We start from the raw sequence: 288,358 nt of genomic DNA, 5'->3' as shown, positions 1-288,358 counted from the left end.
TTTTGATTCTATTTTCAATACTTCTCCAATTTTTCATCTTCCTAAGTTATCTATACATTCTGTTGCATTACAAGTATATTGAAAATCCTGCTAATGTTTTGATCAGTTTACAATGATTCTGTATATACATTATATATTTTTTAAAAATTTCTTGTCTTCTTGATTCCTGAACTTCCAGTTTGTTTTGCCATTTCGGCATAGTCCATCAACTTGATTTGCCATAAGTTCTGCCAGAATTTATTATCTACTAGGGCTGTTCACAGCAAAGCCAGCATGGTGCCAATGGCTAGAGTCTTGGGTTTTGTGGTATGCCAGGTTCAAGCCCCCACTTCTCCATAAAGCAAAGAGGCTGCTAAGAGCTCCTGAGAGGAAGGGTGGGACTGAGATGGGCACTAATAAAAGCAACTGACAATAGAGAAACAGCTGCAAGTTTATAGTCCGAGGAAAAATGGCAGCACTAAGAAATTGAAGGGAAAACATTGCATTTAACTCAAAATAATGCTTTGCTTCCAGAGTAAGAACATTTTGTAATGATACTATTACTCTGAGCATTTGAGCACTAATCCTATATACTTTCTTGGAAAAAAATCTATAAAAAATCAAACAGTAAATCAAACATTTACATTTTAAAAACGACTGCTGATATTCTAGAATGAGAGGAGAAGAGTCAACAGATAGAATGGATAATGCTATGGTAAACCGGTACAGTATTCCATAGAAGCATGAACAAAGCATGATTTGTGACTTACTCTAGCGAATAATGTTTGGAGCTACCTTGTCTTTTCAAACATAGAAGCACATTTGTACTCTCTTGCTTAATTTCTGCAGTGGCAGAATCCCAGTGAGTCAAGGCAGGATTATCACGCAGAACAAAGTTTCCTACTTTGTGAGTTCTGCATTGCAGTCTGATAGCATATTTAGTCCCATTGTATTCAACAAGGCTATGTAATGTGCATAACAGTGCAGCCTTAGTGTAGGAGGAAAAGACAGAAGGGAGTAATAAAATTCTATCAACAAAGAAAATGTTTAATGTATTTTAAAATTTATATTTATGAAAGCATTTATATACTGCCCACTTGCAAAACTTCAGGTCAGTGTACAACTACATAAAAACATTTCAAAGCAAATCAAAACAATCATTAAAACCACTGGCTACTCAGGCAGTTAAATGTTATTTTCTAAAGCAATTAAATGATATTTAATCTGACCTAGACATTTCGGAGTCTGTTTTCCTGGGTGAAGTCAAACACGTTTTGGTGAGCTCTGTCAATAACTACATTTCTAAATTTGTGACACATGGAAGATTATCTATCATGGAAGGCATTAGGAATCAATCCTCTTCTCTATTAATTGTTTTTTCCTCATTGGTTAAGGCCTAATCCAGCAGGCTCTTCTTAAAAAGCCATCCAGGTTTATGGCCAGCACTGCCTTCTGTGCTGTGTGAAGAATTACTTCCTTTTACCTGCCTTGCATCTTCCAACGTTCAGCTTCATTGGAGGTCCATGCATTCTGGTGTTATGAGAGAGAGAGAAAAACTTTTCTCTATCCACTTTCTCTATGCCACACATCATTTTATAAACTTCTATCATGTCTGGTCTCAGTAGGAACTGTACGATTTGCACCAAGGGTACTTTCAAACCATCCAGCACGGTCCAGGATTCGGTCAAGTCCATCTATGATGCACAAATCTAGGATCATCATTTAGGTCCATCCATATCCCATGCCATATGTTTGCTGTTGATGAGTTACATGAAATGATATTTTACGATACCACTTTCATTAGGGTGATCTGGGCTGATTTCTGGCATGTGAAAGTGCTTCAAGGAACGATGTAGCATATCAGCAGGGGTTTTTTGTTTTTGTTTTCTTAGTATCGCTTTATTATCTACTGGAAATATGTGTGAAATCACTGCTGTTTTTTGTTTTGTTTTTGTTTTAACTATTTATTTTGTGCTTTTATCCTGTATTTTTACCTTGTAAACTGCCCTGAGATCTTTGGATGGGTGGTATATAAATCTAATTAGTTAATTTATCATTATTACTATTATTATTATTAATAATAATAATAATAATAATAATAATACTGTGCTTGGTAATCCTCTAAAAAAACCTTACTCCTATTATTTTCTTTCCTGATTCTGGGCAACTACACAGGCACACTCATTTGCATCCACAATGAGAAGCAAGCTTCTGCATGTTTGCACTGACACACTAGCTGGTATGATATGCTATTGATTGGAATGCATGCATGTTTCTAGGGGAGCAATCCTATAAGAAGCAGGCATAAAGCAAGCTGATGTAAAGTTATGCCAGATCCAAATTCTATTCAGCAGCAGGGCTGCTGTTTGCTGAGCCAGCACAAGCCTGGCAGAAAGAAAATAAGGCTTTACAATTTTGTTTGAAGTATACCACCAATTTTGCCAGCTTAATGCTGGGCTGCCAAACGATGTGACTGAAGCTGGATCTAGATACATCCAAGAAGCGTTTCAGTTAAACGCATTGTAAACTTTGTATGAGAAATCGGATTGTCAAAAACGGAACTCTTCAGCGCCATCTGGTGTCACAGTGTTATAATGCATGTACAACACATATAAAATGCTTTTTCTTTGCCAGTGTAGCCAAGTCCTGAAATGAACATTCTTAGGATCCAGCTTATGCCTCCCCTCTCTGGTCCAACCCCACCATGCCTATGGATCACCCCTTTTTCAGGGCTTGCACTAGCATTAGATCACCAAGCTTGGCTCTGCTAGCTGAATCCAATCCATCATTACAAGTTAACTATCATGTCCACACGGCATACTGTATATCATTACTTACAAATTTCACTTTTTCCCTCTGCTGATGAGGCAGAAGGATGCAATTTGGAGCCATTTTTTTTTACCTGCATATTCAGAGGAACAGGTATTCCTTTTATGGAGCTTGCCAGAGAATTGTGCCCTGTGTGTTTTTGTACTCTCTATATGGCAGCTATGCATGCACTTCCTACAGCAATGTAGCAGCAAATTTTGATGTGCAGGAGCTCATTGTGACAGTTCCCATAGCCCTGCCTCCAAAAAGACCCCACAGCCATGCTCTCAATGAGAGCCCCAAAATGAAGGCAGCTGTGTTGATCCATATCCCAAAGAGCAGGAGTACATCACATAATACCCACTTTATTAGTATCAATGGGCAATCATGGAACAGTGGCAGGCAATGGAGAGTGCAAGGGTCAGACTTTGAGTGGGTACACTTCAATCCACACCCCTGAGATTTAGACATAAAGCTCACCTTGGGCCCATCACTGTCCACCATGCCTAACAAAGGGATAATGAGGCCAGATCTGTCCTCTAAACTTCCAAGCTTAAAACCCTAGAAGATGCTGCCCCAGCAAATGACAGCATCACTCAAGCTCCAGCAAAAAGACCAGAAGTGGTGCTCTCCCTGTGTTTCTGCTCCATGACACCACCAGCTATATGCATTATTTTGAGATCACTTACAAGGTACATTTCTCACAGCGATGGAATGAAACATCAAAGCACCCGGTTGGTAATGATAATAGGGGAAAAGACTGCATAATAAATGAGAACGCAAGCAATAGCTCTAGAAGCATTCTTAGGTAATTCCTTGCAAATGAGAGATCTGTTAGGACTTAACCTGTTCTTTGTCACCACTGTTGTTTCAAGGGCTCTAAAAGTGAGGAATGTCCATGGGGCTGCTATGGCATTAATCATATTAAAGAAGTCACGTGAGTCAAAACCAGTGGGATTCAGTTGCAGCAATTGGAGGAAAGGTAGGCTTGGACCGTGTGAAGCAAAAGGGTTGACTGGGAGCTTAAGGATAGTCCATGCAAGGTAAAAGACAGGGCAGTTAATGCATTTTACACAAAGTATCTCAATCATGAGCAGACACACAGATTGTTCACTCAATGATTGCAGGGAGCATGAACATCCCTAATATTTGTAGTTTGCAAGTCAAGAAGAAAACCCAACAGTTTGTGATAACAGTTCACGGGCAAAAACTACTAAATAGCATCATCTTAAAAAGGAAAAGTGTTTGTATTGTGTTCTGAAAAGTCTGTGTTCCGTAAGCTTCCCAAAGGAATCTACAGACCAAACAGGAAATGGATAGCAAAGAACTTGATGGCTCATTTTGCTAGACATTCTTGGACTATACAGGAATAATTTCAAGTTGTAATGGTTTAACTTTATTTTCCATTATAAAAACAACTGCTTGAAGTATAATGGCCTAGGTCCAGCCTTCTTTGGGCGGAGTGGGAAGGAATGAAGAGTCTTGAGGCAACTTAAAGACTAACAAATTTACTATGGCATAAGATTTGTGGACCACTTTATCATCTACATAATGAGGAATCTTTAGGAAGCAACTCTGCCCACTCAAGTCGCCAGAGTTCAGTCTGAAAACAACTTCACTGAACCTCTCCTCTAAGTGAGGTGTCATCTAATGGGGTTAGAAGTTCAAGTCGTCTGTGCTATACTTAGTTCTCACAATTGTGCTATTGTGTTAATTAAACCGGCATCTTGTGAAATGGGCTGAGCATCTACCAGCAAGGCCCAAGCCATTACTTTGGGACTCAGTGGCTTGGAATGCATTTGCAATTATGCTTAAAAGCTAAAAAACATAGCTTGGCAGAAACCTTTGGTTCTGCTTATAATTTGTACTGAAGAAACTGGTTTTGTTTTGCCTTGTCTTCTTTTTATTATTTTTTAAATGATGAGATGTTTCAGCTAGAGAGGGAATTGAGTAATGAAGTTCAGAACAGGAGTGGATGAAGATATATTTCCTGTCCTGGAGAAAATTCTGACAGAAGGGGAATGAAAAGTTGCAGTTTGGGGATTTCAATGGCCTGGTTCACATGTGATGCTAAGCCAAACCATGGCTTTGTGTGAATGAACAGTTGTGGCGGCTTCTGGAGAGGAGATTGCACCCATTTTGCTCCTTGCTATTTTGCTGCTATGCTGAACTGAACCATTGTTTGTCTTATGTCATCCAAACCTAGGCTCATGATTTAACCCTCTCTAGGTAGGGCACAAGCTATAACCAAGGTTTGTCCTGTGGTTCATTATTTGTCTGAGGGACGCGGGTGGTGCCGTGGGTTAAACCACAGAGCCTAGGACTTGCAGATCAGAAGGTCAGTGGTTCAAATCCCCGCAACGGGGTGAGCTCCCGTTGCTCGGTCCCTGCTCCTGCCAACCTAGCAGTTCGAAAGCACGTCAAAGTGCAAGTAGATAAATAGGTACCACTCTGGAGGAAAGGTAAATGGCATTTCTGTGCGCTGCTCTGGTTCACCAGAAGCAGCTTAGTCATGTTGGCCACATGACCCGGAAGCTGTACTCCGGCTCCCTTGGCCAATAAAGCGAGATGAGCGCCGCAACCCCAGAGTCGGTCACGACTGGACCTAATGGTCAGGGGTCCCTTTACCTTTGCCTTAAGTAGGGCACAAGTTATAACCAAGGTTTGTCCTGTGGTTCATTATGTGTCTGCGAAAGCTAAACCACAAGATCAGGTTCAAATAAAATGTTAAACCAAACTGTGGTTTAGCTCAGTGCACCAGCAAAATGACTTGTGAGGGGGGGAAGTGACTTCCTCTTGAGAAACCCACACATTTGCATGTTTGCACCAATCCATAGTTTGGCTTAGGTTTATGTGATAATGGCACTGTGAAATCAGTGTGCCCTCGAAAAGGCAAGTGTCCTACCCTAGCAACAGTGGTGTAGCAATGAAGGATCAAGGTGGGGAGTTGAAGGTCCATTACTATTTCCTCCGTGGAGGAAGGCACCACAGGTCAGAGAAAACATCATACGTACATACATCATACGTACATAGATCAGCACAGGAAGACCGACCAGAAACCATTTTTGATTTCTAAACTAACCAAATGTTTTCTCTGCAAGGTCAAAGGAAAATGGAAAAGCCTCCCCATTGTCTTTTCCTTCACAAATCCTGTCTTAAGGGCACATTTAAGATATGAATAGGGTGTGAGCCTTTGCCCTGGCTCAGGAACTAAGTATTTATCATTACAAAAGACTGGCCAGGCTCCTCAGGGTATCCAATCAAGTGAGCATTAACAGGTAAACCTGACCGACGAGATAAACAATGCACTCAGATTTCTGCTGTAGACCGCCTTTTCTGTGATGTAGGTATGATGTATCTGGGGGTTGGTCTTAGGTTACACCCCTTCTGTGATGTATGTATGATGTATGGAGGGGTGGTCTTGAGCTTCAGGGTGGGCAATTTAAAATGTCTATATAAGGACGGGCACACCTTGGTTCTGGGTTCTGCCTCCTTCCTGTGTGTGGTGAGTGAGGACCCTGTTGCAACAGATCAATAAAGATCAGGCTTACTAGCTCTTTGCTTCTCAATATTCTCTGGTTGGCCTCTGTTATTTTCTTTTACCAATAGGGAACCTACGTAAGGACTCTATATGGGCTCTTGGATACCCCATAAGGGAAAAAGGGCAGGTTTTGTTTATAACGACAGCAAGGGTAGAAAACCTATGGCCTTCCAGATTTGGCTGGACTCCAAATCCCATCCACCCTGACTATTGACCATGCTGGCTGTAGTTGATGGAAGGTGCAACCCAGCAGCACTGAGAGGCCCACAGGTTAGCTACCCCAGCTCTACATCAACATGATGGAATTATCCTTTACTTTTATTTACCTTAAGTCTCTTTTAAGCAATAACCTGACATTGCACTAGCCCTGTACAAAGAATCATAGAATTGTAGAGTCAGAAGGGACCGTGAGGACCATCTAGTCCAGCCCCCCTGAAATGCAGGTAAACATGACATGTCTGGACCAGGGGTAGCCAATGGTAGTGGGTCTGAACCAGAGGTAGCCAGATGTTGCTGGACTACAGTTCCCACCATCTTTGATAATTGGCTGTGCAAGCTGAGCCTGATGGGAGTTGTAGTAGAACACAACCTAGAAAACACCCCATTGTCTTCCCCTTCGCTAAACAAATGACTGCACAATAGACAGGTGTAGAATTTCCTTTTCTGATGACTAGCTCAACCTGTCCATTGTACGTTTCTTGTAGTGCAATAACAATATACACATCATATGTTCAGCATGAAACCAACACTTGATGGTTTAACCTCCACCTGAAGTCTGAAATGCTACATGTCATTTAAAGTTGTATCAGGAGCAATCTGGTCCTTTGCTTCTTATCCAGCACATCAATTCTTGACCAGCTCTGCAAAGACAACAGAAGAAAAAAATTCATATGGCCATTGCCAAGCATTTGATCAAAGAGTTACAGATGTATGGGGGTGGGAGGGAACTCATCAGGCTATCTATTCACTCGTTTCCCCTGAGACTTGCCTCCACCTTTTCTAGGGGTTAGCGCATGAGCAATAACCTCAGGAGACAACCCTAGCAGTTTTTAGTGTAACCACTCTGCACCAGTTCTGAGACTTTTGGAAGGGGTTTGAGCTCAGGGGATCTTTGTGATCAATAGAAATTCTAGACTTGTCAGGATAAATCTGCCATCTTCCCCACCACCACGCCCCTAACCTCCAAGGCTGGAATTGAATCATTTAGCACAAGGCACAAACAAAGGAACAATTAACGTCTTGAGAACAGGAGGAGGGAAGCAGCTCTCAGCTATGAACTTTGTATGCAACAAAATATGAGGTTCTGGTCGAAAGCTGACTTCCGCACCAAGCGTCAAAACACTTTCCAAACAAAACTCTATGGCAGCAAATGACATTGTTCAAACACTGGAAATGTGAGTGGAGCACAAAGCAAACTCATAAAAGAGCAAATTCATTTTCAGTGCCTACAAAAACATATGGAAATTGGTTTATGTTAGCCGTGCTTTACTGGACAGTTCAAATCTGTGTCTGAGAGAAAGACATTGAACAGATGAAGATGTAAAATCAGAGCTTTGCAACTCGTCATTTCTACACCTGGGGCAGACTGCCAGTTCTCTCCTTATGCCCCCAGCCCAGGGCAACATGCCACAGAAATTCAGAACATCTATCCTGTCTTCTGTAAGATTTGATGTAATCAGGAGCTGCCTCAGAACTGGCTGCCATAAGGAGTAACTGGTAAGATCTGGCTAAGAAGTGGGCTGATAATTTGGTTGGGGGGACTGAAGAATACAGAAATATATATAGGATGGGGAGCAGAGTTACTCATTCCACTCACTCATTATCTTGTGACAAATCCAGAATTCTCTTGACTCAATCTTTTTGAATTTTCATTATGCTATTACATTAGTTCAGTAGGTTAGCTCTGTGAATTAAAAAAAAAAAATTATATATATATATATATATATATATATATATATATATATATATGCAGGTTTTGGTGTCCTCGGGTGTCTTCCCGTGTAAAAGTTGGGGTGTCTAGGCGACGTTTCGACGAGGTCTCACTCGTCATCTTCAGGCTGGTGCTTTCGGCTTCTTGTTACTGGAACAGAGCTCTGTTCCAGTAACAAGAAGCCGAAAGCACCAGCCTGAAGATGACGAGTGAGACCTCGTCGAAACGTCGCCTAGACACCCCAACTTTTACACGGGAAGACACCCGAGGACACCAAAACCTGCATTCCTGTACCCGTGAAAATCTACGAAAGCAAATATATATATAAACCATGGTGGCACCTCCGGATGCTGCACCCCCCTGCAATCCCTACACAGATCTGGCTGACACAGGCCACAAAACCACAGCTCGCCCCTATACACGAAGCCAAGCCAGAGCACAACTAAGTGCAGTACAGCCATCTTCTCAGAAAAACTCTTCACAAAGTTCAAGAGGTCAAGACACAAAGACTTTAGCAACTAATCCACACCTAATGACCCACCTAAGTGGTACTCAGGATATCACTCAAGAAATCACTCAAGATATCCCTCAAGTAATTAAGGAACAAAAGAAGAAAAGGCACACTAGCCTGGGAACTTCCTCTCTGCCCAGAACATTGGAGGCTATACACCACACCCCCTCAACAGTATTTACAGGAACTCAAACACTGAGATCCTGCTCTGTTCCAGTAACAAGAAGCCGAAAGCACCAGCCTGAAGATGACGAGTGAGACCTCGTCGAAACGTCGCCTAGACACCCCAACTTTTACACGGGAAGACACCCGAGGACACCAAAACCTGCATATATATATATATATATATATATATATATATATATATATATATATATAATCTGTTCTAATTGTTTGGTGCTGCAATGTTTTAATTTCTTGATTCCATTTTTCTTTTCTTTTGCTGCTTTGAAATGATCCCAATTCAACACCCTTCACTCTCTAGCTTCCCCTTGAAAATGTTCCACGCACAGCAATTAGGCTTAAAAACAGGAGGGCCATTTTCAAGGCTGTTTTCAATTGGGGCACTGGGTCGGGGTTGCACCAAAGACTAGTTTTGGCAAATGTTCACACCACATGGAGGTGATGGTTGAGCCCTCCCTGAAAATGCTCTCCTAATGGGATGCTGTTTTCAAGCCTAATTGCTGGATTGGTGGGAAGCTGATGAGGAGGACGCCCAGGTTGCATATGGCCATGGTCCGCCAACTCCCACCCCTGTGCTATCATAATTGTGGTTGTTGTTGTTTATTTATTATTTATTTCATTTTATTTATTTTGCACATCACCTTGTTGTTACTTGCTGCCTGATTGATTGATTGATTGATTGAATAAACTTCTCCAGTTTTCTCCTCCCCCATGAGAAGTATTTAATTTGTCTTTGCAAGTAGCTTGTTAGGCTACAGTTACTTTTTTCTTTCCGGCAGAGATCCTTGCTTTTAAGAGTTATTTGATAGAAATAAATTCAAATAGCACAACTTCTCCCAAAATGCAGAGGCAAATGGAAAACGTCATTCATTTGTTGGTTTGAAAGGGAAATGCTTCACCTGTCAGGTCCTAGCCGATCATAGAAACAAAAGGTACACTATTCAGGGGATCTGTTGTAACTGAGGACAATAACGTTTCTTGTAGTTCAGTGGTTGAATGCATACTTTGCATGCAAAGATCCCAGGTTCAGCTTCCACCATCTCCAGGTAAGGCTCAGCCTGAAATCTTGAAGAGCTAGTGCCCACTTAGCATTGGCCATGTTGAGCTAGATGGAACAATGCTCCTACTTTGCACATGGTATTCCTAAGAGAATCCAAATTGTCTCTGGGCGTTTGAGAGTCACAGCAATCTTTCAATCCTGTTACAAAGAGTTTCTACGTAAAGCAGAGGGAGAAAATAAAGCAACATTTAATGAAGTTCATAGCACCCTCTGCTGGGAAAAGTAAGCAGCAAGTAAACTCAGATAAAACTGCCCGAAGCCACTACTATTTGTTAATCGACAGAACGGAAATAAACACATTTTCATAAGGCTGGTGCTCATTCAGGGTTCTAATATGCAGCTGCCGTTCAGTTTTTCCATGTAATTCTGGTTAATTGCGTTGCTAAACGACTTGATTTTATTTATTTATAGGAACCATTTTCTTTGCGTTGAAACACTGCCCCACTGTAACTGTACCAATGAAACAGCAAAACGTAACTGTCACAATTAAGGGAGGGAGATCACCCGGTGGGAGAAGGTTTTCATGCACACATCCTATATAGATATGAATCTGGGTGCAAATCTTCATCTGCATTGCAATACTTATCCAGGATGCACCTTCTGGAAGCACCAGCAGGTGAGCTGAAGTTAAAATACGGCTCTTTTATTACTGAAGTGGCAGGAGAATAACATTGCTTTAATTGTGTATCTACTGATCGAAAATTACTTTTATTCTAGATATATGCCTGCCTTCACTAATTAATACACCAGGGACCTGGTCAGACCTTGCAACATAATGTTGTTGTCCCATAATAGCAGACTCTATAAAATATGTACAGTGGAATATAATTCAGGTGTTTTCCAGATCAACAATATCTTGTCCAGTTTCTGGCTGAATCAAATAATATGTACATTAAACGAAAGCGTGCTCTCTCTATACAGTGGCCTTTCTTCCTGAGAGTATGGACTCATGCCATGGTAAGGCAATTCTGTTTATTTTACAACAGAATATGTTCATTTATGTTCGCAATCAGCAGGGAACTTGTCAGCTGCAACCCTAGTACTCTGTCCATGCCCAGAACCTGTTTTGTCATTGTTTTCTACAATGCTTTGTGCTATGCTAAGATCAGAGTCAGACAGAAAGCCTGAAGACTGTTAGGAAATTTAACAAAATGTAAAAGTCAATTTAAGGTTTTTGAGAGGAACATGTAGATCTACTAAAATTACTAGGGATGAAGAAGAAATTCATTTTTGTTTGCATTTTAATGCAAACCAACTTAATTTGCAGTTCTCAAAACAATGTGTGAACCAAAACACATCCAACTTCTGAATTTTTTAACAAGAATAGGAGTCAGTTCACCTTCCAACTTCCTTTACTGCCTCCCTCTTAAAATGTTAGAATCTAAATGATTTTCAAGCAGAACATCAGATCACATCATCTATCCTTGGGACATAAACAATCTAGCCAGAAGCTAGTGCTTCTCCTGGAATTAAGATTAGGTAATGCATTGCTAGCACTCCAGTTTGAATCCTGTGGTATATAAGTACTGGCTAATTGTAAATGCTTTGCAAAATAAATGGAAATGTGCGCAATACGTACATGTCATCATAAAGCAACATGCAGTTATGTTACACATGCTTTTCATGCATGCTTTTCATGCATTAACACTGTTATCAAAATAAACACCAGCGCGTAGAGACGTAAAAGTATAATAAAGGATGGTGAAAAAAAAGAAACATTTCCTTTGTTTTGTAAATATATTTGCAATCCTTGAAAAGAGCTGATGACTTTAAAATGGTCTAAATAATTTATTCCGCCCCCCACTGAAGAAACTACTAGTTAGCCAATATCATTCTTTAACATCTCTATTGCTCTTCATTTATCTCTGCGTGTGAGAGCAAGATGAAAAGATTCTGATACTGTACAAATAAGTAGATCTTTTACTTTTGGTTTCATCCCTTATCTTCTCAGTGCGCTTGTAATAATCTGCCTCCTTGCCAGAACCATCTTGTAAATGAGATTCATATCTCCAGGGTTTAACACAGTTAAATAAACTGAAATCAATAAAAGACATCTTCAGATATTCCACATGTAAGAATGATTACTACGTTAACATGCTACTGTTGCTACTGTTACCTCGCCTTATAGCTGCATTAGCTCCTCTATTTTCCCCCAAGTTATGCTACACTGTATATCTAAGATAAGAGAATGGGGCGTCTGGAGTCTGTTCAGTGTTATCATAGAACATAAAAGTGACTTTTTTATTGAAGAGCTCCACAAGTCCTTTTGCAGTCTTGCAGTTTTTATTGAAATTAATTCAGAGACCAAGAAAAAGAAAAAGGAAAACAAAAAACCTGATAGAGATAAACGTTGAACTGAAAACAAAATATGTCACGAGGTTATTCTCCCACAGCCTGCTGCTAATCCCCGAAATCATTTGTCATACAGGCCTGTGTAACATTTCATTACAATTGAAACTCAGAGGTTATAGGGCTCTTTGAAACTTGTGCCGAAAAAGAAACTGGCGCAGGCTTTTTATCACGTCGCACTGGAGTGTCCGTCAGCGTTACGATGATCTCATTCCTTTCTCACTGCAAGTCCCGGAGTACCACAGATGAGCTAAATATGAGGCTGAGGGGATTTCTTGGATTTTCTGTCTAAAGCTGTCAGCCTTTAAAAACAGTATTTCCAGGTCTGAAGCTCAAGGTTGCTGATACCGCTGCACAATACAATTAAGTTTTTAGGGAAATATAATTTAGTCTTACTTCCCGCCATCTCCATTCCCTGCCCACAACTTTCTTGTACACACCAGACTTGTGAACACGCCCTCATGAAAAATTTGTCAGCGTTTTTGTACAAATTTATCCCAATATACACCTTTTATATGCAGTTTTGACTAATATACACATTTTGGCAAGGAATTTCCCCCACTATAAAGCATTTTGTATGTTATTCTCACTAATATTTGTTGCTTTTATGCACAGTTGCCCCTACTATATGCATTTTTCTATATATTATTAGGCTGAGGAATGGCACCACAAAATTCAGAGAAATGTTAATTTTGAAGGACATCTGCTTTTCAGTCTGCATATTGGTTTGACAAGTGTAATTTGTCTTTAAAAAGCAAGCAAAATCACATTTCTCCTACATTCCTAGCTGCAATCTGCAGTCCACTTGTCTGAATCAATTCCAGAAAATTCACAAAGACTTTAGTGAAATGGCTAGGAAACACAAGTAAGCAGCTGACGGATTGTATTTTACAATACGGTTGATAGCTGAGAAAGCAAAGAAAGAACAATGCTTGATAACATACGGTTTAATAATACGAGCCTAGGAGGCAGACATTTAGACATTGTCTAAAGTTGTTCTTTTGAGCCCTTACTCAAAGGGAAGAGTCATCCAAGAAGAACATTAAAGCTGAGTTAAGACTGCATACAGCTGGTAATGAATTACAGGTATTAATGCCTTCCTTCAAAAGCTATTTTACATGCCACAACTTTGCTTTAACACCTGGCATTTCTGGTGGGCGTTTAGACTAAGTGTATTCTTCCAGTAAATTCATACCCATTTGACCAAAAGATAAAGTAATGAGAACATGGACTTTCTTTCATACCCAGCAGATGGTAAAGTAGAAATCTATTTGTGGACTCCAAGCATTATCAATAATAATAAAAGCTGCATATTAACAAGCCTTGGGTCCCACTTATAAGGGTGTGGTAGGGGACTTTGTGCCTGTCCTGCAGGAAGCAGAGGGACCAGCTTGAATCTTCTCCTTCTGTGTTTGGCCAGTGGCTAGGAGCCACCCAATATAATATAGGACCAGCTGTGCCATTTCTGGAGATGGAACCTTGGGGTGGACCTGGGAGGAAATCTTCCTCACTAGTCCATTCCTAGGGCATAAATCAGAGATCCTTCTCCAGCTTTGACCACTGCAGTCATGGTCTTCCCCACCCTAATGTTAGTGCCTTTTTATGGACAAAGGTTCGGTGCTGGTTGATGAGACTGAGGAAGAACTATACCCACATTCATGATTGGTCCCCACAATGGGAGGAAGGAGAGGGAGTTGACTTCTTTGCAGCAACATTTTTGGTTTATCATTTAACTGTTGTCATAGGATGGACCCACATCATCGGGTTGCAATGTAGTGGGCCCAAGATTCCTGCCACTCCCAAATGTTATCTTAATAAGTGGGGCAGGACAGTGGGGGTAGGCTGTGGCCGAGTTGCCTGGTGACTGGATCTAAACCCTATGGGCACACCAAACTCCATGACTAATGGAAGTTGTGGGCATGTATAACACGCTTCAGCATGCATGTAAAAGAAGAAGAAGAGTTTGGATTTGATATCCCGCCTTTCACTCCCCTTCAGGAGTCTCAAAGCGGCTAACATTCTCCTTTCCCTTCCTCCCCCACAACAAACACTCTGTGAGGTGAGTTGGGCTGAGAGACTTCAAAGAAGTGTGACTGGCCCAAGGTCACCCAGCAGCTGCATGTGGAGGAGCGGAGACACGAACCCGGTTCCCCAGATTACAAGACTACCGCTCTTAACCACTACACCACACTGGCTCTCACTGTAGTTATTGTTCCCTCTCCCTACCCCTCTCCAAGCTGCCGGCACAACATTCATTTATTTCATTAAAAATTATGCACAAGCTTGATTGTAAAAAAAAAAAATTAATTCAAAGGAATTTACAAAAAGGAATAAAACAATAAAATATCAATAAAAACTGATTTAAAACTATTTCAAACATTCAAAAATAATAATAATCAACGATAAGCTAAAAACCAGATTAAAACACATGACAACATCATATAGCCTTATTCATTCTCAGTAGGTCAGCATCATTCCCATTTAACAGACAGAGAAATGACAGGAAGGGAGTATGAATGATAGACTGCTCATTGCATCCTCAGATAAATTCAAATTGATGAACCTGGTCATCAAAATCCAATCGGACTGAGAAAAGCATCAGTCTCCAGAAGGCCTATTGTCTGAATTCTCTTGTACATTTTTCGGGTGGGGAGTGGGGGTAAATTTTATTTTTTTGTCTTTCATTCTCAGCTGCCGCATTCCCCCTTTCTTGTCTATCACCCACTGTCTTCTGTTCCATCACCACACATACAGCTGCTGAGCCTTAAATCTCCCCAGCTGACTTCGCATAATGGCCTTCCATGCCTACTTTGCAAGTCCTTGGCTCCTTTAAAATGCCACTGGGAGTGAATGATGGATGTCCAGCCCTGTCAGGTTTTGTTTTCCCCAGCCCCTGCTCTCCAAGTAATTTTTAACACCAAAACGGTTTCTACGGTTATAACTCACCACTTGTCAATGACTTTTAACATTATACTCTTAGTATCCTTGGAACCACATGGCCAGATGAACATTCTAACATAAATATTGCTAGTCTGCCCTGAATTACAAGTCAGGATTAGATCAACAACAAAAGGAAAGGTGGAGGGACATTGATCATGTATAGGGTGAAAGAATGGAAGCTGGCAATCAGCAGAGTGTCACAGCTAACAACTAACATTGCAAGAGCCTGAAGTTTCAAATAGCTTTGGAAAGGGCCTTCCTAGGCTCCTCCAGATCAACATGTTTATTGCACTTGCATCCTGAGTCACTTGCAAAATGCTTACACTGGGGTTATACACTGACCACTGTTTACTGAATGGTCATTCTGATTTGCTTGTGGGGAGGTTATACAACAACGAGCATTCAGTTCATCAAACTTGATTGTCTCGCTGTCGAACAATAACTTACCCCACACTTTTTCGTGTGTTTCCCACCAATTTCCTAATTGCAATTAAATTCCTCTGACAAAACATTGGATCCTTTCCAGAAACTAGCTTCAACATCTCTTCCTCCGCCTTGCAGACTACAAGCCAGATTACATAAGATTAATTGCATACACAGAAAACAGCAATAAATGTAATTATCTTACAGGAAAGATGCTAGAATCATTGCATCCAAAGTGCATGTTCACAAAGCAAATCACCTTTATACTGTATGCTCATGCCATTTGGCAGTGCACTTTATTTAAATTTCATTGTGTACTTATTATTATTTTTTGTTTTGTTTATGTCAGCATAAATTTTGTTATATTTTTTGCAACTGTTAAACTGAATTATGTAAGAATTTTTGATGTTGTATGTATGCCATCTCGAGCATGGCTTAACTAGGGAAATGCATCTTACAAATAAATGATGACCATATCTTAAACTAATTTGTGTACTTAGCTTAAGCAAATATTAACAGACAATAGAGATGATGTAACATTGCAATTAAACTTGCTGAATTCACCCCCCCAAAAACCCTGAATGTTCTTTTTGGTGGGAGCGAGGTGGAGTGGTAAAATAGTCACACATTTCCCTTGTAGGATGACAGCCCATGTCTGGAGGTGTTGCTGCTTCATCACACGTCTAGCCTGTTGAGAAACTGGCCTTCATGTATGTACAAGCTCTGTGTGCCAGTACCCAGAAAAAGATAGAATGAATTACTATACATGAAACAGGAACAGAGTGTGCAAACAAGTGGGAAGATGTGCCTCTACTTATTTGCAAAACAAGGACTGTTGCAATTCTTGCTGTTTACTCTGACACACAGCTCCCTGCCAATCAGGGAGGCAGGGGGAATGCCTTTATTATTTACAGTCTGCTGTTAAGGCTGTCATGAAGCTTGATTGCAGGGGTATTGTTGCTGGCCAGCCTCCCTGCTCTAGCTGGTACCAGGCACCCTAAGCTACTCCCATCAAACACTGACTCACTGATACTGTGAGCAACTCAGTGCACCTTTTGGGAGGCTACTCTTACATACAATAAAGGTTTATGGTCAGCTGGAAGTAGACACACATGGGTGGGGCCATTCAAGCACACTGCAATGTTTAACTCAACAAATACTGAAATCTCAGAAGCGAGGAAGCTTAAAGACCATTGTATTTCCTTAACAGACACAGAATCAGGAGCAAAGGACATCTTGTGGGAGAACATGTGGACTGTCACTGATAATAGGATCCCCAGAGCTACTGCTCCTCCTCCTCCTCTCTCCCCAAAAAGGTAAAGGGACCCCTGACCATTAGGTCCAGTCGTGACCAACTCTGGGGTTGCGGCGCTCATCTTGCTTTATTGGCCGAGGGAGCCGGAGTACAGCTTCCGGGTCATGTGGCCAGCATGACTAAGCCACTTCTGGCGAACCAGAGCAGCGCACGGAAATGCCGTTTACCTTCCCGCCGGAGTGATACCTATTTACCTACTTGCACTTTGACGTGCTTTCGAACTGCTAGGTTGGCAGGAACTGGGACCCAGCAACGGGAGCTCACCCAGTTGCGGGGATTCAAACCGCCAGCCTTCTGATCAGCCAGTCCTAGGCTCTGTGGTTTAACCCACAGCGCCACCCACGTCCTGTTCCTCTCTCCCCTAGTAATATATAATAAAAGAAAATCTAGGAGACACTTTCAGACCTTTCCAACCATGCTGACTAAGCACAGGGAGGCAGGTGAGAGATTGTACTGGCTGGCCCCCTTTGGATGTTCACCTGAAGGACTGAAGGGGCCCAGACGGTGAGGGTAGAATGAGTTGGTATGGTCCTGTTCCCACCCCAACCCCACTCCCCATGCATTCAGTCAGCCAATATTTTCTCAGCACCTAAACAAACTACAGCTCCCAAAATTATTGGGGGGGGGGAGCCATGACTGTTTAAGGTGTTTAAGGTGGTTGTTGGCATCCATCTGTCTCAGGAGACAATGGAGGAGTGTGCCTAGGTGTTTCTTCTCTCTGCCCTCCTCCCAGCAGTCATTCCTCCTCTGGTCACTGCTATGGATACATGACCTGACTGTCTCCAAGCACTGTAGCTGTTTGCAAGGGATTCCCACCTGGCAGCATTGATGTTGTCAGGGTTGATGTTTCATTTACAGACATTTTTGTAATACAGAGTTGGTCTGCCAATGGGCTTGGTGCCTGCAGCTGGCTCCCCTTGGGGATCCTGCCATCTGCCATTCTGTAGACATGACCAAGCCAGTATAGACATTGCTGAGTGCAAACATGCTGGGAATGTGAGCTTGGGAGAGCTTATCTTTGTTTGAGACTCTGTCCTGCCATATGTCCAAAATTTTCCTGATGCAGCACATGCGGAAGGCGTTGAGTTGCCCATGACTCACTTCCATAAAGTAGTGTTCTCAAGACCCGAGCCTGGTAGACCTTCATCTTGGTATTGGACATTGGCACCCCATTCTCCCATATCTTTTTGGAGAAGCAAGTGGCATAGTCCTTTAAACATATGGTGTGAATGTGATCTCTCCCTCCCCCCACCATAACGCAACTTCAAAGGCGCAATCCTCACATCTCTCGCTCCTAGGGTGGAGGCAGGGGAAGTTATGTTGCATGAGTGAATCTCTACTCACACAGCATTGAACTTCATCTTAAGCATTTTACTTCAAACCAAATTCCATTGAACATGGCAGAGTTTCCTCCTAAGCAAACGTATTTATGATTGTACTGCAATACCTCTGGGATGCATTCAAAAAGTTAGCTTTTTTGTAGGGAGGGAACAAGCTGGTGCTGGGGCTCCCTTCAGCCTGAAAACAAGAGCTAGCATCGTTATAAATGCTCCCATTTGCTTCCATTGCCAGATTTAAGGAAAGAGTCGTTTTCTTTAACTATACATTGGCTGTCTAGCTAACTCCAGCAATGAGTTCACTGAAAATAACAGAGGTTGGGGGGGTTGGGGGGGAGTAAGCGATTCTGGTTCTGATGGCTGCTGTATCCTTGGAAAAAGCACATCACACAAATGTGAATCAAGCATAAGTTTTAGAAATGTCTTCTGTACCTTTGCCTGCACTCGTTCTGAACTGGATTTATTATGCATAGCCTTCAAAATTCTGTGCTAAGCCCTCTGGCACCAGAGAACCTAGGCTGTCGCCCTACAAAGCATCCCAGCTCCTAAATTTGTGAGGGACATAATCCATTAAGTTAAGTCTTGAGTTTAAAAATTCCACAATTATATGGATCTAGGAAGAATTTTACTATCCTTTCAACAGACCTTTGGGAGAGGCTATAACATTGTCTACTATCAAGAGAATAGAGGCTGAGACAATTCCAACATCACAAGACTATTCATATAAATCCAATTACACTTCACATAATTGCTTGAGACCACTTACTTTCTCCTCAGTTAAAATGGAAGCGTCATAATATACACATTAGGGCTTCTTTTATATATCCATGGACAATTGGGGCAGATTATTTCTGACCCAATCAACCTACTGTTCCAATGGAAGAGCATTCATGGGTTACACTGTTTTCTAACAACTGACAAAGTGCAAGGTATCCCCAACTAATTGCTGAAAGGATGTGGAAAACATAGCAAGCTTTTATAGGAGCCAAGGCATATCACTTGGTATACTCTGTCATACTGGTGTAAGAGAGCTTCCTTTTCTAGTGTTACTGAACTCCATATTGTTACCTGATGTCCCTCTGGTCCTCACTTGAATACCTGAGGTATAAAATCACCATGGTACTGAGATAGATTACAATGGACTCTTGGTAAATCCAGATTTGTATGGCACCCAGGCTGTGGAAGCTACTCCCTAGAGAGGTTTGACAGGCTCCTTCTCCTGCAGTTTTTGGAAAAATGGTAGATATGTCGGTTGTTATTCCACCAGTTATTTGGTTTGGTTTTGAATCTCTCTCTGCTGTTTTGAATGGCCGTGTTATATTTAATTGTCTGTTTGTATGATTTTCTGGATGTAAGCCATTTTAGGGCCCCATCTGAGGTAGAAATAATGCATGTGTATTTCTTACAGATTTCTTATAGTACATCTTTTGAGCAACAGCTTCTGTATGTTCAAAAACAGAGGCTCAATGTAGGCTTTAAATGGCAGAAAGCCTAGAAACCAAAATTGCCCCTACTTCCCTGTTCATAAAAATAGCCTTCAGATTTTCCTCACTCAGTTTAGGTGTGGCTTGTCTGCAACTCAGAGGATGAAAAAACACAGGTGACAACAATTGTACCATGGGGGTATTGTATTTTAACATGTTAGGCTGGCCCAGTTGTTAACACTGAAGGAAGTTCTATACAAACAGAGGAAGCACAATTCTTTCAGAGAAGAAATTAGTAGCCGAATTGCCGCTCTCTGGGCACTGATGCCTGCTTAGATAAAACCTGGGAAAAGGCTTGGGGTTCTTACTCTTTATTGTTGCAGCCTGGGATTTAACTTGTATGTCTGAACTATGTACATATTTCATTGACTTAGGTGGGGCTCCACTCGTGCCTTCCCACTCAGGGCTGCTGGTGTTTATAGTAACAGGTTAGACTTAATTTATGCCAAAACATTCTTGTTTCTTAAAATGCTTGGAGCAACCTGACCTCCTTCTCCCTCTCCATTGTTATTTTGTCTACTGGATTTGAGGAAGAAGGAAGTGGTAAATTACTAAAGAAAATACCACTTGTCTTGACAGGACGTGTTACTTTGAACTTGGGTGATATTAACCAATCAATCAGATTTACTGATATGCTGAGCGTCGTGCCTGTTTTATGGTCTGCTGAGAAGTTGAACTCAAGGATTTCAACATGTGGAACTGTAGCCAAAGGTATAATACAGTACATTTGCTCCAACTGAAGCCCATATACAATGACTTCTATAATATTTAATTTAAGGTTAGTTCTATTCAAATACCAGACAGCGCAAGGTTTTTCATTTGAGCAATGGTCTTCTTTGGTAGGCTCAAGAATGCAACTTTGTGCTATGGAACTTCAGTTGCCAAGTCAGGGTGGACTGAACAGTGGATGTCAAACTGTAAGAGGAATTTGAATGTACACCCAAATATATTGCAAAATTTGTAACATCCATGGGAAAATACTACTTTATCTATGGCAAATAATGCCTGTTATAAATAAGCATGAAAACTTTTTTTTAAATGACTCTTGAGAACCACTGTGGTGTAGTAGTTAGAGTGTTGGCCTAGGGCCCTAGAGACCAGAGTTCAAATCACTGCTCAGCCATGAAGTTCACTGGGTAACACTGGGCCAGCCACCATCTTTCAGCCTAACTTATTTCACAGAATAAAATGGGGAGGGGGGAGAACCATTAAGGCCATCTTGAGCTCCTTGGAAGAAATGTTAGATATTGTAGTAGTAGTAGCAGTAGTAGTAATGGAGATTTATTGTGATCAAATTATTATACAAATCCATAACGTGCTGCATCAGCAAATGTTGTACCAATATGCTATTTACCAAAAATTACAATGTATGCCTAAGATTTGCACTAGTTAATTTTACTGACACACTATTGTATTCAAAGTCTTAGTGAAAGTAGAATATGTTTTTAGCTTTGCAATATGATTTATGACGTAAGTGTTTGCCACAGATTGTCACCTAGGCACCTTTTTTCCTGAAAAACAAAAAGCAAAAACCACTGGGTATAGTGAGCACATTAGCTCACTAGAAGGAAAAACCTACTATGACAAACTAGTGTGAGGCAACATTTATTAGTTTTGCCATGTTTCTTGAAGTCCATTGTAGCACTACTACAGTATTAAGATTATCTTAACAAAACCAGCAACATGTCACTAGAGGGTGCTAGAAGCATTCATTTGAATTACATGCTACATACAAAGAGAGGTTGGAAAAGATGTCGTGTCTAAAGAGCTTTAAGAGGTAGCTATTTAAGGGCTTTCATTTTAAAGGCAATTTCTGTGCTGATAAGTAGGAACACTTTTTTTTACTAGTTATAAAGAGCATCACGAGGAGCCTAAACTTTGTTTCAAATTGCTCCAGGACATAGTAGGGTGGCGAGCTCATTCTATAAAGACAAACTCTAGAAGAGTAGCAATGTTGGGTTGTTTGAAAACTGAAGAGATTGTCCTCTGACACTTTAGAGATGCTTCTTTATTGCAACATGATTTTCTGGATTGCCAGAAGCTTTGTAAGAGGAAGTGACTTGCCAGAATTGATATGAGACATGTTTAGTAAAATCCCTTTTTTTCTGGATATGGCATCATCTCCAGGTCCTTTTATCTTTGACCTGGCTGGCAGGAGCAGTCTGTTTCCTATGAAAATATGAAAATGTAAATGATACTAGCTGTCTGGTTCAAATGTCACATAGATGTGGATTTAAATATTATTTCCCTAACCCTGAAAGGGCAAACAACAGCTTGTGGGGGGGAGGGGTATGATTTAAAGCACAGTGAGAAACCCTTAAGAATTATCCTTCAGTGCTATGGTCCCAATCCACTTTGGGAAGGGAGCAAGGTTCCTTTTAAAATAATGCAGAGGGAGGAAGAGAGAAACAGACAAGGGAAATCTGATCAGATGTCTCCAACATCCCATCTAGTTTGGCCTTTAGCACAACAGGCAGTGGAATTCTCAGAAGTAAGGACCTTCCAGTTCAATGAAACTTTCTCCCCATAAAGTGTTATAGGTTTGCATCTTTATCTGGAACGTGGATCAGGCATTCAGATTTTATGACAATCAGGAAATCAAGAATGCCCCCAAGTTATATGTTTAGTTTGGTCAGCAAAAAGACATGCTGTATAGGTACTCCTAAGAGCTATGTTTTGTTTCTGCTGATGTTAATTCCATACCTTCCAATGAAAATAGGGACACCCTATTCCATCCCCTTCAACATTTCTCTGATGAAAAGCAAGATGTCCTAAGGAAAAGCAGGACATTCCAGGATCAAATCAGAAACTGGGATGGCTTCTGTAAATCCAGGACTGTCCCTGGAAAATAAGGACAGTTGGAGGATCTGGTTTTTCCAATTCTTTTATTCCTGGATTTACACAGTGGCCTCAAGTAACCCAGCAAGTAAGTACATTGAGTGCAGGCATGTTTTCTTGTACATGTGCCTTTCCATGCTTCACTTCTTCCTACTCAGCATGAAGAAGTTTGAACCTGTTTGAATGAGTACAATGGTCACATGTCTTCTAAAGTGGCACAACCACAAGGAAACACTGAACTCAACCTCACACTTCTTACCCAAGTACAAAATCTGCACAAAGCAGGTTTGATCAGGTCTTATCTGGGAAGAACCACCATTCATCATACAGATCTGTCTGAACTGATGCTAAAACATACTCTCATAAGACTCTCATAAGACTGTTCCCTAATTCCCATTTTACAGATGGAACTGAGGCTTCAAGTTAGTAGCTCAAATTTGCCAGCACAAACCCACATATATCTACAGGCTCAAATCACGTTTTCTCCTCTCAAAGAATTTTGGGCATTGTAGTTTTCTCCTTTCAGAACATCAGTTCCCAGAAACCCTTAGCAAACCACAGTGCCCAGAATTCTTTGAGGGAGGAAAAGTACTTTGAAGGTATAATAATGCATAGACAGTCTTACTCTAAGCACTGGCAGATGAAGAGGGGTGCGGGGGGAGCACACTGCCCCTGGCAGCGCAAACCCGGTGGGGTGCCATCGCGGCTGCCCCTCTGCTCGTGCTGGTCGCCATGCCCCTGCAGGTGGCATACCCCACCCCCAGGACACCCGTCACGCCCCTGCGGGTGGTGCCCCCAGGATGCATGCCAGCCCCCCCCCCCCGGTGCCAGAGCATGAAGCTCAGCCACTGACTCTAAGTGACTGTGCATCATATCAATAGTGTGCCAGAATCATCTTACCACCAGAGTTCTCTTCATTTACTCTTCTCATGGCCAGGTCCTTTCTCAGCAGTGTTTTCCTTAATTTTCACTCTGCTCATATGCAGGTTTTTGGAGTCTAGGACACGTGGTTTTCAGCAGGAAACTATTGTGGAGGTACCACTTTGTTCAGGCCAGGTCTGCCTGATATCTCCTGTGTACTTTTGTCCTCCACTACCCTTCCCTTTGGAGTCTTGCACTTGTAAGCCAGTCAATTTTCATTTTTGACTGACATTTCATATATATATATATATATATATATATATATATATGCTTTCGTAGATTTTCACGGGTACAGGAATGCAGGTTTTGGTGTCCTCGGGTGTCTTCCCGTGTAAAAGTTGGGGTGTCTAGGCGACGTTTATGAACATTAATGAAGCCTTGACAGCCATTCAAAACAAATACAATCCCCCCGAATACATCTTGGACCTGACCAACCACTGCCTAACCAACACGTACTTCATCCACAATGGACAAAGATACAAACAGATAGAAGGAGCACCTATGGGATCACCCCTCTCACCGGTCATCGCAAACCTGTACATGGAACACTTTGAAACCAATGCTTTAGACAAGTCAGAACACAAACCCAAACTTTGGCTCAGATATGTTGACGACACCTTTGTAATTTGGCCACACGGGAAGGAAAAACTGGATAGCTTCCTCACACATCTCAACAGCCTACACCCCAAAATACAATTCACTATGGAAATAGAAGCCAACAACCAACTTCCCTTCCTTGACGTCCTAATCTACAAAAAACCTGATGGCTCCCTAGGACACACTATCTACCGGAAAAAAACACACACCAACCGCTACTTACATGCACAATCACACCACCACCCTGCACAAATAAACTCCGTAGCCAAGACTCTCATCTCCAGAACCAAACGCCTGGCTGACAAAGACCACTTGACAACTGAGTTACAGAATCTCTCAAATGTGTTAATTGCCAATGGATACCAGCAAAACAGGGTTACAAAGCTAATCCAAAAAGAAACACCCCCCAAAAACCAAGACACAGAAGAAAACAATGGCATGGCCCTCCTTCCTTATATCAAGGGCACTACAGATAAAATTAGCAAAATCCTCCATAAACACAATATCAAAACAGCCTTTTGCACCAACCAAAAAATAGCCAATATCCTCAGAAACCCCAAGGATAAAATCCAGTTGGAAAACCAAGGGGTCTATGAAATACCCTGCAAAGTCTGCCCAGCCACGTACATTGGACAAACAAACAGACGAATAAATGCACGTATCGCAGAACACAAGAATGCCGTCAAAAAAGAAGAAAAAACTTCCTCTCTTTTCCAACACATGAAAGAAACAGGACACGAAATTAATTTTGCAGATTCCAAATTGCTCTTTAACATGGAACATCACCACAAGAGAATAATCATGGAAGCCATCGAGATAGAGAAACACCCTCACAACATGAACAAGCGTGACGACACATCCCGCTTGCCAGACATCTGGAAATTAGCCCTCCCCACAAAAACTGACACCAGATCCAGAGGCACACAGAACGCTATCACCAATCAACCACACCAGACCCAAACCCAGACCCTCTCCACAGATAAATTACAGACACCATCCAGTAGCCAAACCATGGTGGCACCTCCGGATGCTGCACCCCCCTGCAATCCCTACACAGATCTGGCTGACACAGGCCACAAAACCACAGCTCGCCCCTATACACGAAGCCAAGCCAGAGCACAACTAAGTGCAGTACAGCCATCTTCTCAGAAAAACTCTTCACAAAGTTCAAGAGGTCAAGACACAAAGACTTTAGCAACTAATCCACACCTAATGACCCACCTAAGTGGTACTCAGGATATCACTCAAGAAATCACTCAAGATATCCCTCAAGTAATTAAGGAACAAAAGAAGAAAAGGCACACTAGCCTGGGAACTTCCTCTCTGCCCAGAACATTGGAGGCTATACACCACACCCCCTCAACAGTATTTATAGGAACTCAAACACTGAGATCCTGCTCTGTTCCAGTAACAAGAAGCCGAAAGCACCAGCCTGAAGATGACGAGTGAGACCTCGTCGAAACGTCGCCTAGACACCCCAACTTTTACACGGGAAGACACCCGAGGACACCAAAACCTGCATATATATATATATATATATATATATACACACACACACACACACACACACACACACTCAGAGGAGGGAAGTAGAGAGACCCAACCTTTTACACAATTTGGTGGAACTTTATTGTTTAGGCTCATAGGAGTAACATACAGCAACAGTTACCAGCAGCGTCTTTAGAGGTATGGAAGGCATAATAGTAATATGATTTCTTTTTTAAATCATTTTTATTAAGTTTCCCATTTTAACAATCCAATCAAATCACATTAAACGTTCCAAATTATACAAATACATATCAAATAGTCCAAATATTCTGCCTGAATGATAATTTTTTTGTTGGGACTTCCCATGCTTCAAGTTCGGTTGGGGCTCTAATAGTAATATGATTTTCATCTGCATTATTTCTTTTGCATTGAGTATGAATCACTGCGATCTGCTTTGACTGAGGGAGGATCTGGCTGGTGGTTTTTTTGCGTTCCTAAATTTTGTTAAGTGTTGTTGGCTTTGTTATTTACACTGAGCCTCTTACACAAATAATATTTCCCCCGCCCCCCAAAGAAGCAGTAAAAATTGGACTGATCCCAACAAAAATCATCACCTCTCCCGCCTCCTGACAAATTATCACCCTATTACAGATAAAGCACCTCCTGGAAATTAGCACTGAGGGCATAATTCAGCATCTTTGAGATCGAAGCTCTGATCTTTTTCAAAAGCATACGAAACAAAAACACCATCTGAAAATGAACAATCATGGTTAAGTCTCAAGTGCTAGGGAGGGGGCTAAGCAAGTGTTCTAGTGCACAGGAGTAGGTTCTCTAGGTTGCATAACTCCTTGCCCCTCCCCTGACTCTCACCTTGGCAACCAGAAGAAAACTTATGCAAATTAATTTTGAATCTCTTATACATATAAATGAATTTAACACTCCTTTACTACCACACAGCTGCGAGTGAATTTAATAATTCTCAAATGCAAGCCTAGAGTCCCTAGTGTTAAGGAATGCACTATGAGTTTCTGCCAGCACAGACATGTTGCTGATGCTGCTAAAACAAAAATTGAGCTAAGATTCGTTTCAAGTCTTTACATGCTTCCAGTGGAAAGTTTGCTGGCAGCTGTTGTCATCATTAGCCTCGCGGCTATATTTTTCCCCTTGATGTATCTTGCGTCTCATTGAAGCTTAACGCTTGTTAAATTGGGAGGAGACGTTGGGTGATCTGCCAACCTCAAGACAATAAAGTGCTCTTTTCTCCTGCTGTAAGTTTTGCTTTATGAATTATGGTAAGCATAAATGGAACGTTGCCTACCCCACCCTTGCCAAGACGGTAGAGTGAGACTATACAGAGCAGTAGTCTTCAACTTCTTCAGAACCAGAACCCATGTTTAATCCAAACATGCATTTGGGGATGCCTTATTTAATATTCTACCATACATTTGTATGGTGGTAGGGCTGCTGTATGGAAGTGGAAATATGGAAGTGAGAGCTGGACCACAAAGAAGGCTGATCACCGAAGAATTTATGCTTTTGAATTATGGTGCTGGAGGAGACTCTTGAGAGTCCCATGGACTGCAAGAAGATCAAACACATCCATTCTTAATGAAATCAGTTCTGAGTGCTCACTGGAAGGACAGATCATGAAGCTGAGGCTCCAATACTTTGGCCACCTCATGAGAAGAGAAGACTCCCTGGAAAAGACCCTGATGTTGGGAAAGATGGAGGGCACAAGGAGAAGGGGACGACAGAGGACGAGATGGTTGGACAGTGTTCTCGAAGCTACCAGCATGAGTTTGACCAAACTGCATGGAAGGAGTGCCTGGCGTGCTCTGGTCCATGGGGTCACGAAGAGTCGGACACGACTAAACAACTAAACAACAACAACAACAGGGCTGCTGTTGCAACCCACCTTCCATCAGGTCACAACCCAGTGGTGGGTCCCAAGCCACCAGCTGAAAATCAGAGATACAGAGAAACAATAATGAACCTTAATAATAATGTTTTTAAATACTAAGGCTTGAGTGTTTTTTATTTCTTTTCTCTCTCTGTTTTCTTTCTTTCTTTTTTCATTTTTTGAGAGGGGGAATCTTCCTTGGGAAAAAATAAAAGTTTATTTTACACATACTTTGTTGGGCTGGGTTCAGCAATACTGCACATTATTATTAATTTGATTTCTTACCTGCCTTTCCCTAGGATGGGAAGCAGCAAGTTTAAAATACAATATTAAAACAGTTTAAAACCGATTACTGTCACAAGAATAGGGTGGGTCCAGATACACATTACTTTTAAACATTATTGTCAATCTACAATTTAATTCCACATTAATTAATATGAAATCAGCAGCCCTGCTTCTGCTTTATGGTCACGTACCCTCCAAGCGTCCCAATTTTCCAGCGACAGTCCCAGAATTACAAATGCCATCCTGGCTTTTGATTTGATCCTGGGATGCCCCTATTTCCCTTGCCACTGCTGCCACCGTCAAGCTCAGGGAGGAAGATGAGTCAGCAGTTGTCCCAAGTGACGGCAGCAGCAAGGGAGCATCCTGTTGCCTCTCCAGGGCCACTGCTGCCCACTTCCTCCCTTGGACAGCTCGTAGTGGCTGCTGAAGAGTGGGTGAGAAGGCTATCGCCACTGAGGCCCAGCCCCACGTGACGCGCCGACTCTGAAGGGCAGGCACAGGACAGGGCCGCCCTGGGTGGGAAGGAATATGGAGAAGAGCAGAGCGCAAAGGGTCTCAATTTTTTTAAAAATACTTTGTGTGTCCGTGGCTAATCTTGCCCCTGTGGTATGTGTTTTTCTTTTTTGTAAATCTACTAAAGAATAAAATAAAATTGGGATTAAGAGGTTCTCTCGGGACAGTCTGTCGTGGGCGAGTGAGAAAAGTCCCTATTTTCCTCTGAATGTTGGAGGGTATGTGATCACCAGCACAATCACAGCCTTCACCAAGTGCGCCACCTTGCCCCCACGACTGAGCATGACCACATTCCAACTGAGGGTTGCCCTCAGTAAGTAAGTAAGACCACCCTGGTCGAAGAATGTTCTGGGGGATGCCACCTTTCTGACAAGCATGCCGCAAAGCAGGGGTGTGGCGGAGGTAGATCTCTGGATGATTTGAGCATATCAGCGAGGATTCTGACTCCCAATAACAGCAACAAAATGATCCCTGTCCCACATTCTAAATTACATTGCTCCAATGAAGAAAATGTAGGGTGTCCAGGAGCTGATCTTTGCGTGGAAGGATTGTGTGTTCAGTTCAAAGTACACAATCCTGTTGCTCTAAGAGTATATGGATGGCTTTTGCACTAGACTAAAAACAACAACCCAGGACAGATTATCCCACAAGCTATCAGAAACACCTGCCAGGGCAAGGTTCTGTTGTGCACAAGGTCTCCTGTTAGAGGGGAGAGGACCAAAGCTGTTCAGGTGTACTGGTGGAGACAACCTGGCACTTCCACATAGGCCCACATCAGTCCAATCTCTCCACACCTCCCCTCCTCCCTGCTGATGCACAGCAGTGACACTGTTGCCAGGATGCCTGCTGCGCTTCTCCCTCCCTGACAGTGGCTCCTGTTATCCACGTCATCATAAGGTGTCTTCTGCTAACAGCAAGAATGGCAAACAAAGACAATGGTGTAAAACAAAAACCCTCACAGGCAGGCATTGTTTTGATCCCCTACTCATCTCACACTTGAAATATGCCGCCAACCAAGAGCATTCTCTTTACGTTTCTCACACGGGATAGGCTACCATTATGACAAAACCATCGCAACCGAGAATGTACCCATTGTTCTCCTATCATGTGAAAGACACTAGCCAGCGTATCCTGAACTCCATTACACTTTAAAGGAGCTCAGAGACACGAGTAGGAAAAATTCTCCCATACAAATTACAGAGGAGGTCCCAGTTAATTGCATTACAAGAAGAACTTAGCTGGGGCCCCACGGTGCAGCATACTTAGCGTGCTAGGTAACCCAGCATCGCTGATACAACATCGGAACTATTTATGCATTTCAAAACCTCGCAGTCACAGTTGCAAAACAATGAACAAAGGACCATGAGAAAGAGCAGAGAACTCCGAGCCAAGCCCTTTCAGGTCACACACCAGATGGAATGACAATAGTACTGAGTATTCGCTTGTCCAAGTCAAACCTTCCTCACGTCTGCCCACACATTTCCTTTTTCCAGTGCTGATGCCACAGCAAGCCCTTTTCTCTTTCAGCTAACAATGGACCACCTGAACTGGTGTATGTGTTTCATTTTGGCTAATTGGCTGCCTATTGGATTCTCTAACCTCACAGAGAGTACACTGTTTGCCAGGTTGTGATTATCTACAATATCATGTGTCCAAGTTTCAGACACAGTCGAGTATATAAAAAAGGAATAAGATATTAACTACTGAGCACTGTGACTGATATCGGGGGAGCTCGGTGGGCCCTGGATAAAATCTGATTCACAAGTTTGACTGAAATGGTATTAAATCAGCTAATTCAATGATGTTCTCTGCAATTTACCATAAGGCAAACTGTAATTGCTATTTTTTTAAAAAAAGAAAAAAGCAAACAATGGTTATCAGTTTTTCAGATTTATAATTTGTCTGGGTTCTCTGAATAATTTCATGATGTTTGCACTAGGAGCTGATTAACATGAAACTAGACATTGTTTTTCCGCTGCTGTTACTTTTTATTTTAAAATTGTGGTTGTTGGTTTTAAAATGTTTTTAATGCTGATCCTAAGCAGCCTTAAGGAAAAGCTGGTTTTCTAAAGTAACATATAAATCCTTTTAAAAACGCACAAACAGGAAGAGTTGATTATTTAAAGTGTTAGGGGAATGGTTTATCCAAAGGTGGGGAAAGCATTATGGTAAACCCTTAAAACCTAACTCAGGAGTAGACAACTTGCTCAGCTGTACCACAGTGAAAGGGAGATATATAGTTTAAAAGTCATTAAATAATAGCTTTATCAGAACCAACTGACTGGAGCTTGACAGTTGGATTTTATTTATATTTGCCATAAATTTGTCATTCTGTGATTGAGTCACACCCCAAACATATCTCAGTGTGTGCTTGGACTTCTTCACCCCAGTGTGCAGCATCTGTTTTGTTTCTTACTATAACTACAAGGTCCACTAACTAGATAGTGGTTCAGGAAAGAGGAGGTGTAATTAAAAGAACAAGGGGTTCTGTGAGTTCATGCTTAGCTGAAGAATCAGGTTTCGGTACCAGAGCCAAACTCACAGTCATTAAAAAGGATTCTTGGTCCCTCCTCAACCTCAGCCCTCCAGATGTTTTGAGACTACAATTCCCATCATCCCTGACCACTGGTTCTGCTAGCTAGGTATCATGGGAGTTGTAGGCCAAAAACATCTGGAGGGCTGATGTTGAAGAAGTCTGCAGTAGCCTAACTGAAGGGGGGAGCCTTTTAAGGTGTTGTTGTTAAACAGTCACCAGCCTAGTCTACTAGCTGCAGCAGCAAACTAGATGTGGTGATGCTAAAGAGTTCTCCAGGTAACCTATCCTTCAATAGGAGGAAGACTTTGTCAGAGCAAGGCACTGTGGGGAAAGTGGCCTTGGAGACTGCCTGTTTTCACTTTCAGTTTTCTGCAGTGGCAGCAATGCAAGCGCTTTCCAGGGTCACCTTTGCCCATAGCACCTCGCCATGAAGAAGGACCCTAGGATTTGATTCTAGGATTCCTCAGAGCAAGATATGGACAAGATGGCCTCAGAGTACTGTGAACAAAAAACTCTAAGCAGGTGGAGAAGTTCAGTGCATTAAGAGGAAGCAGTTAGTTGGTTGGCCTTACCTCAGATGGTACAATGTCTTATACCAGCCCTCTTCAAAACTGCCCATAAATCTACTAATGAATTCTGATCTAACTTCTGTCTGCCATGTTGAATAGTCCTCAGCAGGAGACCCCCATGTGGATTGCTGCCATAAAAAGGCAAGAGGAAGACCTGCTTTAAAATCCTCAACCACTCATATTTCATATAAATTATCTTCCTTATTTCTCACATGGTGGCCTCACAAATGCCTGCTTAGTAATGGTCGACCTGCCTCAAGTGACACTGTTGCTTTGTGATTTGTCCTTGGAATTACTCCCTGGAAGGATCTAATGCTTTCTGAAAAATAGATGCTAATGTCTGTTAGGAACACATAGAGCTGCTTTATTCCACTGGTCCGACCAACTAGTGCACAATTATCTACACCTGGCAGGAGGTCTCTGGGGTTCTGAAACAGGAGTTTTAGAAACTAGGACCTTTTGCATGCAGAACGTATGCTCTACTAGGTTCACATTGAGTCACTCATTTTATTCCTGCCATTTCTCCGTTGTTGTTCCTTTTTACTGGAAAAACCTACAACATCCTGAATACCTGGAAATCCCCACTGTAACTCAGACCCTGACACGTGGCACAAGACGTTAATGTACCTTCACTGCCTTTTAAAAATGTTCTAAATGGACTGCCTATTCAGAGCTTGATCAGATGGGAAGTGTCATGATGATTTAGTGCGATCAGTATTACTCCTGTACCCTCTCCATCTTTGTAATCTCAGTGAAGGAGATTGTTATGAGGAGAAATTCTTGATGATTTTCACAGACCTTAGTGCATTGGATAACTATCTTCTGCAGCTTCATAATGCTGCAAAATAGTTCTTTTTTCCTACTAAGGAAAAGGCAGAGAACACTCCTTGTTCATTTAAGTAAGTAAATGGATGATGAAGAACAAAAATCCCAAGTCAAGCCAATCTCTAGACTAAATGGCAAATGAGTTAGCTGAGCAGTCCTGTCCACAGCACACTGCTGAAATCAGAACTCATGCTCATCTGTCCACAGGTTGCTATATTTCTTCCTTCAAAACAGCAAATTATCCTGGGTGGGGTAACATCTCTTATGATTATATGACAGAATTAAAATATTACTAGGCTATGTTAACCTCCTCTTCTGCCCTGGGGGTTTTGTTTAAGTGCTTGATGCCTTCTCCAAGCAAGAGATTATTAACAGACACCTTTCTCTTACATTTCATTTCTGGTGTCTTAAGTTGTGCATTAGGAAGTTCCTCTGAAGGCTTCATTAATCAGCTACAGGGTGTTCTCCACAGGTTTAGTCCATTAGGATACCTAACAGAGTTACAGAAATAAATTACAGGATGACCATGCAGATTCACAGTCCTTCATTTATGAAGTAACATTCTGTGCCATTCCCTTTCCCTGGGGAGACTACACCGTGGAACAGGAAAGGAAACGAAGGAAATGGTGTTCCCTCTATGCCCCATTCTGTTCCAAACAACAATGGCAGAGCATCAGCTGAGTACCTCAGTGGAAGGAAAACACATGTCTTCCATGCAGAACATCCCAGGTTCTAACTCTGACATCTTCATGGACAGCTGGCGGAAACCACTGCTGGTCACTGTAGAGAGGAGCCTCCTGTGTTCCTATGAGTGCAAGAATTTCACCTCCAGTGTGACCAGATTGGCGGGGTTGCAGGTGGCATGGATAAGGCAGGGGCTTTTCCTGACTTCACTCAACTAGCAGTAATTGTGGCAGAGCCTTGAATGAAAGGCAAACGGCAGGCAACTTGGACATAGGACTTTTTACCTCGGGAGTCCTTCATCCAAGCTGCTGCTGCTACCAACGCTGGAAGGTGAGCAATGGACAAGAACATAGGAAACACCCTCCCTCAGATCACAACAATGGTGTCAGCGTCTTGGATAACAACAGCCCAAATCCAAGTCACCAACACCAGTATCACGAGAGTCCGGAAGGGGTGCAGACATCCCTTACGGTAACTAAACCAGTGTTTTTGTACCTTTTATTTATTTGTTCTGCAAAGTCATTTTTCATACAGCTGTCCTGAATCATGACTAATCTTCCTTGTCATATATCAAGGACTAGATTCTTAATCCAAGCATCTGACACTTAACACATTTGCATCTGGAGATATTTGGAGTCCATATCCAATATAAAATGCTTTGGAATTTGTTATTGTGCCTAATTGTTTTAAATGTGCCTTCATGCTTATGAGTCAGAGGTAATTATGTAGAATTCTTCAGTCATTAAATGTTCAAATCTACAGAGAGGAGAAAACATTGGCTTTTATTACCTACATCTGTAAACGTGGCTTAGAAGGCCTCATGGTTTTTATCATGACACAATCACTGGCATGTTTTAGACTCTCACTGGCCCTTCTTTGGGAAAGACATGCTATCGAGACTTTGGTTATGAGTCAGCCCAGCTATGAAAACTGAAAAGATTTTTTTTGTTTTGCCAGTTAAGAAGAATGATAGTTATCAAATTAGTTTCGCCTAAGGACAATAATTTTCTACTTGTAAAGCAAAATTAATTGTTTAACTATTGGGTGGTCTGTTCTTTGTGTATGAAGGCCAACTATGTGTTTCAATATTTAAACAATTGTTCTTATTCCCAGACAGTTACATAAGAGTCAAACTGAGGGGCAGGTTTGAAATTGAAACTAAAGCATTTTGTTTCTGCTCAGAAGTGTTGCATACTTCATTTCTCTAATGTACCCTTTCCTGACCTGATGTCTCCCAGATATTATTGGACTGCAACCAGTGCAATTTTTCTAGAAAAGAGGTGCCAGAACTCACCATGAATGTGTCTCTCATTCTCTTAGAATGGCAATGGTACCCACCTGAGAGGTGCTGGAACCGAGTTCTCCCTGGATAAAAAAAACCCTGACTGCAAGTGCCATCAGCCTCAAACTACCATGGCCAAGGGTCAGGGATGATGGGAGTTGTAGTTCAACAACATCTGAAGGGCACCATGTTGGGGAATTCTGAGAATTGCATCTCTGTGCAGCAAATGGGGTTTCCTAACAACTCTTAGCACTCTTAAGAAATTACAGTTTCCAAGTGTCCTGGGGAGAAGCCATCCCTGTTTAAAGCAATATGATACTGCTTTAAATGTATAGTGCAAATGGGGCCTTTGTATGCCTGTTTTGCCCCTGCAAGTCTGTTTTTGCAAATAATGAAAATAATGTGGCTGGCCCAGTAATTTGAGCTCCATCACTCTGGAGAAAAAACCCCCCAAATGGTCATTTGTAAGTTCATGAACTTACATTCAACAAAGCTAAACTGCTGATCCAACACTGTGTCAATCTTTTGCTTTTCATGAAAATCAGTGTTCCACATCCTGTGCACAGATTAGAAACACCCAGATGCACATTTTCTCTCTAGTTTTATTTAATTACACTGCAGGTAAGGGAATCTAATTTCCTATGAAGTTTTATTGCCATGTTTTCCAGCTTGATAGCATTGCAGGTGGTTAATTGATATGTGAACTTGGCTGTGGGAGAAAAATAATAGGAGATCACCAAGTGAAGATGAGAGCCAAGTCTTAGATTATGTTGTGGAACACAGAAAGGATAAAGAAGCTTTACTGTAGATCAGAGATGGAGAAACTGAGGCCCTCCAGATGTTGAACTACAGCTCCCACCATCACTGCCCATTGGTAATGCTGGCTGCGACTGATGGGAGTCCAAAACATCTGGAAGGCCACAAGTTCTCCCTATTAATCATTCCTTCACCCCACATTTTTAAATGTATTTCCTTGTCACTTTCCAAATTGCCCCCCCCCCACTAAAAAAAAGTGGATTTATTGTGCCAGAACAACATTTGTGCAGATCTAAAGTTCTGGTGTGCACCTGAATCCCTCCCACAAAATAGTGACAGTCTGGAGCAGGCATAGGCAAACTTGGCCCTCCAGATGTTTTGGGACTACAACTCCCATCATCCCTGACCACTGGTCCTGTTAGCTAGGGATCATGGGAGTTGTAGTCCCAAAACATCTGGAGGGCCGAGTTTGCCTATGCCTGGTCTGGAGGCACCCCTTGTAATATAAAAAGTTAAAAGATTTTAGCAGGAAGCTACAGGACGTGCACTGATAGGAAATGAAGCATTTTTGTCTGCTCTGAAACTTTTGCAGCGGCAGAAAGTATTGAAAGTGGGATCGTGCATAACTGTCCCGATACCATCATGAGCACAAATCATAAGGAACGCACAAGGAAAAGGATGAGCCTTTATCCTTTGCAGCCACATGCTCACCAATAGGATGCAGGGACCATGATCTATACCAGCCATAACCATCTGTGAAATTCTAATTCATCCTAATCCAGTTGGATTACAGTTTTGGTCAAACAACTCAAACCGAAACCGAGGGCTCATTCACACTTCCACATGTGATTTCTTCCATTTGTCCCATGACTTCTAGGCACGAGCCTGAGAGGTTTTTCTTTTGTCCTGCCTCTTTCCCCAGGAAAACCCACTGTTTACCAACGAATTTATCTGCAGAAAACCTGATTGATCTTTGTTCCGATTCAGCAATAAACAGCGGGATTTCCCAGGGAAAGGGGTGGGGCAAAAGAAAAACCTCTCAGACCTATGCCAAGAAATCATGGAACAAACAGAAGCATGTATGAGCCCTGAGTTAATATTGACGTCTTTGGTGGTTAGGTTAGAAGCAGAGTGGTAGAACTTAGGGCAGCACACCATTTTTGTTATTTAACAGGATGGATAATAACTCGCAACACTGAAATTTCAGGTATCAACCCTTCAAAGAACTATTGAAAGACACAAGAAACAAAACCAAAAAAAGGTGGTATTAGTTGGATGAAGTGATACGGTAGACTACATTTTCATCACAGGTGTATGGAAAATGTAGGTAGTTTTCTCAAACTACAAGAGCATCATCGTGTGTGGAATAGATGAAAGACCCCTATACATTACATGGGATTTTTGCTTTCCTGTGATGCTTCTCATTCATGGAACCAAAATATTTAGAGCAGGGTCTCATATGAACTTCATGGAGAAAAAACACTCCCTGGTTTAGATGGGCCCTTCAAAACAGCAGCTTGAATTGTAGCCGCAACCTAACAGGCAACTGTTGCTATTTATATCTATATACTGTATTTATTTATTATCTTTACACTCCACTTTTACTGGCAATTTAATGGCTTATGGTGCAAAATTGCAGCCTGCCATGGCATGGTGAGATGGGACGCCAGTGGCGCTGTGGGTTAAACCACAGAGGCTAGGACTTTCCGATCAGAAGGTCGGCGGTTTGAATCCCCGTGCCGGAGTGAGCTCCCGTTGCTCAGTCCCTGCTCCTGCCAATCTAGCAGTTCAAAAGCACATCAAAATGCAAGTAGATAAATAGGTACCGCTCCGGCGGGAAGGTAAACGGCATTTCCGTGCGCTGCACTGGTTCACCAGAAGCGGCGTAGTCATGCTGGCCACATGACCCGGAAGCTGTACGCTGGCTCCCTCGGCCAATAAAGCGAGATGAGCGCCGCAACCCCAGAGTCGGTCACGACTGGACCTAATGGTCAGGGGTCCCTTTACCTATGACATGGTGAGAGGCAGCTTGTATTTGCACTGAATTTGCACATCAACACAGCTGGAAAGAAAGAGGGGAGTTAAGCTGGATGCCTTATCTTACTACACACCTGAACCATAAATTTTGGGGAGGGACACATAGGATTAGATTATCAATGGCCAGTTCCAAATTAGGGGCACCTTACCCTTTAACTATCAAACTACATACTGCAAAGGAAATATATATTAGATAGTTTTCCTAGATGTGGATGCTGTGCTTTTCAAATTCGTCATAAGAATATCAGGCATTTTTTGATGGCTACAGGGAAGTATGTCGTAAACGTTCCATAATGAGTCCTTGTAGATATGAATGTTTGTGCATACCTTTATTATGGGAGCAAGTCTGCACCTGTACCATTAACTTATTTTTCCTTAAGAAAGATTGTGAAACTAAACCCTTTCACCTTAAAACAAGTTGCTGTGTTGTGATAACTTCAGAAGCACAGAACTGTATCCATGGATTTAATGTGCAGAGAAAGAAATACCTTTACAACTAAGAAAATCTGTTTAAAATTATGCTGTCTGAAAAGCAGAAATGAAGACTTTATTTTAAATAGATTTCCCTCCCTAACTGCTATCACTATAATAACTTCAAAATGTTGCTTATATGAAGATACCATAATATTTACATTAACAGATGGACTAATAAGATAGACAAGACAGTTATTTGAGTAAAATCTCAAGCAAATTAATTATCCCTGTTATTTTGATAGTATCGCCATCTAGACTGAAATGAATGTATTCCATAACTATTTTTATAACATAGCCAGTCATCTGATGAATTTATTCCTCAGTGACATATTAAATCTGTATAGTTGAAAATATCAGTACTCTGCATCTGCAGTGTAATTAATACAAATAAACTGAAACAGAGAACCTCTTAATTAAAATTCTTAGCCTATTATTATTATTATTATTATTATTATTATTATTATTATTATTATTCCCCACCCATCTGACTGGTTTGCCCCAGCCACTCTGGGCAGCTTACAACATATATAAAAACATAATAAAACATTAAACATTTAAAAACTTTCCTATACAGGACTGCCGTCAGATGTCTTCTAAAGGTTGTATAGTTGCTTATCTCCTTAACATGATAGGAAGGCGTTCCACAGGGCGCCACTACTGAGGAGGCCCTCTGCCTGGTTCCCTGTAGATTTGCTTCTCGCAATGAGGGAACCGCCAGAAGGCCCTCAGCGCTGGACCTCAGTGTCCGGGCAGAACGATGGGGGTGGAGACACTCCTTCAGGTATACTGGGCCGAGGCCATTTACGGCTTTCAAGGTAAGCACCAACACTTTGAATTGTGCTCAGAAACGTACTGGGAGCCAATGTAGGTCTTTCAGGACAAGTGTTAAATACACAAAAGCATTTCATTTTAAAAATTAAAATTTGTTATCTTATCCCACATGTGATCACTTGACTGCTTCAATCAGTAGAACTTGCACCACTACAGGTTCAACATAATACCCATTCCACATTTGTTTAGCACCTGCACTTTGGAACTCCCTGCCTATTAAGATCAATCAGGGTCCTTCACTGCACTGTTTTTAGTGCCTGCTAGAAACAGTCTTGTTTAGACAAACCTACCCAGATGCTTACCCTACCTAGATGCCAGATGCTTACCCTATCAGATTCTACCCTACCTAGAAGGGACGCAGGTGGCGCTGTGGGCTAAACCACAGAGGCTAGGACTTGCTGATCAGAAGGTCAGCGGTTTGAATCCCCATGATGGGGTGAGCTCCCGTTGCTCAGTCCCTGCTCCTGCCAACCTAGCAGTTCGAAAGGACATTAAGTGCAAGTAGATAAAGAGGTACCGTTCTGGCGGGAAGGTAAACGGCGTTTCTGTGCGCTGCTCTGGTTCGCCAGAAGCGGCTTAGTCATGCTGGCCACATGACCCAGAAGCTGTACGCCGGCTCCCTTGGCCAATAAAGCGAGATGAGCACCGCAACCCCAGAGTCGGTCACGACTGGACCTAATGGTCAGGGGTTCCTTTACCTTTACCCAGATGCTTAGAAAGTTGAGGTAATTTCAATTTGCATTAGTATTTTAAGTTTTGTATGTTTTAATGTAGGGTACTGATTTTCTCTCTCTCAAATTTCTTATTTTTTTAAAAAAAACTTTGCAGCTTTTTATAATCGAGTGGTGTATAAATAAATATGTTTCATTTATTCATATATGCAGTTCTCCTTTCATTCATGAACCGCACATTTTGGGGGAGTTTAATTAGAAATGATTTTAAATATGAGCTTAGATATAAATCTAATTTTCCTTAACAGTCTTTTTAGATTGAAAGTTCTAGCAAGATTTGGTGTTCTAGAAATAGTAGCTTTATTGTTTTTCCACACCAAATTTCCATTCTCTCCCCCCTGCCCCCAATTTCAAATTGTCCAGACACAGTTCTGCAGTAATAACCTGTCATCTGGAAACCAGAGGGATGACAGTCTAAGCAGAAAAGCAATGGGTGTGAAAAGGGTTAAACACATACGTTTTCCTCTCCCTTGATATACACATGCTGTTTCCTTCTTCTAAACTGCCTTCTCCTCAAAACTGCTTTTTAATAAACTGAGCAGGATTTTAAATATATATATATATATATATTTGCATGTTATGTCTAGCTTAGCTCTCTAAATCTTCTCTCTCATCAGAATTACGGCACCTCCGGCAATTAGTGTTCCTCCTTATGACATAAGGTGTGACATTAATCCTACTCATTCTAATCCACTACATCATCAGAACCATTTCCTGCTGCACATTTAACTGAAAGTTTTCTATTCAGTTATACTGACCAAGCCCAACCCTGCTTAGCTGTAAGAAACAATAGCCTGAGGTGGTGTGGTTGCAGTGTAAATACTGCACATCTGTCCTCCCATCTGAGCTTTATTAGTTTCTGTGGTTTCTTCAAAGTTTGCTCCTTTTTTGAAATCATTTGCAAAGCATAGTTTTTGCATACTATTTTTATACATGCATTTGAATACCATTTAATAACCCTTTTCAAACTCTCATTTCTATTACACATGGAGGGGGGGGGGGTAAATGTTGCTAGGGCCAATTAAAGTAATAATGGCTAAATGATACAAGGTAAGCGAAGCGTGTACATAATTTATCATGTTCCAACTGCTAATCATTTGGCAACTGTTATTGTCTATACGTACAGCTTGAGATATGAACCAGTAGAAAAACTTAATTCACCTTTTTTTTTCTTCAGGTGTTTTTGGAGCAAGGATTTGTAATCATTAATGCCTGGCACTTAGCTACTTTTGAAGATCTTGCATATTGATTAAACAAGCTAATTTAGGTCTGGGACTTGCATACCAGTAATTATTGGTCACCTCTTGCTGCTAGTGTGAGTGTTACTGGCACTACACTTGAAGTAGTACCAGTGCTGTAACATCCTGGCCATGTATAGTAAGTAGTCTCAAGCACATGGAGGATATAAGCTCCAGTTCTAGAAATGGGGAATGGCATGTCATTCACAGAAAAATGTTAACTCGGGTAGGATTTTAAAATGTTACACAAAGGGAGCACATTGGTGGGTTTTTTGTCACTTTTCCTTTGCTCAGCAGCATAGGAAAGGGGGTGCAGTGGGTGTGGTCCGCACCGGGTGTCATCATTGAGGGGGGTGATGGAAAAAATATGTATTTTTAAAATAATTTTTTTAAAAAATGGTCTCATGACACTTTTTTTTAAAAAAAACTCCTGCACCCATGGCACCCCCCTTCCTACACCACTGGTAGCTAGGTGAGGCGGGGGGCACTGGGCGCCACACTGCGGGGCCTGCAGCATGCCTGAGCCACGTGTCTCTCCTGAGGGGGAGGCGGTGGGTTGACCACCTGCAAGCTCCACGCTGCTTTTTCGAGCAGTGTGGGGCTTGCGTCTGCCCACTGCCTCAGCCACTCTACAGCTGAGGGGGAGGCTGTGGAGAGGCTCCATGCAGTGCACTCTGCCTTGGCTAGCCCCACCCCCATGGGCAATTTGCCCCACCCCCATGGGCAGCTCGCTCCACCCCAGCTGCAGAACACACACACCGCACCAGGCACCCGAGTGGCTAGCTATGCTGCTGCCTTTGCTCCGAACTAGGGAAGCTAACACAGTGCCCTCCAGATGTTGAATTCCAACTCCCACAATCCCTGACCATTGTCTATTTTGGCTGTGGCTCATGGGAGTTGGAATGTCATGTTCCCAGGGATATCATTAAGGGCTAGAGTTGCTGGAAACCAGGAGTGTGTGGGGAGAGTGCTCTTGTGCTCGGGTCCTGCCTTTGAGTTTCCTATAGGCCTCCGATTGGCCGCCCGCCAGCATTTTAAGATCGCCCGGGACAGCGGAGAAGTCTCCGCTGTCCTGGGAAGGCAGGCGGGGTGGAAGCAAAGACTTTCGCCCCCGCCGGCCTTCAGAAGAGGTCGGGGGACAGACTGTCCCCGGACCTGGTCTGAAGGCAGTTTCCATAGGAACGCATTGATTGATTTTCAATGCATTCCTATGGGAAACCGTGCTTCGCAAGACGAAAAACTCGCAAGACGAAAAGACTTGCGGAACGAATTAATTTCGTCTTGCGAGGCACCACTGTACCGCCCTTCATTGAACAGCCACAGGGCATAAAAATACAAAGTGAAAACACAAAATATATAACATTGCGCCCCCACGAAAGCAAAACACAAATACCCTTTAACATATTTTAAAAGCCTAGTTGGATGCCTGGTGCCGAAAGGTAACATTAGAGGGAGGATAGCATGAAGTAACAGCTCATTCAACCAAAATGGCTGCTGTATTATTGTTTTGTTTTTGTGTTCCCTTCATCTTTCCTCTCATGGCCATTTTCGTTTTTCTGTTTTTGTTCCCTCCAGTTCTTCACTCATGGCTACCAAGTGTTTCTTTGCTTTTGTCTCCCATCTCTCCCTTCATGGGTGCTCCATCTCCCTCCCCATCTTTCCCTTCATGGTTACTCTGGTTTGTTGGTTTGTTTTTGAAGGGGTGGACCCCTCCCAATCTTTATGGCTTCTCTGTTTTTTGCTCCCCCTTCCTCCTTACCTTTCTTCCTTCCTCTTCCTTTCTTGGTGTCTGCTGGTGTCCAGTTAGAACACAGTAGGAGGGCCTCAGTAGAAAACATGCCCGCATATTCACAGTCAGTTCAGCACAGTGGGGAATGGAGAGCCTGGCACATGCCTTGGTATAATTTTCTGAGCACCACAGTACCTCCAAACACTGCATTGGGGATGCCAACCCTCAGGTAGCCTGCTACCCTCACTAAGATGGAGTTACCATCTTGTCCTTTACTCCAGGCAGCAAAATGTCTTGGGCGAGCTTTGGTATGCTAGGAAAGATTTTGCCCACGCAAGCCAAAGGTCTGGTTTCTTCAGGGAATACATCTGGATAGTATTTAACAATCAACTAACAGTGCATTACTGTAGTTGCTCAGTGAATTAATAGTCTGAAAAGGCCTTATGTAAGAATAAAACGTTCTAGGAATCACTGGAAATCATGCTGCCACTGTGAAAAATGCTGATTATATAGATCAATAAGAACATAGGGTTTGGTTAGAGTCCATTTCTTTACTAACTATGAGTTAAAGCGGATCTCTACAGGGCCATAAACCATATAAAGTGTAACTGTATTATAATGCTATGCACATTCTAATTGTCACCCACCTGTTTATTTTTATCTGAAATATAAAAATAACAAGTAAGAAAATAATGAAAATATTTTCTTATTTTTTATTATTCTTTTTTATTTCAGAATAAAACAAGAAGAAACAAAAATGTAAAAGCATAACTGCTTTTAAAACCTTCAATAGGCTGTAGCAGGATAGGAATTAGGAATATCTCACTGTCAGCAAATGATGTTTCAACAGATTTCGCTACTGCGTTTTACTTGTTTAAACACATATCTCTTCTGACCTGCCTCTCCTGCACACACCTTCTGTACCAAAGAAGATCATACGAAACACAACTCCAGAAAGTACCCCGGTGTTGTGCTACCTACACTTTAACCACATGTGAACAGAATAACTCTTCCACTACTTAATGGAGTATTCTCTACCCAGAACTTAAAAAAAAAAACCAAAACAGTTTTGTATTGGGTCCCAGATTTTGTTTTGACCATTTGTAATATTTAAATCTCATTTAATTGGGGGGGAAACAATTTTTATGGTTTGTTTCAAAGTGTTTACTTGCCTATCTTCCCGTTCATAAATGAAATGCATCTATCAACCACTTCATCTAGATATGTAATAATGAAGACTTTGCAACAATAGGATATTGCTGTATTTGATACGGATACAGCACTCCCCAACCCTCTGGTAAATTGTTTTGCTGGAGGCTACAACATTCTAAGTTGGGAGTTGGTGGAGGCGTGAATAATTCACCACTTACGAAGCTTCAGAGTTAAGTTGAGCCGCAGCATGTTGAGCTGCCCTTTGATGCATACTGGCTGAACAGGTTCCTGCTCTACCAAGGAACTGGTTTGACAGGCCTGTTATGCCAACAAATTCTGGTATGATTCCATGTCCCAGAGAATGCAGAAACCTGCCCAGCCAGTTAAATGAAAGACATATTAGGTTATCCATTGCACATTGTATATATCTTAGGTGCAGCAGAACTTCTCTCAGCATTCTGCACTGTGGTCCACAGTGGCTCCCTCATCCTACATGTGCTTGATGTTTATAAGCTCAGGGAAAAGCTAACAATAAATTATCACCACTCCTGATCAAAAGCAAAGTCACATTAACCTTTCACAATCACCACCAAAAGGTAAGTTTTTAAAATCTCCCTTTATTGTGCATTTTGTGTAGTCCTATCACATAATTTTTATGTTCTTATGCAGCATAGATGTATATTTTATTTCTGTGTTTCTTTAAAAGTATTACTCTTTTACTGTATCATATATGGCTACTGGTGACATCATTTTGCAGTTCCTTTTAGTGATTTTTTTATTAAGTTGGCATAGTAAGAACTGTAGGTTAGTGCACGAAACAGAAGTGGGGGAAAGGCCTAAATAATAGTGTTGCCACTGACTTGCTACATAAATTATGGCAAATCTCTTTCTTTCGTGTCTTAGCTTCTGTGTGTAGAATATGTGGTAAACACAATAATCTCACAATGGAACTATGATATGGTAAATGCTATGCATATGCTAAAATTGTATTTTACTTTCCACTGCCAACCCCCTAAATAATTTAATATTTTAGCACATAAAATGATCTTTCCAAAGTTTGATACGGCATAGCCATAATTTATATGCTGCATATTAAAAGGTCAAGTCCTTATTTGCTTTAAATAACAAATAGAAGAGGCTATCCAAAATTAGGATTCCCAAAACTGTAGTCCCACCTTTATGATCAGTTTAAAACCAAGGGATATAGATCTCAGTATATTCCCAGGTACAATGTCAAATAAGAATTAGACTTTGAAAACAAAGGCTATAGAATCTGGTAACTGATTAACTTACTGAACCTAAGTACTGTACTGGCTGAGCTGAATAGAAAGGAATGAAGACAGGTTTTGTCATGCCTGTTGGGACAAAATAACTTTTGTTTAAAGTAAATGTGACTCTTCCTATCCCCCTTTTAACTGGATTTTAAAAGAAAGATAGAAAATCCTCTAGTTGTTTCTCTTCTCAAGAAAGCTTGGTTTAAATAGGAATTTTAACAAAATAAATAGGAATTTTTCTAATGACGAGGCAAGTAAAAAGTAAAATATTGGAACCTTGTGGGCTATGTTTTAAAGTACTTTAACAGCTTGGTGCATTATGTGAGATCTAGCATAATCTCATAGAGGAAGTATCAGCTTGGTGTGTGCATATCCAAGTTGATGAACAGTTATCTTTGTTATTTCTTGGAAGAATGCCAGGTGTCTATAACAACTGATATAAAACTGAATGGCAGACTTAACAGGCCTTTTAAGTGTACAAAGCACAGCTAGATAGTATCATTGTAATGTTTGGGAAAATATGTTCTCATCAGTATAAAACTAATGACTTGTATCCAACTTAAACTCAGAGCAGACCCCCTGAAATTTATTGACTTCCGTCCTTTCTTAGAATTTAAGTGAATGGTTTCAGTGGGTCTTCCTGAATATGACTTTAATTGGCTATAACAAGCAATTTTTCTACTAGTTTCAATTTGTCTTATTCATAATTAATTTTAGTTGGATTGGAGCCTAAGAATTGTAAAAGAAAACTTGCAGATTTGGGCAGTTTACTTGTTTCACACATTCAGATTTTGAGAGATTTCATTTAAAAAACAAACAACTATGAGTTTTTAAAATTAATGTATATTTTGGAAAGTAGAACATGTTTGTATGTATTCCCAATGGTTGTGATCCACAGTTCTTAGTACCCAGGTTTCCTACTGCATAGGAAAAGTTTGCAACAGAGTGAAGGATTCTGAGCCAAGATTACCCTGCTCTTATATTGGTCCACTGTGCTGGCTTGAGTCAAGTCCTTCAGCATGTGGGGGTAAGACTCACAGGGCTCAGGGCTACATGCTTTCTGTTTGGCCCTCAATCTATTTAACATGCAATAAAACCTTGCCTATTATCTACACTTAATAGTTCTTCATATAAAAGTACTGTATGACAAAGTAATGGAACTTTGTAGGCAAAGCACATTTGGGGTACCACCAGTAAACGGCAGCAAATTACCAGTTACCTAATTTATTGTGTGTTTTATAGCTATGGTTTAAAAATGAGCTTGTGTGTGTGTTCTTATTTGCTGTTTTGCAAAACTTAGACTTTTTTTAAAAAAAGAAAACTGATTTTGTGTATGTAAAAGCTATACACATAACAAATAGTTTGGATTTTCTGCCTCAAATCCCAGATTTCAGTTGTTTTCAGCATTTCAGCTGTCATGCAAAAATCCATGCCATCAGCTTTGTGTAATTAACATGCCTTTTATATAATGGGGACAGGAGCTGCTCCCCAGACAGCATGGCAGATCAGTTTTTCATTTCAGTAGGTTATGGACTGTTGTTTCTATGGCATGAAGGAAAGGCCTGTTATGATGTTTCACCTGAAGGATGTTTTTCAATATTGACTTATAACTGTATCTTCCTCATAGAAACAAGTGAAATATTTTGGCATGCAGCTCTGCTGTAAAGCAGCAACATGCCCACATTTATTATAAAATATGCTTTCTTCATGAACTGATACAAAAATAATTTAAACCAAAAACTGAGAACCATGAGAACGGAGAACTTTTAAAGCCTTCTGCTAAAATAATATTCACTTAGGGAAGAGTAAATGAGGGTAACAAAACCGACAAATTATTGTTTATTTAATATCACTGATCATAATAAAATAACTAACCCTAGATAATTATCCATAGGTATTCTCACACAGTAGTTTCATGTTATATTTGAGTAGTCATCCACATATTCTCACCCACCACCATTCTGTTTCCATGAATGCCTTCCACAATATTCTTGGGGATTACTAACTTTTACTATTAAAGCAGTAGAAAATTACATTCTGGGGGGAAATGAAGATTCCTTGGAAGTTTGTTAGGGTTCCTTAATGGGGATACCTGTCAGAGCAAACTGTTTCCTGAAAATCAGCTTCTGTCTTACTACCCTCAAACATGCTTTTCACCCAGAGTGAATAACACACTGGGGGAAAGCCATCATTGCCTTATAATATCAACAGAGCAACCTGTTGCATCATTTGAAATGATTAACTGTGTGCTACATAAACTGTGGTCCACAGACCAGCCGTGGTCAACAAACTTCATACAGATAATCCACTGTGTCTGCAAAAATACTATTAAAAACCCTACAGCATCTAGCACACCACATTACAGTTGCTACAGCATGCAGGAAAAACTATTAAGTGGCCTGCCAAGACCCTCAGCAATTTTCAAAGGGTTCATGGGGGGGGGGGCTTTAGGAACCACTGCACTACAATGTCTTAGTATTCATGTTCGCTTTCACTTCAGATGTATCTCCTACATTCTGCTCTGATAATAAATAAGAACATAGAAAGCTGTTTTACATCAGGTTCTATTATTTGTTCATCTGGCCCAATATTGTCTATTTTGAATGGCAGTATCTTGCCAGGGTCTCTAGTAGAGGTATTCCACAATGACCTAGTTTGTACATCATAGTAAAACATGGTGAATATGAAGATGCTTAGGAGGATTCTCATAAGAGCCCTATTAGATCATACCAAAGGCCTATCCAGTGCATCTTTCTTTTCTTACAATGGCGAACCAGATGTCCCTGATAAGCAGGACTTGAGCACAATAAATTGTGTCTTGCACATTATCCCCAGCAACTGGTTCCAAAGGCATACTTCCTCTGATGCTAAAGGTAGGGTATAGCCATCATGACTAGTAGCTGTTAATATGTTTTACTGTATATGTATTTTATTACATTTTATATGTTGTGTTATATTTTACAAAATATTATTTATAAATAATAATCTTCATTGTGCCTTTCTGGTCTGTTATGCACCTCCCTGAAGATGTGTGGAGGAGACAAAACATGATCCGTGACATAACTATAAGGGCAAAGCATAATTAATGGTTTCTCTCTCTCATAATCAGCAAGCCATGAACAAATCTTGGAAGATTATGGTATTTTGAGAGTGAAACATACCACAGGGCCTGGTTTGGATATAATGCTAAATCAGGGACCATGGTTTGTTTCCTCTGCACACTAATAGGGCTGGTACAAAACAAACAAAGTAATTAACTATGGTTTGTGATGCTGTGCAAGTGATGCCACAACCTTCTTTTATCTGGAAATGCCAGGGATTAAACCAGGGACTTCACAGCATGCAAAGCATGAGCTGTGGCCTCTTCACTAATTGCTAGGGGCTAAATGTTAGAGACTTTGGAAGGATCTTAAGCCTAACAAATCACACAAACAAAAATTTAAAAGAATGCCCTATATCCCTCAGTGGCAGTACCTTACAGTTCTTTACCTTGGACAAGCACCCAAAATTACTTCCCCTTTTAAATTGAAATTTACACAAACTTTCTTTGAAATGTGACATTGCAGGAAAGAGTGGTATTTAAAAAGTTTGGCACTGGCCTACATTTCTTTTATTATTAGCCAATTTGGCTTCTGATTTTAGAAGTCTAAGCAGAAGCTAGCTTAAAGAGCTTTCCTAGGGAGTACAGCTAGGTTCAAGTGACAATTGCACAATTTCACTTGTAGTTATCTGTTAATATTGCAAGCAGATCAGGGTTAACAACGGTACGGAGTTCAGGGTTCATGAAAACAAGCAGAGCAGATTCCAGGAAAGTAGCAAGTTGCATAGTTCATAAGAATGATACTTTATTGAGGAGGGAGAAATGAAGTATCGAGATCCCAACCAACTTTTATATTCTGACACAGCACCTTTGCCCTATGCAGCACCTGTCAATGTCTGCGTGTCTTTCTGCTTAGATAGATAAAGTCCATATCTTTGTAGGAAAGTAGCCTTTTACTACGAATCATCCGTATAACAAGAGTGTATGCACATCTCACAAAACTTAAATGAATGCATTGAAAACATTCTTTTCAGTAGTTTTTATCACCTCCAAAGGTGAACAATTTCCACACACTCAGTTCCACACTCCCTTATTTATTGTTTATCCAATGAGGAAGAGGGACGCAGGTGGTGCTGTGGGTGAACTTTTAAAGACAATCTTTCTCAGGCATATTGTCACAATCAGTGTTTCTTCATGAGCCACTGTCACAGTTTAAAATCCAAGCATCAGATACTTCCTCAGTGGTTGGTTGGTTTCACCAAGGCCAGTTTTATTACCCCTGCTGAGAATATGACCCCAATAGTTTTAAGCATAAATACTCTTAAAAGGATGGGACGCGGGTGGCGCTGTGGGTTAAACCACTGAGCCCAGGACTTGCCGATCAGAAGGTCGGTGGTTTGAATCCCCACGACGGGGTGAGCTCCCGTTGCTCAGTCCCAGCTCCTGCCAACCTAGCAGTTCGAAAGCACGTCAAAGTGCAAGTAGATAAATAGGTATCGCTCCAGCGGGAAGGTAAATGGCGTTTCTGTGCGCTGCTCTGGTTCGCCAGAAGTGGCTTAGTCATGCTGGCCACATGACCCGGAAGCTGTACGCCGGCTCCCTTGGCCTATAGAGCGAGATGAGCATCGCTGGACCTAATGAGGAAGAAGGAATAATGTCCCCTCCAGGGCTTCTCCTTTTCCCTTCCCCCACTTTGTTGCCCCAAATTGAAGAGTCCAACATGAAAAGGGTGAAGAACTTTAAACTAGTGTTTCTAATAAACAGTAATGAATAAATTATGGCATTTGTTCTATTTGAAGCACCCCGTTTGCAAAATACTGACAGTATTTTGATTTGGCAAAAAATGTTCAATAAAAAGAAGTGCAGATGCTTTAAGTTGCTTTGCGACTCCTAGTTGCTGGGTTCTCTCCTACCCACCCCCGTCGTTGCTTCTCTACCGGGGCAAACACTAGACAAGCATGGTGAGGAAAAAGTGGACCTGCTGCCTTAAGTAGGGAAGGGCAGTAACTCTTGTGGCAAAGCATCCGCCGGGAGTACAGAAGCGCCCAGCTTCAAACCCCGAGACATAGCGCCTGCCTGAAACCCTGAGAACCGCTGCTGCCAGTCAGTGCAGGCTACGCTGAGCTAGATGGACCTGCGCGGGGGGGGTAGGCTGGTCCAGAGCTTCCTGCGCTACTTCAGATGGTCCGCCAACAAATAGCCCGCCAGGAAGAAAGCGGGAAGAGGGGAGTCTTTTCTGGCAAGGAGGGAAGGAAATCCCCCTCAGAGGCGGAGAGCAGGAGAGTCGCCAGCGCAGCCTCCGGCCACCAGGGGCAGCTCCGTCCCGCCAAAAGCACCTCGGCCGAGCCGGTCGCAGACGCCGGGGGAGAACAAACAGAAAACGAAGCCGGTCGGAAGGCGGGCGCGGCGGCCAAGTATGACCCCTCCGACTTTCCGTTTCTCTTTCCCGCCGCTTGCCTCCAGCCACCGAGCAGCTGCCTCAGGTAACAAGAGCGCGCCCGGCTGAGGCGGAGCTCCCTCCCGGCCGCTTGACTCCCCCCCCCCCCGGCGCCTCTTTCTTTCCGGACTCTTGTAAGCCTCCTCTTCCTCCATAGCCCGAACTCGCATACCTCCGCCCTGTGTCCCTCCGCAACCACAGCGAGCCAACCAAAGATGCCGCCACCGCCGCTTCTGCGGTTAAACTTGCCCGACCTCAGCGCGGGAGCAGGAACAAGGAGCCCCGCCCCATAAACTAGTCCGACTCCGGTTTTGAGGCTGGGCCTTGGGAGCTGGGGGCAACCTTGCGCGGGAGCTGGGAAAAAAGAGGACCCTCCTCTTCCCCTTCCTATCACCCTTTTGAAAAAGCCGCTCTTTTCAAACTCCGAAGGAGCGCGCGCGCTGCGCTTTCCGGGGGCGGGTCCGCGTGTCACGTGGAGGCTTTGTTTTTGTCCCCCCCCTCCTCTTCCTTCTTTCACCCACCAGCCGGGTAGCTGGCAAAGAGCTTCAGGTCAGGCCACGTGCTGAATGAAGAACTTTCCTTCCTATATCGCTTTGCCCTGCATCTTGTTCGATGTTCGCCTCTTGCAATGCTACTGAAGCTGCAAAACAAACCCATAGTTTTCTGGGCTGTGTTGAACGCACAGGAGCTCTGTGAGGTAGATATGGGGCAGGGGCGAGGGGAGTTTATTTATCTGTTTTACTCTTTTAACTGCCAGATGTGGAGAATATAGGAAGATTTTTAAAGCTCAGCTGTGATCTGTTTAACTTCAAATCGTGTGCTCTGAAAGGGAGGCGGAGGGGGAATCTTGCACTGAAATGAGTGTCTGTAAAAGCAGGAGTATGTGGCCTTTCAGGCATTGTTGGATACCAGCAGCGTTGGAAACTCCAATTATTCTAGGCAGTGCTTTTTTCTGGGGGTACGCAGAGGGACCCATACCCCTAAACATTCTGTGAATCTTAAGTTTGGCCTCATTAAGGGGCAGTATTTCAGTATGAGTAGGAAAATGAGAGTACCCCTAAACATTTTTAAAGAAAAAAAGCATTAGTTCTAGGTGCATTTTTGCAACTGGGAATTTCATAAGCGCAAGCAGTTCCTGAGCTCTGGGTGCAGTAATGCACCTGCTGGTGAACTTCTGGACTATCCTTAAAATATCAGTAGAACTTTAAAATGGTCTTAGTCTTGGTTTTTACTTCCACAGAAAAATGGCACAAGTGAGGCATGTTCACCAGTGAGGGCGCGGCAAATCAGTCTCTGAACAGTGTGAATTGGTACTTATAGAAGGAAATTGCATGTCATGTACTGGAAACAGTCTTTCAATTACCTTGAAATACCTTGTACCTATTAACAGATGGATGACTGCTATTCTGTTGCAGCAGAAACAACAAGGACCCTTGTAGCACCTTAAAGATGGAACACATTTATTATTGCATAAGCTTTTATAGACTAGTGTCCATTCCATGCATCTGTTGAAGTCATATGCCTCAGTGATTGTATTAGTTTTTAAAAGTGCCACAAGACTGTAGTTGTTACTTGTACCTGATGCCCTGGGCACTAGGCTACAGGTTCCAGAGGAAACAAGTTAATTCAAGGCCACTTAGCTTGAGCTAATTACTATTCAGGCTATACAAGGGTATCATCATCATCACCATTCACTTCGTTTATGTACTGCTTTTCAGCCCAAAGGCCCCCGCAGCATATTAAAGCAAGCTATGCAATAGAATACAGTAACATGCCATAAAGGAAATTATGCAGTAGAATACAGTAGCATGCCATAAATCAATCAGCAAGTAAAACAATCAGCAAGTAAAACAATACAAGGCAATAAAATTGTAGCATACAGACAAAAGAAAGACTTCCTGAACTAGAAGATTAAAGGATGCTGTTACCAAATGTGCATACCTGTATGTAAGAATAAAACATCCCCGTATTGCTTCCCCTGCTGGAAGAAAAGGAGCTTAAGGGAACAAGAAAGCAACCATGTGTTTTTCCAGCTGTTGCAAGTCATACACTGTAAATGTTTTCAACCTGTCATTGCAGGCATCTAATTTTCTTTTTAAAATAAATCAGCGGTGTGATGTAAAACTAAAAGAGTGGCAAACAGCAAGAACTGCATAAAGACAAGTGAAACACTCAAAACAGAAAACACAAGATGAGCACCTCTGGAGGAACTTGTGGAAGTCCAAACTCCACAGAACCTGCTCCTGATTACTTCAAGGAATTGTGGTCCAAATTGAAGGAATGCCATGATAAAGAAGTAAAAGGTAATATTATGGTTGCTGATCTATAACAGGCCAGTGTGTTTACCAAATAAATACATCATAATTAGCTCTTGATCAGCTGGTATTTGTGCCTTGTTCAGAGAACATTTGGTGAAAACATAGCAAGATGTTAATCATGTGGTGGGGTGTGTATGATAATTGCGGATGAATGTGGGTTGATGTTGAGTTGATATTGTTTGACTAGACCCGATCTTTTCAATGTTCAGTTCCTTAAGCAGAATGTTTTGTACCTAGACATACTGAAGTTTTGAACACTCTAGCAACTGAATAATCTTAAAATAAGATTTCCTGGTTTATCAGTCTTTCTCCTGCTGGATTTTTTACAATGAACTGCGAAACAGAGTTAATATTTTGCAGAATGCTGATGTAGTTTCCAGTCTAAATCCTCACCAGAGTATCTATGATGTAGAAATTGAGCAAGGTGTATGGTGTACATGATAAGTATTTTCTAGCTGTTGTTCTTGGAATATAGAAGTGACAATGAAACCACAAGAGGTTCTTTATGGAGACCCTGATGGAGCTAATCATGCAGAACAAATCTATGCATTTTAAGTGAGAACTTAGTCCCTTTCAATTGGACATAGACTCCTGTGTCTTATAAGATTGCAGCCCCAGTCTCATAAGAGGAGATATATCTTACACACATGCACACATGCCAGAAGTAGCAGCTGTGAGTCTTCATGCATTTGCATTCTATATGCAGACAGAATTATGCAACTCATTCCCAGGAATGCCAGCAATATTAACAGGCAACATCAGAGTTGTTGTTATTATAGAGTTGTTGTTATTATTATTATTATTACAATTAATTTATTAATTGCCTTCCAAACTCCCGTCTCAAGGCAGTTTACACAGAAGATAATTAAAAACGGGTAAAAACAACAACTATATTTAAGGGGCAGGAAGAAAAGCAACAGCTGATTTCGCTTAGCAAACTAGGCTATACAGTACAATGGTACCTCGGTCTACAAACAGTCCTGTTAACAAACTATTCGAGAAACGAACTCTGCAAAACCAGAAGTAGGTGTTAGTGAACTTTGCCTCGGAAGACGAATGGTGGAAGGGCACCGGTGGCGGGAGGCCTCAGTAGGGAAAGCGTGTCTCGGTTTAAGAATGCTTTGGTTTAAGAAGGGACTTCTGGAACAAATTAAGTTCGTAAACCGAGGTACCACTGTATTGGGGAACAGATACATCCAAATAACAGGCTGTGTTTTGCCTGTTGCAGAAAATGCTGTCCAAGCTACTAGGGATACCAAGGATTGTAGCAGGTCAGATTTAAATCCAATAGAGAAAGTGATATCTGGGAATGTTGCACATAGAATAATTAAAACAGCCCAGGTTAATGCATTCAACATAGCAGAAGTCTACACTTCCTTGCTGCAGTTACCCCTACCCTCTCACTTGGATTAAGGGAGCCTGATAAAAGATGGGGTGTGAGAGGCATAGTAATTTCCTCAATATATTTTACCTTCTATAGGCCACAAATCATTTACTGAACTTACTAGGTTTATTAGCTTTAATCCTTTTGGCTCACTTCATTCTTCAGCTGAGTTTTTACAGTGGGTGGAATGTCGTCAGTGAGGCACATGCTGAGACATCATCAACTCAGGATTTTGCAATCTAAGGAGTGCCTTTATGTCATTAAGCCAAATAACAGAAAACTTAAGTAAAAAAAAAATCTGTCTAATGTTCTTTTGCAGTTTGGAATAATAAAAACTTGGGGATGACCTTTCAAAAATACATAGGCTGTATCTTCTTGGAAATAGGTCCCCCTGGAATAAATGACGCTGAATAAATCTAGTTAGATTGACTATGGGTGTGTCAGTGCAGCCTTGCCATAAGGCAGATTTTTTCATGCCTAAACCTTTGTTTCTATGTTCTACACAATGATTAGTAAAGTTAGATGCTGCATGAGTACATCAAAGACATGCCTGAAGGATAGTTAATTTTTGCAAAAGGTGGGGTCCCTCCTATAGCACTGGGTACAGTGATATTTAAGACACATCAAACACAGACTTGCCTGGACTTTGCTTGTTTCTGAAGTCTATAAATATGAATTAAAGCTGACTCATGAATTTTGAATTCTAAATGTCAGCAAAATTGACAGTAGCCAGAGAAATAAGTGCCTGGTGCTTACACTGGTTGTACTGTGTCATTTTGTTGTTTTTCCATGTGCAAACTTCATCCTTGTGCTACCAAGAAAATAATCAAATGATGATGATATGTTTCTTCTAATTTTTAACAACATCTTTTGGAGGAAAATACAGTCTAATAAGTTGCATACTACACTTAGTGCTTCAGACGCAACCTTCATTGCATGTCACAACTTTTCTCTCTGCTTTGGTTCATAGCTTCAATTAGACAAATTTATTGTTGTATGATGATGAACTCACAAGCCTGGTTATCAGAATAAAAGCACAGGATATTAACATGGTTATGAAAAACCTTCCCAGAAGTTATGCTAAGGATGGAACTACAGTGGTACCTCGGTTTTCGAACATAATCTGTTCTACAAGACCATTCGAGTTCCGAAATGTTCGAAAACTGAAACTCAATAGCTGACAGCTAGGCTTCAGGGTCTTGCACTCAGCGGAAGCCACGTTTCCTGTTCGACTTCCGAGGTGCGTTCGAAAATTGAAGCATTTACTTCTGGGTTTACGGCGTTCAAGTTCTGAAACGTTCGTCAACGGAGACGTTCGAAAACTGAGGTACCACTGTATATATTATGTCAGTGTAAGGGAGGAATTGGCAAACCTTTCCCTTGTAATCCATCCCGATCGCTTCCCCTCCCCCCCCCAACATTCCACACACGCATCCGACTCTGAAACCTGAAATAAATCAAATTGGGTGACGTGGGTATGTGTGTGAAGTACAGGGAAGAGGGTTGTGGAGGAGAATCAGTGGATGAGCATGGATAAGACAACTCACCACTCACCCTCCAGTTTCCCCCACAAATGCCCAAACATTACTGTTGAACAGTAAACACTCATTTGGGAAATGTGTGTAATGTGTAGTTCCACCCTTTGCAGAATTTCATAGGTTATAATTCAGTTTAATCTAACCTAAATGAAAACTGTGTGCGCAGCAAGCTGGCAGATATAAGTAAGTGGTAAATCTTACTCTTCCCATGCATTTAATGGGTATTGGTCTGTGTTCTCTGTCTCTCATACATTTTTTTGGAAGACACAAGGCTGTTAAGGCAAGTTTACTTACTTTTTAAAAATCTCATTAGGACTAATATGATTTAAGCACAAATACTACATCTTTGATGGGTTATGAGGCAGTCTGTTTTATTGAAAGAATAGTGGAGAAAAAAATATAATACAACAGACTTCATACCCGAATTCTAATTTATTGATTTAGGATTGCTCCAGAAAGATTTCTGAAATATTCTGATAATTCCTGAATTCAGGCGAAGTAGTATTACTATACTTTTGCCTTCGTAGTACAGCTTATTCAGTAGCAACTGAGGCTGCTAGTGTTAAAATACCAAAACCTGTGCCAAACAGACTACCTGTTCTTACAGGAGCCTCATTGTTGTGCAGTCTCATTCCTTCTGATGGGTGTGGAGAAGGATTAAAGTAGAGCACTTTATTAGGGGTCTTAATTCCAGATATCTAATTGTGTTGCCAAATTGCAGCCACATTTTAAGAAAAACTATTTCCTAACTGATCTACATGATCAAGCATATTTGAGTGCTTAAAGAGATAAGAGCCCTCCTTTCCTGTCTTCCCTTAATTTTTCTTTTGAAGTCATTTTCATGCATTTTCTATTTTGCCTTTCTTCTGTAATGGGACATGGCATTAATGTGTGGTATGACTGTTGCTTTCAAAACAGAAGCATGAGCTCTGGTGAATTTGATTTTTTAAAAGCAATCAGTAGTAGTCACCATTCATCCAGCTATGGTTCAGGAATGTAACAGCCTTGATTACCGGGATCAATAAATTTCGGCCAGCCTTAGTAACTAGCCCAAAAAAAATGCCCAGAACCCTGACCAAGGGGAGTTGGCGAAACAGAAGAGTGAAATATTTCTTGCATTCATGTTGCACCAATTCTCTTTTCCATCTGGAGTGCTAGCAACTTCTTAGCTAGATTTCTATAATGTGCTTTTTTTCAGGGCTACCCTTGGAGACAGCATCCTAGGAACCATTGGTTCATTACCTTCTTTTGAGAACTGAAGTAACTGAAAAACAAACTATAAATTTCTGAAATAACTTCTTCAGAACAATAACCCTATAATTTAGCTCCAAATGTATGCATTTGTTGGTAGTTTCTACATATACATATAAAGACATTATTCTTCACTAATTTGTATATGGGAGTTCAAAATATAAATTATTGCTTTTCTGTTTCTCTTTCATTAGGATTACTGGCAAAGATCACCAAGCTGAAAACAGAAAGGTGTTTGTAAGTATCTCCTCATATGCTATAATTCTTAATTTGATGGAAATAGTTGCATTTACTAACTGGTCCTCAGAGGCTGGTTTTTCAGACAGAGCCTACTATCTCCTTTTCTAGGAATGATAAAGCAAAAGGTTAAGGACAATATTGCAGGGATTGTAATAGAGGCAACATTTCTTATGTTTAGCAATCAGTTACATTAAAACTGCAGTAGTATGCACACTTTCTTTGGAACAAGTCTCATGGAACTTGGTTGAATTTACTTCTAAATTCATCAAGTCTTGCTGAATCAGAACCAGCATGATTTCTGCAAGGGTAAGTCCTGTCTTGGGACGCAGGTGGCGCTGTGGGTTAAAGCCTCAGCGCCTAGGACTTGCCGATCGAAAGGTCGGCGGTTCGAATCCCTGCGGCGGGGTGCACTCCCGCTGCTCGGTCCCAGCGCCTGCCAACCTAGCAGTTCGAAAGCACCTCCGGGTGCAAGTAGATAAATAGGGACCGCTTACCAGCGGGAAGCTAAACGGCGTTTCCGTGTGCGGCTCTGGCTCGCCATAGCAGCGATGTCACGCTGGCCACGTGACCCGGAAGTGTCTCCGGACAGCGCTGGCCCCTGGCCTCTTAAGTGAGATGGGCGCACAACCCCAGAGTCTGTCAAGACTGGCCCGTACGGGCAGGGGTACCTTTACCTTTAAGTCCTGTCTCACTAACCTTGTAGAATATCAGCAAGGATGTAGATATAGGTGTACTTTTAAAACGCCTTTGATAAAGTCACTTGTCAAAGCCTTGAATAAGCTTTGGAGTTAAGGAATAATAGAAGAGGTCCGCTTATGGCTCTGTAACTGGTTAAGCAGCAGAAAGCAGAGAATAGGAATAAATAGTTCTCCAATAGTTCTCCAACTTAAAGTTGTAGAAAGTAACCTCTTAATGGATCATTATTGAGACTAGTGTTTAAGATTGTTGAAATAAAAAGGGATTGTGAATGTGAGGGCTATCCAATCTGGGTGAATAGGATGAAAAGGATTTGGGAAAGGGCAATCAAAACGATCAAGAGGCTGGAACAACTTCCCTATGAGCAAAGGTTGTAACCTTTGGGGCTCTTTAGTGTAGGGGAAAAGTGCGTAAGGAGAGATAGGATAGAAGTGGGCAAGAATTAGGCAAGTGTGGAGAAAGTGGATAGGGAGGATTTTTTCTCTCCACCTCTCATAATACTAAATCCCTGGGTCATCCAATGGAAGATTCAGGACAGACAAAAGGAAATACCTATCCACACAGCACATAGTTGTGGAGGCTGTGTTTAGCCTTCACTGTTGGGCTGCAGTGTGCCCTTGAATGCCAGTGGCTAAGAATCACAAGTGAGGAGAGTATCATTGTACTCAGGCCCTGCATTCAAGATTCCCTGTGACTACAGAATGCTGGATTATATGGTCCTTTGGCCTAATCCCACAGGGCTCTTCTTATGTTTCTAAGTAACTTGTATAGGATAAAGTTGCTAATGTTTTGGGGGGGGGGGGAGAGAGAGCCTGTACACAAATTTCCAAAAACATTTCTGTACTCCAATTTAAACTTTGTTGTAGAGTGATTGTGTTTGGAATAATATTGTCATGTATATCTCCTTGTTAAAAAGTTTCCATCCTCAGCTCAGAGTTGGTGGAAGATGGGTATTATTGATGACTTTCTCTTGAGATTTAATACATACCAAGCTAAATGGCTTAATTATTACTTGCTGGAATCATCCTACAAGTAGTGCATTGTAGATATAACAGTCTTCTATAGGAGTTCTTGTTCTCCCCAACTCTTTCTGAATACCTGAGGTTTAATATTTCAGCACTGATAACCAGCCAGACAATGAGCTCCTTATGCTTCACCCTGGTTCAGCGGTGAGGCTAATGGTCTTGGAAATGCAGGGTCAGGGACCACTCATTAGGGAGGCTATTTTCATAGCTGAAGAGCTTGTCAGTTTTGTCAAGCAGCATCATGGCCATCATGCACTATTTTCTCTCTCTTTTTACGCTTTTTGCTCCGTTCTTAGAATGTGAGTGTACTTAGAGCCAAGTGATCCTACCCATGCTTCATTCATAGTAAATACTCTGTGTTCAGTGACATATATTTCCTAGCAAGCGACTTCATTACAACAAAGTAGCCTGAACATGTTTACTCAGAAGTAGGTCTGAGTGAGTTTAATGCAATTTGCTCTCAGGTAAGTTTGCTTAGAAATTCTGCTTTAATGTAATATAAGTGCTGCTTAGCTTTAGAATAAATTCTAGCTTTAGACTAAAATTGGAAGCTTTTTGAGCCACAGGTGGCACTTTTATGCATGATTAGAGGATTGCATTCAGTTGCCTAGGCCACCATGTTGTGCATTTCTTATGCTGTCTTAGGTGGCTACTTTCTTTACTGGCACAATCACTATGCCTATAACAGGCATTCAGGTTTGTGTGTGAGAAACTCAAGCTGGAAATCCTATTTAGTGTTTGTTTGATCTGCATGCTGTGCATACTTAACTGGAAGCAACCCCCTTTGGGATATAGTGAGAATTTATTCTTAGTGAACATACATAGGATAGCAGGATAGCACTATTGTTTAAAGTACTGTCAGTACAGTATCGCTGTAAGGTTCCCTTTGTTTCACGTGAGTAAGAAATACTGGTTTGCCTAATGCCACCCAGTAGCTGTTCATAGCTGAGCTGCAAGCTTAAGTCCCTAAGATATAAAGCAAGTCTGGAAAACTACTACACACTCCAGTCAGTTTTGAATAGAACTGTTTATATTTGGTGTCTGTTGTTCTCAAAGCTTGACTGCCAGCATTTAAAAAGAGGAGCCAGATCAGTTGTTGCTCCTGTTAATATGGCTTCCATGTTATCCTCACATAATTGCAGTTATTGTTAGTAAAAATCCTTCTTGCATTAGTTAAATTGTGTTTGTTTTATTGCCACTGACTAAATCTAACAAAAACCAGCCCTGAACTGCTTGAGTTGCAGAGAGCTAAATGGTGTGCACAAGAGGATTGTACATTTCTCACCTGCACACCCGTTTGTTATTAGATGTGGGCCTTCCATCCCATCCCATCTTTTCTAAGATCAGGCCAATACCATGTGTAAATGTGCAGTGCTGCCACCACTGCATTTAATTTAGGCTCCTTCAGAAAGACAACATATAAATTGAATAAATTAAACAAATAATAGTTTGGCCAGACTATTACAGTCGTACCTTGGAAGTCAAATGGAATCCATTCCGGAAGTCGGTTCAACTTCCAAAGCGTGACTTCTGGTTGGCTGCAGGAAGCTCCTACAGCCAATCGGAAGCTACAGAAGCCTCGTCGGACGTTCGGCTTCCAAAAATAGTTCACAGACCAGAACAGTCACTTCTGGGTTTGCAACATTCGGGAGCCAAAACATTCGGGAACTAAGCTGTTTGACTTTCAAGGTATGACTGTATTTGTTTATCTGATTCCACCATGTTCTCCCTGCTCTATAAACCAATCTGGGACGTAACTACCACACATTATATTAAATGTGTAGAGTGTAGCATCAATCTTTCTTCTCTATTTTTAATGCTGAGCATAAGGGACTCTGATTTTCACTGAGACCATGGGAGTGTCTTTTCTGAGGGTCATTTCCATGTTGTAGGGGGTTCATGGGGATCACAGCTAAGGGGAAGAAATTGTTAAACCTCCCTATGTACTGCTTCTTTTTTTAAAAAAATTGTGAGCATCCTATCCATACATGTAGGACAACTTCACCATTCTGATTCATTAAGGTTTCATAGCTGTATGCTCCTGCCTGAGAGTAAACTCCACTGAACACACTGGGACTTGTGAGAAAACCTGCATAGGCTTGCACTGTAATTTGGTTATCTTTTCTCATTTAAATAATTCCCTGCAGCCCATTCTAATGCAAAGTTTTCCTTGACAGAAAACACATGCGCAGAATAGCTATAATTTTGTTGTACTATGCTACCACTTCCCTCTTCCATCAAGCACCATCCTTCTCCTCTGTCAAATTCATGTTACTTATAGTGGAAGCCAATGGAACTGTGACCATGTGAGTAATGTGCTTTGTACTGCAGATGAGTCGTTTTATTAGTCTGGTTAGCACAGTTTTCTTACTTTAACTTTAATATGATTTCTGCTTAATGAAAATGCATATATCACATAGACAATTGCTGTAAATTAATTTTCATATACGTTTAGGGATGCAGAAAGACTCGAAGAGTTTTACACCAAAAACCAGCAGCTTAGAGAGCAACAAAAATCATTGCATGAAACAATTACAGTTTTAGAAGACCGGTAAGTAGAAATTACCCCATTTTGATGGTAAGGTTTAGCCATAATTTTTCTTATTCTTTTTTGAAAGCCCTGCCGATTAGATTATTGTTTGCTGCTTGTATATCAAACTCAGTAGTAAATAGCTTACTAAATGGAAGAGGTGATAATGGATGCTCTCCCTGACTATTTTAAGTTTTGAAATCAAAGCCTTTTGATTTGTATTGGACAACTTTTTTCAAGGACTTGGAAGTTCATTCAGTGCTATGAAGCATGTAACCTTGTATGGTGTGTGTGTCAAGAAATAAGTTCAAATAGATGTATTCTAACTTGATCATCCAGAACAATTTTGTTGTTTTGCAGGTAGGAAAGATTTAGAAGTTGAAGGAAGGTCTTTGATAGTGTGCTTCTGATTGCCATGTATCAAAAAAGGTGTTTCACATTAATAATAATAAGAATGGTTGATAGCCAAGATTTTAAAATTCTAGATCATCTATGCCACTTCAGGTTGTAATCCTAAACACACTTACTAAGGAGTAATTTCCACTGGACGTTTATGGCCTCTTGTGCAGTGGTTCACTATTAAGTAAATACTTTGGGCCCCCTGTTTTTCAAAAGCTAAGCCATGGACCTCCTACTTTTGAAATTTTGATAGATCAGTGGTATGCGCTGAGTTATCTAGTACTTAAAAAAATATTATGCTTATCTAACATATCATTATCTTCTAATTTCTATAGGTTAAGAGCAGGATTATGTGATCGTTGTGCAGTAACTGAAGAGCATATGAAGAAAAAACAGCAGGAATTTGAAAATATTCGGCAACAGAACCTCAAGCTGATTACAGAACTGAGTAAGTTTTATCTTTCTTGAGTCATTTCATAATAATGGGACCTCTTTGCATGTGCTCTGTTATCACACTCTTTTGAGTCAGTAATGGTTAGTTTTTCTATATTTAAATACTACGTTGTTCACAGAAAATGCTCATTATGTCTTATTGACCATTCATTCCCCAAAGAGGCTTATACTCATAGGCTCTCCTGTGAGAGCCAGTGTGGTGTAGTGGTTAAGAGCAGTAGATTCGTAATCTGGGGAACCGGGTTCGCGTCTCCGCTCCTCCACATGCAGCTGCTGGGTGACCTTGGGCCAGTCACACTTCTTTGAAGTCTCTCAGCCCCACTCACCTCAGAGTGTTTGTTGTGGGGGAGGAAGGGAAAGGAGAATGTTAGCCGCTTTGAGACTCCTTCGGGTAGTGATAAAGCGGGATATCAAATCCAAACAAACAACTCCTCCTCCTCCTCCCCCTCCTCCTCCTCCTCCATTGTACCTAATATGTAGGAGTGTACAGTTAGCCTCTTAAATTTTGGAATGTCTAATAAAACACTTCTTGCTTTCAAAACTGTTAATATTATAAGATAAAATATAGAGAAGTGCTTTTTTCCTATGTCTTTAAAATGTCAGGAACTACCACAAGCAGAATTTGAGTGAGATTGATTTGTAGCTCAATAATATTTCACTTGGGCTTGACTCTTTGCATAAGATTTGCTCACACACAAAGGTATACAGTGGTGCCTCGCAAGACGAAAATAATTCGTTCCGCGAGTCTTTTCGTCTTGCGATGTTTTTCGTCTTGCGAAGCACGGTCCGTCGCAACTGCGCCTCTTCGAGCGGCTTTAGGAAAAAAGCGAACAAACTCGCAAGACGTTTTCGTCTTGCGAAGCAAGCCCATAGGGAAATTCGTCTTGCGAAGCGACGCAAAAACCGAAAAACCCTTTTGTCTTGCGCGTTTTTCGTTTTGCGAGGCATTTGTCTTGCGGGGCACCACTGTATCCTGCCAAGCTATGGTTTGTTTTTACATCCAAACCTATGGAAGCTTACAAGCCATGGTTAGAGAAGGTACCACCAAATCAAGGTATCAAATCACAGTTTGAAGAGAATTTGCAAAACACAGCTTGTACCAATTGTTGTCTGCCATGGCATCCGAATTCAGAAACCAGTGACATCATCTCAACAGAAGCAGAGCAGCATCACAGGAATCGCTCTGCCTCAAGAAGCTGCTGCACTATAGAAACCAGAGCGAATCATAGTTCTGAGCAGGTAGAAAACAATAGGAGACAAATAGTTCTAAATTATTATTTACCATATGTTTGACAGCTCAAAACAGCATTGTGGGTAAGCACAAGCTGTGATTTGCTATGGTGTATGAATTGAGCCAGAGTCTGTTTATTGCTATAGATGCCTAAAGATTCCATCCCAAACCCAGATTATATTTGGTTTATGACTAGCTTGCAGGGTAGAGGGGAAGGAGCCGAACCTTTTCTGTGTTTGACTTGACTTGCTTTAGTCTCCTGGAGGTGTTTGCTCTGCTAGCACCATTATACAGTGCTTCTGCTATACAATTGCTATGTTGATTGTTTGAGGAGTGGAGGATGTTGATATATTTTCCTCCCATTAATCAGGTACTGTTGGATTCAATGAAATTTTGTAATGTTACCACTTTCCCTTTAACGTTATTGTGCTGCTTTGCTTATAGACAAATGGAAAACTCTTCTACATCTTAGGTTCAGGGGCCTTCTAAAGGGAATCAAAGTTCCTGGATATAAACTATTACTTGACTTTCTTGTGAAGGGAGTATAGCTCACAAATGCCCACTAATTTGGATAGCATCATGACTTTGGTCAAGGATAGGATAAAAGGCACATCTTTCCAAACATCACACAAGACAGTAGCACCAGTAATTTTTTTAAATGTCCTTTCCTTTACATCACCAGTCTTATTTCTTTCTATTGAGCAATATTCTCATGTGATGAAAAAGTCAATTAGTAAGTAATTTGTTGCTGGATTTCACAGTTAATCAGTGTGATGTAATTAAGTTACAAATTGCATTTATAACATTCTGTTAGTGACTTGGCTGGAACTCTTTATTTAGAATGAAAACAAAATGTATTGGAGTACAAGTACATGCAAGTGAGTTTTTTAGTCATCTAATGGATTTCCTAAGAAGACTGATGAAGAAATAAAACACAACTGGAAATTGCCATGTTATTTCATTTTTTTGCATATTTCAGTGAATGAAAGAAACAATTTACAGGATGATAATAAAAAGATTTCTGAACAGCTTCAGAAGATGCAAGAGAAGATAGAGTAAGTATAATTCCTGTTTGTACCTATGCAAATAGATGTAGGGAAAGGTTTGTCCAGGAAGTGATGGATAATGACGATAACCAAACCACAGTAAATCAGATAAACCCTGTCCCATCTCAGTGTAACACCCTCCCTTTCCTGAGAGGGAAGGAGTTTCTCATGGAGTGCTGAAAAGTTGGATATCAGAGTAGCTCCATATCCCGGCACTTTACAAAAAAATGTATCCTACTGTCTTTTAGTGCCACTCTTTTTCTATAAAGAGTGGCAGTGCCACTCTTTTTCTATAATTTAAAAGGACTAGTTCTGCCTTCTCTAAGGCTACATTCCCCGATTCAGTTAGGTGGCCGTGTTGGTCTGATGCAGTCGAAAATTTTTTTAAAAAATTGTCCAGTAGCACCTTAGAGACCAATTAAGTTTGTTCTGGGTATAAGCTTTCGTGTGCATGCACACTTCTTCAGATACCAATTTCCAGTGACCCTTAATACACTCTTGACAGATCAACACTTTCTGTTTTTTTTGTAGTATTTAGATTTCACATTAATTTTGTTTGTTTTTCTTAGGGAGCAAGAGCAATACATGGAAGAGTTCGTTCCAGATTCACCTGTTCAGTCACTTTCAATCGTTAATCAACTGCGCCGAAAACGGGAGAATAGACATGTCCAGTACACAGAACAAAAGGGTCCAGATTTGGAACAGACAGGAAGACCTCATAGTACGCTTTTTCAAAAACTATTTCCCTGCTAAAAATATTAAGAATAATTACAGTTTGAAGGAGGTCCCCTTTATACAATATAAATATATATAATTCCAAATCCTTCCTTCCTTTTAGGAAATGGTTCTGAATTTTTGGTAGCAGTGCTTCCTTACTAACTTGTCTCAGACTACCACCTAATGGACGTTAAAAGTATTTCCATCCTGTCATACCCACAAACAGAGAGCCAGTTATTTTAGAGTTTCCATAACAAGGAATAGTCTTAACTCCCATCAGGTCAGGGGAAAACTGTGTGAGAGGAGCTGCTACTGAGCTGGGCATTGTTGCTCGCTCTGTTTCTGGATCTGAATATGGGGGGAAATGCCTCTAGGCCAGGGGCAGCTCTTGATCAAGCACAAGGCAGAGAACCACCATTGATATTAAGGAGGAATTGCTGTTGGGTGCCATAAATAAACTTCATTTTATAAAGATGCTGTATCTGATTATGACCTTTATTTTTCTCTTTCTAGAGCTTGGGAAGATCCCTCTTTCATCCACCCAAAGGGATGTCTGTCCTGAAGAAGAAGTATTGGTGGCTGATACCTGCGACCCACAGCTCTCCCCAGTATCACGTAAATTTAGCAAGTTTTGCCATTATATATTTAAATTAGTGATAGTGGAAAAGAGTACAGTCAGTTTTCCTTGGTAATCAATCTGTACAATTGAAGATTTTTCCTGTTTTACTGCTTAAGAGGTTTTTTTTAATTAAGCAGTTTATAAATATTTTAAATAAATGAAGCTTTTAGTGGAGATCTTTATCCAAGTTCATATCTGTATTTGATCTGAATTTTGTTCTGTTTTGTTTTTGAATATGGAATTGTTTAATTGTTGATGTTTGATGCTTTGAGGTATTTTATGGGGAGCACTTCATGAACGGAATTGAATAAATAAGAAAAACCCTCAGTGTGAAAAGTGCTCTCTACGGTCCTTAGGTCTGTTTATTCTTTGTTAGAGGAAACATATGACCAGGACTAGTAGCCTTTCAGGAATCCTGGAGATTGCCCATTTGCCCAGGCATTTTGCCGAGACTTATGAGGAAACCATTCACCCTCCAAAGCTATAGGGAAGAGTTGAATAGAAACCAGGAACCTCAAGAGATGGCTACTGCAAACTTGCATATTATTAAATACTGTTATGTTCATCTAAATTGTTTCTTAACTTGAGCATTCAAGAAATAGGTTTAAAATTAAAAATCAAGGATTCAAAAAAATTAATTGCCTTGGAAGAAATCATAATTCTATTATTGCACAATTCTCAATTTATGGACCTCTTTTTTTAAACCTAATCCTATCTGTACTAGCAAAAGTGGAATATGTTTTATCATGCATGTTTTGAGTTACTGAGTTCTCTCCATTTGTACAGATGAAAAAATAGCAGGAGAGCGCACTGCTACAAGATCACCATTTGCCTTGGCAGTAGTTGTTGCAGAAACCCTTGGACTTGATGAGCCTGTGAGTACTGTTTCCATGATCTGCCACAAAAATCTAGTTGGGAAATAAACTCTCATAGGGAAAATCAATTTTTCTTTTGCTTATTTTGTCTCAAGATTTGGCAAAAAGTACCACCAGCCAACTGCTAATGACAGCAGATGAGACAATTGACTGTGTATAAATTGCAGTGTAATCATTGTTATCCACTTATTGTGTCAAAAACTAAATGAAAATGAAAATTACAGTTCATTTTTTAATTATTCATTACTGGGAATTAATGTTGGTTTTCAGAAATTTATGCCTCACTTGTATACTTATTATGTCTTTGGAGGCTGAACATTTTTATTTTATTTTTTGCGTGGTAAATTGGAAATAAATTGCATGAAGGTGGTATAGAACCATATCTTTTAGAATTGCTACTCATATTTCTTGGTTGGTGAAATACAACTCATTCATTGCAGTGATTTGATTTAATGGGATCCCTTTGCTATAGCTTCAGAACATAATTGGTTAAATAAAATTATATCAGATAAGCTGAGTGCAACCACACTAATCCAGCTCAAGGAACTATACTCAAAGAAGCAGGCTTTTCTGAGCATATCCAGAATTTGACAGATAACTACATGCACAACCAGGTGCTTGATTCTCAATTTCCTCTTCCATTCAGCAAATCCGGGGTTTGCATACAGACCTGCCTCTACTTTTTCTTCAAGCTGATTGTTCTGTCAACATAGGCCTGGCTAATCCATGACCTGGAATTAAATATGAATGTGTGCATTTTGAGCTTCTTAAAAAAAAATGTGCCATACCAGAAGTTGCAAAACGTAAAGTGGTGTTATTATTTCATAGGAACCTCGGAATAAAGCACAGGGAGATTTCAGAAAACAGTTGGTTCATGTGTTTCCTAAAAGTAATGGTGACAACTTGGAGTAAGTCTTAGAATTTTCTTTTTTTTAAAATATATGAAGATTTTACATATGAAGCTAAATGAACTTTCATAGAATAAATTTTGGTAGAAATGTTTATTATAGTAATGTATTATAACATATTTAATATATTAGTGAAGAAAACTCACCACATTTTAGTTCGAAAGAGTATAATCCGTTAGAAAATAACATACTTAGATTTTCTGACAATATTTGAATTTTTAATATATGTCGTGTAATAAGAAAAATTAATATGGTTTCCCTGCCAATATTTTGTACTCTGAATAGAAGTACTTGGTAATATGCCAGATAATAATATTTATTTATTTATTTATTTATTTATTTATTTATACCCCGCCCATCTAGCTGGGCTTCCCCAGCCACTCTGGGCGGCTTCCAAAAAAATACTAAAATACTGTAATACATCAAACATTAAAAGCTTCCCTAAACAGGGCTGCCTTCAGATGTCTTCTAAAAGCCTGGTGGTTGTTGTTCTCTTTGGCATCTGTTGGGAGGGCGTTCCACAGGAAGGGCGCCACTACCGCGAAGGCTCTCTGCCTGGTTCCCTGTAACTTGGCTTCTCGCAATGAGGGAACTGCCAGAAGGCCCTCGGAGCTGGACCTCAGTGTGCAGGCATAACGATGGGGGTGGAGACGCTCCAGGTATACTGGACCGAGGCCGTTTAGGGCTTTAAAGGTCAACACCAACACTTTGAATTGTGCTCGGAAATGTACTGGGAGCCAATGTAGGTCTTTCAAGACCGGTGTTATATGGTCTCGGCAGCCACTCCCAGTTACCAGTCTAGCTGCCGCATTCTGGATTAGTTGTAGTTTCCGGGTCACCTTCAAAGGTAGCCCCACGTAGAGCGCATTGCAGTAGTCCAAGCGGGAGATAACCAGAGCATGCACCACTCTGGCGAGGCAGTCCGCAGGCAGATAGGGCCTCAGCCTACGTACCAGATGGAACTGATAAACAGCTGCCCTGGGCACAGATTTGACCTGTGCCTCCGTGGACAGCTGTGAGTCCAAAATGACTCCCAGGCTTCACACCTGGTCCTTCAGGGGCACAGTTACCCCATTCAGGACCAGGGAATCCTCCACACCTGCCCGCCTCCTGTCCCCCAAAAACCGTACTTCTGTCTTGTCAGGATTCAACTTCAACCCCAATCCTGGTCTTATGGTGTCTTTTTTTATGCACACACCCTATAATGTTTTTATTTGCAGTTTCTAAAATAATAAATCATTTACCTCTTTAAAAGTTCAGAGGTCCTATTTGGTGTATTACAAAAAGGCATAATAAATATGGACAGAAGGTTAAAAGTTCATGGCAGCATCTGCTAAAGCATGGATGATGAATCTGTGGACCTCCATTTGTTATTGGACTATATCTCACATCATCTGTTGCCTTGCTACCTGGAGCTGATGGGCCTTCCAGCATCTGGAGGGCCAAAGGTTCCTTACCCTTGTGCTAAAGACTCAGAAACCCAAGGATCTTTGAGCAGGATATTGAACAAACCTACTTACCTTTCATCCTATTGACCCTACATTGCAACCTTTGTTCAAAATCAGGGTTTTCTTAGTTTGGAGTGTGTCCAGCTCTGCTTATGTTGATATTTCTGACAATAAATCCAGTCTTTCAGAAGGGAGTGATAATTTAATTCCTCTCTTAAATAACAGTTACAGCCTTATGCTGGATGTTACTTTTTTTCAATGGACTGGTTTGTTTTTTGTACTAGTTCACATTAGCGGGGGAAAAATATTTTCAACTTTTAACTATTCAGATTTTCAGATCCACCTGAGGATGCTTCTCCACTTACAGACTGGGATTCTAAGGTACCTTCTCCTGTTTTTGGAGCCTCTGCAAATGTGAAGAAGAGCAGCTTGGGCCACAGTACAAGTCTTTCCTCTTCTGTGTTAGCAACAGGACGTAAGTCAAATCTGAAAAACAACTCCATCAACAATTCTTCCTATTCTAGATCTGAGAAAGTGAAATCAGTATCTGAAGATGTTGCTTTTGTTGTACCGCTTAACCCTGAGACTGAAATAACTTCTGTTATCAGCCAGGCTCCAACCGGTAAGCAAGTGGTTCTGAAACAGAATGCAGATGAGCCCATAACATGTGTGACCAACACACATTTAGATAAAGATGAGACAGGCGAGAGTGACTTCCTTCTTCCATCACGGAAACAATTAGGCAGCCGATGCCCTAAAAGGAAGAAACCCGATGAAAGGAGTGGGCATGTGATCAGCTCTGAAAAAGAAAATGCCTTCCCTTCCCATGCAGACAATTCTCCTATCAATAGAGATAATATAACTGATAAGCCTTTAGATTTGTCTGATCGTTTTTCGGGTTTTCGCTGTCAAGGAAAAAGCCATGTAAGTGCTGAGACCTCCAAAACTAGGCTGAGGCAGGCAACTCTTTGTGATGTTTTTCAACCACCAGTGAAAGATTATTCATCTAAAACCATCGTTGGTTATCTAATGAGCCAAGATTCACCAGAGGATCCCTGTGTACAGGAAGCATCCCTGGAGAGAGAACCTCAAGTACAAATAAAAGAAGAGATCTCTGCCTTTTGTAATCCACCAAACGACGTCCTGGAATCAGAGCTCTCTGAAGATATGGAGGTAAGTTTGTGAGCAACATTGTTACCTAGCATAAATAATCACCTGAACTTTTCGGGGAACGGTAGCATTTATTTTGCTTCTTTGCCGAAGAGAGAGTTCAGATGACAGTAATGCAACATTTGCCGGGGGAACTTTCTTGCTACTTATTTGTACTTCTAGGGTGGGGGATCAGAAGACTGATACAGCTGGCTAATGTGAATTATGAACAACATAGACAGAATATTTGGGCAAAAGGTTTTTAACATTGTAATTGTGTTGGTAGGCTGCTGGTGTCCATAAACCAACAAACAAGAGGATAAGGTTACAAACTGCAGTAGGTGAGCCAGCATCTGTGCTTCAACCAAATCCTTGCAGAGTGAAAAAAGCCGCAAATCTGCACAAGGAACAAGGTACCTTGTAACTCATTGTATTATTGAAATATCAGAACATTGGTGTTCTTTGTCTTGCCCTTTTATTGGCGTTACCATCATCTAACAGCGATCCTGCATACCCATTAAGGACAGATCTGTAGTGAGTGTCTGCTGCATCCATAATCCTGTCAACTTGCTTCAGCCAGGGCAAAAGGGGTGGATTTCCGCAAGGTTTTTGCCTCAGTCAGCCTTAAAACAAAAAGCCACCCTTCTATTGACAGTAATGAAAAGGAAAATAGGGGTGCCAATTCCAGGGCTGTCACACTTTTTCAACGATCTTGAGGATACCTTTGAAAATTTGCCCTTTTATAACAGTTGAGGTCTGGAATAGTCACTATTTGTCTTGGGGTTTTTTTGATCTGCATATCCTTAGAATTCTAAGACTTTTAGAACATTCATTTCTTTTACAAATTAATTCTCTCTTCTTTTGAAGATAATTCACCCTTGGAAAATGTGCAGTGGAGCATAGACCCAGGAGCAGACCTTTCCCAATACAAAATGGATGTTACTCTGATAGATGCAAAAGTAAGCAATCTTATAGTATGACTATTACTAAGCTCCCAGAACAAACCAAAATATTATTTATGGCTATTAACCTGTTGTGCTTTACTCAAAATAAAGCAAGACTAGAATGGTTCCTATTTGAAGTAATGTTAGTTTCAGAAACGATAGAAAAATGTAAACTTAGTTCCTGGTCTTGCAAACGCTTAGAAAGCCAATTTGGATATGCAGTTTCTGAGTTTCTCTTGTATAATTCTACCAGCTTGGGAAGGCAAGTGGAAATTGTTTATTCATAGAAAGATAATTCATTAAGAAAAAGATACTCAGATTTTCTTGAGTCTTACTCAGGAAAGTTTGCCTGCATCTCACAGAGGGAGTATTATATATTTCATTGAAAGAGAGGCTCATTCAGTTTTGTTTTGGTTTTTTAAAAATACTAATGACTTTGGTGGGTTGCTTCCTCAAATGTTCATTTGCTAACATGAAACTGAGTTAGTACATTTGCTTGCGTCATTTATGTGATAGATCCTCAATGTTTGGAAGTTTATAGACTAGTTTTGGAGAATGATTTGAAGAATATTTTCAGGCCTGGTGAATCATGGGAGATGCTGAGGTTTAGATCAGAGATCTCTCAGATTACATGTTACACAGCTTGCAAGTGATAACACTACTAAATGAATATGTGTGATCTACCCCTCCAAAGGATTCTTGCAGAATCTTAAAATGTGATCCACAGTCTGAACACTTTTTTGTTCCTGGTATTTGCTCTGGTATAGAAGTTTAAAATATGTATTTGATTGTAATATCCTTAAAAAATTGTTACATAATTGTTTTGTGACTCTGTTGCCTAAAAGGAAGGGATCCAAACAAGAACTGAAGCAGAGACTGTAGACATGGACTATACATATGTCAGTGATAGTATTCTAGTAAGAATGAAAAATCAAGAACATAAAGAAGTAAACAGTTCAAGTAAGTTATTTTTGTTTGTTTTAATAACACAAGTGAAAAACTGAATATAACAATTACAAGCTCCTTTGCATATAAGGATGTATGGCACACACACATGGCTCCCCCATGTACCAAGATGACTTCCCTGGTTAGCATTTAAGAAGGGATGATGGAAAATACATGAACAGTCCATCAGTTCACTGGAAAGATAAAGAGAATAAGCCCCACGCCAACAATGCACAGCTTAGAGAATGAGGACAATAGAACAATTGGCTGGGTCCAGAGGTTCAAAATGCTTATGTTTGACTTGAAAATAAGCCGTGTATTTTTTCCATGCTTTATAGCCTTATAACTCTCCCATAAGGAACCATAGTCATTATTATAGTCTTCTGGACCCGGCAATGTTGTAAACTATGGCCTGGTGTACTGTATGTTTCTTGAGCTTTGTCTAACTTGGTAGCTGTGTCAAAACAAAAAAAATTCCTTCCAGTAGCACCTTAAAGACCAACTAAGTTAGTTCTTGGTATGAGCTTTCGTGTGCATGCACACTTCTTCAGATACACTGAAACAGAAGTTTCCAGACCCTTCTATATAGTGAGAAGGTGAGGAGGGGTATTACTCAGAAGGGTAATTACCCCTCCCCACCTTCTCACTATATAGAAGGGTCTGGAAACTTCTGTTTCAGTGTATCTGAAGAAGTGTGCATGCACACGAAAGCTCATACCAAGAACTAACTTAGTTGGTCTTTAAGGTGCTACTGGAAGGAATTTTTTTTGTTTTGACTATGGCAGACCAACACGGCTACCTATCTGTAATTGGTAGCTGTGTGTCTTTTATGGAGGTGAATTATATGACTAGAGTCCTTAAAAGTCTGGTAGCTTCTCAAGTGTACTGCTGTAATGTACTATATGCTCAGTTATCCTGGAAGACAGTTCAGAAACTACAACAGGCCTGGAATGTGGTAGCTTGTCTACTTTTCAGAGGTAATAACCAGTACATATAACCTTGCTTCTTTTTTATTTTCACTTGTGAATAGTTCATTTCAGGGTAGAGTTCAACATGCTAGACTTGCCCTATCAAAGCCTTTAAATACTTGGATCTGGGATAACTAAGGTCCACTTAATTATTCAGGTGCCACCACTATCGATGATAACTAAAAACTGGGGCTTCTGTAAAAGTTTTTAGTGAGTTGGGGTTAAGAGAATTCTAAAAATTGTGGGTGCTCTTACCTTTAAAGTTGAGATGCTTTAAGATATTTCTTATTTATTTAGTTTGCAAAAACAAAGCAAACCCACACACAATAAAACACCTTTACCCTGCTCTGTGCAGCCTTTTGGCATTCTTGAGATGGAATGCCCCAGTCAGAATGTTGCAGTGAAGCCTGCCAGGCTGCTGAGGGCAGCAAAGTCGCAGCCTAAACTGGCAGCAAGATTATAAAAAAAGAAAGAAAAGCCCTCAGCCAGTTCATATTAAAAGGTAATACTCCCCCATACCCTGCAGGTTCTTAAGAAACTTATTTGTTACAGTTATTTATACCCCACCTCTTAGGATACAAATTTGAACAATGCCAAGAAAGAAGATAAAAAATTGTCATTATTCTCTTTCTATATTCTAGTATCTACCAGAAATTCCCAAGAAGCTATTTAAGTCATGGGTTGGTCCATCTTTCTAATACAGATAATCAAGATGGCATGCCTTAAGTTAATAAATAACAAAGCTAGTTATAGAACCTGATTGGTTTTATTCATCTGCTACTAAATATTCAAGTAGATCATGCTGCTTTTTAGCTCAAGGTGTCAAGAATAATGCTAGTAATAATTGTTGCTCACATTTGTCGAAGGAGAGAAAAGAAGAAACGACACCTTTGCAGAAATATTTGATCGGACATCATATGAAGAATATGAATCCTATCTAGAAGATGACAATGTCCTAGGATGTAACAATAGGGAGTCTTGTCAGGAGAAAGAGGAAGAAAAGAAGGAAATGTCAACAGTAAAGAAAAGCCTACACAGTATGTATTTGTTTTTAGACTTATAATTCACTGCAAACATTGGGTGAGGATGAGTTACAGCTTTATTTTCAATGCACATAGGATTTCAACCATGGCTAGTGCTGCCAGCGGAACCTTAGTTAGGAGAGCTGTTTGTGAGTGGTCTTCCACTAATGGGATGTTCCTGCTGCTAGAAGTAGGTGACAGTTCTCCGCTGTCTCCTCTTCCCTTGAAAATCTGCCCCAGATGTTTGAGGGACCCTCCCAAAGCAGCTTGAGGCAGCATAGGGGGTTGCAGAAGGAAGGGAAGCCTATCAAAAAGTCTGCACCACCCATGGACTCTAGCAGGAATGTCTACTGGATCCCAGTTCCCTCTAAGGAGAAGGAGCCCTACCATTCAAGGAGGGCTAATTAGAAACCAAGTCATTATCTTTTAAAAGATCTAGGTGTTCAAGGGAAATTATCATTGTTTTCAAGTACTGAGAAATCTATATTGTAGTTGGCTGTGACCAAGTTCGTTTCCTTAAATTGATGATGTGTTCTGTATTTTCAGGGCATGGAGACAAACAAGATAAAACCAAACAGAAGGCTTTTGTGGAATCGTACTATAAAAGTGATGAAAGGTACATACCATATGCTTGTGAAAATCATCTTTAAGTCAACCAGACTTCTTCTGTATTAAAAAAAAGATTATTCACTTGTTTTTCTTCAAGTAATTACATGGCAGAACTGGGACGTCATAGTTTGAAAAAGATCAAGTAAACTTTGAGAAGAGTCATAAAGAATGTAAATTGGGTGTAAAAATGCACTGCTTTATTTTAGCTGATGGTAGATTAAACATATACCTGTTTCCAGTTTGTGGAGAATGAAGGAGATGAAAAACATAGGGATATATCTTCCATTACTGTCAGTTATATCAACATGGGATCCTTACTGTTCCTTCCAAGCCTTTCTGTCCATTGTCTTGTTCAGCACCTTTTAAAGATGAACAGAGATTAACAGTAACAGCATTTAGTGGATTGCACTGATAAATTGTGCCTTTGCCCATTATACCTAAAATAATACTGTGGTCAAATCCTTTTGAAGTGAACATGATTTGAATGACAATTATGGTGGCCATCTATTCTTAACTCTCATTGGTTATATAAACATTAAAAAGCAGTAAACATAAAAAGTAGCAAAATATTCAGATGTACAATATTTAAGTTAGCTGCCACAACAGTTATAGATACCATTTTAAGTATGTTTTATAATTAATCATAAAGTAACAGCAAAACTGAAATTGTTAAAGCAACTTGATGAAACATTAAACCAACATAGTTGTCTTGAATAGTTTTAAGTTGTAAAATTGTTTATAATAACGTGCTTTAATGCTGTAATTCACCCTGGGACCTTAGGGTAAAAGACAGGTAATAAATAAGTAAATTATAGTTTTCTTATGCATAAAATAATACCTGCAACCTTGTTTAGATCTAGCAATTTCTGTTTACTTTCCAGAAGGAACACTGTATTAGATTTTCCTCACATTGAGGTGGTCCGTAAAAAAGAGGAAAGGAAAAAATTACCTGGACACACTTGTAAGGAGTGTGAAATAGTAAGTTAATTATTTTTCCTTGATATCATGAACCTCATTCTGCTTTTTCAATAGAATAATTTAGGTATCTCATGAATTTCATATACAGAGACATATATCTGTAGCATAGCTGATGAAATCGTGCAGAGTGCATTTAACCAAGGCATGCATGGCCCTTATTTTTGAATATTTTGACTAAAATATGTATTGGGAAGAAAGGGAAATAACAGAGTGCAATAAAGACTCCTGATTTCGAACAGTGCAAAAATAGACTATAGATTAAAACTGAAAATGGCTGTGAAATCTCTTGGACACTTCTATAGGTGATTAGGGTCTCCTGCAACTTGAGATTTACAGTTTTTAACTCATGCTTCCGAGGATCCCCTGACGTCAGAAGTTGCTATTTGTATGCGGTGAGGGCTGCAGTTGGAAGAGAGCCCTAGACACTCCCTGCATAGTTTTAGGATCTCCCCCCCCCCATTTTTTTTTAAAAATCCATACTAAGATTGAAATTGACCATTTATCATCACAAGGGAATAATACATATGAATAATTTATACACTGCTTTTCTACTTTAAGCATTTCTCCCCAATCTTAAGTTATTGCATCAAATAACTTGATACAAATTACATCTAATTATGCTGTAAGCAGAGTGGATAAAAATCAATGATTTTTTTATTTTTTAAATGGATTTTTAAATTTAAATCAGGTTTTTTTTATTTAAATCAGTTTTTTTTAATCGGATTTTAAAAATAAAATGCTTTTGGAGGAAAAGTCTTTCTAAATATAGTTTTCTGTTTAAGTTACATTATAGTCCAAAGGCTATTCATCAGGAAATAAGGATTTGTTTAAAGTTTTTCATGTGTGCTAAAACTCAGTCTAAGGTGTTTATATAATCACATCAGTTAACAAACATGGATACATATGCTATAATGTTATTGTTTTAGTTAAATAAATTGTTTAAATTGTTATTAAGGAAATGATTATTTTTCTCCTTCCAATAAAGTACAGCAAAAAAGTTGTCCAAATATAAACAATAATTTCATAATTATCTATGTATTTCTGATAGTATAACCAAATCAGTAATTTTTGATGTATCTGTAAAAACTACTCTGAAAATTTATTATTCCAAAAATGAAACCTTCCTCTGGTTGTAAATATTAAGAGGATGCTAGCAAGGTTGAACCTTTCTGTAAAAATGATTTAAATCAAGCCTTATTGACTAGTGATTTAAACCAATTTGATTTAAATCAAATCCACTCTGGCTGGAAGAACACATGTAATTCATTCATTAATGTATTCTACAATTTGTTGGGGTACATAGATGAGTCTTATACTATGTAAGAGATTCCATTTATTGTTTTTAACTTGTATTTTTAACCATCTTTCTTAACTATTCTTCCCATTTTTTTAAAAACACACACCCAACTGTATGTTTCTGAAATTAAATATTTAAAAATAAGGAGCTTAATGCAAACTTAATAAAAACTTTGCGATACCTTTCTGTATTGCACATAGCTTAATCTATAGCCTACTGTGAAGCTTAATTTTGTTCCAAAATATGTGAAATCCAGAAGCCTAGAATAATAAGAAAGGGACATAAAAGCAGCTCTGTGTCTTGTGCCAAGAGCTGTGTGTGAACAATTTTAATTTCCTGTCTCTGCACAGTGCAAGACTTCTCTTTAAGAACTTGTCTCTTGTTAGATTTTGGTGAGTTACTCATAGTAGTGACTATGAGATTGGAAACACATGGGGAATATTTTTTATAATGAAGAAATGTTAAGAATAAAGGAAGAATTTTAAAACACTTATAGAAAGAGGCTTTTAATATAAGCAATCCAAGCAAACTATTTTCACAAAGGCAGGTGAATTTCAGCGGTAGCCTTGCACCAAAATAATGGGGTGTGAGGCAGAAGCATAGAATTTGTAGAGTTAGAAGGGACCACGAGGGTCATTTAGTCCAACCCCCTGCAATGCAGGAATCTTTTGCCCAACATGGGACTCAAACCTATGACCCTGAGATTAAGAGTCTCATGCTCTACCAACTGAGCTATCATATGGGTTGACTACATTCAGTATTTTGTACAGCCAATATGATAGTGCTTTGTGTTGTTTGGTTAAAAAAAAAATCCTGTCCAAAAGGCACCTTTTTTTTGTACACTAAACTTCATAAATGAAATAAAATCCTAAGAAAAGAATGCAGGGCACTGTGGAACTCTGCCTAAACCCTTTCCTGGGATTTTTTTTTTTTTAATAGATGTTAGGTTCCTCTGCTTTCCTCTTTTCTTTGTTGATGGAAGTAGGGAAAACTTAGGGAATGGCCTTAAGGCCCACCATTGCCACAGCAGAAAATCTTAGGTCTGAGAGAGACTTTCAGCTGAATGTGTGAACTGACTCCATGGATAAGCACTGCATGGGAGGTGATGTGAATGTGTTGTATGTGGTGTTTGTTTTGCCCATGCATTTCATCCCTTCAGTCACCAGAACTCGAATGTGTAAACCAGCCTTTAAAATCCCACACGTTTTCTAAGCACCGCTGTTCAGAAACTGATATTTTCTACTCACTGCCTACATGATATGCCCCTTTTGGCATTATATATTAGACCCTTTTTATGATTCCTCAGTGTTTGGAATTTGCAAGCTGTCAGATTTCTAGTTCAACTGAAGCAAGAATTTAGCTTTAAGAAAGAGATTTCTGAATACATATAGACAATGTGGTCCTGCACAATATCTGTATTATACAGTTCTGACAGGGACCATGGATTGAAGCACAGCATATTATCTTAGTAAACGCAAAGGGGATTAAATGTACTCCCCCTTGAAGTATTCTGGAGCCTCCTTAGAGAGCCTTTATATGTGAGTTTGTAACTGCTATTCAGTTCAGTGGGAAGATACTGCACATTGTTTTCGGAACCTTAGAACTGTCAAACTGCAAAGAAGCTAAAGGTCGCCTAGACTCAGTACCCTGAAACAGGAAAAACACACCTGATCTAAAATAAATAAGAATCTGGCAACAGACATCCCATTCTAAGGGAACATTAATATATAGTGGCACCTCAGGTTACATATGCTTCAGGTTACATACGCTTCAGGTTACAGACTCCGCTAACCCAGAAATAGTACCTCAGGTTAAGAACTTTGCTTCAGGATGAGAACAGAAATTGTGTTACAGCGGCAGCAGGAGGCCCCATTAGCTAAAGTGGTGCTTCAGGTTAAGAACAATCATTTTCAGGTTAAGAACAGACCTCCGGAACGAATTAAGTACTTAACCCAAGGTACCACTGTATTATCCTGTTAGAATCAGATTAGACATGAGGTGAAATGGGGAGCAGGAAGGATGAGAGTAACACTGCACCACTGTCAGGCCGGAATTGGTGAAATATGCTCAAACCATCTTGCCCCAGTGAGCAGACTGGCTGCTGAATTCTGCACCAGCTGAAATTTCCAGACACTCACCCAGCATCACCCTCTGTAAACTACCATCCAAGCAGGGTCGGAACCACCCATTCCTAACTCAGGCAGCCACTCCAGAAGGATACCATGGTTGATGGTATCAGATGCTGCTGAGAGGTCAAGGATAATTAATAGGGACACATTTCCCTGTCTCTCTTCTGAGAGAAGTCATCAACCAAAGCAGTCATCAACCAAAGCAGTTTCTGTTCCAGACCCTGGCCTAAACCTTGCTTGAAATGGAGCTAGAAAACCACTTTCCTTCTAGAGTGCCTGGGGAGATAAGTAATGGAAACTTTTTTGGGTATTCTGGTTCAGGAGTTATTTCTTAATACTGAGTTTCTGCAATATCTCTTTAGTACTATGCAGATTTTCCAGAAGAGGAGAGGGAAAAGAAGTTAGCTGCCTGTTCAAGGCATCGGTCTCGCTATGTTCCTCCTGATACACCAGAAAATTTCTGGGAAGTTGGATTCCCATCCACCCAGATGTGTGTTCAAAGAGGCAAGTATGTGAAATAGTGGCTTAAAAGGTGGTACAGTCAACTAACAGACACAGATCTGTCTTCTTCATATTCAGACTTGATTGTTGAGGTCTTCTGATTGAGCTGTTTTGGTGGTCGCCTAGACCCCTGAGGTTCAGCTGGCCTTTTCCAGGGGCCAAGTTTTTATTGTGGCAGACACTACTCTGTGGAACTCCTTGCCACAAGTTTGCTAATCCTTGTTAATACAGGTTTGGCAGGCATGACCATTTTTAGATATATTTTTAAAACTGTGTGATTATGACAGGACTTTAAAACCTGAGATTCTTTGCCAACCAGCTCAAACTGCTGCGTTTGATGTTTTTATTGTAATACTGTGTTTTTAGTCTGTATACTGCCTTGAGATAGTTTATATGAACGTGCAGTTCGCAAATATTAAAATAAATGTTTCATCAGCCAATTGGGTTGTACTGAACATTACAGGAATCTGCAGTACCAGCCTACAGAACTACCACTGGGGGGAAACTGGGCCAGATTCAACTAAGTACTTGCACTAGTAGGAGCCCATACAAGGGCTCCTGTTAGCACAAAGGGGCTTTCCCCCCTCCCCTGCCCATGTATGTCAAAATTGGCTTTGAGAGGGTTGGGAGAAAAACCAGAACAGCACAAGGGAGGGAGGAGAGAGGTCATTCCATTGGACAAGCAGAAATGCTTGCATTGGTGGAACATGTTTTAGTGTGACGTTGAATTCCTCCCACTATTTTTACATTTATTAAAGTATTTCAAATACTTAACAAAGTGTTCCCTTTACTTAGCTACCCACCTGTCTGATAACAGAACTTAGGATTGTTGATGTTTCAGAATGAGAAACAATGGCTGCATTGCACTTCATGGTAAACCAGTTACTAGTTTGCTATGAACACATAGACAACACCTGCTTGGCTCCTTCCTGGCACTAAACAATGATGCCTGGCTTAGTGTTAAATCTGAACTGGAGATCATGGTTTGATTTGTTTCAGTCAAACCACAGTGTGAAGGAAGGGTTTGTTCTTTGCTTCCTGCTTTCTGTTTGGTTTGCATAAGCCAAATGGTTTAAATGTAATGCTAAGTCAGGGATTTTGTAGTTTTTTGTTCACACTATGGGGGCAATGAAACAGGAGCCATCTGTGCATCTGTCGTAAACAGTTAATCATGGTTTACCATGATGTGCAAATGTGACCAGCGTGAAATAGTTTGGTGGGGAAAAGAAAAAGAAACCCAGCACATAAATATTCAAGAAAAAATATGTTTTGTATAGTTTACCACTGTATATGTAATCAGAAGTAGTATTCATTGGTGGAATCCTCCTTATATCAGTTTCTAGTTGCTGCAGTACACGCATTCTTTATCTGAATGCAATCCAGGCATTAAATGATCCCCCAGTAGATTAGTGCTATACTGCTTTCATATGCAGGAAGCCATGAAAAAAACTATAGCAATCCCATTTCCTTTTAAAGAGTATCTAGAGATCATCAGCTTCCTCATAAAATACCTCTTGTTTAGTTTAGAGTTTTCATGCCAGAAGCCTTTCAAGCACAAAGTTACTCTTAGTTATTTAGAATGCCATTATTTAAGTGGGGGTACTTGAGAAAAGCGCCTAACTTTTTTCACTCTGCACTGCCAGTGGCACTTCACAGCAAGGAACAACTTAATTGAACTAACATTTTTATGCAAGAAGATGGAACAGCAGGGAGCCAATTTGTCCTGTATCTGGAGCTCAGGTCACCTGTTTTACTAGCAGGAAGACTAGACAAGACTCAGGCGTTACTCGTTTGGGACATGTAGAGTCTTTCCTGTTCTGTACAAGGGATGCCATGTCCAACATAGGGACCTGGCAAAGCCCAGACCTCCCACAAACTTTCTGCAGAGAACTGCCTGTGCCAGTTGGCTCACTTGGATTTTGCTAATAGGGGAAACTGAATCCATGTTCAATATACCCCATGTTCAAACCCTAAGACAAGCAAGATTTCATCATCAGGTGTATAACCAGCATTGTGCCCAGTGTGTCAAACTATTGCTCAAAAGAAACATTTCTTATAAATAAAGCTAGGACAGCTTGTATGACATAGGTATGTACCAGATAATTGCCGTGGCTGGGGTGTTATGGAAACTTAAACTAGGACTGCTAAAATAAATGGGAGCGTGGCCATTTATTTCAGTGGATTGTGCTGGTATTCTTTTTGCAATATCATTCATGTCTCATGAGAGTTCATCAGTGTTTTAAATGTATTAGTTGTGCACCCTGTTAAATATTTATACATACATTCATTAATCTTTATAATAATAGCAAGTGATAATATTTTCAGTTTATTTAGCACTTTTCCTAAGTGCTGGAAGTACATCACAAACATACTTTCAGAAATATTTACTTGGTAGACTCAATATTATTATCTCCCTATTGCAGACACAGGCCTGAGTTGAAGTGATAGTAACTTGTGTCGCCCAATCAGTCCATTACTGTGATGAAAAATAAACCAGGGACACCTCCACTCTAAGCTTATTTTTGTAACCTCTATAGTATGCTAGCAAATTGTTTCCCTGTTTCAACATAGAAAGTTACCCTTACATCTAGAACTATAAGCTGTGCCACAAAAGTGGCTAAGAAGCTTAAAACGCCAAATAACACTGTTTCCTGCTTGTATGGTATGCTGACCACAATAGTTTGGTTGCAGTAGTTCCACAGGAATACGCTTCCTAATCACTCCTGGCTGAAATCCAATATACTTATTTGTAATCCTGGATCAGAAGCTTATTTCAAGTACAAACTTTTAAAAGAAATGTATTATAACCAGATAAATTGTTAAGAGCGCAAATAATTTCACAAATTTGTGAGTCGAGGCCCCGCTTTGTGATGAAATAAGACACATGGACACAAGCATTTTAGGTTAATGGGCTAAAAAAGGCCACAACTTTATTGGTTACAGAATGTGAGAGGTACAGTGGTACCTCGGGTTACATACGCTTCAGGTTACAGACTCCGCTAACCCAGAAATATTACCTCGGGTTAAGAACTTTGCTTCAGGATGAGAACAGAAATTGTGCTCTGGCGGCACAGCAGCAGGAGGAGGCCCCATTAGCTAAAGTGGTGCTTCAGGTTAAGAACAGTTTCAGGTTAAGTATGGACCTCCAGAACGAATTAAGTACCACTGTATTGGCTTAGGCATTGGATCTGAACAGACTATACTTGACTCCTGCCCGCTCTGCAGGGAGTAACATGAGGGTTAACAATCTGTAGGAAGAGCTTGTTGATGCAAATAAACTGGAAGCTTTCCCCTAGAGTCAGCGGAGAGTCATGCCATGGCCCTGGCCAGCACCTGGGCATCAGACAGGAACCGCAACCGCCAGATTCCTTTAACAGAATACCCTTCAGGGGGAGGGGAGGTGATGGCCACAGCCTCCCCTCCAATACACAACGCATTTTCCAATGCCTAACCACCAAACCTTACAAAGTTCTGACGATTTGCTATGAGGTAGACAAAAGACCAAGTAGCTGGTGCCAATCTGCCAAGTGGAAAAAATTTCTACCAGGCCCCTTGGACAACCAAGGCGACCAATCGAAGTCCATAGCAAGGTCAGGTGCAGAAGCAAAACCTAGAGGGAGGGCAGGCAGGTGATCCAAGGAAGCCAGAACAATAAGGCAGCGCTCGTGTGCCCGTGGCCATTTTTAAACAGCTAAACCATGCCTCTCAGCCAGCCAGATCGGCTGGCTAGGGTGCGTGACACGGGCACAGGACTCCAGTAACACAGGGGCTTAGCCACGCCCCCTGCAAGTGCGGGAAGCGTTTCTGCTCACAACACCTCCCCTTGGGAAAGAGGAGAGTCTTTATCAGAGACAATGGACAGATTCTTTCCATTTTATGTGTATGAATCCTGAAATGAGAAACTTCAGTAACATTGAACTTACTTTCAAAATAGTTCTTAAACTTTAAAAAAAACCTTTTCAACAGAATCATATAATTGCAGAATTGTAAAGTTGGAAGGGACCACAAGGGTCATCTAGTCCAACCCCCTGCGGTGCAGGAATCTTTCACCCAAAATGTGGCTTGAACCCACAACCCTGAGATTAAGAGTCTTAGGCTGTACCAACCAAGCTAATATTTGTCCACTATTTTTTAGGAAATGGTAATGATTACAGTGGTACCTCGGGTGACAGATGCTTCAGGTTATGGATGCTTCAGGTTACAGACTCCGCTAACCCAGAAAGAGTACCTCGGGTTAAGAACTTTGCTTCAGGATGAGAACAGAAATTCCGCTCTGGCAGCAGCAGGAGGCCCCATTTGCCAAAGTACCTCAGGTTTAGAACGGTTTGAGGTTACGAACAGACCTCCGGAACGAATTAAGTTCTTAACCCGAGGTACCACTTTATATTGCTTCTAACATTAGACTTTTCGTATGGACACTTTTTTACAATTTTTAATATAAAAAAAATTAAAGCCACTTAACACTGAAATAAGCAGGAATTTCTCCCCGCTCAGTTTGATAGTGCTTTCTCTTGCCCAAATCATGTGTTGAAATTTCGTTGTGTCTTTTTTTTTTAGGTTACATAAAAGAGGACCTTGCTCCCTGCCAGCGTCCTAAGAGAAGACAGCCTTATAATGTGATGTTTTCTCCAAAAGGCAAGGAACAAAAAACATAACTTGAGGAATAATATTTTACAAATTGAGAAATACTTTTGTTTGTCTCCATAAATATTTAAAGTCAGTGAAAAAATAAATCCATCTGAAAATCATGGTACCTAAACACAACTATTTAATGTACATATATTTTGGGTTTTGTATATATGTTTGTGTCTTGTCCTGATTTTGCACCTTGTAGTTTGGAGGACCTGTTTTCTGTTCCTTTGGAGTCTGCAGTTCATCTCCCTACTGGCTACATTTATATGGTGTAAGTTGGTGTCACTTTTGGGGGCCAAGCACATTGCAGCTGCTAACTTCAGGTCTAGGAGATTCCTGTGAACTTTAGTTGGAACTTTAGAGGGTGCTTCCATGTTGCACTGGATAACTTAAATAATTTGTAACCACTTTCCTTTTGTAATAATTTTTGGAAAAAAATCTAATAAAAATGGATTTTCTTAACTATGACTCTTCCTACCTGCTCTTTCCCAAATCTTTTATTTTGGGTTTAAATACTTATTTGTCCAACAGATGCGTTGACACTCATAATTTAGCAGTTGTATTATTAATCGCCAAACGTTTCCCACCCTTGTATGGCATGGGCATAAAAGGGAGGAGCAAAGGAAGTTGAGAGCCTTCCCATTTGCGCAGTGAGAACAAGCCATAGTTTAGCTTACCAGGATGTGCAGACCACACCAAGCCACTTGAGAAAAAGGATCACTTACATAGGACAAAACTCAACTACTGGGAACTTTGAAATACAATGATTTTTCATGCTGTTCAAAGCTATTAAATGCAGTGTTCCCCTTATCAACACCTGAATAAAATGCAAAATCAGGCTGCTAACATAATTATTAAATCATTACCACTAAAAAAAGTATTCTAACTACTATTCATACTATCTATCCAATTATTTTGTGCTAAAGGTGGGAGATTCATTTAAAATACACCTCCATCTATATTTTCGTGTTCCAACCTTTGGCTCCTTTGTTAATTTTTTAAGTGTAGCATGTGCTACACTTATGCTATCCTCTGCAGGTTGTTCTTCCTACAAAGTATCTCTAGATGCTTCTTAAAGCTGCAATCTTCTGCCTCAGTGAACAAAGTGGGCATTGCCTTCAAGTAAACATGTATGAGGTCTCCTGCCCAGGTAGCATATAAATCAGAATAGAAGGACTATGAAGAGTTGAGCCTGAAAATATTTTCAGTGGGTATTTGCAGTAACAGAAATGCATCACAGGACTGCATGTGAGATCAGTAAATTGTTGCACCAAATTAATGACAATCAAGATTGCTTCCTCCCCTCAGTGTTTTATCAATGTTCATGATCTGCTGTGGTAACATAGGGGAGGGGAAAGATCCTGGAACTGCATGATCACAATTCTGGAACTGATTTTTTTTTTTTGGGGGGGGGTGTTGCTAATCATTTCAGCCGTTTATTTTCTCGGGTCGCTATAGACAATCTGGCTGTAAAAGTGCCACTATTGTTTTTGGACCACAGATTTGCTCCTTCAAAATCCCCCTGCTTACACCAGAACTCAGAAGAAATGCAGTGCAGAACAAATTCATGAAGAAATGAGGCTGGGGAAATTGGGAGGGGGAGAGCAAACTAACGAAGCCATTTCTTCATGTATAGTGTAGCATGGTGGACATCTTTGAGAGTGGCAGCCATAGGGTTTTTAAAAATTATATATATATATGATAATGCTGCTGATACCATGTGCTCCATGATAGTGAGAAAAGTTCTAGAACCCTTCTCCCATAGGAGGAGAGCAAAGAGTCAGTAATAAAAACTACTCTAAGAATGACTTGACCCTCTGTCCTAAACCAAACCACTAAATTATTTACATTAGTTTACAAGTAACCTGAACTAGATAACTGACACCATGGATTACAGTACCTAAGAGGTGTAATTACTCTGGAAGTTCTCTTTCCACTCTGGAAAGAAAGGAACAAATTGAACTTGGCTTCCCAAGTCTGATTCTGAAGGACGCAAGTTCATTTGAATGTTCACCCCAGGATATTCTGGGGGAAATACTTTTACAGCAGACAGAAATTAAAAGGTGAACTCACTTCCTTCAGAATCAGACAAAGTATCCACATCATACCTTTAAAGTGTTTAAAGCATTATCATACCACTTTTAACTGTTATGGTCCCCCCCCCCCGCCGCCAAATATTTACAGCACCCTTAACAGACTAAAGTTCCCAGTATTCTTCGGGGAAAGTCGTAGAAGTTAAAATAGTATAAGAGTGCCTTAAATATATGTGTGGGTATGAAAGATAGCTCTGCTTGCTGTTATCTGTGGAAATCTGCACAAGGTTGAAATTGTCACATTAAAGCTCCCCTCCTTTTTTTTTTGTCTGACACTGCATGAAACTCACAAAGAAGCACTTTTTTTCTTGGTGTGGTATTAAGTTAAGTAGATACCTAGTTGTACAGCACTTCCTTGTGAGGGTTGAGAACTGGCTACAGTATATGGGGGGGGGGGTGGAATCCCATTGAGAGAACTGCGGTATTCATTTAGAAATGGTAGCCTGAGATTGTTTTGTAAAGATAGCCTTTATTGAAATATTTGTTTGAAATACTGTTCATGAGCTAGACAGCTAGTAATCCCTTGTTGTTTTTGCCTATGTTGCTGACATCGGTTTGGCTTCAGAGAGGTCTAGATGCATCCTTGCTACAGTATTCCTTTTCCAAGGCAAGTTTGCTAAAGAGGGGGGTGACCTTGGTGGCGTGGGGACTGACAGGGACAACAGGGCTGGGGGTGATACACAGGCTGTCCTGCGTTCTGTGCTAGCTTGCTCCCTTCAGATGTGCTGTCCCACTGCCCGAGTCAAAGGAATATTCACTTGTGCTAGCAGACTGAATTCAGAATGTGAAGAGTCTGGCAAACTTCACTGAGTTATCAAAAGGTGGGCTGAACAGCAAGACTGCTGAAAATAACACTGTCAGGAGACTGTCCTTGGGTTAAGCAGCCAGACAGCAGGTCAAGCCAGGCTTCCAACAGAATGAAACTACTACTGCAGCTAGATCATAATGAACATGCTTTCCCCCCCCCCTTTTTTAAAAAACAGCCTGAAGGAAATAAATTTTGCTCCACCAAGTTGCTAAGCAACAGCCACCAGAAGGTGCAACCAGAGGATAGCAGTTCTTGGTATTGCAGCACCTAGTGGCTTTAAAACACTGGACCGGTTAACCCTTAACTTTCACTTGTTGGAATGGTCCCCTGACATTACTATTCCAACAAACCGCCAGCCCATGTTTTACACCTTGTGGTATCCCTTTGTTCACTGTATCCTGAACATATTTTTTATTTATGAAACAAATAAATATGCCAGTCATCTAATTCTTGGTGTTCATATTAAATTTTGTGTAATATTGACGTTACGTAGCCCATTATGTAAGTTAACATACTCTCTGCATGGAGGAGTATCTTCCTCTTCTCCTGGCCTGGCCCTCACATCCTGTCCACCAGTGAGTAGCAAGGAGATTGGCTGATGCTTTGCCCCCTTGCTCCCAAAATGCTGCACCTAGAAATGCAGCTGCTTCGCATAACCAAGGGTGGCTGGCTACAGGGCTGATTGAGCTATCATGTAGCTATATTCAGAATATGATTCTGTGTTTTAAACTCATGTACCTCAATTCCCTGCACCTGTTTGCAAGGAGCGAGAAGGAAAATGCAATTATAGTGGGACCTCAGGTTAAGTACTTAACTCGTTCCGGAGGTCCGTACTTAACCTGAAACTGTTCTTAACCTGAAGCACCACTTTAGCTAATGGGGCCTCCTGCTGCCGCCGTAACACAATTTCTGTTCTCATCCTGAAGCAAAGTTCTTAACCTGAAGCACTATTTCTGGGTTAGCGGAGTCTGTAACCTGAAGCGTATGTAACCTGAGGCACCACTGTATTATGCAACACTTCAAATGTAGAATAAAATGCCAGAATTAAAGCTGGTGTGTATGTTTAGGATACTCTTCACATTCAAGGCTGAACTCCACATTAAAAAAGTAAAGGTAAAGTACCCCTGACAGTTAAGTCCAGTCGCGAACAACTCTGGGGTTGCGGCGCTCATCTCACTTTACTGGCCGAGGGAGTCGATGTTTGTCCCCAGACAGTTTTTCTGGGTTATGTGGCCAGCATGACTAAGCCACTTCTGGCGAAACCAGAGCAGCGCACAGAAATGCCATTTACCTTTCCGCCAGAGCAGTACATATTTATCTACTTGCACTTTGGCGTGCTTTTGAACTGCTTGGTTGGCAGGAGCAGGGACTGAGCAATGGGAGCTCACCTCGTCACGGGGATTCAAACCGCCGACCTTCCGATCAGCAAGCCCAAGAGGTTCAGTGGTTTAGACCACAGCGCCACCCACCACATTAAGGGAACCCAATGAAGGTAACACACTACAACGTTGTATTTCCCTCAAACATTTGAAGATTGGAATAAAAGTTGGTACTGTATTTATGTTCAGCACCCTAGATAAATTGCAAAACAACCTGGTCTCTTAAGCACTATACTTTACTAACCGGTATCTCTGCTTACAGTGAATATTGGTTGGATTTGGCAGACATACATTAATGGCTATTCATGCCCATCATTTCTCCAATAGGAGACAACTAGTGTAAGTTAAATACAGGTTGCACATTTCAATAGCTTTTGCAGTTACACTAACAATGTATAGCTTTCAGGTTGACTTGACCCAATTGTCTTTTGGCCTGTGCAAAACCAATCTGTTCTTCAAAACTTACTCTACACATGTACAGCTATGAACAAGCCCTTGGTCTGTGCATGCAGCCCCCATGCAAGAAATAAAACCAAGAAACATATCCCGGTAATTGTAAAAATGGAAGGAGATACCAGGAATGTATCTAAACCAGAGCTTTGCAAACTGTGTGTCACAATGTTAGTATGTAGTATGTCGGCTGCAGTGTGTAGGTATGCCGGATGAATGCTACCCACGCTCTTCCCAGGGCTGGAAAGGGGTTAGTTTAACCTCCGGTTTGCTAGTAAAATTGAATTATTGTATCACAAAATGATGCATGTCTAAAAAGTGTGTCACCAACATGAAAAGTTTCTAGAGTGCATTCCTTACAGACAAACTTGCTGTTTGCTTTTTCAATTTGTTTCAGTGCTATAATCATAAGCTTGGGCATTTTTTTAAAAAAGTATGTTGAGCTTGCCTGTACAATCATGAAAATTATGCTGTCTACATCAGGATCTTTTCCACCCAGGAACACAACACTGGCAATTAGAATAATTTGGCCACTAAAGCATCAATCCTATGTACTTGGAATAAGCTCCACCCAACTCAGTAAGACTGGTTTACAAATGAATGCACATAGAATTCGGCTGAATGACAAATAAGTTATAATCTCTGAATTGGTAGCCTTAATTCTCTATTTCATATATAGCAACAGCAAATCCAATTATGCATCCTTCTGTAGCCAAAACAACAGTAACAACAATAGCCCAGTGAGGACTGAGCATGCTCAGTGGGCCCAGAATGCTAAATGACTGGAAAGAGATGGAAAATACGGGGGGGGGGGGAGAGAGAATAGAATGGCAGATTCTGGAGGAATGCATGGCTGGCTGGCTGCTCCCACCCATGAACTTCACACTATAACATTTTGTTGCAGGTCCAATTTGTAGTATGCTGCAACCCCTTGTCTCAAGGGTTGGGTTTCTTCCGACAAATATATAGACTATCTCTATGCTCTGTTGTAGCCATTTGCGCTATTTGCTAATCTTCTGCATGCAAGATAAGTAAGTTTTGATCTGAGAAATGCTAAGCTAAGCAGAGAAAGAGGTAAGTTACATAGGTGTGCCAAGGCTGCCACTTTTTTTTAATTTAAAAAATCCCTTTATTATGGCCAATCAAAATGTCACAGAATAGCGAGACAGCTTTTGAGTCCACCAGAACACATCATCAAACTACAGAGAAGGATGCTGAGAAGCCTTTACAGATATCTCCCTAGGGAGTTGTGTTGGGACCACACACATAAGTGAAATAGTGTAAAGTGGGGTGAAAGGTAAAGGTAAAGGGACCCCTGACCATTAGGTCCAGTTGTGACCGACTCTGGGGTTGCGGTGCTCATCTCGCTCCATAGGCCAAGGGAGCCGGGGTTTCTCCTCAGACAGCTTCCGGGTCATGTGGCCAGCATGACTAAGCCGCTTCTGGCCATCCAGAGCAGTGCACAGAAACGCTGTTTACCTTCCTGCCAGAGTGGTACCTATTTATCTACTTGCACTTGACGTGCTTTCGAACTGCTAGGTTGGCAGGAGCAGGGACCAAGCAACGGGAGCTCACCCCATCGCGGGGATTCGAACTGCTGACCTTCCAATCGGCAAGTCCTAGGCTCTGTGGTTTAACCCACAGTGCCACCCGCATCCCGTTGTAAAGTGGGGAGCACCCTCCAAAAAGCCTCTAAATGCCTATTTCCCCCTGCTCTCCAACTCTTCCTCTCCAGTCCAGACCAAAATATCTAGAGACGATGCTTTGAGGCCGGCTGGAAGCAGGAGGTCGTGTGGAAAAGCGATATTTTCATATACTATAACAATGTTACAAAAAATGCCATCTAAATTATCTTTAAAAAATGAATTGCTATGTATCACTGGCAAAAAAATATTATTTTGCTTTGCCTGGTCCAGCCACTGGAAACTAAATGTAATCTATCTAAAGGAATATAATCTGCATTTTGTTTCTTATGTTCTCCAGCTTCAGATGTAACTAAATAAGCACTGAGGACACCTGCTACTTAACATTGCTGCTTGAATGTGACGGGAGGGGTGAAGGAGGTGGATAAAAAAAGAAACCAACACCTTCACAAAACTTCAGTAGCTATCATTTCTTCGCAATTGATAGGAGCATTTCCAATATACCGCTGTTCAGATCATCAAGAAAGCTGATATGAAAAGTAGACTTGCAGTTATTGCTATGCTGTAATAAACCATGGAAGATATATAGTGATATATAGTGAGGCTTAAAAGTAAAGAATTGTTTGATCTAAGTGGGATGCAGTGAAGTGGCATCATTCTCAATGAATGCACTCCAGAAGACAAAGTGGTCAGCCTGGGATGGGTCTTTTTCTCTCTTGTGTCGTCTCATACATAGCCCAACAAAATTAGAAAGAAGAAAACAACAAAAGTTACCACTTGCCCCAGTAAGACCCCTTACCCATTAATATTTTCAGAATGTATCTTCCACCTCCACTGCCTGTTTCTTACCCGGCAGCTGCCCCTCTCACTCAAAAGGTAATGTTGTCCATGTCCTCCCTACCCAAAATCTATGCACCACTGCATAAATTCTGGAACAGCCTTTATAGAAGGGTTGTCTGCTGGCATCTTCAGGCTTGATCAGCCTTGATCAGAGGTGTGTGCAATGACAATGTGGTCAGGGCCTCTCAGCCATGAGCAGTTTGGCTGAGAAAATGAAAATGATCCTATTGTGTGTTGAGACCCTGAGACCACTCCCTGGTTGATGAATAAGACACAAAGACACAGATATTAGGTTAATGTTATTGGGCAAATTTAGGCCACAACTTTATTGGTTACAGGATGTGAGCGGTATTGGCATAGGCATTGGAACTGACCCGACTATATCTGACCTCCCTGCCCATCACACAGGGAGTCCAGTAAGGGTTAATCACCGGTAGGGGGAGCCCCGTCGATGCAAACCAACTCGAGCTCCCCCTGGGTTCTCTACCCCCGAATTGGGAAAAGATCCACACCCCTGGATTCCTTTAACAGAATACCCTTAAGCTTGGAGGGGCAGCTGATGGCCACCCCTCCCCACCCCCATCATAAGATCAACGAATGCCTAAGCGCCAAACTTTACAAAGTTGTGACGATTGCTACAAGGTAGGCGAAAACCAAATGGCCCATGCCAATTTGCCAAGTGGGAAAATTCCTACCAGGCCCCTCAACGGCGACCAACCAAGGTCCATAGCAAGGCCAAGTTCGAAACCTGAGGGAGGGAAGGAGGGAGGGAGATTGAGGAAGTGAGCCCTCCGGCTCGCACCTCAGTTTCAATGGGGCCTGGCCACACACCCCCAGCCAGTGGATTGGCTGGCAGGCAAATGATATGACTGGGAACCTCCGGGGGACGCGGGACTTCATCCCCTGCCCCCAGAAGGGAGTGGGTGGCCACGTAGTCCACCGCAACTCCTCCCCATTGGGAAGTGGAATGGATCTATTATTTGATTTTATGTTAGGCAACGTAGGCATTGAACCACAGCAAGTATCCCTGCCCCTGATGTTTGCCTGCCAGGGATCCTCTCTTTTTGGTGGGAGCAAATTAAAGAGGGCAACAACAAAAAGTTTCTGCCAATGCTTGTCCCAGTAAAATGCTAATTCACAATTGCTTAAAATAACATCTTGCATTTTCTTCCAGCTTCCCCCCCCTAAATTTTTTAATTTTTGACTCAGTGCTAATATTTATATATGCACCACTGTCTCCCTATCTACAATCTGACCATGGTGTACAAGCATAGATGGGGAGAGAATAGGCGATTTATTTTTATGTTTTTAAAAAATGCACAAAACTGTAAGGAACTCTGCTGAGATGCTAATTAAAAGGTACAGGAGATACGTAATCAGCTAATTAGGATGTCTAATGCACAAAATGCAGAGGTGACCAGATGTTATGGCTCACAGGTAGTAATAAATTTTAAACAAGAGTCTAGAGGATACAGGAGATGCATTTCAATGCCGATTCAGGAGGTCTCTGCACTTGAAAGCTTGAAGATTGATGCAATTAGAACTTGTTTTTCTATTCATATTCAGCCCCTCACCTCAACAGACAAAGCTGTCCAGTTCAAGGAAGACAATGCATGGAGGGATTCATGAAGCCTAACCTTAAACACTTACTGTTTTCAAAACAAAACATGCTCACGCTTTAAATCCCCCCCACTTATGTCACTGAGTGTATGCTGCTCTGATTCAAACAGAACACAGTACGCTACTGAGACAATAACAGGATGAGGTAAGTAGCAGAAATGCTACTTATGGTATGTATATTTATGTTTTTACATTATAAACTGCCCAGTGGTCCTTGGATGAAGGGCAGTATAGAAATTTAATAAATAAATAATGCTAGGAACACACTCAAATGGTGGGAACACACTCAGATGCATTGGTCTAGTGCTGCCAGGCAATTACATGAGGATTCCAAATCAGAGGCAGCACAGGCACTTCTGCTAATGCAAGGTGTGCAAGCACATAGGTGCAGAATACTGGATGTCTCAACATGTGGGTACATGGGGAGAATGCAGTATGTAGTCTCTATCTGGTATTCACCTCAAATGAACAGACATGGAAGTCTGGGAAGAACTGCTAACAAATCTAACCAAGATCTCGATAACAATTCAATCAGCCTTAAACCCCAGCTGACATTGTCCTCAGCAATGAATGGGATTCTGGAAGGCATGCAGACCTTACAGGATTGGTCAAAAAAGGATATGCCCCTTCCAAGCAAGACTGTTATAGAAGACTATCAGAACGACCTACTGGAAAATTCCCAACTTACTATATCTGACCTTGACCTGCAAGCAAAAGGCTTCAGAGGGGAAAACGGATAAGCCTGATTCAGTAAGAGACAAAAGCGGATCAGTTTTAAGAGTAAAAGCAGTAACCCAATTTTAAATAGTTCTACTCCAAAAGAGACTTTTCAGTCTAACCTTGATTACTGTGTCTCTATATTCAGCTGGCCGTTAATGCGTGTAGATAACGCTTGGAAGGAAAGTTCAGAGGTGTTAGCTGAAATAATATCAATAGCTGGGAATGGAAAGAAGGGTCTGGGGATTTGACATCAAATTTATAACCCTTGGGGGCAGGGGAATAAGAGGTGTTATTGAAGTGTCCTTCTCTTCCTTGGAGTATTGCAAAACTCTTTGGTCTTTGCTCCCTAATTTTGCAAAATATAATGTGTGTATGTTGTTTGGGATGGGAGTTACCCCTGTAAAAGCACATGACCCCAACTAACTTCCACTCCACCCTTTTCAAACACCATCTAAACTGTTTCCCCCCTTGAGCTGGTTGTGTTCATCAACAAGGCGGAACAATTGTGTCACACCAGCACAGAATCCTTATGCTAGCATATCCTTGACCAGGAATAGGTTGACAGGAGTGATCTTATCACTGCTCAGTGGACATAAGTATTGACTAGGATTGAGCTGCAAAGTGCACTCACTTCTTCCGTCCCCAGATTGTTCACTTTGTGAACATATATTGTTTAATGTTTACATAAGGTGCCACAAGACTCTCTGTTGATTGTGATACCAAAAGAGATATATTTATTTAACCAAACATGCATGCAACTTCAAGTAAGATAGCATAAACACTGCAGTAGGATAAGTACATATGCCTGACAGACACACAAAGGATAGGATTATTTCTTCCCTGCTTACCGTTAAACATAAAGATATTTTAAAATGGATCATTCCATTGCAAGGCAGCATGAGGTTTGATTTCATGTTTGCATAGCACAAGCTGACCACATTTGCTCATTCCAACTGTAGAGAAAGAAGTAATGTGAGAAGCATGCATGGCAATATTTAGCCATATACATAAATATATGGAAGAGGGCATTATTATTTCAATAACAAACTTTACCCCAACAATCCAAACACGGTCTATCTACTTTTCCAAAAGCAGCCTAACTGCAAACATAAACATGCGAATTCAAATCACACTAAAATAAAATAGACATTCCATCTCAAATTGTGATACTGTGCTTTGCAATGTGACTTTGCACACAGTGTATGTTTTTGTTCAAGATTTTATCAATTAGTTACATAAGGGCTGGATGATGTAACAGGGTGTGTTTGCACGGCTGCATTCCTTGAAAGGGAGAAGTGAACCACCTGATTATACTTGACAAGCATTGCTTCTAGGTTACATGGGTTAATTGTGCACTGAAGGTGAGACCTCAGTTCAATTCTTTTTTTTTTTGTGGTAGGGAGTTGATGTCATGGACTGTCTAGATGCAGAGGAGTGGTGGGAGGCACTAGCTGGAGAACATCCAAGGGAAGAAGGCTCAAAGCCAGGGGAGCGATAGTGGAATGACAATGAGTGGTCAGAGGGAGAAGAGGGAACAGACTGGGAGAAGGAGGTGTTCAAAGCTGAAGAGGTAACAGGGTTTAGTGAGCAGGAAGAGGCTGTGGCAGAGGGCAGTTCGGAATCAGAGGCAGAAGCAGAGGCTGGAGAGGAGGGGGGCCAAGAGGCAGAGATCAGGCAGACTGCGGAAGAAGCCAGGGAGTTTCCTCCTGCTGCTGTGATCAGCTCCCCACCCCCACCCCCAGTCTCCCAGAACCCACAGGGGTATGAAGAGGGCAGAGCAGAAGCAGACAGGATGAAGGAGCCTCAGATTGCTTGGGAATGAACCAGGGGAGGAGGAGCCTTCAAGAGCAGGGGGAAGGCAGGGACTTTCAGTCCTCGCAACTGTCTCATTGGGGCAAGACATACTGGGAAGAATTGTGCTCACTAGGCCTGACCTGTTTTGTTTCTTTGAATAAAGTGTTACTTTACTTACACCTCGTGAGTTACTGATGACCTTATGAGTTATAGCATACACATATGTGTGTATAACTGAATTGTTGACTAAGTTCAAACAGCATGGTTATTAGACAGCAAAAAATAAAAACAGAATTATAGCTTGTCAATTGTGGACAGAATATTTTACAAGTGCATTTAAGGTTTCCTAATCTTCCAGAGCAGTTATCCTGCAGTTAAAAGAAAATCACAGGCATGCTTGAGTGAGTTGCTTCTGCTCTGTAACTGTTCCAGGAAAGAATGATTCCTTCCATGTCAGCTTGCACAGGAACCTGCCTTAAACTGGGTCAGAACATTGGTTCATCTAGTTTAGCACTGCCTATGGGTCTGCCCATACCACAGCTTAATGTGGACTTGAAAATCCAAATAGGAGAGGGAGAGTCACATTGTCTGCATGGGAAATCTTTGGATTCCGGGAAGAAAAAATGTGGGCCAGCCATAGTTGGGAGAAGAACACTGAATGGACAAGGGAGAATTAAAGACAGTACAAGGGGTTCACAATGTATGTATAGACTGTGTGTGGATGGGCCCTACATTGATTGGTGGAGTCTTTTTCAACCTACCTGGAGATGCCAGTGGCTAAACCTTCAGCCTTTAGCATGTAATGTCTGTGTTCCACCACTGAGCTAAGTCTGGCATCTAAGGAGTTATTTCATTTGTAGTTATCAGCATGTTCCACGTATTGTCAAGCTGTTCTTTCCCAGTCCAGTTTAGTACCAATGGGAATCAAACTGCAGACTCTTAACATGCTAAGATTTTAGAAGAAAGCTTAGTCAGTTGCCTCATTTTGGATTTTGATGTTAAATTTTAATCAACCCGAAACATTGAATTTTAAGCTTCTTAGACCTTTATGTAGGTAACCAATTTTCAGCGTGTCAACGGCCCTAGAGAGAATTCACTTGCTTCTGAGGCCATGACTAAAGGAACAGTAGATTAAAAATGTTATTGACATCTTTGTGAGATTGTGATGACAAGCAGAATATTAAATGAATGGAATATCTAGTTCAAAAAAAGGACATGATGATATAGCACTAGAAGCGTCCTGCTGCACAATACCAAAGGCCCATTTAGTCCAGCAGTCATTTCTCACAGGCAGTGGCGTAGCGTGGGTTGTCAGCACCCGGGGCAAGGCAAGTAATTTGTGCCCAACCCGTGGATTTGCGCCCCCTAACCCTAACCCCCAGATGTTGCGCCCGGTGCGGCCGGCCCCCCTGCACCCCCCACGCTATGCCACTGCTCACAGGGGCCAACCGGTCCACGAGAAGCCCACAAGAAGCAGAACTTGGATATAATAGCACTCAAGGGGTGTGAAAATACAATTACAAAGGTTTTAGTTTTGTATCCAGAAGGTATCACAGCTTCACAAAGATACCAAAAACTGGAAGCTAGAAAAAGTTAAGGCTCTATATTTCTGTGGTAACAGAAACATGTGAGAGAAACATGTTGGTTATCAGATGGAGCTGAAATTTGGGGGAATGGTAGCATGTGGGTGAGGGTTACACAGCCTTGTTAACAATTCCTTTTGGAATGTGGAAATTGCTGAGTGAAAGGAGGTAAGGGTATAAGGGAGCGAGGCAATGCAAATCAATTACTGCAGAACACCCATTTGTACCTGTCCTCTTTTCCAATGCACCGGATCTACTCTACAATTTTGACATCATACAGTGTAGATCCAGTGCTATTTTTGTACAAAAAGAGGTGCCAGAATTCACTAGAAACAGCTCTTAGAGTAGCAATGGTGTCCACCTGAGAGGTGCCAGAACTGAGTTCCAGCGAGTTCCAGCTGCAAAAAAAGAGTTATTTGTAGACCAAAACAAAGATTAGAAATCAGAGCAGAATATTAATCACTTTTGCTACACAGGTGATCTTCAGAGATGTATGCTAAATTATCAAAAGCCCTTGCCAAGCACAACAGAATTGTCGTCTTTGGCATGCTCTTCATGCTAGATACCTGGGGTATGTGATATGAGCAAAGTATTACACTTTAAAAGAATAAAGCTAATCCATTAAAGTGTATCATTAAAAGCTGTCTGCAGGAAGGTGTGGGAGGCTGCAGAGAGACAAGAAAGAATGTTCAAAATACAGCATACATTACCACACAAATGACAGCTTGCCTGGAGTTCTCAACAACCTCCCTCATACTGTGAGAAATGGAAGCATGGATGGTCTGTCCATGAGACAAGTGACATTAAGATTGTGTTTCGGTGATATGGTAAGGAGTACGATTTTCTTATATAAAGAAATAAATAGATATTACCTCACTCAGTACTGCTAAGTGGGTAAATGCTGTTGACTGTGTGGCAACTTCTGATGTATTTCAAATATCAACCAATTGCCAAAGTACCAGTTGATAGCTGTGACCATCACATAGCTGTCAAGTGTCCCTTATTTGAAGGGACAGTCCCTTATTCCAGTGCCATGTCCTGCTGCTGTCCCTTATTGATGGATGTCCCTTAAAAGTCCCTTAAATGATGTCCCTTAAATTTCAAAGGAAGCAGCTCCTCTCCCTCCCTCCCTGCCGGCCAGGGAGGAGGGAGGCTCCAACTGTGTTGCTTGGCTGTGTTGCTCACCCAATAAGAAGTCTAAGAATGACTGGGGGGTGGAGCTTGCATACCTTGTGTGTGGCTAGTTAATGCAAGCTGAGGGGGTTTTTGAATGCTGGACGCCATTTTGTTGCACGTGCTGCTGCAAACTTTGCAGTGCAAAGCCAGGCCGGGGAGCCATCTTAAGTTGAGGCTGCATAGGCCTGGTGGTGCATGTGATTCAGATTCTAGTCAGTTGAACCTCTGGTTACAAAGTTGGTTGGACAGTGTTCTCGAAGCTACCCAGCATGAGTTTGACCAGACTGCAGGAGGACAGGAAGACTGGAGTGCCTGGAACAGGTGAGGCTGCAGGTCCCTTATTTTGGCTGCTGGTCCCTTATTTTCAAACCTGTAAGTTGACAGCTATGGACCATCCCAGAATGTGCCAACCAGCCAACTTGTTGCAGATTTGCACTGAGGAGTCATTCTGCCTACAAATCATTTCCTTCCTATAAGAACACATGGAAAAACAAACACAAAAAGCTGCCTTTTAATGAGTCAGACCAATAATCCATCTAGATTTCTACATGTAAAGCACATGCTCTTGCCACTGAACTACAACCGATACCACAGAGAGGGATTTGGCAAAGATTTTGACACACAGCCAATTGTCTGTTTTTTCTAATAGTAGACTGGCAAGTTGTGGATTTCACATACTACTGAAAAAAGCAGTCTAAACAGTATAAATCAGCTGCTATCAGAAGTTCTGGGGATGGCAGCCTGAAAGAGAGCATTTTCTGTAGCACCTGCTAAACTGCAGAATTCCCTCCACACAGAGATGCGTCTGGCACCTCCATTATATAGCTTTTGTGATTTGCTAAAGACACAAGGCTTTTTCCTGGCCTTTGGCACTTGAGATATATACTTATAACCAACCTATTCATTAGATTGTAAATTGTTAACTGTGTTTCTTGTTGTTGTTTTAACACTGTTGTAATTTGTCCTGTGACCTTATGGTGAAGGGTGAGTAAGAAATATAAATAATAATGATAATACTGTGCAGTTAAGAGAATGTGGCCTCTTTAGTCATTTTCTCCTAACTCCCAGGGAAACAGAAAGCAGCAGGGCAGGGTAAGGAAACCCATCAAAATGATTTTGTGGAAATTAGTAAAAATATTATACAAAAAAATGATGGTCTGAGCTAATGCAAGAAACCTGAAACAGCTCTCATATGATAAAAAAAGATATTTCCCTGTATTCCTTTTTTCTATTTAAAAAAAGTTTATTGAAGTGAGCTCTTAAATTATATACAGCTAATCCTTCCATTGGGCTGGATCAACTTTTCAATAGCGACAAGCATTTGATTTGGAGCCTTCCCTTAGCAATTCAAAAGAGCCGCGTTTCCCAAAATTATAATAATCTAGTACCCCTTTTGAGATTTTACTCTTAGAAGAGTACCCTTTCTCATTCTCTCATAAAATTTGGGGGTAGTTATAATACTACTATTTTATCTAAACATTATGTAGTAGAGTAAAATAAATAAATAATGCTGTGTACTCTTTGAAACCCTTTCACGTACCACACTTTGGGAAACACTGCAATCATTTCTAAAGAGAGAACACCCAGCACCTTCTGTATAGGGTGTTTATTAACTGGGACCAGAGCCTTCAGGTTGGGGGTGGATCTTCAGGAACCCTCATAATTAGTGGTCAAACGAGCAGCTGCAACTTGACCTCAACAATCTCGGGGAGGGAAATGAGCCACGCACACTCTTGTTCCCGAAGGGCCCCCTGAGGCCTGCAAGGAATCCACGAGTTTCTACACCCCATTAACTCCTAGGAGCCCGCCCTTTTTATTCCTGCTAATGTAACCTCCTCAAGGCCATGTGCTGTGGCACAACACAGGCAGACTCCACCTTCCCTACTTCTCCTCCCACCAAACAAGCAGCGGGTGAGAGGGGGGGGGGAAGAGAGAAAAAAAGAAAGGTTGAAGGCGCTTCCTTAGACTTGGACTCAGCCTCCTCCTCCTCCTCCTCCTTTCTTCTTCCTCCTCCCCCTTTTATCCTCCTCCTCCTCCTCCAGGCCGGAGCTTTTGTTTTTCTTCCCTGCTTTCTGTTTTCCACACGTGATTGCTGTGTTGTTGCGCCGAGCGCTTGGCGGGGCGAGTGTTACCTATAAAAGCCAATAACTTTGGCCAAGGAGGGAGGGAGAGAGAAAAAGGCTGGAGCAAAAGGACGCGAGGGAAGGAAGAGGAGGAGGAGGAGGCTGCTGTACAAAGTCGGGCGCGCTGTCCATGCAGGCAGCCGAGAGGAAGGAGGGAAACATGCCATGCCTGCCCCGACTCCCCTCCGCTGCGCGGCTGCGACTCCACCGCCCTGCCGCCGGGTGCTGACCCTCCGCCCGCCGCCTGAGAGCTCGTGCCTATCGCGGCGATTATCACTCTTGCCCACTCCGAGGGCGGGAGAGGCAGCGGCGGCGGCGGGCGGGCGCGACAGACAATGGCGGCGGCGGCTGCTCCTGCCGCCGCCAACAGCGGCAGCAGCAGCCCAGTTCGTGCCAACAACGGTGGCGGCGGCGGCGGCACATTCCACCAGCAGCTGGAGCCCTGCCTGAGGAAGCCGCCGCCGCCGCCGCCGCGCATGGACCCCCGGCGCAGGCAGGCAGCGCTCTCTTTCCTCACCAACATCTCGCTGGACGGGCGGCCCGCCGTGCCGCAAGACGACGAGGGCGGCGTCGGAGGAGGAGGCGGCGGCGAGCAGAGCGGCGTCGGCGCTGCAGCACTGGCGGCCGCGAGGGTGGCTTCTGCAGCAGCAGCCTGCAGCAACGGCAGCGCTAGGACTCGCCACAGCCTGGGCGCTTTCCAGCCCGTCGCCCCGCAGGCTTACCCCAGCGCCTCCTGCAGCGGCGGCGGCGCCAGGCTCACGAGCCCCTCGAGGGCGGCTGGGCAGCAGCAGCAGCAGGAAGAGGACGAGGATGAGGACGAAGATGCCTTCGCTCCCGTGCAGGTGCCTGTCGCCGCCGCCGCCTTCCTGGGCTCCTGCGGGACCCCCTCGGCGGGCGGCGCAAGAGGTCGCCTCAACTCTTTCACTCAGGGAATCCTGCCCGTCTCCTTCGCCAGAGCCGTCCCGCAGAACTATTGCTGCCTCGAGCAAGGCCCTGCGGGCACCAGCGCCTTCGAGCTCCAGAGGTCCCGGTGAGTGAGGGACACGCGTCTACACCCAGAAGGGGCTCGGGATCTCTCTCTCTCTGTTGTTCCTTCAAGGACTCGAATTATTTCCTTAAAAATAAAGGGCCTCCACCTTCTGAAGTGAAGTGCCAGGGTTTGAGGGGGTCTTGAAAAAAGTTCACTCCTCATCTAAGATGTATGGCGGTCGGTTGAATTATTGGTGTGGGGGAAGCACTCTGTGCATGCTCGAAGGCACTTCCTTCTGTACTGTGGTTTCAGAGGGACTAGGACAGCCTTCGCCAACTAGGTGACCCTCCCAGATGTTCTGGACTGCAGCACCCATTAGCCTCAGCCAGTGCAAGTAGTTAAGAACATCTGGAGGGCACCATGTTGGTGAAAGCTGCGTTAGGGCTACTCAGATGATTAGGTAGCTGAACTGTAGTCAAAACTCTGGGTAAAGGGATTAGGTGAGCACATACCAAAGATCATACAGTAGGGATTAGTACTCATTAACTCCTTTAATTACACTGCTGTACTTACAGCCAGGATGGTAAGACAGTTGCTTTTCTTTATGGCCCTTCTCCGCACAGTATGTCTCTCTATGAGAATCTAATCCACTGTGTGAAAGGCGAAAGATTTATAAGACCTTGTTTGTTGTGAAATGGAAATATATATAGGACCTCACCGATACTTCTCTCGTACTGAACTAAGCTGAGGGACCAGAAGAACTATAGAGTTCAGATGTGAGATGCTTCTGTGAGATATGACTATTAGTTGGTGAAGTGTACAGAGTGTGCAGCACGGTGTGCCGCTTGCTGGAGAGCTTCCAAAAATGTAGACCTGAAACCTCCTAGGCAGGAACCATACTCTTGGCCCCTCTGTGTTCTTTGCAAAACCTGCATGCTTCTGGCAGTGTATAAACATTAAATGGTTATATTACTAAACTTAGACTTAATCTACAAATTTACTTCATCACCATGCCTCTCTGGGTGCTGCGCTCTGCTTTACTTACTTGGGAGCCAGGTTGTGTAATTTATTTAGAACTTATTTATTTATATTAAATGCCCACTTATCTGAGAACTTTTGATGTGTTCTGCCTTTTCAAATGCAGTTTTTTTCACTATCTCTTGAATACATAGAATTTGGAGTAGTAGGAGGTGGTAGGAAACACAACTGGGTGGTAGGAAAATACCTATTACAGTACAAAGTTAGAGACTGAGTGGCCACTGTAGCAGGGGATTTCGCTCATTGGCGGACAGTTGGACTACATGACCCTTGAAGTATGATTCTAATGTTTAAGAAATGCATCTGGCAAGGAATACTATCCTTTTCTGTGGAAATGGTTTGCTTGTTTGGCATGCTCACTACCATACTACTGAAACCCTATGCACTTAATATAAAACAGATGGATCTTTTCATATTTAAAATGCAACACTTTTACAAAAATAAGAACAGTGCTCAAAAGTTTACAGGCAAATCTTTTTCCATCTTAAGTCAAATGTTACTTCACAATAGTCTCCCTTTCTTGCTCATGTAAGTTGCTGCACCTTGCTTTGACATAAGCTTTGGTGACATTGGTGCAAAGAGGCTGTGCTGAATTCCGTTGGTGCTTTGGGGATAGTTTCATAGACTGAACAAATATTTGGGGTTGTTCTGGAACATCTTGTTTTGTGCTGATTTTTTTCCTACGATCAAAGTCTCTGACCATAATATCCTAAAGTGCTCTCTAGGGTTAATGGAGGATGCCCTTTTTACAAATACCATATGTGTGCTCTACCAAAACACATTAGAACTTTCTCCATCTAGCAACTTGTCAGAGCCTGAAACTGCCCTGAGCGACTTTTTGAAGCATTGTAAAGCTTTTCCATTCAGTGCAAGGTTTTTGATGTTGATAGTCACTTGGATGTTTTGGGATCTTTTATGCTTTTAACTGAACTTAGTGAAGCATTTCACGTTGGCTCTTTAGTCTGTTGGTTTCTGCCCCAAGTTTTAAAAAATGAACAATACTACATCCTATATACAAGTGTCTGGGAGTTAGCTCCATTGAACACAGCGGAACTTAGTCTGAGTAAGAGTAAACAGCAGTGCACTGTTAAGTCAAGCCACAGACCACTGAAAGGACTGGGGGCTTATGGTCACTCCACAAGGATGAATAAATATCTCACTGTCACCAGTTCAGAGCAAGGGACACCTGCAAAACATCCTCTAGGCAGCCCTGCTAGAAATGTAATCCATCACGTTGGTGTAGCTTGTTTTGGCTTGAAGGCTTGTGCTTTTAAGTAAATACGGTACTTTGGGAAATGTGTGTTGTTCTGGAGGGGTGAGATTTTCTTGTGTGCTGCTCCAAAATGCCTTTAAAGGCATGCTAAAATGCTAAAACTAGATGACCACAGGACAGCCCCTCCTCCTGTTTTCCAATTTTTGAAGTTACACCTAGAGCCATAACAAGCCCCACCTTTCTTTTCTGCTCAAGAAGCTGGTTTCATATGACAAGTAGAACATCTTCCATGTGGCAAGAGACCATGTTGTCCAACATTTGTATGCTAAAAGAGGTTGTTTGGGGAACCTCATTCTCACCCCCCCCCAACTTTTCTCCTCTGATAAGCTGTCAGAATGGTTTTTTAGCATATTACACAGAGATCTCTAAATTCCTTTTCATTGCACAGCCTCTTCATTCCAGGGGATTTTAGTAAAAATAATTAGAAGTGGGGTGAACATCTCTGCAATGTAGAGGTGGAAAAGAGGTGGAGTACAATCTAAAGCAGGACCTGTGGCCCTGCAGCCAGCATGTCCTGATAACATCTGCGTTCTCCATCCCTGATGTAAAGTAATGTACATGCATTTATTAATCAGCAGCATTTTCTTCTGACTGTGATCTGTCTCTGAATCTGATATCTTAATCCTTCATTTATTCGCGGCTGTTATCATGAGTTGATCCACCGCCCCATCACTCTCATTCTGCTATTCTCCAGCATTGATCTCTAGTTAATAGGGAGCTGCTACAGCATGTTTGCTTAAGTGTAAGCATTCTGTTTACCTGTTTAAAAGATCTTTTTTAAAAAAGCTGTCTTGTAGGCAGGGATTGATGAATAAAAGGCTTCAAATGACAACCCTGCACGGATAGCTGATTGTTTTTAAGCAAACCCGTTCCCCCAAATGCTTTGAACATGATCAGACCTTAACAAAACAATTAGCAGTGGAGCAAGCATTCAGCTGCTGCAGGACAATTCAAGCATTGCAATTGAAATCATATAATTGTGTCTGGGCCATGATAGCAGTCCAGGCTGATCTGAGTACAAGGAATAAGAAGGCAACACAGTGTCAGTAAGCTACAGTTCTTATAAAATTATTATGATTTATTTAGTAAAATATAAACATTGCACACAGTAACACAGAGTAAAAAAACTAGAAGTGATCATAAACTAACTCCCACCCCTCCTTCCCCAATTGCACCACTTTGCCAATTATTAAAACAGTGAACTGACAAAAATAATCAAGCAGAAGGAGAGAGAAAATAATAACCAAATGCTTCAGAGTAAAGGAAAGTCATGGCCTGTCACTGTAAATACTGTAATATCTCCCCGGAAAAAGCATTTCCTAGTCTCGGAACCACAGTCCTTTTCTGGGAGCAGGGGAAGGTCCTCCAATGACAACCTAAGGTTCTGGACAGCTTCATACTGGAAGAGATGATCTGTAAAGTACTGGAGTCTTGAGCTGTTTAGGGTTCTATAGCTAAAACAGCACTTCGAATAGCGGATGTCAACGCATCTGAGCCAGAACTGGTATACATTTAGACTACCTGATCCTTGTTAGAATTAGGCTGCTGAATTCTGCACCAGCTGCAGTGTCTGAAAAGCCTTAGCATAGACAACTGAAGCCAGGATATCAAAATCCAGATAGCTGATAGACGATGCTCTGTGCCATAGCAGCCACTTGTACCTCCAGTGACAGTAATAGATGCAGACACCCACATTCCTGAATCTACAAGCTTGTACCTTCAAAGGGAGTGCAACCCCACCCATAATTAGTTGAACATTATTTACCCAGGTAGCCAAACCATTCTCTATCTCTGCCTTATCTGGATTGAGCTTCAGTTTATTGGCCCTCATCCATTCAAGTTCTGTTGTTACAGAGGCACATAAGGGCAGATTGATATCTCCCTCTAATGTGTAATTGTACACTTGTATAGGAATTCACGTGGCACAGGTGCATTTTTTTATTGTGGCTTCTCTCCTTTGTCATAGTGAGGCTGCCTTTATTTATTAATTCCTTTGGACAACAGACCTTGTTCCCGGTATTACAGAAAGGCATCAAATATTTAGTCTAGCTGTAAATACTGGTTTCTGTTCGGCATTGTGCCGGTGAAATCAGTGGAATGACTTGTGTGCTTTTCAGAAGAGCCACAAGAACAGCCACAAATGGTTATTGCTGCTTACACTTTGCCACCTTAACCGTTAATCTGTAGGGACTAAAAATAATAATCAGCTGTACTTTTACTTTTGAAAAGTGCATTTCAGCTTCATGCCTACTTTCCTGCCGTCAGTGTCTATAATCAAAATTGCATCATTTATACTGTGAGAATTTCACTCTCTGTAAATGACTCCCTGTTGTTTTGGACTAGCATCAGTAGTTTTTTTATTGACAGTAACTATGCTTCTGTGTTTACTATCTCTGGTGTCATTCCATGTCTAAAGTGATATATGGCATATTTTCCTTCAGGCATTATCAGTTAAATACCAGCTGTAGTCATGCATCATGGATACTGGTTTCTTTACATGCTTTGTTTTGGAACTTGCTACCTTCTAAAGAAAAGTGGTACCTGGAGTGTGACATCTACATAAATGTTCTTTTCTTTACTGGTACTTCCTTCACTATTTCTCCAAGACTTGAATGTTTATGTCACTTGGCATTGTTTTATCTAATTGTTGCTTTGTTTTTCGTAGCAGGGAAATCCTTACTAAACTTGCAAGTGAGAAAACCCCATAGAACTGTGTGGGACTGACTTCTGCTTAAATACTGTATGCTTAAGACTGCACTGCACTGGAAGTTTCCAAGCATAATGCAAATTAGTCATTCTTAGACTGCAAGAAGCATTCACAGTCATACTTTTGGATAGGAAATGGAGGGAGAACAGCCTTCTGCTCATAGCGAAATCCCCTGACAGAACCAGCTATGCCAGTAGAATATACTGATGATATATTAGTTTGCTTTGGCTTCAGCATGTTCTCATGTGATTCTAGCAACAGACTTCAAAGTGAAAGATATAAATTGTAAATGACTCTTGAGTTTTTGTTTTCCCTTCACATTTTCTTCTGTTTGGCTGAACTCAAGCATATGTGGACTAACTTTAGAGATTGGTGTCTTCGCAAAATAGTGAACCTTTTAAACATCTGTTTTATTTAGATTCCTAACCCAGAAACAGACACAAAATACAAATTAAGTTCTTACACTTTAACTGCATGAAATTAGTATTTTTTTAAAAAAAATCACTACATCCTAACAAAACCAAGTAAAACTTTCTCCACTTCTGCTCATTTCCTTAGCAACATGTTTCAGTTGCAGACTGTGGAACAAGGTGTCATCTAGAGTTTATTTCTCGGTGACTGAAATATTTATTGAATTCTAAAGCCACGAGATAAATATAACATGCCAATAGGAAGTGAGGACAATGGATTTCATATTTTGCATAAAGTGTTGATATGCTTTCCCTGAAAGTTTTGCATTGTAGACCAGTTCACAATAAAGGTTGTTTCCTTCAGATCAGTGAAGGGTGAGGTCTGTTTGCTGTCTTTCAGGTTGCTCTTAGAATCAGTGTACCTGCAGAGACGAGCCCTTGTCATTCTTATTTACTGTATTTTACAGATCAGTTGACTGTGATGAAATGGCAAACATACTTTCTAGTCATTAATTAGAATACAGTAGATTAAATCTGTGAGGATTTGTATGTGAATAAAAACAACACTTCTTAAGAAAACAGGATCATTCCTTTGTTTTTAGGCGAAACATGCACATGATGAAGTGGGCACCATCTTAAAAGAAGTCTCTGATGTGAGATGTGGAAATGTTTATTTTAAAATGGCACTACCTCCCACTTGGAGTTGTTGTTTTTTTTTAAAAATCAGACTCCAAAGAATTTAATCACTCCCTTTAATAGTGAACTAGGGTGCTGAGTACCAACTGAAATGGGCCAAAACAGAGCTACTGTGAAACAAGCGGAGGTGTCAGTATGATTTGGGGAACCCCAAATGTATTAAATAATGCATTTTAAAGATATGTGGGGGAAACCCGCCCACAAACAAGCCCATGAGGACTGAGCATGCTCAGTAGTCACTGGCTGTTTAGTATCAGTTGGAAAACAAAAATAGAAAACAGGGGTGATGGAATGGAGTATAGTGAGGAGAGTTAAGTTTGGAACCCTTAAAAGGAGCATTTACTGGTAGGTACTGAGAACTACACAGCAAAAAAAAAAAAAATGTGGCAGGTCTCACGTTACTATTTCTAGTAGTATTATTAGTAAGCCACCCTTTCTCCAAAGATCACAGGGCCGTTCACAACATAAAAATACAAAATGAGAACACTGTTATGTACTGAAGTTTTCACCCTGGGCCAGCAGGGGGATACTGTAGATAGTTATGCAAATAAGGGATTGAAAGTGACGTTTAGTGATTGGATAGTTTTAGAAAATTGTTACAGTTACATTGTACTGGAGCTCTGTATAAGCAGGCTGACTGAACCCTTCAGTTCAGTTCTGTCCTGGCCTGTGAATAAACAAGAGCTGTTTGAAGAATCGCTGTGTCGTCTGATATGTTCACCCACAACCTAACACTGGTGACGAGGATGGACAACAGAGCACAACCAGACGCAGCCTCCCTCTGAGCGGAGCTGAATTACTGAGCTGAAACACAGCGAAATCACTGAACAGAACCAATTCAGAGCTCACTGTTCTGGCTAGAGCACTGTGTTCCATCCATCACCTCCACATCGGCATCGGAATCATGGCTTCACTTGTGCCTCTACTGCCGTTTGCGCCACCCTCTGAATCATGGGACTCCTACCTCGCTCGGTTTGACTGCTACCTCCAAGCCAACGAGCTGACGGAAGTATCACAGGAGCGTAAGCGGGGCCTGTTCCTCAGCCTCTGTGGGCCTGAGGTGTTCGAGACAGCCCAAGCATTGGTTGCGCCTGTAGCAGTCCAGGCAGCACCGTGGGACACGATTAAAGAGAAACTCCGCGACCACTACGCGTCCAAGATTGCTGCCCACCATGCGCTCTGCCACCAGAACCAGGCAGAGGGGGAGTCAATTAACAACTACACCACTGCCCTCCGACAGGCTGCAATGCACTGCGAGTTCCGAGACTTAGACGATGCCCTGATGGATCGAATCGTCTGCGAGGTCTGGAACATCCATCTGCAATGGCGTCTCCTCACCAAGCCAGACCTCACGCTGCAGAAAGCCATTGAGGAGGCCGTGGCTTCAGAAGCTGCCGAACGCTCCGCCCAGGAGATCCATAAGGCCAGCAGCCCGCGTCTTGCTAGGAAGCCAGTTCCAGTGCATCATGAAGAGGCCAGCAGTGATGAGGCATCCTCCAGTGAAGACGATGACGTGCACCAGACAAAGCAGGAGCGCAGGAAGTTCCAAAAGAAGTCCAAGGGCCAATCAGAATGTGCCGGCTGCAGAGGCCACCATTCCTGTGTCAAGTGTCGATTCAGAGATGCCATCTGTCGGGAGTGTTCCAGAAGGGGCCACATCGCTAAGGTCTGCCGATCGGGTCCGTCTGACACCCCACCTTCACTGACTCACAAGTCCAAGTCTTCACTCCAATCCGCCAAGGAAAGCTCACCCACTGCCCGTCCAGAACCACGATTGGCCAAACCGACTCACCTACACGACGCAAGCTGAACGTCATTTTCGATCCCTTATTTGCATAACTATCTACAGTATCCCCCTGCTGGCCCAGGGTGAGAACTTCAGTACATAACAAACACAGAATACATAACAAAAAATAAACAAGCAAAACAGTATCCCCCATATAATTAGCATATACACATGTGACACAAATCTTATTCTATTTCTTGGGAGATGTAGTACCTCTTTTTGGGACTGTTTCAAGTGACTACCCCAGTGTAGTCCACTGAGCACTTTTATAATACTTTCGCAGTAAATTCCCCACCAAGAATTTTGCATTCCTCAGAGAGTCAAATTGATTGATGAACTTAATTTTTCAGTCTTATTCACTTTATCTAGTTATATTTACTGTGTTTGAATTTTCTGAGTGATTTAGATATAAAATGAATAATTAAGTATGCACATTCTTGGGATAAACCCAAGAAATACTCAACTCAGGGGTAACCTTTTGCCCCTTATAAATGTGGAAGCAGTGCCTTGTAGGCAGACAAGCCTTATCAGCAGGATGAGTAGGTGCAGCCCTGAAATTGCTTGCCGAAAGAGGTTAATGCAACTCAAGGTGAGCCTTTAGACAGACATTATCAAAGAGAAGCCATGTGAGGATTAGAAGAAGGGGAGAACTGAAAGAAAAGGGTCTGGTTTTTCTTCAGTCATTTGTTACGCTGTATGCTTTTTGACCTTGTAATGTTCCTGCAATTTGAACTTCCAGTTGAAAGAATTGATATCTTTGGTAGGATCTGTTCCATCCATTATCAGCAAAGTAATACAGTCACTTTTTGTGACCGGCTACATCATGCAAGACCTGGTGCACTGTGCATTTTTGTTTTCACAAAGCTTCTGAATATGTTGTGAAGCTATAATTAGAGTTCCTTGTCTTTTCTGTTTGTGTTAGCAGTTTAGGTAATTACATACTGGATTATATTTAACATACTAGATTATATTTAATTAGTGTGGTTTGGGTTTGAGTTGTGCATGTGTTCACAAGAAATAAAATTACCAGCCTACTCTCCCCCCCCCAACACACACACACGCACAGCCCCCGTCCAATAAAGCTGTTGATGTTTTTGTGTATAAGAAGGGCGGCGGCGGGGGGGGGGGATTGCAGTAAATTCAATGTCAATTCAGGGGGGTTTTAGATGGTTTTAGTGGAGTTCAAGATGCTTAAATGCTGCAGCGAGACTCCTTATGGGATCTTCGCTGTGAGATCGCATTCACCCGGTGCTATACCAGCTGCACTGGCTCCCGGTGGAGTACAGGATTAGGTTTAAGGTGCTGGTTTTAACCTTTAAAGCCCTATACGGCCTAGGACCCTCGTACCTACGGGACCGCCTCTTCTGGTATGTCCCACAGAGAAACTTACGGTCTTCAAATAAAAACATCTTGAAGGTCCCAGGCCACAGAAAGGTTAGGCTGGCCTCAACTAGAGCCAGGGCTTTTTCAGCTGTGGCTCCGATCTGGTGGAACACTCTGTCACAAGAGACTAGGGCCCTGAGGGACTTGACATCTTTCCGCAGGGCCTGCAAGACAGAGCTGTTACACCAGGCCTTTGGCCAGGGCACAGCCTGACTCCCTCCCTCGGCAATCTTCGCGGAGCTCTGGCCCAATGGTTGCCAGTGGCTTGATTTGAATTAATTTTATAATGAATGATTTTAGAGCGTTGTTTGTGTTGTATTTTGTACTGTTTTATTGCTGTTAGCCACCCTGAGTCTGGCTTCGGCTGGGGAGGGCGGGATATAAATAAAATTTATTTATTATTATTATTTGTTTCACTGACATTGCTAGAGCTTAATTCTGAAGTCCTGCCTTTAGAACCTTTCTCATCCCTGCAACATGGGATGCTACAGTGAAGGCAAGAGTGCTTTTGAGTATATCCAGACTGCCTTTCCCTTGCTACTGAGTAGGAGCTAAATGACAACTTAAACTTAGGTTATGGGCACAACAGCAGAATGTCTATGTGCACTTTTCAAATAACAAGAATACAAAGCTGAAAATGAATGAAAATGAAATATTATGCTCACTTTTCACATGGTCTAGTCATTCTGCCCACCGCCCTAATATTCTTAAGAGGGTCCCTTCTCCAGTCTTCAGAGAGTAGCTGGAAGTAAGGAGGCAGAAATAGGTCCTCTTTTCCTTTCACTCCCCAGTTTTAATCTGAAATCTTAGGTGCACTACTGTGCCCAGAGCTCAATGTGAGTTTTGAACAATGCCTAGAATGGATGGAAACAAATAAATGTTTTTCTGTTCGCTTAGAAATTTGACATTCCATACACCTAGGATTTCAAGTACATCTTTGCCCCAGCACTCTATTGATTGCCATGGTCTGTTGGAGGAATATTCTTTAGCAATAGCTTTTATAGTTTTTTGTCATTGCAAAAGGGACACGTTCCTTTTTTTTTTTTTTTTTTTGGAAGTGCCTGTGTTTTCTCTAATTTAATAAAGGGGTATCTGACTGTGAATAGTTTGAATCTCTCAGGCCTCTCATATTTTAATGGTGTGCCATTTAGTAAATTCTTTATATTCTCTCTTGGTTTTCAGATTATGTTTTCTATTCCTGTCCCTGGTTTTTTGTTTGCTGTTAATGAATCTTAAATGGAGGGCCCTGTACTTCACACATGTACTTCTGTGTGGTTTTTTTTATCTGTAAAAGCTTTCCTTCCATGAATGCCACCATGTTAATAATTTATCTGAAAAGACTTTAAATTAGGGCTGCAGCTTTTGATTAATCATTTCCATGCATTTTTAAAAAGTGTCCCTGATTTAATTAGGCACCATGTTAGTAAAGATATTACTGCTGCTCTCTCTTTCTCTCTTCTCCATCCCCCATCTTAATTGATATCATCTCCCCCTCCTACCCACCTACCCTGGCTATTGGGCAGTAGGATGAAGAGAAGGAGTTAGACACAGGCAACTTTTCTCCTATGCTCTTGCTGTGGTTGAGATTTGCTTCATCTCTTTAAGGCTCAGGGTGGGGTGCGAAGAGGACTCTTAGCCCAGACCCTCACCAAGACAGGGCATGACAGTCCAGATTTCCAAACAGGCTGTCAGGCTGCAGTTGTTCATACTTCCTTGGGAACAAGTTCCATTGAAATCAGTGATATTTACTTTAAAAGTTAAGCAAGCATCTGCAGAAAAGAGCAATCAGATTGATCAGGGCAATGGAGCAAGTTCCCTATAACTGCAAACCTTCCATTTTTTCAGACCACGGTCCACCTTTAACCCAAACATGCATTTGGGGACCTGTTCCTTTAATTTTTAAGTGATATTTTTTGTGGTGGTCTGCTGTTGTGACTTGCCTTAGACCAGGCTGTAACCCAGAAGTGGGTCCTCACCCATCAGCTGAAGACCAGTGCCCTATAGTGTTTAAGGCTTTTTCTTTAGAAAATAGGTAGGTAAGGGCAGGGGGCCATGATTGAGGTATACAAAATTATGCATGGTGTAGAGAAATTGGAAAGAGGGGGAGTCTTGCTCTCACAACAGGGGATCATCCAATGGTAGAAGATCCAGGAGAGACAACTATAATAGTTAAACTGTACAATCCTACAAATCTTCAAGGATTTGTATCCCTGGTTCTCAGTGATGTGGTAACTCTCTTTTCCTGTACTATACCAACTTCAGACTACATCTGGGAACTCACAAGACTGAATGATCCTCCATAAAAATATATATTCTGCAAATAGAAATCTAGCACCTCTGGGACAAGGGCTGGTAGCCTAGTTTCCCCATGATGCTTACTTTTCTGTGTGCATGTGTTTTTTAATCAAGGTGAAATATACTCAGAGTCGAAATATACTCAGAATCGCAAAGCGATTTCATGCTCTTTATTCAGCTCATAGTGGTGTGGAGGAATAAATAAAAGTCCCCTCAAAGTATCTGCTTTATATACATTATTTACACAATGGGCTGCACATGATTGGCTAATTCCGGAATTCTACTGTAAGCCAATCTGGTTGTGGATTCACTTCTATCTGGAGCATGATTGGGTGGTTTCTGCCAACCAATCATACTGCTGCATTGTTCTAGGACCAATCAGACTGCTGCATTCTGAATCCTATTGTTCTAGGACCAATCAGACTGCTGCCTTTTGGATACTATTGTTCTAGGACCAATCAGACTGCTGCAGTTTGGATCCTATTCAACTCAGTAAATAACACAAGGCATGGGTTTACCATCATGGTCGAGACTATAACCTGTTGAGGGTAAGGCTGAATAAGTTAAATAAGAAATGCCTGAAACATGCAAAGCAGTGAGATCACATAATGCAAAGCATATTTGCTACCAGGCCTCTGAAACCTTAACCATCACAGTTAAAGACCTTAGTTAGGTTAAACCAAATCATACGGAACTCCACTATACCAGTTTGTGCATTTTTCTATGAACCTCCAGAGGCAATTTTTAAAAATCTTTCCATATCCATGTCTTCTCAACTTCATCTTCTTTTTCACTTTGCTGTCATTCTGAAACAGTATTAATTTCTCCCTGAATGAGAAATAAACAATCTGTAATGGTTAAGTAACCACATTGCATTAGCAGAAATTTATCTTGAGTTATGGGTGTACACATTCCAAACAGCATGTGGAATCTGTTGAAAATGGCCTGTACACATAGTCATAACATGTAGCACCAGCCACTGTATCTATCTGCTGTTTCCACCCCAGCATTGGCAGCCTCCCAAATTTAGTAGGTGCAGAAAGCATAGTGCTGGTTTGGAAATTCTCTGGGTAAACGTTAGTGGGAAATTCTGTATTTATTTATTTGTTTATTTTCTTTACAGATCACTTCCCCATAAAACAACTTGACGAGATTTAACAATAAAAAATGTCAAAAATAAAAACATGTGTTGCTATCTTCCAAAAGATTGAAGTACACGTCCCTTGAAAACTTTTATCATCCACATTTTATGCTTTCTTTTGTCAGTCTAGTTTTGTAAAACAAAAATACAAGTTTAGGTCCATTTAGTCAGGAAGCATTTCAGAGACTATAATCTCACATAATTCATTGCATATTGAGGCAGCAATGAAGTTGCCAAGTATAGATTTTTTCTTTAGTGGTGTGCTTCAGGGTTGATAATACTCTGACTCAGTGTAATTCACAATTTGCTGCCTGAGGAAGGCAAACCTTGTAAAGACATTAAGAGGGATGGGAATGAGCCAAATCTTTATTTGTATCCCTCTTTCAAGAAGGGAAAGCTCATCTATGAATCTAGGTAGCAAATAAAAAGAAACCTATTAATGGGAGAAAGGAAAGGAAAACAAACAGAACGTTGTATGAATTAAGACCATACAGCTTAAACATTCCTTTCAGTCTAATGTTCATTTGTGCAGAGAGATTCTAAGGCTTCAGCTTGTTAGAAAGTTCTGCTGAGTCTCATAAACTGAAGGACTAGATATGCATCCACTGATAAAGGAATTGCTTATCAGTGCACAGAGAAATTGACAGAGCAAATGCATGATTATCAATTAGGATGGTCTGTCAAGACAAAACATCCCATTTCTTAACTATGAAGATTATGGGGGTTGTTGTCAACACTGAGATGATCACACAGTAAAAGCTACTAGCTGCATCTGGAGATGTGTTATGATCTCTGCAGGTGGCTACCAAAATATGAAAATTATATTACAACATGCATAAAAGGAAAATGGACCACACTTGTTACTGTTGGTCTTGGCCATAATAAATAGACAGCTAGTTAGGCTGTGCTATCTGCCAGTTAACTTGTGCAAATTGTTGTGAGTAATCTACTTGCATGTCCTATTTATGGAAAGCATTTCTGTGAGCACTATTAACACCATGCTTTCCCAGGATTTCTCTTCCCTTAGAAGTGAAGGAAGCCTTCTACCATGGCTTTCCAATTTAGTTTATTTCTTCAAATTTTCATTATGATTTTATTTCTTATTTATTAAATTTGTATACCACCCTTCATCCAAAGATCATAGGGGTGGTTCACAACATGAAAATACAAAACTGAGAACACAAAATACATAATAAAACAAAAGCAAGCTGATCCAAACTGACCCCCTATCCATACACGCAAATATGTTTTAATACTTTTTTTGTGTTCTGCATTATATTTTATATTCTGCTTCTGTACACTGCTTAGGCACTTTTTTGAATGTAGAGTGGCTTACATTTTGGAATAAAAATAAATAAATAAAAAAATGTTTCCCCACCAATGCAAGAAGGGTGCTGACAGTTACATGAATTACCGTAATAAGCTGGCAGATCTAACATCAGGCCAACTCTGAATATACATTTCACCCCCAGTCACATGTTCACAGGGGCAGTATTGAAATAATTTGAATGAGCAACATGACCCTTTGATCCTAATCATGCAAATAGCCTTCATTGAGAAGTAGGCCTGACTTTATGGACCCAATCATTTAGATGCTCATTTCACATTATTTCTCTTCCTCAAAACATATGGGCAGTGATGGAGGGTAGAATAATACACATTGGGCCTCTTTACAGTGGTACCTTAGTTTAAGAACAGCTTAGTTTATGAACAACTTGGATTAAGAACGCTGCAAACCTGGATGTAGGTGTTTTGGTTTGTGAACTTTGCCTTGGTAGCAGAACATGTTCCGCTTTCTGTTGAGTGTGTTCCATTTGTAAATTGAATCCCCTGCTGCTATGGGAAAGCACACCTTGGTTTAAGAATGCTTTGGTTTAAGAACAGACTTCCGGAATGGATTAAGTTCATTAACCAAGGTACCACTGTATACCTGAAGGAGTATCTCCACCCCCATCATTCAGCCTGGACACTGAGGTCCAGCTCCAAGGACCTTCTGGTGGTTCCCTCACTGCGAAAAGTGAGGTTACAGGGAGCCAGGCAGAGGGCCTTCTTGGTTGTGATGCCCGTCCTCTGGAATGCCCTCCCATCAGTTGTCAAGGAAATAAACAACTACCTGACTTTTAGAAGACATCTGAAGGCAGTCCTGTTTAGGGAAGTTTTTAATGTTTGATGTTTTATCGTGTTTTTATTATTCTGTTGGGAGCAGCCCAGAGGGGTTGCAACTGTTCAAGACTCACTTGATTATAGAGGCTATCTACATGGTGGGACAGGGGTCTATATTAATCTTTCACTATATTATTGTCTGAATTTTCTGGAACCGTGAAATTGGTTTTCAAGATGGAATAATCCTGCTGTTGTTTCCATATTTGCTTGTCTTTTGATGAACTTCAGCGTGGCTGAAGTGAGGAAGCTTGTGATCAGTTCCCCACTCCTTTGCCCCAAGTCAATCTCACTTTGAACTCACTGCAGCCTCAGGGTTGTTCCTCGGTTGTGTATGTAAACTCTAGGCTGAATCAAGTTCAGGGGCTGTTAATCTCCAAATCAAGCTTGTTTATAGTAGATTTAAATATACTTATTTCTTTCATAGATTAGCAGGCTCATTTTGGAAACCTCAGATCTACCTACACATAACGATGCAGGATTGTTTTGAGATGCTCTGTTCCCAATTTAGAAACGGAATCTCATCCAATCAATGATGTAAACACTGTCATTGCTATGTCAGTATAATTGTAGAGAGTAATCATTGCTTATTCCTCGCCAACATGCAATAAGATGATTTTACCACTGTCCAGCCTGCCTTTGAACATACATTACATTAGTAATGTGTATAAATCAAATTATAATGACTAGAATTAGTCCTGAGAAGTGAGTATAAGGATGACTTCACTCACCAGATGAGATTGTTGTGGTGTGCTTTCATATTCTTTTTCAAAAAACATATCTTCTTAAGCTAACAAAATAAGGGAGTATTTGGGTCCCATATGTTTAACCAAATAATGCCTGTGTAATCAGATAACACTAAGCGTCTGTAGTCATTTCAACCTAGTGGTTCGTATCAAGACTTAAGTGGATAATGAAGAGATATTATCTGGATGCAGTCCACCAGTCTTTCATTTATTGGTAATAACTAGGAGAACAGGGAATAGCCAGTCCTTTGCAGTGTCCTGCATCATGTCCATTGTCCTTAATCTCAAATGACATATATAAACATGAGAATGCAAAAGGTGAGTACATTTACTCTGAGGAAGGCTAAAAAAATGCATCCTTCTCATCATTCCCAGTATCTACTGTTTTTGAATCAGAACACACTGAGGAATATGTGGAGGTGTAAGAGATCTCTCTCTGCCTACTTTTCTTCAAGTTCTTCAATGGGGATCATTGGAATGGTGGTTTCATTTTGTTAACCCAATCTTCTTCCTTAGTCTGTACAGCAATTGTGTTTTCTTTTCATAGTATCCCCTCTCCCCATCACAATAGCCACAGGAAAGACTTTACATCCTGCCTGTGAGCTATAGCTGTGCACAGTGGCTTACAGTTTTCTAGGAGGTTTTGTGCTTTATGACTATATAGGTGAAAAGTGGTCTATAAGTAAAATAAATAAGTGCTCTATGTTTGTAGCACTTGAGACATTTTAGTGGTCGTACCTCAAGTTTTAGTTTCTGGAAGTCCTTGTGTTTCATCTGCAAAATTCTAACTGATACCAGTGAAAAAACTGTTCAGGACTATAGCACTACAAAGCTGTATTTTACAGAATTGTCTTAAAACTTTGAAGAGGATTAAACAGAAGTGTATGTACAAGTAGGAAGAAGGAATGAACCAAATGCACTTTTGCTGTCTTTGTACAATGAATCCATCTTGCCCTGGTGGAATGATGTGAACACCATTGCCATTTCAGCTTTATTTTCAGTGTTGTTGTTGTTGTTTTTATCTTTAAAAGCACAAAGTTGAATCTCTTCTGTTAAAAGCAGAAATAGGAGGTGGAACTCATTTATATAGTGGATATATAATACCCACTGCGGTTTGGGGGGAGGAAAAACTGGAAGTAGCTACCAGCATCTTTGTCTGCTTCAAAGGACAAAAACAAATGTATAATTCTTAAAAGTGACCTTTTCCCTCTTCGTTTCTACTCAGATCTCTTTGAAAAGTTCAGCTTTCTTTATGGATTATCTTTCAGTGAAAGATGCTTTCATGTTGGCATGAAAGGCCAGTGCCAGCATCCTTGTAAACAGTTCTGCAGTAACAAAGCACTTTTTAAATGTGTGGTAGGAGATATTTTCTTATGTTGTTCAAGGCTAGGACTTAAAAGAGTCTTGTGGAAATTGTACTAAGCGCTGGTCAAACTATCCCCATTATAGCAGGCTGAAGTGGAACTTCCACTGGTCCTTGTGCCTATGTGATACCAGCTCTGTGAGCTCCTCATCCCAGGACTCAATATCTGTAATACTGGGTGCTAACATCTTGCCACAGCACCAGATTTTGGAAGATACAGTTGTATTGTCCTGAATAGCTCAGGGAGCAATGTTGTGCTGGTAGATAGCTGTAAGAATGATAAAGGGAGACCAGAACAGTGGGTGTGGGTTGGTGTTGGGGTCAGTATGCTCTTCAATTTTTTGACTTGGAATGAGACAAACAGAAATTGCATTTGGGCAGTTTTTTCATACGACCTTTCATAAAAGTGGTAGTTGGTGCAGATATACCAACTAAACTTATAAGCTCTCGAGTAACAGGAGCTTACATCTGTGTTGGCCAAGTGTGACTTAATGTGAGCATAAAAGAAGAAAATGACCAGCTCTATCCTAATTTACAATAGCTTGCTTTGCTCATTCTCAAAGGGGATCCTTGTTTATCCCTACCGGACAGTCAGACTGCTGGCTTCATTCACACGTGGAATTTATTGCATTACAGTGGTACCTCGGGTTAAGAACTTAATTCGTTCTGGAGGTCTGTTCTTAACCTGAAACTGTTCTTAACCTGAGGTACCACTTTAGCTAATGGGGCCTCCTGCTGCTGCTGTGCCACTGCTGCACGATTTCTGTTCCCATCCTGAAGCAAAGTTCTTAACCCGAGGTACTACTTCTGAGTTAGCAGAGTCTGTAACCTGAAGCATATGTAACCCTAGGTACCACTGTAGTTTAACTGATTATAAAGCTAGCGCTTCCAGCCTGCTTTCTAAAGTTCCTTTTACGCTGTGCTTGCCTGTTCCGCCACATCTCAAATGCTATTCTGCCATGTTGTGATAAATGTCATTCACACATGTCATTCCTCCATGCTGTCCCTCTTCCTCTACTTTCTGCCATTCTTCCAGGCTTTACCTGCTTGGCATGACTTTCTGTGCTGAAACACTGGCACACACTTCCTCATCAGACAAAGAAAAAAGTGTGAGCCAGGAGTGCAGAATGCGCCATTGTGCAGCCCCACAGCTCATCACAAAGGCAGGAAAGTTCGCCTCATGTGATTTTCCCATGTTCCAGAAGCTGCAAGCAGATTTTTTCTGAAATCAAATAGCATGGAAATAAGCATTAAACTAGTGCTATATTCCGTTAAATTCCATTAGTTTTCCGGAAGTTGCTTTTACGTCAGCTGAAAGCTCAAATAAATTGCGCAAAATAGCAGTTAGGGGAACGGCAGTAAAACAGAATAAATTGGAGTGTGAATGCAGCCTGTGGCTATCTACCATACCATTTAACCCCCCCCCCCAGACGAAGCCGATTGTGTGTGTGTGTATATATATATATATATGGAAAATTTGTGATTTAATCTGAGAACACTGGAGAGAAAACAAAACTTAAATAAAAGGACAAGGGTAGCTTTTGTTCCATGTTAACCTGATCATATCACACTGCTTTAGGACAAAGTAGTTTGATTTATCATTTCTAGTGAATGGAAAGTCCTGTTCATTGTATAGCAGGATTCATTTGGCACATAGTCAACAAGTGATTAAAAACAAAACCGGGATCAATGTTCATATCCTTTGTCCCTTTCTCATAGAAGTCTTTCTTTATCTTCATCCATGTTGCAGCTTGTTCTCAATAATGTGGCCTAATTATAGGCACGTGACCGACTTGAAATCATTTCTCCCTGTTGACATTTCCTGATGCTTACTTAGGTAATCTTTCTGAACAACTCTGCAGCATTTCTTTGAGCATATTGGCAGGAGTAGAGTGAGCAATTTTTGAAGATCCAGACAGTGCAGTATTTTCATATACTTGGCTTTGTGTAGAGCAGGCTGAGAAGTTTAGTGCTTGCAGTAGCTAACAAGGTACAAATGGCACAAGCTGCTTGTCCATTTCCCTGATCAGGCAGGCTGGAGATTGGATAAGAGCTGTTGCTTCAACAATTAAGCAGCTCAGACATGGCACTTAAGAAGGATCTGGAGACTCCACACCCTCCTGGTTCTTGGTCAGGCCCTGATCAGGTGTTTCCCATGTGCTTCTCCTCCTCCAGAGTAGCCTTGTGTGCAGCTAGTTGGGTCCTGGAGCTGCTGAGTCCTTTACTCACCATCTCTTCTGCTGCTATGGCCCTGGGAGAGATGCAGGAGGGATATGTAACCAGACAGTTCCAGTCCTGAGGTTAGGATGTCCAGATCTGGGATAATTGGCAGAATGGAGATATGCTGGAGGATCCTGCTGCTCATCTGAGGAGGCCTGAGGTTTGCTTTTTGTAACTTACCGTATGTTGTGAGTTATTTGGTTGAGGAATTGTACAGTTATAATTCTTGTGAAACTAGAGGCACGTATGGGTGACTGAACACCACTGGTAATCAGTGAATACTGTTCACTTTATATTCCCAAAAATAATTTTGATAAAACACTTTGGTTTTGTCATTAAGGGAAAAGGATAGAATAGAATTTACAGCACATTGGTAGGCATTTTTAAAACACTGGGCATTTTTTTAAATAAAAAAACTTGCTGTTAATGATGCACACACTGCGACTTCTGCTGGGCTGGGCTCCCAATGAATCACTCCTTCGGTGAGATATGGCAACTGCAGCAATGAAACTATGCTTTATAGGCATAATCCTAGTAAACAGTGCTTTTATTGTTCAAACATTCTTTCTTCTTTGCAGCAAAGCTCCCATGTATGTGTTGAAAGAGCCCTTGAAGTGTTGTTTTTGTGACACGTTTTAATGAACCTCTTGCCCTTTTGTGTAGTTCATGTAATGCAGTTAATTTGACTGGAACAAGTGCTCCTTTTTTATTTGCTTCTGTTTCTTCTGCTTGAGACTAGGGCATGGAATATGCTGTTCAGAAGGCAGGGGTCAGATCTACGCCCCAGTGTGTGTGGCTTAAAACGGCAGTTGTTTTCACATATAAAATTAATTACATTAAAGGGGCAAGAAAGGTGTTGTTCTTCCATGTGCAGCTGTATCTGTGCTTCTACTTTAGATATTTTGGTGGCACAGTCTTGCACTATCATGGCTAAAGAGGAATTAACTCCTGATAAATGGAGTAGATCTATCCTGGCTGCCACTAAAACTCTTTTCTTTAGTGTTTTCACATCTCCATGAGGATTGCAACTCTTGGGATGTTCTCCATTCCTTCTCTACAATGGAGCACGTTGATGTGCTGGCAGATCTGCTGCTGCTTAACATTTTGACGGAGTTGGTCTTGTGTGCATGTGGTATGGCTATACAAGCAGTGTTTTGCACTCTTCACAGAGGAGGCTTCTTTCTTTGTTGCGTACTCTGGGGTCTTCTCCGTAAATATGGCACAAGCGTAAATCTGTGCAGCAATGGAATCAGTTACTTAGTGCTACATTGCATACAGCCCAAGACAAACATTTAAAAGCTATTCCATATATTAAAAAGCAATTAAAATGGAACTAATGCAGATGCAGACTGTGGGATAAGGATCTCCAGTTAAAAGGTGTGTTGAAAGAGGAAGGTCTTCACTAGGCGCTGAAAAGGCAACAGGGACAGCGCCTGTCTAGAATATAACAGGAGGGAATTCGGAAGGGTAGGTGGCACAACATGAGCTAGTAGACAACTAGTTGTGCACATTGGATTGTCAAGTTGTTGTTGTTGTTGTTGTTGTTGTTGTTACCATTACCCAGTTACCATGTGGACAGGCCCAAAAGCTCACAATTTCTGTGAGGTGGGTCAATGTTAATCCTACTTTTTACAGCATTCTGTATGAGGCAGTGACTTATCACCTCATTTATCCAAGATTTCATTGGAATTTGCCTTGCTGGCTTTTAGCTGTAATGTTGATTTATTTAGTGGATTATTTAGTGCAAAACAGCAGTAAAAGATATGTTGTTTCACATTCTGGCTTTTCAGTATAGTAGGCTAAAAGTCTAATCCCACCTAACCCCCGTTGAATTTAGTAAGACTTGCTTCTGAGTAGCCTTGGTTAGAATTATGCTGTTAGTCTGTTACATACCATAATCTAGGATAAAACAGCAGCAGTTTTCAAAATAAAAGCTCTGATTTACAAAGAGTACAACAATCCATGATATGATATAAGAAAACAGGAATTTCCAGAGTGTGAGAAAAATGGCCCTGTGAGTAAGTGTCTGTAAACAGAATGCAGCAAGTTGTAAAAACAAATGTCAGGCTTAATTTTCCACCTCTTCAGCAGCTGCCCCTTTTTGGTCACACCAGTGGCTGAGACATGGAAAACATGCATTAAAAACACTGTGTTGAATAGTATTGCATATTGCAGATTGTCTTTTAAATTATAAATACAGTGGTACCTCGGGTTACATATGCTTCAGGTTACATACGCTTCAGGATACAGACTCCATTAACCCAGAAATAGTACCTTGGGTTAAGAACTTTGCTTCAGGATGAGAACAGAAATCGTGCTCCAGCGGCACGGCAGCAGCAGGAGGCCCCATTAGCTAAAGTGGTGCTTCAGGTTAAGAACAGTTTCAGGTTAAGAACGGACCTCCGGAACGAATTAAGTACTTAACCCGAGGTACCACTGTAATAAATAAATACATTAAATTATTATTATTAATTAAATATTTCTGTGGCACTTTTCTGGGAAGCACTCATTGAAAACAACAACAAAAAAATCAAAAAATCAAATGCTATGAACAGACCAGAAGAATAAAACCCATCCTGTTCCTCCAAACAAACCATAAGCCAACAAAACATAATTCATGGCAGTTAATTTTTTGAGCCAAAGAGGAGTGCTGCTGAGGGGGCCTTTCCACTACCATTCATGTTTGTATTGTCACACTGTGCTGCCTTGTATTTTCTTGCCCTCACCACCATAATGAGAAAGAGAGAGAGAGAGACTATTCTGTTTGCAAAGAGGGTAAAAAATGTTAATTTTCCTCACCAACCAAGTGAGGAGAGAGGGCTGTTAGCATGGGAAGGGGATGAAACCAAAGCATTTGACTGCCAGGGAGTCTTAATTTCATGTATTTTGGGAGCTCTTTCTCTACTGTCACAGTTTTCATCAGTTGCTAGGTCACTGAAGAATTTTTTTAGAGCTCAAAAGCATAGCACTAAAAATAGACCTCAGGTTAAAAATTCAATGACATCATCCTTTGGGGAAGATGCATTTGTATGCTTATAGGTGGAGAGACAGTATGAAATGCTGGATGAGAAGCTCACTTGTATAAAAGAATAATGTATTCTTCTAAGCCAACAAGGGGATGAGCCAAAGGCTAAATGCATCCAGAAGTAAATTGCTCTAGATGGAGCTGCATGATTAATGCACAGTTACTGTAGTCATGAAATAAGAGCAGGTCTTTTGATATCTTCTTCAGAACGTATGTTAAACCTGCTTTATTTAAAAACAAAAAAGATGTTGAGTTTCCCACAACTCTTCTGCAGGCTAGCTATCCACTAAAGTGAGGAACCAGATGGACTACAACTCCCATGAACCCTAGCAAGCATGGCCAATGGGCAAGAATGATAGGAGTTCTAGTTCAACAACATCTGGAGGGTAAAAGGTTCTTCATCCGTGCAGTAAACCAAGACCAGCCTGGCTTTCTTCAATTTTAAACATACACATTGATCACTGTGAAACAGTCCCTAAGAAAATGTTTCTGTGTAAGTCCTGCTGAAATGAATTCTTGTGCTGTTCCCATTAGAACTTCCCAGTGGGCTGTGTCTGAATTTGGCAGGCTTCATCCTACACCAGGGATGGCCAACACAATGCCCTCCAGATGTTGTTGGATCCCAACTCCCATTAGCCCTAGCTAGCATTGTTGTTCTTTAGTTGTTAAGTCGTGTCCGACTCTTCGTGACCCCATGGACCAGAGCACGCCAGGCACTCTTGTCTTCCACTGCCTCCTGCAGTTTGGTCAAACTCATGTTAGTAGCTTCGAGAACACTGTCCAACCATCTTGTCCTCTGTCGTCCCCTCCTCCTTGTGCCCTCAATCTTTCCCAACATCAGGGTCTTTTCCAGGGAGGTGGCCAAAGTATTGGAGCCTCAGCTTCAGGATCTGTCCTTCCAGTGAGCTAGCATAGCCAGTGACTAAGTCTTTAGTAAGAAATCTTACATCGGAATAAAATTATTACTAGATGTTCTTAATGAGTGTGGGTGTGTGTATCTATTCATTTATTTAAAACCCTAAACACAAGGTTAGTGCCACAACAAAATACAGGGAAGTGTATGAACTGAATTCTGTTTTTGTTTTTAAACATTACAAATCCAATTCAAATGACATCACTGGTGAATTTGCATTGGCAAAGAATTGATATACATGTTGTAGCTGGCAGGCTATGATTTTGAACAACACAATAGGTGTACAAGATGTCATTATTCCCCCTCAACTTTTGGGGCATGTGCATTCTAAAATTTTAATGGTTTATTTATTGTTACTCCTCCATGAATGTATTGTGGTTTTAAATATGAAAGAACAAACCTTCTTTCAGCTCTAACAAAGATCCCCAAAGCAGTTACCAAAACAAAAGAATAAAGAAGTTTAAGAACATAACAAAAAATCCTCAGTACCAGGAAGAGATAAAATAGAATAATGTTCCAGAGATTCCAAGTTAGCTGTAAACAAATCAGATCACTAATGCAGATAATGGAAGAGATGGCATTAGCTGTATTTCTGTGCATGTGTATTTGTGTGTATATAAATATCTAATAATTAGTGTAGTCTTATTTGTATAACCCTGCTAACAGGAAGCTATTTATGCTGTCTGAAATGTGGTAATACCTTTTGATTCTTCTGCAAGAGATAACAAACTTCTAAGTCTCTCCAACTTCCCTCCTAGGCAATCTGATTATAGTTCTTGTTTTGTTTTGTTTTGTTTTGTTTTGTTTATGCAGTCTGATACTATCTATTGTATGTTCATTGTATGATACCCGTTTTTTTTCTAGAATTGATTTTATCTTGCTGCATTTCCCCCCTCAAATTACTGAAGTTTAAGCATGTATGCTTGAAAAATATTGAGTCATCGGGGTAGCAGGCCTCGTTTCCAAGGAAGATCTTACTTCCTTTCATTCACGTCCCCTCACCCTCCCCACCACAGCTTCCCCTTCCCTTTCTTCTTGTCTCCTCTGTGATGTGGCCACCTTCCTCTCCCCATTTTTTCTCCTGGTCCTTTTGTTGTTGCTCCTGCTTCATCATCCGAAAACATAGAGGACATATAGGGAGCAGGAAGGCTAGCAACGTGAGCTGAAGATAGTGATTGACAGCTCTTTCACCTGGCAACCTGCAAGGGGACATAATTGGGCCCCAGGGCTATAAGCTGCTGCTGAGTTTGAGATTCCAGAGTTGTAAAGGGAAATATTTTTTTCTCATACAACAGAAAAGGGCATTTTGTTTCCTGGTGTAAATAATTCTGCAAGTGGGAAGAGTACTGTTGTACTTGGGTCTGTTTGCAGCCTTCCCACAGACATCTGGTTGGCAATTGTGAGAAGAGAATGCTGGACTAGAAGGATGGTTGGCCTGATCCAGGATCTTATGATCCTGATCTTATGATCTTAAAAACCAGGACAAACAAGGAGGAAACAAACAGGAAGGAAGGAAGAAACTCAGATGAAAGTTTAAGAAGACATTGGATTCCACAGAAAATGATGTCAGGGGCCACATTTGTCCCATGGGCTGCAGGTTGCCCACCTATGCAGGTTGCATAGGAAAAACCTCAGTAGCAGTTTGAAAAGCCAGAAGACAGAAGAACTGGTGTACTGTGCATTTACAGATCTACAGACTGAAATCTGGGCAACAAGTGTTTACTTTTAAAACACTTAGATCAAACTGGGGGTTTGAAGTTGTGAATATTTGCCCAATATCATTTGAGATCTTGCAATATAACTTCTCTTGCATGACAGCCTTGTTTATGGTGAAGAGAAGTGTGAAGGAAACTAAGAAGCAGAAAAGTTTATTCTATATTGTTATTTTAAATTAGCCCAGTTCAGCTCAGTTTTGTTTAAAAAAGTGTGTTATTATTTGTTAAGGTTAGGGCAATAAATTGCCTATGGTTTTAGTATTTAATTGTTCCTTTTTTCCCTTCCCTTCACAGACGTCGGTTGATTTCCCAAAGGTCTTCACTGGAGACTTTAGAAGATATTGAGGAAAATGCTCCTTTACGGAGGTAACTATATAACTATACAGAGTGTATGCACGTTGAAATGATTCCGTCACTGGCATGCCTTGGCAAAAGGCTCTGCTCCCTTGTTCACCAACTCCTCCGCCACTCTCCCCACATTAATCCCCTCGCTTCTCACTAAGCTACTATTAACCTCCCTTTTCATCTTTCCAACCTTATTTTTGAAGCCACTGCCCTCTTCTGCTCTGCAGCCCTGCTTTGCACCCATTTCCACCGTCATCCCCATGTACAGGCCAGGCTTTACATGTGAATATCTAAGAACTCTGCTGGATCAGACCGGCGGCACATCTAGTCTAGCATTGTTCTCACAGTGGCGAACCAGGTGCCCACAGGAACCACATAAATAGGACTTGAGTGCGGTAGCTCTCTCTATCTTCTTTCTATTTCCCTTCCCCTTTGCCGTTTATTTTGACATTTGTTAGAATTTGGACCATTACAAAACTTTAAATTTGATATTCCACCCAAGAACATGTGAAATAATTGTAGGGGCAGGGGATGAGGGAAGAGATCAGGGCTGTGTCCATCCCTACTCCTTATGTGCTTAGGTCACAAGGGATTCTGTGCATGCAAGGCTGACCCAATACATTTTGTGGGTTGAGATGAAGGAAAAGATGTCCCCGCCCCACATTACACATAGTGTAGAAGTGAACTGGATTGGTTCCACAGCTCCTACCACACTAGCTTCTTCTGGAGGGGCTGACCCTCTTCTGTATGCATATACAGTGGAACCTGAGGTTACATACGCTTCAGGTTACAGACTCAGAACCCAGAAAAGTACCTTGGGTTAAGAACTTTGCTTCAGGATGAGAACAGAAATCGTGCGGCAGTGGCGCGGCAGCAGCAGCAGGAGGCCCCATTAGCTAAAGTGGTGCTTCAGGTTAAGAACAGTTTCACATTAAGAATGGACCTCTGGAACGAATTAAGTTCTTAGCCCGAGGTACCAGTGTAGATCAGGCATAGGCAAACTCGGCCCTCCAGATGTTTTGGGACTACAACTCCCATCATCCCTAGCTAACAGGACCAGTGGTCAGGGATGATGGGAGTTGTAGTCCCAAAACATCTGGAGGGCCGAGTTTGCCTATGCCTGATACAGTATAGGTCCTGCCACATTGGCTTCTTTACAGGTTACAATGAACACGTATAGCAAGCTTGTAGAACTTATTCCAGACCAAGGTCCACATTTTTTCATGGGCAACCTTCCAAACGCCACATGCCACTGGGGACAAAATTGGGCACAGCCTCAGGCGAAAGTGAGCTGAGGATTAACGCAGTTCAAGAACACATTCCATTCAGGCAAAAGCACTCAGGGAATGAGGCCTTGAGGGAGAAGGTGTGGCCAGGGAAAATTCTCAAGGACCAAATAGAAAGGTTTGGAGGGCTACATTTGGCCCCCTAGGTTTGACGGTCTCCACCCCTGCCTGACATAACAAGGAAGTGAGACTAGCAAGCGCAATTTAAATCGGTTATGTGTGAAGAGTCCTTCCCACAGAATACAGACTCTCTTATAGAATTGTTTCAGCTTGGTCAGCGCAAAAAGAATGTAAACATTGGAGCTCTTTACAAGTACTGTTTTGATCACTGATGAACGTTCAGTCCACAAAGAACTTCTTGGGACTGCTGAAGTGATACACATGGCAGTCTGGGGCACACCTTATATAAATACAATGTTCTCTGACAACTCGTAGCTTTTAAGGTCTCTGTCCTGTAGCACCTGACATTTCATGCCAAATATATTCATAATGCTGTAAACATAGGTGCCTCTGGAAGGCAAATTCGTTTGTAAAGACCTCTTACAAAGTTAGCCCGCCGATGCAGTATGCTCTGTGATGCTATGTAGCCTGTTAGAATCCAAACGCTGCATGACTGACTAATAATCTGTTTACCAATTCAGGATAGTGTTGCTCTTTCATCAAAGCATTTGTGTTCACCAGGGACAGAGGATCAACTGTAGCTGGGGCTTTGATAGGAACCCAAAACAAGCTCATAACATGAGGCAGCCTTGCTCAGAGTCAAAGAACTGTTTATTTACAACCCTTTCTTTTTTAACATGATGCTAATTATTTACAAAGACAAAATAAAGAAATGAATAACTTGCCAATCTCATCCTTCTATAAGGTTAGAAAGGGACACAAGTCACAGACTCTTAAAAACTACACAAACTTTGAACTTGCTTGTGATAAAGAGAAAGCGTTTTTATCATTTGTGTTTGTCTTAGGTTTCCTATACGAAAATGAGCTAAACCATCATACTAACTGTTTGCTATCCGTGGAATTTGTTACGTTTGCCTGGCCAATGCATGCCATGCTTTCATTCATCCAAAGGGTGTTCAGATTTTTCCATTGTACTTTTTAACATCCCTTAATACATTTCCCCCAGCTTTTTAAATTGCTTGTTTCAAACCATTCCAAAGGATTCTTACTGTATCCAGGTGCACACCATAACCAGTAATTTCTTTTGTTTTATGAAGAAACTTAAACTAAAAAAAGAGCTCTTATTGAAATGCACTTGCAGTTGATAATGGAAGAAATGTGATATGCTATGCTATGCTATGCTATACGTGTTTTAGCAGTATAATTACCGTATTGGCCTGAATATAAGCCGCACCCGAATATAAGTCGCACCTTTAAAATTGGAGGGCGGGGGAGAGAAAAAATACCTGAATATAAGCTGCTCTATTCCTCGGTGCTCCTGGCTGCATACTGGGCGGGGGTGGGGTGCTGCGTTGCCAGCGGCCTTTTCACTTCCTTGCTTTCTCCCTTCCCAGCCTTGGGGGAGAGGACGGGGGCTACGAGTGGGGCGGGTGCCGTGCTCCTGGTGCTGTTTACCCTGCGCTCCTGGCTGCACACCCTAAGGTCATGAATATAAGCTGCACTTTAACTTTTCACTGTCGGAATTTGAGAAAAAAGTGAGGCTTATATTCAGGCTAATACGGTATTTAAAAAGTAACACCCCCTGTGCATTTTGCCTGTGGTATATCCCCTTGGCAAGACAGAAATTTTATAAAGTTCTCCATAGGTCAAGGCCTGAGTAATTTAGCTTATAAGTATTTACTACTGAAATCCACCCAATTCAAATTGAACAGAACCGTTTCCCCATCTCCTAAGGGGCAAAAAAACTGAATAGCAACATCCGTTGCTTCCTCTTAATGAGTCTGTTCTTTTTAGACCGTATGTAACAAAGCATTCATGAGAGCACTGTGAAGTGCAGTCATAAATTATTCAAATGCAGCTATAATTGCCCAAAGAAATAAATAATATTTAATATTTCAGATTGTTTACTCGTGGTTCTCCTTCCAGTGGACTTCTGCTCGCAGTGGGGATTCTTTTAATTGGAGCCCATTGTGATTGCTGATAGGAATAGTTGAGTGGAGGGAGAAATGGCAGCAGGAAAAGCTATGCTTGCTGAAAGTCTGTCTTCTGCTCTATTAAAGGTGCAGGAGCCCTGTCCTCTTTTCATCTGGCTAACCTGCCTAAAGCTCAAACAATGGCCCTCCATCGAATACATGGGATTTAAGATTGCTTGTCAGCAAAGGGCCATGTGAAAATACACTTTTGAAGCTGAAAACATGCTCTCTGTGTGCTATCAGATCCCTTCGCTTCCATCTCTCATTGTCATATTTTTTTGTGTCCGTTACATCAGTGCATTTATCCTATACACCTCTCATGTCTATCCTCCGATCCCTTCCTAGACCACCAGACCACCGTATCCACTTGTCACAATTCATGCACCATCTGTTGCCAATCAGTCCTCAGTTAATCGTGCTTTATCCTTTGCTCTTCCTCTGTTGGGTGCCTTTGATCTTTCCCTTCCCTTTGGTCCAACACCTTACCTAGATGTAACACCTTTCCCATTCTATGGTGCGTTTTGCACCACCTTCCTACAGCTTAGGTTGTGCACACATTACTGGCTTTACACCCAGAGCATTCTTTCTCTCTCTCTCGCAATAATCAAAGCTGGTCTTAAGGGAAATGCATCACAATGCAGTATTTTATAAGAAACAACAGGATAGATACACATTGTGGCTAATTTTGTGTATAGATCACTTCTCGAACCAGGGGTGGGAGCATACTGGATGCAGGGTAAATGGGAGTGTGTTAACAGACTTAAAAGAGGAGGAAAAAGAGGAAGCAAACATATTTTAGAGAAGACCTCCTTGCACAATCCAGTTACTTTTGTTAGCAAAAGGAACTTTACCCATTAGGAAGTGTTTAAAAACTGAAAAACATTTTGGTTTGCACTATTACAGAGAATTCTGATGGTTATGAAAAGACACATCATTCTTCCATTTCCCTATCTCATCTTTCCTAGGATCTGTAACAGAATCCAGGAAGTTCTGTTTTTCATTTTTAAATATATTGCTTGATTCTATTATTATTTTTAAGCCCCTTTTGTTTCTAGACATTCTTGTTTTCGTTATTGCTACAGACTCCTGAGTGGGGAGGATGGTGAACTGAATAATTTGTCTGGTCTTTCCTTCCTGCCTTTGTGTTTAGATATTTTGGCTATTCAGCAGAGAACTGAATTGGTTTCATTTACTTTATTTTTCAGATGCCGGACTCTGTCAGGCTCACCCAGACCAAAGAACTTTAAGAAGGTTCATTTCATCAAGAACATGCGACAGAATGATACAAGGAATGGAAGGTATTTTGCAGGCAAAGAGCAGTGTGCCTTTGTAGGAGACAATGATCATCTTTTACATGTGGAAATTGGATTCTGTATGCAGATCACCACATTTCCCAGTGCAAGAATCCTCTGCAAGGAAAAGCAAGAGATAGCCAGAGAATTACCTCTGTATTCTGTAGTCTTCAAGCTGGGCTACATGGTAAAAAGAAATCATGTAAAAATCATTGCCCCAGGATCCGCAATGGCAAATTATCCACTGCCCAGTGGTAGTGTGTACAAACGCTTACTGATGCAGGATTAACCCACATTGAGAGCAGCCTCCCCATCCTGGGCTACCACTGAATGTGGGTGGGGATGCTAGCCACACTGTATGCAGCATTGCAGGTGAGAGTTTATACACTTTGCAGTTGAAGGATAGAAGCTTTGTCCCATGGATGCTTATCTCTATACTGCCTGTAACATGGTAGCCAGACGTTATCTGTCTTGCAAAGCACATTGGCAAGAGTTGAAATAAATTTCTCTTCTTGATTACACTTTTGGTATATGCTCTTATAGGTGCAGGAATTGTAAAGGGAGGCATCTTATAGGGAGATAAAATACTACGCAGGGGGCCTCACTTGGGCTTTAAAAATAGTGAGCAGGTGCCCTAGAAGCCAACTAAGGTTACATTGGGTGAGCAGCAGCCGTCAAGAATCTCCAGGTATGAAAAGTACAGAATGGAGAGTGGGACCAAAGCACAATGTTGCTTGCAAGGTTCTATCCAAGAGCGGATGTCTCTTCTGGTGCTTGCTAAGCTGTTGGAAGTAGTCAGGATGAATGTAGGGGGATAGTCAGGCCAAGGAATTTCAGCAGCCTGCCTTAGGGGCTTTTGGTGGGTGAGGAGATACAGTACTTTGAGTGCTCCAAGCACCCAGTAGCTTTGGGTGCTAAAATGCCTTTGGAAAACAGAGAGCTCCTATTTAGTAGCTAGATCCCATGTCAGCCATTAGCAATGAGAAGTGTTCCAACTTGTGGGGGGGAAAGGTATTGTTTTTGTGTTTATGAAACTTGCCTGAGCCGTTTTATGTTGCCGGTTTAAGAACTCTGCTTCTGCCTCAGCAGTAGGCCACACTTCTGTTCAATCCTGTTTCCCAGCATGATTAATGTTAGGGGTTGACCAGATAGTTCAGCGTGCTTCAGATTAAGAGTACAGCACACTGCATTGTAGAAACATAGGAAGCTGCTTATACCAGATCAGCCTGTTTGTCTATCTAACACAATATATCCTACTCTGACTGGCAGCATTGAGACATTGAGGTCCTTCACATCTTCTGCTGCCTGAGGCTTTTCAGCAACAGTGCCAGGACCGTAGCATGAGATCTTCTGCATTCAAAGTGTGTGCTCTCCCTCTGAGACTTCCCCTAATGTTTATAGTGAGTTTTCTTTTGTTGTGTAGTATCAAATATATTTGCCCCACTGATGTGACTGAACATGCTGTGAAATACCTTTGGGTATTTGCCTCCTTGTAGAGCTATAGGCTAACTAAATCCTTTATATGTGTGAAGTTTCAACAGTGGTTTCTGTTTCATCATGAATACTTTAATTTTAAGGGAAAAGGCTGATCACTATCTGCATCTTGTTCTATATTCCGATGCTGTGCTTTGTAGGACGTTTTCCTCTTTGCTTGCAATAGGACAACACAATTAAAAGTAGAATTGTGTGGTAATGATGATTTATAATCCTCACCTGAAGGGTGAAGAGTTCATTGTAAGTGCTTCCTGGTGTTCACTGCTAGCGCAATTGCATGCTGAGGTTAAAGGGACATTCCTAGTAGGTTGGTATCTAACATGGCTTATTCCCTCCAGTTCTGTCTGCATTTACAGTTGGAAGCCTTGCACATTTCATGCAAAATTCATTGCGTACAGGGACATTAGATTGCATGCTCTGAAAAGGCTGGCACGTCAGATGCTTTTGCAGACTTAATTACTGCTCTGAACTGCAGTAGTTAGTGTAAAATTTGTGTGAAAACACAGTGGAGTGAAGCCATCTGTTTGATTTTGGATCTCTTAATGCAGAAGTGGTTGTATTGTCATCTGTTCGGCAGACTCCAATTATCGTTGCATTTATGAACTCTGGACTAGAGGACCCATTTATTTCTCAACCATTTCTGGCACAGCACTGTGTTTAAAAAACAAAAACAAAACACAGCTGTCTGACCCATTAATAGTTTCCCTTGGGCTTCCTTGTCAAAAGATATGTGAAGTTATGAAAGTGACAAAAAAACTGTGACAGTTGTTGGCTTTTTTCCTGGAGGTTTATGCTAATAACCAGATCAAAACATCCAAAGACAGATACTTCTTCTCTCTCTCTCTCTCTCTCTCTCTCTCTCTCTCTCTCTCTCTCTCTCTCACACACACACACACACACACACACTCTTTCTTAAATACATTATTTGTAGGACTCAAAGTAAACCATGTTTGAACAAGTGAAGTAGGGTTACCAACTTGTTTTTATTCAATTTCTTTAGCCAAATTAAGAGGACCAGCTTTTGCGTTATTAAAGCCACTCTTTCCCCCCCTGTTGTCCGTTTGAATCTCAGAATGGTGCAGAGAGCAAAGTAATGGTGGATATGCATTGGCTCAAGTCCCAAGCTTTTCATTCTGCACCCAGACTGCTATGCATAAGGCTCTTTTCCCCTTTCGTCCCACCGGGGATATGATTAGTAGTGATCTCTCTTAAAGCACTGATAACCAAGTGTTTAGCCTCCCTTGTCCCATGTCAGTTTATGGTGCTTGGCCTGTCAGATGTTGGTAAGCGCAACATACAGTGCAGTTTATGAGTGAGAATAGATCCAGTCCGTCTGCAACAGTGCAATAGAAAGAAAAGTAGGATAGGGGAAAGCAGTTTTTGCCAAGCAAAGTTTTAAGTTTGAATTGAATTGAATTGCTGGATTTGCTACCCTCTATCATAGCCTTTACTTTATTTGTTTTCTAGAATAGTCCTTATTAGTGGCAGAAGATCCTTCTGCAGCATATTTTCAGTGCTGCCATATCGGGACTGTAGCCATGTTGGGTATGTATATTTGTTTCATACCTGTTGAGTTTCTCTGGGTAAATGTTATGTGCTACATGCATCAGGGATGTTGCAGATGACATTTCTAAAAAATGGTAAACTTAATTAAAAATGTTTGCCCATGACAGATGATCAGTATCTGCACTTCCAAAAGAAGTGAACAGGAACTGCAGTTTTTCTTCAGCATTTCAGATCTGCAGTTGGCCTTAACACAACGTGGCATACTCTGAACCAAGTGAGAAGCTGCTGTATGCTATGACTAGGAATGGATTGTCTCTGAAATCAAAGCAAGTTATATTGTTATTTGTGATGTACAGAGTATAAATGATGTCTTATCTGATGTGCGACTGACCGCACTTCACACCATTTGAATTTGCTAATGATGCATTAATAGTGTGGTGTATCTGAAATAAAAGTTTTTTATAGATAGAGTTTGCACTTCAGACCAAATGCAATCCTTTAATCATACAGTGGTACCTCAGGTTAAGTACTTAATTCATTCCAGAGGTCCGTACTTAACCTGAAACTGTTCTTAACCTGAAGCACCACTTTAGCTAATGGGGCCTCCTGCTGCTGCCACGCTGCCGGAGCACGATTTCTGTTCTCATCCTGAAGCAAATTTCTTAACCTGAAGTACTATTTCTGGGTTAGCGGAGTCTTTAACCTGAAGTGTATGTAACCTGAAGCGTATGTAACCTGAGGTACCACTGTACTTCTGTCAGCTCTCAAAAACTGCTTGCTTTTTCTTTTTTTTTCTTTTTTTAAATGGTTCTTGAAAGGCCTGGTGGTGTGTCATCTGCACAACCATAGCACTAGAGATGAAGGAATGTAGCGCCAATGCAGTGCCACAACTTCAAACTGGCACCAGTACAATCACGTTCCTTGGCATTGCAACACAGTGGGCTTTTACCCTTTCAAGTGGCCCAAGAGACTGAAAGTCCATGCTTTTGACACGGCCTTGCAGTATGTTCTGACAAAGCTTGCTTCTGTAGACTGTACCTCAACGTTTTATTCATTTGGTACCATCTCATCTGTACTGTATGTGTTGGCATCGGTCTCAAGAGACAGTGGAAGAGTGTGCCTTTGGGAGTAAAGTCAAACCATGGTATAGTTACAGCGCCTGCTTTTGGCTGTAGAGATCAATACAGGAGAGACGTGTGTTGTTGCAGCTGGAGCAAATGAAGGCGCCCATTGTGCTGCGACAGATGCACCATGGCGTATCTTCTCTCTGTGCTCATCCCAGCGGTCATTCTTTCTCTGGTCACTGCTGTGGATGCACAACCTGACTGTCTTGTTATCTGCAAGGGATTCTCATATGGCAGGGTTAATGTTGCCAGCCTGTACTGTCCTCTACCTTCCCTTCCCTTCCCTTACCATACCACTCTCAGGAAGGGCTTCCTGAGGACAGTATATTCTTTGGCAAAGTATTGTGTCCCTCCTCCTCCTCCTCTGGGTCCAAGCTCTTCTGATGGTCTTAAAATAATAATTAATAATAATAAACAACAGCAACAACATTTATTGTGCCAGGTATGCTTCTGGCCCCATCCATCACTAGCAGGTTTCTACATGCAAGCTTTAAAGGTTAAAACCAACACTTTAAATTGTGTCCAGAAATTAATTAAAGGCCACTGGAGCTCTTTTAATACTGGAGAGATGCTCTCAGGGGCTTGTTTCAGATAGCATGCGCCTACTTTTTCAAATTCCTCTTCTGAAACTGGCATTTGCCTTTGTACCAGTGAGAGATTCCTCCTCCTCCTCTTTATTATATTTTTACCCCACCCATCTGACTGGGTTGCCCTAGCCACTCTGGGCAGCTTCCAACAAAATATAAAAACACAATACATTAAAAAACTTCCCCATACAGGTCTGCCTTCAGATGTCTTCTAAGAATCATGTAGATGTTTATGTTCTTGACATCCGATGGGATGGCGTTTCACTGGGCACCTACTCCAAATGAATCCAGCTTCTGAGGAGGAACCTTCCTCAGGACTGCAGGAGGAGAGGAAGGAGTAAAATTTCACTCATGCTGTAGTCATCCTCTATACACAACTAACAACTATTTTTATTTTCAAAAACTGGTATGTCACATTTAAGGTCACATTTAATTTGACCCTTACGCTCAGTTTCCATGAATTTGAAATGCAGACTATTATAAGACTTTATCTGCCTACCACAAGGGTGGAGAACCTTATACTGTCAAAGGATTAATCTGCTGGGGCCTGCATGATGGCTGTACACAGGAACTAAAAGTGAGCAGGGCTACCCCTTTTCTTTCTATCAGCCCCTTCTCTTTCTCCTTCTTCCACCCCACCCAGCTTCCCCCCACCTACAGAAAGTTGGTGCCTCACACAGCTCTTCAGCCACAGGTTCCTTCCCCAGGTCTCATAAGCAGCCCCCCCCCCAATGTTTTGAACTGCATGTAAATACAGTGCATAAGATTTCAAAAAAGGATTGTGTTCTGAGGCTTCTGTTGTTGCATTTCAATTTTGTTCCCAGGTTTTAAAAAAACCTGGTTAATTTTTAATTGCGCTTTAAATTATTCACATGCTGGAGTGTTCGTCCACTGTTCTCCCTTAAAGAGAGAATGCCCCGCAGAACTCCCTCATAGGTTTTTATAGGTCTGTATCCATATTCAGATAATCCAATAAATGTTATTTTTGCTTAATGATACAACTGTGCTTGCTTCCCTGGGCAAGAGTATTCTGATTTTGTGTTCGTTATTAGTGTTAGCATATACATTTTTGGCAAGAGAGTCCTGTTCTACATAATTATCATTATTTTCTTACTTGTGTTTGAGAAAGGGCGTTGAACAAACAAGATTTATATCTAGTTGCATGCAAAATATATTAACCACTGGCTTCTGCTTCCCAGGGATATGAAAGCAGAAGGTGGGAGGCCATGCCATTCTGCGGCAGGAGTTTGCTTGAAAGACATAGTTGGCCTTGAAGGTGTGGAATTGGGAGCCAATGGGAAGGTAAGACTACTTACCCCACCAACATATGATCTCGTGAACCAAATGTCAAATCACATTTGTATCCTACAGTTACTATTTCTGAAGCAACAGTATTCTCTTATTTTTTAAGGAAACAGTGGCTTCTAAGCATCTGTAAAAATTCAGAACATTCAGTTCTTGAAATTCAAGTTTTAAAGTAAACAGGTTCTGTACATGAGCTTTCATGTTGTGGAGCAATAAAAAAAATCAACATTGTGTGTCTCTTTTTCTTCTTCTTAGACTGTTTCTTATACCCAGTTTCTCTTCCCAACCAACGCTTTGGGAGGACGAAGAAACACGATAGATTCCACCTCATCCTTCTCACAATTTCGCAATGCAAGCCATCGTAGCCTTTCATTGGGAAGGGCTAACAGCACCCAAGGGAGCATGGATGGAGGTAACATTTTAGAATACATGTGCATTTGAGTCCTTGGCCTAAATGGAACTTTGGGGGATAGATTGACGTGATTGTCTTCAGCTGCATTCCACAAACCTGTGCACCCCTTCCCAAGCCCATGAGATCTAGCTATCACACAACCCCTAGGCCCCACAACAGCTGCTGACCCTTCTAATATTGTTGGAAGATTTCGTGGTAGCTCATGACTGACACTCAGGGCACCCTGGAACTGTTTAAGCTGTATCTACCAGTAGCAAGCATTTTTGGCCGTTGTTGCATGACTTATGGACTGTGCACTCTCTCAGAGTCCACACTGGGATATCTTAGAGGCTTGCTCAATGCAATGCAGCCATTTGTACATTAGGGCTTTCATTAACATTGTTCTATCTTCGGTAAGTCCACTTATGAACATTATATGGAAAAATAAATATCCACTGCTGTCTATTAATGGAGGTGATTTAAAATTGATAGATTACATTATGATCATTCAGGTAGGAAGCCTGTAATCTTTCTCAATGCACATCTTCTGGCTTGTTTGGTTAAGTATGTTGCTTTTTTTGCTTCAGTGCTCCTTGCCCATCCCTAGATTGCCACTGAAGACCACATAAACATTCACCTTCACTGTTTTAACTATACACTTCAGAAGCTGAATTGCCCATGCAAAGGCAGCGTTCTGCAATTCGACTGTAAGCTTGTCTTCCGTTATTTATTATTTTATGTCTCTCACATTACCTTATGCAGTTGCTTGTATGCATTGATCTTCTTCATAGGCAGTGACCTGGGAGATTATATTGAGTATGACCCTAATCTTTTGGATGATCCTCAGTGGCCGTGTGGGAAGCACAAGAGGGTGCTAATATTCCCTTCATATATGGTGAGTAGTGTTTGATAATGTGACAAAATTGAACATGAACTATACACTGGCTAAAACTTTGAAGCCTTAATTTGTCTTACTTAAACTGATTGCTCTTTATATCTGCTGAGAGTAACAACTTAAGAATCCTAGTTATAAATGACAAATGATTTGCCTTTCGGGATATGAAAGCTGCTGTGGATCAATGAAAGGGCAAACGACATTATGCTACTGTATTTCATTGGCCGAAAATTTAAGGTTTGCCATTTAGTTAGTTTATTTTTTACAGTCATACCTCGGGTTGCGAATGCTGCGGGTTGCACATTTTCGGGTTATGGACCGCTCTGAACCTGGAAGTACTAGAACAGGTTACTTCTGGGTTTCGGCGCATGCACAGTAGCGCCAAATCGCATCACACGGGTGCGCAGATGCGGCGCTGGGGGTTGAGAACATGCCTCCTGCACGGATCACGTTCGCAACCCGAGGTTCCACTGTATTTTATTCAAAGAACATAACTTTTCCTACTCAGCTCCTCTCGCCCACTCACTCTCTCCTTTTGATGTTAGTCTCTTTCCCACACACTTTATACATGAACACAGCATACGAAGATAAAACATGGCGCCCATTGTCACATCTAATTTGGCTCTTAAAACTACTGTATACAGTAGCAGATAGGCCTGTAGTCCTGAATAGAATACAGCTTTAATTACCACATTTCACAAGTGGGCAGAGTAAAGAGTAGCCCTTATGTCAGCATGGAACATTTTGTTCTCTCTATGTTGAGCTCCGGTGTGTAATTAAACTTTCATTAGTTGGCAGGCTTTTGTCATTAGAGCTTGGCAGCTGCAGCCCTGTAGAAATTATTGTCTCTTATGGGTGTGGACACAAACTAAGTGGAGTGAGTGAGACCAGGAAACACACACACACACACACACACACACACGTATTGGGGTGTGGGAGCACTGAGACATATGAGATGGTCTGAACAAGTAGTGGTGTAAATTGGCTTTTGTCCACTGCATTCAGAATAGAGCAACAGTTGGGCATTGTCTCGTTTGTTATTCTAGCCTTTTGAATAGAATTCTGTCAGCAGGATGGATGGAATTATAACGGGCCAAATGACAACTGCAGAATTTGATACAATAATAATAAATAATAATTTAATTTATATCCCGCCAATCTTTCTGGGTTTCCCCAGCCACTCTGGGTGGCTTACAACATATATAAAAACACAGCAAAGCATCAAGCGTTAAAAAACAAAATATCCTATATGAGCAGCAAATAGAAACCAACAACAACAACAACAATAATAATAGTAATGTGAAAGAGACACCGTGTGGTGCATTTTCACCAGCAATATCAAGAATGTAGTTTAGTTTGGAACTTGTCACTTGAGATTGTGTTCTAGGAGGGTAGACTTAACTCTTGTCTTGTGCTGGAACCACAGTTTCCACTAACTGGAACTAGATGCAGAAGTCATGCACTTAGAATTAAATATAATGGTGTTTCTTTGTAACTGCTGAAAGAGTACCAGGAGCTCAGTCTTTCCACATACAAATTTGGAGCTGTTTACCCCCAATTTCAGTATTTTTTTGGAGTGGGGTAGGAAGAGAGTGTAATTTAGCTTTGCGATAGTTTAATAATTGGGAGTCAGGAATCCATGCTGATCTACTGCACATCACCCAGAGATCCCAATCTTCTGCCCACCATACTTTAGGAGGGACAGAAGAGAAGCTTGGGCTGCAGTTTGGCTACATTTGAATTGCCATATTTTCCCCCTGATGGAATCTCTGTGCTTTTAAAACACCTGAACAGCAGGCAGAAATACAACAGAGGCTGCTTGCCAACAAATATTCTTCTTAAACCAGGGAACATGTTCTATAATAAATCATCACACAACCATCTGCCATAGGAATCATAGAAGCAGCAGACTTTTTTATTATTTAAAAAAGTTGGTACAATTTCCCTTTTTTTATTTGCTGCTGTTTACAATGTGGCAAGCAATTTGGTGGAGACAGGCACTTTTCAGACTGATTAACTGTTTCAGTTTTATGTGCCTTCTTGATTATAATCCTGTATCTAGGATACTATAAGGGGTGCAAATGTGTAATATTGATTTACTGAGAACACTTAAAAAGTACAAGCTGGTGATAACTCTATTGACAAATGTCATTTGTGCTTTCCGTGTAGAGGCACCAAATATTTTATTCCTGCAGTCTGGCATAAAATATTCAGTTGCCTTTTGCAGTTATCCTTTTCTTCTGGTGATGATAAAAGGAATCCCCAAGACTGTATTTAAAATTCTGTCACAGACCTTGGGCACATAAACTATTCATAATTTCCATGAAGCAGATAGCCACAACCATAGCTGCTCTACATTAACTAGGTACTCTCTTTCTATTATCCTTTATACTACATACAGGCTTCATGGTACAGTGGTACCTCGGGTTAAGTACTTAATTCGTTCCGGAGGTCCGTACTTAACCTGAAACTGTTCTTAACCTGAAGCATCACTTTAGCTAATGGGGCCTCCTGCTGCTGCTGCACTGCCGGAGAACAATTTCTGTTCTCATCCTGAAGCAAAGTTCTTAACCTGAATCACTATTTCTGGGTTAGCGGAGTCTGTAACCTGAAGTGTATGTAACCTGAAGCGTATGTAACCCGAGGTACCACTGTACTGAATTGTGCTATCACAGTTGCACACACGTAATTCATTCTTTCAATTTTAAAAAGCTGCTAGCACAAACACTGATGAATGGGTTCAGTCCAAAGCAATTTAGTCATGGTGGTGCTGTGGGTTAAACCACAGAGCCTAGGACTTGCCGATCAGAAGGTTGGCGGGTTGAATTCCCACGACAGGGTGAGCTCCCGTTGCTGGGTCCCTGCTCCTGCCAACCTAGCAGTTCGAAAGCACATCAAAAAGTGCAAGTAGATAAATAGGTACCGCTCCGGTGGGAAGGTAAACGGTGTTTCCGTGTGCTGCTCTGGTTTGCCAGAAGTGGCTTAGTCCTGCGGGCCACATGACCTGGAAGCTGTACTCCAGCTCCCTCGGCCAATAAAGCGAGATGAGTGCCGCAACCCCAGAGTCGGTCACGACTGGACCTAATGGTCAGGGGTCCCTTTACCTTTACCTTTAAGTCCCATTGAAAACACTGGGACTTGAGATGATTATTGTTTTTTCTTTTTTACATTAATTTCAATGTAAAGCACAACTGGATCCAAACTAATTGTGTTTTGACAAGTGAGAGAAGGCATGACATTTGACAAATGAATCAGTTGGAGGAAGAGCTGTAGCTCAGTGGTGGAGCACACAGTTTGTGTGCAGAAGTTCCACTGCCCAGTCCATGCACCTCCTGGTTGGAAGACCCCTGCCTGAAAGCTAGTTAAGCTGCTGATAGTCACTGTCAACAGGACTCAGTCACAGTGCCTGACGTTTTGCAGAGTGACTTTACCAGCTATGAACCAAATCTGTAGGTCTGGTCGTGAATATTTCCATCTACATTTATGGCATTTGAGTGTAGCTCAAAGCACCCATGAATGGAGCGACTTCATTTAGACCACAACTGTTGCTGCCGCATGATATTAAGTATGCAGATGTAGAAAAATATGCATGGCTAATGTTTCTTACAATAAAATAAAAAAATTCCATCCAGTAGCACCTCAGAGACCAACTAAGTTTGTTATTGGTATGAGCTTTCGTGTGCATGCACACTTTTTCAGATACATCTTTTTCAGATACATCATAGCTTTGTGAAGGCTATGTATATAGCAGTTATCTTTCTTCCAATGGGTTAGTGGCTTGAGTTATATTTCTGGTCTTTTTTTCTGGCTTGGAAATTATGGTAGAAAACATATCTGTCTAGGGATGGATATCCGCTACTTGATTTTGCTTCAAATTCTTATATTTTTGGTTGCTGGACAACTTCCAAGAGTGATTCAGAATAACTTTGTGGAGACTTCTTTGCAATCTAGTTATTTGTCTCAATGGTAGGCCATGGCAAAGGCTCAGACTGCAGGAGGGCAGCTCATAGTTTAGCTGTTCATTCCACCAAAGGCGATGGCAGGTCACTGCTGTGTTTGCTGTGTCTGGCTGAAGAACTGAATGCGTGCCAGGATAAATAGCTACCAGTTCCAGTGGATGCATGCCAGCTTTTCTCCCAAGTTTAAGTCCTAACAATATTTTCATGTCCTTTGCTTTTTAAGGACATGCCATATGACTTACCAAACCAACCATATTCTAAAAGGTAATATAATTTGCTGTTGCAGTTTGAGAAGCTGGAATGTAAGAGAAAGCTAGCTTTCTGCAGAGATCCACCCCCATATTAAAATACAGTTAAAATAAAATGCAATAAAATCATGTATACTTTTGTAAGTAAAATTCTGACTGTTCTGTTCTGCTCTTTTCAACGCAAAATGCAGGCAGAACTGGAGGTTGTTGGTAGCCTTTTCTGTCAAGCACTGAGCCCTAACAATTGATCAGAAATAACAGAATTAATATATTAAGGGAGGAAGGCCCTTCCAGTATAAAGGACGTGTCACTTAGCATTCCTCTGAATCCATTAGCTTAGTAGGTACTAGTGATATTCGTCATGGGGCACGTTCATAAAAACAACACATGTACACATGAATATCTGAGAGAGGGCACATCCTTGCCTGAATTGTTTCTGAACTAATTTATAAACCATTTTGGAATATTTTTGTGGATTTCCCTGTAGACTTGTGCAGCTTCTCTCTTGGCATTTACTCAAAAGAATGCTGAAAGTGTAATAGTGTAGCACTCAGACTTCTTTTTCTAAACATGTGTTGCACAAGTGTTATGCACTTCAGGGGGAAACGGAACTCTGTACTTGGACTTTGGGAGTAGATAGAAAAGGTCAGCATCCTGGCCAAACATATATTGTTCTATAAAGTGTGCTTGTGTCACTCAGTGTTCCTGCTACCCAGAATTCCAAGGTGCACTTTTCAAACCATTGTTAGTTTAAATGATGCCATAGAAAAGTGTGCGAATGGTTTAGCAGTTTTTGTGGGAAGAACAGGCAAAGGCTTTACTTGAAGAAGTCAGAGGAGAGTGACCCAAAGTATATACACCTTAATACTTGTGGCTTCTACGATGGATGGAGAACTTCTGGCCTTCTAGATGTTGTTGGAGCTGTAAGTCCCATCATATCTGATCATTGGCCAAGCTTGCAGAACAATTCTGTACATGTCTACTCAAAAGTAAACTCCACTGATTCAGTGGGATTTAGTCCCAGGTTAAGTGTATGTTGGAGTGTTGTCTTAATTACCAAAGAAACATAGGGCAAGAAAGGAAGTATATTCAGGAAGCAACAATTTTAGGCACATCCGATATGTGTGCAGTTGTGCACACGTGCATCATGTTTAACCCCAGAGTGACCCAAAATGTCAGAAAAAGGAGTGGGGTGGAAGCGGAATAGGGTGTTTGCAGGTTTTTTCAGGATTGTTTCAAATATATGCAATTTTACTTAAACATGTGGTACCTTGGAACATAAATTGGGAGTTGCCTGTATGTCAAGACAGTCTGTTACTCTTTAAAGTGGTTTCTTAATCACAACAACACTACCTTCATATCAGCCTTGGCAAAACTATGGCAGAATTTCTAATATCAACTTCCTTCACCTGCTCATCTCTCAGTATAATATATGTCATCAAGAGTTTCCTCTGCTGTCTACATCAGACAAGGCAGTCTCTATGCAAGAGAACAAATGGATTGACTTTATAGATGGAACCACTCAGAACCAATGGGAAAATATTTCGAGCTACCTAAATGTCAGTATACTTCAACAAAAATACTTTGGAGCAGAGGTTTTCAATCTTAATGAGTCCATGGCTCCCTTGATCATCTACATTCTTTCTGCAGCACCCCATGGAGCTCAGGACTCCAGTTATGTCACCTCCTGCCTGCAGGGCTGGCAGCCTCTCACCCTTTTTAAAACACCCTCCCTTGTGGAATGTTTTCTCAGCCTCCTCTCCTTGGGAGTCCTCCAGGCAGCCGCTGCTGCTGCCCCTGATCTCTGAGCTGCCCCCTGACCCCCAAAGAGAGGTGCCTCCTCACATTGCCCCACAGGGGCCTTGGAAGAGGATGCCCCCAGTGTTAATAGCCCAAAGGAGACTGGCCAAAGGTGAACGTGAGGCCAGCATCTTACCTTGGAAGGCAGCAGTGGCAGCAGCAGGCACTGCTGACGCTGCATGGTGGAAAGGCTCCCCTTCAGCATTGGGCACTCAGCTCCCAGGCAAGCCTTGCACACAGCAAGCACAAGAAAGGCCAGTGCAGCGCATACTTGCCTCCCACTTGTCTGTCCATTCCCAACAGCAAGGGCTAGTGGACTGGCTGACTGGGCTCTCTCGCCCGCTTGCTTGCTTACTCTGAGGCTGCCTCAGCTACTGGCAACCTGCACCCGCTAGCCAGCCCCAGAGGCACCATTCCCCTGGGGAACTTGTAGCCAAGGCTGCTGCAACAAACAGCCATGAAAGCCTTTGGGATGCAGAGATGCAAGAGGGCATCAGAGGAGGGAGGGATGGAGGGACAGAGGCCAGTGTTCAAGGCACCCCAGGGTGCCATGGCACACTGGCTGAAAAGCACTGCTTTAGAGGGAAACTTTAGTGCAAAATTACCAAGCTAAAATTTCATCAGCAAATTTAATTACTTTAATTCAGACTTAATTGGGACTCTGAGGTTCTTCCCCACTGCAGGTGTTAATTTAACATAGCATAGCTGAAAAGATAGTATTCTCAACAGCACCAGCTCATGTAAATAATATGGACACCTCTCAGTATTTTGCAAGGGAGAAAGAGCATATTGAGAAACGTAAAGTATTTTTCCTTATTGGTAAATTTATATAGAAACTCTGAAACCTTCTATCTCAAGTATCTTCTTGAAGATAAGTCAAATAATATTACTCTGGCCATGGCAAAATTTCTCTCGGCGCTAATAAGAAACAGAAATCAACATGCTCTGGATAAAATATAGTGACTGCCTTGGAATCCCTGTATCTCTGCTGCATTCTGCTTTTGAAACTGTTTTGTGGGTCTTTGATGAACTGTAACAAAGAATGTGTATTATTAAAGTGGTTTTAAGCATTCTGTTGCCCTAGCACAACAAAGCCACTTTTACTGCACTTTTTGCAGTTTAGGAAAGTGATGGGGAAATGCATTGAAAAGTGTGAACTGAATGTATACAGAAAGATGTATAAACTTCCTGCAAGCAAATGAAGATGAATGCGGAATGGGTGTATGTTCTCTTATAACCTCCCCACAAACTGAGAGTGAATGCTCCATAAATAGGTTATCTAGAGGAGCACTATAAGAGTGAGCCATTCATTAACCTGTTGCTCTGTTGCTACTCTTGCATTTATGGCCTTTTGACCCTACTGTGTGTGTGTGGGGGGGGTGTGTGTGTGTGGGTGGGTGGGTGCATGTGCACACGCATACCAAGTGACAATCACAACATGCATCTGATAAAATGAATTCTAGATCATGGATCATGACTATGCCAAGATAGCAGTTTCTAAAAGTACCAATAATCTTCTGTTGAATTTTATGGTGTTGGATTAAAATTGATGTCCCTCTGAAACAATAATCAGATAAGCATCTTCTTGATGGCTATTGCCAGAGTGTACTTAAGATCATTTTTAGGATAAGAACATGCAACTATTACTTACTTTTGCTGATTCTACTGGGAATTTTGAGAAAATTCATCTTGAATTCTCCCCCCCCCAATCTTTTACAGACAACAGTAATTGATTATGTGAAGCCATCAGACCTTAAGAAAGATATGAACGAGACCTTCAAGGAAAAGTTTCCTTACATCAAGCTGACACTCAGTAAAATAAGAAGGTACCATTGCCGTGCAGCTACCCTTAATAGGTTTGGTAGATGGAGGTAAAATATTAACAGTAGGTTTTCTGGAACAGTGACCTCCAAAGGCCATTGTTACAGAAGAAGCCATATGTTTGCTTAGACTAGAAAGCTGAATAACTAAGATAGGGATCATGTGGTCTAAGTCTATATTATGGTCCTGCAGTGTTTTTAAATATCTAAAGGAACATAAAGGTAAGGACAAGGATGTGAATGTTCTTGTGAAAGCTGCTGAAAAAGGGATAGAGAGAGTTTCTGAAATTAGTGAAAGCTGTTGCAACCAAAAGATAGCAAGACTTAATCATGGATATATTTTAATAGATGAAAGGTTGTTCTTCTATTGTTGAATTGGAGACATGTTGGTACAAAGATGTCTGCTGCATTGCAAACTTCACAAATTGTTATTTCTCAGTGATCAGCAGGCTCCTAGAGTTGCATACAGGGAAGCACAACAGGGTACAGATGTGATGACAAAATACTCCATTAATACTTATGAGCAGCCACGGCCGAATACAATGGGATAACGTTGTGCTGTATCCTTTGTGCCCCTATCCCATTTGTACAGGGGTATCAATACCTTTTCAGTCCTCTGCAACAGCAGATACTTAAAAGTTAGGGAGCAAAAGGAATTATGGAAGAGCTATCATTGGGCCAGAACATTAGTATTTCAAGAGCTCCAGTTCCTTTGTCTGCTTCCGTTTCCTTGCCTGCAGTCCACCGTCTTGTCCAAAAATGCTAGAAGTTAGAGATTCAAGACTTGCAATAATATTTTGGACACAAAAGAAAATGACTTCAAACATGAACAATTCAATGTTCAGAAATTCAGGGGACACTTTACATTTGCAGGTCCTGAGAGTGAAGCATAGCAGTATGATACATGGCAGTTTACGGGTGGTGTTTAGGCAAGCCTTCTGAATGATAGGTAGTGCTATTACAATCTTTGAGTTTCTTCAGCAGCACACCTTTCCCTCCCCTTTCAGCCTGAAGCGAGAGATGCGCAAACTAGCTCAAGAAGAGTGTGGTTTTGAGGAACCCACCGTGGCTATGGCCTTCGTCTATTTTGAGAAGCTTGCTCTCAAGGGGAAACTCAACAAGCAGAACAGAAAGCTCTGCGCTGGAGCATGTGTCCTACTCGCTGCCAAAATCGGCAGTGACCTCAAAAAGCATGATGTGAAACATCTTATCGATGTAAGTACCCCCAGGCCACAAACCTTCGCCACAAAAAGTAGCAGTGAAGGAGGGTTGACCTGGCAGTGGCTTAGATGAAAGCAATTGCTGTGTCTTCATTATATCATGCATTGGCCTTTGCTTGTTAGCTGAATCAGAAAGGTTGGATGTAATTTTAAGACCTAAGATACCTATTTTAAACTTGCAAGTGCAATTGGAAGAAGCTGTTTAAAGTGCATGACTAATACATCAATCTGTTTGGCTTTGTTGTAGAAACTGGAAGAGAAGTTCCGATTGAACAGGAGGGAGCTGATTGCCTTTGAATTCCCAGTGTTAGTGGCCTTGGAATTTGCTCTCCATCTACCTGAACATGAAGTGATGCCACATTATAGACGCTTGGTCCAGCATTCCTAGCACAGGCTACCCTTCCGAGAAGAGGGAGGGGTTTAAAAACTTATTTTTCCCTGTTGAGCTCAGAAGAGCAGCAGTTACTACTGGAAATGCAAAAATGGGGGCACAGATGCCCCAACGCCCTTTATTCTCTTTTCAGTGCAGCTTTTCAACCTGATCGTAGGAATAATTCCTTAAGACTCTCAGGCTAGACGAACTGTTTTAACTGCTCGACGCAAGTGATGAATGAGTTGCATGTGAGTGAACAGTGGGTGGAGCAGATTCACACCACTTGGACAAAAAAAGAACTTCCTTGAGTTCCCCATAAACTTTCCTGCGAGGAGAAGGAAGATAAAACAGCAGCCTTCATTTCACACTTTATTTAAACTATACATTCTGCTCCTGTGGAAACCTAATCAGCTTTCCCAGAAGCGGTTTCCATATTACGAAAGGATTCCTAAAGCAATGACGGGTTGCGGAAGATACCTTCACTGTGTCAATAACGTGCCAATCTATTTTTGTATCTGTTATTGAAAGTGCACTTTTCCTGGTGGGTGGGATGATGATTTAGTTGAGAGACGCTGAGCAGGTTTGGAATCAGGTGGAAGGAAGCCTTGGATCATTGCTAGAATTTTGTTTACTAAAGGCCAGAGGACAACTTTTCTCTATTTGCTTAAAGACGTAATTACTGAAAGGGAGATAATCCGGGTTCATTTGAATAACCAGGCATAATCCCTGGTTGTTAGTTTGTTTTCCCCACATCAACATCTTTTATTTTTTATATATATAAAGATTACACTACTTAAAAAAAAAAAGGTATGACAGCTACAAGTGAGAAACCAACAGCTGCTTTTGTTTTCACTTTTGTATGCGATGCCATTCAAATGTTCAGTATGGAAGAGAGAGGACATTTTGAAAGTGTCTTGTTCTAAGCCACATGCGTACTTCTAACCTCTGTACCTTCCCTCTGTGGAGATGGTTAGACTTGCACTCTGTAGTGTTTGTATTTTGTGCTCTATGTTAGAGTGCATTCTGAGGCACGTTGATGGTGCTGTATGTTTAAACAGTGTTTTTTTAAAACCAACTTGTACAGCCAAGGGCCAGAATCGGCCGCCTAGGGCCTTGATAACAGACACTTGCCTCAAGTGTGGGTAATTTTTTGTTGTTGTTGTTGCTGTTGTTTTAAAATAGAATTGGCTGTACAAATCAAATTTCAGAGTGGGGGGGGCCACTGAAATTGTTACATTTTTTCATACTTCACTACTTAGCAAACTTATAGTACTTTAACTGTGTTCATAAATTACAAAACCCAGGCTGAGATGCAAAGCTTATACAAACCCCATGTGTGTTCTGTTTTCTAAATATTTGTATGTGTGCATTTGGGGTTGTATATAATGTAGCACTAAAGTGAATGTTCTGCTGGTAGACGAATTTCTCCTTGCGCAAGGGAACATTCTTGCCCTCTTCCCACCCCCCACGAACAGCCTAAACATGTTCTGAGGCTTCCTCCAGCCCTCCAGAGCAATTTGGGGACAGAGTGAGGCATGTGCCGGGGGAGGAGAGCGGGGCAGTCCCATTGGATAGCACTAATCCTTGTGCTAGCCCAACTATTTAGTTACATTCTGCCTGCATGTGTATATGTGTGTATATACATGCGTATACACACACACATATACACAATATGAGAAGATAATGACAGCTGGATGTGCTTGCTACTATGCTAGAGGACATACAACAAAGAATTAAATTACTATTTTTATATGTAGTTAATGTACATGTCCCACTTTTTCTAGTGCAGATTCAGTTAACACAGTTCTTGGCTGACACAGTGATTTCAATAAAGTTGAGTATTTTACTGTTTATAGCGTAATACAATTAATTGAGCAACAGTTGTGTCCACCAAGATAATCTACCACTTTTTTTTCTTTTTTCCTGTAGCAGTCATTAGTGACACTGGAAATGACAGAAGTGGGAAGAAAAGTACAGCCAAGAAAATATACAAATACAAAACTCCATTGAAACCTGTAGATTTTGAAACAAAAATCCACTTTATTGGTGTAGATTTGCTTCCTCTTTTTGGCTTTCAAACACGAATGCTCCATTGTCTGACTTGTATATTGCAAGTATAAACTAAAAATATATTGAATGATACATCCGTTAGAGGAACTAAGAATAAAACTCTGTTGTTAAAGTAAAAAAATTGCCAGTTCCAGAATTCTCGCTCACTTGCCCTCTTCCATATTAATGTATTCCCATAAGCTAGTTTGAAGAATGGAGAAAAACACTATATAGTTTTCTGCAACTCCAAGGAAATCCTCATTTAAATTAAGGGAATTTGCATTTCTGCATCTTCATTTAGCCAAACCCCCAAAATGTATATTCTGCATAGCCTCAAGACCAAAAACTGTTCTGCAATGCATAGTTAAAAGGTTTATTGATTAAAACAATCGTTACCATTTTAAAAGATTGCACTTTAGGGTGGGTCTGGCTTCAGCTGTGGTCCAGTGCATATTATTTGGAGGGCCTAAGACCCAAGTGCATACATAAGATCAGAGAGGATGTTTTATAATTCCTTTACCGTTATCATTTTGCGTGGAAAGACTGTTCTTGGATGGCAAAATTCAGAGTGGAGAATGATGGCACTTTGTAAACCAAAGGAACACCCTGTGCTCTGGCCGCCACCTAACCCGAAACAGCATCTGTGCCTTCAACAATTTTGGGGGAAAGAGAGCCCCTGTCCCTAGACCCTCTATTGCTGCAGAGAGCTATTCACCCACATTCCTTTCCTATTTGCTGTGGGACAGTATCCCTGTTAATATGCTATCCCTCCTCCTTTGAAAAGAGGTGGTGCAGACGGCATAGTGGGTGTGGATCTTTGGCTGATGCCTTTCTGAGGCTACCAGGGACAGAAAGTACACAAGTGCAGTGCCATTACTTCAGTGTGGGTTTGCGTAGTGCAAATGCAGTTCTAAACCCTTTCAATATCTATGCAGGTTTATGCAGAGTCGAGATACGGAAATTAGCCCTCATCAACAAACTGGACAGGATTCTTGACTGGCATGTTTGTTGGAAACATCCTGCTTTCATTTGCAGAAATGTTTGGCTGCTTCTTTTGGGGGGGGGAGTTACAGGGGAAGGCGTTTTGCATAAAAGCACCGACAAAAATGAAAAAAAAACTTTGTAGCGTAAATTGAAGCCATACTGATGAAATGTCAATGTACAAAACACGACTGAAGTAAACTATAGTAATTCTCCCTTCTTTCTCCAAGATTGCATTAAAATAGCAGTGAAATGGTGAATAAAAGAAAAAAAAGGTTTTATTTTTGTTTCTCAAAACCAAGAATTTTGACTTGTAAATAGTTCCATAAAAAAAAAGAAAAAAGACATGGGCTTTTGTAAAATCCATTTCTTTTCTCTTCATAATGTTTTGAGATGATGTACTATGCACTGTATTGTACAGATTATTATTTTGAAAAGCTGTTTTCTCCGCATACACCCAAGCAAGTGAAACTTTTCAAATGCTCTGCCTGCCTACAGTGTTACACAAATTGTGTAGGGGTGGTGGTGCAGGAACAATGAGGCCGCCGATACCTAAATACAGTATGTCTTTAAGATTAAATTGTTGGTGTCTCTCACTTCATTGCTACCATTACGTTCCGAAGTGTTCATTATTCAGTGGATTTTTAAAATTCTGTAACTTAAATGAAAAGAAAAACAAGTGGTTTTCAAATAGGCTTAGCATACTGTAATAGCTTTTGTTTACATCTATATTGTTCACAGGGAAAAGAGAGTGAAGTCTTAATAGCAGTGCAAAAACATTGCAATACAACAGCAATGCTAACATGGGAACACTGCTCTCCTCTTGTCTGAAAAGAGCTAGAACTGATGGCAAGATACAGGTAAGAAAGAGGAAAGCAGAGCTCATGTTTTGCAAACTAAAGGTTCCAGGTCCTCTTGCATCTCCAAGACACTGTCTCGAAACCCTTCAGAGCTGCTGCCAGTCAGTAGATGAGAGACTGATTGTGTGTGTGATTCTGGACAAGGCAGCTTCCAGTGTAAGAAAGGTTCTCAGCGCAGTGAACTTTGACTATCATTAAATGCAAAAGCCCCATAGGGCATCCACAGGACTCGATACTGGACAGTAACAGTCATTTTATTACACACCTGCACCTGATAAACAGTAAGAATTTTACCACTTGGCAGGAAAATACTAAAACTCAAGTTACTGGCGTGTGAAGGGTCTGATCTTTTTCACCATGATGTAACACAATATTAGCTACAAGGTTCTGCTATGGACTATTTTCCCGTGAAATTTCATTAGAACTACTTGTTGTGTTCTATCTTATACAAATATCCTGGCTTGGAGACAGGGATGTGCCCATTGAAGGGTATAGATAGAAAATTACTCCCACCCTCCCCTCTCTGCAGTAGCTCTGGAAAATGCCTCTTCTAAGAATCAGGGAAGCCTACTTAACAGTGAAGGAACTGGGGATCTCCAAAAACTTGAGCCAGAGCAGAAGGTGTATCTGCCTGATTTTATGGAATTTTCCTCCCGTCAGCTCTCTGAATATAGGAAGAGGCTTTTGGGGAGGCTGGAAAGAAAAGTCAAGTCTATGCACTGCCTTCCATTGGTGCATCTCTAGTTCTAAGCCACTATCTTGACTTCAGTTCCTCAGATGCTTCTTACTCATAGCAACATACTGAAGTGATAGTAAAACTGCAATTGGCAGTATTTGCAGAATGGTTAAAAATACTGCAAAGTGCTAAATTTAACCCATCCTTTTATAGCTTATACAGTATTTTTATGCCTGGAGCTATGAGGAAATCAAGAGAATAATATTTCAATTATCCTGTGTGTTGCCTGGAACTGATAATCCATGCAAGGGAACAGGAGGGTTATAAAATCTACAGAGGCAATCATAGCAATCCACAGGAGTCTTGAGGATGTCTCCTAAAAGGATGTTAAAATAAAAACTAAATTTTCTGTTTAAGCAAAGCATTTCTGAAATGGCAGCTGAGGCACTTGAACTTTAAAATCTCTTTCCTCTATTTTGTTGTACTGCAGGAAAGGTAGTATTTGAGGAAAAAACAACTCCGTGTTTATCTAAATCCATTTTGTATAACCTGCTAGGTTCATGATAATTTTCAAGGGTGTAGCTGGCACACTGAAATCCTTACATCTGCTTTTAACCAGGGAGCAACTCCCATTGAACACAATGGATCATAACTTCTTAGTGGCAATGTATAGATTTGAGGCATGGTATCGTGGCCTTCAAAGGAGTTAAGAGCTTTCTACCTACTTCATGGGTTTACATCAGGCTTCCTCAAACTCGGCCCTCCAGATATTTTGAGACTACAATTCCCATCATCCCTGACCACTAGTCTGCTAGCTAGGGACCATGGGAGTTGTAGGCCAAAAACATCTGGAGGGCCGAGTCTGAGGAAGCCTGGTTTACACCATAAAGATCACAACTCTACACTCCTGCAAGAGGGGTGTCCAGTTTTTTTCAAAGTACTCTGCTAAACAGAGGAGGACTTATGCCAGCACAAAAACAAAAACACCTTTCCTATTCAGCTAGTGTATGCTACATACATACATACATGAGGGACTCAGGTGGTGCTGTGGGTTAAACCACAGAGCCTAGGGCTTGCCGATCAGAAGGTTTGTGGTTCGAATCCCTGTGACGGGGTGAGCTCCCGTTGCTCAGTCCCAGCTCCTGTCAACCTAGCAGTTCGAAAGCACGTCAGAGTGCAAGTAGATAAATAGGTACCGTTCCAGCGGGAAGGTAAACAGCATTTCCGTGCGCTGCTCTGGTTCGCCGGAAGCAGCTTAGTCATGCTGGCCACATGACCTGGAAGCTGTACGCTGGCTCCCTCGGCCAGTAAAGTGAGATGAGCGCCGCAACCCCAGAGTCGTCCGCGACTGGACCTAATGGTCAGGGGTCCCTTTACCTTTACCTTTATGCTACATCTACCTATTAGAGTTTCAAGATGAGGACACAGCTAATCTAACACAGGACTTGCCAGCTGCCATAGGCTACATACGGCCTATTGAAAAGCCATTAGCACCTATTAAGAGGCACTTGGAGCTGTCATGTTTTGAATAAGCTTTTCTAGTCCTAGACTAGGAAAGGATTAAAGTGTTTTATTTTCCCCAGATGTATTAATAATTAGCGCTGCCAGCCACATTTCAGTTATGCAGTTAATTAAGCATTGCTGATGCCGCATCAGCCTGTTGACAGGTAACTTAAAATCAATCAGTTTTGCCTATAACACCTAACAAAAACCTCCAGTAGTGCCCATAAGGAAGTATAAAAAAATACTGTTTAATAAATAAAACTACCACTTAGCCACATTTTTTTAAAAACAACACATTAATTTTGAAAGGCAAAATAAACTAAAGCTCTTACAGCTATATATATCTCCTCAAAATATTATTAATAGGACTTCCACTGCATTTCATTAGGAAAGTTTATTTCCCTTTGAAACCAGCTGCTTGGTTATGCTTTTGATGCATAAATTATATATAATTGGTGCAATAAATTATACACATTGGTATTGCCACCCAGAGTGGCTGGGGAAACCCAGTCAGATGGGCAGGATATAAATAAATTATTATTATTATTATTAACCATAGCAACATATTCTCAGTTTCCATTTCAGGCAGTGCCACTTAATATCGTTAGGTAAAGGTAAAGGACCCCTGGACAGTTAACTCCAGTCAAAGGCAACTATGGGGTTGCGGCGCTCATCTTACTTTCAGGCCGAGGGAGCCGGCATTGTCCACAGGCAGCTTTCCAGATCATGTGGCCAGCATGACTAAACCGCTTCTGGCACAATGGAACACCATGACGGAAACCAGAGCACACAGAAATGCCATTTACCTTCCTGCCACAGCGATACCAACTACTTGCACTGGCGTGCTTTCAAACTGCTAGGTCGGCAGGAGCAGGGACCGAGCAACAGGAGCTCACCCTGTCACAGGGATTCGAACCACCAACCTTTCAATCGGCAAGCCCGAGAGGTTCAGTGGTTTAGACCACAGTGCCACCTACATCCCATTTAATAATTTTATGTACGTGTGCACCAGTTTTGGAATGTTTCTCACGCAGGGCCTTTAGCATCATATCCCTGGCCACACAGTCAGCAAACATGAGAGGGGACTTAAGTGCCTATAGACTTGTTCATATGTAGCTCTTCCACATTGTGTGTGTGTGTCTCTTTGGCTAATCAGGCTCCCCAGCCATGTGAAAGAGGGGAGTGGGTGTATGATGGGAGGCAACTTTCTAGACCAAAATGAGTCATGGATCTGTAATCTGGAGCAACTTTAAATCCCAAACAAGATGGCAACCTGTTGTGAGATACAAAAACCCATTTTGTACTCGCAGGGAGCAGCTAATGTTCTTCCCCAACCGCCATAATAATGATATTGTGGCCATCACAGATGTATGATTTGTTCTCAATTCCAAACTGACAGGCTGCAAGCCTCAATGAAAGCTTTACTTTACTTAAATAATTGCCTTTTGAAGCTTGAACCATGTAGGGGTTTATTTATTTATTTTTGCTTTACATTAGGCTTTTGATTAATGACTGAGTAAAAAGTACATAATTCAACCCTTTTGAGGATATGAAGAGCGATAATGGCATCTGAATGCCCTTGAAGGGGCAGCTGTCCAGAACCAAAAGGCTGGGAGTGGGAGAGAGAGCAGAAGGCTAACATTGCTATGGAAACTGCCTATATTCCAATGAAACATAGTTGCAGAGGAAACGACAAAAGAAGGTCAGTATGCTTACAAATACATAGCAAAGATTGAGGCTTCAATCAAATGCATGCTAACCCAGGAGTAAGCTTCACTGAACTCAATGAGACTTACTTCCAAGGAGCCATATATAGATTTGCATTATAAACTGTATACAGTGGTACCTGGGGTTACACACGCTTCAGGTTACAGACGCTTCAGGTTACAGACTCCGCTAACCCAGAAATAGTACCTCGGGTTAAGAACTTTGCTTCAGGATGAGAACAGAAATCGCGCAGCAGCGGCGCGGCGACAGTGGAAGGCCCCATTAGCTAAAGTGGTGCTTCAGGTTAAGAACAGTTTCAGGTGAAGAACGGACCTCCAGAACGAATTAAGTTCTTAACCCGAGGTACCACTGTACTGTACACTTGTAGGGTTTGCACCTATTGGAATATAAGATGTGTAAATGCTTTTGTGTGTGTGTATAATAGATAACAATACAAGACAGAAAAAAACACATTGAAAAATGCAAATATGATTTACTACTCAGTTATTTTACATTCAACATGGCCTTGTGCTAATCAGTTATCACTTCAAGGTACTCTTTTCTATTAGCTGAGCTTTCCAGCGCCCATGAACACACATCAGATTGTGGTTTCTGGTTTTCAGATATTTGGGGTAAGGGGGGGTGGGGGGCAGTCCAAAGCTTGAACTAAACATATCTTAGCTTTTTTTATGCAGACAGAATAATTGAATGTGATACTTCCATCTTATAAGAGGGTATACCAAATCTATGCTGGTTATAGTTTTATTTTCACAGTGAATAAGGTCACTCAGCCTAATTTAGTTTTAAAAAAAACATACAGAAGAAGTGTTCCACAAGGAATACAGCTGTTCTGGTGCTATACATCAGTGGAGGATCATCAGCTACCTGGTTGATAACCTTAAACTGAATGGAAACTCTGACAAGAACGCCTGCAGAACTGGTACCTATTTGCAAGGTATGGCAGAAACAGTCGCTTTGCTTGTGCTTTCATGTAGATACTCCCAAGTGCCAATCTTCAAAATGCTCATGCTTAAGGCTCAGTAGGAATTGCTTATAATCATGGAACAAAAATTAGCCACCTCCTGCTGCAATCATGACACAACTATTCAATAGGATTTGGTTCGGAAAAGACACGTCCGATTGCGCTGTTGGACATTGTGCTTGTCTGTGTCCACACTCAAGAACACATAGAAAGTGTGCCCTCTTCCTCTGCATGCACATACAAACAGATTTCCGCAGTGGATTCACATTGCAACCCTTACACATTTACATGAGAGCAAATCCCATTAAACAGGTCTTCTTTCTGAGCAGAACCCACGTGGTTTTGTTTCTTCATGTTTCACTGGAGTTGTGTATGATGGGAGAGCAAGGAAGCAGCAGGCACACCACTTGGGCAATGCATGTCCCAGACTGAGCACAAAATACTACCAAGTCTTCCCTGTACCCAGATACACCAGGAAATCTGCCACAGACCAAGAAGCTTGTCCATTCTTCCTTCATAAGTGAGACTACGGTCCTATAATTTATGTTGTGATAAAGGGACAGCCATCAAATTCTGAATGGTGCAGAACTCGAAGTAAGGTTGAAAAGGGGGCAGGATAAGCACCTTTCTTACAGCAGTGCATGCCCAGATGGTTTTACGGTAGTGGATCTAGTTTAGTTGAGACTGCACAATTTAGTTTAGCCTGGCTAGCATAAAGGTTAACGGAGCCCTGACTTTCTGCACTGCTATTAATAACATTTTTATGACTCTGAAGAAAGAAGAATATGGAATTAAGTCACTTGCAGTTTGCACATCTTCACTGCTGTTGCTTTGGATTTTTCAGTCACTGACTATTACCCCTGATGGGAATGCTTGGTTATTCTCTTCTTCATAATTTCTCCTTATATATTCATATGCCAGTCCTTTCGATGTAAAGCAGTGAGGCTTCAGCAAATCCACCAAGTAGAAGACTGTTAAAGAAAGCAGAGGAGAAGCTTTATTAACAAAGATTCACTTGGGCAATTCATAGGAAACTCACCGAACAGGATGGCATTGCCAAAATAGTCGGTAATTTTCATGCTGAGATATTTCTTCAGTTCCTTAAGTAATAGAATAACAACCACTGGTAATTTGTTGAGAGTATGATGGCATCCCAGTTGCTTACCCCTGGTTCCTCAAGATGACAGGAACCTGGTCCCTCACTTAGGAGCACAATGGCTCTCAGGGCACCTTTGTGGAACCACCCATTAAAACCTTCTGGATGCCAGAAGCAATTGTATACATGCATGGCTGAACTGCATGGGGAAAGGGAACATCTTGGCGGCCAAGGTTGTTTGACATGTAGAAGGTACTCCAAGCACAGGGCCCCAGAGTTTCGTGGGCCTCCACATGTTATTTGACTATTAATGCTTCACCCTCTGCCCTCTGATAATACTCTGAGTTTTCTTCCAGTCCTGTCCTCTCTATCACAAAGCTCTATGAACTATTTATTGATTTAATGAACCTTAACACTCTTGGAAGAGGGAAGGGGTGGTCTTTGTTACAGTTAGGGCGCTACTTCCTTCTAGAATACCACTTGTCCTCCCAGTGCCTGATGGATGAATCTTGATTAACCTAGGAAAATTCTGAATAACTGGTTTGGATCAAGGAATTGGTCTTTTTTTACTCTCTTATGGCTCTAAGTATGATGTGGGGATAACAAAGTAAGTACTTGTCATGCCTGCACCTATATGTTTCCATGTCAACATCAATCTCTCTACTGGGTCAAATCCTGCTGCAAGAGAGATCATAACCATACACAAAATTGCTACATCACACAGTTGTTGTCTACTACACTGTAAAGCCTGATGCAAAAATCAATAACTAAAACAGCACGTGGCAATAACCATGATTTAATGTTACATATGATGCTCTTCTTAAAAAAGCTGCATCTCCTTCTGGACAGCCTTTTGGGACCAACATCGCCAGTGGTGGGCGGAGCAATGAATGTAAATTTTACATTTTTGCAGTAGCAAGAGTCCTTATCAGTTCCAGAACACAGTCCAGCCAGGAAATAAACATTAGAGGAGGGTGAAGCAAGGCTGGGGAGGGTCTGGAGAGCATCCAGGGGCCTCATTTGGCCTTCAGAGCTGATGTTCTCCACACATGGTCAACATAGTGGCTTGAATCCAAAGCATCTCATGATCTGATCTCTCACTGGAATGCAGTCCCCAATTCATCTCTCTGAAGATCCTCTCTCATGTCCTATCACAAACTGTTTCAGAGGGTTCCCTGACCCTTAAAGAGTAGCTCTTTGCATCAGGAAGGAAAAGGAGAGGCCTGATGCAGTTCTTTGGACCCAAGCCTTTATGCTTTTGGAGTCAGAAAAAACACACAATAATTTCTAGGGCTCAATCTCTGTGCACGTCTGCTCCATGAATAGCTCTCAGATAAGAAAACTGCTTGGTGATCATTGCAGAAAGTAAAAAAGAGAAATGGTAGAGCCTATTTGAAATGTAGCTAGTTGGAATTCTTTTTTATTTTATTGCACCATTTATGGTACCCCCCTCTTCTTTTTATTTTTAAAGAATAATTTTTTATTAACCGACCAATCACATCAAATCAAACCAAATTACATAAATTCCAAATTACACAGCCAAATTTTAAATTTTTGTTGAGGGTACCCATATTTCAAGTTCTGAAGGGGATCCAATCAACTCCTTGCTTCTTACTGCTGTTTTAATGTCCACAGATCTAACCTTATGATTTCACAGTACTATCCAGTCCTTTCTTCTTGTTTTTCCACATCTCTTGTTGTTATTTTCATATATTTTTCCTTTCTCTTTGTGACCTCTGATAGTCTCCACAAGCTGGTTAGATAGTTTGTAATCCTGCGTGGATATTATTATTTTTTATCCAGTAGCCATATCCAGACGTTTTCCATGTAACATCACTTCCATACATCAAAACAGTCTTAGCGTCATTAATCTTCACCAATCTGCCTCCTTTCTCAAAGCCTCTGAGGAGATTCACCAGGAATGCAGTCTGAAAACAAGTCCGTTCCTTCTCTCGGCTATAAATCCTTTGGCAAGATGGCGACTCCGAATTAATTGCTGCGCCATTCCAAAAGCTCTTATTGCTTCTCGATCTCCATAAAGCATACTTTTGGTTAAAGTTTATCTCCACACAGACCTTAATCATCCTGCTTGGGTCAGTTCAACCGACGATTCTAATGAGGAGGGGTTCTTGTAAATCACATAGAAGGGAAGTAAAAAAGGTTCCTTCCTCCCCATTCAGTCCTGTTGTCAACATACCCAGCCTTTGGTGTATCTTCATCGTAAAATATTCCTGTTTCTCCAGCCCGTCGTCTTCTTTCGCAGAGGTCACTTAAATTAGCAGACTTTACTCCCCTTCTTCAGTTGAAATATGTGCATTTGCTTCTTTTGTAATTAATTATTCCAAATTGCTGCAACTAGTGCGCAATCAGAGACAGCGTCCAGGAGAGCCAAGGTGCACACGGGGGCATTCTGCCTAGGGCCCTCGCTCCCTTCTTTCGAATTAGGGGGTGATTTATGGGCACAGCAGGCAAGGGGAGTGTTCCCCATTTCCTTGAGGCAACAAGGGAGGCTGCCTACTCCCATAACAGCCTCTTAATTACCCTGTGTGGGTCGGAGAGATGGTATTGTCGGCCATCTTCCAATGCGCCCCCTAGTGGGCCCCTATGGTACCCCCTCTTCTTTATCCTCAACATCCTCATCTGTCACGTTAGGCTGACAGAGAGAGAGAGAGAGAGAGAGAGAGAGAGAGAGAGAGAGAGAGAGAGAGATTGGCCCCAAGGTCATATAGCAAGCTTTGGCGCTGAGCTGGCATTTGAATTCACATCTATCCAGTACAACAATCTAGGCACCACACCAAGAATAGGCAACCTTTGGTGCTCCAGTTGTTGGACCCCAATTCCTATCAGTTCCAGCCAGCATGGTCAACGGTCAGTTATTCTTTCTGGAACAAAAAGCTTGGGAAGTAACCTTCACAATGGGACTTTAATTGGATGGATCACTTTGATGTCCTATCCATTTATACAATAGTCTGCCAGACTGGTCTATGACACAACGGTCCATGCAGTACATTCATCAAAGGCACTTCCTCAGCTTCTCGTTTCTCCCATCACCATTCTAGCAATGACATTTCCTACTCTGCACTAATCTTGCAAACAACACAGCTTGAACAAAGGGCTTCAGAGGTAGCAGAGTTCAGTGGAGCTGTCTCTTGTTTCTAAAGATGTCAGCTCACACTTCATTCATCTTGAGCAAGGGGGAAGTCGTGTCTCCAGCTCTTTTCTTAAGTCACTCAACAAGAAGAATCCACAAATTGCTGGCTCAGCTCCATTTCCTTTTCTACAATTCAGTGTTATGACCTTGTATTTTAAGCCACAAGGCTTAGTTTATGAAACAGCAAATCTCCTTATGGAACTTTATAAATAAAACAAACTTTTGTAGTTTTTATTGGTAAGAGGGCATTTTTACACGGCAAACCATGCAAAGCTGTCTGGATTTTAATAGCATTACATCCATTTAAACTCTTAGCTTCACCACCAGGCTGTTTTTGCAAATTATGCAAGTGCCATTGCTCCTAAAAAGGCAAGCTCTTGCATAACCATTATGGTGCAAACCATTTTATAATGATATCATTATTCCTCATGAGCCCGGAATAATAAAAGATATGGTAGCTCAGAAATACTGCCATTTTACTTTGTGGGGAAGGATGTTGGAGAAAGACCCAATTGCAAACTTTCCATGAACACTTACTTGAACTTCAGCAGATCTTATGTATGATACCATATCATAGCACTGCAGATATACTGGCTACCAGCCCTAGTTTGAAATTAACTGTTCACTTGCTTGGATGCTTGCAAAACCTTCATGTCCCTAACAAAAATCACAGAGTTGGTGGAGGTCCTGTAAGATATCTCACCTTGATGCACAAAATCCAGAGCTGGAGCATCATCACCAGGTAGCTGTCCAGCCTCTGCTTGAAAACCTCCACTCTAGATCAGGAGTGTGGAACCTCTTCCAGTTTCTTCACTCCATGCCTAATTTTATAAACCTTTATCCTCATCACCCTTAGCCACCTTCTTTCTATCTATATTAATGATTGAGGCCCTTGCTAATCTAATGGCATTTCTGTACAACTTTTCTCCTATCCAATGAAAGGTGTTCCTGGTATTCCTTTGCTGTGCATAGTCCATGCACCTTCCCCAAAGCAGCCTTTTAACTGTGGGGAAAATATTGTTTGTTACTATGGTAAGTATGATTATATATTGTAAACTACTCTGTGATCTTCTTATTGTACAAAATGTTGCTTAACTGTTTTTGTTTAAAATCAGAAGAAATTAATGAACATAATTTGGAAATCCAACAGCAAATTCAGAACAGCCATAATTTTTATTTCCCCGCCCCCCCGCAAAATACTTACCAACAGGCTGTTGGTACATTCATTGCAATCTCAAAGAAGAATGGGGATAGAGCAGCTGTTATAACCTAGAAAAGACACGGAAGATGGCAATTTGTTACATCAACTTCCCGTAAGTTCATTGGCAAGAATATTAACACTCAAAAGAGATATTTTGAGAGGGGAACAGTACAAAAAGTTAAGAAAACTTTTTTAAAACCAGGGCTCCACACTGTAACTGATTCAATTGTGGATTAATCATTTTAAGGATATAATTGAAGGGCATTACCTTGCAGGACACAGATGTACCACTTTCCTCGTCTTCAAGCCAAATGTTCTTCTAATTGTGCTTAAATTGGCTTAGATGTTTTGCCTTTTAAGTTGAAGTTGCTATCAGCATCCTTCTAACCACAAGGACCCATTCAACTAAACTGACAGAGCTATTTGTTGGAATCATTGTAAAACGGTGCATCTTTTAAACCTGCCTGTGCCATGATGCTGATGAGTCTTGATCTTGTTTACTTGTGAATCTATTTTATGTGTTACTGTCGAAGGTTGCATAAAATATTAAGATTTCCATATTCCCAACTTCCATTAAAATTAAATAAAATTGCCTTTTCCTTCCAGCAATGCATAGTAGCTTTTGTTTGTCTCGAGAGGGAAGGCATATTTCCTCTCAAACAAACAAAAGCTACCATGCGTCGCTGGAAGGAAAAGACAATTTTAAGATTCTAAAACAAAAGTTCATTGAGCTTTTGCAGTATGTTCAAGCTATTGAACTGTAAAGCACCCTACAAACCAAAAACGTTGGGTGAGCCTTCCTGAAGCGGATTGGCACAGTTCTCTGAGTTATTTTCCAAAAGAGTCCAGCTACATCCTGAGCTCTTTTCATCACTTGGGTCTGTTTGCCTAGGGGCATGGCTAGCTGGAAAGCTAAATGGTGGCATAATTCTGTGTCTCCAATCACCCTGGGACAAAATCGAAGCAGAGTGGATCCTATTGACATGTAATCAAAAAGTTTCATACAAGCTTCAGCAAGCTGATGATCCAAGGAATACAGGGACCAAAAAGCAAATCTGCAAGTTAGTTCTTCAGGAAGAAACAGAGGGAGCTCTGCCTGAGGCTTCAGGAGAGGCCTCAGACACTGACAGTCACAAGCCTAAAGGCAACATGAAGGCCCCCAAAGGAGGGGAAATAGCTGCCACAATGGATGAGGGCAGAGACTCAGATGAGTACATTAAAAAAATAAGGCAGGCCCTATAAACAGCCCTAACTCCATTTGAGCAGAAATTGGATATGCTTTCTAACTAAATACAGTAGTACCTCGGGTTAAGTACTTAATTCGTTCCGGAGGTCCGCACTTAACCTGAAACTGTTCTTAACCTGAAGCACCACTTTAGCTAATGGGGCCTCCTGCTGCCACCGGAGCACGATTTCTGTTCTCATCCTGAAGAAAAGTTCTTAACCTGAAGCACTATTTCTGCGTTAGCAGAGTCTGTAACTTGAAGCGTATGTAACCTGAAGCATACGTAACCCGAGGTACCACTGTATCAATTTATTTATTTTGTAAAAAAAAAAAAAAAACTCTGCACACAATCTTGCTCTAACCAACCAGTTTGAGATCCAACTCTTACAGATGTCGTCTAAAGTTTTAGTTATGAAGCTGGAGGAACAACCAGACAGCAACAGGAGGAAAAATGGTTGTCTTCCAGAGAACCAGGAAGTGGAGGACATGGCACATTTCATTAATGACCGGATACTCTCCCTGAACTTAAAACATACCACTGTCCCTCAATGACATCGAAAGAGCTCACCAGGTTCCAGGAGGCAGAAACAGAACTGGGGGAGCCCCAAGAGATGTGGTAATTCACTTTGAATACTACAGGCTCAAAGACACTCTTTCCAAAGCACTGCGGAATGTTAGAAACCTAAAATACGGGCAAAGTCACCACTGAAATATTCCAGGATATCAGCCCAGCTACACTGCGGTGGCAGAAGGACTCTCTGGCCTTATACACCAGCCCTAAAAGAAGCTGGCATAGCCAGGGCTTCCCTTTTAAGCTGATAGTCCAGCACAAAGGCAGAACCCCAAGAAGCTGATGCTTTTCCCCTGAGCACCATCTCAGGCTGGACAACCAAAAAAAGGCAGAAAGAAATAAGGTATCTCCAAACAGAAGTAAGAAACTGTTTTGTTTCCTTATGCCTCACTCCTCAATCCCTAACCTCCTTACTTGGCTGCTGTGGTTGCAGGTAGATAATTCCCTCCCTACCCCATTCCTTAGGAACTACATTTCTCTCCCCCCCCCCCTTTTAAAAAAAATTATTTATGATTTCTGCATAAATAACGTTTTTTAGGGCTCACCCATTCTGTTGTTTAATGGGGATAGTAAGCTTCCTGCACACACATTAATTCTCTGTTGTCTATATGATGTTCTGCTCTAAATCTCTGCCTTCCTACATTTCCCCCTCTCTCAGTCCAGATTTTATCATACCCTCTTCTCAGTGTATCCATGAAAATCCAGACTGAGGAAGAGGAAAGCATTGCTAGGAGAACATCATACAGACAACAGAGAATTACTGGAGGTACAGGAAGTTTGCCGTCCACATTAAACAACAGTATCAATAAGATCTCAGGGTCTCTGAAACCTGGGTTGCTGCCATAGTGGTGGCCTACATGCCAAGGAAAGAAGGTGATGCCACCACCAACTGACCACATCCACCCTAGTTTAGTTTGATACACGTTTCCCTTGGACCTTCCCTCGCATTAAGCTGTAAACATGAACTCTGGCAGATCTAGGAAAAGGAAAGAGCCATGTGTCAAACAAGCAAAACATGAACTGGTCTCAACAGGCGCTGGGCATCAGAGCCCTAAGCAGCACTGATAAGAAGCAACTCGAGTAAATAAAGTAACCTTAATGTATTTTCATAGCAATTAACTTATGACCTAGCCTGAAAAAGTCACATGGTGCAGAGCAGCATCGACACTCACAGACACACAGCCAAGGAAAATATATTCCCTCTTCGAGCGTCCCCTCATCATCTCTAAATTCCCAACATTAAGGATTAAATTGCAATGTCCCCCTTCCCCTCTAATTCCTGAGCATCTTGATGTTTTGCTGGTCTTTAAGGATATAGAAAAGAGCATTAACATGACTGGAGAATCCTTATTTTTTAAATAATAGGAATTAAAATGATAGGCATCATCCAAACCATTTCTTTACCAGTGGTGATTAATATTTTGATTTTTTTAAAATTTTTATTAAAAAAGCCCAACAAAATTGCTGAGGCTTATAAAACTGTAGTAAAGCAGGCGCAATCTCTTGAACTAATTAGGAAGCTGCACAATAGCTATCGTGTCAGCACAGGTGAGCTAATTCCGCTAGTCCAGGGATGGGAAAGATGTGGGCTGCCAGATGCTCAAGTTCCCATCATTTGTGACCACTGGCATGCTGGGGAGCCAGTGTGGTGTAGTGGTTAAGACTCGTAATCTGGTGAACTAGGTTCGCATCTCCGCTCCTCCACATGCAGCTGCTGGGTGACCTTGGGCCAGTCACACTTCTTTGAAGTCTCTCAGCCCCACTCACCTCACAGAGTGTTTGTTGTGGGGGAGTAAGGGAAAGGAGATTGTTAGCCGCTTTGAGACTCCTTAGGGTAGTGATAAAATGGGATATAAAATCCAAACTCCTCCTCCTCCTCTGCTTCTTCTTTTTCTTCTTCTGTGGTCTATTCACAACCACATCTCCAAAGCGTCCTTCTCAATCAGACCAAAAACCCATCAAGTCCATCATCTGTGGTTTCCCATCATTTCTACCCAGAATCCTGTGAAAGCGGATGGTATTCAGTGGTAGACATGACCTCTGAACACGAGGGCTGCATTTAGGCATCATGCTCAACAGCCTGAGGGACTTATATAGCCTTCCAGGCATGCTCACTATTCTAAGCCGACAGTTTTAAAGCATTAAAAAAAAACACCACCTCTTGACTAAATATTAACAAGTTACTGAAATGCCGGCATGTTCTTCACAATTGTCAGCAGTTGTGAAATGGGAAATTGTTATCATACTTCAGTCAAGTTGTAATCGTTTGGGAGGGAGGTGGGCTTGGAAACAGCACAAGAAATCTTAAAAAAGCATTATTTATGTCATTCATCAATAAAAATAGCTTGTCCTCACAAATATGTCCATACATTTGGGAATATTTATCTATGGTAATTTTCCATTTATAATTTAATTTTCTAGTTCATGACTCCGTTGGGACAACATAGAAAACAAAACAATTCCTAGGCCAGATAGCAAACTGCTTTGCTGACGCTGTTTCAGATTACGCCCCAACAATAATACAGTTAAAGTCTTGATTCTGCCACTTTTTGGCGTGTTTTTGCTGCTTCTCAGATGATGTAATGGAAAGAAAATCGACAAGTTATTTTTATTATAGCAGAAAAGGACAAGGAATGACAGCAAAAACTGGGGTTGTTCAACATTTTAGTCCTCTATGAAGAGATAAAATGTAAAGTTTTTCTGTAGCTTTTTACAGAAATTGCACATTGATAATTTAAAAAGCATTTTATGAAATCATGCTGGAGAAGACAGTTTGGAAAGCCAGGAGTCAATGTAGAAATTGCACATTGATAATTAAAAAAAGCATTTTTATGAAATCATGCTGGAGAAGACAGTTTGGAAATCCAGGAGTCAATGTGTATGGCAGTTTTCCCCAACCTGGTGCCCCACAGATGTTTTGGACCATAAAATGATGTATTGTGTACTAGTTTTGTGAATCTAATTTTATTGATGATTTGTATACTCTTCACCGAAGGGACACAGGTGGCGCTGTGGGTTAAAGCCTCAGCGCCTAGGACTTGCTGATCGAAAGGTCGGCGGTTCGAATCCCTGCTGCGGGGTGCGCTCCCGCTGCTCGGTCCCAGCGCCTGCCAACCTAGCAGTTCGAAAGCACCTCCGGGTGCAAGTAGATAAATAGGGACCGCTTACCAGCGGGAAGGTAAACGGCGTTTCTGTGTGCAGCTCTGGCTCGCCAGAGCAGCGATGTCACGCTGGCCATGTGACCCGGAAGTGTCTGCGGACAGCGCTGGCCCCTGGCCTCTTAAGTGAGATGGGCGCACAACCCCAGAGTCTGTCAAGACTGGCCCGTACGGGCAGGGGTACCTTTACCTTTTTACCTATACTCTTCACCACCATGATATACAGTATATATATTTTCAATGTTGGCATAATCAGAAGTATAGAAACCTTTGCAAATAAAAACCCATCTGTGGAGCACTATATTGGGAAAGTCTGGCATAAATATCTAAGGATGATCACTTGCATGATGTTGGCTTTCCTCTTCCTCTCAACAGGACAGTCCATTCTCAAATGCTAGTGATGGCCTGTGTCAAATGGGCTGGTCTCTCTAACTGAATAGCAATGCTCTTGTGAGCAAAGAAGCTCCCTTTGTGTACCACAGTTCCTTTGCCCATAAGAATTCTTCAGAATAAGGGAAAACATGCATTTGAAACTCCACAGGGGGAAAAATCCAGTGAGTGGGAGCTGGAGCAAGGAGATGGTGGGAGGGAAAGGGTCAAGTACTCCCTCCCTCTGCTCCTTCACCAGAAGTGACTTCATTTTCTAAAATAGACAATGCGCTAGCTACTGCTATAATAATTTGTACATAGTGTATATTTTGAGCTTTGCAGTATATTTGATAGCTGTATCAAAGTGCTTTAGACACTGGTGGTGGTTGCACCAAGCACCTAGGTGGACCCAGCCAAGACAAATTAACCCTATATGTTTCATTTATCTTGGTAATACATGCCAAGGTAACTATCAGCAGATATTTCTCTCCAACCACCTTGCATTTACCAGAAGAAAAGATGGCACCCAAAAGGTCTCTGACCTGCCTTCCCTTGTCTTATCTTTATCTATATCTCCATATGCTCCTACCTACTCCACCATTTTCAAAATCCTCTACCTGGAATGGCACTTAGCGATGCAGGGTGGAAGGACAAGATTTGAGAGCCATAAAGAAAAAACAGAATACAACAGATCTTGAAAGGAATATTAGACTATTGTGTTATATAAGAATGGAAATTGTACTCTCTTCGAAGGATGCTTGATGTAAATGGTGTAATTTTAAAATCTTCTGTATAAGCATATTTTGCAATGCTCTGTTCACTGAACATCTGGAATCTGTACTTGCAAATTAGCAATGGAAATTATTCCCAGACAAAGACTTGTTATTCTTTCCCTTCCATTTAAAATTATGTTTATGAATCATAGTTCAGCTTAGAATTTCCTAAATATAAATCACTTAAGAAAGAGACTAAATAAAAACATTGGAATGCCAAGGTGGGGATGGAAAGAAATATGGATAATTTTCATTGATAAATTTAGCCTTGATAGATCCTGAAAGTCAGTTTTCCTCTTGTAGTGGGAAGCATGAGTCAGTAGAGGTGGCGTTGCATAACAAAAAGTGATATGGGTCTACGACGTGTTTATTTAACTTTTGATGTTGACTGGACATTGATCACAATAAGCATCTTTCTTATTCTGTGCCACTCAGGTTGGATCTTTCACACAGTTTATGTGATAGTCTCACACATGGGAGATCAGCTGGATAGCTCAGCTGGTTAAAGTGTGGTGCTGATAATGCAAAGGTTGCAGGTTCGATTCCCATAAGGGACAGCTGCATAGTTCTGTATTACATGGGGTTGGAATAGATGAGCCTCAAGATCCCTTCCAACTCTATGATTCTATTCTATTCTAAAAGGAAGGAAGAAGTAATGATGGATGATGGGAAGGGAAAAGATGGTTGCTTTCCAGTTGCTATTTGTTTATTACATTTTGATCCTGCCCTTTTGCCATGATGGGGCTCAGTGTGTATCTAGGATTCCCAGTTGATCTTCCAACTAGGTACTGACCAATCTTAAACCTGATAGGCTACATCAAGAATGCTGCATCATATGCCCTGGGACCACTGGATGGCTGCAAGGGTTGGGACCTGGGAAATGTAATCAACTGGTTTGCAAAGACTGTTGCCTTAAGTATAACTGTATATCCGGGCAAGGAGGAAGTATTGATGCAAGACTGGAATATATTCTATCCTAGTTCTGTAACTCAGCAATAATAATGTTACTGCATTAACTCACAATATCACCAGGTAAATAGTATTTCTTCATTCTCTTCCTTGGGCACTTCTTGTCTACATTTAAAATGTGGTTTGCATAGGCAACTTTCTCCTACTTTTATTAATTCATTCATTGAATCGCCCTAAGGTTGCAGGGTGAGTTACACATCCAGTAACAAGCAATAAATGCAATACAGTAATTAAAAGTGAAATGTAAATCACTAAAACCTCTAAAACCAGCACCCAACCATCTCACTCACAGTATTGCTCATATCTGAAGGACAATATAAATTAAATGCGCCACTAATGCTCAAAGGCCTAGTAAAATAAGAATGTTTTCCCTTGTTGCCAGAACCTGCTCAAGGGAAGCTCATTCCAGAGCCAGGGTGCTGCTCTACAAACATTCATTTGCAAACTAGTCATGTTGTATAATTATTTGTCTAACACTACATAGCCACACTATGTAGTTCTGCCTTCCTGCATATTCTGTTTAGATGCCTGAGTGCGGTTAATCCACTGAGAGCTGTAAAAAAAAATGCTGTGTTACAATTTTAGACATTGTTTTTGATAGTTTAAATAGTATGAACAAGATTAAATCTCAGATATTTATTAATCAAGTGTATACACTGCTTATCATCATAATGTGACCATAATGTGGTATCAGCTTGTTAAAGGATTTCTACTTCCTCTTCCTCATAAATTTAATAATTACCGTATTTTTCGCACCATAGGACGCACCGGACAATAGGACGCACCTTGTTTTAGAGGGGGGAGAACAAGGGAAAAAAATTCTTCTGCTCTCTGCCCAGCGCCCCTTCAGCGAAGCGGCAGGAGGCTCTGCGCAGAGAGTGGGAGAATTTTCCCCCTTTTGTTTTCCCGTTCTAAAACAAGGTGCCGTTTAAGGTGCGTTCAGGCGGCTACCTTGGAAGCCTGGAGAGTGAGAGGGGTCGGTGCGCACCGACCCCTCTCGCTCTCCAGGCTTCAGGTTCCTTTCGACCTGCTCTTTGGGGCTGGCGGGGGAAGCCCACCACCAGCCCCAAAGAGCAGGTCAGGGAGCAGCGGCCATAGGCGCGCGTCACCTCTCCAGCCGGGAGAGGGTCGCGGGGGGCTGCTTTAGCCCCGCGCGTGCTCTCCCGGCTGGAGAGGTGACGCGCGCCTATGGCAGGAGCCTCCATAGCCGAGCGTCACCTCTCCAGCCGGGAGAGCACGCGCGGGGCTAAAGCAGCCCCCCGCAACCGTCTCCCGGCTGGAGACGCGGGGCTGGGGCGGGGGAAGCCCGAGCTTCTCCCTCCCCCAGAACGGGACCCAGAGCCATGCCGAAGCTGCGCGCAGCTTTGGCATCGCTCTGGGAGCTTTCGGGGCTGGGGGAGGAGGAAGCCCTCCGCCAGCCTCCAAACCAGGTCGGGAGACAGCGGGAGGGCGCGCTGCGCCTCTCCCGCTGTCTCCCGAGTTTGCGGGGCTGGCGACGGGGAGGAGCAGGCTTCTCCCCCCCCCCCGCCAGCCTTCTAGCCAAGTCAGGGGGCAGCGGGAAGGGCGCTCTGCGCCTCTCCCGCTGTCCCCCGAGTTTGCGGGGCTGGCGACGGGGAGAAGCGCTCTTCTCCCCGCGGCCCGCCTGCAGATCAGGTCCGGGGACAGAGGGAGGACGCGCTGCGCCTCCCAGCTGTCCCCGGAGCTTGTGGGGCAGGCAGCGGGGAGAAGCGCTCTTCTCCCCGCGGCCCGCCTGCCGATCAGGTCCGGGGACAGAGGGAGGACGCGCTGCGCCTCCCAGCTGTCAGCGGAGCTTGCGGGGCAGGCAGCGGGGAGAAGCGCTCTTCTCCCCGTCGCCCGCCTGCAGATCAGGTCCGGGGACAGAGGGAGGACGCGCTGCGCCTCCCAGCTGTCCCCGGAGCTTGCGGGGCAGGCAGCGGGGAGAAGCGCTCTTCTCCCCGTCGCCCGCCTGCAGATCAGGTCCGGGGACAGACGGAGGACGCGCTGCGCCTCCCAGCTGTCCCCGGAGCTTGCGGGGCAGGCAGCGGGGAGAAGCGCTCTTCTCCCCGTTGCCCGCCTGCAGATCAGGTCCAGGGACAGAGGGAGGACGCGCTGCGCCTCCCAGCTGTCCCCGGAGCTTGCGGGGCAGGCAGCGGGGAGAAGCGCTCTTCTCCCCGTCGCCCGCCTGCAGATCAGGTCCGGGGACAGAGGGAGGACGCGCTGCGCCTCCCAGCTGTCCCCGGAGCTTGCGGGGCAGGCAGCGGGGAGAAGCGCTCTTCTCCCCGTTGCCCGCCTGCAGATCAGGTCCGGGGACAGAGGGAGGACGCGCTGCGCCTCCCAGCTGTCCCCGGAGCTTGCGGGGCAGGCAGCGGGGAGAAGCGCTCTTCTCCCCGTCGCCCGCCTGCAGATCAGGTCCGGGGACTGAGGGAGGACGCGCGGCGCCTCCCAGCTGTCCCCGGAGCTTGCGGGGCTGGCGGCCGGGAGAAGCACGCGTCTCCCCGCCGTCAGCCTCCAAACCACATCGGAAGACAGCGGGATGGTGGTGTTCCGCCTCCCCGCTGTCCCCCGACCTTGTGGGACTGGCGCTGCGGCTCTCCTGAAGCCTGGAGAGTGAGAGTGGTCCGTGCGCACCGACCCCTCTCGCTCTCCAGCTTCAGCGAAAGCCTGTATTCGCACCATAGGACGCACACACATTTCCCCTTCATTTTTGGAGGGGGAAAAGTGCGTCCTATGGTGCGAAAAATACGGTATGTTAGATACTGTACCAAGGTGTTGTTATGGAGACAGTTTTGAAGACTTTGAAGCACTTTCAGTGCAATAATTAGTGCTGGATGCTACACGACTATTATCAAGCTATCTCTATGGAAACCAACCAAAAGCTGACTTAAAGCTGCAACAAGACACCTGCCCCAATCTTTTCCCCTACATCCTGTTCAGATATTGAAATTGCACACAGATTGAACTGTCAAATTCTGATTAATTATATATATGCATTCTGGCAGATATGCAAGACATACTTAGGACCCAAAATTGAAAATGAATTAAGACAACAGAATGAGTGTTCGCACACATGTTTTTTTGAACAGGAAACCAAAGGAGGAGGAATTTGCCCCTCTCACAGTTCATGTGCAGGTTCTCTGATGTGAAACATGCAATGCTCACAGAGGATACTGTGAGGATTTGAAAAACCCAAACATATAATGGATACAATATTAAGGATTTTTTAAATAAAAGGTTTTTTATGACCACCATGAAAATCATTATTGGATCTGTTGTCTTATTTAAGCCAATTTTCACGTTGCCACTAATTTTATCCATGATACAATCTGGAGCCTAATCTCTGAATAACAGTGTAACCAGAAATGAGGTTGTCACCATGGAAACCGTTACTGATGAACCAAAATGGTGTGTCTAGAAACTGATACAGTTCCATACTGTAACACCGGATGAATATATGCCTTTTTATTGTGGGATTCAACCTTTGACTTTTTCACCTCTTCAGATTCATTAATCTGCAGGTGCATTCACAAAATCAAATTATTATCACACAAGAATAATACTGCAGCCCAATTTGACCCGATAATCACAAATGCCATTTAGAATTACCACCCCACACATTAATTTGCTTTGGAGAGGATGAATACCATCCTTTTGCCACTCTAATGACCATTCATCTAATAAAGGTGGGTATAAAGTATAGTTGGAGGAAAAAACTATTTACAGTAGGTTATAATGAGAATAGGGACGCAGGTGGCGCTGTGGGTTAAACCACAGAGCCTAGGACTTGCCAATCAGAAGGTCGGCGGTTCGAATCCCCATGATGGGGTGAGCTCCCATTGCTCGGTCCCTGCTCCTGCCAACATAGCAGTTCGAAAGCACATCAAAGTGCAAGTAGATAAATAGGTAGCGCTCTGGCGGGAAGGTAAACGGCGTCTCCGTGCACTGCTCTGGTTCGCCAGAAGCGGCTTAGTCATGCTGGCCACACGACCCGGAAGCTGTACGCCGGCTCCCTCGACCAATAAAGGGAGATGAGCGCCACAACCCCAGAGTCGGCCATGACTGGACCTAATGGTCAGGGGTCCCTTTACCTTTACTATAACGAGAATAGGCTGGAGTTATAGGAAAGAGTGACAGATGCTCATTCTTAAATACCTAACCAAAACAGAGCTGCACACATCTTACCTTTGCTAGGAAACTCCAGGCTGCATACTGTCCTGAGGATGTGTTGCTTTTCAGCTTCAGGGAATATAAGGTCAGAAGGAATCCCAGAAGACCGCTGCAGAAGGTGGTAGTAGACAGCACCATTAATGGAGAGAATTCTCATTTTCAACTAAGGATCCCTCCAGACCGGAGGGTGTATTCTGCAAGATGTCATTGACACAATAATAGTGCAATAGTGGTAGAGTTATACAGTACTAGACCATCCCCACAAATCATTCCACTTTATGAGATGTTCTGCAATGCTTCCAGAATATTACTGCACTACTGTTGTCTGTAGGGGCACTTGCAGTATAGCACAACAAACTGGAGGAGGGGGGGACCCTGGGGAAGAACACTTTTATTCTACTAGTGCAGGCTTCCTCAAACTTGGCCCTCCAGATGTTTTTGGCCTACAACTCCCATGATCCCTAGCTAGCAGGACCAGTGGTCAGGGATGATGGGAACTGTAGTCTCAAAACATCGGGAGGGCCAAGTCTGAGGAAGCCTGTACTAGTGCAAGATACCTACACTAGAGACTGAAGTTTCCCCATACAAGCATTGAAAATGTGTTCCAGAAGGTTGGGGGACCCTCCAAATAAGATTTGGGGGATGCGCAGAAGGGAAGAAACAGCAATGCCACTGCCCCACTGGAATTGCACTGGTGCTGCTTTGGATGAAAACAACCCCTGAAATACTTGTGGAATAAAAAGCAATAGGATTTCAGCAGGAAACTGTGGAGCATGCACTGGCTGAAAACAAAGCAGCAAGGCCACTCTGAAATGTCTGCAGCCACTAACAGTATTGAAAGTGGGATCAAATATAATCACCACGATAACCATCATAAGCACAAATAACCAGGAATGCACCATAGAAATGACATCTTTCAAAAGTAACAGTCTTTCAAAAGTAACAGTCTTAAAGAGATGAGCACTGAAAACTGCAGTGTTTATTGGACAGGGCAAAAGGCAGTGGCTTGGCTCCTCAGTTTGTTTTCTCTGAACAGGAAGCTTTAGATCTAGCACTGAATCCCACTGGCAGAAGGGAGGAGGAGGTAATTTTCACCAATTCCCCCTTCCTCCTGCAGCTGCTGCAACACTGTTCTACAGTGGTCCACCATCCTTCTGGAAATACTTTTTGGGATGAACAAACTCCTCTTCCATGGGTGACAGGCTCCCAGGAACAGAAATCTGATCCTAGGATGTTCCCACCAGCAGCATCCAAGCTCAGGATTCAAACCAGTGTTCTGTAATGACTACAGCATTCTGTCTAGATATAGGAAACCCAGATTCAAATATCTACTCAGCCATCAAGCTTGAAGCCAAGCTGAGCTTATTGGTGAAAGGGCAGGATACAAATATTCTATTATATCATTTAATTTATTATATTCATGTATTTTATTGTTATTTCAGCAGCTAAACTCATGGAAATGTTGCTGTAAAATTTATAGCCATGTCCAATAGAGCAAAGCTTCTTTTTTCTCTCCAAATCAAGCAATGGCACTTAATCACTAAGCAGGTATTCCCAGGATTGTAAATCGCCTTACAGTACAATCCTGGGCATGACTACTTAGTGTGCAGAAAGACTGGCCTAACTAGGGGTTTTGGACACACTTGAACCTAAAAATAACTAGGCAGCCACTCAGCAGTATGAGAGGCAGATCTCACCATTAAATAAATACATAAATGAAACTTTGGGCAACATGTACTACTACATGCTTAGGAGATGAGCAACAAAGAATTCAATTCTTCCTGGGTAGCAAGCAGTTTCCACTTGAATTAATGGGATTTTTAAAAAAACTTTCCCCTTTTAACCAACTTGCAAAGCCCTCCAAATAACAAGATGTACAGGCAAATAAATCCACATGCTAATAATGGAGTATTATGGTCTAATTCTTTGTAATCACTGAAAACAATGTGATTTATGAAGACTAATCCAATGCTGAGCCATCAAGAGACGCCTTCAGTGAATACTTTACCATAGGATGCCGAGCAATTTTGACATCCCAAAAGTGCTGTGGAAAAATATCGCACAACATGTGCTTTGAGAAGCCCAGCTCATGGAGGGGGTGGGAAGATGTGGAGAAGAATGAGAGAGCTGAGTTCTTGATCCTTCTTAGCATTTCGGTGGTTTGTGCCAGAAAAAATATTGTCCTTTTCAGGTTTTACATGCCACTAACTTTGACAAACTCATTCTGGTAAAGGAATATATATTACCTGGCAAAGCAACTGCTGTGAAACCTGTAGAAGTAAAGGAATGGAAATTCCAAGGCACTAAAGAGATCACCTGTGGAATAAAATAATTGATTCAACTAGCAAAAAAAGCACTCAGTTAAATCTCTATACAGAAACTCCATTTAACAGGTATCCTTTGGTTTAAACATGTTTTTATAGCTTCTGGACTCCTTAATTGGCCATTACTCTTATAAGGCCCCTTTCTCACCATTTTGAGCTGCACCTGATTCTTATTAGCAGTTCAAAGAGAGGTTGCAGGAAAAGGAAGCGGTGTGTTTTTAGTGAACACATTTCCACTTGCAAAAAGATCTATGTTGGATACTACATTTTCCAATGGAAAAGCATAAGCTCTGTTCACTGTGTTCACTGTTCAAGGTCATGAGGAATTAATTTGTTTCCACTACTGGCTTAGAGGAATATGAGAGAACATAGCTGGAAACTGGCCTTGGAAGTACTGATCCAATATTGCTGTAAACCTGGAACACTCTATGTGGTGGCTCAACATGCAAATTTATAAATGACAGTTAATTGCAAAGGCACCCCAACTCTCCAGGTCCCCCCCCCAATATTTCAATCTGTAAATCCGCATGGTGCTCCGAACTTTCTGCTGTTCAGAGAAGGTGCAGCACACAACTAACATTCTAAATAGACAGCACCAGAACTTCAGTTTCAGCATTACAATTTGGACCAGGTTATATCCCATTAAAAACCAGTAACAGAAATAAATATTGTACAAAATAAAATATCAGGTAGTATGACCAAGTTTCTAAGATTGATTCCAGCTTCTAAAACTCTCAGTTAAATCCCACCTCAATCTACTAGTATGATCTACATCAGGCATAGGCAAACGGCCCTCCATATGTTTTGGGACTACAAGTCCCATCATCCCTAGCTAACAGGACCAGTGGTCAGGGATGATGGGAGTTGTAGTCTCAAAACATCTGGAGGGCCAAGTTTGCCTATGCCTGATCTACATGCAATTGTTATGATAGGCAAACAGAACTCACTTTCTAGAAAAGATTTCCCAATAATTTCAGTGCAAGGAGATACTCCCCACTGATGTAGTTTTGTATGTACAGATCAGCTAGCTCCATAAAAAGGAACAACTACCTACCTAAATGCAAGTGACCCACCTGTGCACCTGAACGCACACAGACCTACAGATTGGGGTGTATGTGTGTGTATCTAACAGATTATATTCCTAAACAGCATATCTAAGAAAATGAAACCATACCCATACAATTAAAAAACCCACTTATAATTTTCAGTTCTTTTACCTGCTGGGTGGGATGCAAAAGCCAACATCACCACACTAAAAATAAAAAAGAGAGTACAGTATTAATTCCCTAGACTGAACAACGATGTCACAGATTATGCCATCTACCAAATTTGTAATTTAAATAATGTAGACGCTTCTGCAATTTGAGCTAAAGGGCAATAGAAAGTGTGTAGATGTGAGGTTTTGTCCTCTGCCATCACACATCAGACAGTATCCTTTTAGGAAACAATACAATAACCAGAAATGTTTTCTGGATATCTCTATAGGATTATTTTTGTGTGTATATAGGCATGTGTGATAAGGTCGATACAAAGTTCTTAAACATTGCTGCAAGAGATTTATGCTTTTCCCCTCTGGCAAAATTCCATTTAGATTCCTCAGAATGCAGTGACTGCTCTGAGGCATGAAATTATACCTTACACTGTTCAGAGTGTGTCACACTTCTATAATGAACTATTAATGCATGCAAAACCAGCTTTGGAGCCCCATAACCTCACGATCTTGCTAATAAAAAAATTCATTTGCCTTTCACTGTTATGAATGATTAAAGTGAATTTGATTGACCCCATTAATGCCCCCCAGCTTGGGTGTCTATGGAGTTTGGAGCAGATTGAGTACTGTACTTTTTATTATTAAAAAAAAAACAACAACCCTCAATTTCTGTGTTCTGCAATAAATTATGCAATTCATTTTTTCATACTTAATTGTGGTTATGCTACTAAAAGAAAGTGGCAGTCATGACTCTTGGAAATCTGATACAGTACCAGCTACTTTTTTTCCTGAGATTTCAAGAGAAACTTGCCTCCTCACTTTCAAGCGCTCTCTGCCTGCATAAGGTGACACATCCCTTCCCCTCCAATTATTATTATTATTAAATGTATTTATTAAATTTGTATACCACCTTATACCTGTAGATCTCAGGGCAAATCACAATATAAAATTACAATATAAAAAACACTGAGTTAAGGGAGCTGGGGTGCAGGTAGAGGGGTGTGCATGTGAAGAATGGCAGGGAAGGGAAGATAAAGTCTGGAAGCACCGTGGAATTTAGGATGTCTCTCTCTAAACGGTGGGGGTGCATGCACTGCTTGCCTACACTTATGCTTACTTGTGGAATTGTAAATAAAGCAAATATTATGGAAGCCACCCCCCTAAAAAGGCACAAGTCTTCACTACTCTCTCTTCCAAAGGAAAGCAAACCCAGATAGGATTGCCCTGAAGCAAAAAACAAACAGAGAAAGGAAGAATGCAAGTTTTACCTGAATGCATAGTTTATATATTGTTGCTGAGAATCACTAAAAGAAGAAAATAATTTTATCTGTTATTTGGGGGTGAGGTCTAACCACAGTCTAATATTCCACCAAATATTATACCTAAGAATCCCTAAAAACCAATCATATGATGTTGATGTTATATTATTACTCATGGCATGTTTTCTTTATATTGATTTGGGCAAAACTACCCATGTTTCAGATTTCTGCTTGCCTGACTATTGTTGGCAAACCCAAGACTTTAGCACAGGAGTTCAGTCATAGCTCAGTAGCACACAAACAACCTCTCTGCACTTCTGGTTGAGTGCCAGAGAAGAATTGCCCTGGGGAAGGTGGAGAGCTATATTTATCCATGGGACACAACCCCACTCAATGTGAGCCGCCAGTCATAGAGAGTGCACAGGCCAGACTGACCCTTGCAGGCCATGAGAACAGGTAAGAACCAGCCTGGGCTCAACTTCCCAGAATTGCTGCCCTGCAGCTGAAAAGGAATTGCTGGGACAGTGTTTTGACTCCTGAAAACGGCATTGCCAAGTTTCCAGGTATAACACTCCTGTCCAAAACATAAATGAAAGGCGACATAATTTCCGCATGTTCGGAAGTTAGCAGGGTAGCTGGTCTACAGTGGAACCTGTGCCTCAAATGTTACTGGCCTCCAAAAGCCTCAGCCAGCAAGGCCACTGGGTCAATGATGATGGGAGCTGGAATCAGGCAACATCTAGAGGGTTCTGGTCTATAGAGGAGTGGGGAATACCGTATATACTGTGAGGAAGACTCCCCCCCCCCCGCTCCTAGCACGCACGCACGCACACACACACTACAAATCTGCTCTGGGGGATTAGGAGAACTAACTAGCTTACATTATTTTAAATTTATTCCCAACCATTTCATGGCTGTCTGGCTGCTTGATAAGCACAGAGTTTTGAATTGCAGCTAACATTAAAGGAGTCACAAGCAAATGGCAGGATCATCACACCTTCTCGACAGAAACGCTCTCAGAGAACTACATTACTAGGCCGTGTGACCCCGTTGCAAAGCCATTATGTCCTTGACAGAATTTATATCCTTCTAAATTAGGAGAAAAAAGGGAAGATGAGCATTAAAGCTGCAGTGAAGAAATTGCTCTTAAATGGTTGATTGATCGTATGTAAACCTCACGTTCTTGCCAAGACCCACTCTCAAAGCAGCACACAAGCAAAATCCACCACGCTGTAAGTAACTCATGTATGTGTGAGATATAGAGGGGAGTGATGTTAACAGCTCACTATTCCAGACTCATGACCACGTATTTCAGGTAGCTCTTGCCATAGTCTACTTGGTAAATTTATTCATTTGGGGTGCTTTAAACGAAGGGGGGAGGGACCTAAAGTTTTTTTTTTAAGTGCCTCCATCAAGATTCTACTGACAGAGATATGGAGACCTCAATTTATCACTGACTATACAGCTGTGCCTCAGTCCCTTTGTTCTTACAGTCACGACAACAATCTGTAATTAAAATAATAATAATTATTTATTATTTATACCCCACCCATCTGACTGGGTTGTCCCAGCCACTCTGGGCAGCTTCCAGCATGTATATAAACATAGTAAAACATTAAACCTTAAAACCATTACACCTCTTTCTCCTGATCTTTTTTTATTATTCTGTAATAGTGGTTCTTCTCTTTTACATAACCCTCTTTAAAAACAAGGGGGAAATCACCTTAGAGAATTTGGTCTCCATGAATTATAATATACTTTGTAAGCCCCTGTGAATAAAAGGACACAAAACACGTAAAATTCCACACTTGAGCATTATTTAGCTGTTTATCTATCCCCACCACCATTCAGATTAGGAGTAGTCTTCACCTACAAATACTTGAATCTTTATATGAGAAGCAACTTCACTATTTCCCATTCATACCAGTAGACATTCCCTTTTATGCTTCCCCCCTCCTTCTGATTTGTTGACTCTGTAATGCTGATTAAATACCAACATGGTATGCATGCAGATACTGGTGCATGCAGCCTGTTTTTAAAATAATTTCCCCCACCCAGGAAGTACACCAATAGCACGTGGTCAGGCAACTGTAAATTTGCTTGTGCAGTTTTTTAGTTTTCTGCAAATCAGAGAGAGAGAGAGACTGTTCTGCCATCAGAAATAGTTACAAGCAGGGCTGAAAAACAACTGAAAGCAATTAAAGTGATTCTCAGCACACATTTTCCAGAATGCTGGGCAAAATATTGGGTATTGAAATGTTTGATGTGGTTTGCTTGTGCAGTTTTCTGGATTTGTGCAAATCTGAAGGATCAAGTGGGAGGGAAATATTCAGGTGCACACCAGAAATAGTTATGAACACTGCTGGAAAAGAAGTCAAATCACAGATGAGGTAGTGGGCATGGAAAGGGGAGTAGCAGAAAGTGACAATTGATCCACCCACCACAAAACGCCCCCCAAAATGATCTGGAGCAGTTTGGAGTCTGATTTCCCTCAACACTGGATTATCTCCATATAGGATAAAGCTGAATTTATAGGAGGAAAGCATTGAGAATGGTGTTGTTTGAGGGTAATGGCATGTGGACTACAGAAATGCAAACACTTTGGAGCAGATAAGCCCCAAGTCATAATGTGGACAGCTAGGGACCAATTTAAATTTGGTATCAATGTGATTGTTAAAATCTATTTGCAGTTAGAAAAATCTAAACTTTTATGCAGCATTTAAGCTACTTTGGCTAATGCCCAGTTTTGTAGTTATGCATTTATTTCCAACCAGTATAGATCAAAATCTCATTTCCTTTATTTGTTCTCACTCTTCAGTGCTCTGTTCTCTCCAAATCATTTCAGAGCTTTGATCTGCCTATATTTGTTTCCCCTTCCATTTTCATGGTGTCATACAATTCAATGCAAAGTTGGATTCATTCATATACCTTTGGAAGGAACACACAATACGCTTCTGTTCCAAGTGGAAGCAATACAAACAAACTCCGCTTATGCAATTTGTTGGCTATTGTACTGAGGGACAAAAGCCAGAAAACTGGGAGCCTCAGCCGAAACGCTACTAAAATGAAAAGGAGCAGCACTTATGCATTACAGCTTAATTTTCACAAATTTATTAAAAACTTACCAATGCATAGCAAATGGATGAGGGCCCAAAAATAGCCATCTGTGTCAAACTGTAAAATACAACATCAAAGCAAACAGAGATAAACACCTCCTTCATAAATGGTTCCAAGATGTAGTTGCTGGAGGAGAAATGTTCTAGGAAAAACAATATATTAAAAAGTGCTCCCACTTTGTATCAATTTCAGTTTAATTTATTAGTCATTTGATATCATGTCTTCTTTTCATGTAGCAGCAACAAAAACAATAAGACATGTGTTTGGGTATCTACATCGAAAACAGACTTCATTATGTAACACAGGCGTAGTCAAGCTTTTTATACCTACCGCCCACTAATGCATTTTCTTGATGGTAAAATTTCCTTACCGCCTACCAGTGCTGAAGTAACATGTGGCGTAGAACCCCTACCGCCCCCCTGGAATCCTGAAACGCCCACTAGTGGGTGGTAGGGACCAGGTTGACAACCCCTGGTGTAACAAAAGGTATTATCTGCTTTGTATGGGAGGGACTGGAGGACACGGGTGGCGCTGTGGTCTAACTGAGCCTAGGGCTTGCTGATCAGAAGGTCGGCGGTTTGAATCCCCGCGACGGGGTGAGCTCCCATTGTTTGGTCCTTGCTCCTGCCAACCTAGCAGTTCAAAGGCACGTCAAAGTGCAAGTAGATAAATAGGTACCACTCCAGCGGGAAGATAAACGGCGTTTCCGTGCACTGCTCTGGTTCGCCAGAAGCGGCTTAGTCCTGCTGGCCACATGATCCGGAAGCTGTATGCCAGCTCCCTCGGCCAGTAAAGCAAGATGAGCGCTGCAACCCCAGAGTCGTCTGCGACTGGACCTAATGGTCAGGGGTACCTTTACCTTTATGGGAGGGACTGAGGGCTAGCTCCACCACTGCCACCAAGATGTGCTGTGTCCATGCCTGCAAATCTGACTGGCATGTAAGGAAGCTTGATTCATGCACAACAGTGTATGCGCAGAGCAGCAGCCGGCATAATGGGACTGAGTCATCCTCCCAACACCAGCATTGTTGCAGCATACCGGAGGGACCTGCGGTTGGGCAAGGTGCTGGTGAGGTCAGGACTACGCAGTTCTGCTGCCACCCTGCCCCATGCCAGCTCCTTCCAAGTAAGCTGCAGTGGTGCTAGTGCTGGTAGGGCGGCTGTGGCTCTGCCCCACCGCACGGATCACATCCAGCATAGAGCTTCACCACAACAAAGTGGGGACTTTGACTCTGGTCTCCCTTCATGTGGAGGAGTGTTACATTGATGTGCATATAGATTGTTTGTACCAGGGATGAACATGAGATGGAGGCTGGTCACACCAAGTGTTGGTGGTGGAGGGCTTGCAACTCCACAATCCCCACCCTTCCACATGTTCTCTCAAAGTATAGGGCATGTGTGAGCCCCCCATAGACAAGCCTTACCTTGGGGAGAGAGGGATCTGGGTGGTGGTTTCTCATTGGCACTCACTACTGGCTTTTTTCTTCAATGCGAAGGTTTGCCTGCTATGGCTACAATCTTGCTTTAATCACTTAAAAAGTGTTTAGCCTGCCTTTACATTAATGCTTGAGGCAGCTTTTAACAGAGGGCACTCTCAAGAAAAATACAAATTATAAGAGGGACAAAAAAGGAGGTAAAACACAATTCAAACCAGGAAGGTTAAAAACTTAATGGCAGGCTGGTTGGATGGATGCCTGTCTGAAAAAGGAAGGTGTTTTAAAAGTGATGGAAGAGGGGGTGAGAGGCACCTCCCTAGGGAGAGAGTTTGAAAACCAACTGCGGGCACAGAGAAGGCCCCCTTCAAATCAAATCAAATCAAAACTTTATTAGCAAAGCCAACAGGCCACAGCTATGCAAGAATTAAAAATAAAATAAAAATAAAAGGAAGATAAGAACAAGCAGAAGGAGGTCCGTCAGATGAACAAGTCTGTCACTCAGATGGTGGCCCTCAATTTCACAGCTCTCTCGATGTACCTCGCGACCTTCTCTGTTATCTGACTATCCGTATCAGATAAGAGAAAAAACAGTGTAATGTCTTGTGAACGGCCGGGGTTGGAGAGAATGAGTGGAGTAATAATCTCATTCCTTAGGTCTTTGTAAAGGGGGCAGGATAGGAGGACGTGGGACACTGTTTCCGTGTTACCATCTCCACATGGGCAGAGTCGTTTTTCAAATGGAGTCTTTTGGTAACGACCTTCGAGTACGGCAGAAGGAAGAACATCCCATCTAGCCAATGTAAAGGCACGTCTGTATTTTGGTATGGTTACTTTAAACAAATATGAAGCTGGAAAGTCAAAATGGGAAGGGGGAAAGTAGGTATACCATGGGCACAGTTTCTTTAAGATAGTCAGGTTGTTTTGCCGTTCAATGTCTTTCAGGCGCTGGCCTATTAGACTCTTTGCTTTAATGAGGCCCATTGATAGTAGGGACTGCGAATGCAGACCGCATGTAAGGAGTTTTTGATGCACAGTTTTGAACCACTTGCTTTTGTGAGGGTCTTGCGTTACTAGAGGCAGTAGACCGGGTGGATTTAGATTAAGACGAAGCCAATAGTTGAGTGTTCTTTGCCAGGTCTGAGTTTCTACAGATGGAAGGCAGACCTCGAGTCGTAATGCTGCGTTTGGAACACAGGAGGGGACGCCGAATATCTGCCTTAGGAATTTAGACTGAACAGTTTCAAGACTGGAGCAGTGGTTCCCCGTCCAGATTTGTGCCCCATACAGTAACTGCGCCAGAGGTTTTGCTTGAAAAACTTCAAAGGCTGCTGGGATGTATCTGCCCCCCTTCGTGTAAAAGAAGCGGGACAGCATCTTAATACTTTGAGCTGCTTTTTCTTTGGCATATTTTTGATGGACATCCCAGGACCCGGTCGACTGGAAAACGATACCCAGATATTTGAAGGCTTTAACCTGTTCAATTGTCTGGTTATCCATCCTCCAGCTGTACTGTCTGCATTTCCTTGCAAAAACCATGATTTTGGTTTTCTGATAGTTTATTGCCAGTTGCTCTCTCCTACAGTATGCTGAAAATTCACCTATGAGCCTATTTAAGCCTATTCTTGTTCGAGATAGGAGTATCGCATCATCAGCATACAAAAGCACTGATATTGATTTATCAGCCAGTTTGGGGGCATGGAAGTCCGGAGATGACAAACAGTTAACCATATCATTGATGTAAAAGTTGAATAGAACTGGGGCCAGGATGCAACCTTGCTTGACCCCCTTGCTGACAGGAACTGGTCCTATAAGATGGCCATTTAACGAAGTTCTTACATACAGCACCGTGTCTTTATATAAACAGCTGATCAGAAATAATAGTCTTTTGTCTATACTTGATGTGCTCAATTTATCCCAGAGTCTTGCACGTGGAATTGAATCGAAAGCAGCCTTTAGATCGATAAAGGCTGCGTATAGCACCCCACGGGATTTTTTGGCATATTTGTCAATTAAATAGGCTAGGGTGAAGCAATGGTCTATGGTGGATCTGCCTTGCCTGAAACCCGCTTGCTCTTCCGCTAGAATAGCTTCAGTTTCCAGCCAGCTAGTTAGCTTAATATAAAGATGTTTGGCATATAGTTTGCTGGGTATAGGCAGAAGGCTGATTGGTCTATAACTCGCCGGGTCTGGCATAGGTCCTTTTTTATAGATTGGAATAACTATTGCCTCTGTCCAACCATCTGGGAGTAAACCCGTTGAGTCGATCCAAGAAAATAGAGACGCCAGCAGGGGGGCCCACCAGCCAATGTTGGACTTCAGAAGTTCGGCAGGGATGTAATCATTCCCTGGGGCCTTATTGTTCTTTAATTGTGCGATTAAGTTCTCAACTTCCTTTACAGTTACTGGTGGCCAATGAGGTAGGTCCTCCAATTGGATGCATAGTTTGTAATGTTGGGCTTCCTGGTCATAGAACAAAGATTGAAAATGGCGCAACCACTCCATTGATTCCACTGTACAGATGGAATTAGTGCGCTCCTGGTCCAGTAGACCAGATATGGTTCGCCAAAAGCAAGTAGTATCTTTCTCGTGCGATGCCTTAACCAAACTTTGCCATGCGGCTCGTTCAGCTTCCAATTTCTTTCTCCTTAATAATTGTTTGTAAGACCGTCTCAGATAAATATAAGCATTAAGTAGGATGGCAGTCCCTGATTTCCTATATCTCTGGTAGGCTGTTCTCGTTTGTCTCCTTGTTTGCCTGCACTCCAGGTCAAACCAGCTAGCTCCGTCCTTTGCCCTCTTTGTAGCGGAGCTATGTATCACTGTTGTTAAATGGGATTTCAATCTTTCCAAAAGTAATTTAAAGCGTTCCATAATCGCATCTACTGAATTGCCTGTCACAATAGCGGACATCCCACCCAGACCTAATTCAGATATTAGTGGGTTGCAAAGGAGAGGTGTGGGCAGGCAGGCTCACGGAGAAGACAGCCCCACTATTCACTCTCTCTTCAAAGCTGAAAAACAGCTCTGAGTAAACATGGACATGGCTGTATGTTATAAAAAACAAGTGCAATAATGCATGTGGGGAAAGAAGAAGAGACTTCCAGAGGCACTAAGAAACAATTTACTGAAATGTGCCTAATGTCTTTCCAGTGCAAAAAAACTTATTTGGCTGACTAAAATATCATATACATAATGATTCAGAAACAAAGATTTTGCTTGAAAATATAGCTTTAAGCCCTTGTTTCTATGCAGATGCCCCAAAGAAGGTTTTTTATACCTGAAAAGCATTAGATTCCTTTCAGCAAACTGTTTCCTAGGACTTGCTATGGGGGACCTGCCTCTGTGAAAGGTTTTGTTGCTTGGCCTGTGCCCTCCTGTCTTTTCTTTTCAATAGCCAATCACAATCAAGAGGGAATGTTCACTTCCTGAATCCAATAGCAAGACAAATGGAAGGAGACGGCCATTTCACAGTAATCTTAGGATTGGTTTCTTTAAACCAGTGTTTCCCAACCACTGTTCCGCGGCACACTAGTGTGCCGCGAGATGTTGCCTGGTGTGCCGCGGGAAAAATTTAAAAATTGAAAGATTTTTTTTAAAAAAGTCAAATTTTCGATTGGGGCGCCGTCACTAGATGACCCCTGGGGTTCCCTCCCTCCCGCTCTGCGCCTCCCTCCTCCTCCTCCTCCTCCTCCTCCTCCTCCGGGGAGGCCCTTCCTGGCTCTCGGCCAAGGCTTGGCGGCTGCCACTCACTCACTCGCTCGCCCACCCGTCCCTCCATCCCTGCACCCGGCCTCTCCTCCTCTGTCCCCGGCGCGGGGGCTGCCGGGATCCGTAGTCCCCTCGCCCTTGGGCTCCGCGCCCGCGCGGGGTGCGCAAACTACGTTTCCCAGCGTGGCCTGGCGGGCCGGGCGTTTTATTTGAAGCGCTCTTCTCCCGGCCATGGAATGAGCGCAGCGGCGGCAGCCGGGCGGGCAGGGGCTCTTCCGCGCAGACCCCGCACAGCCTGCCTGCGCCCTCCGGAGATCGGGCGGCAGGATGGAGCCCGGGGATCCCCGCGGAGGCGGAGCGGCGGAGGCGGAGGCTGCCCCCCAGGTAGGGCTGCGTCGGGGGTTTTTTATTTTTGCAATGCTGCATCCGCGCCGGAGGGGACGCATCGGACCGCGGGGAGACCCCTTGGCGGGCGTGCAAGGCAATGCATGCGTGCAGGCGTTGCATGGAGTGCAGTGCAATGCAATGGCAACGCGGCGCCCTGCATGCATGCATGCAACTTCCACCGGTGCTCCGGACTTGGCAGGTGAGGGGGGTGCCCAGTGGGCGGCAGAGAGAGCCGGGAGGGCGAAGGGGAGCCGCGGGGGGAGCACCGGTGCTCCCCGAGCCGAGCCCGGGGGGAAACTTCGGCGTCGTTGCGCCGGGTGTTGGAAGCGGAGGCTGGCGGGGGCCCCTCACCTGCAAAACCTGGTCACCTCTCATATATTTTGTGCATTGCATTCATCGCCCGCTTTCTCCTCCAAGGAGCTCCCGGGTGCGCACGTGGTTCTCCCCGTGTTATCCTCGCAACAACAGCCCTGCGAGGTGGGTCAGGCGAGTGGCCCAAGGGAGCACCCAGGGATTGTCCTGGCCAGGTGGGGTGATTTGAACCCTGCTCTCTGCCCGGTCTTCGTCCTCATTTAGCCCCCACATGTGCATGACTGTGCATGACTGAGGTTTTCCCCCCTCATCTTGGCTATGGTGTGAGTCTGTGCTGTTAATTAATGGGGTTCTGCCTTCGGAGAAGATGAGCCAGCCCTCAAGGAGGTGATTATGTAATTTGCTAGCAATTCATGTCCCTCCCGGCGTGACGCTGCGTGCTGACGTCACGGGGCTGTAATGGTGGTGTGCCTCGAGATTTTTTTCATGAAACAAGTGTGCCTTTGCCCAAAAAAGGTTGGGAAACACTGCTTTAAACCAACCTACCTACCTGTGGATCACAGAAAGGAAGGCACCCTGCTGCTACCAGAAGAGTCAGGACCCTGCATGGAAGAAACAGTATGCCACATGACTGACATTCATTGCAATGCATTCTCAGAGGAATTATATAGTTCTATTTCATTAAATATATCTATCTGTCTCTGTATCTATCTCATCCTGCCTCCAAATAGCTCAAGGAAGTACATGTAGTTCTATGTCTCGTTTATCCTCACTACTACCCTGTAAGTTAGGGTTAAGCTGTGAAATATTGACCAGCCCATGGTTATCCAGTGAGCTTTAGGGCTGAATGGAGATTTGATCGCATGCTCAATTCAAACATGGTGACCCAGGGATAGCACACATGGTACTTTTCAGATGATGATGGACTCCAAATCTCATCAGCACAAGGCAGCATGGCCAACAGTCACTGATAATGGAAGCTGGAGTCCAACATCATATTGTCTGCCGCTGCTGTAACCAAAGCCCTGCCCTGGCTTTATTCATAATTTTCAGTTATGTTATTATTCCTACTACTACTATATTTGCCACATGACAAGCAACAAGCATGATCAAATGGATGAGAATAACATAAGACACTGAAATTGCCCCTTGGGAGGAGGGGGGAAAAGCTAAGACACACATTGTGTAGTAGCCCCTTCTTACAACATCCCCTTCTGCTTTTGTCATGACCACATCTGCCCTATTCTTGCTTTGCAGATCCAGCTTGAATTCAAACCACAGCTGTAAATCCTTTTGCCAAAAGCAGGGCTTGTAGTTGGAGCTGAATGTAAACAGCCCAAATGCAAGCCCCACTGCAGCTGTCCTGGACACACTTTAGTTATCCCACACCTGGTGTCACATGATGTCAAGGACAGTAACTTATCCCTCACAGCAGGATAAAATTGGCCATGTTGGGCACGCTAGAAAAAGTTAACCCTTTCTCTCACACCGTTTCTCCAATGCAAATCACCTCTCTGAAGCTGCTATAATCTGCAGTGGGGGGGGGGGAAATACTGGCTTAATACAAAAACATCTGAATTCCAAAAAGTTTTCCTAAGTTATTAACTTGAGTTACTTTTAAACACAAGGTTAAAATATGTTTATTATTTTTGAGATATTTTACTCAATCGTTCTTATATAATATCTTCTCATAGTTCTGTTTGACTGTGAACAACCTTCTTTTGTCAAGGTCTCTTGGAAATTGTGTATTTAAGCATTTTGAAAAAATATGCACACGAACACAATTATTTCATCCCCTTTTATCCAAATCTCATCAAATACAGATACATATTTCCAAGCACTTATTATAATTCTCTGAAACAATACTGTACTGTATTTAAAAAGGAATCTATGGTAATTTAATAATGATACACCCAATGCAAATTGGTCCTAGGCCTAAATCCAATGAATAATTAGGGATGCCCAAACCCACTGATTTTAATGGACTTAAGGAGGCTTCACTCTGTGTTGGCTTCAGAAAGACAACTCCAAGAGGTGAGTCAAGAAAAAGAACCATGGAATTATGATTCACCTGGAGAAGTTATGGTGGGACTCTGTGTGTCAACCTGCTGAGTAATATAATTTCTAGGCAGTTTCATCTTTATGTTCAAAGCTTTTCTGTATTTAAGCATTTAAAACTTGTCCTTTTTGAAGTTTACGATGACTAGAAAACCAGCTTTGCAATCTGTGAGAAATCTAGGCCCTCTGTGGAATTCTCTGTAGACTTATACATTGAGAAACTTACCTGCAGATTTTTAGTCTAGAGGTCTGCTGTTAAGAAAGGAAATAAAATGCAATCAAAACACTGGAAAGAAAATGTGTTATTATACATGCATCTAGACTTCTGACAGTTTTCCAAATGCAAGTTCTATTCTTGTGGTACCTGTAGAAGAATAAATGAACCCAACTTGAAATAGCTCCTAAATAAATTAGCTTCTAAAATTGCACACATAAAAAGTTTGCAACTTTTTGGGGGGGTGGGGGTCCTCCTGGACAATGCTATCTGAAGAAAAGACAGCAATCTGCAATTATTTGGGTGGCCTTTTTACTAGCTGCGACCCTATCTGGATGTAGCAGATATTTGTCTGGTTACCTCTAGACCGAATTAGTGTAATGCAATCTATGAGTGTCTGCCTTTAAAGAGGATTCATAAGCTACAAAATGCTAATTCTACACCAGGAGCTAATTCTGGCAGGGTCTTTTCAGTGGCGGCCTCATCTTTTTAAAAAGCAAACAAACACCTCTCTCCATGAAATGCGCCTTCCCTCCCTGTTGTTGTTCAGGTAGGATCTACATTATACTTCAAATAGCTTTTAACTGAGGGCTCAATTAGACCAAACGTTCCTCACCACAGCCTTAGTGGAAAGAGTTCCCACTTATATAAGCTGAGGCATCTGATTTTCACCAATTCTTCCTACCTGCTTAAGTTCCTCCCTTCGAAAGCTGCTCCTGGTGGTTGGGAACTCTGGAACAGAATACTATAGGGCTGCAGTTGAAAAATATTGGGTGTCCCAATTTGTGGAAGTGGTTTTTCACTAACGCAAAACTACCAAGGATACAACTCTTGGACTGCATCAAAATCAGTATTTTCCCCCTCTCCGATTCAATGATCTGAGCTATTTCAGGATCATCAGAGTGACACCGTCATTCGTCTCCCTTTTTGCTCTATTACAGACTTCAGAATACATATTCTTCCCACAGAATTCAATAATTTTCATTTCCGAAAGGAAAACGTTTGAAGTATTTCCCTTATTAAAAATTAAATTAAATTAGTAACTGGATTATTTAGCAGAGCTGGGAAAACATGGTAACACTAATTTCACTATTTCCAAAGCCCTGGCACAGGCTGTTAACAACACAGGAAATTCATTTTGTCATACCTCTTTCTGCACAAATGCCTCGATTCCACAAGCTATAACGTCTGCAGCATTGTGTAAGGTAAGAAAGATAGGAATTGGCTGTCAAGGAAGAAAATGTGACCAATAAGATTAGCACTGCAGATTCTGAAAAAATCCTCTTCTGCACTTATTCATGTTTCTCTTGGGGGGGGGCTCCTAAAAACCAGATATTTCTAGGGATACAGTTTCCCTTATAAACAGATGTAGGAGCTTGCAGGTATGAAATGAGGTGGTGCACAAAGCATTCAATTTCTCCCATGAGCATAGCGCTAAGAACTACAGGTAGCACCATGAGGAAAAATAGTGCAGTTTCCAAGAATGGACAGAATGTTCAGCCTAGTTTCAGTCTGTGTCAATTTCACACATGTTCTGATCTATTTCTTTATTAACCCACTGTGATTTAAAAAAAGAAAAAATCATGCAAAAATGTGTATTCAAATACCCAGGGATTTTCCCCCCTAAAAATATATTTAGGGGTACTCTCATCTTTACTCAAGAAAACCACCATTTTATAGTTCAAATCAGGGGAAATAAATACAGTAAATGGACAAAAGTACAAAGATTCACAAAACGTTTAGGGCAGGGTTAAGCAACCTAAGGCCTGTGGGCTGGATGCGGCCCAATCGCCTTCTCAATCTGGCCCGTGGATGGTCTGGGAATCAGCGTGTTTTTACATTAGTAGAATGTGTCCTTTTATTTAAAATGCATCTCTGGACTATTTGTGGGGCCTGCCTGGTGTTTTTACATGAGTAGAATTTGTGTTTTTATTTAAAATGCATCTCTGGGTTATTTGTGGGGCATAGGAATGAAACTCATCTCATCACTCCAAAAACGAACCACATCCAAACTGGAAACTATATGGAAAACTTGTCAAACTAATTTGTCTTCTAAGATGTGCATGCAAGGATACTATAAATTAGTTCTGTATAAAATGGAATTTGTAAATTATTGGAACAGCTTTATTTGATAGGATACTTATTTTAGGTGTTTGCCACTGGTCTTATTTTATTTTGTATAAACAATTTATCTGTTATTCTTGTTTTTTTCCACTAGAAATGCTTTTTGTAGAAACAAACATGTAGGCCATAACAAATTATTTGGACCTAAGACACAGCCACTTAACAAAGTACATTCTAAATACTTGGGAATTTGCAAGAAATGGTATTCAATGAACAGCCAAACATGGCACATAACTAGTCAGTTGTTGACTGGTCTACAGTAGGATAAAAAAACAAAGAACAATTCATGGCACCCATGCTCAATAATTTGCCAGTCATTATTGTTAATCTCTTGTAAAAACATCACATCATTTTTTTTCAGTGTACATTTTGTTATGTGGTCAGTGTTGATTATATTTTATCTGAAAAAGTCAATACAGATATATTTTAAAAACAAAGAACAGTTCCTAGTTCCACTGCTGGCCTTGTTACCTTCCATTTATGTTGCCCCTCACTGCTGCTGAGGCAGAAAGTTAAACGGAGCCCGTCATCTAACACAGGCCACTTGAACTAGAGCACAATAAAAGGAAATACTAGAAGTAATGTCTAAGAAAGCTGACACCAGAATTTACATTTTTCCTTTTCTCCAGCCAAGTTTTAACACACACATGTATATACAGACACACTCACACACCCCTTCCCCTCCCATATGCTATTGGCTCTTTCTAGAGCCAAGAGAAATGTGTTTTGCTGCCAACAGTGGCTCCAGATTGCCCAGCTCAGCTAACCTTCGCCAGATGTCTATTGTCTTTGATGATATTTTTTAGGAGCTTTAGTCTTTATAAAAGGAAGCTCAGTATGTTGGTCCAGCCAGCATAAGCAAATTGCCATCTCCTCAATTCCACTATCTCACGAACACATCTCAGCCAGTTGTTGTTCCAGAAATTCTCATTTCAGTTTGAAATGTAAATTCTTAGATGAAATAGGCAGGCACATGCCCTCACAGCTAAGTAAGACCCATTTCTACAACCACTGTGTAGACTGTATTTCAAGTGCAGGGGGGGGGGAACATTTCAAGTGTTTTCACAATCCCATTTTAATACTGCCATTTTAAAGATGAGGAACTGAGACTGAGTTTGGGGAAGAGCAAGAATCTGAAGCCGGGTCTCCCCACTATTTGTCCGCACTGGCTCTCATCCAGTGCAGAATTACTCACCAAACAAAGGGACAAAGCAAACATCATAATTAAAACCAGCTCGACTGATTTGGAAATGAAGCCATATGTAGTTATATGATGCACCACAGTAGCGGCAACAGACATTTGAGCACTAATTTAGGAATCATGTTAACAACAATGAAAAGGCATTTTATGCTCCTATTTCATGTGTCAAAATGGAGCATCTTTCATATTCATGTACAATGAGCTGAGGCCTCATCGTAACAGTAGATTCTGAAGAGGCGGGAGTAACAGAAAAAAGGGGGGGAGATTATGGGATGTAAGTCAACAGAGAAAGGAAGAGTCACATAGACTAAACTTCCCCAGTTGCCTTATCAGAGGATGTAAGTGCTTCATGTGCTAATTCCCAGGGCAAAAGGAAAGAGAGGAAGGGAATGAACTCTGGCTGGTGACTTGTTTTGTGCTGAGAATTCTTACCTATTTTGCTGTTGGAGCTCATTATACCAATTTGTCATCTCTATATTGACTGACCAGGCAGCTTATTTTATTTATATATAAATATATATATATATATATGCAGGTTTTGGTGTCCTCGGGTGTCTTCCCGTGTAAAAGTTGGGGTGTCTAGGCGACGTTTCGACGAGGTCTCACTCGTCATCTTCAGGCTGGTGCTTTCGGCTTCTTGTTACTGGAACAGAGCAGGATCTCAGTGTTTGAGTTCCTATAAATACTGTTGAGGGGGTGTGGTGTATAGCCTCCAATGTTCTGGGCAGAGAGGAAGCACACTAGCCTGGGAACTTCCTCTCTGCCCAGAACATTGGAGGCTATACACCACACCCCCTCAACAGTATTTATAGGAACTCAAACACTGAGATCCTGCTCTGTTCCAGTAACAAGAAGCCGAAAGCACCAGCCTGAAGATGACGAGTGAGACCTCGTCGAAACGTCGCCTAGACACCCCAACTTTTACACGGGAAGACACCCGAGGACACCAAAACCTGCATTCCTGTACCCGTGAAAATCTACGAAAGCATATATATATATATATATATATATTTGCTTTCGTAGATTTTCACGGGTACAGGAATGCAGGTTTTGGTGTCCTCGGGTGTCTTTTACTTTTACACGGGAAGACACCCGAGGACACCAAAACCTGCATATATATATATATATATATAACCTCTTTCACCATTAATTATCAGTTTTGCATTATATACAGCTGGAGATATACATTTCAGTCTTGTTGATACTGTTCATGCATCATATTTGCAAAAGTGGTTGTTATTGTCACCACTGCACACATAAGGACAATATAACATGCAAAGCTGAAAATTAGGAAATTGTTTGCAAAGCAACCATCCGGTCAGCACAAGGATTTCTACTTGTGCGACGGGATTTTCCCCTTCTCCTCCCCGACTTTCCCTAAACTTGCTCCATAGGATGCTTACAGCTTCCAAACAGCAGTTAGTATTTTCACAAATGACTTTAACCTCAGTTAGGTCAATGACTTTAACCTTAGTATGTTATCTGGAGTAAAACATTAACACCAACAAATGAAAAGCGTGTTAGTTTCCATTTGCCTGTATCTTACCAGTCTGGACAGTGCCCTGGAACCTGCATAAATAATGCCCACAAAGAGTGCAGAAGCTGGAAGCCATGACAGCACTTCAGATCTGTAAAAACAAATGGTGCATACAGTTACGACTATGCCAGATTCTGTATCAAAAGACATCTACCCAAAACATTTCCCCCAACTAAACAAAGGAAAATGAACCTGGATCAGGTGTAATTAAGAGCCATGAAGGAAGTTGGAAGCTCTGCAAGATACATCTCTTGGCATTGTATCTGACCATTCCCATGCTGCAAAGATGCACATCTGTGGTGATTTTCTACCTGCTTGGCTTGAGTGTATCCAAGTATCCTTATTGGGTTAGCTCTTCTGAGTAGCTGCAATGATGACATGCCTCTACAGTGTAATCTCCTATGTTGTTCTGCTCAAGCAATGAGTTAGTTGAATTTAATCCAACTTCTGCTCATACAACATAAATTCTCTTTCCTCACGCCGGGCCCAAATCTTATCTGGATCAAACTGACAACTACTATAATTATTTTGCTGGTAACTTCAAATCAGATGCCTCCTTAAAACAAGCAATGTCATTTGAACTGAAGTAGCAGTGGAAAAATAAATCCCTAAAGCTTGAGAATGAGGTCTCCATGTGGAAAACAGAGATCACTGACCACAATGTGAAGTCTCAGGAATCCCTGAAATGTTTGCATGTCCAATGTGACCATCTAAAATGCAATGGAAAAGGCCATTAGAACCGTTCCCACGATGGAACTTCAGAACTCAATCCTGCCAAGAGGGATTCTTTTTCAGGGCTGGAAAAGAATGTCTAGCACTACGGGAAATGCTTCAACAGCAGTCATCACTCTAATATGCCAAGCCATACAACAGTCAGGCTCAGAATCTGCTATAATGACTTTGCAGAGAGCACTGTATTGTGCATTCCTTGACAAGTACGAAAGAAATATGCAGTATTCCATGAATCGGAATGGTAACTTGGTGATCACAAGACATGCCTACGCTACAAATCTAGATTGATCATCATTGCACCTACCCAAAGAGCATTGCAGATAACTGTTCTGTGAAGGAGTTAAAAGATCTCAATCAGATAAATTTCAGCATACACTCAAAATCTAAATACCCCTCTCATCCTTAGGCTTCCTTTGTTGATGGCATAATAGACAAGTTAAGGTTCGGCAATCTTCGCGGAGCTCTGGCCCAATGGTTGCCAGTGGTTTAATTTGAATTAATTTTATAAGGAATGATTTTAGAGTGTTGTGTTGTACTGTTTTATTGTTGTTAGCCGCCCTGAGCCCGGCTTCGGCTCAGGAGGGCGGGATATAAATAAAATTTATTGTTGTTGTTGTTGTTATTGTTGTTGTTGTGTGGATGCACTCATCACCCAAGGCACAGTCTGTTCATTCTAGACACAAAATGCCGAGGTTCTTGGAGAATTATGTGTACACAAACAGCCTACTTTCAGATCTAGATTTCTGAAGGAGTTAGAAGCAGCTCCTATATCTTTCCATCTGCAAACAGAGACACAAGTACAATATGAGTCACCCCACCCACTTTGAAATCTGTTGGGGTTGATGGTACTCAGTATTTCTGCAAATGAGACTGAAGGGAACTTTAGGCACCAAGGAAGCCAACAGCCAAAATCTCATTTATTCTGTGGCTCACTGAACAGAGTGAGGAACTCATGACTTGCACACAGCCTGAGTCTTCCATCATTGTTGCTGATCAAAATCTTAAGACACCCCAGTGCTGATATTTCTACAAGTTAGTAATCTTCCATGTTGTAGGGAATATGTATAATAAGCTCAAACACAAAGATCAAATACATAGCCAGAGGGCAGGGAGGCAGCTACCACCCCAAATCAAGTAAATAAATAAAAATACTTAACTGACTAATTTCATCACAGATAATTTGGTTCTGTCCCACCCCAATATAAAGTCTGCCCCCGCAAAATAAATCCTGGCTATGCCCATGTTGGGGACCCCTTGACTAATGTAACACATTCTGCATGAAGCTGCATTTGAAGAAAGGGTAGAAGCTGAAGCTGGTGCAGAATTCTGAAGCATGCCTCTTGAAAACAGACTTCCTATTCTGCCTCATCCATGCTTTCAGTTCTTTCCATGTCCAAGAATTAAATTGCTTGAGTTCTGGAGTGCCTCTTTCCTTACAGTCCTCCCCTTTTATCTTCTGGTCTTCTGCAGCATGCCATCCTTTGCATGCCATCAACAAGAGCAGGGAGCAGGAAAGTCTCTGTGTTAGGATTACCTTGCTTAGACTGACATCTAGTGGAGTGAAGTCTTAAGCTCCAAAGCAGAACAACATTTAAGCCACCCTTACCACAATGTTCCATTGCTATCACAGAATGCCACCCTGGAACTCCATCAGATATCTATCCCCCTGATGTGCAGCCATTCTACAAATGGAAGAACAGTACTACTGACATTGCTCAGAATGAATTTCTCCAAGCACAGATCTTTATGTCACAGGTCACTGTTCTTCTAGGGGAGGACACTATAGAGGTGTGTAAAATTATGCATGGAAAGAAGAAAGTGGAGAATGAGGTTTTTCTCCCTCCTTCAAAATACTAGAACACAGGAGCATCCAAAGAAGCTGAAGGCTGGAAGAGTCAGAACAGACAAAAGGAAATACTTCTTTTCGCAGTGCACAGGAACCAACTTCCACAAGAGGTAGTGATGGTCACCAACTTGGATGTCTTCAAAAGAAGATTAGACAAATTCAAAGCGGGGAAGGCTGACAATGGTTACTAGGCAGGATGACTATGTTGTGTTTCCACCTCCAGAAGCATTATGCCTCTGCACACCAGTTGCTGGGAGAGGAAAGAGCAGTGGGGCACTCAGGTCCTGCTCACACACTTCCCATAGGTTTCTAGTTAGTCACTGGGAGAACAGGATAGTGGGTTACCTGGGCCACTGGCCTGATCTGGGGGGCTCTTCTTATATACTTACGTACATAACCCTGGACAAAATGAAGTATTTTTTTCTGTGGGTTTTTGCCTCTCAAATTCATGAGAGTTGGGTTTTTTAATGTGTTCAATGTGGATGTCTTTCATTTAAACATCAGACTAGATTTCCATGGAATAAATCAGCTATTCCTAAAACTGTATCCCAAACAGTTCATAATTGGGCAAGACCAGGCACCCCCAAACTCGGCCCTCCAGATGTTTTGGGACTACAGTTCCCATCATCCCTGACCACTGGTCTTGTTAGCTAGGGATGATGGGAGTTGTAGTCCTAAAACATCTGAAGGGCCGCGTTTGGGGATGCCTGGGCTAGACAGTCAAACAGCAAGTAAGTGATCTTGCATACTAAGATGCAAACAGCAGATTTCTCAGTTCTAGATTGTATGCAATCTAAAATGCCCTATAGAGTTGGGAAGTATCTTCATTTGACCATGCTAATTATATAAGAATGGGACAAGGGCTGGAAAAGAAAAGCCTACACGTTTGTGCACAGATACTTGATGAAACTGGCCTATCCTATGGTCTCATGAGTATATGCGCAAAGTTATATAAAAGCATAAAGAAAACACTCCAGTTACATACAGAAAAAAGTGTGCACATGTTTATTATTATTATTTTACCACTACACAGTTCTTGCAACATTATGGGGTAAAAACCACAGCCAAGTATCTGTGATGACACATATTCCAGTGAATATTACTTGGAATACCGTCTGTCTATTTTTACACTGCAATTTCATTGTACCTTGAACTGCTGCTGATCTCAGTCCAGCCAATCTTCCAGGAAATGTGTAGGAGAAATCCACCAACTAGTGTCTGCCAGCTGCAATTGAAACACGTACAATGTTCTGTTTCTAAACAATCAATTATTCAAGTCAATTATTACTCACAGTGGAGGCTTCTTCCATGAGTGACACAGTCTGATCATATGCTGCCTTCAGTCATTGGACTGGCAGTATAAAGGACAACAAAATAAAATTATGACGATGGAACAAAACAACAAATTATATTCCTAACAGGCAACTTGGGCTGCTGCAGAGCCAGTAGATGCACCCGCGCCTGTAGTTAGAGCATCAGCTGCTTAAGTGGAGCAAAACCACAAACCTTTTACTCTGCTAAATTCTGAAATCAAAGATTCCACCTGTTGTGAGGCCACGGGGAACAGAGCTTAAGCCAACTTCTCCTCTAAGACCATTTGCAGAAGTGACACTGAAGCTAGTTTGTATATCCAACATATGCAATGCAAATATGGATTAGGATGCATATATATTATAATAATATATGAATTAGTGTCAGGTAAGCAGTATAAGCTATGAGTCCTGCTATGAACTTGTTGGGTGGCCCAAAGCAAGCCACTACAGCAAGGGTCGTCAATATCATGCCCTCCACATGTTTTTGGGCTCCAACTTCCACACGGCCCAAGCAGCATGGGCAATAGTCATAACTGGAGTTGTTGTTCAACATCATCTGAAGGGCATTATGTCAGCTCCCCCACACAACGTGGTCAATCTGGTCTACTGCCCATCAGTTTAACTGAGTGATCCCATTTTCTAGTCTTACTGGAGACTCTCTATTCACTTTTTTTACCTCATGCATAATTAGATAATCCTCACTCAAATAATCATCAGCTTACATTTGTTTTGTCTGGGTTTGTCACACAGAATCTTAAGAACTGTTGTAACTTGACAGAGACTTTCAGAAGCCACTGTGAAAATAAGAACTCTCTTTCCCACCATCTTGGTCTTGGCCTCCCCTTTCCCTCCATAGCTGCCAATTTTAAACCACCAATCAAATCTCTTCCTCAGAACAGTTTGAGCACTCTGCCATCAGCCTTGTGATTTTGGTTAAACTGCCTTTGTACAACCTTTCTCTGCTGTTTTGTGGGAAGTAGACTGACCATAGGATTTGACATATTTGAAGTACTTGAACATTTGAAATGGGGAGTGAAAGTTATCAAAAACTGGAAAATGGCACATTCCTTCCCCCTCAGCTACAAGGCGGGGCTGGTGAAAAAATAGCAGTTTTTACATAGAAGCAGAGAGCTGAGAATTAGGACAAGTGAATAACATCTTGTAACAATAAAACATATAGGAGTTTCCCAGATGATATACAATTATATGAGACACTAACATTAGCCTCTGTCTGGTACAGCTACCTACTTATTCTGTCATTTTTAATGCGCTTTTGAAATACTTACCCTTGAAAAAGAGTAGGGTAGGTGAATTTCAGGACAGACAGAACATACTGGAAGACAAAACACCAAGTTAGGGGATAGTACATAAACACACACACACACACACACACACACACACACACACACACACTTTTCAAGTAATTTTAACATAAATCAATGGATGCAATGGATCAGACAATGAAACAGAACCCAGCCATAAAAATAAAAAGAAACAAGTTATAGCTAGCCCTGACCTGAATAGGCTACTTGGGACAGAACTCACTTATTAATGAGTGCAATTTGAATTAACTAAGTGACCACTTCAAGTAAGAGAATCTACCAAACTCATTGGCTTATCAGATGTACATTTTTCCCCGTAATTCAAACATAGGAGTTGCAAGTAGACGTTGTAAGCTGAAGAAGATTCAAAGTAAAGCCTTAGAAGCTACCTGTTGCATAGGATTCTCATGACCTTTGCTGGTTCTGCCTTAATCATAAACCAAACCAAAGCAACATATATATACACACAGTATACACACACACACACACACACACACACAACAAGTAATTTAATTTGGTTGATTACATTACATGCTATTCTTACATACTTTCCCCCTTGAACTTCATTGTTCATTTGCTTTCTGCCTTGAAAATACCACAGCCTGTTGCTTCTCATCCATCCCTGTGTTCCTATAATCTGATTTTTCTAAAGGATGTTGCAAGACTCGTCTTTTCTGTTTTAAAGGTAACAGATGCTAGAAAGATGCTAAAAAGACTTGTAGCACCTTAAAGACTAACAAATACAAGATGGCCTAATTTATTTTATTTATGTAAACTGTTTCTAAGCTGTCCTTCAGTGGATTCCAGAACAGAATACAATAAATATGAGAATTAATTAAAGCTACAGATGCAATAACACATTTGTCAAACAATTTATAGACTATGGGGCAAAACAAGACTATACAAACTAAAAGCAGATTAAGGCAATATAACTCTTTAAAATACCTGAGCAAATAGAAATGTTTTAACTTGGCACAAAAAGGCGGTCAGTGCCAGGTACCTCTCAGATCCAAATATGTGGTATCGCCACAGAAGAGGCCTCTCCTTGGTGCATACAAAACACATCTCCATGAAGGAATGTGCTCAAGAAAAGGGTCTCTATTAAAGATCTCATGACACAAGCAGATGGGGGGCAGGCAGGAAGACACGTTCTGTCAGGCGTTTGTGTTCCAAACAAACTTTGTTGAACTACAGTTCACTTTGTCAGATCTAGTCCACAAAAGTTAATACAGAACAATCCTAACCATGTCTACTCAGAAGTATGTCCTACTGAATTCAATGGGGCTTACTCCAATGTAAGTAGGGTTTGGATTGCAGCCTTAGTTTTTAAGGAACTGCAAAGACTTTTCTTGATTTTGCAGCAACAGATTAGGTCTGGAAGTGGCTGTAGATCCTGGAAAGGTTACACATTTCACTTGTCACAGAGGAGGGAACAAAATTGTCTGAAGCTTGTATTGAAGTACCTCATTGAGACTTGCTCCCAAGTAAATGTGTCTAGTTTTTTTCTTTCTCCTAACTTCAGTGCCAAAAATGAAGAAACTCCAAGATCAAGAAGCCATAAGCATTACAAAAAACATAACTGGGAAGGCTTGTTTTAAGAGTCTGGTCAAACATTATGGGGTGGGAAAGCAAACACATTTAAATGGAAGAAATCTGTAATTCTTTCTTAATAGTTAAAACCCAGAGTCCTAAACCTAAATATTTAAGATTTGCAGTGTATACAAACTATCAAAAAAGTTGTGCTTTGAAATGATAATACAGATAAAACTGCCACAATTTTCTTATCGCTTGAGAGCATGTTTTATTGTCTGTATGTATATACTTTAAGGCTGAGTGGAATGTGATAACCCCATATGACCTTGTGTGCATGATTTTTAATTGTTTTGAGTTTTGTTAAGAGTTCTTACACAGCCCTAGAAGTATTTCTACTTTATCCTTCACTTAAGGCAACTATATAAAGCCATTAATTTAGTTTTTTCATTAAACTCTTGCTTTCCAGGGATAAATGTGAGGACTCTTCCGTCCTCCCCCCCATTCCGTGTGGGGTTTAAGAGTGGGCTAAAGGAAAGTCGATAGCTGCACGTCGCTGCGAGGAGAAAAGTCAGTTCTCGAAAGAAACTGAAAATCCATGAGCAGCTTTTCATTGTCTCGCAGGGAAACACAAGTTCGCCGTTGCTGGAGAGAAAAGGCAAACAGTGTGTTCGATTTTCCAAGGTATAAAAACTAGCAGACCAGCCAAAACTTGCGACCCTGTGAAAAATTTTAAGTCGAAATAAAGGGCAGTTTAAACTAGCGGAGCTCTCTCAGCCTCACCTTGTTGGTGAAATAAGAAGACAAGTAGAACAAACAGAAGGCGAGACCAGTTGCAGGTCTCTTTAAATACATCTGTCAAATCATTTCACCAGTCCGGGGACAAGGGAAGAAAGGCACTTTCTCCCGACTGCTGCGACCTGCCAGGAAGAGCGACTGCATGCGGCTGCCATGACAGAGACACGTTGCTCTGGAGTCTGCTCCAATGGGCGCGGAGAAAAGGGCCCCAGAAACCGCCTTCTTAAAGGGGCAACGGTTTCTCCAGGGCGGAAGGAAAAGAATGCGCCGCCGCTCTCCCGGTTCCTCTCTCTACGCGGCCTCAATGATGCGCTTATACACCGTCTGGCTGGTTAGTCTTTTCTGAGAGGGGTGCCGCTTGGACATTTCTTTTCCCCTAAGTGTTGTGGTTTTTTTGCCGCCTGTCCTCAGATTTCCAGAGCAGAAGGTTATCGTTGGAGGCGGCAATGAAGAAAATGCAAGAACTTCAAACGCGACAAAACAAATAGCTTTTAGGATTAAAGACGAAAATCGGAGAAAGCACAGCTGTATACAAATGTATTATGGACTTAGCTTTGTTCGCCCCGGCCATGGAAACTCCTTTCAAAGGATCAGAAACTTTATAAAGGAGGAAGCTGCTCATCTCCACCCAGTATCCATGTAAAGATCAATCATCGTGCGTGCTACTGCCACAATAAAGCTTTTAGGCTTTTGGTGCTACAAGATTCTTTGTTGTTTTTGCTTCAGCAGACTGACACAAGGGAGTGATAGGATAGAAACGCGCAGTTTAAGTGCCTTGGTTTCTCTTGCAAAATTTTTATCTTTTGGTACATTTTATGGTGCACTTGGATAATGTGAAACTAACACAACACCACTGGTGTAAACGAATAATTGTACCATATATTTATTTAAATAACCCCGAATAAACTGACGTTAACAATAATTTAGCAATCAACAATTAGGCTATTTCTTTTTTAAAAAAATACAATGAAAACTGCAAAGTGCTCCACATATCTTCCAGATGGGGTGCTGCCTTACAAATGGGTAAGTAGGTTCTAATTCTGTGTACTTGCGTGATTGATTCGCAAATGTCCATATACAGTACATTCAGTAAGGGTCTTTTGCTAGGGATTCACACCTGTTTTCTCAGAAGATCAGACTTATTTGTAATAAGGAAAAGACAACTAAATGCACTGGAAAGTGTAGGACAGGATAAGTGTTCAATAAACAGGACGGAAAAACACTACTGTTTCCTGTCCACAGCTGTGAGCTGTCCTATTTCTGTGCTGTGTGGTCTCTGATCTCAACTTCTCCCCCACTTTTTACTGCCTTTTGGATTTGATATCCCGCCTTTCACTCCCCTTCAGGAGTCTCAAAGCGGCTAACATTCTCCTTTCCCTTCCTCCCCAACAACAAACACTCTGTGAGGTGAGTGGGGCTCACTCTTGAACTTGGGCACAAGTATTTCTGCACCTTTCCATGCACACTTTTTAAAAAATCTATAGGAAGTGGACAAGGGCAAGTCTTAGTTATGATGCTTCCCAATGGTGAACCCCAGAGCTGCAGACTGTGATTGAAAAAGAAACCCGAGTCGTGGGGGTGCCGAATCCCAAATGACAGGCATTTCTCATCTGAAAGAGAAGATGGATTTAAAGGTCATCGCTGAGGAGCCATTCGTGTTCCCATTTATTCAAAAGCGTAGGTTCCAGCGCTAATTTACGGTAGTTCTTTGAAAAGTGGTTTATTTTCACGGCATTGTGAGAAAACAGTGCCATAAACGAATGAAAGGGATGGAGTGATTTTTATCCGTACGACAAAAGAGGAAGCGAAGCGGCCAACAGCAACACAAAAGCCTCTCAGGGCAGGGGAGATTCCAAAGGAAGTGACGTCACCGGGACGTGCACTCGGCGAACCAATAGGCAGCCAGCGCCGACGGCGAAGGGGCGGGAGGAGTTGAGGCGAGCGGAGAAGAAGCCGGAAGAAGTTTTATTTCTGCCAGGCGCCCTCTTACCCTGTTGCTGCTCTTCCTTCTCTCGGCGTCCATCTCCGTTCCTTTGCACGCCTAACATGGAGCCCGGCGCAATCGCTGCTGTCGTCCCCGCTCCTGAGGCGAGCGCGAGTCCAGCTTGGCCCCAAACCAAGGTGAGGCGGGGAAGGCCGGCGGCGGCCGTGTCCGAGGAATTTCTTCAGGCCTGGTCTAGATCCAGCCGCCCCCAGAACGAGAGCCTGCGGGGGAGGCCTGAGGTGGCGGGGTGGGCGCCGTCGTCGCTTCAGGCATTGAAGGGCGGCGGCGGTGGGGAGGATCCCCCCATTGATAAGCGGGTAGAGCGGAGGCCTCGTCGCGTAATTCCCTGAGAGGAAACAAAATGAAATATCTCTCCCCCCCCGCCTCTCTCTCTCACACACACTCTTGGTTTTCTCTCAGGGAATGTTGTGACTGTTAAGAAAAACGACGCTGTCTCCCCTCGCGGAACCTGAAGTGGTACAGCCCACTCGCTTCGTGTAATTCTGCCCGCCTCGTCCTTCTGCGGGTGTAAACGAGGCGCCAGGCCTCCAGAGAAGGAGGCCTTGGCTTTGCCTCCTCTCCCGCCACACTGGTTGGGACGGGAAGGGGGGGCGCGGGTTTTATTGGCCGAAGTGACCCCGCCGCTGGCTCCTTTCATTTTCACCGCCTGCCCCACAAAAAGGTAAAGGGACCCCTGGGGTCGTGGCAGACTCTGGGGTTGCGGCGCTCATCTCACTTTATTGGCCGAGGGAGCCAGCGTACAGCTTCTAGCTCATGTGGCCGTCATGACTAAGCCGCTTCTGGCGAACCAGAGCAGTGCATGGAAACGCCGTTTACCTTCCCGCTGGAGCGGTACCTATTGATCTACTTGCACTTGACATGCTTTCGAACTGCTAGGTTGGCAGGAGCAGGGACCGAGGAACGGGAGCTCACCCCGTTGCGGGGATTCGAAATGCCGATCCTCTGATCAGCAAGTCCTAGGCTCTGTGGTTTAACCCACAGCTCCACCCGCATCCCTTGCCTGCCCCACGGGGTTCCTCTAATTCAAAAGGCCAACCTTGTGCTGGCAGAGACGAGTAAAGGGTCCAAGGGTTTCTGTGAGGATAGAGTTGGGGGCTGGTGAGGGAACAGCCATTTCATAGCCACCAGAGGCTATGTGGCAGAAAGATGTTAGGTGGGACATAGCTGAGCGAGCAAAGTAAATATTAATACTCTTTGCCAGCATAGAGGCAAATAGGTATAGGGTTCTCATTGTTTCAATGACCTGGTTGTAAACCCTCCAAAAACAAGGTTAGAATGTAATGTTCGGGAGTAATAACTTAATTTAAGCAATTTTGAGTCTACGCTCAGATAAGCTTGCCTGTTTGTCAGTCTTCTGATAAGAGGCTACAGATGGATATGGTGCTGGGCTCAGAGCCAAGTAACTCATTTGTAGTGCTCTGAAACCTGGTATTCATTGAGAGGGACCATTAACTGATCCATCATTCATAAATTAGATTTATGGGTGTGCTGCTGTAACGTTTAAAGTAACAGCTGTTTTACAAATTCTTAATAATTCCTAACTCTCAGTGACCTCACTAATGTAAGCTGGAGCAGATAGGCTGCAATCTAGTTCAGAACAGCAAGATCAGCCTTAGTGTTATGTAACATGAATTTCTGAGAGAAGAGTTCTTTGTAAGCCAGACCTTTGGTCCTTTATCAATAAAGTTGGCATGGTAAAAAGCATTTGTTCTCTGTCATGTGGATCTTTGATCAGTGTGGACACATATTCGTCAGCTAATCAAACCCTTCTGATTTTTATCAGTAGGTATTTTGTAGGATGATTCATAGATGGCACTCAGTGTTTGAAACTCTGATTGTTCTAAGCACATTTTGCGACAGGGAATTCATTAGCATGAACAGTTTCTGAGCTCTAGGCACAGTACTGCGCCTGAGATTTCAGATTAAAACTGCAGAATGGAAGGAAAGGGGGACCTTTTTCTGCCTCCCCACTTCCAGTTACTCTCTGAAGACAGGAGAAGAGACCCTCTTAAGGATATTAAGGTGTGGGCAGGGGAAGGACTAGAGTAGACCATGTGAAAAATGAACATGATATTTTAGCTGCAGTTCATTCATTTTCAGCTTTGTATTCTTGTTATAAAAAGTGTGTCTAGCCATCCCATTGTTGTGCCCATAACCTAGATTTAAGGCGTCATTTAGTTCCTAGTTTTCATATCTCGGTTTCTAACACTGTTGGCAATGATCAGTGAAAAAGGGGGAGACTGTCTTATCCTGGACATGTTCAGTTATTTAAGTGGAGAAAGTGACAATTTCAGATCTGAAACAGAAATTGAGTGAATTATAGAGGCAAATATTTAAACAGCTCTCATATTTTAAATGCTGATATATTTTTATGTATACTTTTTAAAGGCATTGTTCAGTCTATAAATAAAAAGTAGTAAGACTCACTTCTGTGACTTCACAAGACTGGATTCATTTTACACAGTGTATTTCCATGTATCTATACAAAGAAATGTGACATCAGGATTTTATGCAAAGAAAAATTATCTGTCTTATCCATAGCCAAAAAGATATCTATTTTTGTTGCAGTGTCCATGGGGAACTCCTAAAAACACCACAATATCATGTTCCTTTGCTGATGTCATGAGTGAACAGCTAGCTAAAGAGCTACAGTTAGAAGAAGAAAATTCTTCTTTTCCTGAAGTGGTATCGTAAGTTGAATATCCTTACATTATGAATGCTTATTACAGACTTAGTTAATTGTTAGTGGGATCCTGTATTTATTTTTTTTAACAGATGCAATTCTTCACACCTGTACTTGGAAGTATATATTACATAAGTAGAACTTCTGAGTACATATGCATAGAGTCAGATGGTGAGTGCGATTTTTGGGAAACTATTGTAGCAATAGCTAAAGTCAGTATTGGGGCTTGACAAAGTCTTTTCGTTGGGGTAGTTACGACCCTTCCTACCTGCTGCTGCCATAGCTTTCTCTTCAGGTTTGAGAGAGGAAAAAAGTCGGTGCCTAGTGAAATGACTCATCTTACACAAGGTGCCTGAAAGAGTCTGAATTGCTTCCTTGTTTAAAGTGAGCTGTATTCAGAAGGAAGGGAGTGGAATTACCACACTCCATGTTGTATACTGTGTGGAAATTATTTAGTGTCCTGCCAGGCTCCTTTAAAATGAAGAAATTGCATAGCCACCTCCTTCCTTTTTAATTACACAAAGAAATCAACTTCCTCCTCTGCAATGTATATTATATGGCAGCTAAAAATGTACTGTATTCTTAGTTGGAGTACCAAGAGCTGAATTGTCCCGCTAAGTGTTCTCTTTTGGTCTCTGATATCCAGGGCTGTTGAAGGATCATTTATTAGTGGGGAGAATATTGATACTTCCAGTGACTTGATGCTGGCACAAATGCTGCAAATGGAATTTGATAGAGAGTTTGATGCACAGCTTCGACGTGAAGAAAAGAAGTTCAACGGAGATAGCAAAGGTTACTGTCATGAGTCATGATTTCTTTGTTAGGGTGAATCTTTCTGTTTCTCATTGGCCCTCCTAACAACTGTTAACTCGTATACATTTTTGTTTCTATTTCTCAAGTGTCCATATCTTTTGAGAACTACCGCAAGGTACATCCTTTTGAAGACAGTGACAGCTCTGAAGATGAGGTTGATTGGCAGGATACTCGTCATGATCCTTATAGAGCAGGTACCATTTGGATTAAAAACTTATAAAATGTACCATTTCTATAAGCAAAATTTTTCATATTGTAGGATCCTGAAAAAGTGTTTTGTGAGGCCATTGGCAACTGCTTAATGAAGATCACGCTGTGAATTACATAATATGCTGTTATCTTTTAAATATTATAATGTTTAATAGAGCACATGGGAGTGCTTTCAATAGAAAAAGGCAAATCCCTGCTAAACTGTAGCTTGAGTTCTAAAAATTTAGAATAGGGTATAGGGAGGAGAAGAAAAGGAAGGAATGTGAGTAAAGCAGTTATGTGTACTTCTCTTGTGCAAAGATTGTCTGGGAGACAGATTCAGGAATGGGAAGCTGCAGCCTTCCAATAACTTTGTCCGTAGTTCATGCATTTTCTAGTTATGTTGATCCTACCTTCAAGATGGCGCCGAGGTAAGACGCTCTTATCGGAGCTCAAAGAGATCTTTTAACTAAATGTTGCTGGCTCTCCTTCCCCTTTTGGATTTTATTTCCTTTCACCATTTCGCTGTGCTTTTGAACATTTTATCTTATCCTCCTCGGTGCCGGGACTTAAAGAAGCTAATGAAGCTTTAACGAAGGCTCTCAGACATTCCCTTCCGGGCATTAAGGCACTCCCTCCCAGTTTCTCGTCGACTCCTTGTGATAAACTTATTCCAAGGATTCTTAAGGACTTTTAATCGGCTTTTAACCCTAAAAACTACAAACTCATAAAACCACAAATTTCTCCCACCACTTCTAACTTCGTGGACCCCTAAACCCCTAAACATCTCAGTTGTTTTAACAAACTGGGAAGAAGGGGGGGGGTACTTCAAAGGAGTGCTATAATTGGCTCCAGTTTTAAACTCCTCGCAGCAGCCCAGCCTGGACTGAATGAGAATTGAACGAGATTGCGACCTGAGAACCTTAGCACTTTATCACTTTACTTAGAAGTCTGATTTCATCGACTTAAGAAGAATCTAGCAATGAGAAGAGCCAAAAGACTCAGGTCTCTTGATACAGAAACCGACACAGAGTCCTCTGGTTTCAAACAGAGTAATCTAGATAATTACCTGCTACCTCAAAAACAGCACGTATCTCCTCCCAAAACCTTCCTCAACTCTTCGCATGAAAAGACAATTGAAGAGATATCCCAAGGAATAAATGAGGACAAGGCTACTACTCCCATAACAGAGGCACAAGCGCAAATTGATAGAAAGGTGGAGCTGCTAGAGGAATGCTGCCTACTGACTGCTCAAACAGTTCAAAAAATCTTTGAACAATTACAAAACATCTCCAAGAAGCTGGACAACCGAGATGAAAGGAGGCAACTCACTCCCCTTTTGCCATCCTTAACAAGCCCTGGAGATAAACAGAACAAATACAAATTTATGCCTCTAAACCAGCCAAAAACCAGAGGAAGCCCCCCTCACTCAATCAACCTGATACTGAGGCCATGTGAGATTGTTCTCCACATTTTTCCATATAGAGGGCCCCTACCTTATTGGGAGTCACCTTTCTGGGCCAGACATCATCTAAATCTGCTCCTTAGCCTTGAGGGTGGAAGCATTGACTTAAAAGCAGTCAAGAGGCTTACTAACGATGGATATTCCAAAAAAGTACTACTAAGATTTGGTAGCCATAGAATTCCAACCAAACTCTTAAGGGAAAAGGCTCATTTAGCCCAGAAAGGAATTATCCCGCGCCGACACTTTGAAGATATATCACCCAGACCACTGATTGCATCTAAAAGACAGAACAAGATGAACAAGGCCATTCCACCAGAAGCCGATATCTGCCCTACTCCCGTGGAAGAACCCAGTAGATGGGAGAAACCGCAGCCAGCTACCCGGAAAACCACACAAGAAAAATCCAAGCTCCCAAACCATGCGACTGTAGCATCAAATAACAACCTCGCCCTTGACACAATAGACTGGACAGTCCCAGAAGAAGAAGATCTGCTGAGTAACTTTACCAAGCTACCAGATAAAGAACAAATAAACATACTCAGTAAATTGACGAAACTACAGGCCAGATTGACCGAAATTCACCAACAGGGTCAACAAAATGCAGTAGAAACAACACACAATCAAACCTTACACTTACCAGCTTTTTCCCCAAAATGCATAGTCAAAAAGAGAGCTACTAATGGAACTTTCAAATGTATAGATGCAGAGCTTCAAATCCAGCCGCCTTTAGAATATGAAATGGCAAGGAAAAACTCCAGTAATGAAACCACAAATTCCTGGCTGAGATATCAAATATTAGCTCCAAACGAAATAGGTACCCCTACTTTAAGTACTACAAAGGACCTTAACATTGCCGAACAAAAGATGACCTCCAACAGACCTGACACACTGAGCTCAACACCAAATGAGGCCAAAGAAATGGAAGTAGAGACTGAAAACAGTCCAACTGTCCATAACAGCCCACCAGCCACAGAAATTTCTCAGGAACAAGGAACAGTTAAGGAAGAAAATCAAGAAAGGGAGGAAACTTTAATTTCCCGCACTTTAAAAAAAAATCTAAGAGATCCACCACCATGTTCCCCACCGAAAGCAGCGACAAATGGCTGTATCTGCACAAGACAAAATCCCTCGCTAGACTTAATAACAGAACTAGAATGACTAAATGCTGTCAACCAGCCACCAACTCAAAAACGGACCCTACGCTTGCTGTCCTGGAATATCGCAGGGTGGGGAAACAAAGGCGGAGACCCAGACCTAATTAACTTCTTTAAAGATTTTGAATTAATACTTCTACAAGAAACATGGTCAACTAGAGATATCAAAATCAACGGATTCACCTCCTATACGAAACCCGCATCGAAAACAAACACGAAGGGCCGGCCGAAAGCAGGGTTCTGTTGTATGATCAAAGACAACTTAGGGTTTGAAATCAAGCAACTAGAAGAATGCTTACCACTTGCACAAGCTCTACTTTTAACCCAAAACAAAGATTCTTTGCTACTTGTAAATGTCTATATCCCCCCAACCAAAAATAACAGCAGCAGTGAAAACTGGTCACAACTAACCTCTTATATAGAAAACTTGACCGATAAATACCCAAATGCCTCACTGATAATAGCAGGTGATTTTAATGCCAGAGTAGGAACCAACAATGAACAACTATGTAGCAAACTAAATTGGAATACTGATAATGATATCGCACATGCCCTGAAAATAGGACGATTCTCCAGAGACAGGGTTGTTAACAACGAAGGCTTACGCCTACTTGAATTATGTAACAACTTTAATTTGCAGATTGTAAATGGTTCAACAAAAGGCGATAGAAGCGGGGAGTTTACATACTTCTCCCCCCGAGGATGCAGCGTCATCGACTATATTCTTGTCCCTTATAATATTATAAACTTGATCATGGACTTCAAAATTGGAACGCGCACTGAAAGCGACCATCAGCCATTATCGTTGTCTATTAACTTAAAGGACGAAACCAAAATCACTAAGTACAATACCATAGAACCTTCTCAATACAAACAAATGACCCAATTAAAATGGTCCCAGGAAATGAGTGTAGCAGTGGGGCAAAAACTTACAGCCAACTTGAGAAAACAAGTATTATCCAACTTAAAGATCACTAATTCCTACAGTGATATTCCGAAAATTTATAATGAAATCTTCCAAATGTTTGTAGAGCTTAGTACTCCACCTAAAGTTTGGGTACTTAAACATACCGCTAGCCCTTGGTTTGATGATGAATGTTTCCAGCTAAAAAGAAAACTGCGCCTAACATTTAAAAATAATCGCACTAAACTAGAGCCCTCTTATCTTGATGAAAAAAGAAAATATCATTACATTCTGGCCGAAAAGAAACAGAAATACGCAACCCAAAAATGGCTACAATTATTTGACTCAATTCAGAGTAAAAACAACAAAGCGTTCTGGAACTTAGTGTATGGAGGATTGAAAGCCGAAAATCAACTAACTCTACCACCAATTGCAGAATCCAAATGGTCCCAATACTTTACATCTGTATTTAACAATCTACATAGTGAACTTAAAGGAAATGAAACCACTAAAAATAAAATTATTAAACTCCAGGAGTGGCCAAGGGTAGAGGAAGAGGAAATTAGAGAGATAGTTAAAAATTTCAAATCGGGGAAATCTCCTGGGCCAGACGGTCTACCAATAGAATTATTTAAGACCTATATAGATTGGTGGGCAGAACCCTTAGCCCAACTGTTTACGCTTATAGATAAATATGGGATCATACCTGAGATATGGCTAAGATCAATAATTATTCCAATCTTTAAAAATGGCGACCCAAAAGAACCAAGGAATTATAGACCGATAAGCCTTCTATCAGTGATAGGGAAAATCTACGCTAAGCACCTCTTATCTAAACTCCTTACCTGGATGAAAAATCTAAATTTACCAGGGAAAGAACAAATAGGTTTCTCCAAAGGTTGCTCTACACTAGACCACTGTCTTATTCTTATGCATCTGGTTGAAAAATACAGATCCCAAAGGCAATCTAAGATATACGCTGCTTTTGTAGATTTTCGTGGTGCATTCGACTCAATTGACCGCCCAAAGTTGTGGAGGAAACTCGCAGAATTAAAAATTGATCAGCGCCTATTGATTCTAATGCAAAATCTACACTCTTCCAATACCTGTCAAGTCAAACTCAACATCAAAGGTCACCTTTCATCAGACATCCCAATCTCGAAAGGGGTAAAACAAGGGTGCATTCTTGCCCCCTTTCTATTTAATTTATTTTTATCAGACTTGCCAGATTACCTTCAAAAAATAGAATCACATGCCCCTAAACTTAATCAGAAACCAGTTCCTCTCTTACTATACGCAGACGATGCTGTCCTACTATCCTTAACGAGCTTGGGTCTAAAACGTCTTATATCTTCACTGATCCTCTATTGCGAATGTAACAAACTCTCTATAAACTATGAGAAGACAAAAATTTTGGTCTTCTCGAATGGTTGGAAATTAGAGAAATGGAAAATAAGAGGGCAAGAAATCCAACAAGTGAAAATCTATAGGTATCTGGGAATCTTATTCCAGAGCAATTTAGGGTGGGCAACCCATCGCACAAATGCCATAAAACAGGCAAAGTGCATCTCATCAGCAGTTGCCCGTTTTCATTATCAGAAAGGTAATCAATTTATTCCTGCGGCAAATCAGATATTTCAAACAAAAGTGCAATCCCAGATATTCTATGGAATCCCGCTATGGGTCCAAGCATATAACAATGATTTAAAAAAGATTCACTCTAGCTTTCTGAGACGTATTCTTGGACTCCCAGCTATGATCAAATATGAAACAATGTGTGCAGAAATAGGCATACACACAATGGAATATTGGGCATGGTCCACCTCAATAAAGTATTGGTTACGCTGCCACTTCCGCTGCCCTCCATCAAGTCTGCTCGCTGATTTGCTCAAAGACTCCTATAAATCAAGATGGTATCAGCACCTCGAAAAAAAGATTGAATCTTTAGGCGTCGAGCTGGAGTCCCTGTACAATTCTAATGAGCAATATATTTCCCATAATATCCTAACTAGACTAAAGGATGTCGAGAGACAAAATATTATGGCAGCTGTAAACAAAATTTGCTCCCCCATATTCTACGAATTAAATATCTTAGATAGCAGAGCCAATTACGTCACTAAACTAATAATCCCAGCCCAACGTAGGGCTTTTATGCTGGCCCGCTTGAATGTTTTTCCCTCAGCATTTGTCAGGGGAAGATATCAAAACATTCCTAGAAACAAGAGACTCTGCAGATGCTCTATGAATGTCCCGGACACTGTAGAGCATATCCTCCTTCATTGCCCATTGTACAGTACGCTCCGTCAACGCGTGCTGTCCCCTCTTTTGGGTGGTCTGGAACCGCAGCAAGGTGAATGTGTGGGATTCTACCTATCCGACGTTGACCAAAGGGTAACGGCGGGGGTAGCCGAGTTTTTGGCAGCAGTCCTCCAAGGAGCAGGTTAGCAAGGAAAACCACTGACTCTATATGTATATATATATATGTACTTAGCAAACTGCTGCCTTTTTTATATATATTTCAAGGCTTTTATATGTTATTTTCTCTTTTAAGGTTTTATTTCCATAATGCCTAATAAAGGTTTGATAAAGTAAGTAGATTAAATATGAAGTATTAGCAACACATGTCACAAAAATCTTTACTAAATGAGCCCCCTTTTTGGGATATGAAAGTGTCAGATTTTCTCAAGCTTCCCTAAGAACTAAAACCTTTTTGTTCACTATAGCTGCAAAGAAATAACAGCCAAAAGAAATGGAAAGGATCAGGTAGTTTGTGTAGGGAACCATATGATATAACTCTATCTCTATCTATATCTATATATATAGTGATCGCATCAATGTAACTCATGCCCTAGAATGCTTTGTAGGATGTGGCTAAAAAGGTTGCATACATTTACTAGTCTTGGAAGTGTATTTTGAGTGCAATATTTTTATTATTCATAGATAAGCCCACTACTACTCCAAAAAAAGGCTTTATAGGAAAAGGAAAAGATATTACTACCAAGCATGATGAGGTTGTGTGTGGAAGAAAGAATACTGCTCGAATGGAAAATGTAAGTTCTGTCCTAAGTTTATGCTTGACGTTCCAAGGTTGGTCCGTGACTACTTGCAAAACACTTGTTGACTCTTGATATATACTGCTTCACTTCCCATGATAACCCTGTACTTGATACAAATGTCATGATAGTATCTATGTCAGTATTTAAACTTGTTCTATGCACCTGTTTAAAAACAATTATATGGCTCTATTTGCACATAACACTAAGCCCTGGTTTGTTGTAACCATAGTTTGCCCATCTGTGAGGTAATTCATAGCATGTTGAAGAAACAAGTCATGGCTTGTTTTCTCCCAAGCTAAATTTGTTTTCTAGCTGCTCTTACCTCATGCCTCTGTAGCTTGGTGAGTATCCAGCACTGGGTGGCCAACAAACCATGGTTCAGCAAGCCACACTTCATCTAAACAAGCCATAATTTAGCACGGCATGTAAACTAGGCCATGATCTCTTAGCTTCTGAAGCGTGTGTCAGAGATCCAGATCCAGAAGGGAGCACGGTATCCTATAACCTGGAATGCCCCCCTAATGTCTCTGGTTAAATACTTTCGTAGAAGGATTTCATAGGATCATAGAATTGTAGAGTTGGAATAGACCATGAGTGTCATCTAGCCGAACCCTGTACTAGAAGTTCATAGTATAGTTGCCCCATATTTTTATTCTTTCTTATAACTATATTGATTTGTTGTAGTTTGTATTTGTCATGGCCTCTGTCAAGAAAAATAAAATTTATTATCTGCGTTAGTGTCATCTGCAGTGTGCTTTAGTGGATAAAGTGCTAAGCTTGAACTTGAGAGATCTGGGTTCAAATTTCTGCTCTGTCTTAAAGCTCCCAAACTGGCCTGGAGCGAGTCTCTCTCCCATAGGTCTTCTCTTTAGATTGTTATGATAATATGGGGGAAAGTTATTTTTGCTGTAGTAAGTAATGGGCGCACTGCAGGTGTAGGTCTCCCCTATCAGCAACTTTTTCAGACACACAGAAAATTCCATGTCATTCACTGAATTCCACCTGTCTTCACAGTTTGCACCTGAATTTCAAGTTGGTGATGGAATTGGTATGGACCTAAAATTGTCCAATCATGTCTTCAATGCCTTAAAGCAGCATGCATACTCCGAGGAACGTAGAAGCGCCAGGCTCCATGAGAAGAAGGAACATTCTACTGCTGTACGTTTTGGTGACTCAGACAAAATGAAAATTGCATAGTTTAGCAGGGCTGTATTATTTAGAATAAACTTGATATCTGAATACTGGAAAAGTTAAGACTTTTCTGGAGTCATAGCAGAACATTATTTGAGAGTTGCGCCTGCTGAGTAGGTTGTTTTATGCCATAACTGAAGTAATTGATACAGAAAAATATATAGAGGATAGTTTTAAAATTTAAACACCTGATCAAGCTAAAGTTCATAGCACTTGTAGATTAATCAGAGGAACGTTTTGTCATCTGCACTAAACATACAGCATAATAAAAGTTTATCTTCCCCACTCTTCTTGTGCAGGAGAAAGCAGTAGATCCTAAAACACGCTTACTTTTGTATAAGATGGTCAATTCTGGAATGCTGGAGACCATCACTGGATGCATAAGTACAGGAAAAGAGTCAGTGGTGTTTCATGCATATGGAGGAAGGTATTTTTAAAAATATGGTTATGATACTTGTATTGTGTAAAACTGAGAGCAACTGCAGAGCAACATAGTATTTGGAATACTTGTATACTGTTCGTTACCTTAGATTTTATAAAATTGTTGCGGTGGAAGTATGCAGCATAACACTTGTCCCCCTTCCTTAAAATAAATAATATTATAGGCTATACTGAAACCTTAAGTTAAATCTACTACAGTGGTGCCTCACAAGACGAAAAGTTCCGCGAGTCTCTTCGTCTTGCGGTTTTTTTGTCTTGCAAAGCAAGCCCATTAGCAGCTTAGCGGATTAGCGCTCTTAGCGGGCTTAGCGGATCAGCTGTTTAGCGGCTTAGCGGATCAGCGGCTTAGCGGATCAGCTGATAAGCGGCTTAGCGGATCAGCTGATAAGTGGCTTAGCGGCTTGGGAAAAAGGGGGGGAGGAAAAAACCCCCGCAGGAGCTCACAAGACATTTTCGTCTTGCAAAGCAAGCCCATAGGAAATTCGTTTTGCGAAGCACCTCCAAAACGGAAAACCCTTTCGTCTAGCGGGTTTTCCGTCTTGCGAGGCATTCATCTTGCGGGGCACCACTGTATTTAAATCTAGTAATGTAAAATATACATCATTATAAAATGACTAGTTCAATGGTCAAATGTTTCAAAGCTGACATTGAGATACAATGCAATGAAATAATTTTCCAAATATGTTCTCGTCTTTTGCCTTATCTATCTTATCATCTGTTTTACTGGTTGAAGTTTCTTTAAAATTGGTTTGTAGGCATGTAACTAAAACTTCTTTTTTTCTCCTCTTAAAGTTTGGGTGAGGATGCTAGCCCCATACCTTCAGAATGTGCCATAAAGGTGTTTAAAACAACTCTGAATGAATTTAAGAATCGTGATAAATATATCAAAGATGATTATAGGTTCAGAGATCGTTTCAGCAAACTGAATCCACGAAAGATAATCCGAATGTGGGCTGAGAAAGAAATGCACAACTTAAAAAGGTATGGAAATGTAGTTGCTTAAAAAGGTATGGAAATGAATAAGCTGTAGCATCTTGTTGAAAACCAAGTAAAATCTCCCTTCAACATTGACTACGTGTCTTGAACCATGTTTCTTTATGTATAAAATATTTTACATTTTTTACAATTATTATTTGCTATACTGTACACGTAACGGTTTTGCTTTAAATCTTAATTTATTTAAAACTATATAGTGCCTGTCCAGTTGGTGTATACAATAAAATACAAAGCTATACAAAATGGTTAAAAATAAAAAAACCAACATAAATCATAATTGAGTACAACCCATTAGTTAATACATTTAAAGCTGTTATTAAAATGTTATATGGCAGTAATGAGGAATCTGCAGCCCACAAGTCTAATTCAGGCTGGTATAAATGTGTCTAATTTGGCCCCCAATCCACCTTGTATGTTGTATATGATGTTAGGTGTGGGGCAGGAAAAGACATGGGTGCAGAGGATTGATAAGAGCCTCACAATGCGGAATCAAACAGGATTTGCTTGATTGGCAGTGACTTCAAGCTCCAATTGAATCAGTTAAAATGTCTTTTAACTGATGGAAGAAGAAGAAGAGTTTGGATTTGATATCCCGCCTTTCACTCCCCTTCAGGAGTCTCAGAGCGGCTCACATTCTCCTTTCCCTTCCTCCCCCACAACAATCACTCTGAGGTGAGTGGGGCTGAGAGACTTCAGAGAAGTGTGACTAGTCCAAGGTCACCCAGCAGCTGCATGTGGAGGAGCGGAGACGCGAACCCGGTTCACCAGATTACGAGACTACCGCTCTTAACCACTACACCACACTGGCTCTATTGAATTCAAGCTGTACTGCAAAGGAGAAATGGGTGACCTGATGTCAGGTGATTGACAGGTGGGCAGCCCCATCCACCTGTCAAAGTGACCCACCAAAGGTGGGTGAGCTTAAGGATCTTGCCTGCTCAGCTGAGAAGATTCACGACCCTGTTGTATGCTTTTATAAAGAGCCAGTAAGTGTAATTGAGTGAAAACAGGTATGACAGTGTAGGCATGTTGGTGAGTTTTGACTAGCTGTAAATACCTATGCTCTAATGCTTTTTTCTTCTTCACAGAATGCAGGCAGCTGGCATTCCTTGTCCAGAAGTGGTTACCCTTAAAAAGCATGTCTTAGTTATGTCCTTCATTGGCCAGGATCAAGTTCCAGCTCCTAAACTAAAAGAAGTAAAACTCAGTAGCGAAGATATGAAGAAGGCTTACTATCAAGTTCTTCATGTAAGATCAATACAATTGTCTTGTCTTGAAACTATTGGCAAGAGTTCCTTTCAATAACAGATAATTGATGAATATTTATTTATTTACTTATTGAATTTATATAAATGTGCATGTAGGGTCCCTCCGCTGTCTGGTAAGGTTGTTAAGATCATCAAATGAAGCCCATTAGTTTTTCCATGGCCTGATTATTGGCTTGTAATATGGAGTCTGGCATTTTCATTAGGGGCACCAGTGTTGTGGAACATGGGAGGCCCCATCAGTATTGGCATTCCACCTGCTCTTAAAGATGCACCTGTTTCAACAAGCATTTCCCTGATCTTGAAATACTTTATTTGATGGTTGTTTTAACTGTTATGCTCTTTTAATAGGCTTATTTATTATGGATGTGTTAATGTGGTTTTACTATGTACTTTAATTATATTGTCTTTTTAGTCAGAACTGTATTGGAGTCAAAGATTACTACAAGTAGCTTGAACAAAAATTTGAATACAGGACCACTGAAAGTGTTGGTTCTGTGAAACCATCAATTATCTTTACAACAGTATTTCCTAGAGTCCCACAATACTTGGATTATATTTAACACTCCCGAGATTGACAGTCTTTCTTAGTGTAGTAAGTGTACTATAAAAAGTCATGGCTAAATACTTTTAGTAGAAGCAAGAGTAATTAGGGCATTTTAAAAACATGCCTATCAGTCATATGCAATTGCACTTCTGCACTGTTCAGATAAGCTAACTAAAGTGAGCATGCCAAATATTATCTGTAATTTAACTTGGTAATATTTTGTTTCTGAAAAATAAGCAAAAGTTCTTTCATATGGTTGCTTTCTGTATCCAGCATGTATGTACTCATGCATACACTGTCAATTTTTAATCAGTCTTTAGTGGTAATACTGAATAATAATTTAGTGGCATGGAGAGCATTCCCATTAATAACTTGCTGCTTGTTTCTAGATGATGCAACAGTTGTATAAAGAGTGCAGTTTAGTTCATGCTGACCTAAGTGAATACAACATGCTGTGGCAAGGGGGAAAGGTAAGCAGATTCTGCATGGAGAAAAATAACTAGAGATGGTCCCATTTGCAAATATCTGAAATACTCATCTTATTTATATTATAGGTCTGGTTAATTGATGTCAGTCAGTCTGTGGAGCCCACTCACCCACATGGACTCCAGTTCTTGTTTAGAGATTGCAGGAATGTTTCACAGGTAAAGCGTCTGACAATCTTGTTATTTTGTATTTGTATCTGTTGAAGTGCATATATCTTAAAATGTATATGGAAGTTTTCTCAAAATATTTATCACTTCATTCTGAAAATGTAGGTTTAATTTTAATGAGGAAGAGAGAGAATTATATTCAGGGACATTCAAGGAAGAGTTGAGAACATCTTAAATTGTAATTGATTTTTGGTCTCTTAGTTGCTTGTAATACAAAAAACAAAAACAAAAAAAACAGCTGTCTTTTTAATAGGTTATCAAAATACTTTATTCAAGGCCCTGTCCTTGATCTGGAGACTCCACTCCCCTTCGAAAATAAGACAACACAGGCTTATAAAACATGCCTGTATTTGTGTGGGAGAAATGCAGGCTAGAAAGCTTAGGAAAATCTTATTGCAAGTCCAAATGTCCACAAATAATAGCTACCTCAAACAACTGCTAGACTAAAGAAAGAGAGAAAGAAAGGGGGGGGGGGAATGCTTTTATGAATTCAGTGGTTAAACTTACCTTTGCTTTTAATGAAAGTTCTTCCAGAAGAATGGTGTATCTGAAACACTCGGTGAAAGAGAGCTCTTCAATGCTGTCTCAGGTTTAAACTTAGCAGCTGACAATGAAGTGAACTTCTTAGCTGAGGTAAGTTCGCCTCACCTTGGAGTGTGTGGGGGAGGGGGAGTATAAATATGATCTTATTCACTAGGCTGCACTCAGAGCAGCTCTTAGAATGTGCAGAGAGATCTGCATTATGAAGGCACAGTTGAGCCCAATTTTTTTGCATTGTTATTCATACATTTGGACATGCCGCTTGTCTTTGTGTGACCCAGCCTTTCTGTCTAAATATGAAGCATTCCCCCTAGGAATATATGTGTGAGTACTATTCATGAAACTTATTCATGTACCATTTTAGTAAAACCCTTGGTTTCTACAAGAGACAAATCTTTAACCTGCCCAATAAAGTGAGCAAATGTAGGGTTTTCAGAAAACCAGTTTTTATCATAGTCCTGAAAATCCTGAGTCTTGGGGCACAAATAATTAACCAGACCTAACTTGATCTGACAATATAATGCTTTCTGCTGTGTGTGTTTTCTTAGGAAAATTGTTCTTGTATTAGCTATACTCATTTTGCTACTTATTTTAGACATTATATGTACTGCTTAATTACAGTCAAATCTAAGTGCTATGGAGAAGGCTCAATACAATGAGACTAAAAGGAATTAAAACAATAAAATCAGAACTCAGATAAAAAGCCTACTGGATCCCCCCCTTTTTTTTTTAGTATTGTGAGTTAGAGTAGTGAACTGCAAAAATAGTATATTTGGGTTTGGCGTTCAATGTCAACTTTAAGAGAATTTTTCAAATTGAAAACAGGCTTGTTAAAACTCTAAAATTAATGAATTATTTGTAACTTAGACAATAAACATTTATTTTAAACAATTGTATTGTGATTTTCACTGCAGTTAGCAATTCTAGAGTGGTAACAATGAAACTGTAGAATATACATAAATTATACACCAAACAGCATATCAGCAAAACAGTGTAATTGCAACCACCAAAACCATAGACTGACATTACATTTCAGCGAAGACCTAAGCTAATAGTCAGGTGTACACAAACTGCTTTTCAGAGCAGTTTCAGTAGTGGATTGCCATATGGCATAGACTGCTGCTGTTTGGGGAAACTCGAGACCAAAGGTCCTCTGAGGCTCAAAGGAATTAGTTGTCTGCAGTTGCTTGGTTTCTGTGGACTTCGTTTTCACTAACATGGGTCTGTGGTTTTGACTTTAATTTGGCTCTTAGTTAAACATGCAGGTAATATTTCCATTGAATATGCTTGTATAGGAACCACTGGGAATGGTTCAACAGAAGCAGTATTTTCACTAAACTATGTATGAAAATCCCAACTAACTCCTTGTTCTTAGAACATAATTGTGCGTGGGCTGAGCTGATGGTGCTGTTATCTGCATTTCCCATTATGCCTTGTTCATTTTCCCCAGCACAAAAGATGTTACCAGGTGAGACTATCCTGCATATGGTGTGTCAATCTGTTTTGCTTCTGCAAGGGAAAAAATGTTGAGGATGGTAATGCTGGTGAAACAGGAAGAAAATAAAATCAGCAAAGCTCAATAACAGGCTTTTTGTATGAACTCACAATTGTTTAAACATGAGCTGATCAGTAATTTGACAACAATAAAAGGTGAAGACAAAGGCAGTACAAGTTCAGCAAATTGGTATCATGCCAAGCAGAATTGCAGTACATTTAAATATAGTCTGTTTCTGACTACTATGTGTCTTTCTGTTTTATAGATTGAAGCTTTGGAGAAGATGAGTGAAGATCATGTTCAAAATCATGGGAAAAAGGTGTCTCTGTATCCGAGTGATTATGGGAGTCCACCAACATCTTGCAATGAATAGCACTTTGAGTTGAACTGAAACATCTTTTTTGCATCTTACATTAAGTGCAGTGATCAAATGTCAGCTGCCAAAAGCAACAGAAGTTATGGTCAACTCAGAATGCCATAAATGAAACTTCAGGGAACGTGCATTGGTGCTTTGGTGTGTTTTTAGGACAAGCCCACGTTAGGTCACTGGGACTGTCAACTACATGGCTCTCTGACAATGGAAAGTAATTTTCCTTTTAATCTGACATGAATTTTTCAGGTCAGTGCAGCTGAGTTAAGAATATGGTGTGATGAAATATTTAATTTATTTAATGTCACAATTTCAGACTAAACTAAAGTACAACATTAAAATGGGAAAGAGTGATTGATACTCTTTCCTTCCCCTTACACTTTTACATAGTGGTATACCTGATGGAGGAAAAAGTTTAAAACTTTTTGTGCGTATGGTTTATGCACAGACTTTAATTTTAATAGTGTATGGTTAAAGGGAGGCTCACATTATGTTTCATAACTATATTCAACATTGATTTCATATCAAAAGTTTACTATTTTTACAAAAACTTTAATATTCGATATACAAAATTTATATTAATCACTAAGAACAGCCTAAAACATTTTATATGATTTTTACACAATAAAAAAAAACCTCTTTTCCTGTAATTTGATTCTTAAATATGCAGGCCATTATGTTAAATGCTGAAAGAAGAAACTTGCTACTGGATTATAGCAAAAATATTTGGTCTTTGTTTCTTGAACAATACTTGAACAGAAGGCACCTTAGTATGATTCTCACATGGAGGCAGCTTTGGGGAAAAATATAAACAAGTCTAAATTACACAAAATTAGTAAGGATGCACAGCAGAAGCAGCTTCTGTACAGTTGTATCCTAAATGCATAAACTTGAGATGATAGTAAATTTACATCTTTGCACAAGATTCTTTAGGTGTGATTCAGAAAACATATTTAGTCTCAGCATGTGTATGTAACGTAGCCTCTCATGTAATACAATTTGATGCAGTTGATATGACCACATAAACAAAAAACCCAATAGAACACAAATCCTTGGTGATGCATATGTGTAAGAAATCTAGAGTCCTGTAACAATGAACATGTCTACAAGATCTTATATGGAAGTTGAGGAGAGACTTGCCTCTCTATTCATGTATTGTTGATTTCATTCTTGGAGTGTACCGAAGTGTAACTAAATTGTATCATTTCACTAAGGTCAGTATTAAAAAACAGTTCATTCACTGACAGATTTATTGGATTAATGGACTTAGAAGGGTGGTAAAATTTTAGAATGGTCATCTTTTGTTTTCAGATTTCTTCTTTTAGATCCCTTCATTATGTTGTAGTGAGAGACTTGCTGTGTGAAGCTCTCATAGTGGCCTATGGAAAAGCTCGTTCCATGCAAAAGTAAGAGGGATAATAAACAAATCTGATCTTGTCCCTGTGTTTGTGTAGGGTTTTTTTGTCCAGCTTTTGTCTTTGTCCAGCTTTAAAAATTACATTCTAGTTCAAAATCCATCATTCTCACAAAAGTGAATGAGTGTAACATGCTGAGAGGCTGGTCTATAGAAAAGATATTTAAAGTATGCATTGTATTTACCTGTCCATATAAAATCTGATCAATTTTCAAATAAGACATTGGCAAGTACAATCAAATGCAGCCATCCAATGAATGTAGCAGAAGTGTAATGTGTGCTTTTTAAAACTATTATGATGTTCCTGATAGGGTATTAAGAACTATTGAAAATTCTTTGTGTGTTTTTTTAAAAATACCCTTTGACCAACCTTTCAGATGACCTGCATTTTTTATTATTATTGTGTACCGCCCTATAACCGTAGGTCTCAGGGCGGTTCACAACATAAAATCACAGTATAAAAATGCAAAATACATAACAGAAATAAAAACAAGGACAGCCCAATAATCCCCCCTCCCCAACACATTTTAGAAGAGCATTTGTTTGGAAATGGTATGGTGGTCTTGTTAACGATTCAGCTACTGCAGCCACCTTCACAAATTTTGGTATTGTAAGTAAAACCAAAACCCTCTTCAACAGCAAAAGGCCTCCCTTTGCCTCCCTGAGAACTGCTTTTACAATTCTACACTTTCAAACAATGCCCACATCAGTCTTAGATGGAAGATACAGGAAAGTTCCAATGCATTTAAGATTCTGTATTTGTGGGGCAGGTGAAGTTAGATCTTCCCCATTACATACATACTCCATTGTCAGCTCAGCTCTATCAAAACCCCAGAAAGATTTTTGGAACAGATGTTTGCACCGCTGCAGGGACAGAACCCAGAAGTGAAAATATGTTGGCTATTATATGACTGTGACCCACTTGTCACATATAAAGCAGCTTTATTCGCAAAAGCCACTAAAAGTATTTATGCTAGTCACATAAAAGACAACACTAGATTGTGCAGGGGATTCATTAATTTCATTTATTGTAAATGGTTGCTTATTTCTGGATCTTTCTTAACAGGTTTTATTGGATTTGCTGCTTTTGTAATTGGATTTGTAATGGCTTTTAGTCAAATACAGCGATTGATTGATTGATTGATTGATTGATGTTGGGCAGTGTGTGTAGGACGTAAGAGGCTTGACAGAACTGGTCTAAAGAGGTCAAAGACAAATAGTACATCCACTGTTGCCTTTTTCTAAACACATCTCAAAGGCCTTCCCCAGAGTAATGCTAATCCTGAGGTCATGAGAAACTTTTTTCTCATTTTAATATTACAAAATAGCATTACATTGACATTTAGCTGCCCTGGAAACTTAGTACAAGTATGCTTCTGCGTATCCAGTTATAATGGATACAGTTGTTTATACAACCCAGTACTGATGGCAGGATTCTTCTGGAGGTGATCCTTCCCTGGCTTACAAAAGCATTGAAAGTAAAATGCTTTAATATCTGTCATGTTGAGAGCCAAGTCTCCCCACAGTGGGAAATATGTCTATTCTGTGGCATTTTGTTGGCAGAAGAGATGTGCAAGATGGTGTGCATCTTCTATTCTCTGTCCAGAAGCTGACCTGATGGGCAGCTGCATCGTCCTTTAACTAAGGCAATGACCCACCTTGCTCCTCGGCATCTGAGAGTAGCAGGCAACTTAGTGCAGAGCTTGCAGGTCCTATTACCTCATTGCCTAATGATAGCAAGATTTGGACACTTGGTCACACAATATGCAATTATGAAATCTGTGGGGTCAAGAAATTATGATAGCTATTAGTTAAATTGACTTTTGAAGTTTAGACAAATGTCTAGGATTTATGTAATCCTGTACATTAGAAGCACTGCCCACTAGATTCAATGGAACTTGGTGCCAAGTTAGCATGTACAGAATTGCAGCAAATGTTTCTTTGCTAAATTGGGGCTGTAGCTCAGTACATTTGCAACACAGAAGGTCCTGGGTTCAATCCCTGGCATCTCCAGGTAAGCCTGGGAATGCCCACAACCCTGGAAAGCTGCCAGTATCAACAGACCCAGGACCCACTTTTAACTCAAACATGCCTTTGGGGACCATTCCTTGACATTTTAGCATGCACTGACATGAGGGTTGCCACCTTTGGCTGGGCAAAATATGGGGCAAGTTGGGAGGGGGGAATTGGGGTGTGTGTGTAAAAATTTACCGGATGCAGAAATGACTTTAAAGCAATCCATTGCAATGGGTTGTTTCCAGTGCTGGTCATACTCGTAAAGAGGAGACCAAATGAAATTTACGGATCTAAGTTTGCAATGCACATTAATTTCAATGACTCACATCCTCCCCACCTGCTGGTTTTCAGCTTGTCAGAAGAATGGTAAATGTAGAAACCAGATAAAAAGAAAGAGGTGAATATAGCAACAAATTCTGTTGCTCTTCGTCGGAGAGCTTTGCCTCCAGCATCCTTTTCCATGTGGCTGCTAATGCCAGGCACATTCACACACATGCATCATAGATAAGTTCATCTAACCACTAGGGTTATCATGTGTGCTTTCTTTTTGGACCTGTCCTTTATACAATATTTTGCATCAGTTTAAATAAATAAATAAAAGCAACAACCATTTTAAGGCTTCCATCCTCTCTATTTGAAACTAAATTCAACTGAACTTAATTGGGACTTATTTTCAAAGCTGAAAGTGAATTTAGGACTGGGACAGTTTCTTGCAAGGGAATTTTGAGTCCTCATCTGCTGTACACATTTAAAGCACTTTAAATAGTCGGAGGGGGGGTTTCCTTTGTACCCAAAGAATAGATTTGCAATATCCACCCTACCCTCTCTATAAAAGAACAGGGTCAGGGAAGCACGTAAAAGCAACGAGGACCCAGGCAGCAGCAGCCGCCGCCGCCGCATCCTAGTATCCCCCGCTTCCCTGGATTTAGTGTAACAGGGAATGGGTAGGGAAAGGAGAGAGAGGAAAAAAGAGACAGAGACAGAGAACGCGGACACGCAGGAGGGAGGCAACGGCGGAGACGGGAGGGAGGAGCTCAGCGTTCGTCTCAGCGGAGGAGGAGGAGGAGGAATAGCAGCATTTCCCCTTGGAATAAGGGACCGGCGCTTATTATAAGGGACAGGTGGCGCCCTTAAGGCATATGACGCTGCTGGTGCTCCTGCTATGACGACCCCTCAGCTGGACACCAGCGGAAGCCCAGATCGCCCAACCTCTGGGTGGCAAGACGTCTGAAGGCCGGTTGCAGAGCGTCGCCTCAGAGGCCGCCTGGCCCACCGGGAGAAGCGACAATGCCGGCCCGATCTGATCAGATGCTCTGCTGGGTGGTCTTCGCTTTTATTTTCGTCGTGTATTTTTTGTTTCTATACTGTGAATTTATTTTGCTACCGTTCTGAGACCTGCTGGTAGAGGGCGGCGTACAAATTTAATAAACAGCAGCAATAATTTTCTTTTTCTTTTTTTCCCCCACCCCCCACCCTCCTCCCTTTCTGCCGGTGGGAATTGCGGAGCGACATTTCCAGTCAGTCAAGCGGCCTATAGCGGTGCCTTTGCCGCGTCGTCCTGCGGCGCCTTTAAGGGCCGCCGGCAGCTCCCTCGTCATGCGCAAGAGCCGCCTAACCGGGAAGCGCTTGTGCGGCCGCCCAGAGGAGGAGGAGGAGGAAGAGCCGCATCCACCACGAACCGGCTTGTTGTGTGGGAAGCGAGTTTGAGGGGCCACAGTGAGAGGAAGCGGCGCGGGAAGGCCCGAAGCGGGAGAGGCGGTTGCTTGGCGCCGAGGGGCTCTTCTCCCGCTGCCATGGCGACGGCCGCCAGCGAGGACTACTACTTGGCGCTGTGCGCGCGGCCCGTGCACTTCGAGAAGGCGAGCCCCGTCAACTGCGTCTTCTTCGACGAGGCCAATAAGCAGGTGAGGGGGTAGGGTGTGGCTCAGGGCCGAGGGAAGGGGCGGAATCCGCCGGGCAGCCCGTTCCCTCCCCCCCCCGCGCGCCTGCCCCCGTGGAACCGGCCGGTCACGCGCTCGCTGGCGGCGCCACCCCTGGGATAGCAGGCGCCTCATCATAATAATAAATACAGCGAAGGCAGGAGCTTCCCAACTTTGACCCGCCCTTCAAAAACAAAACCCCCAGCTGCAGTCTATAGCTCCAGAGCTTCTCTTGCCACTCTCTTCCCCCCGCAGTGTGGGCCCATCTTCGTGCCTTGTTTTCCTCTGGGGCGACTCAATGTAATTGGGGGGGGGGCCCTCTTCTGTATCTCTCAACAATTGCTCCGCAGGTGGGATTTTTAATGCAGGGATGAGAGGGAAAACCGCGCTAAGCGAAATTTGAGGAAAAACCTGTTTAAATGCGCAGGAAGCCTGTGGTCTTTTTTTTAAAAAATACCACATGAATCTCTCTTTGCCTGCCTTGGAAAGAATGGTGCTTTGTGGACCATCTTAGAAGGGTGTGTGTACCATCCACTTGCAAATCCGGATTCAGCTGTTGAAAGCCACTGCTAGAATCCAGATCTACTGGAATGGGTGGCTTCTGTAAATACTGATGATGGTGTATATTTATAGCCTGGTCATCATCACATAGTTTAATCCTGGAGTGGGGAACAACTATATAAAAAAAATAGCAAATATATACACAGAAAAAAAGTTATGAGTCCATAAAAATCTATTCAGTAACACACAAATTAACAACTCAGTCATGAAAACAGCCCTGATAATTATTATGATTCAGAGGCTTCTCAGTGAAAGAGATTTAGTGCTGTAGGCAGGCCTTGTGTGAGAATTTTGTCCCACAGCTGTTGGAGCTGCAGCAGGGTTCTCCAACTTGGTTGTAGGATGGCTGCTTTTCTTTCCTGCAATTTGTTTGAAGTAATATAACCAGTAAGAAGGGTGGATGTTGGGCAGCACTGCCTATTATCTTGTGAAATGTTTGTATCTGTAAAATGAGCAGGTGGAACAAGGAACTTCTTTTAATAGTTGCAAAGAAGGGGAAGTTCAGGTGCAGCTCATTGTGTCTTAGGTTGCGGGGAAACTGCCCTTACTGATGCTTTCGGTTCTACAAAAATGTTAAATGTTCAGTTCCCTCTCTGTTCTGAGCATTGGCTTTTTTGGGCGTTCTTCTGGCTCTCTGGAATTAGTACTTGCTTTGCCTGGTAGGGATGTCCACATTGTTGCATCATATAGACAGTTTGCTTCAGTTTACTAATAGAACACAAATCATGCTATGGGCAGAAAGGTGAAGGCCAAATTGGGTGTCCATTTCACAATCTCTGCACCTACCATGAGTTTACCTTCAGCACTTCAATTTGCTAGCAGAGATAGTTTTTTCTTGAATCAGTTTTTTAAAGGTGCCATAAATAACTCATGACAGAACATTCTATCCCTTTTCTTAATGCAAGAGCCAAAACTGATATAATTTGCAATATTTTTCTTGAAAAATACAACTTCTAGTGACAATCACATGTCTGAAACACTAATTTAATTAGTGGGTGCTTTCATGTGATCTCTTTGTTACAGATTCTCCATGTGATTGCTTAAGTTTCTTGAACGGGCTTCATGTGAGCTTGGTCTTAAAGACAACTGGGAATCTGAAATTTGACATCAAAGCCTGTGTTTGCCACACTGTAGCTTTGACATCTCTTTGGTCTGTTTAAACATCCTTCTGCTGGTAATTGGACTAAACAAACAAAAAAACATTTTCTCCCACGTGTAAACTGTTGCAATGCACATTTGAGTGTGTGTGCGCCTGCAGTTGTTGAACTAGAAGAACATTTGACACGAATTTTCACAATCTCAGAAGCACCCTTTTTAGCTGTTCATGGTTATGGAAGTTGTGACTTTTGTGTGTGTGCACAGTCTGGTTATCAGTGAACTTTTCCAATAAGCATATTGTTTGTTTAAACCATCTCTATCCTGCCTTTCTAAATGTGCCCAGGCATAAAATACACCCCAGAGCAAATAAGTACAAACAAAATAACGGTAGAAAACAGTTTCTACTTTCACTCTTGCCAGCCCATTTCCTTGTCCTCACTAGCTAAAGCACTTCGGTAATTCCCTTAATGTGGCAAAGGAAGCTGCGAAACATGAGCAGCTACTGAAAGCGCACTGCCCCTCATTCCAGCCAGCGTTACCTGAACAGGAACTTGGAGCAGAGCCTTCTCTTAGCAGGCAGATAAGTGTATTTGAGGAGATGTGATCTCTGAGATGTATGTGACTTCTGACTGCCAGTGAGCTCCTTGTTTCGGGTTCATAAGCTCATTGGCGGCTTGTACAAATTTATATGCCACCACTTGCCCAAGGCCACCAACAGTTGAGCAGCAGCTTCTGCGCAATCTTTGGGAGTGGTATCATGTAAGAATGAATTATGCAACTGACATATTCTAACCTAGTATTTATCAGTAGGGAGAAGTCATTGGAAACAAGCCTCAAATTGCCCTAGCTGGGGAGGACCCATGAGCAGCATGCAAGTGGCCAAGAAGGAACTGCAACTGTTGACATTTAGAGAAAATAATGAGAACTTGTCCTTTATATTTTAAATAAAAGGGTTAAACCAGTTTTTTTAATGAGTAATGCATTAAATTAAACTACATTCATAATTAGAAAGGGATACAGTGGTACCTCGAGTTACAGACGCTTCAGGTCACAGACTCAGCTAACCCAGAAATAGTACCTTGGGTTAAGAACTTTGCTGCAGCATGAGACCAGAAATCGTGTGGCGGCGGCGGGAGGCCCCATTAGCTAAAATAGTGCTTCAGGTTAAGAACAGTTTCAGGTTAAGAACGGACCTCCAGAATGAATTAAGTTCTTAACCCGAGGTACCACTGATGTTAATCTTACTGTATACTGTTTATCTTAGAAAATCTGATGTTTATCTTACTTTGAAAGTTTCTAGAGCAGTGGTTCTTAACCTTGTTAGCGTCATGGTTCCCTTTGAGAATCTGATGAAAGCTATTGACCCCCTCCTCAGAAAAATGCACATAAACATAAACAAACTTTTGCATCAAACTTGCACCTTTTTTTTCTTTTTTCTTTTGCTCCTGGTTTATTGACTCTGTGAAGCCCATCCATGAACCACAGGTTAAGAACCATGAATGAATGAATGAATAGATTGATTTCAGTCACTGACCACAGTGAGTTAAGAACCCTGTACTAAAATGAACCTAAATCCGGATATTAACTTTTTAATTACTTAGGTTTTTGCTGTTCGATCTGGCGGAGCTACTGGAGTCGTAGTTAAAGGCTTGGAAGACCGCAATCCCATCTCATTCAGGTAAGTGTGCTCTAAAACAGAGTATGCTGCTTAATCTCTTGATAGCCTGGAGTTGGGCTTTAGTTGCAGTGTCTAAGATTCTAAGGTAAAGGTAAAGGGACCCCTGACCATTAGGTCCAGTCGTGACCGACTCTGGGGTTGCGGCGCTCATCTCGCTTTATTGGCCGAGGGAGCCGGCGTACAGCTTCCGGGTCAAGTGGCCAGCATGACTCAGCTGCTTCTGGCGAACCAGAGCAGTGCACGGAAACGCCGTTTACCTTCCCACCGGAGTGGTACCTATTTATCTACTTGCACTTTGACATGCTTTCAAACTGCTAGGTGGGCAGGAGCAGGGACCGAGCAGTGGGAGCTCACCCCGTCACGGGGATTCAAACCGCCGACCTTCTGATCGGCAAGTCCTAGGCTCTGTGGTTTAGAGCACAGCGCCACCCGTGTCCCTGTCTAAGATTCTACCTTGATACAAAACACAAATTTTTTGTTGTAAGAGAAAACTGAATGCTTCTTTGAAAATGCTGATTTGTGTGACTAGTTAAGGCCACTTGTGTTTCATTTAATACACAAGACCTACAACTTTTAAAGAAATGTATACAGCCTACTCTGGCTGACTGCTTTTAGATTGTGACATATTTGGAATCATCATAGCATAAAGCTGTGGGTTCGTTATCTTTGTCATTCTGGCTGGCTCCCTTCTCAGGAGTTCCTTTGAATTATAGGACCAGATAAGCAGTCTTAAGCTTCTACAATTGAGGTGAAACATAATCTGGCCATTTATTTAAGGAATTTACACCCTGCCTTTCAGTATATGTCTCAAAGTGGTTTACAGTGAAAAATAAAACATAAAAAGACAGCATTTAAAACATAGATTAAAACATCAGAAATATAAATATTAGCACCACATTCATAGTGTGAAGAGCTCCTGAAATTAAACAGATTAAATCTGGTTTCTGAAATTTAGGGATGGTGCTTTGCCTTCCAGAAAGCAGTCTCAGTCATCGGCTTGCAGTATACAGGGGGCAGGAGGTCCTTGCCTTTTGGTCTTAAGACTGAACAAATTCAAATTATTTTTGTTTGTTAATAAACTTTGTTCAAAACTGAAACAAAGAAGCATCCTCCAAAAGTCCCTCTGAATAAAGAATGCTATTTGTTTCAATATAGCAGATGTCTTGGTTTTTTCCACCCTCAGACCCCAGGGTGAACAGGGGCAGGACTTGGTTTTAACTCCTTTCCTGATGGTTTCCTTAAGAGCGTCCCTTTACTTTCTCTTGCCATTCGTTGCCTTAAGAAAAATAAATCACTGTGGGAGACACGATAGAAGGGTCAGCTAGTGTGTGGGGGGTTATTGTTTTTGTTTGTTACTATGGTATATATTTTCCTGTTTTCATATTGTCAACTGTCCTGTGATCCTCAGATGAAGGGCAATATATAAATTTAATTAATAAAAATAATACATTTTATCCACAATACTGAGCAAATCCAGCACTCATTAACAACATAGCTGTCAACTTTCAGATTTGAAAATAAGGGACCAGCAGCCTCAAAAATAAGGGATCAGCAGCCTCACCTGTCCTGGGGACAGTCTATGGGATATCTTAACAATCCAGGATAGCAACGGGAAATGGCCTGGGAATAAGGAAATTTCCCGCAAAAAAAGGAAAGCGTGACAGCTATGATTAACAAGGAATTTGTGGCGGCAGGGAGGGCAGTGTATGTGTATTGGGACCTTGGTAGTATAGAGGACCTCCCTCAGCACAGACATACATGCTTTCCAACCTGCCATAATCACAGGCATGTTGCTAGTATTCAATTATCTATTTTGTGCTTTGATTTTTGGCCTCCTGGCATAACTAGAAGCAGTGCCCACTGCATGCATGCCCATTGCTTCTGAAAAATGTATATAGGTTTGCTGTGTAAAATGGCCATAAATTATCTCCTCTGACAATTTATGGTTTTATAGAATGGAAGACAAAGGGGAAGTGAAGTGCATCAAATTTTCCTTGGGCAACAAGATATTGGCTGTCCAGAGAACATCAAAGAATGTGGTAAGAAATTTCAAGTTTTAAAAAAATAACCCAGATAGTCAAGCACAATGAAATCTAGACTAATAGAGTAGCTGATAATATTAATACAGTCACTGTGGCTTAGAGGTACAGTGGTAGCTCGGTTTACAAACTTAATCCATTCTGGAAGTCCGTTCTTAAACCAAAACCGTTCTTAAACCAAGGCACATATTCCCTAATGAGGCCTTCCACCATCAGTGCCCTTCCACCATTCGGATTCTGTTCTTAGACCGAGGTAAAGTTCTCAAACCAAGACACTATTTCTGGTTTTGCTGAGTTTGTAAACCAAATCTTTCTTAAACCGAGGTACCACTGTAATTAGGGAAAGGAAGATTAAAGAAACTTGATTGAATTGAGCCTCTTGGGTTTTATTTCTTTATTCTATTTAAACCCCTGTCTAGGGGCACGTGGGAGTGTTTATAGCCATTTCTTTTGTCCTTTGTGGCTGATGTCTTGTAGTGGGTTTTCTGCAGGTTTTTTTTTCCTTTTTAAAAATATATTTACTATTAGCTTACCCTGAGTGCAACTGCAGCTCTGGAGGCAAGAGCTTGGGATCTGAATTATGACAGTATTATGACTCACCATTGCATTTGTCTGTAAATAATTTTCTCCTTTACATTTCTGCAATGTCTTGAACAGTATTGCATTCCATGGCCAATTAAAGTTTAGGGAGCATTTAGGTGGAAAGTAGGATATTAAAACAGAAAAGAAGCTCTTAATTTACGAAGGAGATTCAAGTATATTAATAGTCTTACTCTATGCAGTTAGGTGCGCCTAAGCCATGGGTAGGCAAACTAAGGCCCGGGGGCCAGATCCGGCCAATTCCTTCTAAATCCAGCCCATGGACGGTCCGGGAATCAGCATGTTTTTACATGAGTAGAATGTGTCCTTTTATTTAAAATGCACCTCTGGGTTATTTGTGGGGCATAGGAATTTGTTCATATGTTTCCCCCCCCCCAAAATATAGTCTGGCCCCCCACAAGGTCTGAGGGACAGTGGACTAGCCCCCTGCTGAAAAAGTTTGCTGATCCCTGGCTAAGCCAATTAAAATCAGTGAGCTTATATGTACCAAACACTGTGTGGTTTCAGCCTACATGTTTCTTAATTGCTGCTTTTCTTGTTGTTCCAGGACTTTCTGAACTTCATTCCAGACTTCCCACAGATAGAATATACTCAAGAATGCAAGGTACGTTTAAACAAATACTAAGTTAACTTAGTTAAACTAAGTTAACTAAGTTAAATCTTTAAAATATTGTTACCTCCATTAACCTTCAGTTTGCTGGTTATTAAAAAAAGTTTCAAAATGCAGAATGGAGTCATCTCACTTTTATGCTGCTATTGTAGTTCTTCAGAATGCTTTAGGTTCTAGTTGCCCACCATCACCAGTATTCTTGCCTTTAAAAATAATGTTGACCATCAGCAAGGTTTAGCCAGTAGCTCTCATTTTACAGTGATGAACATTGGGAGGTGAGGAGGAGAAAGCTTGTTCATTTAAGTGGATCAGATTTCATAGTTGGAAGTATTAAAATCCCCAAATCCGTTCTTGAAGAAGCAGTAGAAAGTAACAAATAAGTCCCAAGCATATATAATGAACAGTCCTCTTTCAAGAGGCAGAGCCCTTCTGCTTTTTTAGGAACCTCTCTTGCTTATAATCAATTTTGAAAAGTACTCAGCCACTTCATGAGATTGCAGTGCAGATAATCTATCCTTGAAGTGCAGTTTCTCTTCCCATTTAGTAGTCTTGCAATCTGCTCTGAAACATTTATTCAATGGAAGCACGTGATAAAATTTCAGTTATCCTATCTTGAAAAAGCTCACTGTGCTGATGTTCATAGTGATATGAATCAATTCTTCCCATATTTCTCTAAAATCCAGTTTTGTAATTTACCTGCTTGAGTGGATTCAGGAAACCACTAATCCTGCGCAAACAGCTATGCTAGCTCATGCTGTCCCATGCCTCTTCATCACGTGTCCTTGAATGCATGGAGAGGGTAGTCTGAATTGTGCTTGTGTACATGCAATTTTATTTCATAGAACCTACATCCATGTGATAAATTCTAATTATGTGAAGCAGCTTTTAGAGTCATTGTGAAAGAGTCCAATACAGCAGCTTTCTGTTGTTGGTGTTGTTGATGAATTTCCTCATCTTTCTGCAAAAGTACACAAGTTGTGTCATAAGACAGACTATTCTGTGATTCTGGTGTCTCTGACGCATGGCTGACCAACTTTTCCTGAAAATCTCAAGACTGCTTGTAGGTGTTTTCTAATGCTCCAGTCAATCTTTTGTAGTTTAAGCCTATTGCTTCTTGTGTGATCCTTAGTGGGCAGTGTGAATAGCATGCAACAAACATTCTACCATTATTTTTAATATTTCTTAAACCTAGTAACTGATGCAAAGTATTTCAATCCCCTGACAACTCAGGGGATTAGAATTAATTCAGATTAATTTTGCTTTGTCCATTTTTCACCATGCTTCTAGTCACTTAGAATGGAGCATTATGAGTAACATCTAACACAGATAGTTACAGATACAAATAATAGATACAATGTAATGATTGGCATGACTGACATTGGATGCCTTTGCTTAACATGTGTAGATTTGCATTTTTTCATGAGAGGGTGATGAGATAGCCATATTATCAGATGTCCTGTTTTACAGTATAACTGCTACAAATCTTCACTGAATATTTCAATTGCATTTGAAAGCTTAATGTTGCAATGAACTTAGTAGAATTTGCTCTGAGTATGCATGCATAGGATGAGATTCTAAGTTTAGTTTCCTATTTCTTTATTATAAACTAAGCTTTAGGATGCTTGACAAGGGTATGTGATAATATAATTCTTGTATTTTCATCGTGACAAACATGCAGGATGTATATGATAAAATATTGTCAATGAGGATTCATATTTGCTTGGAAGCTTTACTTGCACATCAAAGCACTTGTGACACTCTTCAGCTCAGGGGACTCCTTTCTAGATTTACCGCTGGAACTGAAACATGTAACCTAGAACAGGAGACCCATGATAATTCTGCCTTAAATGAACTTGTATGCATATTCGCCTATTTCAACTGAATGTTGTTTGCTGTTAAAGACCAAGAATGCCAACATTTTAGGATTCTGCTGGACAGGCTCTGCAGAAATCGTCTTCATAACAGATCAGGGAATTGAATTTTATCAGGTAATAAAAACAATCTGGTTTCTTTTTTTTAAAGTATGTTACGTTGTTCTGCCATATTTGCTCTGTTTTAAAGGCCAGGTGATATTTCAGTGCCAGATGAGCTAAATCCTGTAATTTTGTGTTTGGCTTTTGAAATTTAAATTTTCCTTTTCACACTTAAGTAATCCCATATTGGTGAAGAAGGAAATGAATATTCTAATACAATACTGCAGGAAAGATCTATCAGCAGTGCTCCCAATTCTAAGCAGTTAGTGGAACCACAGGTAGGGCCTCCCCTCCAGATCGCAAGACTTGAGGTGATGGATGTTGGGAGAGGCTCTCCTTAAAGTATTTGTGTCAGGGCTTTATATCATAATGTCAGTATCTCTAATTGGCCTCAGTAGCATATAGGGAGCCAGTGCAGCTGCTTGAAGAATCAGTGTTACCTGATTCCACTTTGATACACACCTGACATCTGAAGGTGGCCCTGTTTAGGGAAGTTTTTAATGTTTGATGCTGTATATTGTGTTTTTAATATTCAGTTGGAAGCTAACCAGAGTGTCGGGGGTATAAATAAATCATTATTATTATTATTATTATTATTATTATTATTATTATTACTACTACTATACAACTCAGATGTTTTGACAACCAGATTCTGCACATGCTGTCTGCCCACCTAGAGCAAATTTAAATATTTCTTTGGATTAGCAACTATAAAATATATTTCATTTTTGGAAATGGACTGGAATTTGTTTGTGTCTTCAGGTGTTACCAGAGAAGCGAGCTTTAAAACTTTTGAAGAGTCAGAATATCAACGTAAACTGGTACATGTACTGTCCTGAGAGTTCCGTAATTCTTCTGTCTACCACAGTTCTTGGAAATGTTCTACAGCCGTTCTATTTTAAGGTAATAGTGGTAGTCGAGTGTCCAGTGTTATCATCCACATTGCTTTAATTAGCTGCTCAGAGAGCTTTTTAAAACTATGCTGCGTTGCATTACATTCCCTTGCCTTTCATTTGCTCCCAAATATACACACCTTTCCTACTTCTTTGGCTTTAAGCTTGGCTATGTTTTATATGGCACTTGGAGGTGCTGTTTGTATGCTCTGGTCAGCAAATGGTTTATCTGGAAGACAGTTTTGTGTGGAGGGTGTAGGTGTGTGGGGTGTGTGTGTGTTGGAACTTGGAAGCATCATGGAGCTGCAGTGACTCTCTACTTCTTTTCATTTATCTACCATCTGTCCCCAGGATTTATGAGAAACACACCTTCTATTCAGCACCTGCTTTGACCTGTATATATTTTTTTATGTTGTCAAGATTCCAAAAGAAAAGTCTCCAGTAAAACATGTCAGAAGTCAGTCATAATGTATAACTTTTGTTTTAACCCCATGACTTAATTTCCTTTTCCCCAAAGACGAGGTTTTTGTAAGTTGATTTAGTAGTGCAGGTCACAGCTGCAAATTAATTTTGAGAAAAAACTGTAAGGTGGGCGGGGGGCGGACAGATTCAGTGCCAGCAGAATATTTTTAGATGACAAAGTACCTTGGACATTTTCTAGCTTCAGTTTGTGCTAGCTTACTTAATAGTTAATGTTGGAATATTAAGTAGCGAAATGGATGCCTCAGATAGGTTATTTAATGAACAGTTCACTCAATCATAAACCTATTTTTGTGGATCATTAAAATCAACGAGTATAATATTAAGTTGCAAATTTAGAATTGCAAGTTTAAAACTTCATTTTACTGCTTGGTACTGGACACGCTCAAGTTTCTGAGAGAAAATATTGTGGGCTGGGATAATTTTTATGCAAACCATAAGAGGAACCACATAGAATTAGAATTATATGCAACATTTTCAACATGCTTTCTTCTAGGGTGGAACTATGTCAAAGCTGTCCAAGTTTGAAATCGAATTACCTGCAGCTCCAAAGGCGTCCAAACTCAGTCTTTCTGAAAGAGATATTGCTATGGCTACAATGTAAGTATTATCGTTGGGGTTTTTTCCCTCCTTTTAGATTTATGTCCTAAAATGTGGACATGTTGCCCTTAATATCTCTTCCTTTTCTTTCTTTCTTACTAAGCAATTGGTTTGCTCTACAGTTCTGTTTCCTAAGAGAGGATGTGAAATAGCTACAGATAACAGTCACTTTCTAAGCCCACTTATTTCAGTGAGCAAAGGAAATGTACACAGCAGAGCAAGTTACTGAAGCCTAGTTTGTTTTGAATTAAAGAGTTGAATTAAAGAGTCCCCTCTTGAACACCTTAAAATTGATTTCCCCCCCTAAAAGGAACTGCCTGAGACAAGCAAAGACCTTGGCCCAATCTTCCCTATATTTACTGTACTCTCTTTATTTGGTTACTACAAGAATGCATTTCATCTTTTCAGCCCAGAATCTTTCAATTCCCCTTTCCTTTCAACTTGAAAAATACTGGTCCTTTCTGTGCAACTTTGAAGTTGCACCTATCCTTAGTTCCATGAATTGGCACCTTTTTAAAATTAATTCTGTATTAATTTCAGTGCAAGGAAACTTTTAAGACTTCCCCTAAGGAAATAATGATTCTACTGTGATGGATTCCACTTATGGAATTGTGAGCCTTTATTTAGAAGCATTATCAATATAAAGGTAAAGGTAAAGCGGCCCCTGACCATTAGGTCCAGTCATGTCTGACTCTGGGGTTGTGGCGCTCATCTCGCTTTATTGGCCAAGGGAGCCGGCGTACAGCTTCCGGGTCATGTGGCCAGCATGACTAAGCCGCTTCTGGCGAACCAAAGCAGCACACAGAAACGCTGTTTACCTTCCCGCCGGAGCGCTACCTATTTATCTACTTGCACTTTGACGTGCTTTCAAACTGCAAGGTTGGCAGGAGCAGGGACCAAGCAACGGGAGCTCACCCTGTCGCAGGGATTAAAACCGCCGACATTCTGATCGGCAAGTCCTAGGTTCTGTGGTTTAACCCACAATGCAGTATTGTAAATTATAATGGCTGTCAAAAGAGTCCTTAGAAATCCATCCATACCCTTTACTTTAAAATTTACTCATGAGTTCATACAAAATAGAATAATTTTATCTCCTTAGATATGGGCAACTTTATGTTCTGTACTTGAGACACCACTCACGGACATCCAACAGCACAGGAGCTGAAGTAGTTCTTTATCACTTACCAAGGCAAGTTTGTCTGTTATTTATAATTTTGATTGTTAAGATTAAAGAATAATAAAATAATAATAAAATCAATGCTCTTGATGATAATACGCTCTCTGTCTCTCCATGCTTAAATCTACCACAGAGAAGGCTCCTGCAAGAAGTTGCATATATTGAAGTTATACAGGACTGGCAAGTTTGCACTAAATGTTGTGGACAACTTGGTGGTAGTTCATCATCAGGATACTGAGGTACTACTTTTTCCTGTGGTTTTATTTCTGATGTTAAACATTAACAGCTGAAACCTTCCATTTTATCTTCCTTTGCCTGCTTGTGCTTCAGATTGTTAAGATCATTCATTATATACAAGAATAAAGTTATGTGAAAGTTGTAGCTGTGTAGGGCATGACAAATCTTTTAAGAACACTGTGAAAGAGCCTGCTGGATCAAACCCATGGTCCTTCTAGTCCAGCATCCTGTTCTGACAGTGGCCAACCAGATGCCTGTGAGAAAGCAGCAAACAGGCTTCAAGCACAAGAGCACCCAGCCCTCACCCTGCCTGTGCTTTCCAGGAACTGGTGTTCAAAAGCATTACTGCCTCCAACTGTGAAGGCAGAGCTTAGCCATTATGGCTAGTAGCCCCCAATAGCACTTTGGTGAGATCTAGATACCTTCATGTGCAAAAAGAATTCCACAAGCACAACAGAACCTCCGCTGTTCCAGAGGCTCTGCCCTGTCTTTGCTACTCCATTGCTCGATGGCTGTTGATAGGCTAGGAACAAAGCCCACTACCATGTGTCATTAGTGGATTATTTTAAAAACCAATGTGTGTAATTAGTTATCATACCGTAGAAGGATGGAGGAGGACGGAAGAGAAGTAAATCAATAACTCGATATTGTGGTGTGATGAAACTGGGGAGAAGTCCTGTTAAACCAAGAGAACAAGAGGAGTGGGGAAAGGAGAGGCAAAAGGGAGCCTGCATGTGAAATAGCTGTGCTCAGTGCTTGGGGGGAATTGGTGAATGAGATTGTATTCATGTTGACCTATTATGAGTATAACTTCACATGGGAGTTTAGGCAAAAGACAGTTGGTTCCTGGCAGCACTGCGAGTGATTTTGCTAGGGTGGTTAAATGGACAAGTTGTAATTCTGACATGCATCTAAGTATGTTCATGTGGTCTGATTGTAAATGGGCTGTATGTGAGTTTTGACTTTGGTCCCACTGTCTGTTAGCAGTTGGCCCTTGAAGGTCCTCCATACCTCATATCAGAAGTCTGATAAGGCTACTCCACCATTTTTGCACTTTTCCATATACGTAGAACTAGTTTTGATGTGCATCACAAGGGAACTTATTTCTTTTTGTCAATTTTAGACCTCTATTATATTTGATATCAGACTCAAAGGAGAATCTGATGGCACAGTTACCCTTCACCAGCTTGTACTTCCAGCTCGATCTATACAACCCTATCAGATTCCTGTGGCAGGTAGGGGTCTTTTGTTTTCTGTTTAACTAGCTTGGAAATCTAGTTGGTAGAGAGATCTAAAGAAAGAGATACTGGAAAATGTAACATTTGACTGCACCTATCACTTGGGTTTCCATTTTATTTAATAACTAAGGAATAATACTGTTTAACTTCTGCTAAATGTTTCAGATATCTTGTTCACAGGAAGAAACAGTATCATCTCTAGGCAGCCGTTGGCTGTCATTGCCTGGAGAGAGCTAGCAGGCCCCCTGGCCAGGATTGACCTTGCTCAGAAGCTTTCCCTTCTTGTGTTTGCCCCCCCCCCCATGAGTGCAGCTTTTAAGCAGCCTGTGTCTCTACACCAGAGTAGTCTTCAGCTCCATGTGAAACACTGTGAAAATTTCATGTTCAGTTGTCAATTTGAACGGGATTTGGAAAATGAAGACTGGCTCTCTGAAGTTGGCTAGAGTTTTTGCTTCCTGATCCTTATACAAGGATGGATGGAAATTTGAGTGAGCTGTATGAAAATGTACTGAGAAGCCCCTTGTCGGTCACTCCCCCACCATGTGCCCCTCCATCCACAGTGAGTGTAGCCGAAATATCAAGGGAAAGTGTGAAGACCAGTTCTTGGGAGCTTTAAACCACCTGGCAAATAACCACCTCCATCCTGTGTCATCTGGCTGTCTGTTTCTGCCCTTATGCAAGCCCTGTCTCTGCAGGCTCAGTTCTGACATTTGGGTCACAACATGGTACACAGGAGATGAAGAGTGGTGCTGCTCCTTAACCATAATTTCATGGGCAGTTTCTCCAGATTCCACCCAGAACTCTAAATATGCCTATAGTTCTCTCTCTCTCTCTCTCTCTCTCTCTCTCTCTCTCTCTGTATATATATATATATATATCCCTTGAGGGAAGGTATTGGGGACCCTGTGCAACAAATAGTCAATCCCTGGTTTGGCTATAAAGGATTTAGTACTATATCTGATTCATCAGTAAATGCTAATAAGCAATCTGTTTATTTTATCTATTTTTATATGAATTTGTTGTTTTAAATATTACAGTAAACTCTGGGCCTAATACTCCTAGACCATAGCCTTAACTCCTCAAGGTATATTGATATGGAATAGATTTCTCTACGGTGAATCTTCATCAAAACAAATTAATCTCTTCAGGATCATGAGTAATTGATACAATCTCTTTCTCCATGTGCAGGTCCAGCTTCTGTAACCAGTCAGTTCCCAGTTCCCTGTAAACTCTGTATCCTTCAACAGTTTGTGTTTTGTTCTGAAACTGAACCCCAGATCTTTTCTCTCTCTTGTGTGATAAACATGTTGCTTTTTATATCTGGAGGGAGCAGAATTGAAAAAAATATTGCAATAGAAATATGCATTGAATCTTTGAAGAGTATAGAATAGCACTATTTGGCATGCAGCACAGTCCTGTGCTTGGGCATTCAGTTGGGTTTATGCCCAGTTAAGTGTGCTCAGTCTTATTTCCCCAGCCTTATGAATCAAGAACTTTATCATGTGATAAGGCTTGGAGGGTGGCTGGGGTGCCAGGATTAAGCTTGCACATCTCCCTTTTGTATATTAAGTTAGTCACATAACTGTTTGGATCCAGCTCATAAAGTGACTTTGTATTTGCCCCCCTCTTTATCATATATTTATTTCTAATAAAGCATAACAAAATATAATAACATATGCCAAAGAAAATAGAATAAAAATAGAGTAATGGGATATCTAGAGCCGAGTACCCAGGAATACACACACACACACACACACACACACACACACACACACAAATACACAAGCATAACAAATTAATGTCACAAAATTCAGAGTAGCACAAATGGGTTTACTTTCTTCTGTACCTTATTATTCAAGTACATTATGAAATGACTCCATTTCTCAATGAAGATATTATCTAGTTGTCTACCCTCTCTTCATATATGTCAGCCTAACCATACATACTGTGTTTCAGATTTTGTTAGTCCTTCTCTCATGGATGGTGTTCTCATTTCCCCCCACTTTTGACAAATAGCAATCCTAATAGTAATAGTAATTTTGGCAGCATTTAAGAGGTGCCATGAAGTGACTTTGTAGACCCCTGAGACCTTCTAGAGACTCTATGGCCAATACACTTCTATGGAGTTTTGTTTAACATTTAGATTCTTCATCCTGGATTGTCTTTCAGCCTGATATTATCATCAGTGCGAGCGAAGGTATGTTTGAAGCTGTCAGAGCTCTTCTGTTTTCATCAGTTTGTGTAATTACAACGCTATCATTTTTAAAAAAACACACACAACCAAGTATGTTCTATCCTCATATTTAAGATATTAAAAAAACACACTTAAGTGGGTTGGTGGAATATCTGACTCAATGAAGAACTAGTTATGAATCGGTAACTTCTAATGTAGTATAGTATCATAATGTGGTTGTAAGGGAATGTTTTAGTCTGATGTTGGAGTTTGTTTGTACAAGCATTATATAAGGACAAAGATGCTATATGTAAAGTCTGGCTTGAAAGTGGTTCATATTACCGTTGTAAGTTTAGATTCCTTTTGAAAAAGGATTTGCTATTGGTTGTTCATTTTTTTCCAGGTTACCTCTGGAATCTGCAAGTGAAACTGGAGCCCATAGTAAACCTCTTACCAGACAAAGGAAAACTAATGGACTTTCTTCTTCAGAGAAAAGATTGCAAGATGGTTATTCTTGCTGTGTGTTCTCAGAGTAAGATTTTGCTTCCAGTTTCCAGGAGCTGTTCTTTTGAAAAACTTTGTAAGAAGTTAATTCTAAAAGCACTCTCTTGCACACTATGCCATTCCCATATTAAGTACCTAAGGTATTAGTTATCTGGCCTCTAGTTAGCATAAGAAGATTTAAGAGTAACTATATTATGGTGACTACTAGCTAGTTTATTGTAGTATGAAATGTGGTTCGGAGTGATGCATAAATGCAGATACTAATTTTCAGAGGTATTTGCAGAATTTAATATGCCAGTGTTCCTTGTTGCTAATTTCATTGTGTGTATTTTTTGTTGCAGTGTTAAGTGAGCCAGACGGAGGATCGTTGAGTGTGGTTGCTACCGTTTTTGACAAACTCAATCATGAATATAAGAAATACTTGGAAGCAGAGCAGACTTACAATATGGCAAGTTATGAACATCATTTTCTTTGCCACGTGCCTTGTATATACTGTTTCTGATTAGCAGTAATCTTTGATCACTGATTTGACAGTGTTCAAATCTGTAATTCCTTGCACCATGAAAAATAGCTTCTCTAATACACATACAACTAAAGCTCAAATATGATCACTGCCCTAAAAAAGGAACTAGTTAATTTTTAATTTGTGGGGGGAAATAATTCCACACCAAAGTCCACTAAATATGTGAAGCTGAATGTTGGAAGATTCAGGACAGATAAAAGAACGTACTTCTCCAGGCAGTGCATAGTTAGGCTTTGGAACATACTCCCATAGGAGGCAGTGATGGCCACCAACTTGGATGGCTTTAAAAGATTAGACAAATTCATGGAGGATAAGGCTATCATTGGCTGTTACCCATAATGACTATGCTCTGCCTCCACAGTTGGAGACAGTATCCTTCTGAGTACCTGTTATTGGAATCTGCAGGAGGGGAAAGTGCTCTTGTGCTCAGGTCCTGCTTACGGGCTTCCCATGGGCATCTGCTTGGACACTGCAAGAGCAGGGCAGCCATCGGTCTGATCCAGCAGGCTCTTATATTCTTACATATTTGAAGGCATTGCCATTTTGATTATAGTTCTGGTTTAATCCTGATCTTACTTATTTTGTATACCTTCCTTTCTTTGAAGATCTCAGGGCAGTTTGCTACATAAAAATATGTCCTTTGTGTTCTCATTTTGAAACAAAAAACCAATAACCCCTCTCCCACAAACACATTTAAAGGCCATAGATGGTTTAATCAGCCAAAAGCTCTGTTATAGAGAAACATTTTCACTTGGTGCCTAAAGATACATAATGAAGGTGCCAGGTGAGCCCCCCTGGAGGAAAGCATTCCACAGACTAGGAGCCACTGCAGAAATGGCCCGTTCTCATGTTGCCACCCTCCAGACCACTCATGGAGGAGGCACACGAGACATAAACATGGATATCGGTTAGTCATTGGAATCTATTACTGTGCCAAGTAAGACGTGGTAGCTGACTAAGTCACTTTTGAGTAGACTGATTAATAAACGTTACTTAAATTCAGTAACTTCAGTGGGTCTACACGAGTATGGCTTTGTCAAATACAACCCAATGTATCTAGGTGTCAAGGTATAAAATTAGTAAGTGTTATCAGTCCTTCAATATATGTTATATCTCAAAATATTTTCTGGTATTTTTCAGGCACTAGAAACTGGGCAGAGCAGAAGCAATCCACCTCCCAAACGGCCAGTTCGTACCCAGGCAGTTATTGATCAGTCAGACATGTATACACATGTTTTGTCTGTCTTTACTGAAAAAAAGGTTTGTTGATCTAGACACAGCAGCATGCTGATTTAGCTTCATAGGTCTTCATATGTTAGTTCAAAGGGAGGCAAGTATTAGTCACAGCTGACAGTAACTAATACTGTTGTGGTAAACAGAAGGTAATTTGTCAGTCTCTCTGAAGCAGGAAGAAAGTCTGAATAGCTGTCAATCGGACACTTTAAACCTGGGGGTCGTTATCATGTCCCCCTGCCACATGCTGTCTTCTCCACATTGCACCAGATACATTTTTTTATCTGACAGGTGGTCTCCCTAGTGTGTAGTGCTCCTCCTCTGGCTGCTTGTTATTTCTCACTGAGCTTTTACTACCCATGCCCACATCATTCCTAAAATGATAGCCAACCTTTTCACTGGCTGAAGAGCAGAGGACTTCTGTACCTGTGTGCTGTGGGTACAAGGACAAAAACTGAGTCAATGGAGACCATGGGAAGAAAGGCGGAAGCAAGGACTATGGCTGCAGGTGGGGTGAGAGAGAGGAAGTTGGTTGACAGAGAGAGTTTATTTTCTGGGGCTCAGTCCCCACTTATGCCTTGTTGTATTGCCTCTTGGGCAAGTTACTTACCTTCTAGGCTCACCAGTTTGACTTCTGTAATGAGTGTTTTGTGACTGATGATGGTCATGAATAGGACACATTCCCCCTTGGCAGACATTTTGTGACACTTTCTCAAAGGTAGAAATGAGTCCACAAACTAAAAAATTGACTCCTGATTTAAACAGATTCTTTATTGGAGTTGAAGCATCTCCTTTAAGTAAATTCTCCTTTTCCTGTTTAGGAAGCACCTCACAAGTTCACTATAGCTGTCCTAATGGAGTATATTCGCTCACTCAACCAATTCCAGATAGCTGTTCAGGTAAAAACTTAAAATGTCTTGTTATATAAGATTATGATTCACTATCCCGGTTAACGATTTTTAGACTGCACACTAGTTACCAATTTTTGAAATACTAAAGCTGTTTATTAAGTAAAATTAAAATGTGCTCATTCCCCTTATACAGACATTCCACCTTCTTTTACAGAACCATTGCATTAGTTTGCATGTAATGATATATGAAGTTTTAGAGGTGATTTGAGGTGACAGAGCAACTTATAGATATCAACTAAGTATAAATATGACAAATAGCATTATGAAGAGTTTGGGCTAGTAATGATGTGTTGGGATCAAAGCTACAATTGTACACATTTTTTCCTTCTGAAACGCTGGAGTGTTTGCTTAGTCAAATATTCAGGATTGGAAATGAGCCTTTGTAAGTGTGCTAATTTTGAGCCCTTGTGTTGGCATATTTCAGTGTAAGGTTTCTAGTTCACGTGTGAAGATACATGCACCCATACAGTTGGAGAAAGTCCAGTTGTTTGCCACCACCTGCATTACCCTCCTTCAAATGGAGAGCTCTGCTCACCCAATAGTGTTAGGTAGGCTGGTTTAGTCTTAAAGGTAGTATTGAGTTTCAAGTTGCTTTCAGCTACAGCTCCTTCCATCCAGGCACTTGAACCTCCGTTTGCTTGTCCAGTCTTCCTGCTCCAAAGGCCACAAATGCTAGGGAACTATCAACAGGGCAGGCTCATGAGAAATTGTCTCAATTCCCTTTCAACCTCCAGAAGAGAAAAAAGAAAAAAATCTGTTTGAGTATTCTTAAACCCAGTAAACCCCTTCCCAGCAGAGAAAGTATGGAGTTGAAAAGAATTTAGCTCAAGTTGAAGAAAGATCCAGAGGTAGAGAAGGGATCAACCTTGCTCTGTTCAGACTTCATATCTGTTCCTGCTGCCTTCTTCTCACTGGCCAGCTGGCCAAGAGGTTGAAGTAGGACGAGCTGCAGCCAAAGAGCTTACTAACCTATCTGAAGAGTTCAGAGCAGGGCAAGGGGAACCTGTGGCCATCTTCATGTGATTGGACTCAGACTCCCATCAGCATGGCCAGGGATGATGGGCGTTTGCATCTGGAAGGCCACGGGTTCCCCATCTCTGCTATACAGACTAGTAGCCTTTAGCTCTACTAAATTCTAGTATTGAATTCAGACAATTGTAGTATTTTTAAAAAACAACAACACCCTGCATGTATAAGACTGTGTGCCCTTTTTCAGTTAACTTTTCTTGTGTTTCACCCCCTAGAACTAAGGTGATAACGTAGTAGTTAAATACTTGCCTAGTTACTACTGGTTCAAGCAGTCTTTTTCCTTGCCTCCTTAGCATTATCTATATGAACTGGTTATCAAGACGCTTGTTCAGCACAACCTATTCTATATGCTTCACCAGTTCCTGCAATATCATGTTCTCAGCGATTCAAAACCTCTGGTAAGTTAGTTGTTTTCGTCCTTCACCATACGGCTTTCATTGCTTCTTGCTTAATTCTATGCTGCCCTTTCACCAGACTTTGTAGGTGTATCTTCATAGCAGGAATCTGGACTCTGACTCACACTATTTCCAACCATGCTACTTTTAGGTTTTAACATATAATTGTGAAGTATTAAGACACTGTTGAACTTCCTGTTTCAGGCCTGCTTGTTACTGTCGTTAGAGAGCATTTACCCTCCAGCACATCAACTCTCCTTGGATATGTTAAAGGTAAGTACACAGAGAAAACTTTTAACATGTGATTTCCTTGTCTGCTTATATACCAACAAGTAATCATGAACAAGTATAAATGATCAGAGGTTGTAAGTAAGGTAAAGGTATAATCTTCGTGTCCAGAGTATAGAAAGGATGATTTATCTTACCTGAACAGTAGATTTATTAGGTGGATGATGAAGTATTCAGATTGGGCTGTTCCTTTTGCATGAGACTCAGACAGGAGAAAAGAATTGTGGGAGGTAGACCATTTCCCCCTCAGTTTTTCCGACTTGCCAAGCAGGAGCACCACGACAAAAATCTAAAACTAAATTAAACACAACGCCTACCTCCCTAATTGGGCATCAGCAAAACCCTGAAATTCAGGCTCAGAATCACAGGACATGGCTATGTCATTATTAGTATTGCCAGCAGGTGGCAGTAAAACTTCACTAGATAACAGCCAGGGCTGGGTGGATGAGTCATGGATTGCTCTGAAGGAGGTTTGTTTACAGGGGTAGACCTTACCAACAACACTGTGGGGGGGAATGATGGCCCCTAACACGGAAAGAGTGATTTGAGTGACTGAAAAGTATTAGAGGACCCTGCTAGGTTTAGTTGCTTCAACTCTTGTTTCACTTTTTTATGTGGAGAGGCACCCAAGCCTTGCAGAGACTCGTAAGGACGCCATCAAAATTTAGTGGGAGGAAATTGAGCCACTGAAGCAGACTGCTGATTCCGTTATTATTGCAGGCAAAACATGTCACAACAGCCCTTTGCACCGCTGCAGCGGACAGGAGAAAAAGGAGTTGGAAGCTTATTTTCTTTGTCCCTTTCTTTGCAGAAGCAGCGATTCTTGAAGAAAAGCTGATGCGCTGAATAAAGGGTCCAAAAGGACGCTGAGAGTAAGGCGCAGAGCGGCTGTTAGGGAAGCAGCGCACAGTCACTGCAGGAGGCAGCCTGTGACGCAAAAAAGTTGAAGGAAAAGGCAACTCAACCGCTAGCAACAGCCAGCAACAAGGAAAAAAGATCAAAATTAAGAAATTAATGAAAAAATAGAAGTAAAACACTGAACATAGAATAGGGAAACATGTTTAGCAGGGAGACAATGGTGCTTTTTTCTTTTTACCTCAGCAGAGGACACATAAAAGGACTGACACCAAACAGTAACAAAGACAGGCAAAGTTGCTAATAAACAACTAAGGAAGAGGAAGATTACTAAGTAACTAAGAATAACAAATACAGTAGTTAAAGAGGACTCAGCTGACTAGCAGTCAACAAAACATTGAGAGCTGGGAGAGCCAAACTGCTCAGTCCTAGGCAGGAGGGGAAAAAAACTGAGGAGAAACGGGTCTACCTCCCACAATTCTTTGCTCCTGCCTGAGTGTCTTGCAAGAGGAACAGCCCAATCTGAACACTTAATCATCCACCATAATAAGTGGCAAGATCATTCCCTTTGTGTGTTGGATATAGGGCTTTCATTAGTTCAGCAGGCACTAATTGTAGTCACTTTGCTTTCAGAGACTTTCTACTGCAAATGATGAAATAGTGGAAGTTTTGTTGTCTAAACATCAGGTACTGGCTGCCTTGAGATTCATCAGAGGTATTGGAGGTCATGATAGTATTTCTGCTCGAAAGTTTCTTGATGCAGCAAAGCAGACGGAAGATGAGATGCTATTCTATACCATATTCAGGTTCTTTGAGCAGAGAAATCAGCGATTGCGTGGAAACCCTAGCTTCACTCCAGGTAAAGTGTCCATTTGCAAAGCAGGGAGGGAAGTGTGTCAAGATAATCCCAGCCAGCCTTTATCTTTTTCTAGAAAAGTTTATTAAACAAGATTGTGTCTTGTAAATCTTAGTAAGCTGGGATAGACTCAAGGTTCAGCAATCTGTTCTTGTACTTTTGGCCACTTACAACCAATGCTGGTTCCAAATCTGCTTTACTGGTAAATATTTTCAGTGAGCCCGCTTAAGAGAAAATTGGAAAAACTGCTGTGGTTTATAGAATGAATTTAGGGACTTGGCTAAGCCATTTAAATGGAGCTTGGCCACATTTTAGTGAATATTCATACAAATTTATTAAGATAACTGAACAGTTGAGGTATATACACAACCTGTGGTAAGTTGCCCCTGCCCTCCGTAAGCTGTCTATACATTTTTAGAACACACTAGCTTTTTAAGAAGTTTAAAGAACTGATTTACAGAGTTCAAATAAAGATAACCCACCACAAACTGTACTGTTTTGCTCTTAAAATATCATTTCTGCAATTAAAGGCACTGTGTCTACATTTTGAATACTGATTTGACAGATTCTCGTAGAATGTGGAAAATGACAACTGTAGTAAAGACCATTTAATAGATGGGTAGTGGTTGTGGGAAGCCTGCTGCTATATGTTTTAGGTTTTAGGAATTCACTTTTAGTCAGAGTGACAGAAGTGACACCCACCACTCCATAAGAGTGCAAGTGGAAGGAGGACTTATTTCGCTGTAGCTGTTTGGCATCTGATTACATTATACTCAACATCAACCCCATTTGATTTAATTGTGGCTAACTTGTTTCTTTATTTTAAAGGAGGTACTCTGAATATGACTTAATTAAATACTTCCCTTGGCCGGGGAAGAGTATAGGTGCCTAGATGCATGCATATATAACCATTTTTACCTTGAAAGTCCTCCACACTCAAATCATGAAAGGCCTTCTTTCATGGATACCATGGTGTGGATTTCTTAGTAGCAGGGTTTAAGCATAACAGTGATAATGAACATAGAAATGCCTCCTTCCCCTCAATTTATGTCCCAGTGTTTGTGGCAATACAAGGCTTATGGGAATTGGCTAGTCTGAATTTCATATTGTGACAGATATTGCCAAGAAAGTGTCATGGACAATTGTGCTGAAGTTTGGACAAGAGGAGGGTAGAGAAACTATTCTAGCTCTGGCTGAAGTGGCATGTTATTTTGATTGTGCTGAGAATCCAGTTTTGTCATAGTAGTAACTTAGCATACTACAGCAGTACATATTATTTAAACTACTTCCAGTTCATCAACTCTTGGTACAAAGTTTCAGTGCATTTTTTTTATGTACTATGTGTTATTGAGCTGGACCAGTGATCCTGTCTGACAGCTGGTGTGACCAGTCTAGAAATCCTCAGGAACTGCAGTCAAATTAAATAAAGTACTGGGAATGTATTTCAGATTTAATTCCACACAGTCTTTTTTGTTTGTTTTACAGGAGAGCACTGTGAAGAGCATGTTGTGTTTTTTAAACAGGTTTTTGGAGACCAAGCACTAATGAAGCCTACTGCTTTCTGAAGTAGAAAAGCTATACGAAATGTATAAACTTAATTTATTGCATTTTATGTACTGATACTTTTGACCTACAAAAAATCCTATTTTATAATAAAGTATATATACACACAGACCCTTTGGCAAATTATTAAAATATTATTTTTCCACTAATGGCTCATTTGTCTCTCCTAAAAATAGAGCCACAAATTGCATTGACTTGCATTTAAAAAGTAGTGTCAGTGGGTCAGCAATTTAGTCTCATACATGTCACTTTAGATTTCATCAGGAATGCAAATTCATTGTGTGAAACACTTTCACAAAAATAAAAACTAGAATGTATTAAATAATAATAATTTATGATCCTTCCAATTTTAGTAACACTGTAACTGAAATATGCAGTACTTCCTGAGTCCAAGTTGTTCAGAACTACTGGTCATATACTTGGGTAGATCTCTAATCTGTCCAGTAATAGTGGTTTGTAGTTGTGCGACAGTAGTCATAGAAACTTGCTGAAACTTATGGTGAAAAGGGCTTCAGGTAGAATTCAACGAGTCCACTGACCACTTTGTTTAAAATGGCTAGAAGAATAAGAGTCTCTCTCTCTCTGTACCTTTGTTTCTCTCTTGTGCTGCATGTGCTTTAGCTTTATTTACTGAGGGTCCTGTGAAAGAAAAGGAGAGAGTTACCAGTTTGATAGTGGTTGCTTCTGCAGAGACAGCAGAAGTAGTATCCCAAAATCAGTTTGCTTGAAATAATTATTTTCCTTTGAGTGAAGGTGTTCTCAGATGGGATGAGAGCTGTCCTTGCAGGCAGAGACTTCTGCATTTACCCCACCAGTTTTGACTCCTGCCTTCATGCTGTGGAGTCATATCCTACACACTATGAGCATAAACAAACCAATTCAAGAAATCACATTAATACAGAATGAAGCTCAAGCTGCAACCCCTATGCACACTTCCTCAAGAGTTAAAATTTCAGGTCAACTTGTACATATTGAGCAAGATCTTACCTATATAACTAAGTAGGACGGGAAGAAATATTAGGCCATGGGTTGCTCCAAGTAGTACCATGGCTAGATACATCCTGAAGTAGAAGATCTGGAAAATCTGGGATTTGGAAAAGGCAAGCACTACTATTCCTCCAAATTTTGTGAGAGTAATGCCACTGAAAACCTGACAAAGGGTGAAGCAGTGTTTAGTTTTATACAATGCATTAATTGAAACATAACAGGAAATTGCTACTGTCATTTATAAAGCATTGTTTTTATTCTAATTAACTTTATCTTGCACTCTCAGTAAGTATGTCACTACAGGCTATACCAGCTTTCAGGCCTCCTTGAGAGGGAGATAGGCAGTTTTAAGCTTAGGTTATGGGTGCAACAACAATGTCTAGGTGTGATTTTTTAAATAATAAGAATACAACACTGAAAATGAATGAACTGCTGCTAAAATATTATGTTCATTTTTCACATGGTCTAGTTTTCCCACTACTAATCCTTAAGGATATTCCCCTAATATTCTTAAGAGAGTCTCTTCTCCAGTCTTCAGAGAGTAGCTGGAAATGGAGAAGCAGAAAAAGGTCCTTTCCTTCCACTCTGCAATTTTAATTTGAAACCTTAGGCCAGATCTCAGAAGCTGCTTGTGCTAATGAAATTCCTGTCACAAAATGCACCTAGAACAATGGGAGTTTTGAACACTGGAGATAGGAGCATACCCTTAAGTGGTTTCTAGTGCCACAACAGAATAGTTTTCAAAACAAAATACTTACAGAGCTGCCCATGTGGGATAGTGCTTCTTCAGCGCGTTCTGCTCTGGTTGCTTTTGTACTAACAGTGAATGCTCTTGTCACGTGGCTACAGAATTCAACAGAGATACCACAACTCTGGAAAGAAGACATCATAGGTTAAGCAGCTTACTGCCACGGAATACTCCATTTTCAACATTCTGGGTTTGATTTATTTTTTTTTTAAAGGAAGTTTCCTACACTTATGTACCTTTACTTCCAGCAGGAATGGGGAACCTTGGGGTCAAGGGCCTAATATGGTCCTCCAGGCCTCTTTATCCAACTTGTAGCATTATCCATAGGCTACACCCGTTATATCAGCTCTGTACCTTTCCTGGACTCATTTTTAATGTCTTATGATTCATTTTAAATTGTTCTTATTCATTGCATGGTTAAAAAAAACTTTTTCTGTATGCCACTTAGACGTTCTGAATATTAAGTGGTATATAAATGTCTGAAATAAATTGCCTGTCACTAGTATATGGAAGTTTTCACATAAGAGAACATTCAGCCCTTGAGTAAAAAAGCCTCCTCACCTAGAAGTAGTTCTCTTGACATGGAAAATGACTATGTATTTAGGCTAGAGAGCTATGTCTGTGCTAAAGTATTTCTTACTCTCTGGCCTACTGATGAGTGCAGGGCCTGAGCAGCCCCACCCACCCCAGGATGCTTTAATCAGCTGGCAGGCGAGGCTAGCTGAGAGAAGGAAAAGAGAGAGTGGAATGGGAGCACCGTATATTCTTCATGTTCTTTCTACTCTGAAAACAAAAGAGGACTGAGGAAGGAAGACACAGCAGAGAAACAATGCAGCTGGGATTAGGCTTCAGTGTCATTCAGCCCTTCCAAAGTTGAAAAGAGAAGAGTTTGTGTTATTTTGAAGGAAAGTTTTTGGGAGGAGGGGAGAGAACAAAGTAAGAACAGGGACCCTTGGATTTGATCCAAACTTCTGTTTTCTAAACCCCTTAGCCAAAGGATCTGATAACATACACTAAAGGGTACACTGCAACATTTTCCAGTGGGGTGGACCAAGAGCCCTTGTTTTACAAGTGGTATCCAGGCTGTTATTCCTGCATTGCAGGAGGTTGGACTAGATGATCCTTGGTGTACCTTCCAACTCTACCGTTCTATGATATTAAATTTGCCTACGTAACATATTACAGTGGATTTACAGTATTCTGAACCAGATTTTTGGCCAACATGCTTCCCCGTCCAGATGTTGCTGGACTCCCAACTCCCATCAGCTCCAGCTAGCCTGGCCAATTGTCAGGGAGGAAGGTAATACTATTTCAGCAACATCTGAAGGGCACCACATCGGCTAACGGCACATAGCATTTGCCGTTGACACCAAAAGTTGAGAGAGCAGATAAAAAAAAGATGAGGGTGAACTTACCATGACAAGATTAACCAATGAAACTGCATTCAGGCTGATGCCCCAGAGCCACATGACTCCAAACATGTTGACCAGGATCATAGCAATGGTAAGGGTAACAACAATGGCAGCCCACACTTCAAAACCAAGCAGCACCATTGTTACTAAGAATATTGATCCAAGGGAAATACTGAGGTTAAAGACGGTGTCTTTCACAATAGTGAGATATTGTTCGTAGAAAACATAGAACACACTATATAAAGAAAATAGAAAATTTTCACATTGGTAACAGATTAACAGAATAAGTCTTTTGAATGCTTGGCTACTTTGATGTCTTAATTCTAAATTATTAATTTCGTCTACTTCTCAAAAGAGAATGCCACTTTCAGATTTTTCAAAAAGTTTGGCAGAGGAAATAGGATTAATCTAGACATTTTAAAAAGCCAGGATGCAGAGAGTAGTCATGCTCTCGCTTATAGAGTTTAATTTTAACCTATGTATGTTCTCTATCACTATATGTCTATATTTCTGGTCTGTGACTAATAAATCAATTCATTCATTCAGAGAGTAACCAATTATTTATAGTGTTTTCGCCATTAAAGGAAATTATGCAAAGTAATTTCCCAATTATTTCCAAAAAATCAAACTAAATATCAAGAAAGGATGCGAAAGCTTGAAAAAGCAGGAATACTGAAAGAATTGCTAAGCTACTGCTGCAAGCAACTTGGGAGGAATGTAACCTAGGTTGTGTCCTTGAAAGGGCTGGGTAAAAGTTCATGAGAGGCATGTGCATTCTTGCCTTTGAACACTAGGGGGAGCTAAACCCACCAGGCCGTCAGCATTCCATCAAAGGAAAGGAAAGTTTCAGGACGATTCAGTAACCCCTGTTATATTACAGGGTGTAAACTGTTGTTCTTAAAAGCTATGGCTCTGAAATTTGTACAATGGCATTTTGATATTCACAGTTTTATGTCCAATCAACATCATCACCCCATGGTTCAGTAACAACATTCAACCCACCAGAATGTGTATTTTTCACCCAAGATTGGGCTTATACACACACCACATTGTACTGATTTTAAACACACTGTCTGGAAGCCTCAACTAGTACAAAATACCCCATTTGTGTAGGTTGGCAAAAACAAATCTCACCAATTACAGAATATTACCACTGGGTTTGCTTCCACATTCTATTAAAAGTGCTCTCTCCCCCCCCCCCCCCGTATAGCCTAAACATGGACTCCTTGAGAGCACGCTGTGTGTCTAGATTTCTGGTGTGCAGGCCCTTGACAGGTTTGTTATGTTCCTCTTTGGTCTCTTTTTGGAGACATGACGGAACTTCATTGCACCAGGTCTTCAGAAATTAATAGTGTATAACAGTTCCGTTTGTTTTCCTGTTTTAATATCCATGAGCTGCCATGGGAACTTCTTGCTGTTAAAAGCTGGTATATAGGTAAGTCAAAGAAAAAAACACCCTGTAACACTTTGAATGTGTAAGTATTTGGTAGGGGGAGGGGGAACAGAGGTGGAGAAAGAGCCACATACCTGTAGGGGAATACGTGATAGCTCTTTTCTTCAGTGCTCATGGATTTAGTAATGTTGTATGCTATCACACGTGCTTTCTTCATTGCATCAATGAAGTCTGCAGAGGTTTTCAACACTGTATGGTAAGTCATGAAGTAGGTAGCTCCAACTTCAGAGCTGTTTCTAAAGTTAACTGCAGAGCTATATGCTGCATGTCCTCTGTAAAGAAAAGTACAGTTAGCACACATATCAATGGAATGATTATTAGGTTCCTTCAGTTACAATTAGCTAAGGCATCCAAGAGACAACTAGCTTCTACAATGCTGTTAGGACACTCCTGGGCGCAGTACTCTACAATTGTGTAACAATTTGCTAATCTAGAGAGATAAGGGAACACAGCATTTTGCCAAGGCAGGCGGCCAGTGTCCTTCAACTGACATCATTCTCATCTGTCAAGAAGGAAGGCAAATGGAAGAACAGGCACAGAGCAAATGTAAAATGGTGGAAGACAGTCATTCGCTTCACCCCCGATACTGTGTTGTCATCTTCCTCAGTAGGCCCTGGACTACCACTATCTGACTTCTAGCCAAAGAAACCAGCACCCTATGAGTTGGATCCACACACAAAAAAGCTCCTCTCTGATGGAAGGGTGTGTGAAAGGAGAGAATCTATGGATCCAACCGAACACCCATCACAATTGTGCCCAAATATGTAATTCTGCAAAATGAATGCAGGATCCAGCTTTGTGATGCTTTATTCAAGGACTGCAATGATAGATATGTGAAACAACAGAAGGCAATGTTCTGGGCTGTCAGAATGAAGGCCAGACACTTAGATTGGTATTGCACAGCAACAGCAGGGGTACGTATGGAAAGTAGCAGCACAGCATTTTCTGGGATGTGGCAGGGAGGACAGGGAAGCTCCAGGTTAAGACAGACTTTGCAAAGCTGTGCACACATCTGTGGGACAAAACCGTCGCCAGCCCAGAGCTGCCCTGATTTCATCACCTCACACTGCCTGATCCCATCAGATGCAGCACAAATGCCTCATTTACCACTGGTGGTCTGCGTCTCTTATACTTTATGACTACAGTGTTTGTCAGAATAAGTTTTACTTTGAAGGAAAATGTGTCCCCTCTAAATGCTCCCCTGTTGACACATACCCTTTGCCACATTTTGGATTAGGGTTATCAGAGAGGAACATGGGCAGGAATTTCATGAAGTCTTCACCCTGAGGTCTCTTCTTCCCTTCTGGAGTCAGTGGCCGGCAACGCACACAGGATGGATCCACAACTGCATAAACATTGTTGGAAAATGTATGTTAATTGGCTACACACACAAAAAAAAACCTGCTTCACAATAAAGCAGTTTCATCAAAGAACCAAGATCTTAGCTGAAGAGTCCCATATTTTTGTGCAAAAGACACCCAAGCAGTTACTCAATTAGAGGAACACCCCAGCTGAACTATGTATGAAATGTTGGAAGATTTGGGTCAGACTAAAGAAAGTACTTCTTCACACAGTGCATAGTTCAACTATGGAATTTGCTCCCATGGCAAGCAGTGATGGCCACAACTTGGACAACTATAAAAGATTAGACAAATTCATGTGATGATAAGGCTACCAGTAGCTGCTAGCTATGATGGCTAGGTTCTGCTTCTATAGTTGAAGGGAGTATGATTTTGGATACCAGTGGCTGGAAACAATGGGAGGGAAGAACACTTTTTCGCCCAGGCATGCTGCTTGCAGGCTTCCCATGAGCAACTAGTTGGCTACTATGAAAACAGGATGTTGAACTAGATGGCCTGATCCAGCAGGATCTTCATATGTAAGCATTTTTTAGCAGCAACTGCCATTGGATTCTATTCAAATGTCGCTATGTCTATAATCCAACCCAAATGAAGATGGCACAAAGCTAAGAAGTCTACTTTCCTAAATTTAAAACAGAAGTGCTTAACATGGCAAGCTCTACAGGAAGCAGTTCCCTGTATAGCAGTAGCTGCTACACCACACAACACATTACTCACCTATGTGTAAACGTTATGAAAAGTGTTGGAAGCAAGAAAGGGGACTTGCCTCCATGATGCTGATATGAATCAGGCCAGTTCTTAATGTACAATATGTGTTATCAACACTAAACTATTAGCTGTATTTGTCAATATGTAGGAATTTAAAAGCATACTCCACATCCTGCCCCCACGTAAAATATGCAAGCTGGAGTAGGTAGGCATGGCTGGCATCAAAGCATGCTAAGAATTCCACGCATCCCAACAGGAGAATCCTGAGCAAGACGTGTATAAGGGAGTGTACAAAGGCAACAAACAGTACCTGAAGCATTGCAGAACTGCCCAGTGGTGTTGTAGATTCTGCAACAAGTTGACTGTGGTTTGACCCAATCAAAGTAGTCATCAATCCACGAAGAAGGAGCATAGCCAATTTTTGTGCTAAAATATGAAAAACAAGCCACCTTTACCCAAACATTATTAATGAACTTTCAAAACAGGACATTTCTCCTACTAAATGTTAAGTATACACAACAGTCTAGTTTGTCTGGAGGATTAGCAATTGTTTTCCTAGACTACAAGTAGAAGCGTTCAGAATTTCAAAGTTCATCTCATGTAACTTAAACTGCCATTGGAAAATCTATGACTTAAAAAAAAAAAAAATAAGGATGAGTACTTTACAACAAAATGCCATACCATAAAATATACTTAATTTGATTGTAAATCATTTTGAGGGTTAAACAGAAAAGTGGCTTTCATCCTTATGAAATTGGCCAAAAATCTGGAGAAGAAGAATGCTTCTGCCTGTTGCCCAAAGATATGTAATGAAGGAGCGAGACAAGCCTCCTTGGAGAGAGCATTCCGCAAGCAGGGAGCCACTGCAGAAAAGGGTCATTCTCAAGTTATCACTCTCTGGACCTCTCGCCAAAGAGGCACATGAAGAAGGGCCTCAGATTATGATTACAGTGTCTGGGTCAGTTTATTTGCTGAACAGACTTTATGAGGAAAAAAGTAAACACTTACTAACTGTTAATCTCTGCTGCATCAAATATTTCTTGAACCAGGGAGTTGTTGTCACATCCTGTTCCACCACACACCATATTTTGCCCATCCAAAGTAGTATAGTCATGTCCTTCTTTTAGCACAAAGTATACTGGAGGACCTGCATGCAGGTATTTGCTGAGAGAGCTGAAGTAATCCAACATGTACGAGTCCTTATACAAAAAAGGGGAGAGGGAATGAGAAAAATAGGAAGTTACCTATAATGCTTCTCTCTACCCTATATATGGTAAGACAAGAGTAGTATGTTGTTTGCAGTTGTTTTTCCCAAAGGAAAAAGAAGAAGCAAAAGTCACTTACATCTGGCATTGACAGGCTCTGGTCCAGGCCAATCTCAACCTTGTTGGCAACTGCTATGCTGAATGACAGCACACCCACAAATACGGATATCTAAAAATATGTGATATTTCAAAAAGTGATTTAATTCACAGAAACAACTTTTATTTACACATTCAAAGAATTATGCATCTGTTAAACAATTTGGTTCCTGATATCAAGGTCCAGGTTTTCATCTATGTTTGGATATAATTGGATGCTATTTTGAATCAAGATAGTGGACTGAACTGTTCAACACTGAACTGATTTTAAACACCAATTTCACTGCAGTGGCTTTTCTGTTTCTTAGAATTCCCGAGCAATGATGGACAGAAGGCTGCTAGTCAACTTAATATTGCTGTAAAATATACCGTATTTTTCCATCTATAAGACACCCCCATGTATAAGATGCCCCCTATTTTGGGGGACTCAGATTTAATAAAATGGGGGGGGAGATGTAGCCATGTATAAGACGCCCCCTAATTTTTGACATTATTTTTTAGGAAAAAAACCTAGTCTTATACATGGAAAAATATGGTAGCTAACATCTAATATATTAATCACAAGAACTCCAGAATAAAAACAAAAAAAATTCCTTCCAGTAGCACCTTAAAGACCAACTAAGTTAGTTCTTGGTATGAGCTTTCATGTGCATGCACACTTCTTCAGATACCTGAAGAAAGCTCATACCAAGAACTAACTTAGTTGGCCTTTAAGGTGCTACTGGAAGGATTTTTTTTTTTTTTTGTTTTGACTATGGCAGACCAACACGGCTACCTATCTGTATCCAGAATAAAAAGTATGCCATACTGCATTGGCAATGTGGTGGAAGCAACAATTAGAGCTTACAGACTACCACTATTTCATTCAAACTACCAAATAACTTAAGAAATCCTGAAAAACATCAATGATAGTAGGGAGAAGAATCTTCACAAAGTATCGATGAACAGTTAAAAGACTCAACTGTTGGATTTTGATTGCTAAAGTTAGCATAAAAGTACACCCCCCCAAATGAAAAAAGACTTTTAGCCAGTCTCAAACATGAATGTCTACATACCACAATTGGTCTCATCCAATCCTTAAGAAGAAATGGAGAATATATATTTTTGAAGAATAAAAACAACACACTTTCAGAGTGCTGAACACTATTGATCTCTTCACCACCTTTGATACAACACAGAATATCGTATCGATTTTTCTGAAAAACAAAATGCCAAAATGAAATAAGCTGAAGTAGCAATTAAATTACTCAAAACAAACATTGAATGTATTGTAGCAGGCTTACCTCTTGGCGTTTAATATCCAAGCCCAAGAGGCTTACAAAGCAAGTAATTTGAAGAAGAAAGTCAATAAATACGGCCACTGCAGCAAATAGGGAGAAAGTACGAACAGCAGGCATAGTGGATAAAGATCCTAAAAGAAAGACAGAAATATAAGCATTGCACTGTCTCTCTCAATATGAAGAAGTGCAAAGTTTATTTTAATCCCTGGATGTCAAATTAACAGTGCATGATTAAGACTTCTACAAAAAGATGACAGAAGATCATCTCTCAATACCACAGGCAGCATGCATAGCAGCAGGTGCTTTCAAGGGTGAATACAATCTCATGTAAGATAATTTCAGTAGATGCCATAATTTCACAAGCAACCACAGAATAAATGTTGCTTTATCATTTTGTTCTGCACGATGACCCTTTTCTTCCCTAGCAGCCAGCAATACATTGGGTAGAAGACAAATTTAACATTACCAGCTAGAATTTAGCACAATGTAAAAAAAATAACAAAAAATGGGATGATAAGCTGTATAATGGTTTTGCTTTTTTGCTTTTAGTAACTTTCAGAATCCCTGATACAAATCTTGTGTGTGATCATTTCCACCAGCACTCCCCACCTCTGTGACAGAAGTTCCACTGCACAACGTGGAATAGAACCATTAGAAATAATGGCTTAATAGACCATACATGTTCCAGTTAAGCAGAGTATGCATTTATATGAACCCTGCAAGTGATGAGGATGAACAGAGTACAGTGGTGCCTCGCAAGACGAAATTAATTCGTTCCGCGAGTTGCTTCGTATTGCAATTCTTTCGTCTTGCGGAGCGCGGACTCCCTGGGTATTAACGGCTTTAAGAAAAAGGAAGCAAACTCGCAAGACGTTTTCATCTTGCGAAGCAAGCCCATAGGGAAAATCGTCTTGCGAAGCAACTCAAAAAACGAAAAACCCTTCGTCTTGCGAGGTACCACTGTACAACATACTGTATTTTCCCGTGTATAACACACCCCCATGTATAAAACGACTCCTATTTTTTCAAACTCCAAATTAAGGAAATGGGGGGAGCTTGCCCAGAGCTGCTGAGCTTTTTTTGGGGAGGGGATTGACGACAATCGCTTACCTGCCTCAACGCCACTGCCAATTGCCCACCTCAACAAAGCCACCAATCGTCTGCCCGGACGCCACCAATCGCCCACCCAACTGCCACAGCAGCAGCCAATCGCCAGCACAATCGCTGCTGCCCATCCCCCCCCTCTGCACTATCCGTGTATAAGATGACCCACAATTGTAAAAATTTATTTATAATACAAAAACATCATCCTAGACATGGAAAAATATGGTATAGTGAAACAAAAAAAAAATTACAAACTAAAAATCCTTACCCAATAAAAAGGCCACTGTCTCTGAAAATGATGACAGGAACATACTAGGAGCCACATCTCCAAGGATTCGGCCTATCTGCTTATCTAGAGTTTCACCTTGAAGGCGTTCATCTCTCTGAAATAGTATTCATTTGTTAGAAATCAGCTCTAGAGAAACTTCTCCTTGGATCTATGATCCAAACATTTGTATTCAAGGAAATATAAATACGCATCTAATGTTCCCTAGAATGTACATCAGTCTTCCCCACTCAATTCTTATCACAGAACAGTGATCATTTCACACAGTCACTATAGAAAATGAACATATATGAATTTTCTGGTTCTCCTTTTCCCATTTCTAGTCATTTCTTTGTTCCATGTGCACTAGAAGAAAACAAAACTTATCTCTTTATTTTTTGTATAGTACAACCAGAATTTCAAGTGTAAGGCCCTCTTACACTTATCCCTCTGAAGGCAACACACGGGCAGTAGGATTGTGTGAATCTTTGGGATATATTCAAGTTCTGTTAGGGTTTGGAGGAGCGATGGTAAGAGATAAACTGAATGGTATTGTTAGTGTATTCTCTCTCTTTCTGAAAAATCAATAAAACATGTTTTTAAAAGGATTGTGTGAATGTCCCTGTCCACAAAGAGAGAGAAATCCATCTCCAAAAGGGAGGTCCAAGCATGGAGGCCTCCTCACAGGAGCAGAGGAAACGTCTACTGCTGCTGGTGGTTCTTCACCAGGGCTTTGACAATGGAAACAGCAACAGGGAGAGAGTTCCAAGGGCATGCCAGGACAATTTCCCCTCCCATTACAGAAAAGCCTGCAAAGGGCGGGAAAGAAAAGATGACCAACACCCAACAACTACCCACAAAAATACCCATCCTACAGAGGTTTGACAGTTCATGCCCCAGCTGGAAGAAAACCTCTACTAATCTATGAATTTCAGACATTAATATTAATAAAGCATGAGCTTATTTTGGATCAGACCAAAAGATCCTCCTAGTCCATTATCCTGCATGTGGCCTACCATTTCCCTCCAAAAAATCCACAAGCAGGATAAGAAGGCGATGCCTTCTCTTGCTGTTGCTCCCTAGCAAGTAGTATTCAGTGTCAAACTATTCCTTAACACAAAGTTGCCATATAAGCATCAATATGGTTATCCTCCATAAATTTGTCTAATCCCCCTTTAAAAAGCTAGCCACACCAGCAGCAGTTATATACTGTGGCAGTGAATTCCGCAAGTTATATTATGTGATACAGTACTTTCTATTGCCTATCTAGAATATATCACCATTCAATAACTACAGAGTTACAGCTTTATGTGAGAGAAAGAAAAACTTCTTTGCATGTGTATGATTTTATAGTCTGTCACATTCGCTTCCAGAGTCATCTTCCACCCTAAACTAAACAGATTTCAGCCTCTCTTTGAATGGAAGACACTCCAACACTTTGATCATTTGGGTTGTCCTTTTCTAGATCTAGGGTACTAAATCTGTACACAGTGTTCCAAATGCAGCAGCACTACATATTTGCATAAAAGCATGAGATATAACAGCAGTTTAGTACAAAGATGCTAGGACAAGCTTGTAAAGAGCCGCCCATCTGGAAAACCATGACATTAAGCAAGCTAGCAGGGAAATTAAAGGAGAGTGGGTTGTGTCAGGGTGCTATATATATATATATTGTGTGGGCTAGTAGCGCAATGGTTTATTTGCAAAATCGTAATAGAAGGTAGATATCCTCAAACAGCTGTACTGTTCTCCAGCACCTAATGAAAGGCAATATATTGCACTATCGTTTCTCAAGTGTTCCAAGTATTTTCGTTTATTCCCAACCAATTTCCCAGTAAGGACACTTGTTCTCTAGCATATTATATGCCAAGTCTTTTTACTTTTTCAAGTAAACACAATTCTAATATGGGAGCGCTTTCTTTTTTTGTGTGTTGAACTCATTAATACTCAACATCTCACAAAATCACTTGAACAGGATTTCAAAAAGCAACACTACATGTAATACAACAGAACCAAATGATATCAATACCTCTTGCATCAAGGGGCCATGGCTCAGTGGTAGACCACATTCTCTGGATGGGATGATCCCATCCTAGATTCCTGGTATTTCCAAGTAGGACTAAGAAAGACTTATGTTTGTACACCTGGAGCGCTAGTGGCAGTCAGTATGCACAAAACTGAGCTAAGGGGACCAATGGTCTCATTCAGTTTAAAGTAGCTTCCTATCTGATCACAATTTAGAGGTACACTACTGGCCTAAATGGGCCATTGATCCCACTTGTATATTCATATTCAACTTATATTAGCAGCTTATTCATTACACACTAGGGTGGCGAGGAATCACAAAAATACCTGAAATGTCTGGACAATAATGAAAATGTTGTCCACTCCAACTGCCAACACTAAAAATGGAATGACTTCAATAACAATCAATGTTAAGGGAACTCCAAAATAGCTGAAGATGCCCAGAGAACATGCAACTGAACTCAGTACAATCAGAATGCCTGCAACGCCCAAGGAAATTTTTGAATCCACCTAGCAAAAGAAGAAACAAATCACAACAATTATATTTAAAATACCTGATTGGTACCCATTATAAATGTTTTTCAAGTACAATTGTAGCTTAACAAAACTATATCACATCAAAATCTAGGTCTAGTCTTGCATAAAAAGAGCCAGAATAGGAATGTGTATCCTATTAGAAACCACCCAGTGCTGAAAACTAGCATCAAAATATCATTAAAACTTCAGTGTACACCCACAGCACCTAATCCAGCCAGTGATATACTGTATAAAGAAATGTCCTTTGCTGGATTAGTGAGAGAATGATTCTGAGGTTGAATAAAATATTTCCTTTTGGTACTTTGAAAAAGAGAAGGAACCTGCAACCAACTCAGTCAACACAAAACAGTTGCACTGAGCAGCCTATTTCTGTTAAATTTTTCATATTATATTACATGACAAAGCATTTTTAAAAAACCATTGTTTGAAGCTAATGGAATTCCCCTTATAAGAGTAAAAACACACACAGATGAGCATAATAGTAGTCAAGTATATAATAAATGTTTCAGCCCACTTTTATTTGTTGTAGACTTGCTTTTAAACCATTAAAGATACATACCAAGAATCTAGCAGCACTCTTGATGTGTCCCAGAGCTATAGAGATATACACAAACATTACTGCGTAGCTAATTACAACAGTACCAACATCACCGTAGCTTTCCCGGTCTATTTCATCTTCAATGCTACGCTCAGCAGAGAAAGAAATTGTTAAATTTGAGTTGTTATAGTTTTTCACAAAAGAGATGAACCTGAAAGACAACAAATCAATGGGTTCTTAGAATGTCAGAAAATTTCTCACATTATTCACATAGGCCTCCATTTTTTTTAATGTTGTACTTTTGGACTAGACCCAACATTCTACTTTATCTTGATGATTACATGCTTCCCAGATGTCCTAGGTTATCCTTGGGCTCAATTCATACTTTTAAGAAAATGTGAAATGTGAAGGACAAAAGTAAAGGCTGCCTCACAGCCTGCTTCAGCTGGATGTTCTGTTACCGCCTCCAAAGGGTGTTCTATGGGGACACCCTCGACTTTTTATATTTTTGTGGGTTTAAGATGTAGTTTAATGTTACCTATAAGCCACCTTGGAAGGATCTGTATCATGAAAAGAAGGATATGAACAAACTTCTGATGCCGTCTTCAGCATCTTATGCTTGCATAGGGAAACTGTTTGTGCAGCTCCAAGGTTACACTAACTAAAAGTTATGTCAGATAAAACACTAGCAGTTCGTCTATAACATGTTCATTTCTGAGTTACACGAATAGCTTGTTGTTTGTTTAAAAAATTGTGAAGTGGACCTTGCCAGATTCTCTTGGGCAGGCAACTGACTCATCTCCAGTATAAGAATTTTACATGCAATGTTTCAGTTAAGCCTCAATTAGAAAGACTTACTCCTTTTCCCAAGCCTGTGCTTTCATTAGCCTTTCTGTGTCGTTGTAGTAATTCTTGACAGGAAATGTGATCACAAGGGCTGTAGCATTATTGTAATTTTCACCTAGGCATTAAAAAAAAGATAAAATACATAAGGAACTATTTTAAGGATTATAGAAGATTATAGCTAGCATGACCAAGGAATGATGGGAACTAGAGTCCAACAACATATGGCAAGCAACATGTTGTCTACTCCTGTTATAAAGTGTCTTTCATATTCACTTCATGCTACTTCACTAAGTAAGACCCATTTTATTTACTAGAAGAAATAGTGTCATGAGTGCTAACCTAAGCCGATTTACACAGACGTAAATGCAACCAATCTCAATGAAACTTTCCACCAGGCTTAGGGGGCCCAACTACTAGTCCTCCCCCCGCTCCACACACCATTGTCCTCAGAAGGTACTCCATCATCTCTCCTCCCCAACCCATGCAAAGTGTTACAATTGCTTTTAGGTATGTATGCTTGAGTCTTCAATGCTGAATAAAGTAAAAGAATACTAGCTCACACACTGGCTGTCAGCCAGTGCACTGAAATTAAATAGTATTCACCAGAAAATTGGTTTTCCATCCAGACTAAATACTACACTATCTTACTAATTCCTGCTAAACAAGAAAATACAGTTTGTTGTGTGCAAGTCACTCTATTCCTCACCATGAATATTTTCCCACATGGCATGGAAACACCACATGGCAGTGGTAAGGTTTTGACAGCAATTTGAGATGCAGTGTGTATTTCATAGCTGATAAAAGTGTAGGCTATAGGCTGGATACTAAGCTGGTTGTATTACCTTAACAGTCTTGAAAAGAGACTGAGAATCACAACAAATGGATGTGGAGGCTACACCTTCATTTCAGCAAGGCTTCCACACCTGTTTTGATCCTTCACACCTACCATCATATCCTCCCATCACCAACCAAGGAAACACAGGGCCACCAAATGTTCCCAAACACGGATCGTGAAGCAAGGTTGTGTCATTCAAAGAGGCTGGAGCCCTGTGAAATTCATATACAGTTGTTGACAGTTATCCAAGTAGAACATTGCTTGTTACAATATTGCAGTAGATCATATTTTGAAGTGAAGGGCATTTACTTTGGAATGCCCTTCAAGTTTCCTTGACTCCATCTCATTTTCTCCCTTAACACCTCAATCATGTATATTCTCTACTTAAAGGTAAAGGTAAAGGGACCATTAGGTCTTAGTCATGGACGACTCTGGGGTTGCGGCGCTCATTTCGCTTTACTGGCCGAGGGAGCCGGTGTACAGCTTCCGGGTCATGTGGCCAGCATGACTAAGCCACTTCTGGCGAACCAGAGCAGCGCACGGAAACACCATTTACTTTCCCGCCGGAGCGGTACCTATTTATCTACTTGCACTTTCACATGCTTTCAAACTGGGACTGAGCAACGAGAGCTCACCCCATTCCAGGGATTCGAACCGCCAACCTTCGAACCGGCAAGCCCTAGGCTCTGTGGTTTAGACCACCCTTCCTTACTTACCTACTCTGAAGCAATTTCCAACACAGTAAGTAATCCTATTTCCAATCATGTAAGTATAGCAATAAGGTGTGAGAACTTTACAAGTACAAAGATCAGCCCAATTCAGCCAATTGTTCAAACCTTCATAAAGCAAATTTTATGAAACCAGGAACAGAAACTAGGGAGCAAGCTCAATCTCCACCCCAGGCACTGGCTTATATTAATCCAGAGTTCATCAGTTTGCAAGGAATTCTGTCCAGGCTCCAAAGCAGTGGTGGGGCTTGGTATCCTGATCCTAGACACAAAGCATGGTGTATGAATGACGCTTTCTCCAAACCAAGTCAACAGCTCCTTTTTAGTTTTACTTAAAATGTATTCTACAATCCCTGTATCAAGCAAACTATCCAAGAAGCATGTAGACCAAAGAAGGAAACGAAAGTCGGTCTGTCAAACAGATATTCAAAAGCAATTTTGACAAGCTACAAATATATATGTGAAATATCACTGTGCTTACCGGACACAGTACAAGAGGTGAGAGTGGTAGTCAGCGTAGACAAAAAATTCATCACCAATACTGTGATCTAGGACAGAATGACTGTTCTGGAAATAATTAAGTACACTTAAAATAGTACAGTTGTTGTTGGAGGGAGCAAGAGGAGCCAGGCAGATGTCCTTCAGCATTACGGTGTCATTTTTATAAGAAGCAGTTATGTTTTCAATAGCATTCTGCAAGTCTAGCACCTGAAAGGATGAGAAAGGAAGAACTTAAGTGTCATAGCACTTATGTCCATGCATCAAACAACCTTTAAGATATGGTGGATAAAGCTAACCAACTGTGGCTCAAACTGTACAGTCTAAAGGAGATTAGATGACAAAAATGCAGGTTTCATAGTACTGCTTAGAATGTATGGTTTTATTTTATTTTATTATGCATTTATGCTGTAAGCTACCCAGAGCATTGATTTACAGTGGAAGGGTAGGACATAAACACAGAATTCTCTATTATACTTTAACATACAGCAACTGTTAATTCTACAATAGGCTAGTTCAGACATAACTCTAAGCCTGGAGTTCCCAAGCATAGCGGCCTCAGACACCCACTAAGACAGGCTCTCTGCCACTCCTAATTTTTAAAAAATTGTGGTTTTGGGGGCTTATTTTGGTTGTTTTGCTTGTGGGGGAGCGGTACTAAGCATTGACAGTTCCTCTGTGAAATGGGTGCTTTGTGGTACACCCTCTGCAGTTTAGATTTTCAAATGTCCCCCTAGGCCTAATAGGATGGATGCTTGCTCTAAACCACAGTTTGTATTACAAGAACAAGCTGAGGTGAGCCTTGGGCTTGTAAACTCCTACCTCTCCCCCTGGCAAAGCCTGTAAGTTAGAATGTGAAAGCTTTTCTTTCTATTTCAGATTAACCACTACATGCAGTGTCATCCAAAAATTGACAAACTGAGGTTAAGAGTAACTATGATTAGTTGAGAAACAAGCCAACTTCAAAACCAGAATTTATGAAGCTAGCTTGATTCAACTAACCACAGTAAAGAGTAATCATAGTTGAGGGTTCAGATGACATGATAAACTGTAGTTAAGCGAAAGCAGATATGGAGACTTCCAATCCCCTTATTGAGGCATCATCGGAAAAGGAGTTAGGAGCATGCGAGTCTGGTGGGAGACTTAATTCATTTGGAGTGCTAAACCATGGCTACATCTACACCAGTGTCATTATGTGCCTCAAGGTTTTTTAGTGCAATCATAGTCAAGTTGGACACAGCTACCTGGAACCGCTAAGCTATAACTACAAGTAGCAGTACCAGATTCAATTCTTGAATGGCACACAATTCTGATTGTACTATGCTGGCAGGCACCTATCCCTGAAATAGTAGAGGTTTCAAGGGCTTACACAGGGCTTAAGTATCTGAACAGAAGCTTCCCTGAAATTATTGGTAACTGCCAATCAAAGGCATCCCCCCCAAACCCCTTTGTATTTCAGTTTTCCAACTTGCACCCTTGCATCCACTGAGCATGCAAAGGCCTGCCGTCTGTATTACCTGATGCAAGATATCTTTAGTTAGTGGAGGCCCAAAAGGAATATCTGCTCCTGATGGATATGGAGAATAGATTTCTGGCTTGGCGTTTGGAGCTTGGATAATAAGTTGTTCAGTACGGAAGAAAGGTCCAAAGTGAGTATCAAAATATTCCTTCTCTTTGCGAGCTTCACTGTTTGGGGATGACCAGAGGTCTATAGGATTTGTTGTTACTTTGACAAACATCAGGCCTGAGGAACACATGGCAATAAAAGCCAGGGAAAAGAGCACAACAGGTCTTGGGTTTCGAACACAGAAAGCACCCCATGATGTGAATGTGACTCTTAACACGTTCTCAAACCTTTCACCCAGCCTTTCACACCAGGTAGCTTCTCCTGCAAGAACAAGAGCACATCCAAAGTAAATAAGATATCCATTTCCAACACGACCCATATACCTAACCAACAATTACTATTAATTAGGGCTTCCAGGTTTTTCTGTTTAATTTAGGAACAGGAACAAAATTGTAGAGAATGAAAAAGAGGACTATGACATTATTAAGCCCGACTCCATATAAAATAGGGCATAATTAAGCCACTGAATGCAGAAATCAGGAAGTACACCAGCATAATGCGTGTGGGAGTACCGTGAAGAAGAGTTGTGTGTAGTCTAGGATATTTATTTTAAAAACTAATAATTCATATTATTAAGTTCCTTTTTTATTACTGAGAGAGAGAGAGAGAGAGAGAAATGGCGTGCAAGGAAAAAATTCAGGACATATTGTTTTACAACAAACCCAGCATGTAATTTACTATATTATAACCAACGTTCTTAAAGAGGAACACACACAAACGCTCTATCATTACTTTCTACAACTTACCAGTATTCTGGCGTAAGTTAACAGAATAGGCAATGTTGCTGTCAATAGGTGTGTATTCAGAAACAAAGTGTCTCTTCCTGTAAAAGAGATGAGCATGAACAAGAGCATTCAGGATAGGATTCTCAGTTCTATTTTATTTAATAATGTGATTCAAGACACTCTAGGTTACAGTTTGCAAAGAAAATACAGAAACTGTTATTATAGAATTTTTATTCCTGTTATTAGAGAATTTTTGGAAGCTAGGTCTTCATTACATCAATTACAAGTACTTGCGCTGAGCTACTCTGTGGTGGCTAAAGTATTTGAATAGTGCCTGGGGAAAATCCAGCATCAATCACTAGCCATTTCTGTGGCAGGTAACTGCATTGCCATATTTGACATTAATTGCTCTTCTTCAACGTAGTGCCATTCTCTCTCTCACTGGATCATTGCAGAGTTACAGCAGTCTCTTTGCTTCAAGTTAGAGAATATTTATTCGGAAACCTCAAAATCATCATGCAGTAGTAAATGTTCTAGTAAACAGGTGATCTACATGATTCATCAGAATCTACTGGCAAAGCTTTTCCTGGACTGTACCTTTCAAGGGAAAGTGTTGTAGGTTCAACATTTTAATACTGCTGTCTGGAGTGGTAAAATCTCCTTCAATAAGTATTTATTTATCAGGCACCTCATGCAATGAGCCTATTGACAATTAAAATAAAATAGCATATTGGGAGAAAGCGAGACTATACATTTCTCCCTGACACAAATGCTAGGGTTCTTGAGAGTAGTCAAGTGATCCTTACCCAAAGTAGTAAAGTCTGGAAAAGGCATATTATTTAATTGTGTTGAATAAAATCTTACCTGAATGTACCACTTGTGGCTGCAGGGGAGGATCACTTGAATGCTCTTAACACCACTAGCATGTGCGTCAGGAAGAGATATTCAGTCTAGCCTTCTCCCCAACCTGCTATTTATCTTGCTACTCAATCACATAACAATCCCCACTATCTCTTCCCTAAAAAAGTTAGAATCCAGGAAAATGTTACCAGTTAATTCTGTTGAATACTACTTAATTCTGCCCTATACAGTGGTACCTCGGGTTTCGAATGTTTCTGTTGATGAACGTTTCGGAACTCGAACACTGAAGTAAATGCTTCCATTTTGGAATGCACCTTGGAACTCAAACGGCTTCTGCGGAGGTATCACTGTATTTTTCTCAATTTTCTCCAACCTTTGAGCTTCGGTTTTCAAACAATTCGGAAGTCAAACGGTCTTCCGGAATGGATTACGTTCAAAAACCGAGGTTTCACTGTAACCGTCTTACACATATCTCCTAAGCTCTTCAGGTCTGTGTAGAATACAAGTTTACAAAGCCATCAACAGAGTGCAGGCACTAAGACATATACATTTTATGAACCTGAAGTACTTACTACATTTGGCCATTTCCACATGTCACATTAAACCATGGTTTAATTGAAGCAATGGTTCAATGTGAATGAACAGTGTGCTTTGCTACTCCCCTGCTCCCCTCTTCAGTGAGCCAAGCAAGAAACATTACATATGAACAAGCCTTGGCTTATTACCGTAGTTTGATGGGAAATAAGCTACAAGACATTGCTTCGCACATAATGGACAAAGTCAATCTCTGGTTTCTTTGTTGTCACTGATACACTGAAGGAAAGAGCTAAGTGCATGTTTACTTTAAACCATAGTTTATTTTAAACTATGCCTTAAGATGACATGCAAACTAGGTCACAGAATCATCGTCATTACGCATGCTGATATTAATCATCCCTTCTAACAATAGAATTATTATCGCCTTCTATTGTGCTACATCTTCCTGTTATTCTCCTTGATAAGCATCTTGTAAAATAAGCACACCAAGCTTTTTTTACTACCTTCTAGTTGGGAAGCACTACAATCACAATCACTTTGTTTTAGAGCACAATGTTTGGTTTCAACACATTTTAAGCAGTTATCTCCCTCACCAGCTAATGTATTATAGGTTCCTAGTGACCTTATTTAAATTCTCAAAAACACTTCCTCTTTCTCAGCAAAACTGAACTACTGAATCAGAGTTTGCACAGACTAGATTGGCCAGAGGCTTCCGTGTGGTACAATTTCATACAAACAGTTTCATTGTACCAAGCTACAATGGTGCAATTGTCAGGCACAGACAAGGGTTCTATGAGACCATTTGTAAACAAACAAAAATTAATTTGAGAGTTAAATACATTGTGGGGTTTTTTATTTCCCCTTTCCCTGTCTCTTTAAAACTGAGCAATCAGGGAGGGTGAATCCCATGACTATGAACAGCTCATAGGGCAGTTGTTTACTCTGACAGATTTTCTGCTGCCTCTGTAGTTTCAGAGATAAAAACGATGCAGCTGAAGATACACAGTGCAGCAGCCACACTGAGCAGCACCCAGGATTTATTTTAAGTCAACACCAGGTGCAAAAGAAATCTCAAGGTAAGCCAGCTAAGTCTGACATATTACAAGCACTCTCCTCATCTTGCTATGCCACCAAGTCTGACAATATATACAGTACTCAGTGTTGGTGTATAATGTATAAATATACAGGTATGCTATACTTGTCCTAGATAGTTCCTTAAAGCACAGAGAATTCTAGTGGCTGTTCAGTTAACTGCACACTAAGCAAAAACAAAGCATTACTGCAGTATGGGGATGTTCTAAATGCTGTCTATGTGCAAGCTGTTCATTGTCACACAACATGGCTTCACTCTCTACAGCAGATTGAACCGGGGTGGGGCGGGGCTGCAGAATAAAAGAAAAAGTTAAAGTCCCACTGGATTCTACAATTAGTAAACAGTGGAATTATTTAACAATTTATGAACAACTCCAACACTTAATTTTCAATGCTGGTTAAAAAGGGAGCTATTTACCTGTAACACCAAACTCCAAAAACTGCTGCAAAAAACACAAGCAAAAATCCTGTGTAGGAGATCCACATGATGACATACATGGCATCCAAACCAAGCAAAAGCCAAGGTACAGGAGGTGGAGGGGGTTGTGGTTTGGGACCACAGACAATAGAGCAATCCTGACAACTGCAAGGCCCAGTGACATCATCCATGGACTCATTACAGCCTTTGGTGGCATTGTTCATAGGTGTCATTCCATGGATAGAAACATCTAACAAGAGAAAAGTTAACACACTCAAAAAATACCCAAAGATACTAAAATTGTAGATATAATTTATGACAAATTAAAACCATGGTTTCTGTTTGGCAACTTCAACTTTTAACGTTGCCAAACCATTAGAAAAAAATTGTGTTCACTACTGTAAGCAAGTTTACCATTTGATCCAGGATTTAAAAAGCATTCAAAAATTGCCACAAGTTAAAGATGTATTTATTGCATTTAACCCACCCCACCTTCTGCCCAAAGGAGCCCAGGGCAGCAAACAACAAGTGATAAAACATCTTTCAAAGAATTGCAATGCAGATGCACCCTGGAAAAGATATCAACTTAAAAGGCTGATTGGAAGAAGGTGGTCTTCGGTAGATGCAGAAAAAGACAACAGTGACAGTTCTTATCTAATATTTCTTCTACACATGCTGACAGAAAAAAACATTGTGAGGAAGATAAGCCAAAGTGACCTCACAGCATCTCCACCCTTTTAGAAGTATGTATCAGCACTCATTTAAACTGTGGTGCATGATTACAGCCTTACATTTTTATGTATATATGAAATTATATGCACATACACCTAAAGCTATAGCCTTATTAGCCTAGTAGTTAATCCTGCATTGCCTAGGGGGGTGGTCCAAATTCAGTATGTATTTGTGGCTCAAGTTCAAGACACTTGCTACTAATAGTCAATAAGGAAAAGTTTATTTAAAACATTTGTTTCCTACCTGAAAATATTGGAATCATGTTGAAAGGAGTCTGACCATTATCCTTGCTTAACATGTACTGAATCCAGTTGGTTGCATTGCATTCGCTAACATCTTTTCCACACAATAGTCCCAGCGCTTTAACATTGCTTGATGGTGCCTCCACATCTTTACATGCATTATACATAGCTAGAAGTATCATTTCAATAAAGAAAAAGACAATGCTGATAATACAAGTAATGATACAAATAAGAATTTACTGAGCTGGCTCAGCATCTGAAATAAAGCAATTCTGAATTTATAACAGAATAAATACTTGAAGACAAAAGGTTTTGACACAGTCCAAGATTAATCTAGGCTTCACAAATCTTCTCATTAGCTCACCAATGGATTCTCTGCATAGTTTTCCACTAATTGCAAAGCATGTAGGAGGGATCTCTTGTCCTTTGCACTAGCCTTTACAGAAGACAAGAATGCCATTTCTGCCTCTGAAAAGGTGAGGGCAAAATAACAACCCCAGTGCTGTGAGAGGATCTGGGGCAAACAGCAGCAGCAGCAGTAGCAGCAGCAAAGGAATCAGTCTTCTGCTTGCTGTGGAAACTGAAATGTACAAGGAGGATGTGACAATTTGGTTGCAAAGGTAGCTGGGTGTGTTCAAGCCCAGTAGTTTCCTCAAACAGAAAAGGAGGAAACTGCTCTATTGCCTAGGAAACTAGGGCACACTCCTCTGATTTTATGAGCACCGGAAACCTTGTGGGAGCCCAGGAGGAGGGCATCAACATGCATCAGTGGAAGTTTGCCAACAGAAATGGACAGGGCAGATGAGAAATACTACCCTGGTTCTTTATGGAAAATGAACTGTAAGATTATAGTCTCCTGAATTAGCCTTGCAAATAGGATTAATGCTGGATCCCATTTTTCTAACTTCAATGGCACATGTACACACAGCTCTCTTTTCCATACTACTCAACTTCTGACTTGCAGATGAACCACACAGTTGATTTACACATAAGAATATACGCAAATAACTGCTTTTATAAAATCTTCTAAGAACAAAAATAAATGATACACAACTATTTTGCCTCGCTTACCGTTAGCAAATTTTTCTCCAATGTAATACTCCAGTTCAGCGACATAGGTTTTATTCTCTTTTGTAATTGGATCAATATATGAAGTTGTATTTGTTACATTGAGAAATTCAGACTGATGAGGACTGCAGGTTAGTTCGCAGAACAGGTTTACAAAATTATAAAAACATGATGGGCACCTGAAGAGAGAGTAATTATTAAACATGTATTCCTTTATTCAGTATGTGCACACAAAATGCAGGAATTTTCAGAATGTAGCATTTGTCTTCAAGAACAACTAACAGTTCTTACGGTCCAGATATCAAAGCTTAAATTAATAATGCACTCCTGAAATGTGCAGTTCTAAGAATGATCAGCAAGGGCTACAGCAATATTGAGTACAGAAAAGTTCACAGCATTTCATCTGGAGGAAAGAAATGAAACTACGTAAGCCGCACAGCAGTGAAATCAAATGAGACATACAGTCCAATCTGACGCATGCATGCTCAGAGGTCAGTTCTACTATAGGAATACTCCCATATAAGAATGTGTAGGCTTGCAGCCCAAGATTCAGAAACCACCATTTACAGTGCTACCTCGGGTTACATTACCTTCGGGTAACGTACTTTCGAGTTACAAATGCAGCAAACCCGGAAGTGTCTACTTCCGGGTTTTGCCACGTGCGCATATGAAGAGAAGTGCTCCATCGTGCTGCGTGTGTCCGCAGAAGCAGCGCCTCCAGATACGGACTTTTCGGGGTAAGTACGGATCCCCAGGATGTATTAAGTTCGTATCCAGAGGGTCCACTGTATTTAAATTTTAGTATTGTTGCCCCAATAAAAGCTGAAGAAAATATGAACTATAAACAAATATGAGGAAAGCATCACAGAGACTCTTCAGATAGTTCTCTTTTATTGGAAAGAGGTCTGGAGATATTATTAAGCAGAATAAAAATCATTAAAATGATTAATATTTATATACATTTATTTGACCAACCTTTCTAGAAAGTTGTCTACTAAAATGCATCTCTCTGGTAGCATTCCACCATCAGAGAATGAGCAGAACAACTTCTGGAGCACTTGTTGGGTGAAGACAGACATTGTAATAAAGGCATTTGTAGATATATATTTTCCCATTATATTTCCCAGACAAGTAAATATCTACCATATTTTCTCTAGTTTATTGAGAAGCGGGAGCAGGGGGGCAAATACCACAAGCAACAGCCAGACAAGTGGCTCCCACATACCTGGAAAGAAACTGCAGCGGGAGCTCCAAGTTGTTTTTCAAAGTCTGAAGTTGTTGTACATCACAACAAAGGCTAACATTCTCATAGAAAAAACCTGGGCAGAGTTCCTTAAGAGAAAATCAAATACATATATATATATATAAATATTTAAAATTCAAGTATTATAAAGTAGCCTGTGATTTTTTTCGTCTACTGCAAGGGTCACACACTCAACTTTAGACAATTGTCCTGGAAAATATCTCACTGTTTTCAACAGCTTACTTACTAACAGGCTTAGAATCACTGTAATAGTGAAATTAGTAATTACTATTTCATACTTCCTTAGTATAACCCTACAGAAGAAGAGACTGGTAGATTTGATATGATCGTAATCCTTATAGAGTAGACATTCAAGTTAAGAAATGCATATACCAACTACAGAGGCTAAGTTTAGGAAAAAATATGCTTAGTTCTTCTTTCCCATCCCCACTAAAGTTCTTATTTTCCAGTAAAATGGTAATTCACTAGAAACTTACCTGTACCAAATCATAGCCATCTTTCGGCAGTGGCAACGGTGGACCGTTATATTCACAATTGTACCTTTTATCTCCAGAAGCAACTTCACACTCGCCATACCAGATACACGAGTCTGAAAATACCTACAGAGGAAGAATAATGAATGTTAACTGTGTTGACCATAGGTTTCACACTTGCAAGGCACATGTTAAAAGTGTCCCAACAGAGGCTACTTATGAGAATACCATTTTAAATATACCCACAAACAGGCATTTCAGTTTATCAACAGGCTGGGCTTTCCCAGATCCCAACACAATGCTTTTCAAGTGACATCACCTCAGAACAACCTTCAACATGATGGAGATTTCTCTTACAGTAACACAGGCTCAAAGCCCTGTGCAGAACTAGTGGTCCCATTTTGTGGATCTTGGTCAATGTTTGCACACACAAATTCCCTAAGAACCGTTGTAATCACTAAGAGCATTTAGTTGGCCACTGTGCAATGTAGGACTAGGTGAACCTTTGATCTGATCTTACAGTCAAATATCAGATGTCAAATATTCAACAAATATGCATAAATGGTAAGGAGTCATTATCAGTTTCAGAGAAAGGTTCTTAGGATGCAAATCACTTTTAACAGCATCCTGTTCTCACAGTGGCCAACCAGATGCCTATGAGGTCAGAAAGCAGGACCTGAGCCCAAGTCTACTCTCCCCACATCCTGCAGCTACCATTCTGAGGCATATTGCCTCTGAAAGTGAAGGTAGAACATATCCATAATGGTCGGCAGTCATTGATATTCTTATTCTCCATTAATTTGTCCAATCCTCGTTTAAAGCCATCCAAGTTGATGGCCTTCATTACTTCCTGTTGGCAGCCTTCACGTCTAACGAAATAAATTATATGAAATAAATACAGTTATTTGATAGCAAACACTAGAAAAAGAGAGGGCTAAGAAACCATTTTCTAACATTTATATGGTTTACATAGGATACTCTGGGACAAGAGCACAGAGCTACATGGGAGGGAGGCTTTCAGAATTGTGTTTGGTTACACAAAAGCATTCGGGCCAAAAATACTCCTTGGTTTCTGCAGTCCCAGAGACCATATACAGACCTCCACGCTTCTCTCCAGCCACCCCCCTCACTGGCTCTGCTTCACACCCAGTGTTTTCCTCCTAGCTGGAATGTGCCCTTGGACTGATAACACCTCTTGCTTTAAAGTGTGTGTAAATGTATATAAAGTAGCACAGTGTACATAGTTTTACATTTGGTGCTCTGTCCACTTTTGTTCTTGTTCAGAAAAAATGTGGCCTTTGGGCTGAAAAAAGGCTTCTCATTAGTAGACTAAAGGACTCAAACCAAGTAAACCTTTACGAAGCAAGCTCAGTCAGCAACTTCTCTGAACTGGTAATTAATGATGAAAGTGTGATCATTCCAGTTTTCCCTCATCAACTTGCAAATGGATTCCCTTTTTTAAAATATCAGTCTTATGAGAATGATGTGTACATACAGGCTGTATTAAATTCTGTGATGAAAGGTATACGGAAAAATCACTAAACTTGCATGAGACAGGCAGGGAGAGAAAGATGTGCAAGGCAAAGACTTCTGATGTCTCACATGAATCATGTGACAGTCTAGTGACAACACTTTATCCACAGGGCTGAAAGGAAATGTGCTGTCATCGGCATCTTTCTCCTATCTCATCAAGAGACTGGTGTTCTCTTCTATGTGACTCGAAACAACAGCTAGAATGACTAGCAACACTGTATAAAGTTTAGAGGGCTTATAAAGTACCAAGTCCCTGGCTGAAATATTATCAGGCATTGGGAACCTTATTCAAGCCACTTTCCCTTCAGCTTCAGCTGCTTTCCATCCCCCAATCTGCAATAGAAGAATATTAATGTTGATCTTCTTTATAGGATTTTTGCCGAATATTGGAAGTACTTGTTCTTGAAATGTTATGTTAGTACTAAATATTGTTAGCAGACTTTGCTATTAGTTATCTTCAGTGCTTTCTTTCTGGGGAGACACAGGGGTGTGCAGACCCCTAAACATTTTGTGAATCTAAGTTTGGCCTTATTGAGGGGCAGTATTTCGATATGAGTAGGAAAATGAGAGTACCCCTAAACTTTGTTTTTTTAAAAGAAAAAAGCACTGGTTATCTTACTGGTGCAATACATATAACAGGGGTGCTTACAATAGTTATTTTCAATCAATTTTCTTTTTTCTGTTTGAATTTGCATTTGCAGGGTTTCATGCATTGTATCTTGAAGAGTAATACTTTTAGTAATCTTAATACAGTAAAAGCTTAACTGAGTTTTTTGTCATTAATACTTTGAAACTTATAAATTTCTGGAAGCTTTTTTCATCTATAGAGGGATCTACACATACGAGGTTAAAGATTAGATTCCACACTTGTTTTTGGAAAGACTTCCAACAGTTTTGTTGTATGTAATGTACTTGGCTTACAAGGACAGATTGCCAGATTTCTGTTTAGCCTTGACTTTGTTCCCTTACAAAAATGAACTTTTGGAACTACATTTTGTAGAATTATGTCTGTTCTCTATTGCTTACGATTATGCATCAATAGGGATATGCACAGCATATTTTATGTATTTATTATAATTATTTATAAACCTTACTTAGTTACAAAATGGAACAAGACACTGTGCAATATAAAAATGGAATACTACAGTCGTAACAGTAAAAACATCAATGGAAACTGCATCCAGGGCAGCTTTTTCAGTAGTGGATGCACTGCCACTTCTGTTAAGAGAGAAGCACCACTCCCTTACACATGCCCTGAATCTACAGTACTTTGGCATATGGTTCGTTGTTGCAGAACTAGCCTTAAGTGAGTGTAGCTGCCCAAGTCTGAGGCATGGATCAGCTGGTTGCTAGGAAAAGTTTTGACTTAGCAGCATGGAAAGCTCAGGTTCTGCTCCTCATGTCAGAGCTGCAGCTCTTCAAACCAACTGGCCAGGTGTGGAAAGAGGAAGACAATTCTTTTTTGGCTGTTGATGTCAATGCACTCAAGCCTATATATTCAAACCATCTTGTAATCTTCAATACTACAATTCTTAAAAGGAGAATATGGCTTTTCTGTGTTCCCTAAATTCAGCATATTATCTTCTGATTAGCACCTCTCCCATTCAGGCCAGATAAGTGGGTTAGGATAAGATGGTGAACAGACTTGCAGGTGTTGGTTATATAATTAGAAAAATGCCATTACAAAGGTCATGCCACTTAGGAAGCATTCAAATCAGCCTTTTCTCATTGGTGATTTAAATTGATTTGAATCCTACCCATTTATTACTACAGTGGTACCTTGGAACAGAAATCGCGCACCAGCAGCAGCGGGAAGCCCCATTAGCTAAAGCGGTACCTCAGGTTAAGAACAGTTTCAGGTTAAGAAAGGACCTCTGGAACTAATTAAGTTCTTAACCGGAGGTACCACTGTATACTGAAGGCATCTGATGCTTATAGGCATATAACAATTCATTATAATTAAATTATATCTTTAAAAACCCTCAAAGCACATAAAATTGTATCTGTCATTTCTTCCCTCCTCAAATTGAACATGTATAAGAAACAATTACACAAAAGTCTCTCATGCATACCAGAAAAACACCAGCTTCTTTTTATAAATCATTTGCCTTTTTGACAAGAACTGAGGCACTATTGTTTAGGACTACAATGTTTCTCTTTGCAAGTATTCTTGGAAACGTTTCAGCTACTGCAGACTTGAATTAATGATAAAATCAAAAACATTATTCTCTCATATTTGTTGCTGTGATTCAACTATCACCCTATAAAACACTGAGATTTATCTAAACCCATTTGAACCATATGCAAAAATGCCTACACTCAATTTTGGAGCATTACATCTATGGATACTACCTGCTTTCATTATTAGTAATACCAAGATGCATGAATGAAAACTATGTGAGATTTTTTCCTTAAGTTCCATTCACATACATCTACTTGTAAGTGGTTTATATTAATAGAAACTGCCACAAATTACTGTGCACATCTGTTAGATTGGGGACACATAAAATTCATAGGGAGGCTACCAATGTGAAACCTTTTTAGTTCTCAGTTGCAGCTTTCCTTCTTGACCTGAAGCACCAGTTTAGCTAATGGGGCCTCCCGCTGCCGCTGCGCCACCGGAGCACGATTTTGTTCTCATCCTAAAGCAAAGTTCTTACCCTGAAGCACTATTTCTGGGTTAGCGGAGTCTGTAACCTGAAGCATATGTAACCTGAGGTACCACTGTATTTTTATATATTTTGTTTGTGTGTGCACGCGCGCGCTCACCCACCCACCCCAATATATACTATCCTACACAAAATACAACATATTAGCTTTATTTTCCAAGTATTTTGCAACTTTGAGTGAACATGGAAAGGCTTTAACACAACATATTAAACTAAAAAGGTTTGTTTATTTGATTAAGTTTTGAGGAGGCTAGGGCTACAATTCTATTGAAACAGAAAAATAAACTAATAAATATCATTAATAAGTTATCTCAGACCATTCAGAAGGGCAACAATTCAAATGTAACATCTGATGACTATTAAGTGGTTAAATTATTGAGTGAAATAATTTTTCCTCCTAACCAGGCTCCTCTTTAATGAGATTGCCACTGTGAATGTTAGAGATATTCCACATCCCCATGCCTCTATTTTTATAAATTTCCTGAAATTTCTTCCTCACCACTATCTCCTTTCACACTTAACTTCTAACCTCTTGGCTTACCTGAATTATAAATTCTTTAAAATGAAATACTGGTCTGCAAGTACTCCCCCCCCCACCGCCACATCTCCTCGCATCTCACATCCACTCCCAGCTCCTTCTCTGTCCCATTGCACAGCCATGCTGTCATTTTCCAACTGACCCTCTCTGCCCACACTCATTCTCATTCCACCCAACATTCCACTTAAAACTTTCTCACAATAGGTTTGCATTGAGCATATGAAGTCAAACGCCTTAGGAAATACCATTGACTAACATAGTTTTGAAAAGGCCTTTTTGTGACCAAACTACAAACATATTGCACAACTCACAGCACATACTAGACATTCCTCTTAACCTGACACAACAAACCATTTCCCAAAATACAAAATATAAATGAAGATTCCCCCCCCAAAAAAACCACCATAACAAAATCTATAGAATAAAAGCACCATCAGCACACCAATGTCTCATACCATTAAAAAAAATAATTCATTCAAAATCATTTCTCATCCTTTCTACCCAAAATTCAGCATGGACCATCGTCTTTTACACTGCCAAGTTTCCAACCAGTCTATTGAAGCTTTTTCTAACTACAAACCATAGAATGTACTCTCCTATTGTGATCCTATAATATTCAAACACACTAAACAGCTACTTCAGACATCACACCATATCATGGTTTTGGCTAACCTGAATTTAGAATCCAAATCATAATTAAAGTTTCCATGAAATCGAACACCTAGTGTTGGTTCTCCCTCATTGCACAGTAGCACCCAAAGACCAAGAGATGGTTGTTGTTCTGTAATTTATCCATGCAGACATCATACCATACCCTAGTTAAGATTCCTTAAATAGGATTTCACACGATGTGTACAGTGAACTAGGCTCTTAATACCAGCTTAATGCCTAAGTTTAAATTTTGAATTTATGCAAAACCATCCAATTTTTACCAAAAGAAGATGGCTCATAAAATGGAATTTACCTACACAGAGGTTACCTAAATTAAAATGTCACACATTTTGGTGCTCACACAGCACTGCACAGTGCCACTGCAGGAAGTCTCAAAGGTTAAAACACCCTTTCAGTTCACATATTTCAATACTGTAGTCCTCTAATTTTAGGATACACAGAGACACAGCAGCTTCCCACACATCTACTTGACAGCATTCCTTTCCTAAATCATAATCAGATACCAGTCCCACCTCCCAACAGTAGTGCAATATTATACCAACTTAAAGCATACATTAAACTTACTCCCACTAAACTCAACAGAAGCCCCACTCCCTCCTCACTCCGCACACCACCCAGCTAAAGAGAGAACTATGTATGCTTTCTTGAGCAACTTGAAGGAAAGGTGGGATATAAATGTAATAAATACATAAATAAGGCGGTAGAATTGACTACACCACTTCAGAATGCTGTTCAAAGCTACCATTTTGCTATCTTTTTCTATGTGAACGCTCCCGGCTAGTAGAAAAGTAGCACACCAGGAATAAAAGTTATATCTTAATACTTGCAGGGAGCTTCTTTTAAGGCAGAGGAACATTCCAAATGATCTCCATCTGCAACTTGAAGCGGTGCACTCTTTTACTTCATTTTGCAGAAAGGGGCCCTGTTGATCACTAAGCTCCCAACCTATTTAAGCATCTAGTATGAACAAGGAAAAGCTGTGCTCAATACAGGTACCACTATTTCTAAACACTGTATACTCCACACATTTATAATGGTGGCCACTATGGAGAAATTATCTTAACACCCTAGAATGAAGCATACCCTGAATGTATAATATTTTCCAAGCAGTCTATTTTGATGCCATGTGAGTGACTACATACAAGGCTTAACAACTTTAGTGTATTTTTTCTGGGAGTCAAACACTTCATGCTTGGTAATTGTTTTTAAATAATTCAATAAAGTTTGGATGGGGGGAGGATAATGGTGGCCAAATATGCATATCTTAATTCTTTCTTAAGAAAAAGGTAAGATAAAGATAAAGGACATATGGCAAAGAACAGTGCATGTACTGTCTCAATGACATAATGTGCCCCAGTAGCAGTAGGTAAATCTCACATCTCTCATACACAACTCCAAAGGAACACTAAGGCATGTGAACAGTTTGTTGAAACTGCTTATATTCATTATGATCTCTATGGGTAGACGCAAGCCAGTTACACTTCTTCTTTCCATGCAGGCCACTAGCAAAGCCTACAGCAGCAATGATCAATAGGAAACCAGCTGCTATTCTGTAGAGTTGCCACTTTTCTACCTCTGGTTTCCTGTGCCTCTTAGATATGACAGATAGGAATACAGTGGTACCTCGGGTTAAGTACTTAATTCATTCCAGAGGTCCGTTCTTAACCTGAAGCACCATTTTGGCTAATGGGGCCTCCCGCTGCTGCCGTGCCAACGGAACACAATTTCTGTTCTCATCCTGAAGCAAAGTTCTTAACCCAAGGTACTATTTCTGGGTTAGCAGAGTCTGTAACCTGAAGCGTCTGTAACCCAAGGTACCACTGTACAACAATGGTAGAAATAACCATCATGCAGATACAGTAATATGGAAGTTGCATCTATTACTCCAATGTCTGTCATTTAGCATTCAATGACACATATGCTCAACCATGTCTACGCTCTTGATGGTTAGTGTCTTACCCAAGAAGCAAAAGAAAATATGTTAGGCACAACAAAGGTTTATCATGTCACTTGGAATAAGCATCAGAAGGTAAAGAAAATACAGGAAGTTATCTGTGCTATATTCATCAGGTATCCAAGAGAAGAGCACCGGAGAGCTGTGACTGTTCTTAGCACAACTCTTGCGAAACAAGTCCACTGAGTACTTCTGCATTGTATCAATGTAGATCATATCCAAACAATGTATCACTGCCAGGTGTGTTAAATGTGAGCTTCTCAGACTTTCAATTTTAAATAATAAGACCTAGATTCCTTGGGGAGTGGAACTGAAAATGAGATTCTTAGGACTCAACAACCACTGAGGAGTCCAGTCAGCCAAAACAATGGGTTATGGATGTCTAACTTCACTTTACTGCTTTGCATCTATTTGGCAGCACACAACTTGCTTTTAAATTTGTAGCATCAACAAAAGTTTTGAATGCAAGATACATCTATGAATAACAGCAGGTTTACAAGTAAGTATTGGAACTGTAAGAAACCATTTATTGCAATATTATGAATGTCACCTAGTTGCTTGAATAATAATGTCTGGCAAATTACCTGACCCAGGTGATTTCTTAGTCTTGCATGCACAATAACGCTACTACAGTATTCAGACAATTAGTCATTTATGCTGCTTTCACCCAGCCATTTTTCCAACTACAAAATGATTTACCACTCTTTTCATGACAAAACAGACTTCTCATCACTGATTTTTTTTTAACAGCTGGATTTTGCTATTTTACCGTGGTGGACCCTGGGGTCTCAAATTTGACACCCTGTGCTATGCCAAAATTTGGTGCCCTTCTGCCTCTCTCACTCCATTCTAGTTGCCACGCCCCTGATGGCTCCCCTGAGGCTTTGCACTCAATGTGCTCCCCTAAAACTACCTGTGGGTTTGTCAACATTCTTACAGCAGAATAGGCTCACTCCAGTCTCCCTCCTTTGCTCCCCTATATGCTTGGAACTGCCTCCCAGAATGCCTATGTGATGCCACCACTTACCTTGCATCAAAGTTTAGATTGCAAGCTCTAAAAGCCTGCCCTCTTTTACACTGTGAAGTGCCACACATACCACTGGTGCAAGATAAATAAGACCTGAAACGAACTGTAGGCTGCAATCCACAAGGGCCTGCAATCTACAATACACCAATTTGCTCTCTGCAACAGGCTCAAGCACTTCCCAAGGAAGGATGGAAATTGCCTTACACTGGGGGGAGGGGCGGAGGTAATCTGTACTCCTCAAGATGTCCTTGCCCACCCGCACCCCCCACAGCTCCAGCTGGCAGAGATCAGGAGAGAAGTTTATGGGCTGGCAATATTTGAAGGCTGCAAGTTCCCCGCCCTTGACCCGGCTCTGAAGATGTACGCTTCCTTTTACAATTAAAGCGCTTGACATAGAGACAGCAACGACTGACTGGCCGTCCTAATTTTAAAGTTCTCGTGACCTACCGCATCCCTTTGCTCCTCCATCCCAGCGAAGCAGAACTCTTAACCAGAACTATCTGAAGCTGAACAGATACCTGGGCCAGCTGCTGTTAAAGCAGAAGTCTTACCCGGACGGATCTGGAAGCAAGTCCCACAAAACTCAACAGGAGTTACTTTCGAGTAAAACAGCATTTTGCCCAGAATTGCACCCCAAAGAGTCTCTCCCTACCCACCTCCACCCCGGGGTATATTTTCTTACTAATGCTGCTAAGGTCGGAACCCACCAAACCCCCAAGAATTCACCTCGAACCCCCCCCCATAAACCTTTTATCATTACACAGTCAGGGACCTTTAGACAAGTCTGTGAGGGGTCTTCCTCTACCCCAAAATGTACCCACCACCCCCCCCCCACACACCCCAGCCCCACGCCAGCTTTATACTCCTCCTCCCTGGAGGCACCCTCTCCACTCACCCGGCCGGGCAGAAGCGCCAGCAAGAAGAAGGCGACGGCGACCCTGAGGCCGCACAGCCCGCAGCAGCCGCCTTGGCCGCCTGGCCCAGCGCGGCTCCCCATTCCCCGAGGAGCCTCCCGCTCGATTAGCTGTGGGGCTCCGGCAACCTGCGAAGTCGCTGGGCGGCCAACGTAGTCAAGGCGGGAACTGCGACTGAGGCGCTTCAGAGACGGAAGGCTCGGCGGTCCCGCCCCTTCCTCCGTCCCTTCTCCTCGTTCTCCTCCTCCTCCGCGAGGGGCGGCGCTGAGATCTGAGGCGATGTCGGAAAGCCGCTTCGCCCGCCGCCAACCGAAGCGGTCGGCGTCGCCTCAGCTCCGCCTTAGGCCCAGCCCAAGTTGGCCGCCTTTTCCTGTGAGGCGGAGCTGTGGTCCCGTCACGCCACCTGCGCGCCTGCCCGCCCGCCCAAGAAACGCGTCCGGCTGCCCCAGGAGTAACCGGTTTCTCTGGTGCCGCTGGAACAGTTTGTTGCCGTCCCTGAATGGGTTAGGCCGCAATCCAAGCTATGTACGCTTTACTTGGGAGTAAGGCTTCAACTCGGTAGGGCCTGCTTCTGCGCTGACGCGCCCAGCGGGAATTCCTGTTTCGCCTTTTGGAGTTTTAACTCCCAAACCTGTATACTCCGAAGAAAATCCTGCTGTAATCTGTAGGCTTTCCCTCCCGGCAAGCGTCCTTGGGGATTGCGCCATGAAAGCTCATAAATGTGTTGGGCGTCCGTCCAGGCATATGTTTGTAGCTCCAGTTTTTCTTCGATTTGCTCCAAGGTTGATTTTATGGCCCTCTCCGTTTCAGGTCCCTATTCCCAGCCTGCAGCCTCCAAACAGAAAGTGAGAGGTGCAAGATTTTGCCCTCACTGGACAGGCAAGGAAGCATTTCAAAAGCCATTTTGCACATGTTCAGTGAGACTCTTTGAAAGTCCTTTCTTCCGAAAAACTCTGCACGTGCTCAGAGGCACTATGCCTATGCATTGCCAACAATTTTCTTAACAAAAGGTGCTATGCTTTAATAGATCTCACATCTTATTAATGCTTAATTGTTTTTAATGTCTCTTTTTTTAGCTGTAAGCCACCTTGAGACCATCAGGGGAAAAGGTAAGATATAAATAAACATAATATTAATTGGTATCTGAAGAAGTGTGCATGCACACAAAAGCTTATACCAGAACAAATTTAGTTGGTCTATAAGGTGCTACTGGACAATTTTTATTCCCCCCCCCCCGACTGCGTCAGACCAACACAGCTACCTACCTGAATCTATAATATGAATTATAACTCCTCTAATAAATGTCTCCAAATGTCCTTTTAAAAAGTAGTAGGGGGGCTGAACTGGGATCTAAGTTTCACATACTATGTCAGCCCAATTCAGACCTAGAACATTGAAAACAGCCAAACTTTTGTTTTATTCTGGGACTTCTATGCCCATAGTTGCTTTTGTTCATGGTTGCTAATCGTGTGGTGTGCTTGAGGGACCAACATTGCAATGAGTCAAACTATCTCATTTTTATAACAAGTCTGTGAACAATGGGTGTGTTTGTCATAAAGCTGTGCTTTATTTAAAATGCGCCATTTCTTGAGGAGCCTAGATTTATTTCTTCCCAATGTGTTTACGTGTCTGCCCCATACTGTGTATCTTTGTGGGTGAGGCTCCCACTGAACATAAAGGTAACTGGATCAATGGCTGTGGATCTCCTCATCCACATTTTTCAGCATCTCTTGATAAGGAAGCGATAAGACAGTGGCTGCCAATGCACGTCTTTAAATCTGACATGCAACTCACCAAGCATCCTCCCAGGTAAATATGCATAGGACTGTGACTCTAAGTGCACATTCCTCTTCATAAAAGTACTTCAGTTACGGTAATTACCGTAATCCCATTGTGCTATATCAGGTTTTATCAGCCATTGTGATAGTATGGATTTTGCTGGAGTTGCAGCATGGATAAATTCAGCCCAATATGTTGTTGCTGTGGGTGTAAAATGTCTGTGTGTACTGCTGACATGAAGTGGCCTGACAAGTGTTGTAATTGTTAGAACTGGGTGACCAAAGCTTCTAATCTATAAACTTGTTTGTAATCTGACTCAGGAGTGGAGGAATGAGTAATCAGGAAAGAATATCTCTGTCAATCAGCGGTTCCTATGGGAACCAAAATGTTTTGCAACCTCTCTTAGAGCCAGCTGGTGGTGAAAATATGAATTGCTGAAAAGGTAGATGAGGGTCGATTTTGTTTTAGGGCAACAAAAAACTACATTAACAAGGAACCAAAATAATCCATTTTAAGATATTCTACACAGAATAGAATGCAGCCCGCAGTGATCCAAATGAAACTACTGTCAATTATGCTGCTCAGGAGACGTCATTGGGAACCAGACCACGAGTCAGTCAGCTATGACTAATTTTCATGTTTAGATGACTTGAAGTATGGCTGGATGATAAACCACAGCCAGTTACGCCCTTTTTCTTTTCTTTTTTAGAAAAGCTCATTCAGCAGCTTCCTTTGGCCCAGTTTCTTTCATGATTTGTAAATCACTCTTTTGTGATTCATAAGCAAGTTTTCATTTTTTAAATTACCAAATGTACGTAACAGAAGCATAATATAGCACTTTAAACTACAGTTTAATAATATTATTAATACAGTTTAAGAAATATTAACATAGTAACATTAAAATAGGAGAATACAGCTTCCAAACTTACTTAAAAAACTAAAGAGTGGGATGCTTACTCTAGGGAATTCCCACTTGGGTGAATTATTTGTGAGTGGAACAGATGTGTTTTCAAGTATATGCACCAGTTCACCATGAAACCACTAGCTGAGATGCTTACTTGCAGGTAGATCGGCTTGAAGGTAGGTATGTTGGGATACTGCAGCAAACAACAGGTGGGGCACTTCGCTCTTAGCTTGGTGTTTAAAGTGCAAATTAGGGCACTTCTGCAAGCCACACAAGTATTCAAAAGGAAGAAAGTGACTCAGGCTACTGAGGAGGGTGTGTGTGTGGTGTTTCCCCATTAATGGTTCCCCATTTGTAGAATGAGCTGCATTTATTTCCCTCATTATCAACTTCCAGGAGGCATTAAAAAACTTTCCTGTTTACCAGGCATTTGATGGCTGAAATATACTATTCCTAGCAACTTTGAAATTGTTAGCTGTGAGTATATATGGTT

At 41.3% G+C, this 288,358-nt stretch overlaps 6 protein-coding genes and 2 long non-coding RNA genes across 15 annotated transcripts; 4 read left to right on the top strand and 4 right to left on the bottom strand.

The window, feature by feature from the left end:
- Nucleotides 1-49,326: 49,326 nt before the first annotated feature.
- On the bottom strand, nt 49,327-50,290 carry LOC309373709. The gene is made up of 3 exons (XR_014170145.1): nt 50,162-50,290; nt 49,478-50,062; nt 49,327-49,447 (listed from the first exon to the last, which is right to left on the bottom strand). It is a non-coding gene; the product is annotated as an uncharacterized lncRNA (long non-coding RNA).
- Nucleotides 50,291-52,164: 1,874 nt separating this feature from the next.
- RBBP8 (RB binding protein 8, endonuclease) lies at nt 52,165-84,317 on the top strand. Of its 4 annotated transcripts, XM_081918072.1 has the most exons (20): nt 52,165-52,300; nt 56,683-56,725; nt 60,627-60,755; nt 60,905-61,000; nt 61,714-61,826; nt 64,042-64,117; nt 64,678-64,829; nt 65,339-65,440; nt 66,231-66,319; nt 67,148-67,227; nt 69,005-69,150; nt 69,667-69,848; nt 70,111-70,237; nt 70,692-70,783; nt 71,614-71,728; nt 73,548-73,718; nt 74,250-74,319; nt 75,194-75,290; nt 79,079-82,170; nt 82,397-84,317. In XM_081918072.1, the coding sequence occupies exons 1-19, from the start codon at nt 52,189-52,191 to the stop codon at nt 79,235-79,237; spliced, it is 2,151 nt and encodes a 716-aa protein (XP_081774198.1). In that variant the 5' UTR covers nt 52,165-52,188; the 3' UTR covers nt 79,238-82,170; nt 82,397-84,317. The 4 variants fall into 4 exon arrangements, with proteins under 4 accessions (XP_081774198.1, XP_081774196.1, XP_081774195.1 ...); XM_081918070.1 differs by having other exon boundaries at nt 69,005-69,848; nt 79,079-82,163; nt 82,378-84,317; XM_081918069.1 differs by having other exon boundaries at nt 69,005-69,848.
- Nucleotides 84,318-99,771: 15,454 nt separating this feature from the next.
- Nucleotides 99,772-151,267, top strand: CABLES1 (Cdk5 and Abl enzyme substrate 1). 2 transcript variants are annotated; one of them, XM_081918087.1, is made up of 10 exons: nt 99,772-101,108; nt 126,214-126,285; nt 130,849-130,941; nt 133,897-133,974; nt 136,846-136,948; nt 137,207-137,363; nt 138,134-138,237; nt 145,964-146,070; nt 147,072-147,279; nt 147,532-151,267. In XM_081918087.1, exons 1-10 carry the CDS (start codon nt 100,414-100,416, stop codon nt 147,670-147,672), a joined length of 1,758 nt encoding a protein of 585 aa, XP_081774213.1. In that variant the 5' UTR covers nt 99,772-100,413; the 3' UTR covers nt 147,673-151,267. The 2 variants fall into 2 exon arrangements, with proteins under 2 accessions (XP_081774213.1, XP_081774214.1); XM_081918088.1 differs by lacking the exon at nt 133,897-133,974.
- Nucleotides 151,268-155,906: 4,639 nt separating this feature from the next.
- TMEM241 (transmembrane protein 241) lies at nt 155,907-202,240 on the bottom strand. Of its 4 annotated transcripts, none has more exons than XM_081918126.1 (15): nt 201,506-202,239; nt 199,157-199,203; nt 197,705-197,782; nt 193,989-194,070; nt 190,265-190,342; nt 189,130-189,152; nt 187,396-187,447; nt 181,011-181,059; nt 179,609-179,654; nt 177,895-177,930; nt 176,634-176,668; nt 175,339-175,408; nt 173,108-173,201; nt 161,867-161,931; nt 155,907-157,386 (listed from the first exon to the last, which is right to left on the bottom strand). In XM_081918126.1, the coding sequence occupies exons 1-15, from the start codon at nt 201,575-201,577 to the stop codon at nt 157,326-157,328; spliced, it is 888 nt and encodes a 295-aa protein (XP_081774252.1). In that variant the 5' UTR covers nt 201,578-202,239; the 3' UTR covers nt 155,907-157,325. The 4 variants fall into 4 exon arrangements, with proteins under 4 accessions (XP_081774252.1, XP_081774251.1, XP_081774254.1 ...); XM_081918125.1 differs by having other exon boundaries at nt 189,130-189,155; nt 201,506-202,236; XM_081918127.1 differs by lacking the exon at nt 155,907-157,386 and adding an exon at nt 157,402-158,189 and having other exon boundaries at nt 189,130-189,155; nt 201,506-202,240.
- Nucleotides 202,241-203,438: 1,198 nt separating this feature from the next.
- Nucleotides 203,439-222,724, top strand: RIOK3 (RIO kinase 3). Its single transcript, XM_081918368.1, has 13 exons — nt 203,439-203,641; nt 206,094-206,215; nt 206,855-207,000; nt 207,108-207,215; nt 213,674-213,783; nt 214,804-214,947; nt 215,280-215,407; nt 216,214-216,402; nt 217,506-217,665; nt 218,619-218,699; nt 218,784-218,873; nt 219,408-219,515; nt 221,183-222,724. The coding sequence occupies exons 1-13, from the start codon at nt 203,567-203,569 to the stop codon at nt 221,288-221,290; spliced, it is 1,569 nt and encodes a 522-aa protein (XP_081774494.1). The 5' UTR covers nt 203,439-203,566; the 3' UTR covers nt 221,291-222,724.
- Nucleotides 222,725-226,095: 3,371 nt separating this feature from the next.
- On the top strand, nt 226,096-250,259 carry RMC1 (regulator of MON1-CCZ1). The gene is made up of 20 exons (XM_081919184.1): nt 226,096-226,621; nt 229,897-229,973; nt 231,928-232,012; nt 233,160-233,216; nt 235,124-235,210; nt 235,958-236,098; nt 237,065-237,168; nt 238,268-238,357; nt 238,479-238,584; nt 239,706-239,817; nt 241,009-241,053; nt 241,964-242,017; nt 242,397-242,525; nt 242,839-242,945; nt 244,161-244,280; nt 245,075-245,152; nt 246,487-246,591; nt 246,793-246,861; nt 248,365-248,590; nt 250,073-250,259. The coding sequence occupies exons 1-20, from the start codon at nt 226,511-226,513 to the stop codon at nt 250,150-250,152; spliced, it is 1,983 nt and encodes a 660-aa protein (XP_081775310.1). The 5' UTR covers nt 226,096-226,510; the 3' UTR covers nt 250,153-250,259.
- On the bottom strand, nt 245,236-247,192 carry LOC309374371. The gene is made up of 2 exons (XR_014170553.1): nt 247,014-247,192; nt 245,236-245,892 (listed from the first exon to the last, which is right to left on the bottom strand). It is a non-coding gene; the product is annotated as an uncharacterized lncRNA (long non-coding RNA).
- NPC1 (NPC intracellular cholesterol transporter 1) lies at nt 250,170-285,385 on the bottom strand. The gene is made up of 25 exons (XM_081919178.1): nt 285,164-285,385; nt 275,879-276,001; nt 275,364-275,470; nt 274,142-274,317; nt 273,072-273,239; nt 272,097-272,346; nt 269,210-269,286; nt 268,354-268,724; nt 266,820-267,046; nt 265,722-265,822; nt 264,788-264,890; nt 263,951-264,140; nt 263,182-263,364; nt 260,833-260,947; nt 259,464-259,591; nt 259,236-259,376; nt 258,164-258,253; nt 257,828-258,018; nt 257,130-257,245; nt 255,966-256,095; nt 254,825-255,022; nt 253,301-253,532; nt 251,896-252,009; nt 251,138-251,300; nt 250,170-250,789 (listed from the first exon to the last, which is right to left on the bottom strand). Exons 1-25 carry the CDS (start codon nt 285,263-285,265, stop codon nt 250,707-250,709), a joined length of 3,879 nt encoding a protein of 1,292 aa, XP_081775304.1. The 5' UTR covers nt 285,266-285,385; the 3' UTR covers nt 250,170-250,706.
- Nucleotides 285,386-288,358: the final 2,973 nt, after the last annotated feature.

This window comes from Podarcis melisellensis (assembly GCF_964234715.1).
Source record: "Podarcis melisellensis genome assembly, chromosome: 7".
NCBI lineage: Eukaryota > Metazoa > Chordata > Lepidosauria > Squamata > Lacertidae > Podarcis > Podarcis melisellensis.
This window is presented reverse-complemented; position numbering and strand designations above follow the sequence as displayed.

What these genes read in the sequence shown, in the direction of transcription:
- RBBP8 (XM_081918070.1), top strand. Translation starts at nt 52,189, where the DNA reads ATGAGCACCTCTGGAGGAACTTGTGGAAGTCCAAACTCCACAGAACCT. An exon ending in GCCAATGGAACTGTGACCAT is followed by an intron (nt 60,756 to 60,904) that starts GTGAGTAATGTG and finishes ATATACGTTTAG; the next exon opens with GGATGCAGAAAGACTCGAAG. An exon ending in AAATCTGCACAAGGAACAAG is followed by an intron (nt 70,238 to 70,691) that starts GTACCTTGTAAC and finishes CTTCTTTTGAAG; the next exon opens with ATAATTCACCCTTGGAAAAT.
- CABLES1 (XM_081918087.1), top strand. Translation starts at nt 100,414, where the DNA reads ATGGCGGCGGCGGCTGCTCCTGCCGCCGCCAACAGCGGCAGCAGCAGC. An exon ending in GAAAATGCTCCTTTACGGAG is followed by an intron (nt 126,286 to 130,848) that starts GTAACTATATAA and finishes TTTATTTTTCAG; the next exon opens with ATGCCGGACTCTGTCAGGCT. An exon ending in ATGTGAAACATCTTATCGAT is followed by an intron (nt 147,280 to 147,531) that starts GTAAGTACCCCC and finishes GCTTTGTTGTAG; the next exon opens with AAACTGGAAGAGAAGTTCCG.
- TMEM241 (XM_081918125.1), bottom strand. Translation starts at nt 201,577, where the DNA reads ATGTATTTAAAGAGACCTGCAACTGGTCTCGCCTTCTGTTTGTTCTAC. An exon ending in CTTCTTATTTCACCAACAAG is followed by an intron (nt 199,204 to 201,505) that starts GTGAGGCTGAGA and finishes TTTGTCTTCCAG; the next exon opens with TATGTTCTGTCTGTCCTGAA. An exon ending in TATATAAACTATGCATTCAG is followed by an intron (nt 176,669 to 177,894) that starts GTAAAACTTGCA and finishes TTTTATTTTTAG; the next exon opens with TGTGGTGATGTTGGCTTTTG.
- RIOK3 (XM_081918368.1), top strand. Translation starts at nt 203,567, where the DNA reads ATGGAGCCCGGCGCAATCGCTGCTGTCGTCCCCGCTCCTGAGGCGAGC. An exon ending in TCTTTTCCTGAAGTGGTATC is followed by an intron (nt 206,216 to 206,854) that starts GTAAGTTGAATA and finishes TCTGATATCCAG; the next exon opens with GGCTGTTGAAGGATCATTTA. An exon ending in ATACTGCTCGAATGGAAAAT is followed by an intron (nt 213,784 to 214,803) that starts GTAAGTTCTGTC and finishes CTGTCTTCACAG; the next exon opens with TTTGCACCTGAATTTCAAGT.
- RMC1 (XM_081919184.1), top strand. Translation starts at nt 226,511, where the DNA reads ATGGCGACGGCCGCCAGCGAGGACTACTACTTGGCGCTGTGCGCGCGG. An exon ending in TACAGCCGTTCTATTTTAAG is followed by an intron (nt 236,099 to 237,064) that starts GTAATAGTGGTA and finishes GCTTTCTTCTAG; the next exon opens with GGTGGAACTATGTCAAAGCT. An exon ending in CTGTCTTTACTGAAAAAAAG is followed by an intron (nt 244,281 to 245,074) that starts GTTTGTTGATCT and finishes TTTCCTGTTTAG; the next exon opens with GAAGCACCTCACAAGTTCAC.
- NPC1 (XM_081919178.1), bottom strand. Translation starts at nt 285,265, where the DNA reads ATGGGGAGCCGCGCTGGGCCAGGCGGCCAAGGCGGCTGCTGCGGGCTG. An exon ending in TGGAGAAAAATTTGCTAACG is followed by an intron (nt 273,240 to 274,141) that starts GTAAGCGAGGCA and finishes TGATACTTCTAG; the next exon opens with CTATGTATAATGCATGTAAA. An exon ending in GGTGATGGGAGGATATGATG is followed by an intron (nt 264,891 to 265,721) that starts GTAGGTGTGAAG and finishes TTTAATGCCTAG; the next exon opens with GTGAAAATTACAATAATGCT.